A 288,358-nucleotide genomic window follows, 5' to 3' on the forward strand; every position below is an offset into this window, starting at 1 on the left:
GCTGAAATGATGTGACACTCATGCCAATTGACACCCCTCAGGTGTGGAAGGGGGTCTCTGGACATCCTCCTGGTGGCCATGCTCTCGTGATGCTGAAATTAACAACAAGGACAGTGGATCAGTTAGCATTCAGTCAGTAACACAATTCATCCCTTTTCCCCCAGGCTCATAATGCACTCAACCTTCAAGAACCTAAGGAGGCGAACATTGGTTGGATGGTAAATAGTCAAGAGGATGCCTAAATATTACACGGGCATACAGACAGGCTGGTCAGATGGCATAAGAAATGCCACATGGAATGTTATGTGGATAAGTATGAGGTTATGCACTTGGGCAAGACAAACAAGGTACAGGAATACAGGAGAAATGGTAGGACCATGGAAAGTAAGGACGATTGCAGGGACCTTGCTGGGCAGACCCGTCAAGGTAGCAGAACAGGAAAATAAGGCGTTCAACAAGGTAAAAGCCAGACTTGCCTTTATTAGCCAAGCAATAGAGCGTAGGAAAAGGGAGGTCATGTTGCAAGTGCAGAAAACGCTGTCGAGGCCACAGCTACACTTCTGCGTTCAATTGTGACCTGCGCTTCATGGGAGGGATGGCATTGGAGTGGGGAGGGTGCAGAGGTTCCTGGCCAGGATGCATGCTGGCCTGGAGAGTTGGAGTTTTGAGGAAACATTGCATACTCTTGCGACATTTGCCGTGGAGCACAGGAGATTGACAGGTCACAGTATTGACCTTCATATGGTTATGAGCGGCATAGAATGGGTGGATAGATAGCAACATTTCCCCTTGGTGCAGGGATGACTAACGTGGTGGCATTTATTTAAGTTGAGTGCCATGAGGTTGACAGGTGAGGTGCTGAGGACATTTTCGACAGAGTAATGTGGGACGGACTGGCTGAAAGGATGGTGGAAGTACAAACCCTCCTAAGACGCAATAAATATTTGGATGTGCAGCAGCGATGCCATGGCATGTTAGGCCATGGAGATAGTGGTCACAAATGGGATAAGGCAACTTTGAAGGTGCTAGAGACGTGCATCCTCAAGGGGCCGAGGGACCTTTGTGTATGACCCACACGTCTGACTGTATCAGTCTGTGAATGAGCAGTGTTGCTGCATTAACGATTGCAGCAATCATCAGTGCTTTGGATTGTGGGAAGACAGAGCGGATGGGACTGTGGGCCTCAAAGACCTGGCCGCTGAACCCCAGCCTCACCGACACCTGCCGAGCTGGCCGCTCGGCTCATTTCTAGTTCCATGGCCAGTTCTTCGAAGTGGGTCAGTGTGTGCAGCAAGGCTTGGCCACCACCAGTGCGCCAATGCTCTTGGGTGTTGTGCTCAGTTTTCACCTGCAGACAGAAAACACCGTTTATTGGTGCTGATCGCTCATGTACTCTGCATGCGCACGCCGCACCCCAACCACAGTGGCCCATCTGAGGCCTCCAGCAGCTCCTGTCCCACTCCTGGTGAATCAGTCACCAGAAGATAGTACGGTTGCTCCCAACCCCTTCCCCCAACGGCCACCTTGGACACATTCGGAGTCCATCACTTTCAATAACACACGGGTCTTAGCACCCATGGCAAGGAGGTGCAACTAGGTGCGGCGCCGAGGCCAACAGATGGCTCTTGGCCATGACACCTTGAGGCTCCCCTTCCACCATCTCATCAATATCAATAAGACATGTGTTGGAGTTGAGTATGTGTCTAGCTGCCTCACCTGCAAGTTGCCCCCAGACTACTCAAATGCGACAAACACCAACATACGCTGCAGGGAGAACCCATCTTCTCATCAACCAAGGCTGATGTAAGTATGGTCACTATCTGTTTGCCCACCCAGCATGCGCCAGATGCCCAATGCAGTAACAATACTAAGATGGGTGGGGGGAGGGGCTCAAAGGCTAAGACTACCTGCTGGGTAAAATGGCCAAGGCCAACATGGTACTCATCCTTCCAGAGCGCAACAAATCATTGAAGCACTTGCGGCACTTAGTCCCTGTTCAACGGACAGCATCTTGGGAGCTGACCATCTCCACCACCTCCTGCCAGGCCCGCTTCGTCACGTGGGTTACCCTTCTCCTCCCATCCTCAGGAAACAGGACCTCTCGCTGTCCTGGCACCTCCTCAAGAAGGGCAGCAAGACAGGCATCAGAGAAGCGAAGGGTACATTGGCCCCCCCCGCTGGCCTACCTTGCAGCCTGCCCTCCTCCTCTGGCCTACCCTCTTCCTCTGGCCTTCCCTCCACCAAAGCCTGCTGTGCAGACCCCCTGCACCTGTAGCTGGCCATGGTGATCAGCCTAAAGGAGGCTGCCTGGCCTTTCTTTGTAGAGACTGCCGGTTCCCCATTGGAACTGGCAATCTGTGCACGCCTGCTGCAATTTTTTAAATCCCACTCTCCACGGGAGTGTGAAATGCACTGGACAGGCCTTAATTGGCCTGCCCACGCAAAATGGCAGCACGGCCTGGATCGCCAGCGGCCAGCCCGCGATTGGGTCAGCCCCGCCCGGCCGATGAACAGAAAATTCAGCCCAGTATGTTCAATTGTTCAGGCTCTGTTTTCTTATTCAAGCCTGATGCTATCAAATATCGTAAAAACCTTCTCCTCCATAACGCCCAAATTTGTGCCTGTACTAGCCCTTTCATCTGCCTTAATTGGCATTGTTGACTTACCATTCATGGCTGTTTTTAGCACAGGGGGAAATACAGATTTAAATTTTCTTTTTTTTTAAATGGTGCTGCAGTTAACATTTTACTTGCTTCCTGTGCTTGTTGGGATTTAATGAGCTCCTGTCATGATTATGGACCCGTTTTAAACTTTAGCAATTCTGTAGAAAACTTTTAGAATGAGTCGTTTTGGCCATCTAGTTACTCTACTAAGCTTAAAAAATTGAGTTGTAGCCAATTTTTTGCTCAGACTTATCTTTTAAAATTTTTTTTCCATTCATGTGTGGTCCTGTGTGTGTTAGGGTGCAAACTCTGGATCTGGGCAGCAACATCCTGTAAACTGTGCTCATTAAAACAATCAGTCTGCCAGTGCTGCCTGATCATTGCGCCTAATTTTAAAGGTTATTTCAGCCTTTCTTTTGGAATTTGCTCACCCTTTTGCAATCTGGCTAGGTCCTTTGACTCTGCTTTGACCGGGTCTTGCAACGGACCTCCACGTGTTCTGGTGGAGTCCTCTTACCCTGCACAGTGGATCTTTCTTCTGCCCTTCAGCCTCCACAGCTGTAAAGGAACTTCTTAAGTGATCTCCAGCAGTGTATTCGAGGTCTTCAAATTAGGTGCACTTCTCTCAGACCAGACTGCAGTTTCTTTACTTCTTCATTCTTAGATACTTTGGGATCCTTTACCCACTGCTGCCATGTTGTAAGGTTGCATGTTGTCTCATGAACAGGTTTGTATGGTTGAACAATAACTGTTTATTAACAACACATGATTATGTACATATGTACAGGATACAGCCCTGACTATGTGCTATTTTCATGCCGACTTCTACCAGACTTATTGCTACTCTCTACTACTCCATGTAATTCTCTACATCATAATGTGGGTGGTACTGTTTCTCTAGTATCACATTAACCCTTACAGTCCCAAACACCCTAATACAACAAGAACAACACAATCTGGAAAGAGAGAGAGTGTGAGAAATATCAAGAGCAAAGTGGGGAGAAAGAGAGAGAAAGCAACACAAACTGAGGGGAGATAGAGAGAACAACACAAACTTTGGAGGGAGAGAGAGAACAGCACAAACAGGGGAGAGAGAGAACAACACAAACTGGGGAGAGAGATAACAACTCAAACTGGAGAGGGAGAGAGAGAGCAAGCTGGGAAGAGAGAGAGCAACACAAACTGAGGTAGGGAATGTTTGGAGGTTTTCAATGTACATAAGCAATCAACTACTAACATTGCAATAACGTGTATGCATGTTGTTACCATGCAGGATAACTAATAGCTGTTCTCATAGAAACTCATCTATTTCCATTACACACTTTTCTAGATAAGTATAAGTTCTAACAAGTCTAAAACATTAAAAAGGAAACAATTTACACTTTTATAGTGCCTTTCACAGCCCCAGGAAGTCCTAAAGCATATTTCAGCGAATGAAATACTCCTGAAGTTTTGTTACAGGTGTAATGTTGGAAGCCATTTTCCTCATAGCAAGCTCCTACAAACAGCAATGTGATAGCTCCAGATCATCTGGTTTAGTTGAGGATAAATATGGGCCAGGATATGGAGAGAACTACCTTTGCCTTCTTCAAAATTGTGCAGCAAAATCTTTTATGTCCGACTAAGAGCAGCCAGGGCCTTGGTTTAACACCTTATCTGATAGACAGCATCTCCAATAATCAGCAATCCTTCAGGACTGCACTGATATGTCAATCTAGATTATTGGCTCCGCTCTCTGGAATAGGAGTTGACTCTTTCTTGACTCACCTTTTAATTCAAGGGGCAAGAATGCTCCCTACTGAGCCACAGCTGACATCTTAAATGAACTGACTGGTTCAGCTTCTTAAGCATTACTTTTTGTCCCATTCTTATCATATGAATATGCAGTAATAGATTTGACATGAAATTTAACATGAAATGTATTAACCTTTTATTCATTTACTTGAAAGGCCTTTCTCCTTCATTTTATACTTGCTTATTATTCTAGTGCTTTTTGCTGCTTAATAATTAAGAGCTTCCTGACTGTAATTGCTTGTAATGGAGGGTTTTCCTGAACCCTATAGAGTGAATCGCATGGGTATAATTGGTTATGCGTATGAGGGCTGCTTATGGAGTTCATGTACAGAGATTGAACGTTGTTGCAGAGTTGAAAACAAGGAACGAGTTCTAATCCAAGCATAAAAAGAATAGCAGGTCATTTGAGATGCAAGGTCTCACGTATACATCATTGATAGCTATGTCTAGATTTTTAAATCCCTGCATTAAATATCAAAGATACAAATTACACCTCAGTGTCGTTAATGAGTCTAACACTTCACCAGAGGAAGCCTTCAAAAAATCCTCGACTGGTTTACTGAGACAGTCATGAAGTCTACATATGGGAAGAAAGTAGCAAATTCTGATCAAACTGGTTTAAAATAACATCTCAAAGCCCTTTTAGAAAACAATTCTGGGGGAAGTGGATGTGACCATAATTCTGAAAGGAGCGTCTTTACAAATGTGTAAGTCTGTTATTAAAAATCAGCAACTTAGCAACATGTGATCCTGTAAAGCATGGAAGTAGAAATATTTGAGATTAGCTGCAAGATTCACTAGTTCCTTACTTTAGGGTCTTGAAAAAAAACTAAGGAGAAAGTGTTCCAACTAGGAGGATCAGTAACCAGAGGACACAGGTTTAAGATAAAAGGCAAAAGAACCCAGGGAGTGATTAGGGGAATTTTACTTTTTTGTGCAGTAAGTTATGATGATCTGAAAGGATGATGGAAGCACTTGCAATAGTAACTTTTGAAATGGAATTGGATGTATATTTGAAAAGGAAAAAATTGCAGGGCCAAGGGTAAACAGTTTGACAAGGGACTAACTTGATTGCTCTTTCAATGAGCCAGCGCAGGCACAATGGGTCAAATAACCTCTTTCTATGAGGTAGATTCTATGATCCTATGAATTCATTCTTTCCTAGGGTAACTACCCCATTCTATCTATCAATACAGACTGCTTAAACCTTAAGTCTGGCTTTTCCTTACTACTGCTTATTAGAAACATATGAACAATGATGGACTGATGGACAGGAAAAGACACTCTAGTCCATCCAACGGTCTCACACAATTGTGATAGCCAAAAACCATCTGATAACCTCGGAGAGTGAAACAAACAGATAAAAATCCAAGCAAATTTGGGGGAAAGAAATTTGGAAAATTCCTCTCTGATCCATCTAGGTGGCAAAAACTAGCCCAGGAGATCACTCTGGTCCTGAATTCTCTGCAGCACCCACTCTTTTGTAAAAAGTGATCTCTGCCCCAGCTGGAAACCTGATCCAGCTCTTGCTTGAAGAAATTTAGCAAATTGAAATCAACCACATGAACCAGTTTCAGGGGTCCACTATCCTCAGGGAAAACAACCACCTCCTGACATCTAACCTACACCTGGCCTTACACAACTTATGATCCACCCCCCAACCCTTCCCTGAACAACTCGATCCTCCCTAAACTATCTAATTGGAACAATTATCACATGGAGCACAATCTATTTCCTTCATCATTTTATAACCCTTGGTCCAATCAGCCCTAATTGAACATTTCTCTAAAATACACAGTCCTAACTCTTGTTATCTCGATAACTTAAGATACATTATACTGGGGATTAGTCTAGTGAGCCTCCTTCAAAGCCTTAATATGATACTCAATGTGAATTGTCCAAAACTGGATACAATTTTCCAACTGAGGCCTTTCCAAGGCCTTGTATGAAGTCAAAATGCCTTGACATTTGGAAGACAAATGCCTCCTTCACTTAGATGTAGATCATTGATAATAATAACTAATAATAACAAAATTAATAGTCACTTGGGCAAATGCAAGTTAATTAAGGAAAGCCAGCAAAGGTTTGTTTAGGGTAAATCACGTTTAACTAACTTACATGAGTTTTTTGACAAGGTAACAGAAGGTTGATGAGGGTGATGCTATTGATATGGTACACATGAACTTCCAAAAGACATTTGATAAAATGGCGCACAACTGACTTGTGAGCAAAGTTATAGCTCATGGAGTAAAAAAGACAGTCACAACTTGGTTACAAAATTGACTGAGTGACAAGAAACCGAGAGTAGTGATTAACGAATTTTTTTGGACTGGAGGAAGGTTTATCGTGGAGTTCTTCAAGGGTCGGTTGTAGGGCCCCTGTTCTTCCTGATATATATTAATGACATAGACTTTGGTGTACAGGGTACAATTACAAAACTTGTGGACAATACAAAACTTGGAAGTATTATGAACTGAGAAGGATAGTGTTGAACTTCAAAAGGACGTAGACAAGTTGGCAGAATGGGTGGATGAGCGCCAGATGAAATTTAATGCAGAGAGGTGTGAAGTGATTCATTTTGGTAGGAATACAGAGAGGTAATATAAAGTGAAGAGTACAATTCTAAAGGGGCAGGACAGGTTGAGGGAGTGGTTAATAAAGCATAAGACATTGTGGGCTTTATCAGTAGAAGTATAGAATACAAAAGCAAGGAAGTTAGATTAAACTTGTATAAAACACTGTTTCATCCTTAACTGGGGGATTGCATCCAGTTCTGGGCAACACACTTTAGGAACGTGAAGGCATTAGATAGGGTGCTAAAAGATTGATGAGAATAGTTCCATGGATGAAGAACTTTAGTTATGAAGATAGATTGCAGAAGTTGGAACTCTTCTCCTCGGAGAAGAGGAGACTTGATAGAGGAATTCAAAATCATGAGGGGTCTGGCAAGAGTAGATAGGGAGAAACTGTTCCCATTGGTGCAAAGATTGAGAAGCAGAGGACACAGATTTAAGATAATTGGCAAAAGAAGCAATGGCGACATGAGGAAAAACATCTTCACACTGTGAGTGGTTAGGATCTGGAATGTACTGCCTGAGGGTGTGATGGATGCAGGTTCAATCGAGGCATTCAAAAGGAAACTGGATTATTATCTGAAAAGGAAGAATGTGCAAGGCTATGGGGAGAGGACAGGGAATTGCTCATTCAGAGAGCCAGTGTTGACACGATGGACCAAATGGCCTTCTTCTGTGGGCTGTAATCATTCTATGATTCTATGTAATATTTTCTCACAATTCACAATTGGTATCAACATCCAGAAGCATTAAGTTAAATATTACTTGGGTTAGATGCAATGCGAGTTTCCATTACACTATCCCATAAACATTGACCATCCCAACCCCAAAAAAGACACAGTTCCACTTCACCTACAAGTCATCCATGTGGCCTATTTGAATTAGACTAGTAATTTGGTGTCAATTACTGACAAATTAAGAGTTTTATACTGTGTTTTATCCTTTAAAAATGGAGTCAAAATTGCTCAAACATCTGTGTGAGAGAGGATATTTCCATCATTTCTGTCTGAGTTGGATTTGGGCCAAGGTTTCATAAGTGAAAGGATTGTACCATAAGCTGCTGTGCCAATCGCTGTTCAGGTTTGCCAAGTTAATGGAGGCATTTCATTCCAGGAATCAGCGAGCGAACATAATAGTAATTCTTCTAATGGTGGAACTCACTTTTGGATTCATAATGTCATCCCTTTGAGTTTAAGGCAGCTGTCTTCTAGCAGATGACAGCTTGTTTGCACTGGGGTGAGAACAAGACAATACCACCCCCTCCTGACAATCAGATAACAGGGTTATTGAGACTCAATTGCCACTACTAATGATGTCCACTAATGAAAGATTAATTAAACCAAAGAAGCACAAAATAAGATGATTCTGTAAGAATAAACTTCTTAAAGTTGTTTTTACAAATTGCTGTCATTTTGCTCTTGTGTTAAGTAAGAGGAAAGACTGGAAAGATGCATAAACTACCAAATATAGAGACCAGTGGAATGGCAGAATACTGTTGAAATGAAAACACAAATCTTAAATTAGATACAGAAATAGGAATAAAAATCATTGTAACCAAAGGCACACAAACAATTAGAGTCAATGCCCTACAATATTATGGACTGTATCTTAATATTGATTGACTCAGTAAGTTTGTTTACAGCATCCAAAAGTATAATAACTCCTGGTAAAACATCACCAGTTAACACTCTACATTATTCACAAATGTCAATTGGACATCATTGTACAAACACCAAACTGCAGTGTCAGAGTACATACTTATATCAAAATTTATACTGCTTGCTTCATTTACACAATAAGTCAAAACAGCTAGTTTCCCTGACATGATTAGCAGAATAGTTCTTTGATGTGAGCTTATGGTACCTGGCAACTAGATCCGAAGACTCAGCAAGTTTGTCCCACGTGAAAATAAGCTGTACAGTCCAGGAAAGTTTGACCCTGAGGGCAGGATCTTTAGCTTGGCAGGTGGATGTGCACCCGACCCGACTGAGCGTGAAATGATGTGTGATGATGTCGGCCGAGTGTGCCAATGTCAATGTGCAGTTGTAAGATAGTTTGGTCAGCGGGCATGCGCCAGGGCAGGATGAGGTTTCCCAAATCAAAAACAAATGAAATAAAAACTTTAATTTTTAATTAAAAACATGTCCCTTTCGTGTGACAGAGACAAATGAGGGGACATGTTTCATTAAATTTGTCTGCTGTTTAATAATCTTTTCAATATATCCTTCCTCTCCCTGAGGCAGCTCAGCCCTCCTCCCTGCCGCTCGCACAGACAGTGCTCAGCGCTGCCGTTCACGTATCACACTGGGCGGGCCTTAATTGACCCATCAGCATGAAATTGTGGTGCGCTGTCAATCATGGGCGATGGTCGGCTTCCCAACCGCCCCTGCCAATCCTGCACACCAAGGGCAAAATTCTGCCCCGGTCTTGGTTAAATCACCTAATTTTAGCCAGGGCATGGAAAGGATTCTACAGTTGGCCTCATTCCTCATAGGTTGGCAGGGGTTGAGATCATCCAGAATTCCTGCTCCTATTTACCACCCAGTGACTCCTCCTGGAAGAGTACTTGTGTGGCCATCGACTGAGGAAAAGATCAGAATCAGTTGTGATGTGCCTCAGGATCATGATAATGTGAATCCGTGATTTATGGCCACTTGGGTAAGATAGAGAAGTGCAACTGCATCCAACAGAACCAAGTGCCTTGCAATACAGTGTGGGGAAACTAGACAACATAATTCATATGGATTAGTTCACACTGCAATAGTGAACAGATGCACCAAGATATCAATAGTGGTTTTGGAGGGCATGTCTGCCATTTCCTTCTATAGACCCATTGGGATTATTACTCCTGTAAGTATTTGAGGTCATTTGAAGAGTTTCAAAAGTAATGACAGGGAGCTCCTGGTTTCTCCATTTTTTATTTTGGAGCAGTGCTTCAGGAAACATCTAGATGGCTTTGAACATTTATTTTTAAATTCCAAGGTGGAACATTTTCTGGAGTTTTATCTGCAATCCAGTCAAACACTAACTGTGTCCTTTACTCCCCCAGTGTTCGTACTTCCTTCTTTTGTGATTTTTATATAAAACTAAATTGATCCAAATTATCATGAGCCTAACATCGCTGCTTCCCTTCAACATTATCACAAAAACATGACATTAGTGCCTGTTTAAGTGATGTTGGTTGGAGGACAAACATTGGTCAAGACACTGGGGCTAACACTCCAGTTCTTCATTAAAATAGTGTCTTGAGATCGTTCATGTCCACCTGTGAGGGCAGACAAAGGCTCAGTTTAACATATCATCCAAAAGGAGACACCTCAGCACTCCCTGACTACTGCACAGGAGTGTCAGCCTGGATTTTATGCTCAAGATTATGGATTGGGACTTGAACCCACCACTTTCTGATTCCAAGGTGGAAGTGTACAGTAATCTCTGTTAATAAAGGGATAGCGACAGTAAGAGAGAAAGCCTGTGGTATCAAATGAAGCTGAAAGTGCAAGCAATGCTTTTAGAGACACACAAAAGTTAATGAGAGTAAAAACAGGAAATGCTGGAAATGCTCAACATATCAGGCAGCTTCTGTACAGAGAAACAGAGTTAATGGCAGGGATTTTCCAGGCAGGACCCATCAAGGACAGGAGAGAAAATTCAGAGAGGAAGCCAAACGTCCATTGATTTCTGGCAGGAACTTTAAACCGGAAAATCTTAGCCAATGTTTCAGTTTGATGAGACAATGGGTCATTGACCTGGAACATTAACTAATTTTTTCTCTTCACAGATGCTGCCTGACCTGCTGGGTATTTTCAGCATTTCCTGTTCTTATGGCAGATTTCTAGCATCTGCAGTATGTTATCTTTGCAAAACTTAATGAGATCTGACTGCCACCTTTATATTACCCCCCACCATCCCTCTCCTTGTTCCACCTTGTTAACATTTGGCAATTTTGTGGTTGAGCAGGAATAGAGCACCTGGCAGTAAAGCTAGCAGGAATAATCCTATGGAGAAAGAAATGTTGCAGCATGTTCATCCCAACACGTTACTACTTTTTGCCGCATCAGCCAAAGGCCAATGGCCTATGAGGATGATGGCATGTTCCTCCCTTATAGCCCTTCTCAACTCATAGCACACTGTCATCCAGCTATCTGGCATGATGGACAAGCTACTGATGGGTCGCCATGGAACTCTTGCTTCCCAGCCCACTGCCTACCCTCACAACAATCCTCCCCTTCTGAGTTCCTGCTTTCAGACACCCAAGAACTGCCACCTCCCAGCCATTGCAGCCCAAGGAGGAAGAGAGAGTGCAGCAGCACAGGGATAATGAAGAGGCCCCATCACTTGATCTGACACTCACAGCCACCAGCTCAGATACTTGCATTGCATGCACCTTGAAGGCTATTTAGAGATTGGATCAACACAAATGGACTGCAGCCAGACCAGGAATAAAGGATGCTTCATTTTCCAGTTCACTGAAGAGCAAGATTGCAAATGAATCCTGCTGCAGAGGACTCAGATAAGCATTGACCATAAGACATCAGGAAAAAGGTGTCGCACATTCGGTGTTGGGTGGGGGGTGGGGGGGCAGGGTGGAGTGGGGGTGGGGGGGGGGGGCACAGTTCTGAGTTCCTCAGGGTAGTATCCTCAGCCCAACCATCTTCAGCTGCTTCATCAATGACCTTCCTTCCATCATAAGATCAGAAGTGGAGATGCTCACTGATGATTGTACAATGTTCAGCACCATTGGCAACTTCTCAAACACTGAAACAACCCATTTCCAAATGCAGCAAGACCTGGACAATATCCAGGCTTGGGCTGATAAGTGGCAAGTAACACTCACGCCACACAAGTGCCAGGCAATGACCATCTCCAACAAGGGAGAATTTAAACCTTGCCCCCTGATGTTCAATTACATTACCATCACTGAATCCCCCACTATCAACATCCTGGGTGTTACCATTGACCAGAAACAGAACTAGACTAACCACTGTGGCTACAATAGCAGGTCAGAGGAATCCTGGGATAAGTAATTCACCTCCTGACTCCCCAAAGCCTGTCCACCATCTACAAAGCACAAATCAGGAGTGTGATGGAATACTCTCCACTTGCTTGGATGAGTGCAGCTCCCCCAACACTAAAGGAGCTTGACACCATCCAGGACAAAGCAGCGCATATCCACAAACATTTGCTCCCCCCACCACCGACGCACAGTAGCAGCAGTGTGTACCATCTACAAGATGTGCTGCAGGAATTCACCAAGGCTCCTTAGACAGCACTTTCCAAACCCATGACCACTACCATCTAGAAGAACAAGAGCAGCAGATAGATGGGAACACCACCATCTGGAAGTTCCCCTCCAAGTCGCCCATCATCCTGACTTGGAAATATATTTCCGTTCCTTCACTGTCGCTGGGTCAAAATCCTGGAACTCCCTTCCTAACAGCACTGTGGGTGTACCTACACCATATGGAATGCAGCGGTTCAAGAAGGCAGCTCACCACCACCTTCTCAAGGGTAACTATGGATTGACAATAAATGCTGGTCCAGCCAATGAAGCTCACATCCTGTGAATGAATTTTTAAAAATCTCAACAGGGTGAGAAATGAAAATCAAGAGGCTGGGGACAAAGGCTTGTCAGACAGCATCCTGTCACAGTCAGGAAGCATGGAGGAGTCCAGCTCCAACTTGGCAAAGGGTATCACATAGAGCTTGTTCTCCCTGCAGCTTCTGCTCCATCTTTCTGTTGCAGGCACAGAGGCACTGCCACTGTTCTGGAAGAATCTACAACTAGGGGTCACTGTTTAAAAATAAGGGTTCACTGATGTGAGACAGAGATGAGGAGATATTTTTTCTTTCAGAAGCTCATGAGTCTTTGGAACCCTCTTCCTCAAAAGGTGGTGGGAGCAGAGTTTTTGGCTGGAATTTTCCAGCCCCGCTGAATTTGGGCGTTTTGCCGGGAGGGGGGCAATATAGCAAGAAGTCCAAAAATCAGTTTTACATCATTATAAAACCAGTTTGCAATTGTACGCTCCACCTGTCAATGGCAGGCTGCAATTCCTGCCACCACACATCATCATTTTAATATATTTGCATCTGATTATAAGCCCTGCTCACCGGAATGATCCCCCACATCAAATTTCCCACCAACATCGGCGTGATTTCAGAATGGCTTCACAACAGCCTTTAAAGGGCATGCACTTGGGGAGCTGAACTTGAAGTGGTTCAGGCGCGGGGTGGGGGAAGGGAGAGAGATGGGGGGGGCAGGAAGCACAGACTGAAGGACTCAGCACATGCCGAGGTGGTGGAGGAAGGGGATTGAGGGAAGCGGCCACGCACTTGGAAAAGCTTGTCAAAAGTGAGCATTCTTTCGCAGCTGAGACCGTTCAGCAGGAGCTCCATTGACATGCTTGGAAACAGGCCTCTGAAACTTCTCTGCAATGCAAAAGCATGAAAGTGCCATCGGATGCTCCAGAACCTTTCACCCCTCAGGTTCAGACTGCAAATGAATGTGTGTTTTAGGTGGCAGCAAAGCAATTGGCTGACTGGGGAAGTTGTAGAATCCCCTTGTGAAAGCTGGCCATGGTGCAGTCACTGGTGGAGGCACTCACAGCCCCTTGCAATGTGTTTATTAAGATGTGGACCAGTAATCATTATGGTTCAAGATATCAGCACAGCCTTGCAGTGCAGGTTAGGGGAATGCCTGCGCCTGAGCTGAGGGCATAGCATGCAGTCCAGTAAGTGAAGCTACCACCAATCGATCAAGTGGAGTGGGGCGGAGGTGGGTGTGGTTTCAGACAGCCAAGGAGCACACTGCATACTGGCCATCTGAGTGGTAGCCAGCACTCTCCTCCGTGAAGGGGCCCTCTGACTTAACCAAGAGAGGTTCTTAGTGCACCTATGCTAATCCATGCATCTCTCTCTTTGATCCTGCAAGAGGAAAACATCAGGATCATGGAGCCTGGTGATTTAGCGTTATGCATCATGGCTTACAGAGAGCAGAGAAGAAGAAGAGATAGGCAGTGGCGCCTGGCTCGGCAAAGGGAGGAGCATCCCCTTCAAGAAGATCCACAGCAAGTTGTCGCTTGTAGGCACCTTGCTAGACCCAGGGTCTATAGATGGCGCCTATCATTCCTGAAAATGACTGAGAACCATTGTTGCTGAAGACTGCACACGGGGACATGGAGGGCATCCACTGCCAGTGCCCATGAAAGCCACCCCAGCCCTCAATTTTTACATCAGTGGCTCCTTTCAGGGCTCCACAGGTGACCTCTGAAGGATCTCACAAGCCTCCACACACAAGTGTATCCAGGAGGTCACGGACACTATCTTCACAAAGGCACAGAACTCTGTGCATTTCACCTGGGATCAGGAAAGCCGAGAAGCAAGAGCGCTGGGATTTGTGCATATCTCAGGTTTTCCACAGGTGCAGAGTGCCATCAACTGTTAGATCTCCGTGGCAACAAGCAGTCAACTACGCCAACCAAAAGGGCTTCCACTCACTGCGTGTTCAGCTGGTGTGCGACCACCACAAACACATCCTACAAGTCTGTGCATGATTCCCAGGAAGTGTCCATAACTTCTACATTCTTAGCAGGTCTCGGATCCCTGACATCTTCCAGGGTCCAGAGAGGCTTCAGGTTTGGCTCGTCAGGGACAAGGTCTATACACAGAGGACGTGGCTGATGACGCCCTTGAGGCAGCCTCAGACTCCAGCACAGCGACAGTGTAACAAGGCTCGTACCACAACCTGACTTTGTTGGAGCAAACTATAAGCATTTTGAACATGAGTTTCCGGTGCCACGACAGTTCCAGTGGAGCCCTGCAATTAAGTCCCCAAAGGATGTCACACATCATCATCGCTTACTGCGTGCTCTACAGCCTGACACTGCAACAGGCGGAGGACGCGGCTGAGGAGGAGATGAAGGAGCTGCATGTATCCTCCAATCGGGAGGACATCGAAGGCGATGACAGTGATGAGGTTCTTGAAGGCAAGGATGCCAATGAGGCGGCCATCGCACTGGCCTGATGAGGCAGGCATGCTCGGGAGGCACTCAAAACCACAGGATTCATGGGGGATGATGAAGAGATGCAGTGGGGACAGACCTGACATCCTCACATTGCATCCATGAATGTTTAACTCATGTGTGGCTGTTGTAGCGCACATAGCCTCAGTGGTCAGGCTCATGTCATGGAGACACAGCCGTGGCCCTAATAGTTGCTCAACTGCAGGAGGATAATGACGACATGCAGTGAGGACGTTCCATAGATCTTCACATAGCCTCCGTGAATGTCTGACTCCTGTCTGGCTGAGGACAGCTCACTTGTGCTCTGTGATCAGGGTCATATCATGGAGAACAAAACAAAAACAGAATTACCTGGAAAAACTCAGCAGGTCTGGCAGCATCGGCGGAGAAGAAAAGAGTTGACGTTTCGAGTCCTCATGACCCTTCGACAGAACTTGAGTTCGAGTCCAGGAAAGAGCTGAAATATAAGCTGGTTTAAGGTGTGTGTGTGGGGGGCGGAGAGATAGAGAGACAGAGAGGTGGAGGGGGTTGGTGTGGTTGTAGCGACAAACAAGCAGTGATAGAAGCAGATCATCAAAAGATGTCAACAACAATAGTACAATAGAACACATAGGTGTTAAAGTTAAAGTTGGTGATATTATCTAAACGAATGTGCTAATTAAGAATGGATGGTAGGGCACTCAAGGTATAGCTCTAGTGGGTTTTTTTTATATATATTTTATATAATGGAAATAGGTGGGAAAAGGAAAATCTTTATAATTTATTGGGAAAAAAAAAAAGAAGGGGGTAACAGAAAGGGGGTGGGGATGGGGGAGGGGACTCACGACCTAAAGTTGTTGAATTCAATATTCAGTCCGGAAGGCTGTAAAGTCCCTAGTCGGAAGATGAGGTGTTGTTCCTCCAGTTTGCGTTGGGCTTCACTGGAACAATGCAGCAAGCCAAGGACAGACATGTGGGCAAGAGAGCAGGGTGGAGTGTTAAAATGGCAAGCGACAGGGAGGTTTGGGTCATTCTTGCGGACAGACCGCAGGTGTTCTGCAAAGCGGTCACCCAGTTTACGTTTGGTCTCTCCAATGTAGAGGAGACCACATTGGGAGCAACGAATGCAGTAGACTAAGTTGGGGGAAATGCAAGTGAAATGCTGCTTCACTTGAAAGGAGTGTTTGGGTCCTTGGACGGTGAGGAGAGAGGAAGTGAAGGGGCAGGTGTTGCATCTTTTGCGTGGGCAAGGGGTTGTGCCATAGGAGGGGGTTGAGGAGTAGGGGGTGGTGGAGGAGTGGACCAGGGTGTCCCGGAGGGAGCGATCCCTACGGAATGCCGATAAGGGGGGTGAAGGGAAGATGTGTTTGGTAGTGGCATCATGCTGGAGTTGGCGGAAATGGCGGAGGATGATCCTTTGAATGCGGAGGCTGGTGGGGTGATAAGTGAGGACAAGGGGGACCCTATCATGTTTCTGGGAGGGAGGAGAAGGAGTGAGGGCGGATGCGCGGGAGATGGGCCGGACACGGTTGAGGGCCCTGTCAACGACCGTGGGTGGAAAACCTCGGTTAAGGAAGAAGGAGGACATGTCAGAGGAACTGTTTTTGAATGTAGCATCATCGGAACAGATGCGACGGAGGCGAAGGAACTGAGAGAATGGGATGGAGTCCTTACAGGAAGTGGGGTGTGAGGAGCTGTAGTCGAGATAGCTGTGGGTGTCGGTGGGTTTGTAATGGATATTGGTGGACAGTCTATCACCAGAGATTGAGACAGAGAGGTCAAGGAAGGGAAGGGAAGTGTCAGAGATGGACCACGTGAAAATGATGGAGGGGTGGAGATTGGAAGCAAAATTAATAAATTTTTCCAAGTCCTGACGAGAGCATGAAGCAGCACCGAAATAATCATCGATGTACCGGAGAAAGAGTTGTGGAAGGGGGCCGGAGTAGGACTGCAACAAGGAATGTTCCACATACCCCATAAAGAGACAGGCATAGCTGGGGCCCATGCGGGTACCCATAGCCACACCTTTTATTTGGAGGAAGTGAGAGGAGTTGAAGGAGAAATTGTTCAGCGTGAGAACAAGTTCAGCCAGACGGAGGAGAGTAGTGGTGGATGGGGATTGTTCGGGCCTCTGTTCGAGGAAGAAGCTAAGGGCCCTCAGACCATCCTGGTGGGGGATGGAGGTGTAGAGGGATTGGACGTCCATGGTGAAGAGGAAGCGGTAGGGGCCAGGGAACTGGAAATTGTTGATGTGACGTAAGGTGTCAGAGGAATCACGGATGTAGGTGGGAAGGGACTGGACAAGGGGAGAGAGAAGGGAGTCAAGATAACGAGAAATGAGTTCTGTGGGGCAGGAGCAAGCTGAGACGATCGGTCTACCGGGGCAGTTCTGTTTGTGGATTTTGGGTAGGAGATAGAAGTGGGCCGTCCGAGGTTGGGCAACTATCAGGTTGGAAGCTGTGGGAGGGAGATCCCCAGAGGAGATGAGGTCAGTGACAGTCCTGGAAACAATGGCTTGATGTTCAGTGGTGGGGTCATGGTCCAGGGAGAGGTAGGAGGAAGTGTCTGCGAGTTGACGCTCAGCCTCCGCGTGGTAGAGGTCAGTGCGCCAGACAACAACAGCACCACCCTTGTCAGCGGGTTTGATGACAATGTCAGGGTTGGACCTGAGAGAATGGAGTGCAGTAAGTTCAGAGAGAGACAGGTTAGAATGGGTGAGAGGAGCAGAGAAATTGAGACGACTAATGTCGCGCCGACAGTTCTCAACGAAAAGATCGAGAGAAGGTAAGAATCCAGAGGGAGGGGTCCAGGTGGAGGGAGAATATTGAAGATGGGTAAAAGGATCCGTTGAACTGGGAGAGGACTCCTGCCCAAAGAAGTGAGCCCGGAGACGAAGACGGCGGAAGAAGAGTTCAGTATCATGCCGAGCCCGAAATTCATTGAGGTGAGGGCGTAAGGGTATGAAACTAAGTCCTTTGCTGAGCACTGAACGTTCAGCATCGGAGAGGGGAAGGTCAGGGGGTATAGTGAATACACGGCTGGGGTTGGGATTGGAAGATGGGGTGGGGACGGAGGGACAGGCAGGGGTGGAGGGTCCTAGATGGGTGTTGGTGTCGATGAGTTGTTGGAGCTTGCGTTCCTTAGCACTTGAGAGAAAGAGAAAAAGTTTCTTGTTGAGGCGTCGGATGAGCCGAAGGATAAAATGAAACTGGGGGCACGCGCAGCTTTGAAAAAGGGTACGGCGGTGCTGCTGGAGGGAGAGGTCGAGTGTGTTCATATGGCGGCGCATGGCACTGAGAGTGGATTTCAGAATGTGACGGGAACAGCAGTCCGAGAAACGTTTTATGTCCCGGAGATACCTGTAATCCTGGGTGGGTTCGAAACATGAGGAGTGGAATTTCAGTTGAAATCCATGTGGGGTAAGTCGGAGACGGAGACAGTCACTGAGAAAGGAGATATGGCTGTGAAAGCGGGTTTTAGTAAACACCTTGTCAAACACTAGGAGAGAAATGGAAAGCAATGAAGGTGAACAAGGCAACAGAGAAATCCGGAAATCTTGTCGCAGAGAGGAACAGAACTTCTTCAAGGAGGTAGGCATTTCTTGAAGAGCAGTGGCAGTCAATTAAACACAGAGATAAAAACAAAAAAACTGCGGATGCTGGAAATCCAAAACAAAAACAGAATTACCTGGAAAAACTCAGCAGGTCTGGCAGCATCGGCGGAGAAGAAAAGAGTTGACGTTTCGAGTCCTCATGACCCATCCACAGAACTTGAGTTCGAGTCCAGGAAAGAGCTGAAATATAAGCTGGTTTAAGGTGTGTGTGTGGGGGGCAGAGAGATAGAGAGACAGAGAGGTGGAGGGGGTTGGTGTGGTTGTAGCGACAAACAAGCAGTGATAGAAGCAGATCATCAAAAGATGTCAACAACAATAGTACAATAGAACACATAGGTGTTAAAGTTAAAGTTGGTGATATTATCTAAACGAATGTGCTAATTAAGAATGGATGGTAGGGCACTCAAGGTATAGCTCTAGTGGGTTTTTTTTTTATATATTTTATATAATGGAAATAGGTGGGAAAAGGAAAATCTTTATAATTTATTGGGAAAAAAAAAAAAGAAGGGGGTAACAGAAAGGGGGTGGGGATGGGGGAGGGGACTCACGACCTAAAGTTGTTGAATTCAATATTCAGTCCGGAAGGCTGTAAAGTCCCTAGTCGGAAGATGAGGTGTTGTTCCTCCAGTTTGCGTTGGGCTTCACTGGAACAATGCAGCAAGCCAAGGACAGACATGTGGGCAAGAGAGCAGGGTGGAGTGTTAAAATGGCAAGCGACAGGGAGGTTTGGGTCATTCTTGCGGACAGACCGCAGGTGTTCTGCAAAGCGGTCGCCCAGTTTACGTTTGGTCTCTCCAATGTAGAGGAGACCACATTGGGAGCAACGAATGCAGTAGACTAAGTTGGGGGAAATGCAAGTGAAATGCTGCTTCACTTGAAAGGAGTGTTTGGGTCCTTGGACGGTGAGGAGAGAGGAAGTGAAGGGGCAGGTGTTGCATCTTTTGCGTGGGCAAGGGGTTGTGCCATAGGAGGGGGTTGAGGAGTAGGGGGTGGTGGAGGAGTGGACCAGGGTGTCCCGGAGGGAGCGATCCCTACGGAATGCCGATAAGGGGGGTGAAGGGAAGATGTGTTTGGTAGTGGCATCATGCTGGAGTTGGCGGAAATGGCGGAGGATGATCCTTTGAATGCGGAGGCTGGTGGGGTGATAAGTGAGGACAAGGGGGACCCTATCATGTTTCTGGGAGGGAGGAGAAGGAGTGAGGGCGGATGCACGGGAGATGGGCCGGACACGGTTGAGGGCCCTGTCAACGACCGTGGGTGGAAAACCTCGGTTAAGGAAGAAGGAGGACATGTCAGAGGAACTGTTTTTGAATGTAGCATCATCGGAACAGATGCGACGGAGGCGAAGGAACTGAGAGAATGGGATGGAGTCCTTACAGGAAGTGGGGTGTGAGGAGCTGTAGTCGAGATAGCTGTGGGTGTCGGTGGGTTTGTAATGGATATTGGTGGACAGTCTATCACCAGAGATTGAGACAGAGAGGTCAAGGAAGGGAAGGGAAGTGTCAGAGATGGACCACGTGAAAATGATGGAGGGGTGGAGATTGGAAGCAAAATTAATAAATTTTTCCAAGTCCTGACGAGAGCATGAAGCAGCACCGAAATAATCATCGATGTACCGGAGAAAGAGTTGTGGAAGGGGGCCGGAGTAGGACTGCAACAAGGAATGTTCCACATACCCCATAAAGAGACAGGCATAGCTGGGGCCCATGCGGGTACCCATAGCCACACCTTTTATTTGGAGGAAGTGAGAGGAGTTGAAGGAGAAATTGTTCAGCGTGAGAACAAGTTCAGCCAGACGGAGGAGAGTAGTGGTGGATGGGGATTGTTCGGGCCTCTGTTCGAGGAAGAAGCTAAGGGCCCTCAGACCATCCTGGTGGGGGATGGAGGTGTAGAGGGATTGGACGTCCATGGTGAAGAGGAAGCGGTAGGGGCCAGGGAACTGGAAATTGTTGATGTGACGTAAGGTGTCAGAGGAATCACGGATGTAGGTGGGAAGGGACTGGACAAGGGGAGAGAGAAGGGAGTCAAGATAACGAGAAATGAGTTCTGTGGGGCAGGAGCAAGCTGAGACGATCGGTCTACCGGGGCAGTTCTGTTTGTGGATTTTGGGTAGGAGATAGAAGCGGGCCGTCCGAGGTTGGGCAACTATCAGGTTGGAAGCTGTGGGAGGGAGATCCCCAGAGGAGATGAGGTCAGTGACAGTCCTGGAAACAATGGCTTGATGTTCAGTGGTGGGGTCATGGTCCAGGGAGAGGTAGGAGGAAGTGACTGCGAGTTGACGCTCAGCCTCTGCGTGGTAGAGGTCAGTGCGCCAGACAACAACAGCACCACCCTTGTCAGCGGGTTTGATGACAATGTCAGGGTTGGACCTGAGAGAATGGAGTGCAGTAAGTTCAGAGAGAGACAGGTTAGAATGGGTGAGAGGAGCAGAGAAATTGAGACGACTAATGTCGCGCCGACAGTTCTCAATGAAAAGATCGAGAGAAGGTAAGAATCCAGAGGGAGGGGTCCAGGTGGAGGGAGAATATTGAAGATGGGTAAAAGGATCCGTTGAACTGGGAGAGGACTCCTGCCCAAAGAAGTGAGCCCGGAGACGAAGACGGCGGAAGAAGAGTTCAGTATCATGCCGAGCCCGAAATTCATTGAGGTGAGGGCGTAAGGGTATGAAACTAAGTCCTTTGCTGAGCACTGAACGTTCAGCATCGGAGAGGGGAAGGTCAGGGGGTATAGTGAATACACGGCTGGGGTTGGGATTGGAAGATGGGGTGGGGACGGAGGGACAGGCAGGGGTGGAGGGTCCTAGATGGGTGTTGGTGTCGATGAGTTGTTGGAGCTTGCGTTCCTTAGCACTTGAGAGAAAGAGAAAAAGTTTCTTGTTGAGGCGTCGGATGAGCCGAAGGATAAAATGAAACTGGGGGCACGCGCAGCTTTGAAAAAGGGTACGGCGGTGCTGCTGGAGGGAGAGGTCGAGTGTGTTCATATGGCGGCGCATGGCACTGAGAGTGGATTTCAGAATGTGACGGGAACAGCAGTCCGAGAAACGTTTTATGTCCCGGAGATACCTGTAATCCTGGGTGGGTTCGAAACATGAGGAGTGGAATTTCAGTTGAAATCCATGTGGGGTAAGTCGGAGACGGAGACAGTCACTGAGAAAGGAGATATGGCTGTGAAAGCGGGTTTTAGTAAACACCTTGTCAAACACTAGGAGAGAAATGGAAAGCAATGAAGGTGAACAAGGCAACAGAGAAATCCGGAAATCTTGTCGCAGAGAGGAACAGAACTTCTTCAAGGAGGTAGGCATTTCTTGAAGAGCAGTGGCAGTCAATTAAACACAGAGATAAAAACAAAAAAACTGCGGATGCTGGAAATCCAAAACAAAAACAGAATTACCAGGAAAAACTCAGCAGGTCTGGCAGCATCGGCGGAGAAGAAAAGAGTTGACGTTTCGAGTCCTCATGACCCTTCGACAGAACTTGAGTTCGAGTCCAGGAAAGAGCTGAAATATAAGCTGGTTTAAGGTGTGTGTGTGGGGGGCGGAGAGATAGAGAGACAGAGAGGTGGAGGGGGTTGGTGTGGTTGTAGCGACAAACAAGCAGTGATAGAAGCAGATCATCAAAAGATGTCAACAACAATAGTACAATAGAACACATAGGTGTTAAAGTTAAAGTTGGTGATATTATCTAAACGAATGTGCTAATTAAGAATGGATGGTAGGGCACTCAAGGTATAGCTCTAGTGGGTTTTTTTTTTATATATTTTATATAATGGAAATAGGTGGGAAAAGGAAAATCTTTATAATTTATTGGGAAAAAAAAAAAAAGAAGGGGGTAACAGAAAGGGGGTGGGGATGGGGGAGGGGACTCACGACCTAAAGTTGTTGAATTCAATATTCAGTCCGGAAGGCTGTAAAGTCCCTAGTCGGAAGATGAGGTGTTGTTCCTCCAGTTTGCGTTGGGCTTCACTGGAACAATGCAGCAAGCCAAGGACAGACATGTGGGCAAGAGAGCAGGGTGGAGTGTTAAAATGGCAAGCGACAGGGAGGTTTGGGTCATTCTTGCGGACAGACCGCAGGTGTTCTGCAAAGCGGTCGCCCAGTTTACGTTTGGTCTCTCCAATGTAGAGGAGACCACATTGGGAGCAACGAATGCAGTAGACTAAGTTGGGGGAAATGCAAGTGAAATGCTGCTTCACTTGAAAGGAGTGTTTGGGTCCTTGGACGGTGAGGAGAGAGGAAGTGAAGGGGCAGGTGTTGCATCTTTTGCGTGGGCAAGGGGTTGTGCCATAGGAGGGGGTTGAGGAGTAGGGGGTGGTGGAGGAGTGGACCAGGGTGTCCCGGAGGGAGCGATCCCTACGGAATGCCGATAAGGGGGGTGAAGGGAAGATGTGTTTGGTAGTGGCATCATGCTGGAGTTGGCGGAAATGGCGGAGGATGATCCTTTGAATGCGGAGGCTGGTGGGGTGATAAGTGAGGACAAGGGGGACCCTATCATGTTTCTGGGAGGGAGGAGAAGGAGTGAGGGCGGATGCACGGGAGATGGGCCGGACACGGTTGAGGGCCCTGTCAACGACCGTGGGTGGAAAACCTCGGTTAAGGAAGAAGGAGGACATGTCAGAGGAACTGTTTTTGAATGTAGCATCATCGGAACAGATGCGACGGAGGCGAAGGAACTGAGAGAATGGGATGGAGTCCTTACAGGAAGTGGGGTGTGAGGAGCTGTAGTCGAGATAGCTGTGGGTGTCGGTGGGTTTGTAATGGATATTGGTGGACAGTCTATCACCAGAGATTGAGACAGAGAGGTCAAGGAAGGGAAGGGAAGTGTCAGAGATGGACCACGTGAAAATGATGGAGGGGTGGAGATTGGAAGCAAAATTAATAAATTTTTCCAAGTCCTGACGAGAGCATGAAGCAGCACCGAAATAATCATCGATGTACCGGAGAAAGAGTTGTGGAAGGGGGCCGGAGTAGGACTGCAACAAGGAATGTTCCACATACCCCATAAAGAGACAGGCATAGCTGGGGCCCATGCGGGTACCCATAGCCACACCTTTTATTTGGAGGAAGTGAGAGGAGTTGAAGGAGAAATTGTTCAGCGTGAGAACAAGTTCAGCCAGACGGAGGAGAGTAGTGGTGGATGGGGATTGTTCGGGCCTCTGTTCGAGGAAGAAGCTAAGGGCCCTCAGACCATCCTGGTGGGGGATGGAGGTGTAGAGGGATTGGACGTCCATGGTGAAGAGGAAGCGGTAGGGGCCAGGGAACTGGAAATTGTTGATGTGACGTAAGGTGTCAGAGGAATCACGGATGTAGGTGGGAAGGGACTGGACAAGGGGAGAGAGAAGGGAGTCAAGATAACGAGAAATGAGTTCTGTGGGGCAGGAGCAAGCTGAGACGATCGGTCTACCGGGGCAGTTCTGTTTGTGGATTTTGGGTAGGAGATAGAAGCGGGCCGTCCGAGGTTGGGCAACTATCAGGTTGGAAGCTGTGGGAGGGAGATCCCCAGAGGAGATGAGGTCAGTGACAGTCCTGGAAACAATGGCTTGATGTTCAGTGGTGGGGTCATGGTCCAGGGAGAGGTAGGAGGAAGTGTCTGCGAGTTGACGCTCAGCCTCCGCGTGGTAGAGGTCAGTGCGCCAGACAACAACAGCACCACCCTTGTCAGCGGGTTTGATGACAATGTCAGGGTTGGACCTGAGAGAATGGAGTGCAGTAAGTTCAGAGAGAGACAGGTTAGAATGGGTGAGAGGAGCAGAGAAATTGAGACGACTAATGTCGCGCCGACAGTTCTCAATGAAAAGATCGAGAGAAGGTAAGAATCCAGAGGGAGGGGTCCAGGTGGAGGGAGAATATTGAAGATGGGTAAAAGGATCCGTTGAACTGGGAGAGGACTCCTGCCCAAAGAAGTGAGCCCGGAGACGAAGACGGCGGAAGAAGAGTTCAGTATCATGCCGAGCCCGAAATTCATTGAGGTGAGGGCGTAAGGGTATGAAACTAAGTCCTTTGCTGAGCACTGAACGTTCAGCATCGGAGAGGGGAAGGTCAGGGGGTATAGTGAATACACGGCTGGGGTTGGGATTGGAAGATGGGGTGGGGACGGAGGGACAGGCAGGGGTGGAGGGTCCTAGATGGGTGTTGGTGTCGATGAGTTGTTGGAGCTTGCGTTCCTTAGCACTTGAGAGAAAGAGAAAAAGTTTCTTGTTGAGGCGTCGGATGAGCCGAAGGATAAAATGAAACTGGGGGCACGCACAGCTTTGAAAAAGGGTACGGCGGTGCTGCTGGAGGGAGAGGTCGAGTGTGTTCATATGGCGGCGCATGGCACTGAGAGTGGATTTCAGAATGTGACGGGAACAGCAGTCCGAGAAACGTTTTATGTCCCGGAGATACCTGTAATCCTGGGTGGGTTCGAAACATGAGGGGTGGAATTTCAGTTGAAATCCATGTGGGGTAAGTCGGAGACGGAGACAGTCACTGAGAAAGGAGATATGGCTGTGAAAGCGGGTTTTAGTAAACAACTTGTCAAACACTAGGAGAGAAATGGAAAGCAATGAAGGTGAACAAGGCAACAGAGAAATCCGGAAATCTTGTCGCAGAGAGGAACAGAACTTCTTCAAGGAGGTAGGCATTTCTTGAAGAGCAGTGGCAGTCAATTAAACACAGAGATAAAAACAAAAAAACTGCGGATGCTGGAAATCCAAAACAAAAACAGAATTACCTGGAAAAACTCAGCAGGTCTGGCAGCATCGGCGGAGAAGAAAAGAGTTGACGTTTCGAGTCCTCATGACCCTTCGACAGAACTTGAGTTCGAGTCCAGGAAAGAGCTGAAATATAAGCTGGTTTAAGGTGTGTGTGTGGGGGGCGGAGAGATAGAGAGACAGAGAGGTGGAGGGGGTTGGTGTGGTTGTAGCGACAAACAAGCAGTGATAGAAGCAGATCATCAAAAGATGTCAACAACAATAGTACAATAGAACACATAGGTGTTAAAGTTAAAGTTGGTGATATTATCTAAACGAATGTGCTAATTAAGAATGGATGGTAGGGCACTCAAGGTATAGCTCTAGTGGGTTTTTTTTTTTATATATTTTATATAATGGAAATAGGTGGGAAAAGGAAAATCTTTATAATTTATTGGGAAAAAAAAAAAAGAAGGGGGTAACAGAAAGGGGGTGGGGATGGGGGAGGGGACTCACGACCTAAAGTTGTTGAATTCAATATTCAGTCCGGAAGGCTGTAAAGTCCCTAGTCGGAAGATGAGGTGTTGTTCCTCCAGTTTGCGTTGGGCTTCACTGGAACAATGCAGCAAGCCAAGGACAGACATGTGGGCAAGAGAGCAGGGTGGAGTCCTCTGACACCTTACGTCACATCAACAATTTCCAGTTCCCTGGCCCCTACCGCTTCCTCTTCACCATGGACGTCCAATCCCTCTACACCTCCATCCCCCACCAGGATGGTCTGAGGGCCCTTAGCTTCTTCCTCGAACAGAGGCCCGAACAATCCCCATCCACCACTACTCTCCTCCGTCTGGCTGAACTTGTTCTCACGCTGAACAATTTCTCCTTCAACTCCTCTCACTTCCTCCAAATAAAAGGTGTGGCTATGGGTACCCGCATGGGCCCCAGCTATGCCTGTCTCTTTATGGGGTATGTGGAACATTCCTTGTTGCAGTCCTACTCCGGCCCCCTTCCACAACTCTTTCTCCGGTACATCGATGATTATTTCGGTGCTGCTTCATGCTCTCGTCAGGACTTGGAAAAATTTATTAATTTTGCTTCCAATCTCCACCCCTCCATCATTTTCACGTGGTCCATCTCTGACACTTCCCTTCCCTTCCTTGACCTCTCTGTCTCAATCTCTGGTGATAGACTGTCCACCAATATCCATTACAAACCCACCGACACCCACAGCTATCTCGACTACAGCTCCTCACACCCCACTTCCTGTAAGGACTCCATCCCATTCTCTCAGTTCCTTCGCCTCCGTCGCATCTGTTCCGATGATGCTACATTCAAAAACAGTTCCTCTGACATGTCCTCCTTCTTCCTTAACCGAGGTTTTCCACCCACGGTCGTTGACAGGGCCCTCAACCGTGTCCGGCCCATCTCCCGCGCATCCGCCCTCACTCCTTCTCCTCCCTCCCAGAAACATGATAGGGTCCCCCTTGTCCTCACTTATCACCCCACCAGCCTCCGCATTCAAAGGATCATCCTCCGCCATTTCCGCCAACTCCAGCATGATGCCACTACCAACCCCATCTTCCCTTCACCCCCCTTATCGGCATTCCGTAGGGATCGCTCCCTCCGGGACACCCTGGTCCACTCCTCCACCACCCCCTACTCCTCAACCCCCCCCTAGGGCACACCCCCTTGCCCACGCAAAAGATGCAACACCTGCCCCTTCACTTCCTCTCTCCTCACCGTCCAAGGACCCAAACACTCCTTTCAAGTGAAGCAGCATTTCACTTGCATTTCCCCCAACTTAGTCTACTGCATTCGTTGCTCCCAATGTGGTCTCCTCTACATTGGAGAGACCAAACGTAAACTGGGCGACCGCTTTGCAGAACACCTGCGGTCTGTCCGCAAGAATGACCCAAACCTCCCTGTCGCTTGCCATTTTAACACTCCACCCTGCTCTCTTGCCCACATGTCTGTCCTTGGCTTGCTGCATTGTTCCAGTGAAGCCCAACGCAAACTGGAGGAACAACACCTCATCTTCCGACTAGGGACTTTACAGCCTTCCGGACTGAATATTGAATTCAACAACTTTAGGTCGTGAGTCCCCTCCCCCATCCCCACCCCCTTTCTGTTACCCCCTTCTTTTTTTTTTTTTCCCAATAAATTATAAAGATTTTCCTTTTCCCACCTATTTCCATTATATAAAATATATAAAAAAAAAACCCACTAGAGCTATACCTTGAGTGCCCTACCATCCATTCTTAATTAGCACATTCGTTTAGATAATATCACCAACTTTAACTTTAACACCTATGTGTTCTATTGTACTATTGTTGTTGACATCTTTTGATGATCTGCTTCTATCACTGCTTGTTTGTCGCTACAACCACACCAACCCCCTCCACCTCTCTGTCTCTCTATCTCTCCGCCCCCCACACACACACCTTAAACCAGCTTATATTTCAGCTCTTTCCTGGACTCGAACTCAAGTTCTGTCGAAGGGTCATGAGGACTCGAAACGTCAACTCTTTTCTTCTCCGCCGATGCTGCCAGACCTGCTGAGTTTTTCCAGGTAATTCTGTTTTTGTTTTGGATTTCCAGCATCCGCAGTTTTTTTGTTTTTATCTCTGTGTTTAATTGACTGCCACTGCTCTTCAAGAAATGCCTACCTCCTTGAAGAAGTTCTGTTCCTCTCTGCGACAAGATTTCCGGATTTCTCTGTTGCCTTGTTCACCTTCATTGCTTTCCATTTCTCTCCTAGTGTTTGACAAGGTGTTTACTAAAACCCGCTTTCACAGCCATATCTCCTTTCTCAGTGACTGTCTCCGTCTCCGACTTACCCCACATGGATTTCAACTGAAATTCCACCCCTCATGTTTCGAACCCACCCAGGATTACAGGTATCTCCGGGACATAAAACGTTTCTCGGACTGCTGTTCCCGTCACATTCTGAAATCCACTCTCAGTGCCATGCGCCGCCATATGAACACACTCGACCTCTCCCTCCAGCAGCACCGCCGTACCCTTTTTCAAAGCTGCGCGTGCCCCCAGTTTCATTTTATCCTTCGGCTCATCCGACGCCTCAACAAGAAACTTTTTCTCTTTCTCTCAAGTGCTAAGGAACGCAAGCTCCAACAACTCATCGACACCAACACCCATCTAGGACCCTCCACCCCTGCCTGTCCCTCCGTCCCCACCCCATCTTCCAATCCCAACCCCAGCCGTGTATTCACTATACCCCCTGACCTTCCCCTCTCCGATGCTGAACGTTCAGTGCTCAGCAAAGGACTTAGTTTCATACCCTTACGCCCTCACCTCAATGAATTTCGGGCTCGGCATGATACTGAACTCTTCTTCCGCCGTCTTCGTCTCCGGGCTCACTTCTTTGGGCAGGAGTCCTCTCCCAGTTCAACGGATCCTTTTACCCATCTTCAATATTCTCCCTCCACCTGGACCCCTCCCTCTGGATTCTTACCTTCTCTCGATCTTTTCATTGAGAACTGTCGGCGCGACATTAGTCGTCTCAATTTCTCTGCTCCTCTCACCCATTCTAACCTGTCTCTCTCTGAACTTACTGCACTCCATTCTCTCAGGTCCAACCCTGACATTGTCATCAAACCCGCTGACAAGGGTGGTGCTGTTGTTGTCTGGCGCACTGACCTCTACCACGCGGAGGCTGAGCGTCAACTCGCAGACACTTCCTCCTACCTCTCCCTGGACCATGACCCCACCACTGAACATCAAGCCATTGTTTCCAGGACTGTCACTGACCTCATCTCCTCTGGGGATCTCCCTCCCACAGCTTCCAACCTGATAGTTGCCCAACCTCGGACGGCCCGCTTCTATCTCCTACCCAAAATCCACAAACAGAACTGCCCCGGTAGACCGATCGTCTCAGCTTGCTCCTGCCCCACAGAACTCATTTCTCGTTATCTTGACTCCCTTCTCTCTCCCCTTGTCCAGTCCCTTCCCACCTACATCCGTGATTCCTCTGACACCTTACGTCACATCAACAATTTCCAGTTCCCTGGCCCCTACCGCTTCCTCTTCACCATGGACGTCCAATCCCTCTACACCTCCATCCCCCACCAGGATGGTCTGAGGGCCCTTAGCTTCTTCCTCGAACAGAGGCCCGAACAATCCCCATCCACCACTACTCTCCTCCGTCTGGCTGAACTTGTTCTCACGCTGAACAATTTCTCCTTCAACTCCTCTCACTTCCTCCAAATAAAAGGTGTGGCTATGGGTACCCGCATGGGCCCCAGCTATGCCTGTCTCTTTATGGGGTATGTGGAACATTCCTTGTTGCAGTCCTACTCCGGCCCCCTTCCACAACTCTTTCTCCGGTACATCGATGATTATTTCGGTGCTGCTTCATGCTCTCGTCAGGACTTGGAAAAATTTATTAATTTTGCTTCCAATCTCCACCCCTCCATCATTTTCACGTGGTCCATCTCTGACACTTCCCTTCCCTTCCTTGACCTCTCTGTCTCAATCTCTGGTGATAGACTGTCCACCAATATCCATTACAAACCCACCGACACCCACAGCTATCTCGACTACAGCTCCTCACACCCCACTTCCTGTAAGGACTCCATCCCATTCTCTCAGTTCCTTCGCCTCCGTCGCATCTGTTCCGATGATGCTACATTCAAAAACAGTTCCTCTGACATGTCCTCCTTCTTCCTTAACCGAGGTTTTCCACCCACGGTCGTTGACAGGGCCCTCAACCGTGTCCGGCCCATCTCCCGCGCATCCGCCCTCACTCCTTCTCCTCCCTCCCAGAAACATGATAGGGTCCCCCTTGTCCTCACTTATCACCCCACCAGCCTCCGCATTCAAAGGATCATCCTCCGCCATTTCCGCCAACTCCAGCATGATGCCACTACCAAACACATCTTCCCTTCACCCCCCTTATCGGCATTCCGTAGGGATCGCTCCCTCCGGGACACCCTGGTCCACTCCTCCACCACCCCCTACTCCTCACCCCCCTCCTATGGCACAACCCCTAGCCCACGCAAAAGATGCAACACCTGCCCCTTCACTTCCTCTCTCCTCACCGTCCAAGGACCCAAACACTCCTTTCAAGTGAAGCAGCATTTCACTTGCATTTCCCCCAACTTAGTCTACTGCATTCGTTGCTCCCAATGTGGTCTCCTCTACATTGGAGAGACCAAACGTAAACTGGGCGACCGCTTTGCAGAACACCTGCGGTCTGTCCGCAAGAATGACCCAAACCTCCCTGTCGCTTGCCATTTTAACACTCCACCCTGCTCTCTTGCCCACATGTCTGTCCTTGGCTTGCTGCATTGTTCCAGTGAAGCCCAACGCAAACTGGAGGAACAACACCTCATCTTCCGACTAGGGACTTTACAGCCTTCCGGACTGAATATTGAATTCAACAACTTTAGGTCGTGAGTCCCCTCCCCCATCCCCACCCCCTTTCTGTTACCCCCTTCTTTTTTTTTTTTTCCCAATAAATTATAAAGATTTTCCTTTTCCCACCTATTTCCATTATATAAAATATATAAAAAAAAAACCCACTAGAGCTATACCTTGAGTGCCCTACCATCCATTCTTAATTAGCACATTCGTTTAGATAATATCACCAACTTTAACTTTAACACCTATGTGTTCTATTGTACTATTGTTGTTGACATCTTTTGATGATCTGCTTCTATCACTGCTTGTTTGTCGCTACAACCACACCAACCCCCTCCACCTCTCTGTCTCTCTATCTCTCCGCCCCCCACACACACACCTTAAACCAGCTTATATTTCAGCTCTTTCCTGGACTCGAACTCAAGTTCTGTCGAAGGGTCATGAGGACTCGAAACGTCAACTCTTTTCTTCTCCGCCGATGCTGCCAGACCTGCTGAGTTTTTCCAGGTAATTCTGTTTTTGTTTTGGATTTCCAGCATCCGCAGTTTTTTTGTTTTTATCATATCATGGAGATGCAGTCATGAAACTTGAAATGCTCCTGATCCTTTGCCAGCTTTCAGCACCTGACCCCTTCAGGAGCACAGCATCACTGGTCACAGATGCTGAAGAGATGGGGGCCAGCCCCTCCTAAAAAGTGCTGAGTGCACACAGAGAGAATGAGGTAACTCTGTGATGCCTGTCCATGACATTCTGGCAGCAATGACAAGCACCATCGAGGTGCAGGCATCACAGATGTGTCCACTGAGCGTGAAGCCGGACCATCACTTTGCTCTGAAGGTTACACACTGCACAGGGAAAAGACCCTGGACTGAGATGCCTGCCTTCAATTTATGCAGGAACCAAGGTTTCACATCTGAGTGACATGAATACTGGTCATCATCACAAGGAGCCATAGGCCAGGAGATGTGCTTGGGAGTTTAGTTACAATAGTGAACATTAAGTACAAGTGATTAACACCCATGCCAAGCTGTGCAGCTACATCTTCTTATCTTTCCTAACCCTGCCACTATGTCTTGATGCTCCCTGGACATCCACAGTGGCGGTGGAGGCAGCCTGCTGACTACAACGCCCTGTCTGTGATGAGCCTTAGCAGGCGTCCTCTGGAGGGCCAAGATTTGGAGGGCCCCAGCCTGCTTTCGGGGTCCTGCTGTGTGGCAGTGGTACCCTCCTTGGCTTGTGGAGCTGGAGCTGCTGAGGTCACAGGAAGAAGGGATTTGGATGGGCCAGACATTCCCAAAGTCACCTGGGTGGATGGCTCTGGGGTGTGCGCCTGCTGATCCTCCTCCCTATGGATGCCCAACAGCCTCTGACTGACTCCTTGAGGAGAAGGGGGAACTGGAGTGAGATTGAGCTGCCCCACAATGCTCTTGCATTGACACTGTTGGAGGTCAACTCTTGAGTCAGTGATGGAGTTCAGCCCATGCAGCAGTGCAGGACGGAAGTCCTAGACCAAGGTCTCCATGGCGGCTGCCAGCCTACCAGTGTTGACTTCGATGCATCAGTATGCCAGCACTATCACCTCACACTGAAAGCAAATGGACTGCTCCATCGTGCCTTGTAACCTGAGGAATGTAACGGTTACCCCTTCCTGCTGTTCCCGAGCTTGCTTTTGCAGGTATAATCGAGCATAGAGGCTCTTCATCTGACTTGGACTCAGCAGATTTCTGGCCTCCAGTACTTACTCGAGTGCCTGAAACCTCTGGAAGTCCCTGCCACCACCTGCTGTGGATCAGACAGTGTGATGTGCACAACAGATTGTAATCCCGAGGCTACTCTAGAGTTAGATCCCACTAAGGTGTGTGTCTCTGTGCTGGTGAGGGTGAGTGGGCGAGCACTGTGACAGGTCTTCAATTAGGGTGTCATCAGATTTTTTTCTAGGTACCTTCAGGGCTTGGGTCGAGAACCTGGCTCATGGACCCCCTTGGCTACTTCCCAGATGTGCCTGCGAAATCAAGGAGAGATAATTAGTGCATGGCAGGGACTGTGGAACAGGGGAGCTCACTCACATCATGGTTGTCTGATTGATGTTGCACTGCTGGATCCTCACTTGGTAGAGTACCATCGACCTCACCATCAGCACAGGAACGGTCCAGATCATCGCCGGCCAGCTGGATAGCTCGACTTTCAAAGTCCGTGAGGACCTTGATTTCAGGCATCCCTCCACCAGTCTGCAACCTCTCCCTTTCGTTGTGTGGCAGCTTGTATAAATACAGATGGAGGGAGTGTAAGCAGGACACCTGCCGGGCCAGGTGATAAGGATGCCTGGCATGTGTGTGTGGTGAGTGGTGCCATGGATGGGATGAGGACAATGACAATGAGTGTGAGAGAGTGAATGGTGATGTCCCTTGAACTGGCAGAGAGTGAGATCCCTGTGGATGTGTGATGTGTTTGTGAATGTGTGAGATGAGAGTGATGAGAAGAGTGACTTATCCTAGTGGAATAGAGGATATCATTCATCCTCTTTTGGCATTGGGTGCCTGTCCTCTTTTGCAGGACATTGCTGCTGACCACCACTGCTACTGCCTCCCATGCTGGACCTTGCTTGCTGGTCTTTGCACGGAGCGGGGGTTGACAGCTTCACAGCAGACCTCCACAGCATCCAGTAGGCACCCAAGGGTGGCATCGCTTAAATATTCCCTCCCTTTGGCAGTCAAGACATTGCACCACCTTCCGATGCCTTCGAGGGTGCTAGCTCTGTAAATATGGTGCCTGGATTACTGAATGCCTGAGGTGACGGAAGGCAGGTTAATCAGAAGCCACTCCGCCAGTGACCCGGCATGTTTCCTGAGAATGCATTATTAATGAGGCAGGAAATGGGATGAAAAAGTGTGAACAGCCCCTATTGCAGATGGCAAGTTCCCCTGCCCATTACCCCACTTTGTGCAAATCTGGGATGATTCCGCCCTTTGAATATTTTTAAGGCAGAGCTGGATAGATTCTTGATAACAAGAGGGTGAAAGTATATCAGGGGTAAGCAGGAATGTGGAATTGAAGTTACAATGAGGTCAGCCATGACCTCATTGAATTGCAGAGCAGTCCCAAGTGGCCAAGTGGCCTACTGCTCCTAATTCATAGGTTCATATGAATGCCCCCATACCTGTTGCAGCCTTTGTGTGCACAGATCACTTAATCCTCTGCCCTCCCTGTGAAGGTGCAGCAACACTCACTGATAAATCCAGGAACTCATCACAACACCTCCAAAAACACTTCAAAGTGCTTCCAGACTCTTTGCAATAGTAGAAGATCTTAAAAAATTACTTTACCGACAATTTAGGTGCATGGCCCTTTAAATAACCAAAGTGGAGGATCCATCTTGCAGCTTCACACTTATTTGCAGAATGACGGAGAAAGTTTGTGGTCTGAACCTGAATAGTTCAAATTAGGTATCCTGGCATTGTACCAGCTGGTTGGGCTGTGTGACATCAGGATAATGTTCATTTAGAACCATCCGGTGCAAACTGGGGCTGCCCATATGGGCACCCTTTTCACAATGGAATGCCACACAGGGCAAATTGGAGACACAGTATGATCAACAAGAGGGGACTGGGCATCTGTAGTGCTGGGTTTGGTTTCTATCTGAATCAAGGGAAATGAAAAGCAGGAAATGTGTTTAAAGGGCTGCTGAGCTGATATTGCCTATGGTACACTATCATTCAAAGTTTACCCCCCTTCATTGTTCCAATCTTCTACCACAGCAGCTCCACCAGGTACCATATGAAGAGACCAGAAATAAATAAAGGCTTGTATGACACCTTTCATAATCACAGGTCATCAAGTATTGCTGAAAAAAGAGACTTGCTGTCAAAGCTTTTTGTCTTGCACTCATCAGGACAGATGCAGGATGTTAAATTTCAAAGGGAACAACAATTTAAAAGCATAAGGAAAGGGTGTTGATTGAACATAAGATCCTAAGAAATAGGAATAGGAGTAGACCATTCGTTCCCTCGAGCCTGCTCCAGCATTCAGTAAAATCATGGCTGATCTTCTTGTGTTTCGATTTCCACATTTCCATCTATCCCCGAAAACCTTTGATTATCTTGCCTAACAAGAATCTATCTACCTCTGCCTTAAAAATATTCAATGCCCCCGCCTCCACCACCTTCTCAGGCAGAGAATTCCAAAGTCGCACAACCCTCAGAGAAAAAATTCTCCTCATCTCTGTCCTAAAAGGGGATCCCTAATTTTAAAACACTGCCCCCTAGTTCTGGACTCGCCCACAAGACGAAACATCCTATTGACGTCCGCCTTGTAAAAGCCATTCAGGATCTTGTATGCTTCAATCAAATCACCCCTCACTCTTCTAAACTCCAGTGGAAACAAGCCCAGTCTGTCCAACCTTTCAGATTGGTTGGCAAGTTGGCTCTGATTGGTCAGGACTTTGCCATAGTGAATGCACCAGGAACTATTGTCCCCCATACTTATGAATAGGCCTAAGGCTGCCACTTTGGAACCTGTAAAATGTGCACAGTCTGCCTCAAATTATCCTGGAAGGGTAAAGTATCTCCAAGGATCTGAGCAACAAGTGAAGCTAGCCATTTCATGCAGTGGTAACACGAGTAGTATTTTCCATTATCAGATGCTGCCATCAAGCCAAAAAGACATCCTGCCTACCACACGAATGAATAATGTGTATATGAACTTCATTGCTGTACAATGCTAGGTACATAGGCTGTACGTCTTAATGAATGGTGCCGGATCATATCAATCAGCACTTCCCTTCCACTTGCAATAGGCAGAGTAATGATTGCACTCAATTCACCTGTGCTTGCAAAACTCAGAACATAATGTCTAACCTTAGATGTGATTCTGTGAAGTTCCCTGATGCATTCACCATGACAACATCTCAACCAGTCAGCATCCTGTTTCTCATGCAGTATAAATTGTTGATCCCTTTGAAATTTGGCATTCTTGCATCTATCCAGATGAGTGCAAGATGAAAAGCTTCATCAGCAAGTTTCCTTTTTCAGCAATATTCGCAGAACATCCCAAATCGCTTTACAGCCAATGAAGTACCTTTGAAGTGTAGTCACTGCTCTAGTGTAGTATTTACAGTAGCCAATTTGTGCACAGCAAGTTCCCATAAAGAGCAATGTGATAATGACCAGATAATCTGTTTTGGTTGTTATGTTGGTTGAGGAATCAATATTGGCCGGGACATTGGGGATAACTCACCTGCTCCCCTTCGAAATAGTGCCATGAAATCTTTTACATCCACCTGAGAGAGCACAAAGGACCTCAGTTTAACATCTCCTCCAAAATAAACCACCTCTGACTGTGCAGCACACCCTCAGTACTGCCCTCGAGTATCAGCCCTGACTTCTGCTCTCAAGACTTTTGGATGTGGTTTCTTGCAACCTGAAATGTTAATTTGTCTTTTCAGTTGTAGATGGAGCTGCTGTATATTCTGTTTTAATTTTAGGTGTTTTGGGGATAAAGCTTGTCTTTAGGCAATAGTATAAAATACATGATAGTGAGTCACCAGCCTATCCCAATTTGTATTCTCACTGCCTTCACTGGAAGCAAGCTGCCGACTCACTATCACCTTTTTAACACTTTCACACAAAATCAAAATCTACCCCTCATGAACATATGCTCAATCTGTTTGCCACACAGCTTTTAGAAAGTGCACATCCCAGTCATCAGACCTTTCGCTTTGTGCATAGCTACACGTTAATCTGTTCTGTGCTGGTGGTGATCCATCTTTTATGTCAGTACCTTTGTAAATTTAGCTAGATGTGAACCGGGTTTGAAAATGATTGTATAAACAGAACCTTGGGCATTGCCCTAGTTTTGTCCAGGTGCAGTGCCTTTGAAGCACTGGACTCATCAGTGCCTTCAGCATGACTAACTATAGGCCCAGCAATACAGCTTAATACATTTCACTGTCAATGCAACATGAGCACCAGTCTCTTCAGGGTACTGTCAAGTCTTTGTAATGTACAGGCTCTTATGTGCCAACAAGAACAGTGATGCCCGCTGTCTGGAATGCCCTTGAATAAAGCTTTGCATTGTGTGGGTGAAATCATTTCCTTTAAATCGTCAACTCTCTTATACCATCATTGAACGTTCCCATGCTTGACTGTGTAGACTTCTAAAACCTGAAAGGTAAGCTGCTCAAATAAGCACACAAGTATCTTAACTAACTGTATGATGTATATTTGTCCATAGTATCGTATTAAACTGTTCAGCACAGCATTGTCAGACCTGCAGGTTAAAGCTGCTGGAGTGTTGGCTTGGATTGATTGGGACCTGGTACAGACGAGAAAATCAAAACTGGTTGTGAGACATGAGACTACAGGGGGTTGGGAAGTGCATTGATATTTTCTTTACAGATGAACATATGGGCTCTTGGGAGGTGGAAGATACTGATATAGCAGTAGCTATTGCCCACCCCTCGTTGTCCCAAGGGCACTAAGCCACATAGTGTGCGACTTTAGCTGCATGTACACTAGACTGAGTGGGGTTGGAAGGTCCCTTCCTGGAAGATATTAGTGAACCAGTTGGGTTGACATAAATCCTGAGAAATATTTTGGCATTTCAATGTCCTGTCTTAGTGAATGATGGCCCATTGAAGCCTCTACCACCATTCTCAATTATTGGAATGCTGTCTGTAGGGTAAGATGCTAAACAGCACCTCATACATTTGTTTCAATGTGCACATGTGTTATACCTTATTCCCATCTCCCCTTTTGACTCTCACCCCTTCCCCTCCACTCCCTTCCTGCACCATTCCTCAAACACATATGTGTACAGCAGTGAGAGGTGTAAAATAACAACAGCATCAGCAGCTCTCTTGCCACAAAATATATCTGCAATGCCAAATGAATTGTTCAATGCCAAATTGAAGGGCAAGCTCTTAAACAACATCATTTGCTGATATAGACTTCTGTGATCACTGAAGGTGAATTTTTTTCCTTAAGTCACTGTAGTTAAAGAAAATATTGATCAGCTTGAATCAATTGGGGCCATTGTGTCTCTGAGTTCAAGCCCAACTCCAGTCCCACAGTATTTAATCTAGACTGACACATCAGTGCAGTTTTGAGGGCCTGTAGCATTAGCAGAGGTGTAATATTTGAATGAGACATTTAACCAAATGTGCCTGTTTTAGTGGGTGGGAAAGATCTCATGGCACTACTCAAAAGAGGAACAGGAAGTTCCCCCAGTGTTCCAGTCAGTATTTCTCTCAATCAATATGACCAAAAACAGACTAATTGATCACTCATCAACTTACTATTTGTGGAGCCTCATTATGCACAAATAGGATGTCATATTTGTCTTCAGAATAGTTACTACATTTCAAAAGGAATTCATCAGCCATAAAATGTTATAGGATGGCCTGAGGATAAAACCACTATATAAGTGCAAGTTCTGTCGTTCATATGTAATCAATCTATCAATCTCAAATTTCAGGATTTGCGTTTACACTAGGTTCTAAATAGGTTTCATACAGGGAAAATATTCTAATTAAATATTTTACTCTTTTGGAACATTATCCTATATTTATAAATGAATGTCAGAGGAAGCAGAACATTTCCTAAATTTTTGTGTTGCAGGCTTCTCAAGGGAGAATTAAAGAATGACAGTTGATGCAGTTTACACATGAAATAATAAAAAAGAAATATAATAATTTATGCATTATCTGCTTCAACTGTCTATCTGCAGTTCTACCCTTCTCCCTAGAGAAAACTCAGGCAATGAATGCTCGAGAAATCTCCTACTTTTTTGACACTGTTTGGTGTTTCATTATCAACATATCTTTGGTGTAGCCAGCCAGACCTTTTGATTTAGCATATTTTAAAGTTAAATTACTTGAATGTTAGAGATTTTCTGCCCAAATGCCAGTCACTAAGTGTTCATTGAGCAGGGCTGGTGCATTATATTCCCCTGAAAAGTACTATACATTACATACAGTGAATCCCATTTACTTGCATATAGCATTTAATTGTACAATCTAAAGCTTTGGCATTAGCCCTTTCCTTTACAAATTTACTAAAGATAATCATATATGGATTCTTGTTATCTCTAATAAACACCTTATATTTGGCTTTATTATTGTTATAGACTATGTGCTGTACACTGCTGTGCATGTATAATTCATGAATGCCTGGTATATTTACATATTTTAAGGGCATGAATTTCGATCCTTCAACATTTAGTCCTTCGCAAATAGGGCAAAAAATCGCAAAGGTTTTTCCCTAAAGGAAAAAAAGACTTTATATTGTTTCTTTCTACTGCAATCAAATTACTGAGCCATCATTTCATGGAATTAACCATCAGAATCTGTTCATAAAAAAGGGATGATTTTCCTTTGTGCATTTTACCTGTATGTAACAAAATCAGACTTCTTTTCATAAATAAGTTTATGATTTCATTACAGATAGCACAGCAAAAAGGTCTTCACCACTTCCCTGCACAAAAAACAAGTTATATACACAATGAGTTATATTTGAGATTTCTTCCCCCTCTCCAAAACCTGTTCAGTTCCAATTTCTCTTTAGTTCATTGATAGGATTTTGATCATCACGGCTCTCAGAAGAACCTATCTGTATTATGCGTGGTCAATAGAACTTCAGCAACATAAACTGATTTTATTTTAATTGAATTAATTTTAATTTTAATGAATTTTAAGTGAATTAATGCCTGTCAGTAGTGAAGAAATAACTTAAATTTATATAATTCCTGATCTCAAAGCACCTTCATGCCCAATTAATTACTGTTTTGCAAATTAGTCACTGCTCTTATGTAGGTAAATGCAGCAACCATAAAGCATGTTCTACAAACAGCACATTAGACAAATGACTGGTGTTAGTTGAAAGATGAATGTTGGCCAGGGTAAAGGGAGAACTCCCTGCTATTTTACAAGTAGTATAATGGTTCTTTCATGTTCACCTGTAAATTTTTGGCCCACTAATTTTTTAAATTTATTCTTTCACAAGCATTATGCATCATCCAATCCCTCTACACCTCCATCCCCCACTAGGATGATCTGAGGGCTCTCCGCTTCTTCCTCGAACAGAGGCCCAAACAATCCCCATCCACCACCACTCTCCTCCATCTGGCTGAACTTGTTCTCTCACTGAACAATTTCTCCTTAAACTCGTCTCACTTCCTCCAAATAAAAGTTATGGCTATGGGTACCCACATGGGCCCCAGTTATGCCTGTCTCTTTATGGGGTATGTGGAACATTCCTTGTTCCAGTCCTACTCAGGCCTCCTCCCACAACTCTTTCTCCGGCACATTGATGACTGCTTCGGTGCCACTTCATGCTCTCGTCTGGATCTGGCAAAAATTTTAATTTTGCTTCCAATTTCCACCCCGCCATCATTTTCACGTGGTCCATCATTGACACTTCCCTGCCCTTCCTTGACCTCTCAGTCTCAATTTCTGGTGATAGACTGTCCATCAATATTCATTACAAGCCTACCAACTCCCACAGCTACCTTGACTACAGATCCTCACATCCCGCTTCCTGTAAGGACTCCACCCCATTCTCTCAGTTCCTTCGCCTCCGTTGCATCTGTTCTGATGATGCCATTTTCCAAAACAGTTCCTCTGACATGTCTTCTTTCTTCCTTAACCGAGGTTTTCCACCCACGGTGGTTGACAGAGCCCTCAACCGTGTCCGGCCCATCTCCCACGCATCCATCCTCACACTTTCCTCTCCCTCCCAGAATCATGATAGGGTCCCCCTTGCCCTCACTTATCACCCCACCAGCCTCTACATTCAAAGGATCATCCTCCGCCATTTCCGCCAACTCCTGCATGATGCCACTACCAAACACGTCTTCTCTTCACCCCCCCGGCAGCTTTCTGCAGGGATCGTTCCCTCTGGGACACCCTGGTCCACTCTCCCATCACCCACTACGCTTCAATCCCCACCCACGGCACCTTCCCATGCAACCGCAGAAGGTGCAACACCTGCCCCTTTACTTCCCCGCTCCTCACCATCCAAGGGCCCAAACACTCCTTTCAAGTGAAGCAGCACTTCACTTGCACTTCCCTCAATTTACTCTACTGCATTCACTGCTCCCAATGTGGTCTCCTCTACATTGGCAAGACCAAATGCAGACTGGGTGACTGCTTTGCGGAACACCTTCGGTCTGTCCGCAAGCATGACCTAGACCTTGCTGTCACTTGCCATTTCAACACACCACCCTGCTCTCATGCCCACATGTCCGTCCTTGGCCTGCTGCAATGTTCCAGTGAAGCTCAACGCAAACTGGAGGAACAGCACCAACTAGGCATTCTACAGCCTTCCAGACTTAATATCGAGATCAACAATTTCAGGTCATGAGCTCTCTCCTCCATCCCCACACCCTTTCCGATCCCTCTTTTTCTAATAATTTATCTTTCTTTTTACAACTATTTTTTTCTCTTCTCCCCCCCACTTTTAAATTTATTTCGATCTATTGTTTCATCTCCACCTTTTAGCCCATTTCAATCCCTTCCCCCCACCCCACCCACACTAGGGCCATCTGCCACCAGCTTGCTTCCCTTAATGTCCCCATTAGCACATCTTTTAGATAATATCACCACAGTCAACACCCCTTTGTCCTTTTGTTTGTGACATCTTTGGCAGTCTCTTCTTGGCCTCCACCTATCACTGGCCCCCTATCGAGCTCTCCTGTCCCACCCCTTTCTACTAGCTTATATTTCATCTCATTTCTATATGTCTTAGTTCTGATGAAGGGTCATACGGACTCGAAATGTCAACTGTGTTCCTCTCTGCAGATGCTGTCAGACCTGCTGAGTTTTTCCAGATATTTTTGTTTGTTTTATGCATCACTGGCTAGGCCAACGTTTATTGCCTATCCCTAATTGTCCATGAGAAGGTGTTGATGAGCTGCCTTCTTGAAACAACTGCAGTCCATGTGGCGTAGGTGCACCTACAGTGCTGTTAGGGAGGGAGTTCCAGGATTTTGACCTAGCAACAGTGAAGGAACGGCGATATAGTTCCAGGTCAGGATGGTGAATGACCTGGAGAGGGACTTGCAGGTGGTGCTGTTTTCACGCATTTGCTGCCCTTGTCCTTCAAGGTGGTAGAGGTCACGGGTTTGTAAGATGCTGTCAAAGGAACTTTGCTGAGTTGCTGCAGTGCTTCTTGTAGATGGTACATACTGCTGCCACTGTACATCGGTGATGGAGGGAGTAAATGTTTAAGATGGTGGATAGGGTGCCAATCAAATGGGCTGCTTTGTCCTGATGGTATTGAGCTTCTTCAAATTTTTTCAAGCTGCATTCACTCATCCAGGCAAATGGAGAGCATTCCATCACACTCCTGACTTGAGCCTTGTAAATGGTAAACAGACTTCAAGGAAGCAGGGCTTGAGTTACTCACACAGAATTCCCAACTGCCGACCTGCTCTGGTAGCCACAGTATTTATATGGCTGGTCCAGTTCAGTTTCTGGTCAATGGCAATCCCCAGGATGTTGAGCGTGGGTGATTCAGTGATGGCAATGCCAGTGAATGTCGAGGGATGATGGTTAGATTCTCTCTTGTTGGAGATGGCCATTGCCTGGCACTTGTAAGGCATGAATGCTACTTGCCACATATCAGGCCAGGCCTGAATGTTGTCCAGGTCTTGCTGCATATGGACACGGACTACTTCAGTATCTGAGGAGTCGCAAATGGTGCTAACATTGTACAATTATCAGCGAACATCCCCACTTCTGACCTTATGATAGAGGGAAAATCATTAATGAAGCAGCTGAAGATGTTTGGGCCTAGGACACTACCCTGAGGAACTCCAGAGATGATTGACCTCCAACAACTACAACAGTCTTCCTTTGTGCTAGCTATGACTCCATGATTCTCATTGACTCCAGTTTTGCTAGAGTTCCTTGGTGCCACGCTCAATCAAATACTGCCTTGGTGTCAAAGGCAGTCACTCTCACCTAACCTCCTGAGTTCAGCTCTTTTGTCCATGTTTGGTCCAAGGACGAAATTAGGTCAGGAGCTGAGTGGCCCTGGCAGAACCCAAACTGAGTGTCAGTGAACAAGTTATAACTGTGTAAGTGCCACTCGATAGCATTGTTGATGACACCATTCATCACTTTGCTGATGATCGAGAGTAGTATGATGGGGCGGTAATTGGCTGGGTTGGATTTGTCCTGCTTTTTGTGGACAGGACATACATGGACAATTTTCTACTTTACCAAGCAGATGCCAGTGTTGTAGCTGTAGGAACAACTTGGCTAGAGGTGCGGCAAGTTCTGGAGCACAAGACTTCAGTACTATTGCCGGAACGTTGTCAGAGGCCATGGCATTTGCACTATCCAGTGCCTTTAGCCATTTCTTGGTATCATGTGGAATGAATCGAATTGGCTGAAGACTGGCATCTGTGATGCTGGAGACATCAGGAGGAGGATTTTGTTCCATTATACAATATTCTTATCATGTATTTCAGTGTATTGTTGATCTCCCTGTTCAATTTGAAAATTTCATGAAATAGGCTTTATTTGTGACTAAACAGTCGTTGTGAAATTCATGTTCAGATGACTACAGGTCATAACTTTGAATCCAGGTCTAGATCCAAAAATTAGTAATTGAGCACTCCAGTGGGAAGCCCGGAAGAAAGCACAGATTGCAGAAAGGGATATAACTCCAACAATTAGGCTATAACCTGAAAATTCATTTCTAATGAACGGAGTGTATAAATAAGATAAGCAAGAAACCTGCATTTTTTTGTACTTTTCACATCCTCAAGATACCACCAAGCGCCTCATAGCTAATAGATTACTTTTGAAGTACAGTCCTTATAGAGGATAATTTTCAATTGAAATGCCTGGTCATTAACCTGTCAAAACAAATGTCCCATTCTTTGTCAAATCCACCTGATTTTCATTCCATTGTTGATTGATGAGGATTACTGCTCACGTGGAGGATATCATCAACAAGAACTGTTTAGGCCGAATAGCCTGTACGCATGTTTCAATTTCTATATAATGCTATGCTTCAGAAAACAGGCCAAAGCCTGCTTGCATCATAACATACCGCCACTCATTCATTTGGTGCCAATGTGCATAATTGCCTCCCCTGCATAGTCATGCACCTTTCCAAACTCATGATGGAATACTCAACATCAGTATCACTTGATTCCCAAAGGTGATCAAGTAAAATTCCATCCTCGCATCTCAATTCTGCAACATTGTGTGCTTGCCCCAAAAAACAATTCCCACCCATGGCAGCAGCCAATTTTCACACAGTAAGGTCCCACAAACGGTAATGTGACAATGACCTGATAATCTGTTTTTACATGTCGGTTGAGGGATAAATACTGGCCAGGACACTGGGGAGGAATCTCCTGCTCCTGTCCTGTTTCCAAATCAAAGTTAGCATGATATCAAAAGTCTGTAGGGGTTCAAGGCTAGGCAGGATAAGTGAAATTAGCCTCTATCACCTCAGAAGGTTGTAGTATAGTTCATGGTTGCTAATATATTACCCAATTAAACAAAATATTAACAAGCAACTGTCACCAGCAAATACTGACTGCAATATTTCACTCTGAGCCTAATATTCTGTGGGGACAAAAAGCTGCCCTATTGTATTAATCTTCTTTGATAGGAATATCTCCTAAAATGTGGTTTGTGAAGGTGGAGGGATTTCAGATGTGCAAAGTGGAGGGCACACATCAAAAATGTGGAGAGAATGGGTAGAGACACAAGTGAGATCTGAGAGACAAGATGGCAGACACCTGTGGTTCTGACGGAGACAGAGAGAGCGGGGGATGAAGAGAACTTTGGGGGAAACTAAAGGGGAGTTTAAAAACAAAAAACTGCGGATGCTGGAAATCCAAAACAAAAACAGAATTACCTGGAAAAACTCAGCAGGTCTGGCAGCATCGGCAGAGAAGAAAAGAGTTGACGTTTCGAGTCCTCATGACCCTTCCACAGAACTGGACATTCAATGGCATCGCCATCGCTGAATTCCCCCACCCCACCACTATCAACATCCTGGAGGTTACCATTGACCAGAAACTGAACTGGACTAGCCAGGAGCAGGTCAAATGCTTGGAATCTTGCGGAGTAACTCACCTCCTGACTCGCCAAAGACTGTCCACCATCTATAAGGCACAGGTCAGGAATGTGATGGAATACTCTCCAGCTTCCTGGATGAGCGCAGCTCCATCAACACTCAAGAAGCTTGACACCATCCAGGACAAAGCAGCTCACTTCATTGGCACCCCTTCCACAAACATTCACTCCCTCCACCACTGACGAACAGGGGCAGCAGTGTGCACCAACTGCAAGATGCACTGCAGAAACTCACCAAGGCTCCTTAGCAGCATCTTCCAGACCCACGACCACTACCATCTAAAAGGACAAGGGCAGCAGATACATGGAAACACCACCATCTGGAAGTTCACTTCCAAACCACTCATCATCCTGACTTGGCAATATATCACTGTTTCTTCACTGTCGCTGGGGGTCAAAATCCTGGAACTCCCTCCCTAACAGAACTGTGGGTGTACCTACACCACACGGACTGCAGCAGGTCAAGAAGGCAGTTCACCACCACCTTCTCAGGGCAACTAGACATGGGCAATAAATGATGGCCTTGCCAGCAACGCCCACATCCTGTAAATGAATTTTTAAAAATTTCAATCCAAATCATTTCCAAAATTATGCTAAACAGTAAGGCTTTTGCCATGATGGACAGCCTCTCTGTCATGGTGAAAATGGCGGATGAGCTGGAAATCCTAAGTCCTGCCCGCTAATATAGCACATCCTATTTTCATGGGGAGGGGATTGCAGTCAGGCTGTGGTTCACGGCTAAGCGGTTTATAGAGGCAGCTGACCATTTAAATCACCAGCTGCCCCTACTGAACTGGGATTTTGGTAAACCAGGCATGTGAAGCCCAGAGTGTGCAGATTAGGCCAGGTAAGAGCTGGTCTGAACTTGTGAATTCGTTTGGATAGCAAGGGTACCCCTTTGGAGAGGGTATCCCTTTGGGTATGGTCCTGGGGACACCTTTAGGAGAGTTAAGGCACCCTTTGGGATAGGTAAGGCACCTTTTGAGATTAAAATTCAACATGATATGTATAATAAGTGCATAAAGTTATTGGAACTGTCAAAGCTGTCAAAGAACTGTAAAGCTATCAAAGAGCTGTCAAAGGATACCAGGTGAGTTGGCATGGAGGGGGTAAGGGCAAAGGGTGGTGGGTGGGGGTGTGTCTTGTCACGAGCTGGTACTGAGTTGGTATAGAGGCTATAAAAGGCCATGGGGATGTGGGGGTTGTAGAGGAAACGAGGATCCATGTGGAGTGGGTAGAGGGGCATGGGTTGGCAAAGGGGTATGAGGGGCCATAGGGGGTGGTAGGGGGCATGGGTTGGCATAGTAGATATGAGGGGCTATGGGGGTGGCTTACATTGGCAAGGATGGGGCATGTGGAGTGGGTGTGAGGGGTAGAAAGCTGTTTTTTGTTTCAATTTTCTTTTATTTAATCTGCCCAGCTCGCCTCCGTACGCCTCTGCATTTGTTCCAGGGGCAGCAGGCCCAACTTCTAATCCAGCCTGCCCTCACAGAACAAAGGCAAAAGAGCAGGCGGCCATTTTTAAAGATCAAAGTGAGAGCTGGGACTTCTCCCGCCTCTGCACACCCGACCCGGGAGTGAAAATCTGGGTCTGGTTTATTACTTTTAAGAAGAGCTAAATTTTTAGAATACTTTGAAGTGAAACATTAAATCAGAAACAATAATAAGTTTTGACCATTTACATTTACCTCTTCTCATGCAGACAAATGGCTCAATACTGTTTCAAATATCTCCTTTTTAAACTGTTCCTGTGGTGACATTGGTAAGGCAATACTTATTGCCCATCCATGGTTTCTCTTTTTGAACTGTCAAAGTGCTTGTTTTGGTGGTCCTGCCACAATAGTTTCAGGTCAGAAACATGTCAAGACTTGATATTAAAAGAAATGCATGCGTAAAAATTGTTATTATAGATAAATTTGAAATGGGTTCTTCCCTTTAGCAGGTAAGGGAGATGGAGAAAGAGAGCTGGAGATTTTGTGTGGGTGTGTTGGGGTATCTGTGTGTTTCATGTTGGAGAAACATGGTTGTAGGAAGTAAAGAAAGAAAGAGGAACGTGTGCGGGAAAAAGAAATAAACATTTGTGAAAGAGATGGAATGTATCTGTGGCAGCTAGAGAAAGGGATTGTGTGGGAAGGAGGCAAAGAGTGTATTGGCGTGTGTTCAGGTAAAGAAGTGCAGGAGATGATTGAAGTTTGGACCAATTGGGGTTAGCTGTTCTTTCCTAGTTATTTTTACATTTTCATAAATTGTACTATATTCTACCATAGCTTTGCATAATAAAAGCCCCCATGTCTATGTGGAGACTAGCTATTAAAAGGAATACACGCGTGAAAGATCTTTCAGAGATCTGTCAGAGGCTGGCAGGAAGGAAAGCATTTCCAATTAAAACTTGCTGACACCTGGAAATTGAATCGAATGTGAGAGGCGACTGGATATACCTATGTGCGAAAGTACCGCTGTGTCCATTCCAGGCTCCAAATGAGGTCATCACGACTGAGGTGGGTTGGGTTGAATTAATCAGTACAATAAACAGCCTCTTTCTGGTTAATTTCAGCCAAACACATTGAGGGGTAAATGTTCCGAGACCTTGAAACTTATGCAGGGCTTTGACTCAGCTAGTGATGAGCAGAAAATCACAAGTGTGCTGTTTCTTCCCCCACTTCTCTTTTATGGTTTGAATTTCATTGATTTCTGTATAATAATTGTACCGGCATTTTACAGGGACTCAAGTGCCTCACAGCAAACTCTTGCCAGGTAAGGAATTACACAGGTTTAAACTGAGCTGCTCAGGGAGTCTAATATTATGATTTTGAACGGGTTCAACGATGCAGTCTGGAGCATTAAAGACCACAGATGTCATGAACTGGCTTCATCCACCTGAAACCGGGCAGGCTGGAGGGTAAAAATCAGCAAAGTTGCATGCAGCAAGGCCTACCACTATGTCCCTACCTGACTTGTATTGCAATTAGTTTTCAGTGCAATCTCAGTGAGTTACCATAAATTACTGGTGGAAATCAAAGTTCCTCCCACCTCTGTTTTCTGTTCTGCAAATTGCTTTGGAACACCTTTGGAACCCCCTTTCCCCTGATCATGGGCGAATTTCGGCCTGTTCCTCCCTTCTTGTAAAAGAGGGGACAAGTGTCCGAGTGTAAGCAGCAAACAAATGAGTCAGACATAGGGGCGCCAATGAGGTAGATTTTACAAATGAGTGCTCTTGCCATGGGACTTTACAGGCCTGGAGTGTAAATGAGCGATTCGGTGCAGAGGTCAGTGCACCATGCACAATTTTTTCATCCAATAAATGTAGTGAACGAAAAGTCCTGTGCTGCCCAATGTGACTGAATTCCCAATAAACATTCTTAGCCCACAAAACTTCACAGTGAGAGTGCTAAAAATCAATTAACAAGGTTCCAGTCATGTTTTATGTATATTTCACAGATAGCCTCTGTGCTAATAATATGGTGAAATAAATCTTATAAATCTTCTAATCATAGTCACATAGCATAGAAGGAGCCCATTCAGCCCATCCTGCCTTTGCCAACTCCATCCAATTAGTCACACTCCCCTGATCGTTCCCCATGGATCTGAAAAGATTTCTTGTTCACATATATATCCAATTTATTTTTGAAAGTTACCATTCAACTGGTTTCCATCTCACTTTCAGGCAGTCCATTGTAGACCACAATAAACTCAATGGGTGGAATTGTCCCAGACTTGCACTAAGTGCAGTAGCGGGCAGGTAAAACAGTGCTTTACCCATCAGCCATAATGGTGGCTTCTCATGTTGTATCATCCCAAACCCACCACATTAATTATGCATTCCCAGGAAACACGTTGTTTCCATGGCGGGCGGGCTCTCATTTGCCCACCACACAATCACCTCGCCACATCATCACTCCAGGTGCCATATTTAAAGTCCAGCCACGTGCACACCTCTCAGTGCCTCCAGCCCATGACTGCTACACAGAAGACAGGATGGACCTGAAAGACAAAAAGACTAGAGCCTCCAGGCTTAGTGGTGCGTTTCTCAGGCACCTTTTGGACGCCGTGGAATCCTGCCGTGATGTCCCATAACCCCGCTCTGGCCACAGGATGGGCAGCGGCATCACCAATCCAGCATGGGAGGCAGTGGCAGCGGTGGTCAGCACCAATGCCTTGCAAAAGAGGACAGTGCCGCTGCTGGTTGAATGGTCTCATCCATTCTGCCAGGGTAATTCACTCTTCTCACTACTGAACTCACAGACTCACAAACCTATCACACATCCACAGGGATTTCACGCCTCAAGGGACAACACCATGAACTCTCACACACACCCTCACATCTCCATCAGGCTCATATCCTCTGGAACTCGCGTCCTCATCCTGTCCATGACTCTGCTCACCAAACAAACATTCCATGCAGTGCCATGTGTCCCGCTCACACTCTCTCCATCAGTTTTCATGCAGGAGAAGCCTGCTCTGATCAGCAGGGAGAGGTCCCAGAGGGGGTAAGGTGGCCCACATTAGGCCCCTCACTCACTCTGAACAGTATGCCATCGCTCTGACTGGTGAGGGCGTAGACCATGCCTGTGATGACAGTGAGGTCGGCGGCGAACACTTGCACTACATCATCCTTCTCTCAATGAAGAAACTGGACACTGTCCAGGACAAAGCAATCCACTTCACTGGCACCACATCCAGAAACATTCACTCCCTCCACCACTGACGCACAGTTGCAGCAATGTGTACCATCTACATGATGCACTGCAGAAATTCACCATGGCTCCTTAGACAGCGTCTTCCAAACCCACCACCACTAACATCTAGAAGGACAAGGGCAGTAAGTAGATGGGAACACCACTACCTGGAAGTTCCCTTCCAATTCACTCACAATCCTGACTTGGAGATATATCATTGTTCCTTCACTGTCGCTGGGTCAAAATCCTGGAACTCCTTTCCTAACAGCACTGTACCTACACCAGATGAACTGCAGCAGTTCAAGGCAGTTCACCACCACCTTCTCAAGGGCAACTAGGGATGGGCAATAAGTGCTGGCCCAGCCAGCGAAGCCCACATCCCATGAATGAAAAAAAGAAAAAACTGTGGGTGCTTTCTCTCCTGCTTTTGACTCTGCTGCCATGCACTAATTATCTCTACTTTGGTTCACAGGGAGCTCTGCCAAGGGACCAACGCCCTCAGCCAACCAGTCCCTCAGCTCCATCCACGTCCTCACCTCCAGCCAAGAGGACTCCTTCTGCACTGAAGTGCTGGAAATAAGCAGCCCAGAAGACCTATCACAGTGCTTAACCATACCCTCCACCAGCGCAGAGACACACACCTTGGTGGGACCTAGGCCTAGAGTAGGTTTGGGTTCACAATCTGGTGGTCACCGCACAGACACATGTCCGCAGCAGGAGGAGGCAGGTTCATGCAATCTCCCCGGCACTCGGAGGACTGCTGGGGTCAACCATCTGTGAGATCCAAGTCAAATCACACTCGGAGGACTGCAAGGGAGAAGACATCTTTGAGGTCTGAGTCAGATGATGAATTGATGAGCCTCTGGATTTGGCCTTTCAGCTCATCCTGGAGAGTCAGCAGAAGGCAGGGGAACATCACGCAGAGCTTTTGGAAGCCCTCAGCAGTGTGGCATGTGAATCAGAGAAGTGCGTCCGCCTGTTCTCTGATGAAGTGGTGCCCAAATGTGCGTATATGGAGGCCTCCATGGGGAGGATGGCGGACGCCATGGAGACTCTTGTCCAACAGAATATGGAGACGTGTGCAGACCTGCACTCTATCGTGGGAGACATGGGTGAGCTACTGCAGTGGCAGCGCGAGAGGGAAACGGGGCAACTTGTCATTCCTCCAGGTGCTCCTTCTCCTCAAGGATTCAGGCTAGGGGCCCCCGGACACCTGAGGCGAGGGGAAGCGGCAGCTGGACACTCTGGGTCATCCACTCAGGAATCTCAGAGGCCTCCTCTCCCTCCGAGTCCCCTTTGCTTCTGACCCTCTCAACCTCAACCTCATCCTCTGTCACTGCAGAAGGAGCAGCTGGCCAATGATCAATTCTGGAGGGAGAAGTGTGAGTGTGTGGAGTAGGGCCTTTCAGCGCCTCGGTCAAGCACTCTCCCATGCACACAGATCCTTCATGTATCACACTCATTTCAATGTCCTGAGCATTTTGAATGCTGCCTGCTGGGTTTTGCTTTCAGTTGTCCATCTGAGTTACATAGAAACATAGAAATTAGGAGCAGGAGTAGACCATTCGGCCCCTCGAGCCTGCTCTGCCATTCATTATGATCATGGCTGATCATCCAATTCAATAGCCTGCTCCTGCTTTCTCCCCATACCCTTTGATCCCTTTCACCCCAAGAGCTATATCCAACTCCTTCTTGAAAACTTACAATGTTTTGATCACAACTACTTTCTGCGGTAATGAATTCCACAGGCTCACCACTCTCTGGGTGAAGAAATTTCTCTTAATCTCAGTCCTAAATGGTCTACCCCATATCCTCAGACTGTGACCCCTGGTTCTGGACTCCCCCATCATCGGGAACATCCTTCCTGCATCTACCCTGTCTAGTCCTGTTAGAATTTTATAGGTTTCTATGAAATCCGCCCTCATTCTTCTGAACTCCAGCAAATATAATCCTAATCGCCTCAATCTCTCCTCATACGCCAGTCCCGCCAACCCAGGAATCAGTCCGGTAAACCTTCGCTGCACTCCCTCTATAGCAAGTACATCCTTTCTCAGGTAAGGAGACCAAAACTGCACACAATATTCCAGGTGTGGTCTCACCAAGGCCCTGTATGTTTGCAGCAAGACATCCCTGTTCCTGTACTCGAATCCTCTGGCTATGAAGGCCAACATACCCTTTGCCTTCTTTACCGCCTGCTGCACCTGCACGTTTACCTTCAGCAACTGGTGTACAAGGACACCAAGGTCTCATTGCACATTCCCCTCTCTCAATTTATAGCCATTCAGATAATAATCTGCCTTCCTGTTTTTGCTACCAAAATGGATAACCTCACATTTATCCACATTATATTGCATCTGCCATGCATTTGCCCACTCACTCAGCTTGTCCAAATCACACTGAAGCATCTCTGCATCCTCCTCACAGCTCACCCTCCCACTCAGCTTTGTGTCATCTGCAAATTTGGAGATATTACATTTAATTCCCTCATCTGAATCATTAATATATATTGTGAATAACTGCGGTCCCAGCACCGATCCCTGCAGTACCCAGCTAGTCACTGCCTGCCATTCGGAAAAAGACCTGTTTATTCCTACTCTTTGTTTCCTGTCTACCAACCAGTTTTCTATCCATCTCAATACACTACCCCTAATCCCATGCGCTTTAAGTTGACCTGCATCTCCACCCACCCACTGATCACACTCCCATGCAGCACCTGATCCCGCCCACCAGAACTGTTGTTTCACTTTTGATTTAGACAGCATGGCCTGGATTCACTTTTTCACCTCACCCCTCTTTGCCCCTCCCCCAGTCACCCATTTCCTTTCCCCCATCACAGTTGAACCCCTCAGGCATCACCTTCCACCTGCCTTCTGCGGCCTACCAGCCACAACCCTTTTCCTTTGGCGATGTCCAGGTGAACGTGCGTGTTCTTCTCCTTCCCGACAATCCCACCCCCATCAACATTCACCTCCTCGACCTCCACCTTCCCACCCCCAGTTTCTGCCTCTGAGTCCCCACCAACCACCCTCACCACCCCTTCTACCACTACTGTCAAACCCTCGCCCTCCTACCCTACATCCTCATTCTGCCCTCAGTCATTCTCACCATTCCCTCATACCATGCCCACCCTCAGTTCACTCCCCAGGAGGCAGTCATGGACCCATCAGACCTCGCCCCGCCACCACCACCCTTCCCTTTGCATGTTCACCTGGACAATCACCCTCTGGCCTCTTTCCCCCACTGGAACCCCTTCCCCCTTTGGACCTCTTCCCCCTGGGAACCACTTCCCTCTACCTTAGTACTCTCACCAACCCCGGACTACCCCCACCCCACCCGCCCCCATCCCCCCACTTAGCCCTTCCCACTTCCTGACTCCTTCGTCCAGCCTTACGCTTTCTTCCAGCCTCACTTATTCCTTCAGCCTTATGCCTTCCCTTTCCTGACTCACTCACACACTCACACTTCTTCCTCCGGCTTTACTCCTTCCCACTTCCCGACTCCTTCCTCCATCCCTACTTCTTCCTCCACCCTTACCCCCCTCTGCCCGCACTCCTTCCTCCCCCCGGACTCTTTCCCCTCTCTGCACTCTTTCCTACCCCTGGATTCCATCCTCTCTCCACACTCCTTCCTCCCCTGTACACCATCCCCTCTCCATACTCCTTCCCCCCTCCAAACTCCTTTCCTTACATCCTCCACCTCTCTTTACACCTAACTCTCCAGTTGTCATCTTCTCCCCATTGCCCCCTCCTCCCTCCATGCTCCCCCCTCAATCTCACTCCGACACCTTCATTCCACTCCAACATCATCCCCCTGATACCCTCACTTCCCCTCAACCTCATCCTCCCAACACCCTTATTCCCCCCCAACCTCACCTCTCCGACACCCTCGTTCCCCCCAACCTCACCCCCTACACCTTCATTCCCCCCCTCCCAACTTCACCCTCCCCGACACCTCTTCATCTCCCAGCCAATCCTAGACCTGAGTCCCCCACCCGTCAACCATCATCCATTGTGAGCATCAATGGTGACTTTCCAAATTCCATGAGCTGCTTCATGGCAGAGCCATGTCCATGAGAATCCACCCAGCATGAATATTCCTCCAGCGTCCTTTTGCTGTTGGGCTCCAGCATCTTCTACTCCTCAAATTTTATCGATGTAAGGAAGGACCTGGTAGTAAGTCCTGACTTCTGCACATCACAGTTGTCAAGACATGTTCTGCACCGGTGTATTTTCCTGCTGACTTAAGCAAATGATCCAGCGAGGGGTGGGGGCGAGATAGGCTCGGTGGGCTGACCTCATAATGATATGCTGATATATTACAATGTGGTTCCCCCACCATCAAGTGGCTGAGCAGACGACTGCAAACTGGCTTCACAACGTCGTGAAACCAATTTTTGGCCTTCTCGCATATTGTCCACTCACGCCACCGAGCACACTCGACACCCGCGGGCAATGACAATTCTGCCCAATGCATAAAACATAAATTCTGTTCATTCCCCCTCAAGTTCTTTTGTAATTTATCAACTTGCTTTTTGTTTCTCTCTTTCCTGACTATCCAGAGGGCTCTTTTAAGTCATGTTCCACATGGTACTGTGAATGCCATGGTTTAGGATTACTGTTGTAGGGGAAAAGTAGACAGCACAATTGCTAGAGATTTTCACATCAGGATGTAGAAATATCTGTAATTTCAGCTGGTCCCAATGAGATCTTCAAAAACTTGAATCTTTGTTCGAATTCCAATTCCTTGTCTCCTTTTGTTTTAACGATCTGCATATCTTCAGGGCTGTTAGAATAAACAGCACCAGTTAAAAATGATATTATTTTTAAATTGGTGCTTTAGTGATGCAGCTGCTTGAGAACTCATCACCACCGTGTAAAAAAGAGTCTCAGGTGTGCCATCCACACACGCCAGTACAGAGGGCAGAACAGGTGTTTAGCAGTTGTGTACACAGTAATTAGGCATGAAATTCGCACATTTTACAAATTCCCCTCAGCAGAAGGGCCAGCCCCTAAATAACTGCTGGAGCCGCGGGATAATCGGCACAGGGCTTTGTACACAATGCAAACTCCAGCTGGGCTATTACTGAGGCGGATGAGGAGCACAGACACCTGACAGCTGTATTCTGCGAGCTTCATTAGAAAATGAAACAGAGACAACTCTTCAATTACCATGGGGTAGGTGGGGGAGGGAATCAATGCACAGTGGTTTTTTTTTACGCACACAAGGTCACAATGTATTTAGCAGGTGACTTAATTTACTCTAATAAGACTCTGCCCAAAGTATTGAGGGTGACATCAGTTTGCACATAAATCCCAATGTTTTGTTAGTGTGGTTTGTTGCAGGCTCCTGCATGGTTTTTCAGAACACGACTGCCTTCCCCACTCCAGCAGCACTCCCACCACCTCCTCATCCTATTCTTCCTTCTGATCTAATTGGTATTTGTTGCCGCAAACATTTGCGAGGAAAGTTTTATTGTAATTAGCAATTTAGAAATGGGGAAGCTTTAAACCCAGGAGTGGAGGAGACAGCTGGTCCAAAAGAACCAGACTACAGTAAAAATGATGACTCCCAATACATTGAAATGACAATAGTGTCACTGAGTAAGATCTCAGTAATAGCATATGAAGCTCACTAATAAATGCTGCTCACATCCATACTATCCCACTCAAGATGTTGCTGCATTTCATTTATATTTTAGTTTTAAAACAACACAAAGGTACAAGAGCAAAAAATTCATGCTGGGCCAGTGTGAATGCTGGACTAATTGTCAATAAGGAACAACTTGTATTTATCAGCAGAACAGAAAACGTTGTCAGGTATTCCGCGGATGGAAGACCTCCAGGTTTGTGAAGCCCCATGGCAAGAGCACCCATTTATAAAATCTACCTGTGCCAAGCTCATCGCATTCTGACACCTGGCCCCTCTTTTACAGGAAGGGAAGAATTGAGTGTTGCATCTGCCACACCTTACAGGATCCTTGTGGACAAAGTACCGCCTCGAACCTAGTCCCAGCACAGGGGTGCCCACTGCAACACCAGAAGACCTGGTGAGGCAGAAGATCCCTGAAACAAAAGACTCCATACCACTGATGGCCATCATGCAAAACCTTGGCTGAAGAGATGGATTCTGAGCAGATTTTTAAAAGTGGAATGAAAGAGTGAGGTGAAGCGGATTAGGGAAGGAATTCCAAAAAGTAAGGTCAAGGTGACATTAGGGGTGAATTTCCAGGGTAAGGAGAGGCTTGCGGTCACCAGCATAATTTCAGCTGAGGTTATGGTGGATGAACCTAGCAGAAATTTATTGCCATTACCATCAATGTCCACTTCACCAGACAGCAACACCCTAAGTCTAAGTTAATTGAATGAGTAAACAGACTGGAAGGTTAGCTTTGTCTCCATGCCTTCCTTGCAACAGCCAGAAATACCAGATGAATCCATATAAATATTGAGGCCTGTATAACCACCAGGTAATTGTTGAGGGTGCTAAAGGCATTCTGAAGCAATGCTTCCAATGGATGGATGGAGTGCATTAGAATATAGACCCTTGATCTCCAAGATATGCTGAATGCTGCACAGCATTGTCATCCAGGAAACCCTAACCATAAAGCAGATTGTGGGGGTTGGATGGGGGGGGAGGGTGCAATTGCACACGTTTCTTTTTAGTTCATTCATGGGATGTTGGTGTCACTGGCTAGGCCAGTATTTATTGCCCATCCCTAATTGCCCTTGAGAAGGTGGTGGTGAGCTGCCTCCTTGGACCATTGCAGTCCATGTACTGTAGATCCTCCCACAATGTTGTTAGGGAGGGAGTTCTAGGATTTTGACCCAGCGACAGTGAAGAAAGTCTAATGATGACCATGAAACCATTGCTGATCATCGTAAAAACCCATCTGGCTCACTAATATCCTTTAGGGAAGAAAATCTGCCATCCTTACTTAGTCTGTCCTACATGTGACTCCAGACCCACAGCAATGTGGTTGACTCTTAAATGCCCTCTGAAATGGCCCAGGAAGCCACCCATTGTATCCAACCGCTAAAAACAGGCCCAGTAAAGAAAACATCTGCATTTATATAATATGTTTGGATTCTTGCAAAGCACTTCGCAATCAAATAAGTGCTTCAGAAATGCTGTCAACGTTGTAATATGGGTAAATTTGAAAGCCAATTTATCCAAAGCAAAGTCCCACAAACAACAATGAGATAAACAACCATATAATTTGATTTGATGCTGTTGATTGAAGGAGGACTTTTAGGCAAGACACTTGGGTTGAATTTAATGCCCTCCCCGCAAGGCAAGCTTGGTGGCAGGGGGGCATTTAATCAGGCAGGAGGGTGACGGGTGGGGAGCACACTGCCTTTCTGCCTCTGCCCTGATTACGTCCAGGGTGAGAAGACTCATGGACAGCCTTCCCGCCCCACCACCAATAGAAGTCCTTAAATGGGCACTTAATGCCCATCTCTGGGTTACATCCCACCATGGGCAGGGGACTCACCTTACAGGAAGTCCAAAAAGTAAACCCTGTCCGGATTGCTTGCAAACTTCCAAGATGGTTCCTCATTCAAGGCACTGGGACCCAGCATCGGGAAAGGGGAGTGGGGTGCTGAGAGCAACCTCCTGCCCTTTCTTCCGACACTCCTCACCCCCACCCTGCAATCCCACCCTCTGACCACCCTCCTGCCGTCTGTGGCCTGGGTCTTTCAGTGATCCTAGGCCTCCAGTGAGTGCATTACCGGCAGCAGCCACTGCTACCCCAGTGATGCTGCCAAGCCATGAACAGCTGCTGGCCTCTGGTTGGCCAGCAGCTCTCAGGGTGCAGGATTTCTGCCTCCGAAGTCCTTGGCACTGGGGGAAGGACTGCCACTGCCCAGTTCAACAAGCCTTCCTAAAAGTAGGTGATGCTGGGATCTCAATGGCTGTCCAGCCGATAGACAAGATCTCTGACGACGACATTGAATTCCACCCGAGGAGAACCTTCTTCCGCTAATCAAACCATGAGATCTTCTGCAACAACCTGAGCAGGCAGAGCATTGGCTTAACTTTTCATCTGAAAGACACCACCTCTGACAATGGATCACTCCCTCAATGTTGCACAGAGGTGTCAGTAGAAATGCATAAGCAATAGGAGTGGGAGTAGGCCATTTGGCCCCTCGAACCCACTTTGCCATTCAATAAGATCATGGTTGATCGGACTGTGGCCATAACTCTACTTTCTTCTCTATCCCCCATACCCCTCGTAGATCAGAAGTTTGTCCAACTCAGCCTTAAATATATTTAATGATCCAGCCTCCACTGCTCTCTGGGGTAGAGAATTCCAAAGGTTAACGACCTGTGAGAGAAGAAATTCCTCATTTCTGTCTCAAACGGGAGACTCCTTATTTTGAAACTGTGCTCCCTAGTTCTAGATCCGTCCACAAGGCGAAACATTCTCTCAACGTCCACCTGTCAAGCCTCCTCAGAATCTTATATGTTTCAATAAGATCGCCTCTCATTCTTCTAAACTCCAATGAGCCCAACCTGCTCAACCTTTCCTCACAAGACACAGAGATCATGTTCTCAAGTGACTTGTCCTTCTATCTCAGTGATAAGAATACTAACACTGAGCTGAGTGGAGAAAGTAATATTTTGTTTTTGGGGAGATGTCTTTATTGGCCCAGATCTTCTGAACGGCGGCAATGATCGTTGGATTGCCGCTACAGTCGAAAATTCCCCCGGCTCCACACTGCTGCACATTTCTATCAGCAGCTTCAAACGCAGCTTTCCCAGAAACGCACAGTGCAGCGTCCCTAGGGGAACTCGTCAAAGAGTAAATCTGGGGGAAGACAGCACACAGTCCCTTTTTTACAGCACTAGCTGCTATATGGTAAGTTTAAAGGTGCAGGTTGAATGTTAATGAATAGGTATTAGTGAATGAACGTTAGTGATGGGTGTGCGGATGGGTGAATGAGTAGGTGGGTGAAGTAGTTAAGTAGGTAAATTGATAGGGGGTAGGTGGGTGAGATGGGTACGGTGTGTGAGGTGGCAGGTGAGTGCGGTGGTAGGTGGGTGAGGTGGCAGGTGGGTGAGGTGGTAGTCAAGTCAACGGGTAGTTGGGTGGTAGTCAGATCGGGAAGGTAGCTGGATCATATCGGGGTAATCAGGTGGTTGGGGGGGTAGTCTGGTTGGGGGGTGGGGTAGTTGAGTCAGATCGGGTCAGGAGGGTTGCCGGAGGTTTGGGTTAGTCAGGTCAGAATTGGGGGGTAGTCGGATGGTCAGGGGGTAGTCTGGAGGTCAGGGATGTTAGTCAGGTTGGGTCAGGGGGTAGTCGGCAGTCGGGGTGTTAGTCAGGTTGGGTCAGGGGGTAGTCTGGTGGTCAGGGTTTTAATCGGGTCGGGTTGCAGGGTAGTATGATGGTTGGGGGGAGTTAGTCAGGTCAGGTTGGGAGACTAGTAGTGGGTTTAGAGGGGGAGATTGGGGGATCAGTTGGATAATTACATAGATGTTGCACTAGGTTTTAATCTATCTAACATTTCCTGGGTAACTAACCAGGTAAGTCCCATGTAACTGTCCAATGTCTCCACTCTACCTCAAAGTCAGAGACACTCACGGAGGGTCCTGGAAATCAGCCCATCGGAAGTTGAAACATCTCGGGAAAACCCCAATAATGTCCATAAGTCAAGGCTTCCATAGGGTCCCGATGTGCATCTTCAGTCATGTGTCCGATCTCCAACAATCCAGAGACCAGAAGATTTGGGCCATTATTCTCCTGTACCTTTATCTGCATTTTGCTCCATGCATCATTTTTTTTTCTGGGTGATTCTTTGTTTTTTGCAGTTGTTGTTGGGAAGGGCAGGTTTGTTCCATCAGTATATTCTTCACTATTCTCAGTTCCAGTCAGCTTAGGCATCAGATTTCCCAAAGAGGTGAGAATGAGAATTGCGCTGATTGATATGAGGAAAAGCATGTCAAGAGGGGGAATATAAAAATTCTGATGCAAACAACCTCTGAGGCACCTTAGTCATACCTTTTTTTTAATCATTCTGGGAATGTAGGCATCGCTGGCTAGGCCAGTATTTATTGCACATCCCTAATTGCCCTTGAGAAAGTGGTGGGGAGCTGCCTTCTTGAACCACTGCAGTCCAAACCTGTCACTACCCTAGGGTCATCACTACATTGACATCACAAGAAAGGCAGCCACAGACAGAGTTGTGCATTCTGCTGTGTGATAAGCTGCAGACTAAGTAGTGAAAGTGTGAGAGCATGTAATCAGTGAATTGGTGAATGAATGGATGAGCAGGAGAAGAGAGAATAAAACAGGGAATGCATGATACCAACCACCTTCTGTCACACAATTTTATCTATTCTTTTTTGGAATAATGACCTACAGTGTCAAATCAGGCACTCTGGTACTTCAAGTATCAGTGAATGGTAGCACTCTGGAGTGGCACTGCGCCATTGGTTGTCTCCAAAACCACCCCTTTGAGACCTGCAGCCATGCTAGATGTTCAGACCCTCCCAGTGAATGTGCTCCCAATGGATGGATGAATGCAAGCCTTGACGATGGCCATTCACATTGAATTAGAGTTGTTCCTGACCATGTATTCTTCATGCAGCATTGTTCATTGTTCCCACTCAAATGTTATAGGAAATGGAGAATCAAGCCTGTAGTTTCAAAAGAACCTAACTGGAGTAGGCAATATGGTTGATCAACTCTATTGGAGGCAGATAAATACTGCCAGTTAATGACAGCTGTAACATGAATCCTTAACACTCATATTTGCACCTACAGGCTGTAAGGAATTAACTTGGCGGGGTTGACTTAGATCATGTGCATTGCTCAGACTGAAGTGCCAGATCTAGGCTAATGCTTCAATGTTGCGTGAGGGAGTGCTGTATTTTCAGGAGTGCTGTTGTTCAGATCAAATATTAAACTAATATCCACCTGCCTGTTCGAGTGAACATGAACTATCTCCTAGCAATAGTCAAAGAGGAGAAAGGAGTTCTCCGGGTATCACTGCCGATAAATACCACCAAGCAACAGTTTAACAGATTATTCACCTAATCACTGAAAGCTGTAAAAAGTTGCTGGTTCATCATTACTCCCCTGTTCACTTACATAACAGCAGTCACTGCAGGTCAATTTGAGGTCACTGGTGCATAGGCATTAAAAGTAATCAAAAAAAGCTATTGAAATGGTTATTATCTCTAAGGGGCTGGAATACAAAATGGAGGAAGTTATGCTTCAGTTGCACAGGACATTAGTCAGACCCCATCTGGAATACAGTGTTTAGTTTTGGGTGAAAAGCTCAGGAAGGATATATTGGCTTTGGAGAGAATCCATAACAGATTCACCAGAATAATACCAAAGCTTAATTAGTTAAATTGTAAGGACAGGCATGTAAACTTGGAGTGAATTGACTTGGCTATTGGTCCATCGTTGACCCCCATGTTTGGAGAAATGACCTCTGAGGTCATCTTTGGTAAAACAAGGGATTGATGCAGAAGCCATTTTACCCACCACATGGAACATGGCGTCAGGAGTGGTGGTAACAGCTGTTTAGTCCAAGGCTCTGGAATTCCCTCCCTAAAAAACTCCACAATCCTCTTGCCCTTTAAGACAACTTAAAACCCACCTCTTTGCCAAAACTTTTAGCTAACCCCTCCTGGCATCTCCTCCTTTTTGATTACATCTCTATGAAGTGCTTTGGGATGATTTTTCTACATGAGAGGCACTGTATAAATTGTAAGTTGCTGTTTTTGTCTTTGTTTACAATGTTTCTCTAAAGGATCTTTCAACTGCCCACAGAAATATAGGTTCTATAGTTAGTGGCACCGATGGCTATTGGGAAGACAGTATTGGGATCTGATGGGCTTGTACTGGATCAGCATGATTCCGTTTTAGCCTGTTCACTATTTCCTAACTCAGAGCCTTTCCTGAAAGATCGCATTGCTTTGCCAAATGAGTATTAAAAAACAACAGAAGGTTAGTTATAAAAAAACAGTAATTTGGCCAATTCAGCTCATCAAGGATGCATGAAGAGGTGTCTTGAATACAATTTACATGTCATGATGATCTAACCAGACAACTCATAAGTGACAAAGGTGCATTTGGATTGTGGTCAGTGTCAGGAATAGGGTACAAGAAGTATCCCACAGGCCCATCTCATTACTGTTTCAAATATGAATTATGTTGATCCATACGTTGCAGTCTGGCTTTCTATTTTATCTCACCACATCATCTCTTCCCAGTTCTGCTGTCAAATCCACAAAGCACAAGACATGTTTTGCAAAGATCATAATAGGTGTAGCAAAAATATTCCTTTACAGTTCCCAATCTCCAACTCCAATTAATCTTTGGCCAAATTACTTTTTGTGTGGTAGCACTGTTTGAACATTTAAAGTAACTCTTGGTACATCAAGAGCACTTCTGAAGCCCCAAGTTTGACATCGCACTGAAATTACACTCCGATCAGTCTAATGTTCCTTCTCTCTCTCTCTTTAATTCAGATGAGACCTCAAATATGGATTAATGATGCAAATTTAACATTGCACAGGTGAACGCAGACCTTGAGATCCCACCGTCGGGAACAAATAGGGGTTCCAAGTCCACACTTGCTGGCAGCAGGGTCAGAACAGAAATTTTACTGGAGGCGGCCACCGAATTGACCGCTTCTGGGCTCATCACTCAATTAAAGATGGTGGGCATGATGTCGGTGCTATCCGCCCAATCAGACTGGCGGCAGCTCTGAAACCTCAGCAGCCTCACCAGGAGAGGTGAGCACTGCTGAGGCAGGTCAGAGATCGAGGGAATGCCTCAATGTAGATATCCTGGGAGAGGTAAATAATAAATATAAAATCACAGCAAGCAAACAGGCAGGCTCACCCAGGTGGTTTTACCTTGCCAACTGTCCCTTCTTTGGGGCATGACACCTCCAGCTCCAAAGGCCTTCCCCTGGATTGCCACATGGAGAATGCCTCCATGAAGCTGGTGGCCTCCCCACATGGCAAGGCCCATTCTTCCACCAGAAACTGGTAGTGGACCAGGAAAATGACCCTGAATCGGGCCTGTAATTATTTAAATTGACTGCCTGCCTTCGTTCAGCAGGAAGCTGATTCTCATCTGGTCCTGGCATTGGGAAACAACTCCAGGGGCAGACCTGCATCAGGGAGCTGTCTTGACACACTTCCCTGCTCTTTTCCAGGCTGACCCCGGTTTCCGCCACCCCCCATTCCACTATCTTGGGATTGAGAAAAGCCGGCCCTAGGTGGCAGCTGCAGCTCAGTGGTGAAGCTCATATCTTTGAGTCAAGAAGACTCTGAGTTTAAGTCCCACTGCAGGGACTAGAGTACAAAACCTGGTCTGATCTTCCAGTGCAGCACTGGGGGAGTACTAAACTGTCAGATGTGCTATTGTTCAGATGAGGCCCCATTTGCCCTCTCAGGGAGATGTAAAATATTCTTTGGCACTATTTCAAAAACAGCAAGGGAGATCTCCCTTATATCATGGCCAATATCCCTCAACATCACTAAAAGAAAACAGATTATCTGGTCATTGTCACATTGCTGTTTGCGGCACCTTGTGTGCTAATTGGCTGTCACGTTTCCTACATTTTAACATTCAAAAGTACTTCATTAGCTGTAAAGCACTTTGTAATTTCTTGAGGTCATGAAAGGCACTATATAAATGTAATTCTCTTCTTCCTTTGTGTATACTTACATAGGATATCCAGCGCAGAAACAAGGCATTCAAGCCAACTAGTTTATGCCAGCATTTATGCTCCGCTCAAGCCTCCTTCCATCCTCCCTCACCTTATTCTACCAGCATAAGCTTCTATTTCCTTTTCCCTCATATGCTTCTGAAAATCCCTTATGTAATGTACACAATTTCAGAACAGGTTACCCTCACCACACTCAGAGCAATCAAGGCAACTCAGAAGTTCGACTAAGATGCACGATGGATTGGTACCAATGTAGCCCAATTCTTTATATGGTCCAGGTCCTCAATGATGAAATTTAGTTATACTTCAGCACCTGTGATTTAGGAAGGTTTATTAGTTTGTAATTTTAATATAATTTTAATTCAACATTACCCTTTTTTAATATCCTGCTGAATTTGTTTGTCTATTTTTGTTGCCACACGATTGTTACCATGTTTATATGTTTTTAATCTGATAACTTAGTCTATATATGAATTTCTTGACATAAACTTCAGGCTGAAAACATGCTTCATGAATAAAATACTATTATTAATATGCTTATCTAGCTTCCCCTTAAATGCACCCATACTACTTGCCTCAACCATTCCTTGTGGTAGCATTTTCCACATTCTCAACACTTTCTGGGTAAAGGAGCTTCTTCTGAATTCCCTACATGATTTCTTAGTGACTATCTTATACTGATGGTCTCTAATTTTGTTCTTCCCCAAAATTGGAAATATCTTCTCTGGCACTAGTCTGTCAAAGCTTTTCACAATTAAAGAAAAATTATTAGTCACCCCTCAACCTTCCATTTTCTCTGTTCATCCTTTCCTGAAAGGCTTTCCTAATAGAAATCCCATAGTTCTGGTGTCATCCTTGTAAATCTTATTTATACCCTGTTCTGTAGCTCTATTTCCTTCTTATAATATGGCAGCTTTTTGTGAGGAAGAACAAAACATGGGCCAGAATTTTACATCCTGTGGGACGGCGCGCACCCAACCCGTCTGGTTGCAAAATATCGTGAGATGACGTCGGGTGAGCATCCCAACGTCATTGCACACTCATGCGATATCTTGCTTGGTAGGCGCGCATGGCAGTCAGGCGCGGGCGATAGTCAGAAGCGCTCCCGCCAACAATTAAGCGAGCAATTAAGCCCATTAAGGAGGCAATTGAAACCGGTTTTTCACGGCCCCTCCACTTTTACAGTTGGCAGATGGGCCAATCGGCCAGGCGGCCTTTACATTTTTGCTCAAACCTAGATCCAGAGGGGATGAAATCTCCATGGGGAAATAAAATAAAAAGAGATATCTGGGGACAGTTTTTTTTATGAGGTATGCTTTCAGGTGCTTGATTGTGCTGCATGGGCATATTTTGCAGCATTTTAGATGTTCTGTTTATTCTGTGGAGGTCTGCAGCTTCCTGGGACAGCTGTCTGTCTTCAGGGAGCTCACTGCAAGTGCTCACCAGCACCCGCGGTGATGTTGGTGCCCACCCTCTTCCCGCCTCCACCGGCAGTGCTGAGCCTTTCTCAGTGCGCATTTCACGCTGGTTGGCCATTAATTGGCCAGCCAGTATGAAATCACAGATGGGGGCGGATTAGGGTTGGGGTCCCGTTTCCCATCTGCTCCCAGGCCCGCCAAACGCGTGTGCCCAGCGAATGAAAAATTCAGGCCATGGTGACCAGAACTGTACATTATACTGCAAGTGTGATCTAACCTTGGTTTGATACAAATTTTAAGCATAATTTTTCTTTTCTAACTTTTCACTTCCAAGCCTATAGAAATAAACCCTAGCACTTGCTTTGCTATTTTTATAGTCTTAATAAACTGCATTGCAACTTTTAGCGATTTGTATATCTGTGCCCTTTGCTCCTCAACCCAGCTAGATTCTTATTTTATGTGACTTACTTTTTTTCCTACCAAAATGTAGTATGTCACATTTATCTCTGTTGAAATTCATTTGCCAATTATATGCCAATACTGCAAGATTATTAACGTCTTTGTGCAATCTGTTGCAGGTCCCGTCAGTGTTGACTGTACCCCTAATTTGTTGTCATCCTCAAATTTGGAATGAAGAACACAATTTCTAAGTATAATTGGTTAGTATAAATGATGAATAACAGTGGTCCCAGGTAATCCTTGTGCGAATCTATGCCACTCTGAATGGGTACCCTTTACCCCTATCCTCTGGCACTGCACCTTTTTCCAACAAATTATTCAATATGTATAAAAATGCCAGTGCTATCTCTTCTCTAAATTGTGTTTAAGTGTATGGTTCCATTCCATCCGGACCAGGGGTTATAACCTCTTGCAATTTGATTAGTTAATCATTTTCCTCCTTTATGTTAAATATGATTCATCATTTCTAACCTCATCTCCATCTGTAATGGTAACTATGGGAGCAACATAATTGTTTAATATTTCTGCCATTTCAGTTTCGCTGCCTGGGATTTTATTTTGCTCGTCCCTTAGTGGTCCTATTTACAACCTAACTTTCTTTTTTTAATTTATGTTCCTGCAGAATATTTTATTATTTTGCTTTATGTTCCCTGATAGCTTAATTTCATAGCTCCTTTTTGCCTTCCTAATTATTTTTGATCTCTCTCCCAATTTCTTCATATTCTCTCTTGTCCTTGTGTTTAGTGGATATATCTTTCCTTACCTTCAATTTTTCTCTTATGTCTTTATTGTCATCCATGTGTCTCATTAGTATTTAGTTGTTCTTTTTTTCAGCAGGCTATATTTTATCGAGAATTCTGTTGAACAATGTTGTAAAAGCTTCCCATTACTGTTCTATATCAGTGCTCGTCAATATTGTTGCCTATTTTATTTCTGCAAGTTCTATTTGTAGCCCTTCAAATTTGCCTTTTCTCCAACCTATCACCATGCTTATGTCCTTCTCAATTATTACCTTTAAAGTTTATTTTATTAAGGTCACCATTGCCTAGATGTTCCCCTACTTTTAATTCTCTTATATACTCTGATTCATTCCCCATTACTAGATGCACAGGAGAATCCTCCCTTGTTGGGCTGAGTTAGAAGAGTATCCTGTTCATATTATAGGGACTCCATTCCCTTATCCTTTTTACCTAGCTCACCTGGCCAATTAATTTCAGGCTCAGGTTTTACTTATTTCCCTAATTTGTTTGCAGGTATCTTCCTCCACCACCTTTCCACCATTGGATGGTTTGGAGATTACGCTACTAGTGTGATTGATGTTTTATGATTTTTTTTTATTTCTATCCACATGATTTCTATCTCTGTCTTATTGATAACTGTTATTTTTTTTCTACTGCCATTGTGTAATTGTTTTGTACACTGGTTGTGTGGCCTATATTATCTTGAGTATCCCTGGTCCGCCTCAAGTATTTACTTCAAACTAGTTAATTAACATTATAAAAATGACAAGTTACAGAGCAGGTTTGTCTGTCAGGAATACAGACTGTTCCGTCTGCTGTACAGAGTCTCTAGCACATGATTGCTGATGTCACTGTTACATCACAGTCAACATCACTAACTTATTACTATAACTATTTTATTAACCATTACACTACAATAATCTCTAATAAATACAGCTACTCCACCTCTCCATTTTCCCACTCTATTTCCCCTGCAATGATTAATTCCCAGTCCTGATTTTTCTGTTTGGCTTCTTGTAACATATCATTGCATCAAGTTCCCACTCCCAAGACGGGGTTGGGAGGCAGGTCCAGCCATTTAAATGGGTAGAAGGCCAAGGGTGAAGAGCCTTTTGCCTTCCCAACTCCCCCCAATTGATGTGTGGGCAAGGCTGAGGTTGGCCTTTCCACCCCTAGACAAAGTAAGGCCCGTAAGTGGCCAATTAAAGGCCACTTAAGAGACTCATCCTGCTGCTGTTATTTTAGCAGCGTTGGGAGGGGGCCCATGCCTGGAATGCATTGATGGCCTGCCAGCAGACTGGGAGGGTACCATGCTGTTCAGGTACCCCTCATAAGGCCACCCCTTGCCCTCCACACCACCACCACCCACCCAACCCCCTTCTCCCCACCTTTGCTTCAGCCTGCCTGACTGGTCCTGGAGAGGCTGCCCCATCTAGCTTTCCTCCAGGCCTCCATGGTTTCTTCTCCTTCCAGACCTCCTGCAGTGTCCCTCCCAGATGTGCTGGTATGTCTGAAGAGCTGCCAGTCTTCTGATCAGCCAGCGTTTCTTGGAGGCAAGATTCTTATCCCCAAGGCCCCAGGAGCCCCAATGGCAGGCAGGTAATGCCTGATTGAGATTTACTCCCTTCAGGGCTCCTGGAACTAGCCAGAGTGGGTTTGCCACTGGTTCTGCAGCCAGTGGACGGGGCCACCACCATGGCCATTAAATTTAGCCCACTCCACGTATTGCTGTACACACATTTTAACTCATATTTAATAGGATTTCCCCTCACTTTCTTTAACCAACTTTTTACACTCCTGTACAATTTCTACTTATTCCCTGGCCGTTTGTGTCCTCCCTTAGTTTAGACTGTCCTATGCTTTTCTTTCCCGTTTCACTTATATTTAGGCTTGTTTCATTTCTTGGAGACCCTCCCACATCTTACTGGTTTAAAGGCTTCGGCACCTCCCTATTTATCCTTTCTGCTAGGACATTGGTCCCATTTTGGTTTGGGTGGAGTCTGTCCCATCACAGCAAATCTTTCCTCTCCCAGTACTGGTACCGTAAGAAGGAATCACCCTTTCCCAAATCAACCCTTCAGCGACACGGTAATTCTCCTGATCTGCCTGCCCCTATGCCAATTTGTATGTAACCACCTGCCTTGGACAGCCTTCTGAACCATGGTACATTGGTCTACAGTGTAGCTGTCCTCCCAGCAAACTTTCTCCTTATCCTCACAGGACCAATGTCTGAGGGGCTTCATTGCCAAACCCTCCTGAGTCCCCGCTAACCTGCTCCCTGACAGTCACACCCTTCCCTTCCTGAACCTGTGCTTTTCTCTGGGGTGTGACTGACTCTGGATAAAACTATCCTGAAATTCCTCCCCCTTCTCAATATTTCAGAGTGTCTCGAACTTGCACTCCAGCTCAACGGCGCTGAGCCAGACTGACCGAATTTTTCCTGCTGATGTGGGAATCTGGGAGATTAACTGTCCACAAACTCTTAAACACATAGCTTGCCCTGCCTTCTCTAGTCTTTTTAATTGAGATAGCCTGAATTAAAATTAGTAGACTTCTTTTATTTAAAAAAAGGTACTGTTTCCTCATCTGATTTACTCAGAGCTCCTCCTCCAAGCTCACCATGATGTCACTTGGCTTTTGGGTTTCTCCACTCCATCTACCATGATGTTACTTTTGCAGATTTACTCAGTCTTTATTTTCCCTGCTCTGCTGTGCTTCTGTTTAAATTCTTGGGTTCACTCCTCAGGTGTTCCATGTTCTCCCAGTGCTGGTTTATACAAAATGCAATTTAATAGCATGCTCAGCTTTATATCTTTTGAATGTATTGGAAATAAAAATTGTGTTCACTTGCATTCCGTCACCCAGGATGTCAGATAAACTATATTTACTGCAGCCATTTCTTGGACATAAAAGTAGCAACATTCAAAAGTGTAACTCTCCCCTTGCTGAAACGCACTGCAATTCCTCCTTTGACTTTTCTGGATACAAGATCATCCTGGACATGGCATTGAAGAAAAAAACACAGTCCAGAATTTTCCATCCCCGTTGGCATTGGGCGCCATGGTGGGCGTGAGCAGACAATATGGCAAAAAGGCGAAAAATCGGTTTTACGCCGTCATGAAACCAACTTGCGACTGTCCACTCCACCCATCAATGTTGAGCCACACTTCCTGCCACTGCACACCAAGAACATCATTTTCAAACATCTGCATGTAATTATAAGTCCTGCTTGCCAGAATCATCCCCCCCATGCTGGATCATCTGGGCATGATGGCATGTTTTACAACAGCATTTAAAAGGCATGCACCTGGCAAGCTGAACTTAGAGAGGAGATCGGAAGGTGAGTGCACACTAACACCATGCAGCACTTGTGAGGGTCCCCAGATAGACCCACCGGCTGACAGTGCGGTGCCGGGGCAAGGGCTGCATTGCAGCTGAGGCAAGTTGAGGGGGTGAGGGGCAAGGCAGTCCGGTCTGATGGTGGTGCATAAGCACATGCAGTGGGTTAGGGGCGGTGGAGGGAAGCGGCCACACATTAGGGAAACCTTGTATTAAGTGAGCATTCTTCTGCAGCTAAGACAGTTCAGACGCAGCCACATTGACATGCTTGGAGTCAGGTTTCTAGCTTATCCGCCCACTCAAGCAACGCAGAGGCATGAAAGTGCCATCAAATGCTCCTGAATCTTTTGCCCCTTGGGCGTTGTCTGCAAACTAATGAGTGTTTTAGGGGGCTTCAGAACAATTGGAAGTCTGGGCAAGTTGTATAATCTCCTTGCTAAAGCTGGCCATGGAGCAGTCACTGCTGGAGGTGCTCACAGCCTCTTGCAATGTCAGCATCCCGTCTGGACCAGTCTCCTCCATGGTTCCACCCAACAGTGCAGCCTTGCAGTGCGGGTTAGGAGAATGCCTGTGCCTGAGCTGAGAGCACAGCATACAGTCCTGTGAGCGAAGCTGCTGCCAATCATTCAGGTGGAGTGGGGCTGAGATGGGTGGGGTTTTGGGCAGCTATGCAGTGCACCAAATGCTGACCAGCACTCTGTGGCATATGTTAAGGGGTCTTCAGAATTAACCAAGGTCTGAATCTTCTGGTCGGTGTGTGGGGGTGAGCCCCACTCGCCAGCAGGTAAAATGACGCGCAGCATCAGGCTTGCATCCCAACGTCACCGCGCATCATTCCAACCTTCAGTTCGGTGGGCGCGCACCAGAATTGGCTGAACTGCCAAAGGCCTATTGAGGCCATTTAAATACCAATTGAGCTGATTGTCTGGGCTGCCCGTCCTTAAGATTGGTGGGCAGGCGAAAAGCCCAGGCGGCCTTCTCATTTCTCATGAAACCTCATCCACAGGCGAGATGAGGTTTCATGAAGGGTTTATAACCTTAATAAAAATTTTTAATAAAATTCATAGACATGTCCCAGCTCATTTGACACTGTCACATGAGGGGACATGTCTGAATAATTTTTTATAACCTATTTTCAGTTTTCCACAATCATTTTAGTCTCCCTGAGGTAGCACCGTGCCTCAAGGAGATTTCTGCGCTCTTTTGCATGCATGCGCTAAAGAGGGCAGGCCCCAACTCTCCCTCCTCCCCCTGCCCATACAGGGAGTGCAGAGTGCTTCCGGGTGCGCATCACACTGGGTGGGCCTTAATTGGCTGTGCACCCGCCCGCGCCTGCGCCCACTCAGCCCCTCTGAACAGCGAGCAATGTGCAATGTGAGAATTTATGGGGTGCCCTCACTGCATGTCGTCATCATCCTCCAGGAATCTAGCGACTATGAAGGCCTCCCGAGTGCGCCTGCCTCGTCTGGCCAATGCAATGGCCTCATCGTCAGCATGCTCACCTTTGAGGAATCCCTTACCCTCATCCCTGTCAACGTCCTCCTCATCGGAGGAGAAGTGCAGCTCTTCCATCTCTTCCTCAGCCAGCTCCTCCACCCATTGCAGCGCCAGGAGGTGTAGGGCGCAGCAGATGACAATGATGTATGACACCTTTTGTGGACTGTATTGCAGGGCTCCACCAGAACAGTCCAGGCACCGGAAGCTCATTTTCAACATCTCGATGGTTTACACCGCCAATTTGTGAGTTGCAGCATGAGCCTCGTTATACCTTCACTCTGCTGCAGTCTGAGGCCACTGCATGGGTGTCATCAGCCCTTGTTTCTGAGGAGCCAACCCTGCTGCCTCTGTGGACCCTGGAAGATGTCAGGGATCAAGACTTGCTTTGAATGTAGGAGTCATGGACACTCCCTGGGAATCATGCGAAGACCTGTAGGATGCATTTGTGGTAGTCGCACATCAAGTGAACATTCAGCAAGTGGAAGCCCCTGTGGTTGACATAGTTGTCCACTTGTTGCCGCAGAGATCTGAGCGCCACATAAGTGCAGTCGATGGCACCCTGCAAGGAGGCGATTGGCTGTGCACCCACCTGCGCCCGCTCAGCCCCTCCTACCGGGAGCAAATTCTCCCCCAAGAGAGGATTTTAGTACACCCATACTAACCCACACATCTCTCTCTTTCATCCTGCAGGAGGAGTACATCGGGGGCATGGAGCCTGGTCACCCAGCCATATGCCTCATGGCTTACAGAGAGTAGAGTCAAGGAGGAGAGAGCGATGGAGGCACCTGGCTGGGCAAAGGGAGGAGCAGCACCCTCAAGAAGAAGGGGCAGCTGGGGCACCTGCATATGCTGCTGAACAGCCGCAGCGAGCTGTTGTGGGTTGGCGCATAGCTAGATTCAGGGTCTACAGATGGCACTTGTCATTCATGCAGATGTCCGAGAACCAGTGTCGCCAAAGACTGCACATGTCCACAGAACTGGTCGGTCACATCTGCCACCTGCTGCAGGATTTAGCGCCACAGGAACATGGAGGGCATCCATTATCAGTGGGCTCCACAGATTACCTCTGTGGGATCTTGCAAGCCTCCACACACAAATGCAGCCAGGAGGTCATGGATGCCACCTTTGCGAAGGCACATAACTTTGTACATTTCGCCTGGGACCAGGACAGCCAGGAGCCAAGAGCACTGGGATTTGCCCAGATCTCAGGTTTCCCACAGGTGCAGGATGCCATCGACTGCGCTCATGTGGTGCTCAGATCTCTGCGGCAGCAAATGGTCAACTACATCAACAACAGGAGCTTCCACTTGCTGAATGTTCACTTGATGTGCAACTACCACAAACGCATCCTACAGCATGATTCCCAAGGAGTGTCCCTGACTCCTACATTCATAGGATGTCTCAGATCCCTGACATCTTCCAGGATCCAGAGAGGCTGCAGGGATGGCTCCTCGGAAACAAGGGCTACCCACAGAGGCCGTGGCTGATGACACCCGTGTGGCGGCATCAGACTGCAGCAGAGCGAAGATATAATGAGGCTCATGCTGCAACTCGCAACTTGGTGGAGCAAACCATCAAGATCGTGAAAATGAGCTTTCGGTGCCTGGACTGTTCTGGTGGAGCCCTGCAATACAGTCCACAGAGGGGATCATGCATCATCGTTGCCTGCTGCGCCCTCTGCAAACAGACGCTGCGACGGGTGGAGGAGCTGCCTAAGAAGGAGATGGGGGAGCTCCTCCGATGAGGAGGACGTTGACAGGGATGAGGGTAAGAGGATCCTTGAAGGTGAGGATGCTGATGATGAGGCCATTGCATTGTCCAGACAAGGCAGGTGCGCTCAGGAGGCCCTTATAGTTTCTAGATTCCTGGAGGATGATGATGACATGCAATGAGGGCACCCCATAGATCCTCACATTGCATCTATGAATGTTTGACTCCTGCCTGGCTGAAGGTAGAGCACATACACACCCTCTATAATAAGGCTCCTGTCATGGGGGTGCAATGGCTGCCCATAATCCCTACATTCCAGGAGGATGATGATGATAAGCAGTGGGGCACTCCATAGAACCTTATAGAACATAGCTTATGTGAATGTCTTACTCCTATCTCACTGATGGCAGCTCACTTATGGCAACTTGCTTGCGCTCTGTGAACAGGGTCATATCATGAAGATGCAGTGGGGAAACTTTAACTTCTCCTGATCCTATGGTATCCTTCATGTGCTGAACCCTTCAGGACCACACTGTCAGCGGACACAGATGCTGATGAGATAGAGGGGCATCCACACCTCAAAGGAGCTGAGAGCTCACAAAGAGAATGACGGAACTCTGTGACCCTGCCCATGACATTCTGGCAGCAATAATAAGCCCCAAGGAGGTGCAGGAATGACTGATGTGTCCAGTGGCTGTGATCTCGCAGGAAAGGTTACACAAAGTACAGGGAAGAGTGCCTGGACTGAGATACCTGTCTTTATCTTGTGTAGGGACCAAGTTTTCACTTCAGACTGTCATGAACACTGCTCATCATAACAAGGAGCCATACGATATATTCTTGGGAGTTTATTTACAATCATGAACATTATGTACAAGTGATTAGCACCCATGCCCAGGCTGTGCAACGTGGCCTAAATAGCCAAGTGGTTATGGTACTGGGTTTGTAACCCCAAGATCAAGAGTTCAAATCTCACAATGGCAAACTATGAAACAATGTAACTTCATCTGAAACAGATGGAAACGGGTTTGTACTCAAAAGAGTTACACCTTCTTTACCTTCCTAACCTTGCCGCTATGTCTTGCTGTTCCCGGGACATCCACAGCAGAGGTGGAGGCAGCTTGCTGACTGCTATGCCCTGACTGCAATGACATTGACAAGCATCCTCTGGAGCGCTGTGACCTGGAGGGCCCCAGCCTGCTTTCGGGATCCTGCTGTGTGGCAGTGGCACCCTCCACAGCCTGTGGAGCTGGAGCTGCTGGGGTCACAGGAAGAGGGGATTCGGATGGGCCGGATACTCCCTGGGTGGATGGCCCTGGTGTGTGCACCTGCTGATCCTCTTCCCTATGGATGCCCAAGTGCCCTTGGCTGACCCCTTGAGAAGAAGGGGAAGCTGGAGTGAGATCAAGCTGCCCCACACTACTCTTGCGTTGACACTGTTGGAGGCCAACTTTGGTGCCAGCGATGGAGTTCAGCCCACGCAGCAGTGCAGGACCAGTGTCCTGGACCAAGGTCTCCATGGTGGCCTACTAGTTTTGATCTTTGTGCATTGGCATGCCGGCATTATCACTTCAGCCTGAAGGCAGACAGACTCCTCCATCATACCTTGCAATCTGAGGAGTGCAGCAGACATCCCTTCCTGATGTTCCCTAGCTTGCCTTTGCAGCTCCAGCATCTGACTCAGACTCAGCTGATTTCTAGCCTCCAGCAGTCTTCCAAGTGCCAGAAACCTTAGAAGTTCCTGCTGCTGCCTGCTGTGAATCAGACAGTGCAATATGCTCACCAGGTTGTGACCCCAAGGCTACTCCAGAACTAGGTCTCACCGAGGTGTGTGTCTCTGCACTGGTGGAGGCTGTGGGTGAGCACTGCAATGAGTCTTCAATGTGGGTGTCATCAGATTCTTCTTCCGAGATGTCTTTGGGGCTTGACTTAAGGACCTGAGCTGTGGGCCTCCTCAGCTGCTTCCCAGATGCTCCTGCGAAAGCAAGGAGAGATAATTAGTGCATGGCAGGAGACTACGGAACAGGGAAACTGACTCACAGCATGGTTGTTTGATGGATGTTGCACTGCTGGAACCTCACTTGGTTAAGCACCATCAACCTCTCCGTCAGCCCAGGAACAGTCCAGATTGTCGCCAGCCAGCTGGATGGCTCTGTTTTCGAAGTCTGTCAGGACCTTGATGTCGGGCATTTCTCCACCAGTATGCAACCTCTCCCTTTTGTCGTGTGCCAGCTTGTCCTGCATGAATACAGTTGGAGAAAGTGTAAGCAGGACGCCTGCCAGGCCAGATGATAAGTATGCCTAGCATGTGTGGGTGGTGAGTGGTGCCATGGATGGGATGAGGACAATGACGGTGAGTGTGAGAGAGTGAATGGTGATGTCCCTTGAACTGACAGAGAGTGAGATCCCTGTGGATGTGTGATATGTTTGTGAGTGTGTGAGCTGAGAGTGATAAGGTGAGTGACTTACCCTGGAGGAACAGAGGAGATAATTCATCCTGTTTCAGCACTGGGCAACTGTCCTCTTTTTCCCAGGAAGCATTATTATTGAGGCGGGATGTGCTGGAATGGGATGATAAGGTGTGAAAAGCTGCCATTTCAACTGGCAAGTAAAACATTTTTTTGCCGCCCGCTACCACACTTAGTGCAAATCTAGGACAATTCTGCCCAACATGATATTTTCTTGGTGCCCATAAAGCTATTTACAGTTGTTGAGATTATAAAAGCCTTGTTCAGCTGCTACACAATCCAAGATCAACTGCAATATTGTGTCGCATTTGAACTTTGAACCACAGAAGTTGGGAAATATTGCTCTATTAAGGAAAAGAAGATGGCAAATGGCTATCAGTTTTAGATTAACTGAACCAGGCATTTGTTCATTTCTTTTTTGACAATTCCACATTGTATTTATTGTGGTGACATAGAATCTAGCACAATTGAAGTAAAAAAAAATGCTGATCATAATTTTGTTACAACATCAACAAGGGAATATATTAGGTGTGTAATCACAATGCAAAAAGAGCTCCACTGACATTATTTAGGTGCCCGAGGCCCCAAGCCTAATGACTGTTTTCATTCTGATTACCATAAATACCTGTTAAGCTGAGTGCTGTTATGGGAAGACAATGGTCTAATAGTTTGCAGGTGCATTGGTTTTATACCCAATATATTTGATCCCAATGCTGCCAGGTGGGTGTCCTAACTGATTGAATTTACCTGATAAGGTGAGGTGGCGAGGTGGGTGGATATAACCAGGCGTGGGTGGAGGTATTTTCCTCTTTTGACAAAAACTAGAATAAATGTCCCATCTCATTGTTATTTACCAAAAAAATGGCAATAACATAGGCAGGAATTTTATTAGCCCTTTGGAGATAGGCTGGGAGGTAGGAGGAATGATAAAACAGAAGCAAAAGGCGTCAGGGGGTGAAGCCTAACATGATCCTGCCTCCAGAGAACATTTGCAGAAGTGGGAAAGGCAGCACCTTGGCTGCCCACTGACTAGAGGAGGGCCACCAATTAACCCAATGAATTTGCCTATTAACAGCCATTTTACCAACCCGCTAGTGTTTTACCAGCTTCTCAATGGCCCCCTGCTACATGAAGAGTCTGCCAGCTTCATCAAGGAAACCTCTCAGCGGTTTCCTGGGGGACGGGGAAGGGGGGCTTCCTTTTTGGAAGCTCGATGGCCCGCTGAGCAGCCCACTGGCAACAGTTGCCATCCCTGCAGCTCGAACAGTGATGCTGGAGAGCGCACTGTACCTTTCAGATCACTGGGGCCTGCCTGTCTGCCTGGCTCCAGCACAGACATAAAATTTTCCAATTGCTTATGAGTGAGCTTCAATTTGGAAGTGCCCTCTCTTTCCCTCGTTCCTTCAGCAGCAGCCGCCTCTCTCGGTGGCCGCCAGATTGGGCATGCAGCTTGAGGAGGCGAGCTGCAGTCTTCAATTGGATGGCACCCCCAGTGGCGGCCTCTGAATTGGTTGCCGCCAGTAAAATAGTCCTGAGCCCACTGGCGTGGGATCGGAACTTGTATTTCGTCCCAACGTTGGAACTTCCCTCGTGCCGGTAATATTCAATCACGAGCATTAAGGATGCTTGGAAAAAGATTTACTGCAATATAGAAGGATTAGCAAAGTTGAAGCAAGTAACATAAAAGATAAAAGTAAGAACAGCAGGACAACTGAGGCTGCCATGGAGCGTTGACTTGCCTCAATGTTCCACTGCCAAATGTGTCACCTTGGAGCCAGTTTCAACCTTGTCCTTTTCATGAGTTTGGTTGAGTGTGGCTCATATGGTGTGAGGTATGGGTGAACTGTGTGATCACGGCACCAAGCTACAAAACCTATCACAAAACGGTGGCTTGGGACAGAATTTTCCCGTTGACGTGTGGGGGCGGGCCCCGCACACTAACGTTTAAAATGACACGTGGTGGCGTCGGTCGAGTGCCTCGATGTCACCACACGCCATCGCGATATTCAGATGGGCAGGCACGCTATGTTCTCAAATGAGTGTCCCCCATTAATTAATCACCTAGTTAAGGCCCTTGAGGCAGCAATTGACTGCAATTTTTCAGAGCCCGTGCGATCTTTAGGATGTCACACGGGCGCAATGGGCAGGCGGGTAGGAGACATTTGTATAAACCTCATCTACGGGCGGGATAAGAGGGGTGAGTGGGGTCGGGAATGTTATCTGTCAGATATTTAATTATGAAAGTTACTTATACTTGCCTGTGCAAGCAGGAATACTTCAAAACTCATACCAGCTGCTTGGACAGGATTAAAAGCCTTCAGGTCAGGGCTCTATAGTAAAGATCATTTTTGGGGCCTGCAGGTTTCAGGAAGCCTTCCCTTAGCCTGGGAATGGGAGTGGCGCTCTCCACTGGAGACAGCTCCTCTGAGGAGGAAGGGAGAGCCAGAAGGGGGTGGAGGCCAGAAGTCCACATTCAGCCTCCAGGGGAGCCACCTTTGGGAGGAGAGGTGCAAGCACAAGGGGCACAGGGCCAACAGGAAGACCAAAGCGGAAGGGGCCGCAGAAGACGCCACTATCCTGCTGCCAGTGTTTACAGGCAGCAAAGCAGCTACCTCAATATGTCTGAGGTGCAGTGCCAAAGAAGGGTCCGTCTCTCAAGGGAGACAGTCACCTCCATCTGTCAGATGATAGGCACTGAGATCTATGCCAACCGTGTGGATGGGCACCCCATGCCAATGGCATTAAAGGTCACAGCTGCCCTCAACTTCTATGCCTCTGGCTTCTTCCATGGGTCAGTGGGTGATCTTTGCGAAGTCTCCCAGTCAGCTGTCCACACTTGTGTCAAGCAGGTGACAGACACTGTTCAGGTGTGCATTGACTTTCATCCTCTACAGCTAGGATGAGGCCAGCCAGACAGAGAGAGCCAGAAGCTTCGCAGTGATTGCTGGCTTCCCCTGCATCCAGGGTGCAATAGACTGTACACATGTGGCCATCAAGGTGCCAGCAGGTGAGCCCAGTTACTTTGTCAACAGGAAGGGCTTCCACTCCTTGAATGTGCAGACAGTGAGTGATCACAAGCTGCAGATTCTGCAAGTCTGGGCAAGGTACCAGGCAGCTCTCACAACGCTTACATACCCAGACACTCCCAGGTGCCGGGGCTCTTCAGTGCTCCAGCCTGGCTGGATGGATGGCTGCTGAGTGACAAGGGCTATCCCCTCAGAATGTGGCTCATGACCCCTCTCTGCCATCCAAGAACAGAAGCTGAGCAGCGGTACAATAGGAGCCACGCCTCCATAAGGGCTGTGGCAGAGAGAGCCATCGGTCTTCTCAAGATGTGCTTCCAATGCCTGGACCATTCAGGGGGTGCACTCCAATAACCCCCAGATCATGTGTTGCTGATAGTGGTTGCATGCTGTGCTCTCTACGATCTGGCGCTGGAAAGGGGCGACGCAGTGGACAAAGAAGATGTAGATGAACTGGCTGCGGATGCACACGATGAGTCCAGCAGTGAGTCCAAGGATGAGCAAGCGCAGGAGAATGCTGAGGGGGTAGACACTGACCTGGGCCTACCCCAGGGAGGCAGGGACATCAGGGAGGCTTTAATCCAAAGAACCTTCAGCTAGCACACCACTGATGGACCACCAGGACAAGCCAGGGCTGCAGGCTCCATACTCAATACCTGATTGTTAAATCTGCTTGGATAGGAACATTAACTAAGGTCTTTGTCAATAAAACTCAATGTCAAACAACTCACTCATAACATCATGGGTTCCCATCCACCTGCAGAAGTAAGGAATCACCCTGAGGCATTGTTACATATCAAAATTTAATGAGATTACAAAATTAACTTCAGAAACCAAAAAAAAGGTGTTGCACATCACACCAAGTCTTAAATGAACTAATATGGGGCAACATAAAAGGCCCAGTGAGGGACCCGTGGTGCGCCTAATGTGCCTGAAATTTACACTTTAAGATGCTATGTCTAGGTGCTGTCCCCTCGCTGGCATTGACATTTGAGACAGCCTGCTCACTCTGCTGTCCTGTTGGCCTCAATGACCTTGGCTGGCGTCCCCTGGCCCGTGGAGCCTGTGCTGGCCCTGCCTGGGAGGGAGTGGCCAGTTCCACAGCTGGCAACTCCCCAGTCGCCACAGCCTCATCAGATGTCACGGTCACTGGCAGAGGGGCAGAGGAACTGCTGCCCTCATCTGGAGCCCGCAGAGACAACAGGCAGCTGCTGCACTGACTTGAGTTTGGTTTGGACCTCCCAGATCACCGTAGGTGGACGGGCACCAAGCTGGGATACCAGCTGAGGTCAATGTGAGGGCTTGCAGGTCTGAGCGCAACCCCAGGAGGCCCTGATTGTTCTCCTGGAGGAGCCTCTCCACAAGAGTCACCACTCTCTCCATGGCATTCGGCCATAAGGCTCATTGCATTGGTGATACTCTGCGTGGATTCCTCCATCATGGGCACCATGCCATGCATAGCCTCATGTATCTCTGCCAGATCCTCCCGCACACCCTGCTGCACTTCCAGCATTTCCTGCCTCACGGACGACTCCAGAGGCACATCATCAGCCACCGACTGAGCATGTGCCTGGTCCCCAGAAGTCCTCTGACTGCCGGTATCCTGGGCACTCTCTGTCTCTGCCTGCACCTCAAGTGAGTGTGAAGTGCCCTCACCGCCGTGCCCCGGGAGATCTAATTCCCACCAAGGTGCTAGTATCTGTGCTGGTGTCTGCCTGGCAGAGTTGGTGTGACGCTGGTGAATGGATTTGCTCTGTGCCCTCAGGTGTGAGAGGTCGCTCCTCAGCCTCCTCCCCCCAGCCCCGCTCTAGTGATGCTGAAAGGAAGAACAAGGACATTTGATTAGTTAAAGTGGAGACAATGTCAATGTGCATGCCTGTCCCCGGGTCATTATGCTCTCATCCTCCCATAATCAATGGTCAACCCATGTTGTAAACTTCAATCACTGAATATTTAGCAGTGCCATGGCTGCTGGAACACGCATGGTGACCTGAGTGCTCAGCAAACATACCTCCCCATGGCACCCCAGCCTCACTGCCACTAGTAGACCTGGGCGCATGGCACCTCTCCAGATCCATGGCTTGCTGGTCAAAAGGAGTCAAGATGGCCAACTGGGCCTGGCCTCCACCAGTCTGCACCCGCTCAGCGGAATTGTGTGCAGTCTTCCCCTGAAAAGGAGAGAAGAGCATTGATTAGTCCAACCATGCACCTGAATTCCCATCTCATCCCTGCCAACCTAACTAGAGTGGGACATTGCAGGACTCCAGTGCTTCATTACCCCGCAGCTGCTGCACACTGACACAAAGAACCCCCTTGCCCAAATGCTGCCCCCTTCACATGTGGCACCACAAGGTGTAACCTTGCTAAGCAAGGAGGCACAAGCACGTGGAAGGCAAAGACCAGCAGATGGATTGGTGCCCCACCACCTGGAAGCTGCTCTCCCAGCATGTTAGCACCCTGACTTTGACATGCTTCCCAGTTCCAGCACTGCGCCTAGGTGCAGATCCTTGAGTTTCACTCCCATTCTATACTCTGGGTGTCAGTGTCACACATGCTGCGGGTGCAGAACCCATTTTAGCTCAGCCTTCTCAGGGTGAACTAGGCATGGCTAATACCTGCTGGACCACCCAGAGAGGGATACATGCCGTGAAGGATTCAGTGCTGTAACTGTACTCAGGGTTGTTGGGCGGGGGGAGCGGGGTGGTGCTGGGAGTTGGGAGAAAAGGGTGACGGCTGCATTATGTCACCTCAGCCAACTTGGCACTCACTCTTCCCAAGCGCAGGAAGTCATTGAATATTTTTCAGCACTGGACCCATGTGCGCTGCACCACATCATGGGAGCTCACACCCTTGGCCACCTCCTCCCACGCACGTTTGGTCAGGTGGGGAGGCCTCCACCTCCCGTCCCTCGGAAGCAGGACCTATTGCCGTGCTGCCACCTCCTCCAGGAGGGCTGCTTGGAACTCATCCGAGAACTGAGGGGCACACTGCCATTGGACCTGGTGGCCTGTTCATGCCAGCCACCACCTGCCCACTCCCTCTATCCTCAGGAGTCAAGAAATAAGCTGAGTGGGCCTTAATTGGCCCGCCCACGTAAAATGGTGATGCGGACCCGATCGCGGGCAGCGATCAGGCCTGCGTTCACTCCTGCTCGGCCCACCCAACATGGGGAAAATTCTCCCCTTGGTTCTTTGTGTGCTTGATAATAAGTTGTTTGGTTCCTACATGTACTGCATCCACTCAGACCAATTAAGCGTGTATGTTCCCATCTATTTTTGCATTAAAAACGCCCAATAAGAATAGAACTGTCATTCATCTGAAATTATTACTGTTTTCTTAAAATATGTGGATTTGTTTTCTCTAGATTCATTTATAACAAAATTACTTTCCTGTCATGGTAAATAAAAATAAAGACTTGCATTTATTTCACATTTTTCACAACCTCAAGATATCCCAATGCACTTTACAGCTAATGATGTACTCTGGAAGTATAATCACTGTACTCAGCAAGGTCCCACCAAAAACAATGTGATAATGGCCAGGTAAACTGTTTAGTGATGTTGATTGAGGGATAAAGAACTCCCCTGCTCTCCTTCAAAACAACAACATGGGATCTTTTACATTCACCTGAAAGGGCAGACAGGCAACAGTTTAAAACAAAAACAGAAATATCTGGAAAAGCTCAGCAGATCTGGCAGCATCGGCGGAGAAGAACAAAGTTGACGTTTCGAGTCCTCATGACCCTTCAACAGAACTAAGTAAAAATAGGAGAGGGGTGAAATATAAGCTAATGTAAGGTGGAGGCGTGGGGGGAGAAGTGGTGGGGGGGGGTGGTGGTTGTAGGGACAAGCAAGCAGTGATAGGAGCAGATAACCAAAAGATGTCACAGACAAAAGAACAAAGAAGTGTTGAAGGTGGTGATATTATCTAAAAGAATATGCTAATTAAGAATGGATAGCAGGACACACAAGGTACAGATAGCTCTAGTGGGGGGTGGGATGAAATAAGACTAAAAGGGCATAAAAGGTATAGATTTAAAAATAATGGAAATAGGTGGGAAAAAAATCTATATAAATTATTGGAAAAAACAAAAGGGAGGGGAAAGAAACAGAAAGGGGGTAGGGATGGAGGAGAGAGTTCAAGATCTAAAGTTGTTGAATTCAATATTCTGTCCGGAAGGCTGTAAAGTGCCTAGTCGGAAGATGAGGTGCTGTTCCTCCAGTTTGCGTTGAGCTTCACTGGAACAATGCAGCAAGCCAAGGACAGACATGTGGGCAAGAGAGCAGGGTGGAGTATTAAAATGGCAAGCGACAGGGAGGTCTGGGTCATTCTTGCGGACAGACCGAAGGTGTTCCGCAAAGCGGTCGCCCAGTCTGTGTTTGGTCTCTCCAATGTAGAGGAAACCGCATTGGGAGCAACTAATGCAGTAGACTAATTTGGGGGAAATGCAAGTGAAATGCTGCTTCACTTGAAAGGAGTGTTTGGGCCCTTGGACAGTGAGGAGAGAGGAAGTGAAGGGGCAGGTGTTGCATATTTTACGTATGCATGGGGAGGTGCCGTAGGTGGGGGTTGAGGAGTAGGGGGTGATGGAGGAGTAGACCAGGGTGTCATGGAGGGAACAATCCCTACAGAATTCCACCGGGGGGGTGAAGGGAAGATGTGTTTGGTGGTGGCATCAGGCTGGAGTTGACGGAAATGGCGGAGGATGATCCTTTGAATGTGGAGGCTGGTGGGGTGATAAGTGAGGACAAGGGGGACCTTATCATGTTTCTGGGAGGGAGGAGAAGGCGTGAGCGCGGATGCGCGGGAGATGGGCCAGACACGGTTGAGGGCCTTGTCAATGACCGTGGGTGGAAAACCTCGGTTAAGGAAGAAGGAGGACATGTCAGAGGAACTGTTTTTGAAGGTAGCGTCATCAGAACAGATGCGACGGAGGCAAAGGAACTGAGAGAATGGGATGGAGTCCTTAAACAGGTAACAGTTTAATGTCTCATTCAAAAGACATAGTCTCCAACAGTGCAGCAGTCTCTCGGAAACAATGTCCTCGCGGGACAGTTTGCTCCTGCTGTTGGGAGGTTTGAACAAACTTGGTAGGGGTGTGGGATCCAGCATTAGGAAGGATAAACCAGGTGCGCAAAGGATTAGGAAAGAAAGATAGCACCAGAGTGTAAGGAATAGTAAGGTAATAGGCGGGGGTCCAACTAAGAGAAAATACAGTAAGATCCAATTCAGGTTGACAGTGCATGCATGTGAATGCACAGAGCATAAATAGGTGAGCTGCAACTCCAAACAGCCACATGGGAATATAATATTGTGGTGATAATGGAGACACAATTGGCACAATTTCAAAATCTGCAGATGACACAAATTTGGAAGTATTGTAAAGCCTGAGGAGGATAGTGATTAACTTCAAGAGGACATAGACAGGCTTGTGGAAGTGTGGCAGATGAAACTTAATGCTGAGAAATGTGTTGTGAACTCTTTTGGCAGGAAGAATGACAGGCAATATAAACTAAAGGGTACAATTCTAAAGAGGGTTCAGGAACAGAGAGATACTGGAAGTATATGCGCACAAGTCATTGAAAATGGAAGGGCATGTTGAGAAAGTGGTTAAAAAAGCATTTGGGATCCTGGGCTTTATACATAGAGACATTGGCCGGAGTTTCCCGGCCCCATTGGCATCAGGCATCATGGCAGGCGGGGGGGTGGGGTACAATATGTCCTCCTGATAACGGCTTGCTGTGACGAAGCTCGGAATAAAGAATTTGTTTTGTGAGTCTTGTGTCAGGTATACAGACGTTATGGCCTATCCACCGTAGATGATTAGCCATAACCAGTGCCTCGATACTGTGGATGTTGGTCTGAGAGTGGACATTGATATTGGAGCGTCTATCCAACCATTGAATTTGCAGGATTTTGCAGAGACATTGCTGGTGATGTTTCTCCAGGGATTTAAGGTGTCTACTCTCCATTGTCCATGTCTCTGACAAATACAGGAGAGCAGGTAGTGCTGCAGCCCTGTAGGCCATGAGCTTCGTGCCGGGTTTAAGTCTTTGTCATCAAACTCTCTTTTCCTCAGATGGCCAAAGGCTGCACTGGCACATTAGAGGCGATATTGAGTTTCATCATCGAAGTCTGCCTTTGCTGAGAGGAGGCTCCCGAGGTATGAGAAATGATCCACATTTGCCATGGATCTTGATAGTCGTGCAGTGATGAGCAGTGAGAACAGGCTGATAGAGGACCTTTGTCTTCCAGATGTTTAGCCTAAAGCTCACTCTTTCTCACGCCTCTGTGAATGTATCGACGATTCTTTGGAGTTCGGCCTCTGAGTGCGTGCATACGCAAGTGTCATCACTGTACTGCAGCTCAATGGCAGAGGTTGGGGTGATCTTGGTTCTGGAATGGAGGCAGCGTAGGTTGAATAGTTTCCCAGTTGTTCTGTAGAGTAGCTCCACTCCAAGGGGCAGATTCATAGAGATGGGGTAGAGTGTTGTGGTGTGGAAGATGGAAAAGAGTGTTGGTGTGATGTCACAGCTTGCTTGACCCCAGTTTACACTTGTATGGGGTCTGTGGCAGATCTGTTGGTAAGGATCATGGCTTGAGTGTCATCGTGCAGCACGCGGAGAATGGTGACAAATCTCTGCAGGCAGCCAAATTCAAGGAGGACATTCCACAATCCCTCCCTGTTAATAGAGTCGAAGGCAATTGTGAGGTCAAAAAGGCCATGAGTAGAGGTTGCTGCTGTTCTCTGCATTTTTCTTGGACTTTCTGGGAAGATCACGTCCCACTGTGCCTCTTGATGGATGCAATCTGCATTGTGACTCCAGTAGGAACTCATCAGCCACAGGGAGATGGCAATTGAGAAATACTCTTGCAGTGTCCTTCCCTGTGGCAGACAGCAGATATACCCCTTTGTAGTTACTACAGTTGGTCTTGTCTCCTTTTTTGAAGATGGTCACAATTACAGCATCTCGGAAGTCCCCAGCATGCCCTCCTCCTTCCAGATGGGGGAGATGAGGTCATGTATTCATGCCAAGAGTTCTTCTCCGCCATATTTTAGTACTTCAGCAGGGATTCCGCCTGCATCTGCAACCTTATTGGTTCTTAGCTATCAGATGGCCTTTTCAACCTCATGTTGGGCTGGGATTTTGCTGAGGTGCTGGCAGGTAGCATGCTGTGGACTGTGTTCCAGGGACTCATGTCAGGAACAGGGCCTCAGTTTAGGAGATCCTCGGAGTGCTCTTTTCCAATGACCACTGACTGCCTCTCTGTCCTTGATGAGCTCTGCATTGTTCTTAGCTCTCAGTGTGGTCTCACTTCTGTACCCATCTGGCTTCCCCTTAAAAGCCACAACAATTCCATGTTGTATCAAGTTCCACATGTTAACCATAATTGGTAAAGAAGATTCTCTTGAATTTCTTATTGGATTTATTTTTACCTTACAGCTATTACCTCTAGTTTTGGATTCCAGGAAAGTGGAAATGTCTTCTCTACACCCTGAATGAACCAGTCATAATTTTAAAGATCTCTATTGAGTCACCTCTCAACCTTTCCTTTTATAGAAATAAGAGCCCCAACCTAATCAATCTCTATTCAGGCCAACATCTTCTGCCAAGTGTCAGTTATAACCACGTTTGCAACTCCAGTTGGACGTATTGACGAAGATTTGGAGGTTTTATTACGCGACATTTGATTACATTGTACTTGATCATGCGCCACTGCTCAGGTGATGTTTAATCACATGACATTTGATCAAGTGACATTGATCCACTATTTGCAAATGTTATTGCTTTTACCTCAGCTGAGTGTCTCAGTATCACAAAGCACTGAATAATTTTTTTTTGTTTTCTAGTGAGATGAATAATATAATTTATAAATCAGGGAAAGAACAAAAGGAATAGAAATATTTAAGGATAATTAATTATTAAATAAAACCACCTCTGTGCAATGTCCCTTGTTAAGCTGTGTATGTGACCTCACATGAAGGTACCACACAAACAGCTCAGGAATTGTCCACTTTAAGATGCTGTGTGTGCCTGGCCGTGCAAAAAATTTAAAAGTGCTGTGCATTCAGTTGAACCAGCAATGCACAATGAAAGAAATTTACAGGGGACACTGCCTCTGCGATGTTTCTACATAATGGACCACAATGATAAATGTCAAGTAAATATCATTGATTCAACAAAAACATCATCGCTGTTGGGAACCCTGAAGTGTTTGTGCAATTGTATGACTTTTTGTAATACACAGAAAATAATAAATAAAACTAAAATTACTCCCACAGCCCATCACTGAAGAGTGTGACTATCTCCAAGAAAATAAAGGGACACTCTGACATGCTGAATGTGGGGGAGTTGGAGGGGGACGGGGCGGTTGGTTTGGGTTGCTGATGAGGCCAGAGGCTGGGGAAGGGGGTTGCTGGCCTGTCTGAAAATGGGAGATGCAAGGGTGCTGACATGACCAGAGGAACACTAATTCATTACTGGCTATGAACATGATGGCCACGGGGGAGAGAGAGACAGAGAAGAACAGAGTGGGGAGGGAGAGTAAGAAACACAAACTGGAGCAAGGGAGAGTTCCTCTTGCCTGTTGCTTAATATGATTTGTTCTGGGAATCAGGCAGCTCTGGTTTTGTTCTCTGAGATCTGAGCCTCAACTTCCTGAAGATGGGCTTCAGTGGCAGGTTGACCAACCATCCCATGTTTAACAGGATTGTGCTGTAATTTTTCAATTTGTTTGGTATCCCCTACATTGGGTTCCCAGGACACTATTTGTCCCATATTTCTCTGGGCAGTGACTGGGAGACTGCTGGGAGTCTCCTGGTAGATCAGGATCCTATCAGACAACAGCTTTCACCTTTGAGTTTCAGGGGTACAATTATCATCAGCAATACACATATCTAAGGATCCTCTCTTACTCTGATCACATCAGTGCTGATGGTGTAGCTTTCCAGAGTTCCTTTTTAACCAACCAACCAACAATACCTGGTTCACGATTTGGTCCTCTGATATCAACTCTTAGTTCTTTCGCATGTCTGAGCTATTCACATAGCTTTCCAAGTTTTAGACTTTTTTTAGTCAGCTCGGACATTGAGTCCAAGAGGTCCTGCCTCCTTTTCTGCTAACAGAAAAACGGACCTCTTCCCAAGAGTGATTTGTTTCTTCTCCTCACAAGAATTTAGTGTGTTCCTCTTTCTATCTAGCTGCTTTCTCTTTGTGTCTGCACTGATTGCCCTCACCCTGCAGCTTCTCTGCTTGTGGATCTCTTTTGTGCCTGCAGCTGTCCTTTATATCTGCCAGCCACATGGCTTCTTTCTTAGCTTAATTTCCTGTTGGTACAGCTTCCAGATCAAGGCCATCAGGTCACATAGGCCAGTATTTTCTTATTATCCAAAAAACATCACAATTAATGTTTTTACCACTGATGCAAACTCTTAAAAGTCCTTTTCAAACATTCTTAAAAACAATTGTAGATTCAACAGACCTTTTAAAGAAATTACACATTTTTCTTACTGTATTGCAACTGGACCAAATGTCGTCACAATCATCAAAACATAAAATGTCGGTTTACCCAACACCAAGTTACTACTACAGCAATTGAGTGCACAATTTGCCAGGGCTTTCCCTTATTTCTTCCAAAGGCATTGCAGACCAAAAAATTGCATGTAAAACTACACTGTTTATTGGTAAACCTGACTGCAAATTGTCTTAAAGTTGTTCGAACAATGGCTAGGAGGCACTCCTGCCCTTTCCCCTCAGTTTGCAAAGTGATCCTTCTTCTTCTTGGCGGTAACTTCCACACCCTCCATTCTCTCAGTGTCCTGGCCAATATTTATCCCTCAACTGATTTTAAAAAATGATTAAAACAAAAACAGAATTACCTGGAAAAACTCAGCAGGTCTGGCAGCATCGGCGGAGAAGAAAAGAGTTGACATTTCGAGTCCTCATGACCCTTCAGCAGAATTGGGTGAATCCAAGGAGAGGGGTGAAATATAAGCTGGTTTAATGTGGGGGGGGGGGTTGTTTGGGGAGAGAGAAGTGGAGGGGGGTGGTGTGGTTGTAGGGACAAGCAAGCAGTGATAGGAGCAGATAATCAAAAGATGTCACAGACAAAAGAACAAAAGAACACAGAGGTGTTGAAGTTGGTGATATTATCTAAACGAATGTGCTAATTAAGAAAGGATGGTAGGGCACTCAAGGTACAGCTCTAGTGGGGGTGGGGGGCATAAAAGATTTAAAAATAATGGAAATAGGTGGGAAAAAAATCTATATAAATTATTGGAAAAAACAAAAGGAAGGGGGAAGAAACAGAAAGGGGGTAGGGATGGAGGAGGGAGTTCAAAATCTAAAGTTGTTGAATTCAATATTCAGTCCGGAAGGCTGTAAAGTGCCGAGTCGGAAGATGAGGTGCTGTTCCTCCAGTTTGCGTTGGGCTTCACTGGAACAATGCAGCAAGCCAAGGACAGACATGTGGGCAAGAGAGCAGGGTGGAGTGTTAAAATGGCAAGCGACAGGGAGGTTCGGGTCATTCTTGCGGACAGACCGAAGGTGTTCTGCAAAGCGGTCACCCAGTTTACATTTGGTCTCTCCAATGTAGAGGAGACCACATTGGGAGCAACGAATGCAGTAGACTAAGTTGGGGGAAATGCAAGTGAAATGCTGCTTCACTTGAAAGGAGTGTTTGGGCCCTTGGACGGTGAGGAGAGAGGAAGTGAAGGGGCAGGTGTTGCATCTTTTGTATGGGCATAGGGAGGTGCTATAGGTGGGGGTTGAGGAGTAGGGCATGATGGAGGAGTGGACCAGGGTGTCCCAGAGGGAACGATCCCTATGGAATGCTGCCGGGGGGAGGTGAAGGGAAGATGTGTTTGGTGGTGGCATCATGCCGGAGTTGACGGAAATGGCGGAGGATGATCCTTTGAATGCGGAGGCTGGTGGGGTGATAAGTGAGGACAAGGGGGACCTTATCATGTTTCTGGGAGGGAGGAGAAGGCGTGAGCGCGGATGCGCGGGAGATGGGCCGGACACGGTTGAGGGCCTTGTCAATGACCGTGGGTGGAAAACCTCGGTTAAGGAAGAAGGAGGACATGTCAGAGGAACTGTTTTTGAAGGTAGCATCTGACAGTTTGCCGCTTGTGGAACCTACAATCCACAAATCATCTGTCACATTTCCTACGTTACAACAGTGATCACATTTCAAAAGTGCTTCACTGGCTGCAAAATGCTTTGGGACATCCTGATGTCATGAAAGGCACAATATCAATTCAAATCTTTCTAACAGATTAAAGAAATCAAATTGCCCATTCACTCAACCTACTAGCATCAGCTTGGAGTGTTACATTACCACTAATTTTAATCTTTCACATACAGTTAACCCAACAAACAATAAGTAGAATGCTTCATGAGGCTTCTCCTGAAGAAAATAGGTGAGGCTACTACCAGTCCACATAATCTGCATTGTCTGCGACATGCTATAGATACCCAGAAGCAGCAACCTCTTTGCAGTGCTGGTGCAATGAATACCGTCATGTTAATTGAATACTGTAGCACTCTTTATTTTCTTGGAGATTTGAATGTAACTAATTTCATGGGTGAAGACCCCCACAGAATTAAAATTGCCATTTCTAATTTTTTTTTCCTCCATGTGATTTAATTCTATTTAGTATTGGGACAAAGCACTGAACCGAAAATCTAACAATGGCTGAAAGAATAAAAGCAAATCCAATGAAAGTAAAATATGGAGTATGGTTAAATGCCTTAAGGTTCTTTAAATTATGACAGAAAATGTTATGCTGGATATTAGGAGCAATGCAAGGTATACTTTGTGCACTGATCAAGCTGTGAAATGGTGTTCTGCATCATTATTTCAACCATGGCTCAGTAGCACTTTTGACTCTGAGACAGTAGGTTCAAATCCCAATGCAGGACTTAAGTACATAATCTGGATAGATTCTTCCAGTGCATTACTAAAGGAATGCTGCATTGTTGGCCATGCTGTGTTTCTGATAAGATGTCAAATTGAGACCCTAACTGCTCTCTCAAATAGATATAAAAGGTTCCATGGTACTAATTCAGTCCCAGTCAATATTTATCCTTCAACCTAATTTACTAAAACAGATTATCCAGTCATTATCACATTACTGTTTATGGGATCTTGCTGTGTGCAAATTTGATGTCACATTTCCTATGTTATAACAGTGACTACACTTCAAAAGTACCCCATTGGCTTTAAAGCACTTTGGAATGTCTTGAGGTCATAAAAAATGTTAAATAAACAAATTCATTTTTTGACTCTGCTGAATTACACATGAATGTGCAAAGAGCAAGAGTTGGCCCCTCACACCCCACACACACATGGCAGCCACATGTACCCACACTGTCTAAATAACGATGCTATCTCTCGTGACAGGCCAAAAACAGAGAGAAAAAAGTGAGTTAATTCAGGAAAATTTGGGAAAATCCTTTAGAAATCTGCAAGGCATTCAAGAAAGATTCCAATTAATTTGGAAAGCTCTGCCAGATTGCTGGACTGTTGTGATACCCTGAAAGCCTCTTGGAGCACTAGCATCAGCAGCCATGATGGCAGCAGTTTGAGCCTGCATGACAACAAGTTGAGTTTTCATGAAGAAACTGCTCTGAACGAGAGTCATACAGATTCAAAACGTTAACTCTGTTTCTCTCTCCACAGATGTTGTCAGACCTGATGACTTCATCCAGCATTTTCTGCTTTTATTTGCAATTTCATGATCTCAGTCTGAGCCTCCACTGCAGCATTCAGACTGGTTTCTCCTTGTGCCAGAATGGAAGCTGAGCATCAGACCATGCACAGCTCTACAAGTGCCCTCAGAGCACTGGCCACCACTTCCACACTGGAAAGGACGAGCTCCGTGCTCTGCACAAAACTATGTGCTAAATTGGAGCTGGACTCCTCCAAGATCCTTGACACTGACAGCAGGCTTTCAGGCAGGTCTTGCCAATTCACCAAGCATTTCTGCATGCATGTCAATCAGCCTTTTTCTGTATGCCTCACTATCAAAGTCCTTGTCTGAGCCATCATCTGAGTAGAACTTGTGGGCAACCACGCCATCTGGAAAGCTGGCAAATGTGTGACACTTTCTTTCAGCTCTGGCTGCAGTCTACTCATGCCTGGTAACTTATGACATGAAGATCCTCCCTCTGTGATAGCCTCTAAAGTACACACAAGTGTCAGTATCTGAGCTGCTAGCTGCAAATGTGAAATAAAATCTCAGTGTTTCTTCCTCAGCAGTCTCTTCTCCCTTTAAGCCGTTGGCCTCCTGCACCTCTTCCTGGCCAGGCAGCAGTACTTGGGCATCTGAAAGCATCAAGGCACAAGAGCAGGGCTGGAATGAGGAAAGGTGGGGAGGTGCATTGTTATACCATCTACAGATTGTGAACCTAACAGATTGCGGAATGAGGGTGAAATAAAATGTGAGAAGGTGGATTAGATCGGAATTTACCGTCATCCTGTTATGGCTTTAACCCCACCACCAGCCACTGCCTCAGCCACGGCCACTCCAATGATTTTCAGCACCACCTTCTCCATCAGGGTGAGCACATGCAGCTGGTTCCAAACTCCTGCCCCACCTACCCACCACCTTACAGGTTAGCTGCTGCTGCCACTATTAGGGGTAACCTTGTCCTGGGAGAGGGAAGTTTGTCAGTAAGTGTAGTCCATTGTGTTTGAATTGAATAGCTGGCAGTGTGTGCAAGCTGTGAGGCATGCATGTGTGGTTGACAGCTGTGCTAACTGTGTGAAGGCAAGGTGAGGCAATGACTATGAATGAGGTTTGAGTCATGGTTTACAGAGATTTTTGGTAGGCGAGTGAAGAGGGAAGTCTGTGAAGCTAGTGATGCTAGCTGTACATTCACTGATCTTCAACACTCGTGTGAGGTCATTAAACTTCAGCACTGCATCCAGATCCTTGACAACTAGGCTGCAGGAATTGACTGCAATCGCTACCTTCTCCCACTGCCTTCTCAATACCTTCCTGGAGGGCCTCCTGGCCCCTCAAGGAAGCGGTCCTCTCTCCTCCTGTGCACCTCCCAAGGCCTCCAGGAACCTTGGGGCAGGCTCTCTGGTTTGTTGTGCCATTTTTGGATGTCCCTACTTTTCTATAATCAGTTCCAGCCTCTGCTGCAGCTAGAATGCATCTCATTTTTAAAATGTGCCATTTGGCTTTAAGTAGTAGTTAGCCTCACATAATCTTGGGTCCCCTGCTGAGGTGTGCGGCTGCTGAAAAATGCATTCAGCACTGGGATGCATGCCACAATCATTATAATTATCATGCAGCATGAAGGTCACATGCTGCCTGCATCACTTTGAACAGGTATGGGACGATCCCCATGCCCAATATCAGGGGCTATTAAATTTAGCTCCCAGGGCCTGAGTTTAACATCCCACCTAAAAGTCAGCACTTCTGGCAGTGCAGTACTGCCTCAATCTTCAGACCAAGGGGGCATGAGAGCTACCAATTGAATTATGGCTGACAGCTAAGTAAATCTATGATGGAAAAAAAAACCAAGCTTGTCAATTTTAAAACAAATTTTCTTCATCACATTTTATGGAACTTTATGAGTCACTGTGATTTTAACGTCCGAAGTTGACAATGGATAAGTTTGATTAAAAAACCCAGCCAACATTGCATGTTTCATACAATATGTTGAAATTCCTTGGAATTGGCAGGCCTTATTTCCCATGAAATTCACGAACCTTGTACTCTGTAAGTCTACAAACTACAGCATTTCCTCAACTGATGTCATTCGCTTATCAAAACAACAGAACAAGGATAAAAAAAAGCTTGAGTGAATCCAGACTTAGTGATTATGGATGTCAAGCTAACACAGAGAGGCATTCAGTTTACTGTGTCCTGCTATTCAGTTGGCTTAAGTGATTCCCACAGTGTTTGAGAGCAGCAGAGTACGAGGCAGGGAGATTGGCATCTTCTATTAGACAAACAGTTCTGAAAATTGCACTAAATCTGCCATTAGGCCTTTTAGGGTAATAATTACTAAAGTGAAAGCAGACCATTTTACCCCCAAAAATTCTGCTTGGAGCTGCTTTTTTCAGTAAATGCCAGATCATATATCAAATTTATTTTAAGAAACAGCAAACAGAGGTTTGTAAAAAGGTTCAGCATGTTGGGATGTTCAACGTGAATGATATCTATTATCTTAAACAGTGTTACTTGATAAAGCTCTCTTTCTTGGGGTGGCGGGGGGGGGTGTGTGGTGGGGCCAGGGGAGGGAAATATGAAGCAACTTTGATGGTGATGCTCATTTCCAACACTCAGAGCTATGATGTTTACAAATTTTGTTCCTCAATCAGAACAGTGAATGATTCTTGTCATAAAGGTATTAACAACATTCTACAGTGAATCTGACACTACTTCCTGACAGAAAACATCATGTGACACTAGCTGATGAACTGCGGGTTTTGTAAAGACTCAGAGGTCACACCAAATTAACCATTAGTCGATAGACAAATGCTCATGATATGTATAACAAGCCAAGGTTTTTAGAATTCTTCTAATCCACTTAACTTCAGTCTGTAAAACTAAATTTCCTGCATTACAACAGCGACTATACTTTAACAAGTATTTCATTGGCTATAAAGCAAATTGGGACATCCTGAGGTTGTGAAAGATGCTTTATAATTACAAGCTCTTTCTCTTCTATCCAAATGTGTTGTGATTGGTCCACTATCCAAGCACAACAAATTTTCCCAATATTCACATGGTCGTGGCTGTGACAATAACAAGAATTTTTGTTTTTGGTTTTGAATGGCATGGGTACTTCAGGTGTCAGCCAGCTGTCACTCAGGGATATCTTTATGAAGTTGCCTTTATACCTGAGGCAAATTGGATTGCAAATACAGACATCATTATTTCTTGCCAGAATGGCAATGATTGGATAATTCCCCCATCGATCATGAATAGAAACACCACTGTAAGTGACGGATTAATTTTACACATGTAACTTTACAGGTTCTCCTCCACTCATTGTATTTAGTTGGAGAAATCACCCCATTTTAATTGGGAGTCATTGCTGCACATTTGGTCGTAAGTTCAGTTTGCTGTAGTTCATAGAGATTCTTTTTATAGAGGCTGTGGAGTGTTGTGCACCGTTTAAGCAGACTGCTTGCTGAGTGTATAGATTTTGCTTGCTGTAAAATACATTGTTTGCTGTGAGTCCTGCTTTAATTCCTGTCGCACCTCTAACTCATTGTCTGACACAGTGGCAGCTTACACGCTGGGTAAACTGTAGTCTATGGATGGCTAATCAATGTACTTGGCTGCAATTCAAATATCCTTTGGCACTGTTACATTGATTAAACACATTTGTTGCTACACCTTGTAAATTGAACTGTCCTGGTTGAACAAAGAGGCCCAGGTTCAAACAAGCAAAAATCAAATTTAGACCTGATGTCAGGAAGTCCTTCTTAACACAAGAAGTGATGAACACATGGAATGGACTTCCAAATTGCAATAGAGGTGAAAACCAGAGAATTATTTCAGAAACAGATAGCACAATGGGGGATGCGTAGGGTCTTTCAGGGTGCATGACTTTCATCTAAGATGGCTAAATAGCCATCCTCATCTGTAATTATCTTCTGATTTTTTGATGTGATGAGGCACCCTAATGTCCATTTGTTGGTCAGTGTAAGTATCATCTAGTGGAGAAGTTCCAGGAAGAAAATATTTCTGTTACAAATCATTATTTCATTGTTTACTCAAGCACAATGTCTTATGTTACTAAGTTCCTCGGGGTTGTCTTGTTCAAAACTAATTTTCCCATACCACCTTAACTTTTTTAGTAAGTGTCTGGAAAAGTCTGGAAACAATTGATCATTTGCTGAAAAGTTAAGGAGAATGAGAGTTAACTTGGTTGAGACAGCTTCCATTAACATTCAAGTTCAGCTTCTGTGTTGGGTCTGCATGAATTGCAAATGGTAAGATTATCTATCTGGTAAAGTCTTCATCGTTCTTCAAACAAAATCATCCTTCACACAAGGTTAGTTGCAGGTTTGGATTTTCTACAACTAAAGCCTGCCAGTCACTGACTCTGCAGGCTGAAACTAACACTACTAAAATGGAGCCCTGGAGAAGTTTCAACAGGTTTTTAAAGGGTTTTCTTAAGGTCTTAATAGCAAACTAGAGAGACCTATTGCAGTATCCAAACAACTGCATGAAATGGGACACATAAGGAGGGCCTACCAGTCCTGAGCTTACTAAATCTTGACCAACGTCATTGAGATGGGCCCCCAGTTATATAAAGGGCCAGGACCTACATGGTCTCTGCAGCCACACAATATCCTATGGGTAAAATTTTCAGCTCGGCGGGCGGGCGTGCGCCTGACCAGACCAGGAATCAAATGACACGCGATGATGTCGGGCATGCGTTCCGACATCATAGCACACTCGCACGATATTTAGGTCGGCAGGCAAGCGCCAGTGTTGACAGCACGCCCGCTGACAACTAAAAGGCCTATTAAGGCCATTGAAAAGGTAATTAATGTAAATTTTTCACCGTCCAGCCAACCTTACGGTTGGCGGGCAGGCGAAAAGGCCAAGCAGCCTTTGCACTTATTTGGAAACCTCATCCACGGGCGGGATGAGGTTTCCAAAAGCAAATAAAAATCAAATAAAAGCTTTATTTTTTCATGAATAACACGTCCCTGATCATGTGACAGAGTCACATGAGGGGACATTTCATAACATTTATAAAATCTTTAATTATATTTGGAAATCAGCTCATCAACCTGAGGCACTTGTGCGCATGTGTGAAGTTCACGCTCGCCCGGCCCACACTCTTCCCCCTCCCTGCACGAGCAACACTGAGCACTGCCACTCACGCTTTACACTTTAAGATCCACCAGCGTGAAATTGCCTTCCAGGCCTGATTACAGTCAGCGTTCGGCTTCCCGGCCGCCCCCACCCCGCCCCCACTGAGCCCGCATGCCAAAGGCAAAATTCTGCCCTATATATCTGTCTGATAAACTCCATCAATATAAACAAAAAATAATGAACGTAGCAAGCCTGAGTAGTTGGGAGGGAAGATTGTGGTGATTCAGGGTCGCTATCAGCCAAAGAATGATGAATGCCCGACTTGGGAGATGATGTTACTTTGATTAACATTCAGGTTTCCTCAAGGGAGCCATGTACCCATGTAGAAGTAGGGAGGCTCAAGCTGAGACACTTCAACACATGCTACAAAAACACACCTGCTGAAAACACGAACCCAACTTTTGGCTAAACTTCATCAGTCATATACAGTAAGTATATGAGTATGCATTGCTTTAACACTAAGTTACCTAATGTTTTCTTTTCACATATCACAAATAACTATCAGGGCTTCCTAAAGTCTAGAAGTCAATGAGCGTAAAAATGTACTATTCTGGGCACATCAACAGAATAAAGCCTACAAATTTATTCCAATTTATGGCAAAATAGATAAAAGAGAGAACAGCAATATCCTGACCCAACTGAAACTGTGAACCCATCCTGAGGAGAAATCCTGGATCAGTCCATAAATTTATCTTCATGCAATGTCAACTGGAGCTGGCCTGCAACTAAAGCCTGAAAACTAACACTAGTAAAATGTTGTGTTTTGGTATATCTTCCATATAACTTGCATCAGATGAAACCACAAGGAGGACCTACCAGTGCTGAACCTAATGCCTTATGAAAGAGCACATTGGCAGCTACATGGATATGGGGGTCCATTGTGTCAGGTCTCCACTTCCACTAGATAAAAACAAAAAACTGCAGATGCTGAAAATCCAAAACAAAAACAGAATTACCTGGAAAAGCTCAGCAGGTCTGGCAGCATCGGCGGAGAAGAAAAGAGTTGACGTTTCGAGTCCTCATGACCCTTCAACAGAACTGATTCAGGGGACAGAGTGGGTGTTATCAGGTTCACTTGGAAGCTGACACCTGGAAAAAAAAAGTTTTTTTGACATCTCATGTTAGAGCAAAAACGCAACTGCTAGATAATATCAATTAGTTGCCGGACCAAACATGAAGTTATGGTAAAACATGTGATTTTCTAAGAAGCTGTCAGGATTGGGCAACAACAACAACTTGTATTATGTTAGCAACCTTAATGTAGAAAAATGTCATAATTTGCCTCACACATGTTAGGTAGGAACGGGCCAGGGGATATCAAACAACCATTCGTCATCATTCAGGTATCCTTTAGACCCATAGATAACTTCCTATGGCAGGTAAGGATGCCTGAATGATGAGGACTACTAGTTTGGTGATCTTTGATTATATTCTCATCTTGCCTAATCCAGTTCATCCATCCCATGATTTCCCAACTAAAATTACAGCAAATTAAGGGGCTTTGAATGGGGGAGGATATACCTTCTCTCTGTGTCGCCTCTGCCCTTCCTGCCTTTCCAGCTATTCTTTTTTTCTCTTTCTTTATCTGTATACTCCACTGCAAAGAAAAATAATTCTCAGGCGCAGTGCAAGGGATGTCACCTTCATGGTGATTGTGCTGCGGAACTGAAATCTGTCAGTCAAGCACTGCAGGATATGGATAAGAGGCAAGAAATTTAATTATCAGTGCAATGTTATTTTAAGTGATTAGCTGATCGCCTTTGGCATTGCTCATTGTTCATAAGAGGAACATGTTATAACAATGCAGGCTTTGTGACAATTTGTGACGAGGGTGGTGTGACAGAAAATAATTGTAACACTTACAGGAGCTGCAACCTGTACACAAAACTTTTTATGTGTTACTAGTGAATTACTCATGAAAAGTCAATTAAGACAAAGCGAATTTCCCTCATTCCAGGGTACTGCTGTAGATCTGTACCATCTGGAGTTTATGAAACTCCATCTAGTGGCAGAAGGGCACAGCTGCAGATGTGAGAAGAGGGGTCAGGCTGAGAACAATCAGCAAAATTGATCCCTCAAGAGAGATAAAACACAGCAGGCTAGCCAAAACACCATGGCAGAGAAGACTAGGGCAGCAAATGTATTCTAAAAAGGCAGCAGAAAGCTCTAGAAATTAGGTCTGATGGGGTGAGGAGTGAAGAGCTTTAATCACCCTGCAGAATCTCTCAGAGAATCAGAAAAGTTTCATAAATCATTTAATTAAAAATAGAATGAGGGAAAATAGAAGCAAGGGAAGAAGAAATTGGTGTGTTATCTGTTCCTAATTTACTGTTATCCAGGAGGAATGGTGGGAATGATGGTCAGTGTCCTGGAGCCGTCAGCCTTATGAAGCGCCATCTAGTGGAAAAAGTGTTTAGCTGCAGGTTTGACCACGTTCAAGTAAGTGTATACGACATAACACGTTAAAATACTGTAGGAAATTCCATTTACTTTGAGGTGTGTTTTCTTTGGGTATGTACTTTTGTATGTAAATTTGGATTATTACATTAACGTAGGAATGGAACCAGAGGAACCGCCCGTCATCGACCTAGGAGCTGGAAACAACACTGGCAAACTCAGACCTGTCGACCCTGCAAAAGTCCTCCTTACTAACATCTGAGGGCAAGTGCCAAAATTGGGAGAGCCATCTCCCAGACTAGTCAAGCAACACACTGACATAGTCATACTAACGGAAACATACCTTACAGATAATGTCCAAGACACCATCATCACCATCGCTGGGTATGTCCTGTCCTACAGGCAGGACAGACACAGCAGAGGTGGCGGCACAGTGCTATACATGTTGGGAGGGAATTGCTCTGGGAGTCCTCAACATCAACTCCAGACCCCATGAAGTTTCATGGCATCAGGTCAAACATGGGCAAGGAAACCTCCTGCTGATTACCATGTACTGCCTTCCCTCAGCTGATGAATCAGTGCTCCTCCATGTTGAACACTATTTGGAGGAAGCGCTGACGGTGCCAAGGGCACAGAATGCACTTTGTGTGGGGGACTTCAATGTCCATCACCAAGAGGGGCTTCAGTAGCACCACTATTGACTGAGCTGGCCAAGTCCTAAATGATATAGCTGCTAGACTCGGTCTGTGGCAGGTAAGGGAACCAACAAGAGGGAAAACATACTTGACCTCATCCTCACCAACCTGCCTGCCATGGCTGCATCTGTCCATGACAGTATCGGTAGGAGTGACCACCACATAGTCATTGTGGAGATGAAGACCAGGATTTTCCGTGCCTGCCGGTGTCAGGCATGTTTGCTGGCGAGAGCAGACAATATGGCATGGTCAGTTTCATGACACCTTGAAACGAGTTTGTAATCATCCCCTCAGCCCGCCAATGGCGGACCACGTTCTGTGCTATCGGACATCGGGAACCTCATTGTAACACATTAGCATATCATTCTTAGGCCTGCCCACTGGAATTGTCCCCCCTGCTGGATCGTCCATCCACGTTGGCAGGAAAACACACTGGTGTAGAACACGTCTTGATAATTGTGACCTGTAGAAGTCGGGACTTACTGCCAGGGCCTCGCTCACATCACAGACATCACGAGAAGCATTTGCTGGAATCCAACACCAAAAGCACACTGAAGGAAATTCCATGATCAGTGGGTGGGCGGAGATGCAGGTCAGTTCAGATGGACAACTGAAAGTGAATCCCAGCAGCCAGTATTGAATATGCTCAGGACATTGAGGTGAGTGTGATACGGGAAGGATCCGCATGCATTGGTAGAGTGCTTGCACAATCTCCGAACGGTCCTGCCACACACATACGCTTTTCTCTCCAGAATCACTGGTGGGCCGGCTGCTCCCTCTGCGGTGGCGTGTCTTCTGGGCTGCTTATTACTAGAGGAGGAGTCCTTGTGACTGCAGATGAGGATGTGGATGGAGCTGAGGGACTGACTGGCTGCAAGTGTTGGTCGCTTGGCAGAGCTCCCTGTGAACCATGGCAGCAGAGTCGAAAACAGGAGAGAGAGAGCACCCACATTTGCATTGAGGGAGGGATGATGTGGTACAGGATCCTCACCTGGATGTTCACCACTGACCTTCCCGTCGCCACAAGCAGCGTCCACATGCTCACCTGCCAGCTTAACGGCACACTCCTCAAAGTGAGTGAGGGGCCTAATGCGGGCCACCCCACCCCTGGTCTGGGACCTCTTCCCGCTGATCTGAGCCAGCTTCTCCTGCATGAAAACATATGGAGAGAGTGTGAGCAGGACACATGGCACTGTGTGGAATGTTTGTGTGGTGAGCGGAGCCTTGGATGGGGTGAGGATATGAGTTCCAGAGGATATGAGTTGGAGGAAGATGTGAGAGTGTGTGTGAGAGTTAGTGTTGTTGTCCCTTGAGGTGTGAGATCCCTGTGGATGTGTGATGGGCTTGTGAGTGTGTGAGTTGAGAGTGATGAGAAGAGTGACTTACCCTGGTGGAACAATGAGACCATTCATCCTGCAGCGGTACTAGGTGGCTGTCCTCTTTTGCAATAGACGATGAACAGTATTTTTAATTAGGGGTCAGGAATTGGACATGAGGGCTTGTTCCGGGACTCAACCAAGCATAGTGTGAATCAGGCATGCCCACCACAATTTTTGAGTGCTCCAGCCAATTAAAGGCCTGGGAGCAGGCTCACCATCCAATCAGGGATGGTGGGCAGGCTCCCAATACTATAGGGCCAATGGGAGGCTCTCCAGCATTCAGTGATTGGCAGCCCCACCAGCTGAGGTGGAAGCTGTCAACCTGAACTTGGAGACAGTGAGGGACAAGTTTATTCAAGTTTTTAAAAAGCAACGGCTGACTGGCCATGATCCTAAAGGAGCAATCCCTCCAAGGGACAGCCAGCAGCCACAGGTACCCAGGGGATGTGTCCCTCATGTGATCCATCATGTTCCCCCCCTCCCCCACCTTTTTCTGCCTTGAGGCCACCATGATGACCTGGATGAGAAAAAGGTGAACATTAGCGGCTTGCGTTGCCGACTGCAAATCCCAGTTGACGTGCAAATGCGGCCTTAAGAGGCCCCTTAATTACCCACAATTGGCCTCAATTTGCTGGCAGACAGCTGATCCAACCCTGAGCCACCCTCTTTCAAAATGGCTTAGGGTCGGGATGGTGGCAGGGAACTGGCACAAAGGCTGGGGGTGCCAAATTGCTCAGCTGCTCTCCTCTGATCCAAACCCCAAGCTTTTTTGAAAATCCAACCCCAAGAAGCTGTCGGATTATCATAAAAACTCAACTGGTTCACTAAAGCCCTTTAGGGAAGGAAACTGATCATCTTTACCTGGTCTGACCTATATATATGGCTTCTGTCACACCAATGTGGTTGACTCTCTTTACCTGCCCTATGAAGTGGCCCAGCAGACCACACAGTTATATCAAACCTTTCCAGGGCAATTAGTGATAGGAATAAACATGCACCTTGCCAGTGACGTCCCCACCCTGAGAATGAATTTTTAAAAAACAAAAGCTTGCAATTATATTGTGCTTTTAACACAGAAAACTATGCAAGGCACTTCACAGAACCATAATCAGGCAAAAAAAAAATCCAACCTGGAATAGGCATTAAAAACAATGAGCAATAAGAACTGCAAATGCTTGGTCATATATTTACCACCAGTCTGTGGATGATTGGATGTTGCATATATTGGGGCTGTTGCAAAATAATTTGTTTTTAAACATAAGAAAATCACATGGCCTAGCAGAAAATGTTAAAAGGTATGAAAACCAAAGTGTTGTAGCCTAATGCAATGGCACTTCAATGATGGTAGGACAGAAGCTTCTGTTTGCGATTCCCCTCATGGCTCCCAGTCTCACTTGTAACATCGTAAGAAAGACATAAGCAGAGGCCAGATGCTCCTCCATTGGGAAAGAAGAAAAATCAGATGGCGAGCCAGCTGTACCTCCTTTCGTGCACCCTCCTGGTAACTAGCTCATCTGTCTGTCCTCCAGCTGGGTAATGTTGCATGACCTAGTGAAATTGTAAAAAAAGAAATTGCTACAGAAAATGTAAACTGATAAAATGCCCAATTAAAACCTCTAAAGTCACACATTTTAACCAAGTTGTGTTTTTGTTGAAAATCCTCAAAGCTGTACTGTTTGTCCATTTTTGGAATTAAGTATTTTCCATGTGATTTGATTATTAGATGTAGATTTTCTAAAGTCTACCTCTTTACTTTGGCAGGTCTTGCTTTGAGCTTTGGTTTACCAAGTTAAAAACTTGTGATTCCACGAAATAAGAACAAGGATTTTTTGCTCTTTAAATAAAGAGATGGCACTAGAGAGCATGTTAAGTCTCAGGAACTCCTCAAACTGTGTTGTTGCTATGGCTATATTTTACAGTAGATCATAGATGTGGTGCTTGTTGTTACCAGCTGAAGTATTGGGGATTAAAATTCAATCCATCAATCTGAGGTGGGTATTAACATCAATTTTGCTGTGCACAGTGTTTGTTTAACAAACAATTTCTTCCAGAGGATAGATAATGTTCTGGATATATTCTGATTGCACTCATTTTGGGCAAAGATTAACAACTATGGTTGGGGGTATTCCTGGAGGTCTCATCACGTAATCGCCTGCCTCAAGCTATCCCCAACCACCCCCTCCCCCCTACCTTCCGCACACCACCCCCCCACCCCATCATAGTTGTGCCATGGGCAAAATGCCTTTTACCCTATCTGCAACATTTTTATAACTAATGAATGAAGGTTCTCAAAGAAAATGAAAAAATAGTTTGTTTCATGCCTTTATGATTTTTCCCCTGTGTTAGCTTCCAACAGTACCCTGGAATTCCTGGACACTCCAGGAGAAGGGTTGGCAATTCAACTAGTGGTGGCTCCACTCACTTTATTTATCAGCAAGACATTAGGACTGGATTTAGTCTCACCGTCAAGGAACCCAACGGTGGGTCCAGGGCAATTGGCTGAACATTGCGGCAAGATCACAAATGTCAGTGATGCAGGCTTGCCGCAAGGGTCCATTCCTCAGAGTCTCAGCTCGGCAAGTTTTTACACAGAAAAATCATCTCCAAGATCAACCCAGTACGTTGTGGCTCAATCTCCTCAAAGTCCAAAGGACTCTCACACTGAGTCAAGGGAGCCAGATATAAGTCGTCAGCTTTCACGGAGCAGGTTACTGAAGGCTCAGGAGACACGTGTGAGTTTCACTAAATTGGGGAGGCAGGATTAAGTCACATTGAATTGCATTTAAACTAAATAAAAGTGGGCAATTAAACATATCAATGAGCTTCCTGCCGCTAAGGGGCGGGTTTCCCATTTTGTCACCTTCCCCCTTCTTAATTACTTACAGCTTTTCACTGCCAGCAGTCAGACACACCATCTCCTGCACAATTCTCTGTGCCAACCCATTTCTAACTCTGCCTCTCTCTGCCTCTCTTTCCCTCTTTGTAACTGTAGCTTCAAGAAATGTAGTGACTGTAGCTTTAAGACTTATTGTATGTGTAGTATCATGTGACAGTGTGAATGAATCAGTCCTAAAGGTGGGGAACCTTAGGGGTAGAGTTTTGTGTCTAGTTGTGGTTTCTTGATGGAAGCATGTAACTGTTGCTGAAGCCCTGTAAATAAAGTTCACTGTTTCTAATGAGAAACCTGTCTGGAAAATCAAGCCTATAACACCCTCCCTCTCTCTCTGGCCGGAATTGTCCCAGATTTGCACAAAGTGCAGTAGCAGGCGGGAAAAAAGTTGTTTTACCCGCCAGCCACAATGGCAGGTTTTCGTGCCATATCATCCCATTCCCACCTCATTAATTATGCAGCCACAGGAAAATAGCCATCTTGCTGATGGGCAGCCTCCAATTTGCCTGCAATACCATTACCTTACCACTTCCTCATGCTGGGCACCATATTTAAACTGCAGCCACATACACACTTCTCAATGCCGAGGACTGCTCCAGTGAAGACATGACCCCAAAAGCCAAGAAGATTGCAGCCCCAGATTCAGTGACGCATCCCTGGGATGCCTTCCGGCCACCATGGAGGCCCACCGCATTATCCTCTAGCCCCGCAGGCGGCCCATCAGTCTCACCACACCGGTTTGGTGGTGGCAGAGGTGGTCAGTGTCAATGCTGCACAGGAGGTTGGCCATCCAGTGCAGAAAACGGATGAATGATCTCATCTGTGCCACCAGGGTAAGGCAACATCTTGTCACTCTAAGCTCACACACCCACAAGGCCAGTACACGTTCACTGGCATCTTACTCACTGCCAGTTCAATGGATATCACTGCTCACTCTCGCACACAGATCCTCACATCGCCAATTGGCCTCATCTCCTGAGGACTGCCTCCTCAGCCCTCACCATTTGAGGCCACTTGCACAGATCAACATGTGCCCCCACACACATCCTGGGATAACCTCCTTCCCCAGTGCAGCCCTCCCCTGCAGCCTCTTCCCTTGCCTAAGGCCACTTCTCCTCCTTCCCTAAGCAATCCCTAGCCCTGCAGCCATTGGAAAACCACCTTTGCCTTATGGCTCGTCTGGTAGGTAGAGACCTGCCCGTGAGCCGCCCTAAAAGTGATGTGGTGCTTCCTGTGAAGCCTGGTGCTGATGACTGCGAGTGCTGCTCAAAGCAAGGTAGGCAAACAAACCTCGAAGTCACGAGCCAAGTGTAGCTCACCAGGTGCACATCACTTATGTACAGTTGTGAATCATGAAGGCGTGCAATTACACCAAGGTGCCCGGATGATCCAGAATGAGGGGGATGATTCCGGTGAGCTGGGCTTATAATGGATGCTAAAATATTGAAATTAGGTTCCCAAATGCGGCAGTGGGAAATGCAGCCGCCATTATGGGTGGGGCGGACAATTGCAAACTGGTTTCATGATGTCATGAAAGCGATTTTTGGCTTTCTCACCATATTGTCTGCTCACGCCCGCCCTATTATTTGTCATTTAAATGAACGACGTTGATGACTATGTTGGGGGTAGGATCAGTAAGTTTACAGATGACCGGGTGGTTAACAGTGAGATTGAGTGTCTTGGGCTACAGGAAGATATAGACGGGATGGTCAAATGGGCAGATAAGTGGCAGATGGAATTTAACCCTGAAAAGTGTGAGGTGATACACTTTGGAAGGAACAATTTGACAAGGAAGTATTCAATGAATGGCATGACACTAGGAAGTTCTGAGGAACAAAGGGACCTTGGTGTCTGTGTCCATTGATCTCTGAAGGCGGAGGGGCATGTTAGTGGGGTGGTGAAAAAGGCATATGGGACATTTGCCTTTATCAATAGAGTCATAGATTACAAAAGTAGGGAGGTCATATTGGAGTTGTACAGAATCTTGGTGAGGCCACAGCTGGAGTACTGTGTGCAGTTCTGGTCACCACATTATAAGAAGGATGTGATTGCACTGGAGGGGGTGCAGAGAAGATTCACCAGGATGTTGCCTGGGATGAAACATTTAAGTTATGAAGAGGGGTTGGATAGACTTGGGTTATTTTCGTTGGAGCAGAGAAGGCTGAGGGGTGACCTGATCAAGGTGTACAAGATTATGAGGGGCATGGACAGGGTGGATAGGGAGCAGCTGTTCCCCTTAGTTGAAGGGTCAGTCACGAGAGGACACAAGTTCAAGGTGAGGAGCAGGAGGTTTAGGGGGGATGTGAGGAAAACTTTTTTGCCCAGAGGGCGGTGAAGGTCTGGAATACACTGCCTGGCAGGGTGGTGGAGGCGGGTTGCCTCACATCCTTTAAAAAGTACCTGGATAAGCACTTGGCACATCATAACATTCAAGGCTATGGGCCAAGTGCTGGTAAATGGGATTAGGTAGGTAGGTCAGGTATTTCTCACATGTCGGTGCAGACTCGATGGGCCGAAGGGCCTCTTCTGTACTATGATTCTGTGATTCTGTGATGTCGCCTTGGACCCATCCCCGCCCACCCACCATAATGGCAAATATCAGCGAGGCAGGAATTTTATGGCCCCATCACGGCAGGGTCAGGGCTGTGAAATGCGGTGAGCCATTCAAAAATCTATTGACTTTGGCGGGACTGCAAAATCCTGCCAGTGGAAGGGGCCGTAAAATTACGCTGACTCTCTCTTTATCTCTCTGGGGAGGATTTTCCCCTCGTCAGGGGAGCGTGGCGTGGTGGGCCCATGAGCAGCCGCGATCGGGACCTGACCGCGATTTCACGCTGGCTGACACACGTGCTAAGAGCCTCAGGGCTGCCAAGGTGAGGGGGGGGGGTGCAGGAGGAACGCGAGCGCTGGAGTGTGCGCATGCGTGGGGGCGCGCTCAGTGAAAACTCCCTGAAGGCACAGAACTGCCCCAGGGAGTTGAAGATTTTTTTAAAATGAGAACTAAAGATTTTACAAATAATATAAAGATGTCCTCACATGTGACTCAGTCACATGAAGAGGTCCATGTTAAAAACGATTTTACAAAAACTTTACTGTTTTTCTATTCACTGTTGGAAACTTCATCCCACCCATGGATGAGGTTTCGCTAAAAATGCAAAGGCCGCCTGGCCCATTCGCCCACCTGCCAACCGTAAGGTTGGATGGGCAGTGAAAAATGTTACTTAATTGCTTGCTCAAGGGCCTTAATAGGCCTCTTAATTGTCGGCGGGCACACTGCCAACTCTTGCATGCCCCCGCCGACTGAAATATTGCACAAATGCGCGATAATGTCGGGACGCTTGCCCATCGTCATCGTGCATTATTTTTCTCCCAAGCATGGGATGAAAATTTCTGCCATCTGTCTCTCAATGTCTTGGTCTCGGTCTGTCCCTCTCTCTCTCTCTCTCTCTCTCTCTCATTCTCTCTCTCTCACTTTCTCTCTCGCTCCCTCTCTCTCAGTAAACCTACCTCTCTTGAGGTCATAGGCCAGGCTGGTCTACCTGTTGCAGGCCTCTTACATCGCTTCCCACCTGGCCCAATGTCACCTTCAGTCCTGGCAGCCTTGACCTGGAAATAGGGTGGTGGAGGCTGGGGCAGGGTGGGGCGGAGGGGAGGCTGGGGCAGGGTGGGGTGCAGGGGTGGGTGGATGTGGAGGGGCTGGAGCAGAGGGGTGGGGGGCTGGGGAGGTGAGTGGGGGAATTGAGAAGGGGAAGAGGTATGGGGGCTGGGGAAGGTGGGAGGGTGGTTTAGAAGGCTGGCAATGGGGGCAGAGGGGCTGTGGAGGTAGGTAGAGCTGAGGAAGGGGGGGGGTTGGGGGCTGGGGAGGTTTGGGGAGTGGGAGGTAGAAGTGTTGGAGGTAGAGGGGGTCAGGTGTGGAGGGGTTGGGGGTGTAGGGAGATGGGGAATTAGAGGGGGTGTGAGTAGAGAGGTTTGGGGATAGGGGTAGGGTGGTGGGGGGCTAGAGGAGGTGGGGTGGTGGGGTAGAGAGGGTGGGGAGGTTGAGGGGTAGAGGGGGTATAAAGGTCCTAACTATATACAAATTCTACCTAATATCTATATTCCTCCCAACTTTATCTCTATATTCTGTGATACCGGAAAATGGGAAGCAGGCATGTTCACTACCAGGCTGGCCCATACCAATTGCTGGTACATGCACTTAACCACACTGCAGGGACAAATTTCCAAGTAGAGGCTACACGGACTTGTTTCTATCTGTCAGTGCTTAAACAGGCCAATTTACTTGCTGTTAGCACACTTGAATATAGCCGATCACTAATTCAGCATCATTCCATATTGGCTCAACACCAATGATGTCAGCTGAACAGTTGCTGTTCACAACTGATATGGTTTCAATGCCTGCAGGCAGGTAAATATTCGCAATTGATTGGTTTCCGGTCAGTTCCTTCACTTGATCACTTTCAGATGTCAAATGATCACTTAAAAATCACTTCCAAATGCAGACTATCACATCCAAATGCAAGTTAACACCGTTGCGTGCAGAATTTTGTCAAAGTTTTCAGGTATGGTCTTGTCCACTCCAACAAGCTCCACAGAATTCAGGCCATGAACGTAAAAAAATTTCACCCATTTCCCTGGTCAGAATTTGACGCTCCCCCTGGAATTGGACTAGCAGACAGGATGGGGTCATAAATTCAGGGAGCATGATGAGGTAAACTGTGCCTGTCGCTATGGTAGGGAGGTATGAGGTGGCCTGCCCACCCTTGGCCTTATTGAGGCCCTTAAATGGCCACTTACGAACCTGCCTCTGTTGCCACTGATGTTTTACTACCAGTGGGCATTTCCCATGCCATCTCTCACATAAATTCGAGCCCCTATTTAAACAACTGCAGTAGGCTGTACGGAACCTTTGCAGCACAAAAAATGCACTCCTCGAGGGTGACACTATCTGGCGGGAGCACGTTACTAGCAATCTGGTGCACCCAGTCCCCATGATTTTCTATCCATTTGTTCATCCACCGGGTGCAATTTTGTGAAATTCTCTCCACTGAAGTGCTAACAAAACTTGTTTATTAAGTGGCTGGACAGGTTGAGATGTCACAAGTTGATGTATTTGGTCTAGCAATGTGAGGAAGCCCTGAAGGAACTTCCAATGTTGCTGCATGGACCAACATTAAATAAACCAAAACTTCTTCCAGATAATGGAAAGCACTGACATCAATATCCACGACTGACAATTTATAAGCACTCTACCTCTGTCAATGCTTTAGTAATGCTATAGGATGGCCAATTTGCTTCCTTCTGCCTCCAGCTGACCCATTCAGTCAAACAGCCTTTCTCCTCATCTCCAAGGCTGTTGTAGCTAATAAATTTAAGTTTTCAAAGAAAATGAACAAAACATGCTATTTCTTCAATGTCACTATGACAAGTGTCTGAGGAAATAAACCTTAACTCTGGGAAACGCTATGACAATCCTGGCAACCTTAACCAACTAAACAATAACAAAGCAAAATTCTACATTTTGCATCAAAACATTGCCTCCTGCAAGAAGCTAAATCTCCAAATCCAATTTAATGTCAAATTAACCTTTATTTTAAAATATAATCATATCTGAAAAATGTGGCTCTTTAATTTTCAGATTGTGCCTAACTCAGAATGTATGGTTTGAAACCACCAATGAAACCTTTTAAAAAAAGGGTATTTCATAGGGTTTGTCACCTGCTAATGTAACTCTTCATTTAAATTCCTCTTATTTCACTAAAAATAATTTTAAAACCGCAACAAATTATGGTTAATTCTTTTGCAAAACTCAACACTTACAATAACCTATCTCTGCAGTCCCATGCAGCATTACGTCTCAACTGTTAAAAACAGCAAAAGACATTCAGTTTGTAAAGGGTTAAAGTGTCTACTTAATAAGAACGGATCTGGCCAAAGGCCATCTGTTCCCCAGGAAGAGCCCTTCAAGAAGTCTCATTAAAGTCAGTCTGACTTTGTGAAATGTTAGCTTCTCTTCCATACCTGGCGTTTTGTAATTTATAATGTTAATGTTTTTTAGCTAAAAAAATACAAGTACAATTCCCCATTTACAATGTGATCATAAATACATGTGGAAAAACTAGAATGCACTTTGAGAACTGATTAATTATCCTTTATGAAACACAACTATGATTTGCTGCTTTTAAAGTTGACTTTGAGAACATTGGGAATCGCTATCAATTTTCCCCAAATATCCCATTTTCTCAAACTATCTTTGCAGTGAATTTCTGGAAGTGCACTTTATATGAAATTTATCCTTCCATCAGGGGAATGGAAAATTCAGGAAACTAAACTGAAGATTACAACTAAACGTGAATCAATATAATTTTTTGTAGGTCTAAAGCATAAGAAAGCTTTTACATTGAGACAGAACAAACTAGTCATTTTAGGAACTGCCTGCAATTGTGTATCATGCAATAAAATTATAGGCAGCTGTTCAGTTAAAACTGGCACAACAGAAAAGGTGGCTTTACCTTTTTTATCAACCCAAGTATAATCCTGTGGTGATTTTTTTTTTGTCTATCATTTTTTCACTTGATAAAAATAGTGTCCAAAGCCTGAGGGGCAGAATGAATAGAGAAATGTGGTATCAGCAGTTGGATTAGACTGTCAGCCTCAAACAGCCTCCAGAGCACTTCCCTGCGAGAGTGCAGATAAGAGGGAAAAGGTGAATGTGAACACTTGTCACAACAGATGGTGCCTTTGATTTGAAGTACGAAGAGAGAAAGGAAAAAAGCTTCAGCATCAGGCACTGCTGTATGGCTGGGCCCTGTCCTTGACCATTCTTGTGGTAGATCAACACTCCAGTTTAAACACAAGAGATGAGAACACTTTTCTAATGACTTTTAAACAGTAGACAGTGGAAACAGGATAGTGTCACATACTGCAAGGTTTTTCTTTATGTGTTCAACATTGAATAGTAGAAAGCAGAATGTTACAGTAAAAACATTTAATTAATTTCTTCTAAACTGGAATATCAGCTGGTATCTAGATTGTATTAAATTATATAAGCATTTGGTTATAGATTACTGTTTCCAGAATGATTCAGATATATTCACTACAACGCAGTACAACAGTAGATCAGTAGCTTAAATGTACCTTTATAAGATTTGAACTCAATGCTGTAAATTGCTGGGAGCTACAAAGTATTAGCACTGTTATGTAATGTTTATGTCTAGATTTCTTACTCTGCTTTCTGTATTACCCTTAGTTTAATATCATTTTGGATTTAGCAATTACATTCAATCTGGAGTCTCAACCTTTATAAAGTGGGAACAGTGAAAAATAAACTAAATTTAAGCATCAATATCTGAAAGAATATTAAATGTAACTTCATAGTATTTTTACACTATGGAATGAAAATGAGAATAACTCAGTACTGCCATTTTGCACTTGTCTTTCCTGTAAAGCCCCTTTGATTGGGATTTCAAAATTATTTTCTCTGAAGTGTCAGCCAACAGCCAACCCAATGAATATTCATTACATTACATCTCATTATGTGGTGTGACTTTACATTATGGATAAATGACAAGGAGATAAATATATATATTTTTTTTACAGAACACTACAATACTTTGTTTAATAAATAGTGATGCTTTCCAGTGAGTTTGCTGCTGTCTTCCATTGTTTAAATTATTCTATTCATAATCTTACATTTTTACAGATTGCATAAATTTACAATTACTACTTCTTTTGCTCAATTTGATAGTTTTTCCTTAAGTTCACAGGCAAAACAGGTGTTGGATGTTCAGCAACAGTCTTACCACGAGTTTTATCGAAAATCAGCTTTGGCTCTATTCTGAACAAAAACACGATTGAATACTGAATCAATGCTTTACTTTGATTGTATTTCTTTTGTCACCACCAATAATTAACAAAAATATTTCCCACTATTATTTGATTGGGAATACTGCTCAACATTTTGAAAAATCCAAGTCTTCTTCCTGGGAACTGGGCTTAGTTGTACATTTCCAGTAAAAATATGACCATTGCCCCGAAATTCACATTGTCATCTTTAAAGACTAAAAGCAGAGACATACTTTAAAGTATTACTGCCACGTGTTTAACACACAAACTGACAAGGTCCTTTGGTGCTATTGGCAATTTTAATGTAAATACTACAGTTCATCTATTTTGTGTATTGAATTAAAGCCCCCAAATAACTCATATATGCAGAATGACTAAAATAAGGATTAAACATTTTTGGGGGGTAGGCCTGACACTAAAATAAGCCAAGCTGCCAGTTCTACATTTGGCATGAGCAGTTGCTGTATGTGCTATAAATCACATTTGACGGATGGTTTAATATTCCCTAAACTATTAGACTAATGACTAGTCGTATTTACTCTGCTAAATATGAACCTTTTGCAATTTATACAACTACAGAGTATCATTAGTATTCACAATGATACAACCTCAAAGGAATTTCAGGATAAGAAGGCAATTGACAATTTCTGAAAACTAAGAAAAGCGGCAATAACTACAGAATTTACTTAAAGGGACAGTATATGATATTCTGACAATATGATAATATTCTATACTGGGACAAGCAACGGATGCCTATGTTAAAGAAATGAGGATTCAGAGGATAAATGTTGACCACATGTGCATCCCATAAGCTACCAACATGAAATGCAGAACCAAGTTCTGTAATTACCCAAGTTTTTATCAGCCACCATATGGATATTGTTGCTTGAGAGGGTGGAGCCTATTACACCAACAATGATCTATGGTCTCATTAATCTAAATTATGGTGAAAGGATAAGGAAGTTAGACTTGTTCTTACTGAAAAAAGAGAAAACTTTAAGTTACCTCATATAAACTATGACAGGGAATGATAACATTGCACCAGACAAATGGTTCACACTTATAAAGTATTCAAAAGCTGGAGGAGAAAAAATTAGGTAATTAGCATCAGCAGGAAACTCAGAACCAAGTACTTCACACAAGTAATCATTGGCACATGGATTATTTTACAAGGGAAGATCATTAATGTAAATAGCATAAATAGCTTCAAGAGACCACTTGAACCATTTGTCAGTTCTCCCAACTTAAAAATGATCTGGTAATTCAGTAAAGGGACATTCTCAAAGTACCATTGTCCCTATGTAGAATGTTATGTGGAAGATGATAGTGTAGCTTGAATCAGTTGACCTGTGCCAATAGTCACAGACCTTTAGTTTAGCAACACCTATCACCAGAAAGTCTCAGCAGTGCCACCAGGAGCAGTGCTGACAGTCCCCAACGCTGAGGAGCCAGGAACCTGGTCTTACAGGTCTGGGGCTTTAAGGGGGTGGGGGCCTGGATTGATGTAATGTGGGACAGAGGGGAAATGCGGATGCAGAGAGGAATAGCTTAGGTACGAGGTGTTCCTCCAATGGGAAAAAGGTGCCTGATCAGGAGGCACCCCACCCCTGCCCCCCTCCCCCCACCCCGGCCACGTTGCCACTGGGTGATACCTTAGACACTTGGAGCCAGCCTCCCCTGCTGCAGGTAAAATCCCAGCAGGAGGAAGCCCTTACTGACCATTTAAAGGGTCAATTGGCCGACTTGCAGACAGACTGCCCGACGCCTCCCCCACTGCAGGCAAAATATCTGTGGGAGCAAACAGGATGAGGCATGCAACAGGCATGGTGCAGCTGCCATGGCATCTAATTTTAAACACCACCTCCCCCCCCCCCTCGCCACTAATCCACTCCCAGGAGTAAAATTTCAGCCCACTTCTCATTTTTCTAAACTCGAAAGAGTCCAATTTACTGAGTCTTTTATCATAGAACAATCTTTTCATCCCAGGAACCGATCTAGTGAACCTTCACTGTATCACCTCCAATGCAAGCATTTCATATACTTGAAGACCAAAATTGCACACAGTATTCCAGGCATAGCCTCACCAAAGCCCTACACAATTGTAGCAAGACCTACTTATTCTTGTACTCCAATCTCCTTGCAATAAAGGCCAACATGCCATTTTCCTTTCTAATTGTTTGCTGAATCTGCTTGCTAACTTCCTGTGTTCCTTGCATGAGTACAGGTATTCAAAATAATCAGAGGTTTCACTAAGGTCAGGCATGAAAACTTTTTCAACTATTTGGTGATGAGTAACTATGGGGAATATATTTACCATTATCACTAAAAGAACAAAGGGGAAGATCGCCAGGCTTTTTTAATGTCAAGGGGTGTTAGGACACAGAAGGATAGAAATCACACTGAACCAAAGGCAGTAGGTGCTGAAAGCAGGGGGCAGAGGATTCAAACAAAATTGGTCCTTAGCCTTCATCTGACTAATTGGAACATGAACCACCAGCTCAGGTTGAGCCTCCGCTGGCAGCTCGCCTGATGGGAGGTGTCATTTTCAGGCCAACTGCCTTGACAATAACATCTTGCAGATAAGTGTTGGAATGGAGGGAATAGGTGGTGTTGGAGCAGGCCCGAGGGGTCAGTGCAATTGTGACACCTGCAGAGTCTGGGAAGCAGTCCTCTTTCTCCAGGTCCAACAGGGAGATCATTCTAAAAAGTATACACTTTGAATACTCACCTTCGGTTGGCAGCCCCTAAAGAATCCTGAGAGCAGCCCAAGACCTGCCCTGCTCAATGGTGGCTAATTTGCCAATGGAATCCTTTAGTAGGTGTTAGCGCCTTAATTTACATATTGAAGGCCCTGGATGCCTACAGAATGTGAATTTGACAATAATATGGATACCAAACAGATTGGGCACTTGCTGTCCCATTGCTAAATTAGTCTGCTTTACTCCTGTAAAATAAACACAAAGCTTACCAATTTTGACCCTAGAATTATCTATGAAAAATACAAGTGGAAACAGAATTCTTAATAGGTTTTAAAGGGAAGTGGATAAATATTTGAAAAAGAAAAAAATAAAAGATTATCCAGTAAGAGAGTTAACACCAATGTGGGAGGCCCAAGGGGTTCTTTTGATGCTATAAAATTCTGAGATTCCTCCATTGGTTAATGCTGATTTGGGTTCTCTTTTCCTCTTGTTCCTCTTCAGGTCACCCCATGTTCATAGAATCATAGAATCATATAGCACAAAAGGAGGAAATTCGGCCTATCATGCCTGTGCTGGTTCTTTGGTAGAGCCATCCAATTAATACCACTCTTCAGCACTTTCTCAATTGCACTGAAATTACTTCCTGTCAGTATTTATCCAATGCTCTTTTGAAAACTACTACTGAATCTTCTTCCACTACATTTTCAGGCAGTCCATTTCCAATCACAGCAACTCATTGTGTAAAATATGTTTCCTTATGTCAACTCTAGTTCTTTTGTCAGCTAGATGAAATCTGACCTCTGGTTACAGACACTTCTACCTTTGGAAGCAGTTTCTCCTTACCTACACTATGAGAAGATTCATGGCTTTGAACAACTCTTATCAAATCTCCTCCTAACCTTCTCTGCTGTAAGGACATCAACCCCAGCTTTTCCAATTTTTCCTATAACCAACATCTCTCATCCCTGCTAGCATTCTAGTAAATTTCTTCTGCACCCTCTGTAAAACCTTGATATCTTTTCTAAAGTGTACTGCTTAAAATTGACCAAAATACTGCACCCGAGGCTAACCAAGTATTTTATAAATGTTTAGCATAACTTCCTTGCTTTTGTACTCTATACCTCTATTAAATAGAGCCAAGGATCCCAAATGCATTTTAACAGCCTTCTCAACTTGTCCTGCCATCTTCAAAGATTTCTGTACCTACACCTCTCTCTGTTCCTGGACCATATTGCCTCTTTTCATTCTTCCTACCAAAATGAGTCACTTCACATTTCTGTATGTTAAATTTCACCTGCCATTTACCTGCCCATTTACAGTCTATCTGCATCTTCCTCAACTCTGTTATATCTTCATCATTGTTTACTATATTTCAGAGCATTGTTTCATCACAAATGTTGAAAGTTTGGGGATAGTAACCATAACTCTGTAAGATTTAAGGTATTATGGAAAAGGACAAAGATGGACCAGAAATTAAGATCCTGAATTGGGGGAAAGCCGATTTCAATATGATAAGGCAGGATCTTGCCAAAGTGAACTGGGAGCAGCTACTTGTAGGAAAATCTACATCAGATCAGCGGGAGTCATTCAAAAAGGAAATAATGAGAGTTCGGGGCCAACATGTTCCCGTAAAGGTGAAAGGTGGGACCAACAGGTCCAGGAAACCCTGAATATCAAGGGATATAGAGGATTGGATAAGGAAAAAAAGGCTTATGCCAGATACAAAGGGCTGAAAACAGCGGAAGCCCTAGCAGAGTATTGAAAGTGTAGGGGGCTACTTAAAAAAAGTAATTAGGAGTGGAGGGAGCATGAAAAAACACTGGCAGGCAAGAAAAAGGAAAATACCAAGGCATTTTATAAATATATTAAGGGCAAGAGGATAACCAGGGAAAGAGTAAGGCCCATTAGGAACCAAAGTGGCAATCTGTATGTGGAGCCAGAGGTCGTAGGTGAGGTTTTAAATGATTACTTTTCATCTGTGTTCACTATGGAGAAGGATGATGTAAGTGTAGAAATCAGGGAGGGGGACTGTGATATACTTCAACAAATTAGCATTGAAAGGGAGGAGGTATAAATGATTTTAGTGGGCTTAAAAGTGGACAAATCCCCAAGCCCAATGAGATGCATCTCAGGCTGCTGTGTGAGACAAGGGAGGAAATTGCAGGGGCTTAGACACTAATTTTCAAATCCTCTCTGGCCACAGGAGAGGTTCCAGAGGACTGGAGGACATCGAATGAGGTACCATTATTCAAGAAGGGTAGTAGGGATAAACCAGGTAATTACAGGCCAGTGAGTCTAACATCGGTGGTAGGAAAATTATTGGAAAAAATTCTGAAGGACAGGGTTAATCTGCACTTGGTGAGGCAGCTATTAATCAGAGATAGTCAGCATGGCTTTGTCAGGGGGATCATGTCTAACAAATTTGATTGAATTTTTCAAGGAGGTGGCTAGTTGTGTAGATAAGGGTAGTACAGTTGATGTAGTCTACATGGACTTCAGTAAGGCTTTTGACAAGGTCCCGCATGGGAGAATGGTCAAGAAGGTAAGAGCCCTTGGGATCCAGGGCAATTTGGCAAATTGGATCAAAAATTGACTTAGTGGCAGGAGGCAGAGGTCAATGGTCAAAGGTTGTTTTTGCAATTGGAAGCCCATGACGAGTGGTGTACTGCAGGGATTGGTGCTGGAACTCCTGCTATTTGTAGTGTACATTTACAATTTAGACGTAAATGTAGGAAGGATGATCAGGAATTTCACAGATGACATGAAAATTGGTGGTGTCATAAATAGTGAGGAGGAAATCCTTAGATTACAGGACAATATAGATGGGCTGGTAAGATGGGCAGAGCAGTGGTAAATGGAATATAATCCTGAGAAGTGTAAGGTGCTAGTTCCAGGGAGCAGAGTTGGACGGCGGAGTTCCAGAGCGGTGAGTATAAAAACCTTACCTCGGGGATTCACGGCCTAGTTCCAGGGAGCAGAGTCGGACGGCAGACCTCAGGTCCGAAAAAAAAATTAAAAGTGGCATCTTAGTAAATCTGTGACCTGATTGGCTGGTAGGGAATCTACACTGAATGTGAAACTAACATTGTTAAACTATTAAACCAAATAAATTAATCACTTAATTAGTAACTAGAGGGTATCTACACCAGAAGCAGGGGATTACTGTTCTTAGAATTTAGCACTTATAGTAGAAATCTAGCCCTAGGGAAGGTATAGTTAATAAGGAGTCAATAAGCAGTTATTAGATTTAAATTAATTTATTAAATAGTTCTAGAAACGGGTGTTGCTGGGGTGAAGTGCTTCACCTGTGGGATGTGGGAAATCTGTGACGCTTCAAGTGTCCCAGACAACTACATCTGCAGGAAGTGTACCCAATTGCAGCTCCTCACAGACCACATGGATCGGTTGGAGCAGCAGTTGGATGCACTTAGAAGCACTCAGGTGGCGGAAAGCATCATAGACAGCAGTTTTGCAGGCATGGTCACACCCAAGGTAAAGACAGATAGATGGGTAACCGCTAGAAGGGGCAGGCAATCAATGCAGAAATCCCCTGTGGCTGTCGCCCTCTCTAACACGTATACCGTTTCGGATACTGTTGGGGGGGATGGCCTTTCAGGGGAAAACAACAGCAGTAGCCAGAGCAGTGGCACCACGGCTGGCTCTGTTGTTCAGCAAGGGGGGTCAAAGCACAGAAGAGCAATTGTCATAGGGGACTCTATAGTCAAGGGCTCAGATAGGCGCTTCTGTGGTCGTGAAAGAGACACCAGGATGGTATGTTGCCTCCCAGGTGCCCAGGTCCAGGATGTCCCTGATCAGATTTGGGACATTCTGAAGAGGGAGGGAGAACAGCCAGAAGTCATGGTACACATTGGTACTAACGACAAAGGCAGGAAGAGTGACGAGGTCCTGCAGCTGGAGTTCAGGGAGTTAGGCAGAAAGTTAAAAAACAGGACCTCTAGGGTTGTAATCTCAGGATTACTCCCTGTGCCACGTGTCAGTGAGGCTAGAAATAGGAAGATAGTGCAGCTAAACACGAGGCTGAAGGGAGGGAGGGTTTCCGATATCTGGATCATTGGGATCTCTTCGGGGGCAGGTGGGACCTTTACAAGAAGGACGCGTTGCATCTAAACTGGAGGGGCACCAATATCCTGGCTGCGAGGTTTGCTAGTGACACTCAGGAGGTTCTAAATTAGTATGGCAGGGGGGTGGGAACCAGAGCAATAGGTCAGCAGGTGAAATAAATGACTGGGAACCAGTGAATATGGCCAGTAGGACTAAGAGGAAGAGCAGTCAGGGAGAAATTACTGAACACAGTGGGGCTGGGGGTCTGAAATGCATTTGTTTCAATGCGAGAAGTATAACAGGCAAGGCAGATGAGCTTAGAGCTTGGATTAGTACTTGGGACTATGATGTTATTGCTATTACAGAGAATTGGTTGACGGATGGACAGGATTGGCAGATAAATGTTCCAGGATTTGGATGTTTCAGGCAGGATAGAGAGGGATGTAGAAGAGGTGGGGGAGTTGCACTGCTGGTTAAGGAGAATATCACAGCTGTTCAACAGGAGGACACCTCGGAGGGCTCATGCAGCGAGGCAATATGGATAGAGCTCCGGAATAGGAAGGATGCAGTCATAATATTGGGGTTTACTATAGGCCTCCCAATTGCCGGTGGGAGATTGAGGAACAGTTATGTAGGCAGATTTTGGAAAGATGTAGAAGCAATAGGGTTGTTGTGGTGGGTGATTTTAACTTTCCCTATATTGATTGGGAATCACTTAGCCCTAGAGGTTTGGATGGTGCAGAATTTGTTAGGTGCATCAAGGAGGGCTTCCTGAGACAATATGTAGATAGTCCAACTAGGGAAGGGGCAATACTGGACCTGGTATTAGAGAATGAACCCAGCCAGGTGGTCGAAGTTTCAGCAGGGGATCATTTCGGAAAAAGTAACCATAATTCAGTAAGTTTCAAGGTACTGGTGGATAAGGGTAACAGGAGACCTCAGGTTAAGATGCTTAATTGGGGGAAGGCTAATTATAACAATATTAGGCAGGAACTGAGAAATCTAGACTGGAGGCGGTTGTTTGAGGGCAAATCAACAACTGACATATGGGGGGCTTTCAAACATCAGTTGATAAGAATTCAGGACCGGCATGTTCCTGCTAGGATGAAGGATAAGTATGGCAAGTTTCAGGAACCTTGGATAACGAAGGATACTGTGAGATTAGTCAAAAAGAAAAGGGAAGCATTCATAAGGGCTAGAAGGCTGGGAACAGATGAAGCCCGTGGAGAATATTAAGTAAGTAGGAAGAAACTTAAGCAAGGAGTCAGGAGGGCTAAAAGAGGTCATGAAAAGTCATTGGCAACCAGGATTAAGAAAAATCCTAAAGCCTTTTATACATAAGTAAAAAGCAAGAGGGTAGCCAGGGAAAGGGTAGGCCCACTCAGGGACAGAGGTGTGGAGCCAGAAGAAATGGGAGAGATACTAAATGAGTACTTCTCATCAGTATCCACCAAAGAGAAGGACTTAGCGGTCGATTTGTCTAAGAAAGAGTGTATAGATAGCCTGGATCATGTTGAGATCAAAAAAGAGGAGGTGTTAGGCGTCTTGAAGAATATTAAGGTGGATAAGTCCCCAGGGCCAGATGGGATCTACCCCAGAGTACTGAGGGAGGCAAGGGAGGAGATGGCTGGGGCTTTGACAGAAATCTTTGTATCCTCACTGGCTACAGCTAAGGTCCCAGAGGACTGGAGAATGGCCAATGTTGTTCCATTGTTTAAGAAGGGTAGCAGGGATAATCCAGGAAATTACAGGCTGGGAGCCTTATGTCAGTAGTAGGGAAATTATTGGAGAAGATTCTTCATGACAAGATTTACTACCATTTGGAAGCAAATGGGTGTATTAGTGAGAGGCAGCATGGCTTTGTGAAGGGGAGGTCGTGTCTCACTAACTTGATCAAGGTTTTCCGAGGAAGTGACAAAGATGATCGACTATGGAAAGGCAGTGGATGCTATATATATGGATTTCGGTAAGGCCTTTGGCAAGGTCCCTCATGGCAGACTGGTACAGAAGGTAAAGTCACGCGGGATCAGAGGTGAGCTGGGAAGATGGATACAGAATTGGCTTGGTCATAGAAGACAGGGGGTAGCATTGGAAGGGTGCTTTTCTGAATGGAGAGCTGTGACTAGTGGTGTTCCGCAGGGATCAGTGCTGGGATCTTTGCAGTTTGTAGTATATGTAAATGATTTGGAGGAAAATGTAACTGGGCTAATTAGTAAGTTTGCAGACAACACTAAGGTTGGGGGAGTTGCAGATAGTGAAGAGGATTGTCAAAGGATACAACAGGATATAGGTAGGTTGGAGACTTGGACGGAGAAATGGCAAATGGAGTTTAACATGGACAAATGCGAGGTAATGCATTTTGGAAGGTCTAATATAGTTAAGGAATTAAACAGTAAATGGCAGAACCCTTAAGTGCATCGATGGGCAGAAGGATGTGTGTACAGGTCCACAGGTCTCTGAAAGTGGCAATGCAGGTGGATAAGGTAGTCAGGAAGGCATATGGCATGCTTGCCTTCATCGGCAGGGGTATTGAGTATAAAAGCTGGGAAGTCATGCTGCAGCTGTATAGAACCGTGGGTAGGCCACACTTGGAATATTGCGTGCAATTCTGGTCACCACATTACCAGAAGGATATGGAGGCATTGGAGAAGGTGCAGAGGAGGTTTACCAGGATGCTGCCTGGTCTGGAGGTTATTAGCTATGAGGAGAGGTTGGAGAAACTCGGATTGTTCTTACTAGAGCGACGGAGATTGAGGGGCGACTTGATAGAACTTTACAAAATTATGAGCGGCAAGGACAGAGTAGATAGTCAGAAGCTTTTTCCCAGGGTGGAAGAGTCAATTACTAGGGGACATAGATTTAAGGTGAGAGGAGAAAACTTTAGAGGAGATGTGCGGGGCAAGTTTTTTATGCAGAGGGTAGTGATTGTCTGGAATTTGCTGCCAGAGGTGGTGGTGGAAGCAGGTACGATAGTGGTGTTTAAGAGGCAGCTTGACAAATACATGAATAGGATGGGAATAGAGAAATATGGACCCCGGAATTGCAAAATGTTTTAGTTTCACAGGCAATATGATCGGCGCAGACTTGAAGGGTCGAAGGGCCTGTTCCTGTGCTGTACTTTTCTCTTTGATGCATTTTGGGAGGACTAACATGGTAAGGGAATACGCAATGAATGGTAGGATCCTAGGAAGTACAGAGGATCAGAGGACTCTTGGTGTACATGTCCATAGATCCTTGAAGCCAGCAGCACGGGTAGATAAGGTAGTTAAGAAGGCATATGGGATATTTGCTTTTATTAGCCGAGGCATAGAACATAAGAGCAGGAAGGTTATGTTGGAGCTGTATAAAATGCTAGTTAGGCCACAGCTGGAGTATTGGGTGCAGTTCTGGTCGCCGCATTATAGGAAGGATGTGATTGCACTGGAGGGGGTACAGAGGAGATCCACCAGGATGTTGGCGGGGCTGAAGCATTTCATCTATGAAGAGAGACCAGGGTTGTTTCCCTTAGAGCAGAGAAGGCTGAGGGGGGGACCTGATAGAGGTATACAAAATTATGGGGGGCATAGATAGGAAGAAATTTTTCCCCTTAGCGGGGGTGTCAATAACCAGGGGGCATAGATTTAAGGTAAGGGGGAGAAGGTTTAGAGGGAATTTGAGGAAATTTTTTTTTCACCCAGAGGATGGTTGGGATCTGGAACATACTGCTTGAGAGGGTGATAGAGGCAGGGACCCTCACAACATTTAAGAAGTATTTAGATGAGCACTTGAAATGCGATAGCATGCAGGGCTACGAGCCAAGTGCTGGAAAATGAGATTAGAATAGATAAGTGCTTGATGGCCAGAATGGACACCATGGACGAATGGCCTGTTTGTGTGCTGTATAACTCTATGACTCTATGTTTCTAAATAATGCCCTACCCAAATCCAGGTCTTTAATGTATAATAAAGAAAGCATTGTTCCTAATATGAACCTCAAGGAAAACAACATTTTACTTCCCTCCAGCCTAAAAAAGCAACTGTTCAACACTTGTCTCTGCTTTCTGTCTCTTAGCCAATTTTGTATCCATGCTGACATTGTCCCTTTAATCCCATGAGCTTTAATTTTGCTAGCAAGTCTATTATGTGGTAATTTTCAACTGCCTTTTGAAGATACGTAAACGCAACATGACCCATCATGACCCAACTACCCTCATTCTAGTCAAAGTGATTTACATCTAAAACTCCACGCAACTTTCATTTATTAACGCATTTTCTTCCAATGCTAATTAATTTTAAACTGGGTTATTGTCTCCAAGTGTTTTCCTACCATTAACGTTAAATTCACTGACCTGTATTTATCCTCCATTTTGTTAAAACAGGGATGTGACATTTGCAATCCTCCATTCCTCTGGTATCTCCACCCCACACCAGCCCCCCACTCCATTCCAAGGAGGACTGGAAGATTGTGGTCAGAGCATCTGCAATTTCCACCCTTAATTCCCTCAGTAACTTAGGATGCATCCCATCTGAATTGGGTGACTTGTTTACTTTGAGCATTTCCAACCTTTTGGGCAGCACCTATTTCTATTTTACCTTATTCAATCTCATGGCTACCTCATCCTTTGTTGCTACTTTGGTAGCATCTCTTCTCTAGTGAGACAGATACAAAGAGCTCATTTAGCACTTCAGCCATGCTTTCTGCCTCCACAAAATAATCTCCTTTTTGGTGCCCAATCGAACTCATGGGCAGAATTTTTCCATCATTGGGCTGGGGCACGCCCGATCTGAACGGGAGTAAAATAGTGTGCGATGACATCAGGCGAGTCATCATACACTCTCGCAATATTTCGCTTGGCGGATGCACATAAGAAGGGGGCAGCATGCCTGCTGACAATTAAGAAGCCTTTTAAGGCCCTTAATCAATTAATTAAATGGAATTTTTCACTGCCGGTCCAGCATTTTGGTTGCGGGCGGGAAAATAGGCATTTTTTGCAAAACCTCATCCACAGGCAGGATAAGGTTTCAACCAGTGATTTTAAAAAAACTTTTAAAACTCATTTGCAACATGTTCCTTCTCATGTGACAGAGTCACATGAGACAACGTTTTCTTTATTTTTTAAACTTTATTTTTAATGTGGAAAATCTTCAGCTCCCTGAGGCAGCTCTGTGCCTTCAGAAAGCTGTGAGCGTATCCACGTGCATGTGCTGACTTCCACGCTCGCTCTACTCCCCCCGCCACCCAGGCAGCACTGAGCGTTTCAGCCTGCGATTCATGCTGACTGGATGTTAATTGGCCAGCCAGTGTGAAATTGCATTCAGGGCCCATTCACGGGCGGCAGGCCATTGCGCGGGCTGTCCTAGGCTCACCCACCATGCCCGCCTGACGAAGGGAAAATCCTTCCCCATGTTCCCTTTGACTATCTTTTTACTACTTATGTGTTTATAAGAGACTTTTGAGTTCACTTTTATGTTAGTTACTAACCAATCCTCATGCTCCCTTTGATACTTCTTATTTTAGCACTCCCCTTATACTTTCAATATTCAGCTTGGTTCTCTACTGCAATATCAACCTTACAATTGTCATAAATGCCCTTTATCTGAAATTGTTTCAGTGTTACTGCCTGACCTGATGAGAATTTTCAGCACTAGCTCTTTTTATTTCAAATTTCCAGCATCCACAGTATTTTGTTTTTGTTTTATTGCAAGTGTTGTGCACAGAACCGAACCGAATCTAGAAACAGAGATTAAGAACTGATTTGTGGTGAGTGTTGATGCAGAGGTTGGTCCCTAGTCTCCAAGGTAGATTATCGGGGGTAGGTGAAATGTGGCGTTGAGGCCACAATCAGGTCAGCCACAATCATATCGAAAGGCGTAGCACGCTCAAAGGGCCAAATGGCCTACTCCTGCTCCTTATTCATATGTCCGTATGTATGTCCATCTCATTTTTTCCTCCATATCATTAGTCATCCAGGGAGTTCTAGCTTTGGAGGCCCTTCCTTTTCCCCTCAAGGAAATGCGTCTACCCTTGACCTGAAGTATCCTGTTGTTGAAGGCATCCATAGTTCAATTACTGCTTTACCTACCAATTGTTGATTCCAGCCTACCTGGACCAGGTCCTTTTTCAGCTCACTGAAGATAGCTCTCCTCCAGTGAGGTATTTTACACTTGATTGCACCTCATCCATTTCCATAACTATTCTAATCCTGATGATATTACTATTTTTTATTCATTCACAGGGTTTGGGCTTCGCTGGCTGGGCCAGCATTGATTGCCCATCCTTACTTGCCCTTGAGAAGGTGATGGTGAGCTGCCTTCTTAAACTGTTGCAGCCCATGTGGTGTAGGTACACCCACAGTGCTCTTAGGAAGGGAGTTCCAGGATTTTGACCCAGCAACAGTGAAGGAACGATGATATATTTCCAAGTCAGGATGGTGAGTGATTTGGAATGAGAACTTCCAGGCGATGGTGTTCCCATCTACCTGCTGCCCTAGTCCTTCTAGATGGGAGTGGTCATGGGTTTGGAAGGTGCTGTCGAAGGAGCCTCGGTGAATTTCTGCAGTGCATCTTGTAGATGGTGCACATTGTGCGTCAGTGGTGGAGGGAGTGAATGTTTTTGGATGTGGTGCCAATCAAGTGGCTTTGATCTGAATGGCGTCAAGCTTCTAGAGTGTTGTGGGAGCTGCACTCATCCAGGTAAGTGGGGAGTACTCCATCACACCTCTGACTTGTGCCTTGTAGATGGTGGACAGGCTTTGGGGAGTCAGGAGGTGAGTTACTCATCGCATGATTCCTAGCCTCTGACCTGCTCTTGTAGCCACAGTATTTATATCACTAGTCCAGTTCAGCTTCTGGTCAATGGTAATAGTTCTGATGTAACAATGATAACAGTCCTATTGTAATGTGCCTTTAAGGGATAGCACCATGCCATCGCTAGAAGGGAAGTGTTTCACATGATACATTGTCAGTTTCACTTTGGCCTGTGATCAGAACGCACAGCACACAGCTCTGCTGCTGATATCTTCAAGATTTCTTTCCATGTGTATGTGTTCTCATGTGCCTTGTTTAAATAAATGAGCCCACAACATGGGAGTAGGAGTGATTGGTGCCTTAAAATCATTATAAAAACACAACATGATTTCAGTGGTGGGCAAACAGCCTGGCAGCAAGATTAAGTACAGGTATAACATAGTGAATAGCCTTAGTTAGTGCTACTTGACACGAGAATACTCTTGGTGTTTTAGTCAGACCACAATGAGTTTGCAGCACGGGGAGTGTAGAGAACAGATTATGATGACTGCACAGAAAAATTTTGCAAACAGCGCCACAATACAGTTGGTAAGCAGACAGATCCCTCATGGTGAGTGGGACAGCACATCAAGAGGACCAACACCGGATTAGCTCAATCGGGAGAGATGATTGACCACGGTGTGGGCTGATCAATAGCGAGAGAGATTCAAACTAAAAACAAACAAAACCCTCATAAAAATTGGACCAGAGAAGGTTCAAATTACAATGGGTAGCTTTGGAATTTGCTAAAAAATAAATTGAATGAAACAAGGAGGAAAGTCAATGGGATATTTTCAAAATGTCCACAAAATTCCTCAGTTTGAATTGGAATGCAACTGATTATTGTCCAAATTCAAAATGTTTAAACAGCATACAGAGCTATGGTTTCTTGATGCAGGTGTGTCTGAACCAAACAAGCAAGCCATAAAAAAAGCACCTAGCAATTGGGAATGAAGGTATATACAGGCTGAACAGGTCAGAATGGACAACAGATGAGCTAAAGGATGCCCCAAAGATATGGACTACATTAGAAGACCGGTTCAGAATCAGGTTAAACTTTGGTATTCATTGGTTAGAGTTCAAGTCATTTTGACAACAGCTTACAGAATCCATAGTCCACTTCATCAGCAGATGCAGAGAAAAGTGCTCTTAGGAAGTGCAAACTGTGATTTTTCCAAACCTAGCAAGACATGTGGAAGATAGGGCCTTCTGCATGCACCAAGGAAATGCTCATCCTTCCATCAAATCTGCAAAGCATGTAGCAGAAAGGGCCATTGGCAACGGCATTGTACTAGAGCAAAGGCTGATGTGGTTACAAAAAGCCATGCACTGATCCAAACAGACCATACATTACAGGTGCCTTCAAGCAATAAAAATGACCATCCAGTATCCCATAAGAAACACATGCGAGGTGATTGACAAACCAGAAAATGAAGCTAATGTGCACCATGAGAGGAAGAGCAGTGAACACAGGTTTCACACTGTCAATCTCAAGAAAAACATAGGTACTGTCACACCATCCAAAGTGCTTGCCAAGATTCAAATTATCTGCTCTAAGAAAATTGGCAACTAATCATCATTGGCCAAGATCAACATAGGGGCAAATACCAACATCCAACCTCTGCGCATTCTAAAAGAAATGTATCCACAGACATGGATGGCCATGGCAAACCTACTACTGCACAACTTTCAGCATACAACAGTTCACTTATTCCATGTGCAGAATCCATAGTCCTGGAGTGCAAGTACAATCCATCTTCCTGGGTGTCACAGATGTTTTACATTGTGGATACTAAAGGCCTAGCAATTGTAGGTCTGCAAACAAGCTGTCATCTCACACTAGTGACAATCCATGGAATCAGTCAGACCTCATACGGCAGATCAATCTCAGAAACTGCTCCTATAACCTCAGTTCATGACCTATCATCAAAATATCCAGAATTTTTTGACAAAATTGGCAGGTCAAGGGAGCTGCAACATTACACTTGCTGAGATCTACCACATAAGTACAGCATCCACTTACAACACAAATTACAGGTCAAACTATACAAAATGGAGAAAGACAGAATCAGTGGAAAAGTACAGGAACATACAGGTTGGTGCATCTCAATCACATGTGTCATAAGGAAGGATAGGTCATTGAGAGTATGTCTCAATCCACAAAGTTTAAATGCAGGCTTGAAATGTTGCCCTTACAAAATTCCAACATTAGAAGAATTAAATCCAAGATTTGCAGGTGTAAATTTCTTCTTGAAGCTTGATGCCAAGCGTAGCTATAATTCAGTACATCTCACCAAGAAGTCCCAAAAGCTTATTATATTTTGTACCCCGTTCGGATGATATTATTTTCAACTACTTTCCTTTGGGTTGTTAGCCAGGATCACTTTCAAGCTCACATGGACCATACTGCGTGCACCATGGCAGGTTGCATCTGTATCTCCAATGACATTGCTGTTATAGGTAGAACAAAGCAAGAACATGACCACAATCTGTACTTATTGATGCAAGTGGCACGTAATGAAGGCTTGGTGTTCAACAGTTTGAAATGTGCCATCAACTTCCAGCAGATCAATTTCTTCAGTTCTACTTATTCCAGTGCTGGCATATGTCCTGATACAAGTAAAATAGAGGATATTAAAGCCATGCCAATTACTCAAGATATGGACAATCCTCAAAGATGCCTAGGTCTCTTTAATTTCTTGTCTTCATACTTTCCCAATTTTACTCAAAAATCATCCTTACTAAGGGAATTGTTGAGAAAGCATGTGCCTTTACTGTGGCATGAAGACCACCAATATCTCAGAATCAATGACATTGCAATTTCACGATCCTCGAGAGGTAACTGCCCTGGAGATGGATTGTGTACAGACAGAGATTTGGAAGTAAATGCTATTGGTTTGCCTTTTGGAAGTTTGCATCCTCCAGGCCTTTCTGTGAGGCATCTACCTACTCCAACATGGAGCAAGAAACATTGGCTTTAGTATTTGGAATCATGCATTTTCATGCCTATCTATTTGGCAAAATATTTGTGGTAGAGACTGACCACAAGCCACTGGAGATGATTTGGTGAAAACTATTGACCAGTGCACCACCAAGATTGCAACATCTCTCAATAAAGATTCAAGGTTATGACTGTGAGATTAGGTAAAAACCAGGTAACGTAATGGTCACATTGGATACACTTAGCAGATTGCCTAACCCAGCAAAAACTGAAGATATATCCTTAGTTCTACAAATTGACTTCATTGACATCAAACTTGAAGATGTTCTCCAAATTAATCTGATATATTTTGCACAATGCAAATGCTGGGAGCTACAGGAAGAAATTGCAAAAGGTTCCATACTACAGAAACTGTGGAAAACCATCACAAAAGGATGGACTGATTAAATTCAACATGTTCACGAACACATGAGGCTATTTTGGCCTTAATGTGATAAACTGGGCATCTCCCAGGGAATCATTTTTAAAGGCAGGCAGGTCATTATATCAGAATCTTTGCAACTTGATATTCTTCAACAACTTCATTACTCACACGTGGGCATAGATTGGATGAGAAGACTCACAAGACAACCAGTCTATTTACCGATTATGAACAATGATGTTGAAGTCATCGTCAAGAATTGCAAGGCATGTCAAGAGCATATGCCAAGTCAGCAGAAAGCACCATTCATTGCATATGAAGTAGTTCCTACCCATCCTTGGTCCAAAGTCGCATCCGACCTTTGTCATGTCTATGGCACTGACTTCATCGTCATCGTTGACTACTTTACCAAGTACCCCATTATTCAACAATTGCAAATACATCAAGCATAACTGTTGTGCAAACTCTAAGTGCTATTTTAAGTTTATTCATTGTACCTAGAGAGATCATTAAGGATAATAGTCCACAATTTATTGGAAAGCCATTTCAGGATATGTGTGAGAAGTGGAGTATCGATCACACTACTTCCCCTCATTACCCTAGATGTAACAGTCTAGCTGAATGAATGGTTCACACAGTGAAATCCCTAATTCTCAAATGTAGATAGTCCAAGCAAGACCTACACATTGCAATATACATCGGAGACCGACACCTTTAAGTGCAATTGTTCAATCACTGGCAGAGCTCATGTTTGGCAGACCAGTGCGTACCAACTTACCTACTCTTACCCATTCTACTCTCTCAGACACTAGAGGGCAACTTTTAAAACGGCAAGAAAAGATGACCAAGGTGCATGATAAAAATTAAGGTACAGAATTGCTAAGCTTACGGTTGGGACAACAAGCTCACATCCAGGATCCCACAGAAGGTACATGGTAACCAGTCGAAGTGACAAGGATTTGTTCAGAACCAAGGTCCTATGAAGTTATTACCCACTAAGGCACAATTATGAGGCATAATCAAGGACAAATCAGATCCATTCCAGCTCCTCAACCTCCGTACAGTCCTATTGCATCTAATACAATATCCAAATACAACCAGGAACAGTATCCAAGAATGACAATCATGCAGATCACTGTGAGCAATTAAAGACACCTCGAGAAAAAGTTACCATGACAAGATCTGGGCTGATCAGCAGATTACCTCTGCATTTTACATTCTCATGGATTCATCAGTTATATACATCTATGCAATGATAACTAAACATGAACATGTATTGTAAATAGTTCTACTTCTTTGGAAGAGGGTAAATATCTTTGAAAAGAAAGGATAATGTTGCAGTATGCCTTTAAGAGATAGCAGCATGTCATCACTAGAAGGCAAATGTGTCATGTGATCCAGCCTCACTTTCACTTTGGCCTGTGAGCAGAGCACATATACACAGTCCTGCTGCTGATGTCTTCAAGCTTTCTATCCATGTATATTTGTTCTCATGAGCCTAGTTTAAATAAATTAACCCACAACAGGATACACAATCCTTTATGAGTATTTGGTGCCTTTGTACCATTATAAAAACACGACATGTTCCTCAAATACTGTCCCGTTAAAGCTTTCCCCCACCTGTACCCCAGAACCAGATCCAGTACTGCTTCCTTCCTCACTAGGCTGAAAACATACTGATCAGAAAAGTTCACATTTCTGGAATTCCTCCCCCTCTTGGCCTTATATATTGTTACTATCCTAGTCTATATTATGATAAATTGAAGTCTTCATTGCCACTACTCTGTAGCTCTTGCATCTTTCTGCAGTTTGCCTGCAAATTTGCTCCTCTAACTCTTTCACACTATTCGGTGGCCTGAAGTATTACTCAGAAATTGATGTCTCCATGATTAGAATTAATTATAACCAAAAAGGTTCCATCTCTAGTCCCTCAACTACATCACCCTCTCCAGTGCTCTAATGTTTGCAGAGCATTGACCTTTGACCCAATCAGAATTCATAACAGTATGCCTGAATTCTGAAAGCTTCAACAATTTAAGGTGGGGACAGTCAGAAAGCTGATCTTCTAAAACATTATTATTTTCACTCTCCACAGATTCAGCTGAAACCAGGAATCCAAGTCTATGGGGGAAATCACATACACAGGACCACAAGTTGCCCTTTAAAGTGATTTGGCATGAATAAGCTTTTATCTACTGAAAGAAATCCAACAAAGCAACTCAACTTAGCCAAAGGGAAGTTGATCTTAAAGGGTCAAAAGCTGCATGCAGAATGAAATTGTATTAAATGTTATTGATTGGAATGTCTAGATGCAATTACCAGGGAGAGTCTGGCTGTGAAACCCAAAGGAATAGTGTCTGGCAGTCCTGTTTAAAATTAGATCACTCTTTTTCCTACTGAACTCCATAGGAAACAGTAATGCACACCCAGTGGTATCTCATTTCACATAGGAAACGCAGTTGATATTAACCTGAATGGGGTCATGCAAAATGACCAAAAAGTAAGGATAAATAAAAATGATATGAAACATGGCTAAGTGAACAAAATTGAAAGTCCACCTGCAAAACACCACAGGAAGACAATAGTAAGAAGTCAAAAAGCCTGATTTGAGTTCAATGATCTGGTCTTCAGATTGGATATAATGAATCATCCAATTTATAATCGTTTAACTGCACAGTACATAATAATTTAATAATTGCTGCTTTATTTATGACATCAATACTATAGTTGGAATATAGGTTGAGTTCCAACCTACAATCTTCAAACCATCACTAAAAAAATCATTCAGACTACCTTATATCTCCTTTGTTTTCTCAACGACAATATAATAACAATTTGCATTTATATCAAGCCTTTAACATAGTGTAACATTACACGGTGCTTCATAGAATCATAATCAGACAAAAACTGACTAATAATAACTCACTCCAAGGCCTTAGCAGAAAGTGACAGTGCGAACAGTCAGGAAATCCTAGTTACAGTAAGTGACAGATTAAAATAGCATGAATACAAGGCAAATGAAAGCAAGTTGTCAGCTGCTAGAGGTAACAGGGCATATTTGGTAAAAACTGACAATTCACTTACATCTGATTCTGTATGGCTCATGTATTTTTTTTTTATCAAATCCAGTACAGTACAACCTGGACATAATGCTGACAATTTACTTACATCCAATGCTGCATAGCTCATGTATGAATCTGTCAAGTGTTGTCATGAGCACATTGAGGTAAAATCTTGTGTTTGACTTCTATCTGATCCTGTATGACTCGTGTTATGTCTCGCTCAAGCATTATACGAAACAAACTGGGTTAGCGCTGACAATTCACTCATGTCTGCTAGTAAGTGGCTCATTTAGGCCTCATTCCCCACTCCTGTACATGTTACTAACTGAGTAATGTGTATTTCTACCATTGCTAAGTGAGTCGATGATATCTGGAAGGACAGCAAACTTGCTTGTGATAAAGGAAATGACATTTATTTACTTACTATTTCTGGTAGATACAGCAGCCCTACAAATAATGTAAAAGTTCTATAGAACTGATCTATGACTGCTGTACAAATGGTATAGACCACTGCCACAGAAAACCTGAAAAGGAACAAGACCAGAAGGATCACCTGGCATTGACTTAGGCACCAGAAACAACAACAGCAAACTCAGCCCAGTTGACTCTGCAAAGTCTTCCTCACCAACATCGAGGGACTTGTGCCAAAATTCAGGGAAACGTCTCACAGACTAGCCAAGCAACAGCCTAATATAGTCATACTCAAGTGAATCATACCTTGCAACCAACATCTCAGACACCAACATCATCATCTCCAGGTATGTCCTATCCCATTGGAAGACAGACACACCCGAAGTGGTGGTATAGTAACATACAGTTGGGAGGAAACTGCCCTAGGGATCAACATTAGCTCTGGGCCCATGAAGTCTCATGGCATCAGGTCGAGCATGGGCAAGGAATTCTCCTGCTGATTACCAGCTACAGCCTCCCCAACTCTCAGCTGATGAATCAGTATTCCTCGATGTTCAACACCACTTGGAAGAAGTAGTAAGGGTCGCAAGTGTATAGAATGTACACTGGCTGGGTGTTTCAATGTCCATCACGAAGGCCTGCTGGTGTCAAGCATGTTTGGTGGTGTGAGTGGACAATTTGGCAAGAAGGGCAAAATTCAGTTTCATGATGTTATGAAACCAGTTTGCTATCATCCACTCCACCCACCAATGGCAGGCTGCATTTCCTACCATCAAATGGCGGGAACCTCATTATAATACATTTGCATATCATTATAAGGCCAGCCTGCCAGAATCATCAGCCCACCCCCATGCTGGATCGTCCACCGACATTAGCGTGATTGCACACCAACGTGTTTCACAACAGCGTATAAAAGGCGTGCACACAGCAGGCTGAACTTCCAGGGGAACTCAGAGGTGACTACAAAGTAACGTTGTGGAGGGCTCGCCCAGATCCCCTGTTGGACTTCAAGATTGAAGCAACATGGTGGGGGGTGGCAGGGAGGATTGCAAATGCCCTGCATTTGAGGTGTATTGGGGCGAGGGAGAGCAACAGCTTCCCTGCAGTTGAAGGTAGCGCACAAGCACACGCGAAATGGAGGGTGGGTGGGCGAGGGAAGTGGCTGCGCATTAGGTAAACCTTGTATAAAGTGACCATTCCTCTGCAGCTGAGACAGCTCAGGCACAGCCACATTCATATTATTGGAGTCGAGCCTCTACTCCTCTGCCCACACAAACAATGCAAAGGCATCAAAGTGCCACCAAGAGCACCTGACGTTTTCACACTCCCGGCACAGACTGCAAAGTGATGAGCATTTTAATGGACTGCAGAACAGTTGGACGGCTGGGCACGTTATACAATGCCCTCTCTAAAGCTGGCCATGGAGCAGTCACTGCTTGAGGCACTCACAGCCCCTTTGCAATGTCAGCATCCCGGTTTGGACCAGTCTCCTCAATGGTTCAGGCTAACAGCACAGCCTTGCAGCGTGGGTTAGGAGAATACCTGCGCCTGAGCTGAGAACACAGCATGGAGTCTAATGGGAAAGCTGCCACCAATCAGTCAGGTGGAGTAGGGCAGAGGTGGATGGGGTTTTAGGCAGCCATGCAGTGCACAAATCTCTGGCCATCTAAGTGGTGGCCAGCATTCTCCAGGATGCGTTAAGTGGCCTTCAGTCTTAACCAAGAGAGATTCTTAGTACACACATGCTAACCCACCCGTCTCTCTCTTTCCTCCAGCAAGAGGAGTACATCAGGATCATGGAACCTGGTGACCTAGCTGCATGCCTCATGGCGTACAGAGAGCGAAGACAACAGAGAAGAGAGCGACTGAGGCACCTGGCTGCCACCGCACATGCCACCAAAGAGCCACAGTGAGTCATCACTGGTCAGCGCCTAGCTAGACCCAGAGTCTATAGACACCACCTTTCATTCCTGCAGATGGCCGAGAACCAGTGTCGCCGAAGACTGCACATGTCTAGGGAACTGGTCGGTCACATCTGCCAGCTGCTGCAGGATTTGGCGCCATGGGGACATGGAGGGCATCCGCTGCCAGTGGCCATGAAAGTGACCGTGGCACTCAATTTCTATACTAGTGGCTCCTTTCAGGGCTCCACAGGTGACCTCTGTGGGATATCACAAGCCTCCACCCACAAATGCATCCACGAGGTCATGGATGCCAGCTTCGCGAGGGCACACAACTTTGTGCATTTCGCCCAGGTCCAGGACAGCCAGGATGCAAAAGCAATTGGATTTGCCCAGATCTCAGGTTTCCCACAGGTGCAGGGTGCCATTGACTGCACTCACGTGGTGCTCAGATCTCCATCACAACAAGGGGTCAACTATGCCAACTGCAAGGGATTCCATTTGCTGAATGTGCAGCTGGTATTCGACCACCACAAACACATTCTACAGGTCTGTGCACAGTTTTCAGGGACAGTGCACGACTCCTACGTCCTCAGTCGCTCACAGATCCTTGAAGACTTCCAGGGTCCACAGAAGCTACAAGGACAAGAGCTACCCGCCGACGACGTGGCTGATGACACCCGTGCAGCAGCCTCAGACTGCAGCAGAGCGATGATATAATGAGGCTCATGCTGCAACTCGCAACTTGGTGGAGCAAACCATCGGGATGCTGAAAAAATGGTTCTGGTGTCTGGACCAGTCGGGTGGAGCCTGCAATATAGTCCACATCGTCATTGTCTGCTGCACCCTTTACAACCTGGCGCTGCAATGGGGAGAGTAGATAACTGGAGGTCTCCTCTGATAAGGAGGATGCCAATGGGGATGACAGTGAGGAGATCCTCAAAGGTGACGATGACGGGGATGAGGCCCTTGCACTGGCCAGATGAGGCAGGCACGCTCGGTAAGCCCTCATAGCTGCTAGCTTTGTGGAGGATGATGACAACATGCAGTGAGGATACACCTTAGATCCAAACATTACATCTATGAACGTTTGACTCCTTATGGCAGTGCACATACACTTTGTGATAATGTTCCAGGTATGGAGACGCAGCCATGAAACTTTAAAAGCATCTGATCCTTTGTCCACTTTCAGCACCTGACCCCCATCAGGAGCACAGCGTCACTGGTCACAGATGCTGATAAGTTGGGGCCCAACTCCACTTCAAAGATGCTGAGGGCTCATAGAGAGAATAACGGTATTCTGTGACACCTGTCCACTACATTCTGGCAGCAATGGCAAACACCGTTGAGGTGCAGGCATCAGTAATGTGTCCAGGGAATGTAAGGCTGAACATTCACTTTGGTCTGAAGGCTACACAAAGCACAGGGAAGAGGTCCTGGACTGGGAATCCTGTGTTTATCTTGTGCAGAAAGGATTCATACCTGAGTGACATGAACACTGCTCATCATAACAAGGAGCCATAGGCAGGGAGACATTCTTGGGAGCTTATTGACAATAATGAACATTATGTACAAGTGGTCAACACCCGTGCCCAGGCTGTGCAACTACATCTTCTTAACTTTCCTAACCCTGCCGCTATATCTTGGTGCTCCCCAGCCATCCACAGCAGAGGTGGAGGCAACCTGCTGACTGCTACGCCCTGTCAGTGAAGATCTTGGAGGGGTAGATGGACACTCCCAGAGTCACCTGGATGGATGGTCCCAGGGGGTTGGGGGGGTGGTGCTGGTGGTTACCTGCTGATCCTTCTCCCAAAGGCCCTTGGTTGACTCCTTGAGGAGAAGGGGCAGCTGGAGTGAGATCAAACTTCTCTGAACCCCTCTCGCATACACACTGTTGGAGGACAGCTATGGCTTCAGTGAAGGAGTTAAGCCCGCGCAGCAGTGCAGGAACGACATCCTGGACTAAGGTCTCCATGGAGGCCGTCATCCTACCAGTGTTGATCTCAGTGCGTTGACATGCTGGCATTATCACCACAGCCTGAAGGCAAACGGACTCCTCCATCATGCCTTGCAATCTGAGGAGCGCAGCGGACATCCCTTCCTGATGTTCCCGAGTTTGCCTTTGCAGTTCCAGCAACTGTGACATGGCTGAGGCAAATTTCTGGCCTCCAGCAGTCCTCCAAGTGCTGGGCAGTTGGAAAGTCCCTGCTGCCGCCTGCTGTGGATCAGAAAGTGCAAAGTGCCTGAGGCTACTCTAAAGCTAAGCCCCACCAAGCTGTGTGTCTCTGCACTGGTGGAGGGTGTGGGTGAGTGCTGTGACAGGTCTTCAAGGAGTGTGTCTTCAGATTTCTCTTCAAAGGTTTCTTCGGGTCTTGATTGGAGGCCCTGGGTCATAGACTCCGTCAGCTATTTCCCAGATGTGCCTGCAGAAGCAAGGGGAATAATTAGTGCATGGCAGTGGCCTGTGAAAGAGGACACATCACTCACAGCATGGTTATCTGATGGATGTTGCACTGCTGGATCTTCACTTGGTAGAGCAGCACCAACCTCACCATCAGTACAGGAATGATCCAGATCATCCCAGCCAGCTGGATGCCTCTGCTTTCAAAATCCATGATGACCTTGATTTAAGGCATTCCTCCACTGGTCTGCAACTTCTACCTGTTGTTGCGTGCCAGCTTGTCCTGCATGGAAGATGGAAAGAGTGTAAGCAGGACGCGTTCCAGGCCAGGTGATAAGGATGCCTGGAACTTGTGGAAGATGAGTGGTCCCATGGACGGTATGAGGACATTGAAGGTGTGTGTGAGAGAGTGAATGGTGATGTCCCTTGAACCAGCAGTGAGTGAGACCCCTGTGGATGTGTGATGGGTTTGTGAGTGTGTGAGTTGAGAGTGATGAGAAGAGTGACTTACCCTGGCAGAACGGAGGATATCATTCATCCCTTTGTGGCACTGGGTGGCTGTCCTCTTTTGCAGGGTATTGGCGCTGACCACCACTGCCACTGCCTCCCAAGCCGAATTAATAAGGTTGCTGCCCATCCTACGGTAAGAACAGGGGTAGAGGACATCACGGTGAGCTTCCACAACATCCAAAAGGTGCTCAAGGGACCCATTGTTGAACCGGGGGCTTTAGTCTTCTTGCCTTTTAGGGCCACGTCTTCTTTGCAGCTGTTGTGGGCTGGAACCACTAAGATGTGTGCATGCAGCTGGACTTTAAATATGGTTCCCAGCATGCTGAAGCGATGAGGTGATGGCATGGAGGCGCATGAGAGCCTGCCTGCCATCGAAATGGCATGTTTCCTGGGAATGCATCATTAACGCGGTGCTTTTGGGACGATACAGCATGAAAAGCCGCCTTTGCAGCCAACGCCCACTACCTGCCCACTACCGCATGTAGTGCCAATCTGGGACAATTCCACCCCAAGAGTGGTTTGGTAGCATCACTAGTGGCCAAGCTGGCCAAGTCCTGAAGGGTATCTCTACCAGATTGGGCATGCACAGGTGGGGAAGGAACCAACAAGAAGGGAAAATCTACTTGACCTCATCTTCACAAAACTAACTGTCACAGATGCATCTTTCCATGACAGTGTCGGTAGGAGTGACCATCGCACAGTCCTTGTGGAGACAAAGTTCCATCTTCACATTGAGGATTCATCGTGTTTCGTGGCATTATCACTGTGCTAAAAAGGACAGATTCAGACAGGTCTAGCAACTCAAAGCTGGCCTAGATGAGGCACTGTTAGCCATGAATAGCAATAGAATTGTATTCAACCACAATCTGCAACCTCATGGCCCAGGACATCCCCCACTCTACCATTACCACCAAGCCAGAAGATCAATCCTGCTTCAATGAGGAGTGTAGAAGACCATGCCAGAAGCAGCACCAGGCATAACTAAAATTAAGATACCAGCCTGATGAAGCTACACCACAGGACCTCATGTATGTCAAACAGTGGAAGCACCATACAATAGACAGAGCTAAATGTACCACAACTAACAGATTAGATCAATGTTCTCTCATCCTGCCACATCCAGTTGTGAATGGTGGTGCCCGTGATGTTCACATTTCATGAAAGAATAAAATGAAACCTATATGATAGAATTATAATATCCTCAGCAGTATCAGCTTCACTGCAGCTTTAATTAATCCTGGTGATCATCAGTCCACTGGCCAATCTTGGCTGCAATGGATACAAAATGCATTGGCTTCATTTTAAATGAGAATTTAAAATTCCCATCCCTATATTCAAATCACTTCATTGCTATATCTTTCTCTATTTCTGTAACTTCTGCCCTACAAGCCTTTAGGATCTCTGCATTCATCAAACTCTAGCCTTATTTGCATTCTCCATTCCTTTATCTCAACATTAACAGCCAGACTTTCAGTTGTCTAGGCCCTGACCTCTGGAATTCCCTCCTTAACCTTCACCACTTCTCTCTCCTCCTCATAAGACCACCCTTAACATTTTCCTGTATTTATATAACTAAACAGCCTGTCAGAAAGAGCAAAAAACTGCATTGGCAGAATCTTCGGCTCGGCGAGCGGGGCCAGGGCCCGTTCGCCGAGACCTAAAATGATGCCGGGCGTGCATCCCGACGTCGCCGCACATCATTTAGATTTTCAGTTCGGCGGGCACACAGCCGAGTCGGCTGCACACACGTCGAACTGTCAAAGGCCTATTAAGGTCATTTAAAAAGCCACTTAAGCAATTGCCTGAGCTGCCCATCCAACCTTAAGGTTAGCGGGCAGGCGAAAAGCCCAGGCGGCCTTTGCATTTCTCATGGAACCTCATCCACATGCGGGATGAGATTTCATGAATGACTTTAAATTTTTACAAAATTTTTTATTAAAATTAATGCACATGTCCCAGCTCATATGTCAGCTTCACATGAGGGCACATGTCATAAAAATGTTTTCACCACTTTATTAAACTGTTTAACCTTAAAACTTATTTCCCTGAGGCACAAACCTGTGCTCTTTCACACACATGCACGAAAGAGTGCACTCCTGACTCAGGCAACCGCTACCCCTCCCCCCCCCCCCCCACCCCCGGCCCGCACAGGGAGCGCACAGTGCTTCCGGGTGCACCTCACACTAGGCAGGCCTTAATTGGCTCGCCCACATAAAATGGCGGCACAGACCCAATCAGGGGCGCCTGCTCCCACACCACCCGCCCGCCAGGCAGAAAATTCTGCCCCATCTCTGCGTAGCAAGGTTGTTGTTTGTAACTGGGATATTCCATGCGTTTAGTTGGTCAGTTCAGTAATGTAGCAATTGCAGGTAGCCAAGGAAGGGAAGAAAGCACGGTTAGCCAGTCCAGGCACCTGATCACACCTAGTTTTAGAGCACCATTAGTAAAGGCTAGGGAGGAGATCCCCTTCACACTTGCCCTGGTAGTCTGAAATGACGTTTAGTGTAAGCACAACCAGAAGATAGAAAGAGGAAATAGTGTAGAAACAGGACCTGTTACTAGACAGCAAAGCAATTAATATAATACACGAAAATCATTATTTTACATGATAAAAAGTGAAGTTGTGTTAAAACCAAGTCAAATCGAGAGGTTTATTGGCTCTTTAAGTTCCTAAATTGTACTGCTCCTAAGTCCAGCATAGGTCAAAAGAATCAAAACTTCCTCCTGCAGTGAGCCTTAAATTTAAAATTCTTATCCTTGTGTTCAAATGCTTACACGGCCTCACCCCTCTTTACCTTTGTAATCCCCTACATCCCTCTAAGAACTCCACTTTCCTTAAAATCTTGTGCATTCCCTACTTTGCACCACCATTGACAGCGTGCCTTTAGCTGTCTGGGCCCTATGCTCTGAAATTCATTACCTAAGCTTCTTCACCACCGTTCCTTTAAGACATACCTTAAAACCTACTTCTTTCACCAAGTTTTTGTTTCCTAACCTAAAATCACCACATATGGTTTGATGTCAAGCTTTGTCTGATAATGCTCCTCTGATGCACCATGTTAAAGGTGCTACATAAATGCCAGTTGTTTTTGTTGAATACATTTATTCTTTTGTATTTTTTCAAGGGATGTGAGCATCACTGGCAAGGTGAGTATTTATTGCCCATCCCTAATTGTCCTCGAGAAGATGATGGTGAACCACAGATGTTTTCATAGGGCAATGGATTGAGACTCTTCAAACTTCATTTTACTTATAACCAGCAAAATTGGGATCTGAACCTAGGTCCCAGGGACGAAAGTTCAATGTCTGCATATTCCATTGCTCCATCTCATAATTTAATTGTTCATATTTCATCCACAATTAACAAAATGAACTTTAAAAATAAATTTTGACAGAGGAGCTGGGGTGAGAGGAACCAAACAGTGTTCATATAATGGGACAACTGGAGTATCATTTCATTGCACTTTGCGATCCTTAATTCACATAAGCCTGCGTATGGCATAATGCAAGCCTGCTGGTTACTTCATAAGCATCACCTTAAGGAATTATCATGAAACTGTTGCAAATGTCACTCCAATGTCAGTAGAGATGATCAGGACATGATTGTTCAAACTGTAGAGTGTATTAGCCATCAACGTCTAGTGGGAGAGGCCACATGATTGTATAGAATCACAAATATGTGCATTAGAACCAAGGAGTTATGTGTCAGTCTCTGAAGACATCTTTCTGAAATACATTTTTTAAGTAGTTCTTGGCGGCTCTCCCTCTCCTTACCCTGTTCCAACATCCTATAAAGTTATCATTCCAAAAGTTAACATTGATTTAAAAAGCTCTCTACAAACAACGCGATCAGAAATATTCCCATTTCTTCTCAATTCTTTTAACTGAAGCGCATTGCCTGTGCTTTCAGCTAGTCAGCACCGGTGGCACAAAGGACAATTTTTCAACTTATCAGAATGCAAGGGACCCTGGCTGGAGGCAGATATACGTCAGTTAGCTTTTGAAAAGAGTGCCCTGTCAGAATCCTATTCTCGCTGACACAAGTCGCTCTGACTGATAGCGCCCACAAATAACAGGTGAGTGACTCCTGGTAGAAAGGAGATTGTGTGACCTCATTGTTTGCCTCTTTTCTCTTCTTTGTTCTTCACAAATAAAGATTTTTTTTTTAATAAACTGAAAGGTCCTTGCCCATTCCCTGATGATAAAATGAAAGGAACCAGTGAGGTATGGTACAACGTGACAGTGAAACGCAGAAGCTCATCAGACAATAACAAAAGGTGCAAGGTAAAGATAAGGCAGCTGTCAGAGATTAATCCTACAGTCCTGATTGTTTTCTCTAATACCAGGCTTGCAATACTGTGTGATAAGTTGCTGAGTAATTTGGATTTCTGTGGAGGAAATAAGGTTCAGGTGTGTTTCGTAATTGATTTCTTTCCTGGATTTGTAAAAGGGGAAAATATAAATGCAGCAAATTGCCATGACTATACTTATCTTTGAAAACCTGTTCAATTAGCTTTGTTTTTTGGTTAATATATCTTTTAGGCATTGTTTAACAAGGCTTCAACTAAATATCCTATATTGGTTCTTTTGCCATAGAGAAAGCTGCCATCTAAAAATAAATAAGTTAGCAGATTCAGGCAGATTTTCACATTTTTAATACCTTTCCTCCCAGCTTTAAGGGCTGTGTTACTTTTTCTGATAGCTGGGCTCCCTTGATATACTTACAAAACCTCCTGTCTAGCCCTGGGAGCCAGTCTTCAGTCATTTTTGTCCTTTGCTGTGTGCTGTAAAATACTGATATGGATATTAAACTCGCAAAGAATAGCCATTTTGCAAATGAAATTCACCCACAAATGGAGAATTATAAAAAAAGCAGCAATATAAGATAACAAAAAAAAGCTCTTGGAGGTATATTCTTGTAGCAACAAGACACTGGAAGTGCAAAGAACCATGTTAAAACATGAGCTGTTCTATATCCTTCAACATTAGGAACAAAGAACTTGCAGCTTTATAGCACAATTCCAGAACATTCTAAAGCATTTTGCAGACAAGTATTTTTGAAGAGTAATCACTGTTGTAAAAGCAGCTAATTTATGCATAGCAAGGTCCCACAAACAGCAAAATGATCATCTATCTTGTTGAGGGATATCAGTCCCACTCTAAAGTGTCATGCTAGATTTTTGCATTTAAGTCTCTGGGATGGGACTTCAGCTCACGATCTTCTAACTCACAGGCAAGAGAGCTGTCAACTGTGCCACAGCTGATACTTTGGACATTGCCACTGAAAATTGGATTCAAACAACCCAAGCTCACAATGCATAGGCCTACCCAGTGCCATGAGAGAGAAGTAACTTTCAGACCAGGTCAGTCAGAGTCTGGATTCAAACCAAATCCAAGTGGTTGAAGGATTATGGGGTGAGTTTTGTCAATTGGCATTCCCAGCATTGAGCTTTGTACAACCAGCACACATCAGAAATTTGCCCATGGAGGTTAGTGCCCTCTGAGGAAATCTTTTACTGACCATTATGATATGGCAAAACATCCGACTTACCCTCCTGTTGTGTGAAGCTGTGTGCATTACCTTCATAACATTTATATCAGGATTTACAAAATTCCCTAGGATCTTGAATGGTCTGAGCAGATTGGAAGTTAGCAAATGTAACACTGCTATTCAAGAATGGAGGGAAATTAAAAACAGCAAACTACAGACCAATTAGCCTGACATCAGTCATTGGGAAAATGCTGGAATCTATTATTAAGGAAGTTTCAACAATGCACTTATAAAATCATAGTATGGTCAGAGACAGTCAACATGGTTTTATGGAAGGGAAATCACGTTTATTAGCACTCTTTGAGGATGTAATTGTTGTGATAGTGTGCTTGCTAATTTGTAAAATATCGTAATTTAAAAACATGATTATGTAATAATCATATGTAAATAGTTGCCATCACAGGAAGTGAGGCAATCTCATGTGATGCAGCATATGAACATGTAAACATACAAACATGGAGCAGGAGGAGGCCCCTCAGCCCCTCAAGCTGCTCCACCATCCAATAAGATCATGGCTGATCTGATTGTAACCTTCCACCTACTCCCAATAATCTTTCACCCCCTTGTTAATTAATAATCTATCTAGCTCTGCCTTAAAAATATTCAAAGACCCTGTTTCCACTGCCTTTTGAGGAAGAGAGTTCCAAAGACTCACGACCCTCTGAGAGAAAAAGGATTCTCCTCATCTCTGTCTTAAATTAGCAACCCCTTGCTTTTAAACTGTGACTCTGAGGCCAGGATTTTTCCTTTGGCGAGCTGGGGGGGCGGGCCCTGCTCACTGACGCGAAAATGACACAGGATGCGTCAGGAGGAACCCCTGACATCATCCCGCCCCATTTAAATATTCAGGACGGCGGGGGCACAGCGAAATCAGTTGTCTTCCCGCCGACCTGTCGCTGACCAATTGAGGCCATTGACAGGATAATTAAGCCAATTAAAGGTCCTGACCGTCCAACCTTAAGGCTGGCAGGCAGGCCAGGAGCCCCAGGGGGCTTCTGAAAAAGCATGAAACCTCATCCACTGGTTAATTAACTTTGTGATATTTATTAACATGTCCCATCTCGCGTGACATTGTCACAAGGGGAACATGTTACTAAATTTTTTTATTTTACTATTTTTTAAGTTTATAAAGCTTTCAGCGCTCTCCCTGAGACAGCACTTAGTCTCAGGGAGCTATGCACTCTTTCGCACACATGCACAAAAGAGCACACTTTGACAGTTGTGGAATCCATCTCCACCTCCCCCCCCCCCCCGCACAGGAAGCGCATAGCGCTTCCCGTCAGGTAGCCCGCCCACTCAAAATGGCAGCGGGGCCCCTTTCGGCAGTGGCGATCAGCTGCCTGCCCACCACCGAGCCGGTGGGGCCTGCCCGCCCATCAAGGGCAAAATTCTGGCCTGTGTTCTAGATTCTTCCTCAAGAGGAAACATCCTGTCCACAACCACTCTGTCAAAACCTCTCAGGATCTTAAAAGTTTTGATCAATTCACCTCTTACTCTTCTAAACTCCAGTGGATACAAGCCTATCCTGCCCAACTTTCCTCATTAGACAACCTGCCCATTCCTGGTATTAATCTAGTAAACCTTCTCTGAACTGTTTCTAATGTATTCACATCTTTCCTTAAATAAGGTGACCAATACTGTACACAGTACTCCAGATGTGGTCTCACCAATGCCCTGTACAATTGGAGCACAACCTCCCTGCTTTTATACTCGATTCTCCTCACAATAAACGATAACATTCTATTCAATTTCCTAATTACTTGTTGTACCTGCATACTAGCCTTTTGTTATTCATGCACTAGGACACCCAAATCCCTCTGAATCTTAAAACACTGCAATCTCTCACAATTTAGATAATATGCCTCTTTTTTATTCTTCCTGCCAAAATGGGCAATTTCACACTTGCCTACATTATACTCCATTTATTAGATCTTTTCCCACTCACTTAACCTATCTATGTCACTTTGTAGCTTCCTTAGGCCCTCTTCAAAACTTACTTTCCTGTATCTTTGTGTCATCAGCAAATTTTGCAACCATACCATTTGCCCCTTCATCTAAGTCATTTATATAAATTGTAAAACGTTGGGGCCCCAGCACTGATATCTGTGGCACACTACTTGTTTAATCCCGCCAACCAGAAAAGGACTGATTATGGCTATCCTCAAAGTAAGAATTTCTATAGATATTTAAATAAGATAAGAGTTAACAAAGTTAGTGTTGGTCCTGTAGAAACTGAGTCTTGGGAATTAATAATGGAAAGTAAGGAGATGGCATCGGCCTTCACCATAAATGCAGCAGTTATCTTTGTTATTCTACATAGTGAGCAGCACATGTAGCAGCAGTAAGAAGATGCCTCCATTAAAGATATGTGTTCAACCTTTATGCCTGCCTTCAGCTTCATTTTTATTAGTCTAGAAGGAGATAATACTACATGGTGGCATTGGTAGTGAGCTAACAGCATTGAGTAGCAGCTGAAAACAACAATTTAAGTCAGAAGCCCTTGCTGAAGCACTGCAGCTGGATCATCATTTTCACATTGTAGGGTGACTGTGTGAGTGGTGTACCGAGTGCACACCTGATTTTACCTGAGCTAGCAAAGAAAAACAATGGCAATTTCAGCTGCAGAGTTCAGCGCTGCATCATGTTTTGGTATGCAGCCCTGTCCGGTTTTGCTGCATATGCCTACTATTTGCTGACCCTGACACCAGGGTCCCTCCCACCTCCAAGCTAAAGGCCCATGCTACAGTAGCACAGCTCGGGGTGAGACTCCTTCTCAGCTCTGCAGTCATCACAGTTTACTGCAGCTTTTAAAGCAACAGTTGCTTCATAGGGGACAAAAGAACAGAAGGCGGAGGCAATGGTAGCAGGATTTCCAGAGATGGACTGGAAAGCATACGATGCCCCAGAGAGTTCAGACTGTTCAGGCAGAGGATTGAACTATGCTTCTAAGACCACAAGATTGTGGATGCAGAGGAGCAAGCTACAAATGCTAGGATCACCATTGGAAACAAAGGTTTGCATAGAATTAATGTCTCTGCTCTGTCTGAGAATGACCAGAAAAGCAATGGGCAACATTGGGAATTCAGCTTAAGATCAAGGTACATCATCTGGAATTCATGAGATACAGACAGAAAGCCAGCGAATGCCTAGATGACTTTGTTAATTGGTGCAGCGAAAAGGCAACGGAATGTGATTTCTCAGATGCCAAACTCTCAGAGTTAATTATGGAGTTGGTTATTGTCTCCACCCTACTGAGGCATTCCAGGAGGACCTCCTGAAAATGTCAAAAGGACAGAGCATAGAGAACATATTATAAGGTGGACACAGATATGAGGCAGGGGGACAGCATTTGCAAGCCTTAGGATCCGAAACATCTGTAGGTACAATATCCAAGTCACTCAGGCAAAACAAGATAAGGTAACTGCAGAGTCTCCCACTAACTATGAAGATGGTAGGCATACGCCGACATGTGGAAAGCCTGCAGTCTTAGATGCACTGGTCCAAGAAGGTCCAACAGCAGGAATGCAGGAAGCCAAAGTAGGCAGCACTCAAACCACAGAAGTACGCCATCCAGAGACAAAGGGAGGTGAGAAATGTCCAGGAATTGCCAAAAGCGCAGACCTGTACACAAAATGGGCGAATGCCTAATGAAAATAGAAGAAGTATATCAAGGTGATGATACTGCAGACGAACAATTATATCACACAATCACCTTAGTGGAACAGGTCAATTCTGTTAACAAAATGGAGGCTTTTACAACACTCCAGATCATCTGCCCTGACAAGCCTGGGAGGCATTGACTGACAGTAAAGGATGACACACGTGCAAGTGCCAATACTCTACCATTCAGAATTCTCAAAGATATATACCATGAGGCACTGAGGTCTGTGGTCCAACCCACAAGCATTAAATTTACAGCAAACAACAGTTTGACAATAAAGTGCCTAGGCTCCCTGAACCTGGAATGCAAATTTTTATGATCAGGTGAAGAGAAGTTGAATGGGTCCCCTCTTTTCCCTCTCATCGGTTGACTGCAACAAGTTTTTAATTGTTTTGAAAAGGATACAATTGCCAATTTAATGAGTACTTTACTTTTATGTACTCTAATGATAAAAAAGCAATTGGACAGGTTTTCTTGAGCATAACAAAGAAAGAAGTTAGCTTTATTATACTTAAACTGATCTAAGTAAAAAAAATACAGTCTGACTTTTACACACACACACACACTACAGAGTGGGGAAGGATAAGTTAGTCAAATCAGAGTGGATAAAAGTAAAAGAACATATAGTCCGTAGTTTAGTGACTCAACTGGCTTCAGGCTGAATTCAGTGGCCATGCGACTTTCCTTCTATGGTCCCAATGCTCTTGATTTAGAGAGGTAGACCACTGATTCGGCTGCTCTCCTGGAGACGGTAGTGCTGGGTTGAATTATTTTAAGAAGAAGTCTCTGTCTCTGCAACAGGGGCCACCCTGGAAGGTCACAGTCAGCAAACAGGGTTCAGACTTTGCAAAGTGAGTTGGAATGAGAGGGAGGAAGGAGGGGCCCCACTTGGGTCTGCTCTTGTCAGTGTCCAAGCTTCATGTCCTCTTGCTACAGAGAAAGCAGAAGCTTAAACACACAAAGAGTGAGCCAGTCACATAAGCATTACCAGTGATTCAAACATGTTCATCACTAGTGTATTCTCCCTCGCAATTTTAATCAGTTCATGCGTGAGAATCCCCCTCTCACAGTAAGGGTCCTATTCAAGTGATTGGGTTTAAGGCATTCCCATTATAGCCCAATGATTTTATGTCTAGGGTTGGCTAGGCTCCTAATGTACAAGTGATTAGGCCTAATGGTTTGTCTCCACCAGTTCAATATATCATGCCTTGATGCCTTGCTAATGGGGACAGGATATGTGGTTCATTTATATTCCCCAACTCATTGCCCTCAACGGATCTTTGCATCCCAATGAATTTGAATGTGAAGTGTATAGTGATGCAAATTGGGGTAGCCATCTTTACCTGCAAGCTCAAGTCACCTTTAATTTCTGTGTTTGAAACAACTCTGTTTTCAAAAGTTCAATTCAGGTTTCCAGCTGGTGGATTAAAAATCATTCTTTGATATATAGCACACTTTCATGATAAGACGCGAGGCATCAACATAGTCTACTCAAGCATTCTACACAATGGATGTAGCAGGACCAGCAGTAGCAGGTTTGCCAGCGTGTAACCAAATGACCATCCATGAGCTATTCAGCCTGAAGAACAAAGCAGTCAAAACAGATGCACAACCACAGAATCAATCCAGATATCTCTTCATCAAAAATGCAAAAGAAGCGATATGACCAGGAATTTCTCCTTGGGTTACAGTTCATAGCAGCCAGTACCCAGTATCTGGATGAACTGCCAGCAGTAGCTGGCAAAATAGGGAAACAAGACAACTTGCTCGCGAGTCAGTGTTCTAGCCTGGCATCAGCAAGGATGTTGCCCACATGGTGAGATCTTGTGATATGTGTGAAGAACAGCAGGCTAATCAACAGAAACAACCTCTCCAACTGCATGACATACCATCATCACTGTGGACAGAATAGCAACAGATTTGTTGGCAATGGGCAGAGAAGACCGTCTGCTCATGACTGTCAACCACTCAAAGTTTCCTATTGTGCAGAAGTTTCAAGACACATCGAGTGCAGCAGTGGCCAGCAGCACTGTTAGCCATCTTTAGTCTTTTTGGTGCCTAGTAGAAGTGGTATCTGATAGCAGTCCACAATACAATGGAAAACCTTTCCAGCTTTTGCTTGTATGTTATGTTTTTGAAAAACACATATCTTCCTTTAAAAAGATCAATATGCACATAAGTAATTTGGAGCTGTGGTCCGCTGTCATGACACAGTGAAGGAAAAATGACATTTTTCCAAGTCAGGCTGGTGAGTGGCTTGGAGGGGAACTTCCAGGTGGTGGTGTTACCATGTGTCTGCACCTTACTTTCTAGATGGTAATGGTCGTGGGTTTGAAAGGCACAGTCTAAGGAGGTTTAGTGAGTTCCTAATTTGCCACTGTGCATCAATGGTGGAGGGAGTGAATGTTTGTGGATGGGGTGCCAATAAAGCGGGCTGCTTTGTCCTGGATGGTGTCAAGCTTCTTGTGTCTTGTTGGAGCTGCACTCATCCAGGCAAATGGAGAGTATTCCATCACACTCCTGACTTCTGTTTTGTAGATGGTGGACAGGCTTGGGGGAGTCAGGGAATGACTTACTCATTGCACGATTCCTAGCCTCTGACCTGCTCTTGTAGCCACAATATTTATATGACTAGTCCAGTTCAGTTTCTGATTAATGGTAACCCCCAGGATGTTGATAGTGGGGGATTCATTGATGGTAATGCCACTAAATATCAAAGAGTGAACGGTTAGATTTTCTCTTCTTGGAGATTGTCACTGTCTGGCACTTGTGTGGCATGAATCTTATTTGTCACTTGTCAGCCCAAGCCTGGTTATTGGCCTGGTCTTGCTACATTTGGACATGAACTGCTTCAGTATCTGAGGAGTCACGAATGGTGCTGAACATTGTGCTATCATCAGCGAATGTCCTCTCTTCTGACCTTATGTTGGAAGGAAGGTCATTGATGAAGCTGCTGAAGATGGTTGGGCTGAGGGCACTACCCTGAGGAACTCCTGCAGTGATGTCCTGGAACTAAGATGATTGACCTCCAACAACCACAATCATCTTCCTTTATGCTAGGTGTGACTCCAACCAACAGAAAGTTTTCCCCATGATTCCCATGCCACACTCAGTCAAATGCTGCCTTGATGTTAAAGGCAGTCACTCTCACCTGACCTCTGGAGTTCAACTCTTTTGTCCATGTTTGAACCAAGGCTGTAATGAGGTCAGGAGCTGACTGGGCCTGACGAAACCCAAATTGAGCTTAGGTAAGCAGGTTTTTGCTGAGCAAGCATCACCTGATAGCACTATTGATGACTGTTCCATCACCTTACTGATGATTGAGAGCAGACTGAGGGCAGTAATTGGCCGGGTTAGATTTGTCCTACTTTATGTGTTCATGATATACTTAGGCTATTTTCCACATTGCTGGGTAGATGCCAGTGTTGTAGCTGTACTGGAATAGCTTGGCTAGGGTCATGGCAAGTTCTGGAGCATAGATCTTCAATACTATAGCCGGAATATTGTCAGGGCCCATAGCCTTTGCAGTATCCAGTGTCTTCAATCGTTTCTAGATATCACGTGGAGTGAATCAAATTGGCTGAAGACTGGCACCTGTGATGCTGGGGCCTCCAGGGGAGGCCGAGATAGATCATCCATTCGGCAATTCTGGCTGAAGATTGTTGCAAAAGCTTCAGCCTTATCTTTTGCACTGAAGTGCTAGGCTCTCCCATCATTGAGGATGGGGATATTCATGGAGCCTCCTCCTCTATTGAATTGTTTAATCATCTACCACCATTCACAACTGGACGTGGCAGGGCCGCAGAGCTTGGATCTGATCCACTGGGTGTGGACTCGCTTAGCTCTGTCTATCACTTGCTGCTTATGTTGTTTGGCATGCAAGTAGCCCTGTGCTGTAGCTTCAACAGGTTAACACCTCATTTTTAGGTGTGCCTGCTGCTGCTCCTAGCATGCCCTCCTGCACTCTTCATTTAACCAGGGTTGATCCCCTGACTTGGTGGTAATGGTAGAGCGGGGAAATGCTAGGTCATGAGATTGCAGATTGTGGTTGAGTACAATTCTGCTACTGCTAAAGGCCCACAGTGCCTCATGGTTGCCCAGTCTTGAGTTGCCAAATCTGTTCGAAATCTATTCCATTTAGCATGGTGGTAGTGACACACAACATGAGGGAGGGTATCCTAAATGTGAAGATAGGACGTCGTCTCCACAAGTACTGTTGTGGTGGTCACTACTATCGATAATGTCAAAGACCGATGCATCTGTGGCAGGGAGGTTGGTGAGAATGAAGTCAAGTATGTTGTTCCCTCTTCTTGGTTCACTCACCACCTGCCGCAGACCCAGTCTAGCAGTTCTGTCCTTTAGGACTCGGTCAACCTGGTCTGTAGTGGTGCTACCTTTGAAGTCCCCCACCCAGAGCATATTCTGTGCCATTGTCATCCTCACTGCTTTCTCCAAGTGGTTCTCAACATTGGAGGAGTATTGATTCATCAGCTGAGGGAGTGCAGTATGTAGTAATCAGCAGGGGGTTTTCTTGTTCATGTTTGACCTGATGGCATGAGGCTCTGTGGTGTCCGGAGTCAATGTTGAGGACTCCCAGGGCAACTTCCTCCCAACTGTATACCACTGTGTCACCATATCTGCTGGGTCCATCCTGCTGGTGGGACAGGGTATACCCAAGGATGGTGATGGTCGTGTCAGGGACATTGTCTGTAAGGTGTGATTCTGTGAGTATGACTGTGTCAGGATGTTGCTCGATTTGCCTGTGAGACAGCTCTCCAAATTTTGGCACTAGCCTCCAGATATTAGTAAGAAGGACTTTGTAGGGTTGACAGGGCCGAGTTTGCCATTTTCATTCCACTGCATAGGTCGATGCCAGGCGCTCTGACTGATTTCATTCCTTTTAGACCTTTAAGTGGCTTGATACAACTGATTGACTTGCTAGACGACTTGAGAGTCAACCACACTGCTGTAGTCACATGTAGGTAAGGATAGCAGATTTCCTTCTCTAAATGACATTAGTGAACCAGATGAGTTTTATGACAAAAATCAATAACAGACTTCTAATTCCAGATTTTTATTGAATTCAAATTTCACCATCTGCCTTGGGTCTCCCCAGAGCATTATCGTGGGTCTCTGGATTACTAGTCCAATGACAATATCATTATGCGACTGCCTCCCCAAGTTGCATTATCGCATCATCGCACAATACCATTGAGCTCCAGATTACTGCCACCAGCTGAGGTTCTGTTTGGTTGACTGGTGAGACAACCAAGTTATCATCTCACTAAATTGCCCAAGATCACAGACCATCTGCATCAGAAGCAGAATAAGATGAAAAATGCACATGATGTGCATGCAGGTGCAGATTTGCGACCACCAAACATTGGCCAGAAGGTGAGTGTCCTATACTCATAAGAACAGGTTTCGATCCCAGCAGATGTGTCCAAAGTACGCAAAGAACTATGTTTGTACAAGGTGACAACACTATGGTGTGATATTGTGAAGGAATCGATCTCACCTCAGGGAACTCTCTGCTAGTTGTGCATCAAGGGGACCAATCAGCATCACCTACGCACATGTGTTTTGCAGACGAGGAGAAGATGAACAACATACTGTACCAAACATCACAACCGCTGTGCATGGTCAGCCCAAATGCAAGTGAAGGAACAGAGTTCAAAATCACTCCTACATGTAGGTGTTTACACGGTCTGATTGAGTCAGCCGACAACCAGTACACTTCTGAGGCTATAAAGCATGGGCAACACTTCAAGGGGTATTTTCCAAGTGCTTTTGTTACAAGTTGATTGTTCCATGTTAAAAAGTATTATAGATGCCAATTGTTCTGTTTCATATTGTTCATGTACTTATTCATGTTAGACCATGAGCTGTAGCTTCCAAGCTCCCCAGCGTTGGATTGAGAGGCACCCCAAAGATGCGATGGGGATTCCCCTTCAGAAGTTCACAAGTAAGGTTTACATGGCAATTGCCCAGAAGCACAAACTTCCCATGGGCGATTGCCCTGCACAGGGAACATAAGAACATAAGAAATAGGAGCAGGAGTAGACCATTCGGCACTTCAAGCCTGCTCCGCCATTCAATAAGATCATAGCTGATCTTCTTGTATTTCAATTTCCACATTCCCATCTACCCTCGATAACTTTTGATTCCCTTGCCAAACAACAATCTATCTACCTCTGCCTTAAAAATATCCAATGACACCCGGTCCACCACCTTCTGAGGCAGAGTTTTCCAAAGTTGCACAACCCTCTGAGAGAAAAAAATTCCCCTCATCTCTGTCCTAAAAGGGCAACCCCTAATTTTAAAACAGTACCCCCTAGTTCTGGACTCACCCACAAGAGGAAACATCCTTTCCAGGTCCACCTTGTCCAGGCCATTCAGGATCTTGTATACTTCAATCAAATCACCTCTCACTCTTCTAAACTCCAGTGGAAACAAGCCCAGTCAGTCCAACCTTTCCTCATAACACAACTAACTCATTCCAGGTGTCAATCTAGTAAACCACTTTGAACCGCCTCCAATGCATTTACATCCTTCCTTAAATAAGGAGACCAAAACTGTACACAGTATTCGAGGTACGGTCTCGCCAATGCCCTGTATAACTGAAGCATAACATCCTTACTTTTATGTTCAATCCCTCTCGTAATGAAGGATAGCATTCCATTAGCCTTATTAATTACTTGCTGTACCTGCATACTAACTTTTTGTGACTCTTGTACTAGAAATCATAGATCCATCTGCACCTCAGAAATATGCAACCATTCTCCATTTAAGTAATGCTCTGCTTTTTTGTTCTTCCTGCCAAAGTGAACAACTTCACATTTTCCCACATTAAACTCCATTTGCCATATCTTTGCCCACTCACTCAACCTATGTCCATCTGCAACCTCCTCATGTCCTCTTCACAACATACTTTCCTACCTAACGTTGTGTCACCTGCAAATTTAGCTACCATATCTTAATCCCCTCATCTAAGTCATTGATGTAAATCATAAAAAGTTGAGGCGCCAGCAAAGACATCTGTTGGACTCCTCATCACATCCTGCCAATCAGAAAATCACCCATTTATGCATACTATCTGCTTTCTGCCAGCCAGCCAGTCTTCTATCCATGCTTATATGTTACCCCCTACACCATGTGCTTTTATTTTCCACAATAACCTTTGATATGGCACCTTATCAAATGCTTTCTGGAAATCCAAGTACAGCATGCCTTTATCCACCACTCATGTTACTCCTTCAAAAAACTCCAATAAATTGGTTAAACATGATTTTCCTTTCACAAAACCATGCTGACTCTTCCCAATTGCCTTGAGCACTTCTAAGTGCCCAGCTATAGCCTCCTTAATGATCGACTCTAATAATTTCCCCACGACAGATGTCAAGCTAAGTGATCTATAGTTTCCTGCTTTCTGCCTACCTCCCTTCTTGAATAGAGGGGTTATATTTGCTACTTTCCAGTCTGATGGAACCTTTCCAGGATCTAGCGAATTTTGGAAAATTAGCACCAGCGAATCAACAACTTCATTAGCCACCTCTTTTAAGACCTAGGATATAGTCCATCGGACCATAGACTTGCCAGCCCACAGCTCCATCAATTTGCTCAGTACTGTTTCCCTAGTGATTTCAATTTCACCAAGTTCCTCTTTCCCTTTCACCTCCTGATTTGCAGCTATTACTGAAATGTTTCTTGTATCCCCTATAGTGAACACAGAAGGAAAATATTTGTTCATTTTTTCTGCCATTTCCTTATTATCTACTATTAACTCCCCACTGTCACTCTCTAGTGGACCAACACTCACTTTACTTACTCCTTTCCTTTTTAAATACCTATAGAAACTCTTGCCATCCATTTTTACATTTCTAGCTATCTTCCTCTCATCCTCTAATTTCTTTCTCCTGACTAACCTTTTAGTCATGCCCTGCCGTTCTTTATATTCTGACCAATCACCTGTCCCGCTACTCATCTTTGCGGAGTTGTATGCTTTCCTTAAAACTTAAGGAAAAAAGTATATAACTCCACAAAGATGAATGGTGGAACCATGCGGAACTGTCCAAAAGTGTGATTTAATTCTCAAACATCAGATGGTTCCAACTGGGTTACACCAACAGTTACCCAGAAAATGTTCGAAGGACTAAAACCTCTTCTACCTTCTAGCTAACTGTTTCACAGATCCAGACTGACCCCAACGTGGCATTCCTCCCCACTCCCCCACCCCCCACCAACCCCACAGGGGACTCCCCTGCAACTCCCAACTACCCCCACCATGTGACTCCCCAACGCCCCATGGGTCTACCCCACCCCTGGCTACGCCACTCATGGGACTCCTCAACCCCCTGCCCCTCAGGGGTCTTCGCCCACCTCCCCTCAACTATCCCACCCACAGGATGCCCCAACCCCCTGCTCCAAAGGGGTCTTCCCCATCGCTCCTCAACTATCCCACCCACAAGACACCACCACTCCCCCAACCCGCTAAGAGTCTCCCACTACCCTCACATGGGATTCCCCCCACCTGCATGGGACACCTCCCAACCCCACACCTCAGTGGGCCCAACCATCCTCCCCACTGCCCCCAGGTCCGACCCAACCTGAGGCCCGACCCCCATGCCACCAAGGCCCAACCCCAAACCAAGGTCCGACCTCCCCGACCTCTGACCTCCCCACCCAACCACCAACACACCTGGCCCCCAACTTCCAACACCCAGTCCTCTGGCACCCCTGACCTCTGACCCCCTCCCAAATTCCGAATCCCCCCCGACCTCCCACCCCCGACACCCCCAGGACATCCAATCCCCTCCACATGACCTCCAATACTCCCCCAACCTCCTATCCCCCCAACCCCCTGAAATCCCATACATTTACCTTAGACATTTACCTTCTCCCTGGCCTGTGAAGAGCCTTTAAATTTCAGTGGGCCTTTAAAATTACTCAGTTTATGGCCTCCTTCCCTTCAACTCTGCTGCATTTCGACACTAGGCCCTGGGGACGTGCTGCACTGCCTGGATTGTGCCTGGCCTAAGTTGGAAGTTCAGAAGAAAGCCAAGAAAATAATTAACATAAGTAATTGGGCACAGAGTGATAATCCAACACTGATTGCCACTCCGAAGTAGCTCAGGCCCTATATTGATTTTTTTCAAGGAAAGGGGGATGTTGTGATAGTGTGCTTGCTAATATATAAAGTATCCTCATTTAAATATACGATTGTGTAAATATTTATGTTATCACAAGAAGTGATGCAATGTGATGTGATGCAGCCACCATCTTAGATAATTATTCTGCACAATGAGCAGCACTTGTCACAGCAGTAAGAAGAAGTATCCATTAAAGATCTGTGTTCTACCTCTATGCCACACAAAAAGTTAATATACAAGGTGTGCTCAGATAATTGGGGGTAATAATACTAGCATGAATGGAGGAATGGATAATGGACAGGGGACAGAGAGGAAGGATAAACGAGGCATTTTCAAATTGCCAGGCCATAATTAGTGAAATGCGGGACGATCAGTGCTGGGGCCTCAGCTATTTACAACCTCTATGAATGACTTGAACAAAAGGATAGTGAGTAATGTATCTAGGTTTATTGACAATACAAAATTGGTGGAAATGTAATCATTGAGGAGGACACAAAGAGGCTGCAAAGAGATATAGACAGGCTGAGTGAGTAGGCAACAATATGGCAGGTGGAGTACAATGTAGGGAAGGGTAAAATTGTTCAAATAGAAATACAGAATATTTTTTAAAAGGCGTGAAATGTTGATGTTCAGAGACTCATACATGGAATGTAGAAAGTTAGCATGCAGGTAGTGTAAACAATTAGAGGCAAATGGCACGTTGGCCTATCTTTTAAGGGGATTGGAATACAATAATATGGAAGTCTTGCTACAATTGCACAGGACTTTGGTGAGCTCTACATACGGAGTTTTGATCTCCACATCTAAGGAACATTTATCCTTGTCTTGGAGGCAGTACAGTGAAGGTTCAATAAATTGGTTACTGGGATGAGAAAGTTCTCTGATAAAGAGGTGCTCTGGAAATTGGGCCTATATGCTGGAGTTTAGAAGAATGAGAGGTGATGTCATTGAAAAATACAGGATTCTTAAGGGGCTTCACAGGCACACACTGAAAGGTTGTTTTCATTGGTTGGGGGAACTAGAACACGGGGCACATCCTCAGGGTAACGGATCAAAAATTTAGGACTGAGGGCAGAATTTTCTGCGCCCGCTAGTGGCAGTAATCATTGTGAGTGGGTGTACAAAATTTGGTGTGATTCAAAGAGGAGAATCTTCCCAGATTTGCACTAAGTGCAGTAGCGGGTAGGAAAAAGATGTTTTAACTGCCGACCACAATGGTGGCTTTTCACGCTGTATCGTCCCCTTCCCAGCACTTACTCATTAATAATACATTCCTGGGAATCGCACTGGGTCACTGGTGGGGTGGCCTCTGATTGCCTGCCCTGCCGTCACCTCAGGCATTCAGTAAACAGGGCGACATATTTAAAGGCAGCACCTGCATAGAGCTAGCACTCTTCAAGGGATAGGAAGCTGCTGGGAACTGACAGCTGCCAAAGGGAGGAAACATACTACCTCCAGATTTAATGATGCCTCCCTCAAACACCTATTGGATGCAGTGGAGGCCTGCCACAAAGTCGTCTACCCCCACTGTGGGCAAAGACCAGCAAGCAAGGTCACCAATCCAGCATGGGAGGGGGTGCTGGATTGGTGACCTTGCTTGCTGGTCTTTGCCCACAGTGGGGGTAGACGACTTTGTGGCAGGCCTCCACTGCATCCAATAGGTGTTTGAGGGAGGCATCATTAAATCTGGAGGTAGTATGTTTCCTCCCTTTGGCAGCTGTCAGTTCCCAGCAGCTTCCTATCCCTTGAAGAGTGCTAGCTCTATGCAGGTGCTGAATGATCTTCTCCGTTTCACCAGGATAAGTCACCCTTCTCATCACTCTCAACTCACACACTCACAAATCCATCACACATCCACAGGGATCTCACTCACTGCCAGTTCAAGGGACATCACCATTCACTCTCTCACACACATCTACATCTGTCCTGAGGATCGTGTCCTCATCCTATCCATGGCACCACTCACCAGCCACAAATGCCAGGTATCCTTAGTATCTGGCCTGGTAGACATCCTGCTTACACTCTCTCCATCCGTACTCATGCAGGACAAGATGGCCGACAACAAATGGGAGTATTGGCAGGCTGGTGGAGGAATGCCTGACATCAAGCTCCTATCAGACTGTGAAAATAGAGTCATCCAGCTGGCTGGCGAAGATCTGGACTGTTTCTGTGCTGATGGTGAGGTCGGCGGTGCTCAGCCAAGTGAGGATCCAGCAGTGCAACATCCATCAGACAACCATGTTGTGAGTGACGTGTCCTGTTCCACAGTCCCCTACCACATACTAATTATCTCTCCTCGCTGTCACTGGCACATCTGGGAAGCAGTGGACGGGGTCCACGAGCCAGGTCCTCAACTCAAGCTCTGAAGACACATCAGAAGAAGAATCTGATGGCACCCTCATTGAAGACCTGTCACAGTGCTCACCCACACCCTCCACCAGTGCAGAGATAAACACCACGGTAGGACCTAGCTCTAGAATAGCCTCGGGATCGCAATCTGGTGAGCACATTGCACTGTCTGATCCACAGCAGGTGGCAACAGTAGGGACATCCCAGGTTTCCAGCACTCAGAGGACTGCTGGAGGCCAGAAATCTGCTGAGTCCGAGTCAGCTGAGGAGCCTCTGGACTCGGTCATACCTCAGTTACTGGACCTGCAAAGGCAAGCTCAGGAGCATCAGGAAGGGACATCATCTGCACTCCTCAGATTGCAAGGCATGATGGAGGAGTCCGTCTGCCTCAAGTATGAGGTGATAGCACCGGCATGCCAATGCACTGAGGTCAACTCTGATAGACAGCAGCCGCCATGGAGACCTTGGTCCAGGACATTGGTCCTGCACTGCTGTGCAGGCTGAACGCCCATCACTGACGCCACAGTTGGCCTCCAACAGTGTCAACAAGAGAGGGGTTTGGGGGCAGCTCGATCTCACTAAAGCTTCCCCTTCTCCTCAAGGAGTCAGCCAGAGGCCCTTGGGCGCCCATAGGGAGGAGGATCAGCAGGTGCACACCCTGGGGACATCCTCCCAGGCGACACCAGCCCATCCAAATCCCCTGTTCCTGTGACCCCAGCAGCTCCAGCTCCACAGGCTGAGGAGGGTGCCACTTCCGCAAAGCATGACCCTGAAAGCAGGCCAGGGCTCTCCAAGTCTCGGCCCTCCAGACAATGCCCATCATGGTCATCACAGACAGGGTATAGCAGTCAGTAGACTGCCTCCACTTCCACTGTGGATGTCAGGAGAGCACCAAGATGTAGCGGCAGGGATAGGTAGGTTAAGAAAATGTAGTTTCACCATTTGGGCATGGGCATTAATCACTTGTACATAATTCTGACTATTGTAAATAAACTCTCAACAATGTCACCCTGCCTATGCCTCCTTGTATGATGAGCAATGGTCTTGTCAATCTGAAGTAAAAGCTTGGTCCCTGCACAAGATAAGGACAGGTGTCTCAGTCCATGGCCTCCTCCCTGTGCTTTGTGCATCCTTACCAGCACATTGATGACACACCTTTACAGTCACTGGACTCATCAGTCATGTCTACATCTCAATGGGGCTCATTATTGCTGCCAAAATGTCTTGGGCCAGTGGCAGAGTTCCATCATTCTCTCTATGTGCTCTCAGCACTTTTGAGGTGCGGCTGGCCTCCCATCTCATCAGCATCTGTGTCCAGTGACAGTCTGGTCCTGAAGGGTTCAGCACACGAAGAATGCCATAGGATCAGGACAAGTTAAAGTTTCTCTGCTGCATTTCCATGATATGACCCTGTTCCCAGAGTGCAAGCGAACTACCATCAGCCAGACAGGAGTCAGATATTTACATAAGGTATATGAGGATCTATGGAGTGTCCCCACTGCATGTCATCATCATCCTCCTGGAATATAGGGACTATGGGCAGCCCCTGCGTCTCCATGACAGGAGGCTTATCACAGAGGGTATGCGAGCTGCTATCAGCCAGACAGGAGTCAAATGTTCACAGATGCAATGTGAGAATCAATGGAGTCTCTTCACTGCTGGTCATCATCATCCTCCAAAAATCTGGCAGCAATGAGGACCACCCGAGATGCCTGCCTCTTCTGGACAACACGATGGCCTCGTCGCTGTCATCCTTGCCTTCAAAGACCTCCTCACCCTCATCCCCGTCGATGTTCCCCTCATCAGAGGAGACGCGCAGCTCCCCATTTCCTTCTCAGGCAGCTCCTCCCCCATTTGCAGTGCCAGGTTGTGAAGGGCGTAGCAGACAATGATGATGCATGACACCCTCTGTGGATTGTATTGCAGGGTTCCAGACACTGGAACCTCACCTTCAATATCCCAGTGGTTTGCTCCACCAAAGTGCGAGTTGCATCATGAGCCTCTTGGTGCCTTCTCTCTGCTGCACTCTGAGGCCGGCGCATGGGTGGCATCAGCCACATCCGCTGTGGGTAGCCCTTGTCCGCGAGAAGCCAACCCTGCAGCCTCTCTGGACCCTGGAAGATGTCAGAGATCTGAGACCTACTGAGAACGAAGAAGTCATGTACACTCCCAGGGAATCATGGACAGACCTGCATGATGCATCTGCTGGGGTCACAGACCAGCCAAATATTCAGTAAGTGGAAGCCCTTGCGGTTGACATAGTTAACTGCTTGCTGCCATGAAGATCTAAATGCCATGTGAATGCAGCCAATGACACCCTGCACCTGTGGAAAACCAGAGATCTGCACAAATCCCAGCAGCCTGGTTTCCTGGCTTGTCTGATTCTGGGCAAAATGTACAAAGCTGTGTGCCTTCGCGAATAGGGTGTCTGTGACCTCCTGGATGCACTTGTGTGTGGAGGCTTGCGAGATCGTGCAGAGGTAACCTGTGGAGCTCTGGGAGGAGCCACTAGTCTAAAAATTGAGCGCCATGGTCACTTACACAGCCAAAGGCAGTGGATGCCCTCCAAATCCCTATGGGCTCCAAATCTTGCAGCAGGTGGCAGATGTGACTGACCAGTTCTGTGGACATGCACGGTCTTCGGTGACTCTGGTTCTCGGTTATCTGCATGAATGACAAGTGCTGTCTGTGGACCCTGGATCTAGCTAGGCACTGACCCCCGACTGCTCGCTGTGGCTTTTCAGCGACGTGCACAAGAGCCCCAGCAGCCCCTTATTCTTGAGGGTATTGCTCCTCCTTCTGCCCAGCTAGATGCCTCTGTCGCTCTCTTCTCCTTCATCTCCGCTCCCTATAAGCCATGAGGCATACAGATAGGTTACCAGGCTCCATGGTCCTGATGTGCTCCTCCTGCAGGATGAAAGAGAGAAATGCATGGGTTAGCTGGGATGTACTGAGAACCTCTCCTGGTTAAGTCTGAAGGCCCTTTAATGCATGTCACAAAGTGTCCGGGTTTGGATGGTCAGAGTTTAGTGCACTGCATGGCTGCCTGAAACACCACCTACCTCTGCTCACTCCACCCAACCGATTGGTGGCAGCTTCACTCACAGGACTGCATGCTGTGCTCTCAGCTCAGGCGCAGGCATTCTCCTAACCCACACTGCAAGGCTGCACTGTTAACTTAAACCATGGGGGTAATTGGTCCAAACCTGAATGGTGACATTGCAAGGGGCAGCTCCAGTGACTGCTCCATGGCCAGCTTTAGTAAGGAGATTGTACAACTTGTGCAGGTGTCCAATTGTTCTGCAGTTCTAAAACGCTCATTAGTTTGCAGTCCCAAGGGGTGAAAAGTTCAGGAGCATTTGGTGACAATTTCATGCCTCTGCCTTGCTTGAGTGGGCAGATAAGCCAGAGGCCTGACTCCAAGCATGTCAATGTGACTACGCCTGGATTGTGACAGCTGCGGGAGAATGCTCACTTAATACAAGGTTTTCCTAATGCGTGGCCACTTCTCTCCACCTACCTCCGCATGTGCTTGTGCACTACCATTAGACCGTGCTGCCTTGCCCCCAGCCCTGGTTCCAACCGCAGTCCAGCCCTTGCCCCGGCACCGCACCATCAGCCAAATGGGAAAATGCGACTTGCCTGTGCCCTTACCTGAATTGACTTCTCTGAAGTCAAACAGGCGACCCTTGCAAGCGCTGTGCAGCGCTAGTGTGCACTCACCTCCAAGTTCCCCTCAAAGTTCAGCTCGCCAGGTGCACACCTTTTAAATACTGCTGTGAAAGACGTTGGCATGCAATCAAGCCAACATGCCCAGATGATCCAGTGTCAGGCGATTATTCGGGTGAGCAGGCAAGATGCTAATGCATTGAATTTAGATTCCCAACATGGGACGGCAGGAAAGGTGGCCCACCATTGAGGGGCGGAGCAGACAATCACAAATTGGTTTCACGACGGTGTCAAACCAATTTTTGGCCTTCTTGCCATATTATCCACTCACACGTGGCATGACACCCAATGCCAACAGGGGTAGAAAATTCCAGACAAAAAATTCTGTTCCCACCGACAGGACATTAGCTTGGAATTTTCTTCTCCAATTTCAATGGCAGGTTAAAGGCAGGTCGAGTTTCCCATTGATTTATGGTGGGAACCACATTTGCATTCATTTACTTCTCATAAATGCTCAATAAAAAGCCAAGTCGCCAGAATTACATTCCCCTCCAAAGTAAGTACCTGCCAGCAGATAATTAGAATGTTTTGTTTAACAACAATACAAGTGGCACGCACCCAGCAAGCTTCACTTCATCCATGACTTGGAAGTCAGTAGATGATACTTTTGCCTTCCTTTAAGAACATAGCTGTGAAATATCGGATGCCTGTAGCACAAGCTGCAGCAAGGCTGAGCATGGGTGGCAAGACCAGCAGGGAGGGGTGAGACGGAGGCAGGACTTGGGGGTGGGATGGGCAATGTGGGGGGAAACACAAGAGGGGAGGAGGGAGTCAGAGGCAGGACTCGGTCGGGGGGGATCCCAAGAGAACAGTGGGGAGTCAGAGGCCAGACTGTGACAGGAACATCAGAGGGACCTGGTGGGGGGAGATGAAGGAAGGGCAGGAAACAAAAGTGGGCAGGGGTGAGATGGAGACTGGACTAGGGGGTGGTCAAAGAACAGAGTGGAGTAGTGAAAGACTGTGCAGGGACAAGAATTGTAAGACCATCCAAGGAAGAATCAGAGTCCATCCTGGGGCTGAGACCATGCTGTCAGAAGCACACTGAAGAGACTATCCTGGGGCTGAGGCCACACTGTCAGGGGCATATTGAAGACACTGTCCAGGAGCTGTACAAGCCACACAAGTCTTGGTCCCGGTAAGGCCTTTCTATGCAATGACAGTCACGCACAGCAGGGCATTGTCAGTCACCACCTAAGGTATTTGGTCCTGGGGTTTGAGTCATGGTATCCTGAGGCAGAGGGCACAGTAACATTCAGGGGAGGCATTTAGATCCTGTATGTCAGTAGCTGAAAAGTCACGGCGGGGGGGAGCAGTATTGGATGGTCTTATGGTAGAGGTCCCAAAAGTAATTGTGCAGGTGGCCTCGAGAAGGAGAAGGGTCAGGTTGACTAACGGCATGGGGACATCAACATTAAAGGGTTCAGCTGGGAGAACAGGAATATCCAGATGAATAACGATGGAGTCAAGGGTAACAGGGGGAGGCTGGATAGTGACAGAGGGGAGGGGAATTGGGAGGCGGTGAGAATGGAGGAGGATGGGAGGAAGTTGGTGGGTGAGGTTGGAAGCTGGCCTCACTCACAAAAGCCAAGAGCACCATTTTCACAATCGCCTAAGAATGTCGCAGTTTGAAAAACAAGCTAGAAAAAGATCAATTGGGAAAGGGTCTTAGGGCATCTGGGAGCGGTTCAGTAAAACAGTTTTGAGCCATGTTATGTTCTACTCTGCATCATTGTTCTTGAATAACCCGTATAATGTAGCCAGTACTGTCAACAAATTTGGGAGAAAACAACCATAGTAGTTAACCATTCCCAAAAAGGACTTAGGTTCTGTGGAGTTTTTCAGTGCTGGTGCCTCACAAATAGCTCTCACCTTGTCTTCTACTGCATGAAGGCCCTACAAGTCGACCCTATGACCCAGGTAAACCTCTTCTTTTGCTTGGAAGATACATTTTTGCCTTTTCAAGCATACCCCGGCTTTATGAGAAATGCTTCAATACCTCTCCCAAGTTAGCCAGGTGTTCTTCATCAGTTAGTCCTGTTACTAGGACATCATTAAGATAAACCATCACATGGGGTAGACCTTGCAGCAAATTTTCCATAGTCCATTGGAAAATGGCACAAGCCAATGAGACTCCGAAGGGTAACCTGGTATACTGGTATAGCCCCCTACATGTGTTGATAGTCACAAAAGAGGCCTTTTCTAGCTCGGTTTGCTGGTAAGCGTGGCTCATGTCGAGGTTCGTATGTGCAGTTTCCCCTGCCAGCTTGGAGTACAATTCATCAATTTTCAGTATGGTATGCCTGTCTAGTCTGGCCACTTTGTTAACGTCAACTTGTCATCCCCGCATATTCGTGCACTCTGGTCAGGCTTTAGTACTGGAACTACGGCACTGCCCGTTAGGAAAATTGTACGGGTTGTAAGACTCCCAATCTTTCCAGCTTGTCTAATTCAATATCCACTTTTTCTCGTAATGCATAGGGGACTGACCTCGCCTTCAAATATCTGGGGAATGCTCCAGGATCCACGTGGACTTTAGCTTGCAGCCTCTGAATCTTCCCGAACTCTTCCCTCATCACAGAGGCATATTTCTGTAATAATTCTTGCAGATCTTTCATTCTGAGTTGAAAATTCACAGTCCACTCAACTTTATTTCCTCAAGCCAGTTCCGACCAAGTAGAGTTGGGCCCTCCCCTGCTACCACTATCAGGGGTAAGTTAGCAGACTGGCTTCCATATTGTACCTTTTACTCGTATATTTTCGCCAATATATGTCTTTAGTCTGGCATCTGAGTTTTCCAGTTTTAGTGAGTGGCCTCCTCCATTCAGACACTTAAACGTGTATATCCCTATGACTGTCGTGGATGCGCCTGTATCCATCTCCATTCCAATGGGTTTTCTGTCGACTTCTATTGTTGCGTGGATTGGCTCTGTTTTACCCATTTTTAAGTTGTGTAGCGAGTAAATTTCTGACTCTGTTTCTTCTGACTCCTCCATTATATAAATTTCATGACTTCTGCCTTCTTGTTTGAAATTTGGCCTCAATCTTTCTTTCCAACATTGCATAATGTGCCCATTGCGAAGGCAGTAGAAATATTCGGTTCTTTTAAATTGTCATTGGTTTGTAGGCTGTCTGATTCTAATTCTGCTACTGTGAATTTGGTGTTTTTTCCTGTTCTGTTAATGGCGGCTGTTTCCCTTCTTTCCGAGATGCCCTGTGCTTCCGTGCCATTTCTAGTCAGTGTCTCCCTCCTGACGTGAAGAATGGCGCCATTTTGTGCTCCCTTGATATCTTCTGAGTCCCTGGCTGCACTTTCCATTGCGAGCGCCAACTCTAGCGCCTTGCTGAAGTCTAAATTTGTTTCTGTCAACAACCTTTTTTCAATGGTGTCTTCGTTAATCCCATACACTAATTGGTTTCTTAACATGTCATTAATCGACGTCCTGAACTCACATTGTTCTGTCAGTTGTTTTAAAGCTGTTACATAGCAAGCGACTGTCTCTCTAGGGGTGCAACACTTAGAATTGAATTTAAAACGCTGCGTTGTTACCGAGGGTTTCGGCTGAAAGTGGCCTTTTACTAGATTTACCAACTCATCAAAGCTCTTGGAATCTGGGGTGTTGGGTACTGTTAGACCACAAATTAAGCTGTATCTTTTACTGTCGCATGTCGATAAAAGGGTCGCCCGCCTCTTCTCCTTCCCCAATATGTCGTTGGCCAGAAAGAAAAACGCGAGGCATTCAATATAACATAACCAGTCATTGGTGGTCCGATCAAAAGATTCGATGCGGGCAAATTGTGACTTACTGGAGGGAGATAACTTCAACGACTACGGTGAGGGTTTACAATTGTAATGCACTTACAATTGGCTTGCAGGGCACAGCTAATTCACTACAATTGAGTTTTCGCAGCTTTCCTTGGTGTTGCCGACTGGTCATATTTCGCCTCGTCGCCAGTCGTTATGTTTGTTCACTATGGGGGTGTTTTGCTCACAAATCAGTTGAAAACTAATCTGTCAGCAGGTGAATCAATTACAATATACTGCAGAGGCAGAGACCAATATGAAATGAACACATACTATTTATTTACACAAACAGAGCACTAACATGATGTGTGCTTCTCCAACCTATTCTAGACTAATATTAACATGGTAGCCCATGCTACACAGCTATTGCGTCTTATAGTCACGTGGTCAATCTGCTCACATTCTCTTAAAAGTGTATTACACCTCAGATTACCACAGGCCATTGATGGGGCACCCTATAAATTTCCTGCTCAAACCATGGAGAGCATGGCTCAGCTGAGTGCTGGACTCACCGTCTGAAGCACAATGAACAAACTTGGCTCCTTTACTAATGTTGCATATTTAGGCAAGAATCCATTTAGCCTAGTTACTGTGATGTATTTGGTCTTAATTGGCATCTGATTCTTACAGAAGCATAGGCATATGCGAATGGATGTAGGGTCAAACAAGAACTATGGCTGCTATGCAGAAGCAACATGGACCCTACAAGCCTCAATGTTTCCTGTATACAGGTCATGGCATTCATGCTTACAGTCATAGCATAAATGCAAGGATTGGGTATCTATATTTATTGTCAAGGCCACTGGACAACAAATACCAGAAACCTGACTATAGGTTATAGGACATGGGTCTTTTCAGCCTAATTAAGATGCTCATTGTAAATGCACAGTCATGTCTGAGGGGAATGCTCAGCCACCTATCGTTATCCAGGATAATATCAGTCTGCAAGTGGTGACCTTGGCCGGCGGTGTATAGGCTGAGGGCAGGTCAAGGACTAAAGACTGGAATCCGGCCTTGTATATGGAGGGAGGCCATTCAAGGGGAACTATCACTGACTGTTCACTTGTATCCATTCACAGATACAAGGAGGAGCCAAATCCATGAAGGTGTTTGCCACAACCAAGGGCCTATAGAAATTCATGCTCATACATGGAGTGAGTTCCTCATAGAGAATGTGGCAAATATGAGCTACCATTTCCCTAGACAAGTGAAGACGCCTGCAGAACTGTCTTGAAATATGAAATGAAGCACATACTATTTATTTACACAAACAACAGAGCACTAACATGATGCATGCTTCTTCAACCAGATCCTATTCTAGACTAACTTTAACATGGTAGCCCGTGCTACTCAGCCATTGGCTTTTACAATCACATGGTCAATCTGCTCACATTCCCTTAAAGGTGTTTTGATCGTAGATACAATGCTGCACATTCCACCACAAGGTCCTTAATAGAGTAAATGATTGGCCTCTTAAAGATTTGTTTCAGATGTTTGGACAGGTCAGGCGGGTCTCTCCAATACCCATCAGAGAGAATATTACACATTATGGTTGTTTGTTGTGCCCTGCACAACCTAGCTCTGCAAAGGGGAAATGTGTTGCCAGAGGGTGACATTGATGAGCTAGACATCTCCTCGGATGAGGAGGACTTGGAAGAGGATGATGCTGAGAAGGGCGAGGAATCAGATGAGCCACATGAGGATGCCATTGCACGGGCGCGATGCGGCAGACATGCCCATGACAACCTTATAGTTACAAGATTTCAAAAGGAATAAGGTGAAGCCAAGTATTCACAATTGAAGTTATCTTCAGGCTTCGATCCAGGGTCACAACAAAACCTTCATTCTTAGCGTTACTATAACAGGAAAGTTCACCAATCCCACAATGATCACAAAAGAATTATAAGTCACCTTCTGTCCTAATGATGGGGTCATCCTTGGAAGGCAGAGTAACCTTGGGAACATGTGGACGCTGTGGAATGTAACTGGATTCCATTAGCACACCTCCTTAGGCAACTCCACATATGCAGTTGTTTTAACCATGGCACCATCAAACCTGTGGGCATGGCAGCTTTCAACCAGCTGAAACACCATTGCATCATGGATGCACTCACGTCAGTATGACAGCAGCTTAGCAAGTCGGCTCTAACAGGAAAAACATTCATCAATGATGAGCGCTTGACTGTCTCAAGAGGGAGCAGCATCTGGACAGCACTATCTCTCCAATCGCCAGCTCTCATGGATGACTAATGCAGAGGCCTCAGTTTGCTACTAAGCCCCAATATGCCTTCGGACATAAGGACCTGTTACTCTACATCATGCACCTAAGGCTGCAAGTTATAGTCACATTGTCCTCACAGTCAGTGGCTCAGCAGGACCATGATTTGCTTATTTACAAGTATTCATGACCCTGCATTTGTCGAAAGCCTGCCAAGTCTACACCCTGCATAAGCTTGGCATTTTGGAGAAACATCACCCAGTCAGTATGGACATAGCAGTCAATGACAAATTCTTCCCCTCATAGATCCTGCTAAGGACTTGGGATATGTGCCAAAGCATCGCTTTCATAGCATTACAGCCCTCAACACTGTCCAGCTCACAAAGGCCAATCCTTTTTACCTACCCTGAGTCAATGAATGCACAGTCATGCAATCGAGTTGCATGCTATGCCTTTACAGAAGGATCCTGTAAAGCACTGCTAAGCAGTTGCTCCAGAGTAAAGTACAATCCTGACAGCTGAGGAGACAGCTTCATTAGGATGAGCACACACCTCTGACATCACACACTCATTCCCCTTGGGCAGACATTTCTAATGTCACCAGGTGAAACCAACTTTCATCGCTCAGTATCATGCGTGGGGAGAGTGGGAACTAATAAAGGGATAACATTCAGTCTTAAATGCAGAGATGATAACAAGCTGCAGAGAGATACGGAAGTCTATGGTGCTTGATGATGAATACTATTTTTCCCAAAAACTCATTGTCATAAAATAAACACCATTGCAAAGTACACTTTGGAGAAATTATTCTAACATACGTCGTAACAAATACTTGTGCCATCCACGAACTACTGACAGCAGTGCAACAGCATCAGCATAATCACTAACCTTGATCAGCAATTCTCCGGAGGCCAAATAATGTCTGCCTGAGATCTAAGAGTCACAGGTGCATTATCCTGCCATCATTATCACACATGAAGTGCCTTTGCTAATGTTGCAGATGTGCAAATAAAGGCTATTCACTAGGATGAGATTGTGTGAGACTTAATGCAACTGAGGATCCAGATAGGAGCTCACTGAGGGGGCGGCATTTTTGATCCTTGAATGAGCACAGAACCTTGCAGCACATCAATTAGTCATTGGATAGCTGAGACTTGGAGAAGGATAAATGCAAAATATATATACAATAGTGAAGTGATTGAACACCCACGCCATCATTGCGCATTCAAAACTTCTTAATTTTTCTTGCCCTAAACTATGTTGATGTTCAGCCCCAACATCTGCACAGAGGTGGAGGCAGCCCGCAGACTGCTCTGCCCAGTTGTCTGAGATGAGGCGGGTGTCCTCTGGTGGCCCAAGGCCTGGAGGGACCTGGCCTACTAATGGTCTCCTGCTCTGAGGCAGCTGTACCTCCTCGGCCGAGCCTACTGGAGCTCAGGGGGTCACAGGCAGAGGGGATTTGGAGCAGCAGAACACACTTAGAGTGTCCTGGCTGGATATCCCCATGGTGTCTGGCTGGCACTCCTCCTTCCTTTGGGTGCCCAAGAACCCCTCCACCTTCAGCTGCTTCATCAATGACCTTCCTTCTATTATGAGGCCAGAAGTGGGGATGTTCGCTGATGATTGCAAAATGTTCAGCACCTCCTCACAACTCCTCAGATACTGAAGCAGTCCATGTCCAAATGCAGCAAGACCTGGACAATATCCAGGCTTGGGCTGACAAGTGGCAAATAACATTCGCACCACATAAGTGTCAGGCAATGACCATCTCCAACGAGAGGGAATCCAACCATCGCCCCTTGATGTTCAATGGCATTACCATCACTGAATCCCCCACTATCAACATCCTGGGGGTTACCACTGACCGGAGACTAGCCTGGACTAGCCATACAAATACTGTGGCTACAAGACCAGATCAGAGGCTAGGAATCCTGTGACGAGTAACTCACCTCCTAACTCCCCAAAGCCTGTCCACCATCTACAAGGCACAAGTCAGGAGTGTGTATGGAATACCCTCCACTTGCCTGGATGAGTGCAGCTCCAACAACACTCAAGAAGCTTGACCATCCAGGACAAAGCAGCCCCCCTAATTGGCACCTATCCACAAACATTCACTCCCTCCACCACCGAAGCACAGTAGCAGCAGTGTGTACTATCTACAAGGTACACTGCAGGAGTTCACCAAGGCTCCTTAGACAGCACCTTCCAAACTCACAACCACTACCACCTAGAGGGACAAGGGCAGCAGATAGATGGGAACACCACCACCTGGAAGTTCCCCTCCAAGTCACTCACCATCCTGATTTGGAAATATATCGCCGTTCCTTCACTGTTGCTGGGTCAAAATCCTGGAACTCCCTTCCTAACAGCACTGTGGGTGTACGTACACCACATGGACTGCAGCTGTTCAAGAACGCAGCTCACCATCACCCTGTGCCTCTCTTGCCTAGCCACTGCTGGAACGCAGCCATGGCTAGGGTAATGATGTGCAGGTCCGAGCACAAACCTGACAGACGTTGTTGGATCTCCAAGCTTGTTGCTCCAAGACAGCCACTACCCTTTGCATGGAGACTTTGATGTGCTCACTGCCAGAGCATCGACATCAGGGAGAATGTAAACAGATTCCTCCATCCTTCATTCCAGTCTGGTGATGGCCTCCAACAACTCTGCTTGCTGTTCCTTGGCCTGTCTCTGCATCTTCAACATTTCTCTGAGGGCCAATTCCAGAGGCTGGTCATCAAACTCTGACTCAGCAGGGGCCTGGTCTCCAGCAATCCTCCATGTGTCGTAGACCTTGGCTGTCACTACCTCCACCTGCTGTGGACCCATGTCTGCTCTAGAACTAGATCCTATTGAGATGCATGTATCTGAACTGGTGGAGGGTGCAGATGAATGTGGTGATGGGTCTTCAACAGATGGTTACTCTGCATCCTCATCTAAGCTGGTTTGCGGGCTGGGACTGAGTCACTTGCTAGAGAACATCCTTCATCTTTTCTTGCTGGTGGCTGGATCAGAGAGAAGGGATAATTATGGTTTAAATAGGCAGATTCCTAGATTTTAAGTCACTCACGTTCATTGTCTACATGTGGCCGATGTATACTGGATGCACTTTCACTGGCTTGTTGTGGAAGGCTGATATCGCCTTCCAAGCATGAACTACCCTCTTCAACCAGCACTGCAGCTTATTCCTCGTAGAGGGAGAGTATCCTCAACTGTAGAGTGCCCCCCCTCCGGCTTTCGCTCTCTCCCTTTTGTTGTGGGAGACAAGATGTCTGCCACAAAGACAGATGGATTGATAGTGAGCACTCTGGATGAAAGAGCAGTTCAAAAGTATGCATGCCTGTTGTATTCGCTGAGCCCTCCTCAATAAGAGATTAAGACACCACTTGTGCAGGATCTTACATAAGATGATGATTTTAATGTGGCTGGCAGACATTCAGTGCTGATGTCCCATCTGCTGGTGGCTTGTGACATCTCTGTGGCCTCTAATCCTTAGACTATCTAATGCCCTTATGAGAGTGAGTTTGGAGTAAATGGAAGTTTCACTTATCCTGTCAGAGCGCATCAGATCATTTATCCTTTTCCTGCACAGTAGAGCGGTCTTTTTTTTTGTTTACCACGGGCACTGACCTCCCTGACCACCTCCTCCCAGGCCGGCATGGTCAGGTGGGAGGATCTCCTGCTCCCATCCTGAGGGAAGAGCCTTTCCTGGATGGCCTGGAGGAGAATCCCCAGGGAGGTCTCACAGGACCATGGAGCGGAGAGTTTGGATATTTAGGTGCCATGGGTTACCTGTCCAACACATCACCTGGCCTGCCATGGGTGAATACCTGTCGGGGTGCCGTTTAAGTATGTAACCAGGACCATCAACCCATGATGCAACGGTGGGGCGGGCGAATCCCTGTCTGTCCTGCCATGAAATTCACTGAGCTCCTCGCTGATGCAAAATTAATGAGCTGAAAAGCGGAAAATCACGCTGGTTCATCCGACCTGCTGCCCAGCGGGAATCTTGCCAACCTTCTCACCCAAATCACTGCACTTAATCTCCAGAATGGAAAATTCCGCCCTGAGATGAAGACATTTCTTCAATTTGTGAATCTTTGGAATTCACTACCCCAGAGAACTGTGGATGCCCCATCGTTGAGTTTATTCAAGACTGAGGTCAAGAGATTTTTGATCTCTGAGGGAATCAAGAGATATGAGGAGCGGGCAAGAAAGTGGAATTGAGGCAGATCAGCCATGATCATTTTGAATGGTGGAGAAGGCTCTAGTCCTGCTCCTGTTTATTATTTTCTTATGTAGGTCTATGAAAAAGAAAGGTACTAAACAACTGCTGAAACACAAAGTAGAATATCCTTGTGGAAATGGCTAGTTCCACAGCAGGGAGAGAAAATGCCTTCTCCCTCCTGTGATACGAGCTATGAGGAGAGAGGGATAAGTGTAAGTGCATGGGAGAGCAAGAAGATAAGCGAACAGAGAGGAGGAAAATCAATGCCCAATGATCCTCTTCAGATAGGTAAATATCACACGTATATTTTATTGATGGTAAATCTCACACCTAAGATTTGTCCAAAGGTTATAATTTTGCCCAGAAGGAAAAAACATGTTCGGAACTATACTCTTATTTCCTGGTTTTTACTGGCATTCAATTTTAAGGAATGCAAGACCAGTTTGGACCAGTATTCTTATTTCTCAGTTTTTACTGTTTTTCTGTTCTGGGTGGGTCTGTGCTGACTGACACTGTGGGCAGAATCTTCACTTTAAAACAATCAGGGTTGCGACAATTTCTGGGTCATTTGATGCCCACTTAAGAACCTCATCCTGCCACCACTGGGATTTAACAAGCATCCAGTCTGGCAGCTTTCACTGTGGGGGCTGGTGGCGGGCAAGGTGGGGGAATGTCTCCTTAACGGACCTCCTAACTCATCGGGGAGCCACTCCCAAAGGTCTCCACCTCCTCCCCACCAACAGGTTCTCATCTCCCCCAGCCTGTCTACCGCGGGACCCTCATTCCCCTTGCTGACTTGCTGGAGCATTCTAGCCTCTCCCTGCCAAAACCCCTCCCCTCCCCTTACCTTTGACTCCAGTTCCATGGCTCCTCACCACTGGGGACTGTTCCAGTCCCAGCAGTGGCCACTGAGACCGGTGGCCTTGCTGGGATCAGAGTGGCTGAGAGCACTCAGAGGTGGCAGCTCCTGCCCTGATAGGAGTGGAAGTCTCACCTTAAGTCAATAGCCTTTAAATTAGCCTTGGGGAAAGCTCTCAAAGTGGGGGAGAGGTCACTGCCAACCTTTTCACCAGGGCAGGGTCCCCAGGAGACCATTAAATCCAGCCGAACTTTTCTGAGATGGTCATACTTGAGATCACTGTCTGACCATTAATTTATAAATTTGCCTTTTTTTTCCCCAGGAACAAGTTTGCCGGCAGGGTCCTAAAGACATTTACATGGTATCTTTCATGATCTCAGATCATTGCATAGAACTGCAGCCGGTTTAAATGCCTTTTTTGAAGTGATGTCACTGATGTAATGTGCAGAAACATGGCAGCCAATTTGTGCACACAACAGGCAGGGGTGCTCCACAAACAGCAATGTGATATTGACAGTCAATCTGTTATTTTTAAGTGATATTGTTTGAAGGATAAATATTGGCCAGAACATCCTCAACACTCCCTCAATACTGCACTGAAGTGGCGGCCTAGAATTGTGCTCAAGTCTCTCAGATGGAAATTGAAACCTCAAGCTAGTTGTGTGCTGAGGAGATTGACTAGAATGGTGCTGGGGATGAGGCAATCGAAGCTGGAATTGTTCCCTTTTGAGTAGAGCTGTTCAAAATTAATATGAGTTTGGATAGTTTCTCCCTATTTATTCTGTTTCCACTGACAGGAGAGTCAGTAAGCAGACGTCACAGATTGAAGATAATTGGCAAAAGAATCAAAGGACAGATGAGGAGATTTTTTTTTAACTCAGTGAGTTGTTATGACCTGGATTGCACTGCCTGACAGGCTGCTGGAAGCAGATTCAACAGTAACTTTCAAAAGAGAATTAGATATATTCCTGAAAAGGAAAATTTGCAGAGCTATGGGGAAAGAGCCGGGTAGTAGGACTAATTAGAAGGCTCTTTCAAAGGGCCAGCACAGACACAATGGCTTTCCTCTGTGCTGTATGATTCCACAAGTCTACATTCTCTGTAGATTTTGTTTTAAAAGACTGTTGCAATTCAAATGATCCCAATTAAGATAATTTAAAAGGATATGCCTCAGACTGAAAAGAAATACTGAGAACAAAAAGCATACAATAAAGTAATCTTTGTGTTAAGTTATAATAGTGAGACAAGGCAATTTGCTTGTGCTTTGAGTTTCTTCCTGTATTGACAATACCTAGTATTGGCTGATTTTCTCAACAGCAGCATGAACACCCAAATTTATAGGTGGCTGTGCATAAAGCTTTGCATTTGCAGGGCCTGATTTCTCAAAACGTCATTGTGATTCTGGTGTTTAGTTTAAGAGCTCCATTGACTCCCAAGCCAGTGCAGACTTGGGTGATATTAATATGTAAATGGAAAGATAATGCCATGAATGAAGCATGTGATCACAATTTGCATATCTTGCAGCAAGCACTGGGGAGGACTCTGAGCAACTATTTTTTGAAACATCCGGCAAGGCAAGAAGCCTTTAACAGTGTCAAGGTTTATTTTGATATAGAGCAGCTTTGCTGTTTTTCTGTTAGAATGATACTGAATGACTGGTGGTGTCTTTGTAATATAAGAATGAATAATACAAGAATCTCACCTCAGGAGGATCTGCAGTGATTGGGGACAGTCTGCCACAGGGTGTGGCACTGGGAGATATTGTTGGCTGCCATTTTGTTCTGTACATGGAGGAGGCTGAGTTTCCAGTTCATTGGTATAGGCCAACATGATTTTTCAATGATTGGTGAGAATTGATACCTCCCATATGGCAGGGGATTCTATAAGGTTAACACAGAAAAAGGGGGGAGATGCCAATAATACAGTACAGTGGAATCATTCAAGGCAGCACATGTTTAAAATTCAATTTTCCTATTGGCTAGTTCACATCTGTGAACTGACCCAAAATACATTGTGGAAATTCTTCCAATGAAAGCAGTTATGTACACACAATATAACATGGTAAATTTTCCTCTACGCTTCTCTACGGCAGCAGCAAAATGTGGCAAAATCAACTATAATTCCCTACCTGGCATTACATTTCCCTTCTCTTGCCCACATCAGGAGTGCCAGCTGCCCCAGCCCACCACCTCATAGAAGAAGGGAACTACAACTGGCTCCCAGGTCAATTTCCCTGAAATCCACCCATTGTTGCTGTTACCCAGGAACATTTTAAAGGAGATATTTGGCACATGGCAGTGGGGATAATGGCTCCAAATGGAGAGAGTGTTGAGTAAATTTGGGCTGCAAAATTCATCTCTTCAGACCTTGGCCAAGATTGATGATCATCTTAAAGGAAGAGAATTAGAGAGGCGGACAGCTTTAAGGAAAAAATTCCAGAGCTTTGTGTCTAGGCAGCTGAATTTAGTCACCAACAGTGAGGTGAGATTCACAAGAGGCCAGAATTGGAAAAAGAAATCTTCTACATCAGGAGTAATTACATCATAATAATTTGTGTAATCAGATACAGGACCACTGGGAAATGCTAACCTCTGTTTTTGAATTCTGTTTTAAGTTAATTAAAATACTTTTCTGCCCTTCTCGCAGTCAGTAGTATGTTGAAAATAAGGCAAGATTTGGATCCAATAATGAAACAAATTAATGGGTTGGTTTCAACACCAAGTTGAAGCTGCAGGCATAGTTCAACAGACAGGGGGAAAAAGTAACTCCAGCATGGCTGTTTTTCCAACAGGACACAATCCTCTTACAAACAGGGCCTTAATTACCTAACCAATAAACAGCTACAAGCGACTTAAAAAGAAATCAGTCTCTTAAATTACTTACCCAGCTAGAGAAATCAAACAGGACAGGTTAGAAAAAGGATGATGAAACAAGATGTTGTTTTTAAGGCACTGAGCCAATTGATTCGATCTTGAATGCATTCATTGCCTGAAAGGGTGGTTGAAGCAGATTAAATAGTAACTGTCAGAAGGGACTTGGATATAACCTTGAAAAGGAAAGATTTGAAGGGCTATGGGGGAAGAGCAGCGGGTGGAGAGGACGAACTGGAAGGCTTTTTCAAAGAACTGGCACTGGTACTGTGGGCTGAATGGCCTCCTTCTGTGCTGTAAGATTCTGACAGGAGAGGCAAGTAAGTTCTTATATCAATGATCCACTCTCTGTTGTAGCTTCTCCACCTTCTCCACTTTCAGTCTGGCCCTATTCTAATGTAAGTCCATTGAAGGCCAACATTTAAAGCGAATTGTTCTGTCCAACATTTAACCTTCAGCCAGCACCATTGAAACAGGTTATCTGGTCATTTATCCATTGTTGTTTGTGGGTTCTTACAGAATGCAATTTTTTGTTTTATTCATTCTTGGGATGTGGATGTCGCTGGCAAGGCGAGCATATGTTGCCATTTCCCACTGGTCCTTGAGAAGGCAGTTGTGAACCTTCTCTTAAACCTTTGCAGTCTGTGTGGTTCCTGTCTGCTTCCACTGGTTTGTTAGGTAGGGAGTTCCAGAAATACCATGTTTCCCTACATTAGACAGTGACTGTAAAAATGTAAAGTGCTTTTGGATGCCCCGAGGGTAAGGTGCAATATAAATGCAAGTCCTCTTATTGTTTCTATATATATAAAAAAATTGCTTTTGCTGTTGATAAGCAAACCTTCAAAACTAATTCAAAATCTGCCATTATACATTTGTGAAACTGAATGAGTTATCTGATTTTAACATATCTGTGAATAATAAATGTTGTAGCGGGGAGACTAGTGATTCAGTATTACTGGATGCACCTTATTTTGATCAGCATGCACTCAGCTAATAAGTAATGGGAGATTCAGAGCAAGGATTAAAGATATCCTATAAGGCTTGTTAATAGTAAATCAACTCAATCTGTGATGCATTAATCTGTTATTTAAAGTATAGAGCCCAATGTACTAATAATAAAAAGATAAAGTTTTAACAGGCTTCCAGATGTGAATGCTGAATTTTAATTAATCTAGTCCAGATAATTTTATGCTTTTGTATTAAAGAAAGGACTTGTATTTATATAACGTGTTTCACAACCTTAGGATGTACGAGTGCCTTAATTCACTCTAATATCATCTTATATGGTTTGGTGTCATATCGAGTTTTATAATGCCTGTGTGAAGGACCTTGGAATATTTTATTATGTTAAATATACTATATAATAACAACAACTTGTATTTAAAGTGCATTCGCTGTTGTATTGTAGTAAATGCTGCAGACAGCAAGGTGCCACAAACAGCCTGAACTTCCACGGAGTGGCAGTCAGAGTTGGATTGCCACTCCACTCCTTTCACTTACCTGGAAATCCAGCCATTCCTTTCTTGCCCAACCTTCCAACTCAGGCCAGGCGAGAACTGCGTAGGACAGCGCAATCCTGAAGCCTTCATTCGAGGGCTGCAGAGTCTGAGGTAAGTTGTTTGGGTTTGAAATGCAATAAGTTCTACGTATCCTATCTGGATTTCAGTAGTCAGGTGACATCTGCCTTGAGGCAGTCTCTGTAAGCAGACATCTTAAGATCAGTTCAGTTCAACTAAGGCCTCTCACTGAGAAGGCACTGATGAAGCTCTGCTGTCTTTAAACATGGTGTCAGGAGTGGGATGACTGAGTGAATCCCTTCCCATTATTGGAGTAGATGAAAAGTCTCTCCCCAGAGTGAGCTCACTGGTGTAACAGAAAGTCGGGTGACTGAGTCAATCCCTTCCCACACTCAGAGCAGGTGAACAGCCTGGAACAACTGTGTGAATTCACTGGTGTTTCTGCAAGTGGTGTAACTAAGTGAATCCCTTCCCACAATGTCAGTAAGATATAATAATTCTCAATGTTTTTGGAATTTATTGTAAAATAGCGGTATCCATGTCTGTATATGTCTCTTGAGTGTGTGTGAAACTTAATTGGATTAAAAATAGCTGGTCTGAAGGCTTTGATGTAAAGTTGTTAAGCATGGGGGAAGTTTAGAATGTAAGGTGTAAAATGACATTTGCATTTTTAAATGAACCAGACTAGATTGTTTTCAAAGGGAAGGTGAAGTTTAGAAACAGTGGGCGGGACTTTCTGCACCCACCTGCCGTCGTGAGCTTCTGGTCCTGCCATAAGTCAATGGACTTCTGGCTGGGGCGCTGCCTCACCTGCGGCGGGTCCCACCCATGACGGGGCTAGAAAATCCCGGCCAGTGTGTTTGTTTTTCCCAAAGATTACTGGTAAAACTCAGTGCTATGAGAGATTTTTATTATCAGGAAGCTAAATCCAAAGACATAGTGAAACAATGGGTATTTGCACTCAAAGGGAAAAATATGTATAAAGGAGCGAAGGCTGTGTGTAAGGGTAGGCAGTCTAAGATTCAACAAGTGTGAAGCGCCTTCAGCCTGTATGTACCAAACTGCTGCCTTCAGTGATTGAAGTTAAGAGAATTCACTTTGAATTCAACTGTGCAGGGTATCGTTTACTGTGCCTGGATCTTTTAGAATCTGTGTCTTACTGTTGCCTTAACAAGGGTGTAACTAGGAATCAGATTAACTAGGGGATTTAAATCTTATTGCAGCAGTAATTTATAGATATATGTATGTGCTTACAATCTTTTATTTTGTGAATAAATGTTTAATTTAGTTTTATAAAAAACCTCTTAAGACTCAGTGGTCTTATTATTACTGAATTCAAAGCCCACATCTCGAAATATACAAATTGAAAATTAGTTGTGACTGTTGTTTCAAGTTTCCCTCTGGGATTTGAACAGTTCAGCATTTACCATCTGCGGTGTCATAACACACAATCAGAGCAGATGAGTCTCTCCCCTGTATAACTGCTCTGGCGTTTCTGCAGGTGCGATGACTGAGTGAATCCCTTCCCATAGTTGGGGCAACTGAATGCCCTCTACCCAGTGTGACTGCGCTGGTGTGCCAGCATAGCAGATGACTGAGTGAATCCCTTCCCACACTTGGAATTGGAAAATGGCCATCTCCATTGTGACTACACCAATGAGTTTCCAGCCTAACTGAATAATCAAATCCTTTCCCAGAGTCCCCACATTTCCATAGTTTCTCCATGTTGTGACTGCATTTATGTTTTGACAGGCCAGATGACTGGATGATGATTTGCTGAAGCATCATCCATACAAGATCATGTGCATGGTTTCTCTCCATTAAGAACCATGCTTTTTCCTTTCGTGTTCAAAGTCCAATGATAGTCAGGCTATGGTAAATTGGGCAACTCTGTCAGATCCTGATGTGATGTTTGCTTCGAGTTTTCCGATTCCAAATCCTCCCCTTCAAATATCCTTTGCAGCAATTTCACTGTTTTCAAATTCAAAATCTCGTGTTGGAGCCTGCAGCTGGAAAGAAATCAGAAGCACTGGAGTCAGAGAATAATCTCACACTCTTCATATCTTCTAACTCCCTGTGCCTGTTCCTGGGTAAAAGCCCCAGAGCTGCAAACAGAATTTTCTTCGGGGCTTGAGGCCTACATTGGGCATTCATGACATCCCATGGATGAAGCCAGGAGTAGGGACCTCATTCACTGTAGCAGAAACTGATTATCTTGTCACTGTTGACTAATATTCTGATTACTGGGATTTAAACCAGCTGACTTCAATGACAACAGGAGAAATAATAGAAAGCTTGAAAGCCCACTTCAGTCATTACAGCATTCCAAACGTTGTGATGAGTGCCAATGACCCTCAGTTCTAAAGAATTCAGCCATTTAACAGAGGAATTCAACACTACACCTCACCTCCACACTATCCCCAGTTCAATGGGGAGGCTGAGGCAGTGGTGAAAAAATTGCCAAAAGAATCATCAAGAAATCGTGCACAGATGTATTCAAGGCAATCCTCGAGTGGAGAAACACACCGACTGAAGGCAAGGAAAGTGGTCCTGTGCAAAGGTTAATGTCACGCTGCAGACAAACTACTTTTCCGTTAGCTAAAAAGCTACTGAAACCAGAAGTAGTAACAAGACATGAGTGAAAAACATCAAGGTGAAATGGCAGAAAGCCAAATTTCAGTTTGACAAGACTGCCAGACTATTGCCGGAGCTGAGCATTGGACAGCCAGTCAGGCTTCAAATCTTCAACACTCTGAACAGAAGTCAGCCCATGTGGAAACTTGGGACACGCATAGAGAAATTGTCACCTCGGTCACACACAGTGGAAGTGAACAACCAAATATATCTGTACAACCACGGGCATATACACACAACTAGGCCTGAATTTTATCTTTGGCAGGCGCGTGTGATCAGCGGGCCTGGGACCAGTCGGGAAATGGACCCCCGACCACATGGTGGCTGGCCAATTAACAGCCAGCCAGCGGGAAACAGACGCTGAAAAGCTCGGCACTGCCGGGGTGGGGGCAGGAAGAGGGCAGGCAGTGAAGTTTCCATGGATGCGGGTGAGCTTTGCGAAAAAAAAACCTCAAAGACAGAGAGCTGCCTCAGGGAGCTGCAGACCTAAAAATCATCAAATCAAGGTTTAAAAAGCTGCAAAAAAATGTCCATGCATCACAATCAAGCACCTGGAAATATAGCCAATAAAAATGCTGTCCACAGATATTTATTTTTATCTTTATTTCATAACAAGAATTTTACCTCGCCCTTGGATGAGGTTTGGTGAAAAATACAAAGGCTGCCTGGCCAAGTCGCCGGTCCGCCAAATGTAAGGTTGGACAAGCCACAAAAAATCGGAGACAACTGCGCTATTAATGGGCTTAATTGTCCTCTTAATTGTTGGAGGGCACACTTCCAACTTTTGCACACACCTGCCGAGCGAAATATCACGCGAGTGCACGATGACATCGGGACGCTTGTCCGATGTCATCTCGTGCGATTTTATACCCAATCGGGTCAGACACACACCCACCCACAGGATGTAAAAATCTGCCCCTAGAAAGGCAGAGTCCTTCGCAGCAATCGGCCGGTCAGAAAGAAGTGATCTCAACAGCCGAACTGATTACAGAGCAACCATCAATCCCAGAGATCCAGGTGTCCCTCAGAATGGCAATGGAACCACAACAGATACCATGGCAACAAGTGACACAAGAATGACAGTCCCCGGAGAGGGAACATCACCCAGATGAACAGCCAATGAAAACACACACACACGTACCATTAAGAGACCTGCACGACTTAAAGACTATGGACAGAATGTTACGTTCTGGGATCGGACCTGCAGCCAACACAAATGAGCGCAAAATCATGCAAAATTATGTCAGGTGGGCATCACGACATCATGAGGATATCATCCGATATTATGGTTGGCGGGCACGCACAGAAGTCAGAAGCACAACCACCAACAATTAATCTGGCAATTAAGCCACTTTAATACCCAATTGTTCATAATTTTACGTTGCCCGTGCGATTTAGCGGTTGGTGCACGGGCAACACTTGTAGGCGGCCATCCCGTTTTTATTGGCTTCTCCATCCAGGGCGTGATAGAAGTTACCTGAAGTCTTGGCAATATGAGTAGTTAGGAGTTTAGGTGAGAGTTTGTTGTTGGTTGATTCCTCATAGTTCATAGCATTTTCAGTGTTTTTTTGGAGGACTCTGCCTTTCCAGCTTTCCTCATGGCCTATGTACTTTCTTGGAGGCTTTCTGCCAAGTGCACCCTTCAGTGCACAAAACAGTGCAATTTGCATTTCTGCAAATGGGAATTGTGTATTTGATGGTGCGACCTCCTCTAAAGAGGACATGAGGACCAGAAGGGAAAGGAGGCCAGGCATCTGCAGGCAGCATCCCAGGGAGCAACCTGTGGGAAGAAAGGCACAGTCACAGTGGGTGCAGGGCCAGCAGAAAATGCAAGGTGGAATGTTCCGCAGAAGACGGCACTATCCTGCATCTAGAGTCTACAGGCAGCACTCCATCTACTTCAACATGTCTGAGCTAGAGTGCTGAAAGAGACTCCGCTTCTCTAAGGAAACTGTAACCTCCATATGCCAGATGATTGGGCTGGAGATTACCTCCAGCATGTAGGTGGCTTATGCGATTGGCTCTAATGGTGCCAGTAGCCCTCAGCTTCTTCACCTCTGGTTCTTTCCAGGGCAATCTGTGGTTTGTCCCAATCTGCTGCCCATAGTTGCATCATTCATTTCTTGACTGATGAAGCCAGCCAAGCTGAGCGAGCCAGAGGCTTCTCAGCTATTGCTGGATTCCCCCATATCCAGGGTGCCATAGACTGTACTCATGTGAGTATTCAGCGGGTGAGTGGGTGCCTTCATGAACAGAAAGGGGTTACACTCTATGAATGTTCAGATAGTTTGTGATCTCAAGACACAGATTCTGCAAGTCCATGCAAGATTCCCTGGAAGGACCCATGAGGCCTACATCCTGCGACACTCCCAGGTGCCAAGGCTGTCTGTAGCTCCAGCTTGGTTGGATGGTTGGCTCCTTGGTGACAAAGGCTATCCCTTGAAAAGGTGGCTCATGACACCATTCTGGCATCCAAAGACAGAAGCAGAGGAAAGGAGAGGTACAACTGAACTCATGTCTCAACAGGAGCGGTAGTTGAGAGGACCACTGGGCTGCTGAAGATGAAGTTCAGATCCCTGGACCAATCGAGGGAGCTCTGCAATACCCTCCAGAGCGCACGTCGCCTATAGTCATTGGTGCTGAGCTCTGCACAATCTGGCTCTGTCAAGGGGGAACCCATTGGAGACTGAAAACAAAAAAGCAGCTCCACAGGCTACTGAGGGTGACTCAAGTGATGGCTGTGATGAGGACCAAGGGCAGGTGCAGGGCGAGGATGTGGAGGCTGATGTGATGAACCTTCAAGAAGGCAGGGACACTAAGGAGGCCCAAATTCTCCACACATTCAACTGGGCATCCAAGGCATGTCTTGAAACTTAGGCCAAAAGACTCCTTACAAAGTATTCCTGATGAGGCCTTCCTATGATCCCAATGTCAATCCATAACCTCAGAAATAAAGTTTGCAGCCTTTCCTATCAATCACGGCTTCACCAGATAGCATAGTCACTGGCAGAGGGGCGGGGGAGCTGGCGGGAGAGCTGCTGCCATCATCCAGAGCGCCCTGAGAGAAGCCCGCAGAGAAGACAAGCAGCTCATTTGCCATCATGAGGTTGGTTTGAACCTCCCTGCTCACCATTGATGGATGGGCACCTAGCAGCGAGACAAGGTATCTGATCCATCTCTCACACTGGCAATGTCTTGCTGAGGTCACAGACAGGGTGAGGGCTTGCAGGTCTGAACGCAACCCCAGGAACCCCTGATTCTGTTCCTGCAGTTGCCAATCCATGAGAGTCTCCACCCTCTATGGAGGAGGCTGTGCATTCGGTGCTCAGGGTCAATGCAGTGCTCATGCTCCGCATGGACTCCTCCATGACAGAGACCATGGCACGTAGACCCTCAGGGATCACGGCCAGATCTTCCCATGCATCCCGCTGGACATCCAGCATCTGCTGCCTGATCGACGACTCCAGAGGCTCATCATCTGCCTTGGACTCAGCATGGTCCTGGTCTCCAGCAGTTCTCCAACTGCTGGCACCCTGGGCACTCTCTCCCTCCGCCAGCTCCTCATGTGAGTTTGCAGTGCCCTCCCCACTGTGCACTACTATCTGAGCCAATGAAGTAATGCCCACCGATGTGCATGTGTTTGTGCTGTTGCGTGGTTCTGAGAGGGGATATGATGCAGGTGGATCTGGCTTGAGGTCCTCTTCAGGTGATAAAGGGGGGTCCTCATAGTCTCAGCAACCTCTTGTAGATGGCTCAACTGAGGGAGGAAGACAATATGTCAGTACATTCAATCATCACATGGTCAATGTGCATGCAAGGCGAGCTGCTGACACCATGAACAACTGCCTGACAGAGGCATTGTGATTGGATGATCAATTGCGATTCTTTGTTAGAAATGCTCATTTGAGATGAGACAACCCTACATTTATTGCACTCTCTGCCAGTCTCACACCTGTCCACTGAACTCTTACCTTCCTCCAGATGCCTGCCTCTCCATGCCTGCGGACCTTGCTCTGCAATGGCCCTTGAGCTCGAGGGCATCCATTTCATAATTGGCTATTATAAGGAGGTTGATGACCCCACCACCAGTTCATGTTCACACAACAGCTTCTCTTCTCTTGAACGGGCAGAAGAGAATTCATTAGTCCAACCGCTACAATACAACACCATTCCAGTCTGGCCCACCCCGCTCTGAGAACCAGGTTGAGGTGCACATCAAATTAGCACACCTTACCCTTCAATGCACCCAAGACAAGTGGGCAGGTCTGCCAGCCTTGGCTGGAGCAGGATTCAGTGCTATTTGGCACACAGACTCTTAGACTCCTGAACACCATGATAAACAGCCATCCCTTAGCACATCTATACACAGCTCCATACTAACTCAGTACTCGCCTTTGTGGAGTAAAGAAGATCGTAAAACCTTTTGCCAACTCCATCCAAGCTTTCTTGCTGAGGTGCAGTGGCCTCCTCTTGTCATTCTGTGGCATTAGGACCTCACGCCTGGCACTTACTTCTTCAACAAGAATGTGTAGGCACTCATCAGAGAACTGGTTGGCAGAGTGCCCACCTGCATTGCCCTCCTACCTGCTGTGCCCAGCTGGTGGAGATGCCATAACCACATCCTAAGCTTTAATTTTTTGGCAGCACACATCCCTATGCGTCCTGTGGCAGACTTTAGGGAATAGCCTCTGCTGCTTTTAAGTCCCCTGCTGGGTCTCCATTGGATCCAGCACCCAACACGCTCCTGCCCCCCGCCAGGAGAGCTTCTCCAAACAAACGCCACATTTCATGTTGAGTGACCACCCAGTGTGAAATTGCGTTTCACCCCTGATGTCAGCCGGGAGCAGATTTCACATCCTCTTTCGAGCCCGCCAATCGCACATGCGAGACAGGTGCAAAATTCAGGTCCATGTCTGCAATGCAGGTGCAGAGACTGACTAGTATAGCAAACAGTGGTTAATGCATGAGAACAGTGGGTGTATAATGGGTAACTCGCAGTCACACACATGATTGTGCATGAAAATTTGGCTTTGGTTCACTAGGAAAAGGGGGATGTTTATATCTTTTTTTCAGCATGGAAAGGAAGATGTTTGGGTTTGAAATGCAGTCAGTTCTACATGTCCCATCTAGCTTTCAGCAGTCAGGTGACCCATGCCATGAGGCAGTCTCTGTAAGCAAACATCTTGAGATCAGTTCAATAAAGACCTTTCACTGAGAAGACACTGATGAAGCTCTGCTGCCTTTAAACACAAAACATAAGGAAGCCTTGCCCCTTTTTTTATGGCACTAGTTGCCATAAAGCAGGTAAGTTTAAAGGTCTAGCCACTTTCAGAAACCATGGAGAAGGTAAATTTGTAAGGTAAGCAGGTAGGATTAGTGGAGGGGTGGGGGAGTGTGTGGTCAGTAGGGGGGTTGGGTAGCCAGTGGGGGGCTGTCAGGTAGAGGGGTTTGTGTCACCAGTGAGGGAGTCGGGTAATCGGTGCAGGGAGAGTCGGGTGGTCAGTTGAGGGTCGGTTGGTCATCGGTGGGGGGGGGGGATGGCGGGGGGTGGTCAGTTGGCTGGAGGGGGTCAGAGATGTTTGGTTTGTCTGGGAGGGTCAGTTGGTTGGAAGAGGTTGGAGGGGGGTCAGTTAGCTGGGAGGTCAGTTGGTCGAGGGGTTCACTTGGTCAGAAGGATAAGTTGGTCCAGGGACAGGAGGGGGTTGGGTGTCGGTCAACAGTGAGTCATTTAGGGGTGCATTGGTTGGGAGGGGCTCAATTGGTTGGGGGGGTGTGGTGGTGTTGGTCGGGTGGGGAGTGGCAGGGGTCGGTCAGGGGTCATGTGGTCAGGGGGGTGGTCATTGGAGGTTGGTCAATGGGGAGGGCTCAGGTGGTCGGGTGGGGGGTGGGATCAGTACTACTCAGGAGCTTGTAGTGCTTTTAATTCTTCTAACTTTTCCTGGACAACTATTCTGGTAAGACAGTTGGAACCATTGGAAGCCTGTGATTTTAATCGTACTTTTGGATGGTCCCGAATCCAAGGCAGTTGCCCAAAGGAAATTTGAATTTCCCAGGCAACTGCCATGCAATCCTTACTTGGAGACTACGGATGGGGTTTCCCAACGCATCTTTGGGGAACTCCCCGTTATGATGCCCCAGAGCCCAGAAGTTACAATGACTAGATATTTTTTAATAATGTTGCTGGAGGAATAAATATATGCCAGGAATCTGGGGAAGTCTCTCTGCTCTATTTAAACAGTGTCATGGGGTCTTTTACGCCCACCTAAGGTTTAATTGGCTTATGCAAAGGACCGAACCTCCAGCAGTGCAGCACTCCCTCAGAATCACAGCTTAGTTTAGATTTTGTACTCAAGTCTCTGAAGTGGGATTTAATTGAAGCCATTACTTGCTGACTCGTGTGCTACCACTGAGCCCCAGCTGACACTATGGAATATATCCCCGTGCTGTAGTGAATCCACTGTGCATTTGCATGACAAACCAATTCAGCTTTTATGCACATGCATGATGACATGAATAACTGAACTGGCTCTATCTGTTCACAGGGTTGGAAAAGGAGGAATAAAACATGACTGTCTTGTAAAAACCAGGAATGGGTGGGTGCCCAACATAATCACAGACAGTGTCAGATAAGAATACTCAGCATCAAGAACATGCACATACCCCACATAACCCCACTCTCACCACCCATTAAAACATAATTTTATTTAAAATGCATAAAGAAGTACATCCATAGAATGCTTACACACATGTTAATTCTACAGCAAATCACATTGTATAGTATTTACAATACAGGTGCAGACCATTCAACCCAACAGATCTATGCCAGCATTTATACTGCACATGAACCATCTTACTTCATCTATCCTTATCAACATATCTCTCTCTATTTCATATATTTATTTAACTTCCCTTTCAATATATCATTGCTATTCACCACAATGGAGTGGAAAGTTCCATATTCTAAGCACTTTCTGAGTAGAGGTTTTTCCTGAATTCCCTATTGGATTTATTAATGACCATCTTATATTTATGGCCACTGGTTTTGGTTTTGGGTTTGGGCTTCCTCACAAGTGAAAACATCTCGACATCTACACACTCAAAGTCCTTCATAATTTTAGAGATCTCCATCAGGTCAATGTGCCCGGCCTTTCTTTCCAGCTAGTAATAACATTTCAATTCTGATATCATCCCTCTAAATCTTTTTTGCACCTTCTCCAGTGCCTCTATATTTTTTTCATAATATGGAGATCAGAAATGAGCACAATATAAATCTAAACTATATAAAGTTAACATGTCTCCTTTGCTTTTGAATTCCATTCCTCTAGAAATGATCCATGGACTGTGTTTATTCCATTTATGGCTTTGTAACCTGCAGTGATACAGTGGGGATCTGTGCCCCTGTATCCCTCTATTCCTCCAGGTGACTTAGGCCCTTCCTTTCCAAGGATAGTATCACAGTTCAACTTCTGATACCTAAGTATAGGTTTGCAAGTTTTCTCCTTTTATTGAATTCAACTAAGTGCAGATATACACAATGGCCTGGATTTTTGCCCAGTTGGGCTGACTCAGGAGGCCTTTAAAAATGGCACCTGGGGCCCAGGATTCCCACCCGCATTTCCATTTCCAGCCATTTTTGCTGGCCCAGAATAAGGGTGCAGGTAGCCAATCTGTATGCAGCTCTTCTGTCCTTGCCAGCTCCTTTGCAGGGGTGTACAGTTCAAACCGTCTCCACACCATCCCTGCAATTTTTGCGGAGATGGGCCCCTTTTGTAAGTATACATGGTTCACGGTACCTCATAGGAATTACGAATCATGGGGGAAATCCTACTCCAACATAAGAACTGCCACCTGCTCCAGGAATTCTTTGAATGACAGGTGATTTGCTTTGAAATACAAAAAAAACTTTACTTTCACTTTCAATAGTTAGATGCTGTATTGTAAGTTAGATGTGTTTTTACTACAGTGATTGACCATAGGGCTCTGTCCTACAAAGTTTTGACAGCTGAAATCATTATGAAAGCTTGGCTGAATTTCCAAAGCTCCTGAACCGCTTATCTCAGCAGGGGCTGTGTAGATAGTTTGATTGAAAGTTTTAAGAGGTTTTTAAAGGATAATCTGCCTGTCATGTGATTACTGACTAGATATTGTTTGTTTTTACAATGGATTGACCACTTGAGGGGATTTAATCTTTTTTGAATGGCTCTGAAGATTGTTTTCAGTATGAAGTGTGTTTGATGGACAGCTCTATTAGATTATTTGACATTTATTTTAAAGACATGGCTCCTGACATCTTTTATAGTGGATATTGAGTGAGTGGTTATGGAGGATACATAGGAGGCATGGGGGTATGAGGGGGCATATGGAGTGGATGGGGTGGTGAGAGTTTGAAAGTGTGACATTCCCCATTACAACTGGAATGATGTCTCAGTTAATGGAGGCAGGTATTCTAGCCTGCTAGCCTGGCCATCAGCCTCCCTTCATTGCTACCTCGGGCCTGCATCCAGAGGCAGCGGACCTGACTCCATCCTGCCATGACTCTCTGGAATGAAAATATGGTGGGTGGGGCTTTTTTAAAGGAGATGGATCTGCTGAGTCGGGAAGTTTCCTGACTCGACCTTCCTGCCTCCTTCACAAAAATCCAGCCCAATATCTTTGAACAGTACACAAAGAGAAATAATCAACATTACCCATTTGGTTACCCCTGAAAGATATATATCCTTTGTTGCTCCTTTCTGAATCAACTCTCTCTTTGCAACTTGTTAAGAGAAGCTTAGGATCTTTATAGTCTGTTCCTCACAAATACTGATAATTAATTAGGGCATGAAAGGGTTATTAAGAATAAGAGCCCACAAGATGGTATAGTTCATTCAAAACAATTTTTTCCCATCCTGTCTTCCATTGTTCCATTTCTTTTCTCAAAACTGCCTAGCTAACTGTTTTACAATGTGTCCATGAAATAAAGTCAAAGGACATGAATTTTAACACAGCTTGTCATTTCAGTTAATACCAACATAACAATATCAGCTAAATTGTACCCTGATACATTGAGCTTTAATTCATCCTGTGAATGAACAGTTTCTAACCATTTCAATATGTAAAAAGAAACTAAAAGCTTCAATCATATGAGAGAAAACCAAAACTGAATCCTACATATATACGTATTCAACAACTAAATTATTTTACACTCCCACCTTTGAGGAAGAAGAAATCACTTTCCGATTCCTCCCTTGCAATTCAACCATTTCACTCTTTATAATTATGCAAACTAAAGTTTTAAAATTCTCAACTGATCCTTTCAACTGATCAGTTAATTCCCCTTGATCATAATACTGATTTCCGATACCTATTTTTCTTTATCTATTCTGTTCTACACAGCCTCAGCAACTCCACCTACTATCCCAATCCATAATGGACTGTCTCTGACAAGAGTGTGCTAAGACATACAGCCTCTGAGTATCTTCCAACAGTACCTTTATGGAACCTATCCCATCCTTCTTTAAGCACTATTTGAGCCCAATCTACATAAAGATTATCACACAGTCCCTGAAGTAATGTCATATTTATTAAATCAATTATAAATGGTACAATTTCATATTGCATATTTGAGTACACTACTTGACCTGAACCTCAAGTCCCTTATTGAGTTTTTCTGTAAAGTGGCCTCCATTGCACACAGATTTCTACACTCGACTGTCTTGCGTTTGAGAATCTTATGGAACCTGAACAGTTATTGACTCATGCGCCCATCCTGATGATAAACATCACAAGTGTTTGCAATCTGATTCCAACACTTTGTTTCTGCTACATACTGGAGATGCAGCCTATGAACTAACAACTTTTAACCATTCCATTAAGAAAAAAGAAACTAAAAATTTTAATCGTATGACAGTAAACCAAATCCTAATCCTATATATATACCTATATACAATGAGACAGTGGTGTTCCTCAAATGTCTGTGCTAGGACCACTGTTTTTTTGATATATATATATATATATATATATATACACATATATATATAAATGACTTAGATATTGGAATGCAGGGTAACATTTCAAAGTTTGCCAATGATACCAAACTTGGATATGTGGCAGACAATGAAGATTTCAATCAACTGCAACAGTATATAGTTAGGCTAGCAGAATGAGCAGACAAGTGACAGTTGGAATTTAGTACAGAAAAATGTTAAGTGATGCATTTTGGAGGAAGGCATAGGGAGAGGCAATATAGACTGAATGCCACAGTTCTAAAATGAACTCAGGCAGAGGGACACAGGGGTTCATGTGTGCATAGATCTTTGAAGGTGGCAGGACATATTGAGAGAGTAATTACCGAAGCATATACCAAAGGCTTCATAAATTGAGACATTGAGTACAAAATCAGGAAAAGTTATGCTGAACTTTTATCAAGCTCTACATAGGCCACAATGTGAGTACTGTTTCCCATTCTGGTCACCATACTTCAGGAGGGATGCAATAATCCTTAAGAGGGTACAGAGAAGATTTACTGGAATGGTTCGAGGGATGAGGGATTTTAGCTCCAAGGTTAGGTCGAAGAAGCTGGGGTTGTTTTCCTTGCAGTAAAGGAGATTGAGGGGAGATTTGATAGAGGTGTACAAGATGATAACAGGTTTAAATAAGGCAGAGTCAAGAAAAGCTGTTCAATTAGCTGATGGTACAAGGAACAGGGGACACAAATTTAAGATTTTGGGCCAGAGATGCAGGGGGAATGTGGGGAAGAACTTATTTACACAGAAATTGGTAATGACCTGGAACTTGTTGCCAATGAGAATGGTGGAAGTGGAGATGATGAATGATTTTAAAAGGAAATTGGATGAGCACTTGAGGGAAATAAAATTGCAGGGATATGGGACTGGAACAGCAAAATGGAACAGGTTGGATTACTCTACAGATAGTCAGCATGGACTAATTGGGCTCAATAGCCTCCTTCTGTGCTGAAATAACTCTATTACTTGTACTTACCTCTCATAGCTTTTGTGAACATATGGAAAATTTAACTGACACAGTAGTTCAATGGTACCTGGTATGACAAAGACATAAGGTACCCTTGGGGAGACTGCCCTGTTCATGATTCATCCATTCTTCTTTACTCTTAAATCAATGATATTTATTGAAGCTTCTGATGGAAAGTAGCCATTATCATTAGCCGTATTCTACCAAAGACCCCAGGCAAAGTGTTGTCATTGTGATCCTGTAATGCTGACTACCAGTTGTATTCTGCATTAAAGGATCAATGATGAACAATCTTGTACAATCACAGTTTGGTTTATGGCTCCATCAGCAGATGTGCAATACCTTACTCAAACTCATTCATCATCACAGTATCCACATATTAGACTAAATGTTAGTTAAGACTAAAAAGTTAGTAATAGTAGTGTCATCATCATTGTCATCATCGATATTTTTATATCCAAAAATCAAGCAGTATTTCTAGTTTACTTTTCAGACAACTTAAGACCACCCTTGACCATCTTTGACTGATTCATGTCATTCCACCTAGTACTTTTATGACTCTTTCCCCCCATGTATTGTAAAAGATACATATCCTGCATCCGTTCAGTAAATGTGTCAATAATCACTAAGCACCACTAGTGACCCAGATTTGATCGAATATAATCAATTTCTAGGTGAGTTTGTGGTCCTGAAGGAAGATGAACAGACCTGAGAAAGGCTTGGCTAGCACACAAAGAAAGATCATGTTGCAAACAAATTAAACAATGACAATGTATTTCAATGCCCTGCTTCATACTGGACTACTGGACAAACTTACTCAGTTTTTGATATGTTACCGCAGTCAAATACTGGCCCCCTACAGGATGGGAATGAAACATGTGAAAGAAATCCTCAGCAGTGCTGTGGGTGAACACACAGTAAATATTGAGCAATCGAGCATTTTGTGGACGAATGAGATCTAATTAGTCCCGACACCTTAGTATCTAACTATTTCCTTTATCACTAGGCCTGGGTCTCTCCTGCTTCTCCAAGTTACCTGATTTGTTTGATGAACTGATGGAGGTCGCTGAGGGACTCGGAGATCTGGGTGTCTGTGGAGAGGAGAGATTGTGTGTCAAGAATAACATTGGATATAAAAGGCATCGGAATTCAACAGGGACACGGTCCAAGAAACAAGCATCCTGTTAGGCATCAATCATTGTGCTCCCTCCCACCCCCAATCTCACCCTTCCCTACTCACACATCACCCAATGCTGCCGTAGCTTGTTGAAGGCTGATCTGGCCTAGCTGATCTGGTATTCGATCTCCTCATCTATGAGGGCCTTTTGAGAGAGATGGCTGACAAGTTATGGAAAGTGTTCAACATATTCCAGAGTTTGTCCTTCATATGAGAAGTGGAATATTTGGCTGACCAGGTGTGGGTTAATAGGTGAGCGTTGTTTTGGCAAGGTTCAAGGACAGGCCGAGTTTCTTATATGCAGAATTAAAGACACCAAGAGTGGTTTGCCAATCTGATGCAGAGTGGGCAGCAACACTGCAGTCACTCATAAACCGTAGATCATGTATATGTATAGTGGTCAGTTTAGTTTTGGCATGGAGACAACTGAGGGTAGAGATGTCTCCATCTAGACCAGGCTTACGGGCAGAGTCCAGCCTGTCAAGTGTTTTCATCTGCCCCACCAACCAGTGTTCAAAATACATGTAAGTGGAAGTGAAAGATTCTGTAATGAGCTTCTCCTCCAATCACATATTGCTTCTCTCCCACGTTTGTTGCTGATAGACTCATTATAAGGGACAGAAAGCAAAGCTGGAAATGGAAAGCAGGAAATTAGTGTGAAAGGCAGAGAAAACAAAGTATAGAAAATAAACAACAAAGGAGTTGTTTAGTGATCTGTAATGTATACTTCAATGCAAGGATCAGGTTTTGTGGTTCTGTTTAGGAAAAAACATGGAGTTGGGATGTAGAAAAAAATGGCCACTGAGTGGCGAAGGCAGATGTCACACATTGATTTCTGTCTTCAACTACTTTCATCAGAACAGGTAAAGGGGTGGCACCCCACACACAGCCGTTTGGAAGTTGCCATGACAATTCTGGAAGGGGGCATTTCAGAAGTTCTGCAATTTTCAATGAGGCAGCCACACTTTGGAAACCTAAAGTGGGCAATGACCTTTTAAAAATGGCTGAATCTATGACTGTCTATGACATGTGAACATACAAAATTGGAGCAGAATAGGCCATTCAGCACCTCAAGCCTGCTCCTCTATTCAACAAGACCATGGCTTATCTGATGGGAATTCCAGATCCCCATCTATCCCCGATAACCTTCGATTCCCTTGCCTAACAAGGATCTATCTAACTCCACCTTAAAAATATTCAATGACCCCACCTCCACCACCTTCTGAGACAGAGATTCCAAAGTCGCACAACCCTCTGAGAGAAAAAAATTCTCCACATCCCTGTCCTAAAAGGGCAACCCCTAATTTTAAAATAGTGCCTCCTAGTTCTGGACTCACCCACAAGAGGAAACATCCTTTCCACGTCCACCTTGTCAATACCATTCAGTATCTTGTATACTTCAATCAAGTCACCCTTCACTCTTCTAAACTCCAGTGGAAACAAGCCCAGCTTGTGTAACCTTTTCTCCTAAGCTCATTCCAATTATCAATCTAGTAAACCTCCTCTGAACTGCCTCCAATGGATTTACATCCTTCCTTTAAATAAGGAGACCAAAACTCTACACAGTATTTGAAATGTGGTCTCACCAATGCCCTGTATAACTGCAGCATAACATCCTTACTTTTATGTTCAATTCCTCTCGTAATGAAGGCTAGCATTCCATTAGCCTTCTTAATTACTTGCTGTACCTGCATTCTAACGTTTTGTGATGCATGGAACAGAACACCTACATCCCTCTGCACCTCAGAATTCTGCAGTCATTCTCCATTTAAGTAATAGTCTGCATTTTTGGTTCTTCCTCCCAAAGTGAACAACTTCACATTTTCCCACATTGTACTCCATCTGCCGGATTTTTGCCCACTCACTCAGCCTACCAATATCCGTCTGCAACCTCCTTATATCCCCTTCACAACATACTTTCCTACCTATCTTTGTGTCATCTGCAAATTTAGCTACCATGCCTTCACTCCCATCATCTAAATCATTGATATAAAGTGTAAAAAGTTGAGGCACCAGCACAGACCCCTGTGGGACTCCACTCATCGCATCCTGCCAATCAGAAAAAGACCCATTTATGCATACTCTGTTTTCTGCCAACCAGCCAATCTTCTATCCATGCTAATATGTTATCCCCTACACCATGAGTTTTATTTTCCACAAAAACCTTTGATGTGGCACCTTATCAAATGCCTTTTGGAAATACAAGTACAGCACATCTACAGGCTCCCTTTTATCTACTGTATATGTTACTTTTTCAAAGAACTCCAATAACTTGGTTAATCATCTTTTCCCTTTCACAAAACCATGCTGCCTCTTCCCAATTATCTAAGTACCCAGCCAAAACCTCCTTAATGATTGATTCTAACACTTTCCTCACAATAGACATCAAGCTAACTGGTCTTTAGTTTCCTGTTTTCTGCCTACAGGTGTTACGTTCCTTCTGTTGGGTTGCTTTGCTCACGAACATGGTTGCACGCCTATCTGACAGTGGGTGAGTTGGCAAACAATATACTGCAGACGCAGAGACCAATGTAAGATGAAGCACATGCTGTTTATTAACAGAAGTAACAGAGCACTAACACAATACGTGCTTCTCCAACCAGACCCTATTCTAAACCATTGATTAACATTGTAGCCCGTGCTACCCAGCAATTGGGTAATACAGTCATGTGGTCAATCTGCTCACATTCTCTTAAAGGTGTATTGCACCTCAGATTACCACAATTTGCTACTCTCCAGTCTGATGGAACCTTTCCAGAAGCTAGTGATTTTTGGAAAATTAACACCAACACATCTACTACCTCATTAGCCATTTCTTTTAAGACCCTAGGATGAGGTCCATCAGGACCCGGAGACTTGTCAGCTCGCAGCTCCATCAGTTTGCTCAGTACTACTTCCCTAGTGATGGTAATTTTACAAAGCTTCCCTCTCCCTTCCACTTTCTGCTTTACAGCTATTACTGGAATGTTTTTGTATCTTCCATAGTGAAGACAGAAGCAAATTATTTGTTCATTTCATCAGCCATTTCCTTATTATCTACTATTGACTCCCCTTTGTCACTCTCTAGAAGACCAACACTCACTTTACTTACTCTTTTCCTTCTTTGTTCATTTTTACATTTCTAGCAACTTCCTCTCATACTCTAATTTCTTACTTCTGATTAATCTTTTAGTCATTCTCTGCCATTCTTTATATTCTGACCTGCCACTCATCTTTGTGCAGTTGTATGTTTTTTCCTTAAGTTTGATGCTTTCCCTACCTTCTTTAGTTAACAATGGATGGTGGGCCCTCTCCTTAGAATTTTTCTTTATAGTATGAAATACTTATTCAGAGTATTCTGAAATATCCCGTAAATGTCTGCCACTGTTTCTCTATTGATCTATCCCCTAGCCTAGTATCCCGGTTCACTTCAGCTCAGCTTTCATGCCCATATAGTTGCCCCTATTTAAGTTTAAATTATTACTCTTAGACCCACTCTTCTCCCTTTCAAACGGGATGTAAAATTCAATCATATTGTGGTCACTGCTACCTAGCGATGCCTTTACTCTGGAATCATTAATTAATCCTGTCACATTGCATAATACCAAGTCTAATATAACCTGCTCTCTGGTTGCTTCCTGAATGTGCTGGAATAAAAAAAAACTATCTTGAAAGCAATCTATGAACTCCTCATCCAGGCTACAACTGCCAATCTAATTTTTCCAATTTTTATGTAGATTAAAATCACTCATGATTATTGCTGTCCCTTTATCACAAGCACCCAATATTTCTTCTTGTATACTTTGTCCTTCATTGTGGCTACTATTAGGAGGCCTGTAGACCACTCCCACTAGTGACTTATTTCCCCTCTGATTCCTCATCTCCACCCAAACTGATTCTAAATCCTGATCTCTTGAACCAAGATCAACAGTGCTACTCCTCTACATTTACATAGCCTCCTATGCTCTTGAATGTCATCTGACCCTGAACAAAGGGAGCTATTTGGCAGTACTGAAGAATATTGCACCTCGTTATCTCTGAAAAGACTGCATTGACCCCCTGTGAGCTGCAGAATCCAAATTCAAAGGAACAATACAGAGGCCTTCTACATGTCATAAGCCAGGCCTGGCCAATTAGACTGCTAGGACAAAGGACCCTGCCTTTAAGACTTAATGGTTAGAACATTAACAATCTCAGGGTCCCAGACAAAGGGATACACACCCTTTGTCAAAGCCAAAGTGGAGAGATGGAAGTCATGTGACATGACACCCCTCCTCTCCCCCTTCCCCCAGCTGTTGGAACCAATAATATTACCTTGTGGAGGTACAACGTTCAGTCTGTCATCCTCCCATCTACCTAGCAGCAGCACAGAAAAGGGGCTCTGTCCAGGTTTGAATGCCTGGCCCTCATCTACATTGTTTCTACTGGAGTTCTGAACTTCTGTACCATTGCCTTCAAGCCTGATTCATCTTTGCTGTCCTATCTCATCATGGAAGTCAATCTACTGGAAAAGTGAATTATTCAGCATCAGTTCAGCCTGCCGACCTCTGTGAAGGAATACATCATTGGACTTTGATTCTGGACTCTGGACACATGTGAAGCAATAATTATTTTCTTTGTGATCTTTGCCCTGTAAAGCCTTCTTCCTCTATCCCTCTTTAACAGTGTAAAGGAAGCAATGTTACTACCCTCCTCCTGCATTCAAGTGTGTGCAAATAAACTAACCTTCTGAGTTAACCCTATCTTGAATTTGCTTCGGGGTTATTAATAAAAATTGGATCACACCAAAACTGAAAGGCCAGGAGATACGCCACTCTTCTTAAAGAGGGAAATCAAAATCAAAACACCATTCTGTTTATGGACGGACCAAAAGAGGAGAAATCAAGGCTATTTAAATTAAATCCCCTCCTGTCTGTGACAAAAATTGAGGGCTCAAACCTGGGAAAGTCCCTCTGAATGTGACCAGAGTCCAAGTTAAGAGATGAGCCAAGCCTGATATAAAAGAGTCAATTGGGATCCAAAAGGGTGGCTGGAACAATTTTTAAAACACAAGTAACTTACCACAACAAATTCCTTTTCTCTAACACTCAGAAAATGGCAACTTTTGATGCTCAGATGTGAGACTAGCAAGGAACTATGAATGGCGAAACTTTAGAGGCCCTTTGCATAGAACAATTGAAAGCTGTAGCTAGGGAGGCACAGTTAAAATTGCCCAGTAAAGTGAGTGAACTGATCCAGATGTTGGCAGAACATTTGGATCCTACATTACTGGTGGAGCGGTTAGATGCAGAGCTCAACCATGACTTTGAATCCACTGCCCAGCCAAATTCGAGCTGGAAAAGTTTAGATTGTAGCTAGAATCTCAGGAGAGGCAACAGGAAAGGGAAAGATAATTGCAGCACAAAAAATTGGAAATGAAGTGAGCAGACCAAAGGGAAAGAGAGACCAGGCAACTGGAAGCTGCAGGGGAAAATCGGTCTCTACCCAGTAGCACCCCTAACCCCCTACTGCAGTACCACTCTCTGAGGCTCTGGGGTATGCTAGAATCATTCACAAATTCGAAGAGAGTAATGTGGAGTCATTTTTTGCTACTTTTGAGAAAGTAGCAGGACAGCTAAAATGGCCATCTGAGATCGGGACATTTTTAATTCAAGGGCAGCTGTCAGGGAGAGCCCAAGAGGTCTACTCCATGCTGACTCCTGATGCTTCCATGAATTATGAGCAGACCAAGATTACCATCCTAAGTGCCTATGAGTTAATCCCAGAGGCATATGGCCAGCAATTCTGGAACACTTGTATGAAGCCCACACAAACTTACATCATGTTTGAACTGCTGGAGCAACTCGCGTTCGAACTGATGGGTAAGATCCTTAAGAATCCCATGCACCTATGAGGGGCTGCATGAGTTAGAATTATTGGAGGAATTCAAAAATTACTTACCCTCCAACCTGCGGATGCACTTACAGGAGCATAGATTCACAGAATCACAGAGGATATGGAACAAGTTAGGAGAGCACCTCCTCCAAAGCCAAAGACTCAGGTAGGAAACCAATGATTGGTTTGCTTGACAGATTTATGCCAAATTTAAATGGGGACCAGGAAAATTCCCAGATTAGTCTCACTCAGCTGAAAAGCCACCGGGGGTACTTGAGAGCTGACCATTCACCAGAGGGCAGTAGTGTCCCAAAAGACACGCAACCTACCACCCAAGTGGCCAGCAGATGGATCCCAAGCAGATTGGACCTCATACTCATCCTGCTTATGTCTGGCTATGACTGTGAACAAAAGGGGCTGTTTGGCAATATCGAAGAACTTTGCATCTCATTATCTCTGAAGAGATCCTAACGACCCCCTGTGGGCTGCAGAAACCAAATTCAAAGGAGTCTATACTGAGGCCATCTACATTTCATAAACCAGGCCTGGCCAACTGGAGCCAATTCATCTGCTGGGACAAAGGACCCTGCAACCTCCCTTTAAGGCTTAATGGTAAGAATATTAACAAACTCAGGAATCCAGACAAAGGTATACACACCAAAGTGAGAGGTGGAGGTCATGTGACATGACCATTCCCCCCAACACCAGCCCCCCTCCTTCCCACCCCCACCCCCAAGCTGATGGAACAAGTAATACTGCCTTGTGGAGCTGCAAAGTTCAGTCTGCTATCTTTCTGGGCAGGACACAAAAAAGGGAATCTGATCAGTTTTGAATGCCTGGCCCCCACCTACATTGTTTCTAATGGAGCTTCTGAAGTTCTCTACCATCGCCTACAAGACTGATTCATCTTTGCATGCCTATCTCATCGTGGAAGGCAACTCTACTGGAAAAGTGAATTATTCAGCATCATGTTCAACCTGCCGACCTCTGTGAAGGAATACATCATTGGTCACTGATTCTGGACTCTGGACACACGTGAAGCAATAATTCTTTTCTCTGTGGTCTTTGCCCTGTAAATCTTTCTTTCTCTATCCCTCTTTGCTGTATGAGTGAAAAGGAGGTCACAGTGCTACCTTCCTCCCATGTTCGAGTGTGTGCAAATAAACTAACCTGTGTATTGTTTATTCATTTACGGGATGTGGTTGTCACTGGATAGGCCACCATTTATTGCCCATCCTTAATTGCCCTCGAGAACATTCCTTCTTGAACCACTACAGTCCCTGTGGTGTAGGTACACCCACAGTGCTGTTAGGGAGGGAGTTTCAGGACTTTGACCCAACGACACTGAAGGAACAGTGATATGTTTCCAAGTCAGGATCGTGAGTGGATTGGAGGAGGACTTCCAGGTGGCGGTGTTCCCATATATCTACCCTATCTCAAGTTTACTGTGGGGCAATTAATAGAAATCCGATCACACCAAAACTGAGGGGTTGGGAAATCCATCACTGCTTATAAAGGGGGAAATCAAAATCAAAACACCTCTCTGTTTACAGATGGGTGGCGAGAGGAGAAATCGGGGATGTTCAAATTAAACCCCCTCCTGTCCATAACAGCTTCCTGAATCCCACCTGTAGAGTGAATGAGTGAACCATGGATTAGAGGTGGGCACAGTGTAGTAAAGGTGAGTAAAAATAGTGTTGCCTCCTTCACAGTTCATCACGAAATTCTGTAGCCTGAGTTATATCTGTGTATACTGAAGTAAATGATGACAGTGAATTGAAAAAGTAAGTGACCATTAAATAATGTGTTTGCCAGCTTGGTACTTCTGGCAACTGACAAGCTATCGAATGAAAGAACAGTTTTAAAAGTTAGAAGGTTTTCAGGTGCATTAGAATAAATTATCCACTGGATAAAATGCTACTCTGCACTGTATTATATTCAAAGACTAGTTCAGTGTGAGCTCAATAATTCATTGTTCAAACTATCTCCAGGGCTGTCATTCATTCTTTGCAGAAGAGCTCATCAGTTTGGCTATGACAGATGTAGGAGCATTTGGCTACCTTAAAAGGCACTAATGAATTCTGCACAGTAGGATTTGCTTACAGAGCTGTCAAGGGGAAGTGAGTTTGGCGGGGTGCCTGCCTTCCAAAGCAGTAATAGATTCTGCACTGTGGTGTTTGTTTCCACGGCTGCCCAGCAGGATGTGAGTTTGATGGCTTTCATAGACTTATGAGCTTTTCAAAGATCTCCAAGCATTACTATTGAGCTTTTGAGTTCTCTTTCTAAAGTGGATACTGGGTGAATGGATTAGGGTGGTAAGATGAGTGAGGGAGGTTTGGGAGGTTAAGGAGGTGAGGGTGAGGGAAGCTTTGCAAAGATCTGAAGAACTGGGCCGATGCTTCTGTGAATGGAGACAGGTCTTTTAACCTGGCCACCTTGGCATCGGCCCCCCTCCCTCTCTGCCTCATGTGGCAGGCCTAATTCAAAGCCATCCCATCGTCCAGGAGAAGAACAACCAACCACCGGTACTGCTGGGATGGTGGCAGGATCATAACATTAGAAAAATTCCCAACTCCCACCTCCATGATGAAAATCCAGACCTGGGGCCTAGTGATTAGCTGATAACCAGAGGCACTGATAGCCGCCTGGAAGTATGATTAGTGAAGCTATTAGTGAAACATAGCTTAAAGAAGAGCAGGAATGGCAGCTCAACATTCTTGGCAACAGGGTTTTCAGACAAGATAGAAACAGGGTAAAACAGGAGGGAGGTTGCGATATTAGTTAAAGTACACATACAGCTGTGAGGAGGATTGATATCCTAGAAGGGTCATCAAATGAGTCCACATGGATTGAGCTGAAGAACAAACTGCTGGTGGTACATTATAGACCTTTAAACAGTCAGAGAGCAATAGAAGAGTAAATATGTTGGCAATTGCTGAGAAGTACAGAAATAATAGAGCAGTAATAGTCAGAGATTTCAACTATCCAAATCTTAACTGTGTTAAGATCAGTGTAAAAGGTATAGAAAATGCAGAATTCTAAAAATGGATTCAGGAGAAATTTTTATCCAGTGTGGAGTAAGGCCAACAAGAGCAGGGGCAGTTCTGGGTTTAGTTATAGGAAATGAAGCTAGGCAGATAGAAGGGCGGCAAATGGGAGAGCATTTTCCTGGTAGTGATCATAAATCAATTAAATTTACCGTAGTTACAGGAAAGAACGAAGGTGGAACAAGAGTAAAAGGTTAAATTGAGGGAAAAGGCCAATTTTACTAAGCTGAGATGTGATTTAGCAGAGGTGGACTGGTAACTTTAAGATAAATCAGTGTCAGAACAGTGGGGTACATTCAAGAAGGAGATAAAGAGGTTTCAGAGCAAATATGTTCCCACAAAGAAAAAGGGTGCAATTCCCAAATCTAACATCCAGGGGTTCTAAAGAACATACAGAATAGGATAAGGGAAAATTCTGCTGAGAGAAGTATACGGAGTGAAAGGGTGAAATCAAAAAGGAACTCAGGAAATCAAAGAGTGGGCATAAAAAAAATTGACAAGGAAAATCAAGGGAAACCCAAAGCTATTTTATAAATACATAAAGAGCAAAAGGATAACGAAGGAAAGAGTTGGGCCAGTTAAAGACCAATAAGGTAACTTGTGTGTGGAGGTGGAAAACATAGGTATGGTTCTTAATTCATACTTTCCAGCTGTCTTCACAAAAAAGGGGGAAGACGTAAACATTGTAACAGAGGAATGTGAAATATTGAATGGGATAAGCATAGTGAGATTTGAAATATTAAAGGACGGGTTGACTGCTAATATCGTGGGGTGGTTCAAGGGTGACAGAGGGAAGCGAAACAGTGTTATGACATGGCAGATGAGGTGTGCCAGGCGGACCAAATCCACGAGGGAAACTTGGTAACGCTATCACAATAGTTTTGAAATTTGTATTTATTACAAGATGTGTGCACTGTATTTAGAAGGCCAGCCTAGTTCAGTTTCTGGTCAATGATAACCCCCAAGATGTTGATAGTGGGGGGATTCACAGACGGTAATGCCATTGAATGTCGATGGGCAATGGTTAGATTTTGTCTGGCACTGTGTGGCGCAAATGTTACTTTCCACACTAAGCCTGGATATTGTTCAGGTCTTTCTAATTTGGATATGCTTCATTATCTGAGGAGTCACGAATGGTGCTGAACATAGTGCAATCATCAGTGAACACTCCCACTTCTAACCTTATTATGAAAGGAAGGTCATTGATGAAGCAGTTCACTAGTAGGTTTTTGAACCAGGTGACAGCCTTATTCCAAAAGAGTGAGAGGGTGAGAGAGCAGCCTGTTTCCTCTGCTGAAGACTTTCTTGACACTGCCTGTGTCACTTGCAATCTCTCTCTAGTGGCTGGGCAGCCTTGCCTTGAAATACTTGCCCATTGTGTATTTCCAAGAGGTTTTGGATGAGTCAGTCTGTGGCAGCCATTGTTTCAATATCCAATTCTTCACTTTATCTAATATCTCTTCCATAGACACTTATGAGTTTTGATGAGTGTCTGTTTTGATGTGTAATTGATGAGTTAATGAAATGTCTTTCTCTTCACACTCCCCTGAGGGTGATTTGTTTGTTTCTTACCTTCACCCTGGAATGTGGCCTTGTATTTTTAACAGTTTGATCTGTCTCAGTTCAAATCACCAAATTTCCAGTCAGTTAAAAGTTGAAAAACTATATTTTCAAAAATAAAGGGGCATAGCCTCGTGACAAAATATAGGAATAACATATGTTGTCCTGCAGTCCTCTGGCACTCCTCCCTTTTTATATACCAACCTAGACGGTGAACACTTAGTCTCCTTGCTGAACACTCATCCATCGAAGCAATGGGAAAATCCATCAATCTATACAGCATCATCTTTGCTATCTACAAATGTGGTCAGCCTGGACCAGCACCTTATACTTTTTTGGGTTGACTAGTTTATCAACTATTTCCCAAGCTTTCTTTCTTAAATATCTTAATATTTTTGTTGATCTCTTTTTCTAATATCATGCCCACCTTGTTATTCTCCCTGGTAAATACAAAGGCAAAGTAATTATTCAATAATTCTACCATTTCACTGTCATTACCTGTGTATTTAACTTGTGCATCCTTTATCCCTATCAATATCTTAATTTTCTTTTTTTATATGTCTGTATAATATTTTATTCTCATATCATTTTATAATTTCACAGTTCTTCTTTGCCTTCCTAATTGTTTTGTTTGAATTTCTTTCCTAACCTCTTTGTATTTGTCATCTTCTCATTTATCGTCAATGTACTTAGTGTATTTTTTCTTTCATTTCAATTTTCTCCTTTTCTCTTCATTCATTTTTGCTCCTTTGTTGTTTTTTTAATCAGAATATATTTCTCTTCTGAAATATTTAAAAAGGTGAAAATTAGACCAAAGTACTGTTCTGTCTCTTTATTTATCCAGTTTATTTTTTTCTAGTCTCATTCACATCCCCTCAGAATTACCTTTTTGTTCTTAGTCTTACTTATGTCTTTCTCATTCATTGTCTAAGCTTTAATATGCTGTGAACATTATTGATTAGATGTTCCCCAAAGATTACTTATTATCTGCTCTGGTTCATTTTCCATTCTCGGTCCAGCAGTGATTCTTCTTTCGTTGGGCTTCTTAACAACTGGGTAAGAATGGAGTCCTATATGTATTTCAAAAACTGCATTTCCTTTTACCATTCATTACCTTTTATTGTTTGTTTATCTTCCCTTGATTCTCATTCCATGGGCGGAATTTTCCCTGAATTGCACTAAGTGTGGTGGCGGGCATGAAAAAAGGTGTTTTTCCTGTCAGTCGCTAGAGTGGGTTTTTGCACTGTATCATCCACTTCCCATCTCATTAATTATGTAGCCACAGGAAACATGCCATATTGCTGAAGGGCAGCCTTGGAATCGCCCGCCATGCCATACCTCACCATTTCCTCACTCCAGGTGCCATATCTAAACTGCAGCTGCACAACCAATTCTCAATGCTTGCAGCCCAGGACCGGCCAAGTGAAGACAGGGCCCTGGAAGCCAAGAAGAGTTCAGTGACCCATCACTGGAATGCCTTTTGGAGGCCCACCACGATGTCCTCTACCCCTGCTCTGGCTGCAGTCTCACCACCCTGGCTTCGGAGGCAGTGGCAGTGGTGGTCAGTGCCAATGCTGCACAGAAGAGGTTGGCCATCCAGTTAGAAAGAGGATGAATTATCTCATCTGTGCCACCAGGGTAAGGCAACCATCTCATCACTCTAAACTTACATGCTCACAAGCCCATCACACATTCACTGGCTTCTCACTCACTGCCAGCTCAAGGGACATCACCACTCACTCTGTCACATACATCTTCACATCTCCATTTGGCCTCATCTTCTCTGGAGATTGCATCCTCAGCCCACACCATCTTGAGGCCACTTACACCAATCAACATGTGCCCCCAAACACACCCTGGGATACCCCCCTTCCCCAGTACAGTACTCTCCCTGGAGCCTCTTCCCTTGCCACTTCTCCCCCTTCCCAAAGCAAGCAGTAGCCCTGCAGCCATTGAAATCCCACACCTGGCTTACCGCTGGTCTGGTAGGTAGAGTCTTGGCCTTCAGCCCCACTCAAAGCGATGTGGTGCTGCCTGCGAAGCCTGGTGCTGATGACCACGAGTGCTGCCCAAAACAAGGTAGGTAAATAAACCCTGAAGTCCTGAGCGAAGTGCAGGTCGCCAGGTGCACATCACTTATGATAAAAACAAAAAACGGCGGATGCTGGAAATCCAAAACAAAAACAGAATTACCTGGAAAAACTCAGCAGGTCTGGCAGCATCGGAGGAGAAGAAAAGAGTTGACGTTTCGAGTCCTCATGACCTTTCAACAGAACTATGTGAATCCAAGGAGGGGGGTGAAATATAAGCTGGTTTAAGGTGGGGGGGGGGGGGGGGTGGGGAGAAGTGGAGGGGGGTGGTGTGGTTGTAGGGACAAGCAAGCAGTGATAGGAGCAGATCATCAAAATATGTCACAGACAAAAGAACAAAAGAACACAGAGGTGTTGAAGTTGGTGATATTATCTAAACGAATGTGCTAATTAAGAATGATGGTAGGGCACTCAAGGTATAGCTCTAGTGGGGGTGGGGGGAGCATAAAAGATTTAAAAATAATGGAAATAGGTGGGAAAAGAAAAATCTATATAAATTATTGGAAAAAACAAAAGGAAGAGGGAAGAAACAGAAAGGGGGTGGGGATGGAGGAGGGAGTTCAAGACCTAAAGTTGTTGAATTCAATATTCAGTCCGGAAGGCTATAAAGTGCCTAGTCGGAAGATGAGGTGCTGTTCCTCCAGTTTGCGTTGGGCTTCATTGGAACAATACAGCAAGCCAAGGACAGACGTGTGGGCAAGAGAGCAGGGTAGAGTGTTAAAATGGCAAGCGACAGGGAGGTTTGGGTCAGTCTTGCGGACAGACCGCAGGTGTTCTGCAAAGCAGTCGCCCAGTTTACGTTTGGTCTCTCCAATGTAGAGGAGACCGCATTGGGAGCAACGGATACAGTAGACTAAGTTGGGGGAAATACAAGTGAAATGCTGCTTCACTTGAAATGGGTGTTTGGGCCCTTGGAAGTGAGGAGAGAGGAAGTGAAGGGGCAGGTGTTACATCTTTTGCGTGGGCAAGGGGAGGTGCCATAGGTGGGGGTTGAGGAGTAGGGGGTGATGGAGTCCCCAACCCCCCACCACCCTCCTCCACCCCCCCAACCCGCCACCTTAAACCAGCTTATATTTCACCCCTCTCCTTGGATTCACATAGTTCTGTTGAAGGGTCATGAGGACTCGAAACGTCAACTCTTTTCTTCTCCGCCGATGCTGCCAGACCTGCTGAGTTTTTCCAGGTAATTCTGTTTTTGTTTTGCACATCACTTATGTATTGTTGTGAAACACATTGGCGTGCAATCATGCCAACGTGAGCTAATGATCCAGCTTGGGAGGGGGTGGGTGTGGTGGCAGGGGGGATGACTCCGTCAAGCAGGGCTTATAATGAGATTATAATGTATTGACATTAGCTTTCCAATGTGCGGCAGTGGAAAACACAGCCCGCCATTGACAGGTGGAGTGGACGTTTGCAAACTGGTTTTACAACGGCGTGATGCAGATTTTTGAGACCTCCTGATATTTTCTGCTCCCATCCAGTGCAAATGGGAGCAGAAAATCCCGGTTTATGTCTTTTACTCATTTCAAAGATCTGCTTACATGTTTCTGCCATAATAACCCTTCATTACTGCTATACAGTATACCCTTAGTGGCATAATTGAGACTTTTATCCTTCATCGCTATTCATTTGGACTCTGTTTCTATTTCTTTTTCTGCCGCCTGAATATTATCTCTAATTAGTATAGCTACCCCAATCACCCTCTTCCTTCCCTGCCTTTCTAACTACGTTATATCCTGCAGTATTTAATTGTCAATCCTTTTCCTCTAACCATGGCTGGAATTTTACTGGCCACCAAGAACTAGGTCAGAAACAATGGGAAGGGGTTGCCATAAAATGGGAGCAGTCTGTGTTTGGCTGGAAATCCAAAGTCTTTACATCATTTCTGGACTTTACCAATGGCAGCAACTGTGGCTGGTGTGCAGATTTCACATGTTGATGCAGCAGAACACCAATTAAAGTATTAAAAAGCATAATTAACTGCAAGTTTAGAGTGCATTTCACATTTTACTTATGGTGCATGGGGACCACAGAACTTCAGATGCCCGCCTAGTTAAACAAGGCAGGGCTTTCTCAGGAAGCCATCGTGAGAGCCAGTGTCTGGTTCCAGGAAGGGTTTTGCACAGAGGGAACTGCCAGATGTTGGCAGAAGGGGATGGGATGGTCCCAGCACTGAAACGTGCTGCCAGGGTCACATAGGGGCAGAAACTCTTGCTCCAAAGAAATGACACAGGGAGAGTTTAGGGAGGCCTTCTGAACAGAAAGCCTAAGAATAAGGAAGGAGCCACTGCCATGGGCCTCATCTACATGGGTTTTGGGGCTCCCCTTGAGGAGAAGGGACTGCTCAAAGGGAGGGAGGTCCAGGCACTGGCAGGAGCACATCAGGCACCTCAAGCCAGTAAGGGGTCCAGCCTCAGATTAGGCTCAGATTGACGCAGAAGGGTACAGAGAAGCACACCAACAGGCAGCCGCATTCAGAAGAGGCTATCCAATGGACTGAGTCGACTATCTGAGGCTAAACTATCTCCAGATGTCCAATCGGCAGTGTCAGCAAAGGCTACAGTTCTCCGGGGAAGCAGGCACTGATCTGTGCATCAAGCTGCAGGACAAGCTGATACCCATGGGGGGGGTTAATGGACATCCAATGCCAGTGATGCTGAAGATAACCATGGCTCTCAGCTTCTATGCCTATGAAGGGATTCACTCAATAATGATGTCATCAGTGATCGCAATGCCTCCTTCCATGATGAAGATGTGGAAGATGATGCAACCAGGAGGTGCAAGATGAGGGACCCCTTGAACCACAGGCAAGGTGTAATGAGATATGTGCAAAGGAGACTTGGGATGCCCTAATACACAGCCTTTTCCTATAATCCTTATGCTCTTTCAGAAACATTCCAATAAAGCCTCACCTCTATTCAGGCCTGCCATGTCTCCTTTATTTTCCACTCCATTGCCCAGCTCCCAGTTGCATTGCCCACAGTGGCAAAGCTGAGGAATTGAACGGATGTGGCTTATCCATCGCTTCATGCCCATTGAGGGAGCAAGGGTGTAGATGAGATCTCACATGGTAGCAAGCATGAGAAGAAGCAACAATGAATGAAAGATTCATCAAGCAGCATGACAGAAACAAGGCTTTACATTGTCAAACGCCCATGAACCCCAGATGTAGCTAGATGCTCTTCTTAAATCTCTTACTCATGCTCCTACATGGTGCTCCCCCTGCGCTTGCAGCTGAGGTGAAGGCAGACTGTTGACCTTGCTGCCTGTGGCCTGGAATGGCCGTGGAGGCCATCCCCTGGCTGTCTGGAGGCCTGTAGGGCCCCAGCATACTGAGGGACTCCTGCACAGGTGCAGTACCTTCCTCTGTCGTTGTGACTACTTGAGGCACTAAATCTCTAGCACAGGGGGTGAGGAGCTGCTATCCACACCAGGACTGCCCCAAGAGGATCCCCCAGATGCAGATGGCAGGCATGCCTCCTCCCTTGAAAGGCACACTGTGCCTCCCTGCGGACCTAAGGAGAACAAGGACCCGGTGGTGACTCCAGGTACCTCAATCCCCTCTTGCCTCATCACTGCTGCATAGAGCTCATGCAGGTCTGCACACATGTCCAGCATCCATTGCCTGGTCTGTTGAATCTGACTCTCCACAATAGTCATCAGCCTCTCAAACAAGGATGTCTGTGGCACAGACACCAGAGACAAGGCAGCATCCATAGCAGGATTCATGTCTGATTATTTTAATGCATTGAAATAGATTTTAATGCATATTTTAATTAAATTTAGACATCTATGATAGGGTAATTTTCTTTCTTTTTATATGTAATTTTTAACAATGCACCCAAAATGGAAGTTCCATATGGACAATAAATTGACATTGAAATGTCCTGGATGGAGTCCTCCATCATCCATGCATGTGCACAGCCTCTGGCAACTCTGCGCAGATGTTCCTTTATCTCTATCTATACGTCAATCAGTTGCTGTGTTGTCGGTAACACCAGAGGCATGTCATCAGGATGGGCCCGGCCTCCCACAGTTCTCCGACTGTCAGTGGCCTCGGCTGTCACAACCTTCATCAGCTGCTCAGGTGCATCTGTGATGTTCTCACCAGTTCGTGACCCTGGATCGAACCATGAGCACGTACCGGCCAACGTGAGACCATCTTTGTTGATGGAGGATGCAGGGGAATGATGTGAAGCTGCACCCTCTGAGGATCACTCCTTCTCCTCAGAGGCGGTTGGCTGGCCCCTGGTCTTTCGAGTTCTATGTCCTGTGGCACTGCAGAAATTAACAAAGACTCCTTAGGCAGTACCTTCCAAACCCATAAGCACTACCATCTAGATGGACAAGGGCAGCAAACTCATGAAACACCACCACCTGGAAGCTCCCCTCCAAGCCACTCATCATCCTGACATGGAAATATATCACTATTCCTTCACTGTTGCTGGGTTAAAATTGTGGAAGTCCCTCCTTAACAGCACTGTGGGTATACTTACACGACAGGGACTGCAGTGGTTCAAGGAGGCAGCTCACCATCACCTTCTCAAGGGCAATTAGGGATGAGCAATAAATGCTGGCGTGGTCGACGATGCCTACATGCCGTAAATGAATTTTTAGAAATGACCTTGACTTGCATGAGAGAACATAAGCATTCCACTTATCACCCCACCAGCCTCCGCATTCAAAGGATCATCCTCCGCCATTTCCGCCAACTCCAGCATGATGCCACTACCAAACACATCTTCCCTTCACCCCCCTTATCGGCATTCCGTAGGGATCGCTCCCTCCGGGACACCCTGGTCCACTCCTCCATCACCCCCTACTCCTCAACCCCCTCCTATGGCACAACCCCTTGCCCACGCAAAAGATGCAACACCTGCCCCTTCACTTCCTCTCTCCTCACCGTCCAAGGACCCAAACACTCCTTTCAAGTGAAGCAGCATTTCACTTGCATTTCCCCCAACTTAGTCTACTGCATTCGTTGCTCCCAATGTGGTCTCCTCTACATTGGAGAGACCAAACGTAAACTGGGCGACCGCTTTGCAGAACACCTGCGGTCTGTCCGCAAGAATGACCCAAACCTCCCTGTCGCTTGCCATTTTAACACTCCACCCTGCTCTCTTGCCCACATGTCTGTCCTTGGCTTGCTGCATTGTTCCAGTGAAGCCCAACGCAAACTGGAGGAACAACACCTCATCTTCCGACTAGGGACTTTACAGCCTTCCGGACTGAATATTGAATTCAACAACTTTAGGTCGTGAGTCCCCTCCCCCATCCCCACCCCCTTTCTGTTTCCCCCTTCTCTTTTTTTTTTTTCCCAATAAATTATAAAGATTTTCCTTTTCCCACCTATTTCCATTATATAAAATAAAAAAAAAAAACCCACTAGAGCTATACCTTGAGTGCCCTACCATCCATTCTTAATTAGCACATTCGTTTAGATAATATCACCAACTTTATCTTTAACACCTATGTGTTCTATTGTACTATTGTTGTTGACATCTTTTGATATTCTGCTTCTATCACTGCTTGTTTGTCGCTACAACCACACCAACCCCCTCCACCTCTCTGTCTCTCTATCTCTCCGCCCCCCACACACACACCTTAAACCAGCTTATATTTCAGCTCTTTCCTGGACTCGAACTCAAGTTCTGTCGAAGGGTCATGAGGACTCGAAACGTCAACTCTTTTCTTCTCCGCCGATGCTGCCAGGCCTGCTGAGTTTTTCCAGGTAATTCTGTTTTTGTTTTGGATTTCCAGCATCCGCAGTTTTTTTGTTTTTATCTCTGTGTTTAATTGACTGCCACTGCTCGTCAAGAAATGCCTACCTCCTTGAAGAAGTTATGTTCCTCTCTGCGACAGGATTTCCGGATCTCTCTGCTGCCTTGTTCACCTTCATTTCTTTCCATTTCTCTCCTAGTGTTTGACAATGTGTTTACTAAAACCCGCTTTCACAGCCATATCTCCTTTCTCAGTGACTGTCTCCGTCTCCGACTTACCCCACATGGATTTCAACTGAAATTCCACCCCTCATGTTTCGAACCCACCCAGGATTACAGGTATCTCCGGGACATAAAACGTTTCTCGGACTGCTGTTCCCGTCACATTCTGAAATCCACTCTCAGTGCCATGCGCCGCCATATGAACACACTTGACCTCTCCCTCCAGCAGCACCGCCATACCCTTTTTCAAAGCTGCGCGTGCCCCCAGTTTCATTTTATCCTTCGGCTCATCCGACACCTCAACAAGAAACTTTTTCTCTTTCTCTCAAGTGCTAAGGAACGCAAGCTCCAACAACTCATCGACACCAACACCCATCTAGGACCCTCCACCCCTGCCTGTCCCTCCGTCCCCACCCCATCTTCCAATCCCAACCCCAGCCGTGTATTCACTATACCCCCTGACCTTCCCCTCTCCGATGCTGAACGTTCAGTGCTCAGCAAAGGACTTAGTTTCATACCCTTACGCCCTCACCTCAATGAATTTCGGGCTCGGCATGATACTGAACTCTTCTTCCGCCGTCTTCGTCTCCGGGCTCACTTCTTTGGGCAGGAGTCCTCTCCCAGTTCAACGGATCCTTTTACCCATCTTCAATATTCTCCCTCCACCTGGACCCCTCCCTCTGGATTCTTACCTTCTCTCGATCTTTTCATTGAGAACTGTCGGCGCGACATTAGTCGTCTCAATTTCTCTGCTCCTCTCACCCATTCTAACCTGTCTCTCTCTGAACTTACTGCACTCCATTCTCTCAGGTCCAACCCTGACATTGTCATCAAACCCGCTGACAAGGGTGGTGCTGTTGTTGTCTGGCGCACTGACCTCTACCACGCGGAGGCTGAGCGTCAACTCGCAGACACTTCCTCCTACCTCTCCCTGGACCATGACCCCACCACTGAACATCAAGCCATTGTTTCCAGGACTGTCACTGACCTCATCTCCTCTGGGGATCTCCCTCCCACAGCTTCCAACCTGATAGTTGCCCAACCTCGGACGGCCCGCTTCTATCTCCTACCCAAAATCCACAAACAGAACTGCCCCGGTAGACCGATCGTCTCAGCTTGCTCCTGCCCCACAGAACTCATTTCTCGTTATCTTGACTCCCTTCTCTCTCCCCTTGTCCAGTCCCTTCCCACCTACATCCGTGATTCCTCTGACACCTTACGTCACATCAACAATTTCCAGTTCCCTGGCCCCTACCGCTTCCTCTTCACCATGGACGTCCAATCCCTCTACACCTCCATCCCCCACCAGGATGGTCTGAGGGCCCTTAGCTTCTTCCTCGAACAGAGGCCCGAACAATCCCCATCCACCACTACTCTCCTCCGTCTGGCTGAACTTGTTCTCACGCTGAACAATTTCTCCTTCAACTCCTCTCACTTCCTCCAAATAAAAGGTGTGGCTATGGGTACCCGCATGGGCCCCAGCTATGCCTGTCTCTTTATGGGGTATGTGGAACATTCCTTGTTGCAGTCCTACTCCGGCCCCCTTCCACAACTCTTTCTCCGGTACATCGATGATTATTTCGGTGCTGCTTCATGCTCTCGTCAGGACTTGGAAAAATTTATTAATTTTGCTTCCAATCTCCACCCCTCCATCATTTTCACGTGGTCCATCTCTGACACTTCCCTTCCCTTCCTTGACCTCTCTGTCTCAATCTCTGGTGATAGACTGTCCACCAATATCCATTACAAACCCACCGACACCCACAGCTATCTCGACTACAGCTCCTCACACCCCACTTCCTGTAAGGACTCCATCCCATTCTCTCAGTTCCTTCGCCTCCGTCGCATCTGTTCCGATGATGCTACATTCAAAAACAGTTCCTCTGACATGTCCTCCTTCTTCCTTAACCGAGGTTTTCCACCCACGGTCGTTGACAGGGCCCTCAACCGTGTCCGGCCCATCTCCCGCGCATCCGCCCTCACTCCTTCTCCTCCCTCCCAGAAACATGATAGGGTCCCCCTTGTCCTCACTTATCACCCCACCAGCCTCCGCATTCAAAGGATCATCCTCCGCCATTTCCGCCAACTCCAGCATGATGCCACTACCAAACACATCTTCCCTTCACCCCCCTTATCGGCATTCCGTAGGGATCGCTCCCTCCGGGACACCCTGGTCCACTCCTCCATCACCCCCTACTCCTCAACCCCCTCCTATGGCACAACCCCTTGCCCACGCAAAAGATGCAACACCTGCCCCTTCACTTCCTCTCTCCTCACCGTCCAAGGACCCAAACACTCCTTTCAAGTGAAGCAGCATTTCACTTGCATTTCCCCCAACTTAGTCTACTGCATTCGTTGCTCCCAATGTGGTCTCCTCTACATTGGAGAGACCAAACGTAAACTGGGCGACCGCTTTGCAGAACACCTGCGGTCTGTCCGCAAGAATGACCCAAACCTCCCTGTCGCTTGCCATTTTAACACTCCACCCTGCTCTCTTGCCCACATGTCTGTCCTTGGCTTGCTGCATTGTTCCAGTGAAGCCCAACGCAAACTGGAGGAACAACACCTCATCTTCCGACTAGGGACTTTACAGCCTTCCGGACTGAATATTGAATTCAACAACTTTAGGTCGTGAGTCCCCCCCCCCATCCCCACCCCCTTTCTGTTTCCCCCTTCTCTTTTTTTTTTCCCAATAAATTATAAAGATTTTCCTTTTCCCACCTATTTCCATTATATAAAATTAAAAAAAAAAAAAAAAAAAACCCACTAGAGCTATACCTTGAGTGCCCTACCATCCATTCTTAATTAGCACATTCGTTTAGATAATATCACCAACTTTATCTTTAACACCTATGTGTTCTATTGTACTATTGTTGTTGACATCTTTTGATATTCTGCTTCTATCACTGCTTGTTTGTCGCTACAACCACACCAACCCCCTCCACCTCTCTGTCTCTCTATCTCTCCGCCCCCCACACACACACCTTAAACCAGCTTATATTTCAGCTCTTTCCTGGACTCGAACTCAAGTTCTGTCGAAGGGTCATGAGGACTCGAAACGTCAACTCTTTTCTTCTCCGCCGATGCTGCCAGACCTGCTGAGTTTTTCCAGGTAATTCTGTTTTTGTTTTGGATTTCCAGCATCCGCAGTTTATTTGTTTTTATCTCTGTGTTTAATTGACTGCCACTGCTCTTCAAGAAATGCCTACCTCCTTGAAGAAGTTCTGTTCCTCTCTGCGACAAGATTTCCGGATTTCTCTGTTGCCTTGTTCACCTTCATTGCTTTCCATTTCTCTCCTAGTGTTTGACAAGGTGTTTACTAAAACCCGCTTTCACAGCCATATCTCCTTTCTCAGTGACTGTCTCCGTCTCCGACTTACCCCACATGGATTTCAACTGAAATTCCACCCCTCATGTTTCGAACCCACCCAGGATTACAGGTATCTCCGGGACATAAAACGTTTCTCGGACTGCTGTTCCCGTCACATTCTGAAATCCACTCTCAGTGCCATGCGCCGCCATATGAACACACTCGACCTCTCCCTCCAGCAGCACCGCCGTACCCTTTTTCAAAGCTGCGCGTGCCCCCAGTTTCATTTTATCCTTCGGCTCATCCGACGCCTCAACAAGAAACTTTTTCTCTTTCTCTCAAGTGCTAAGGAACGCAAGCTCCAACAACTCATCGACACCAACACCCATCTAGGACCCTCCACCCCTGCCTGTCCCTCCGTCCCCACCCCATCTTCCAATCCCAACCCCAGCCGTGTATTCACTATACCCCCTGACCTTCCCCTCTCCGATGCTGAACGTTCAGTGCTCAGCAAAGGACTTAGTTTCATACCCTTACGCCCTCACCTCAATGAATTTCGGGCTCGGCATGATACTGAACTCTTCTTCCGCCGTCTTCGTCTCCGGGCTCACTTCTTTGGGCAGGAGTCCTCTCCCAGTTCAACGGATCCTTTTACCCATCTTCAATATTCTCCCTCCACCTGGACCCCTCCCTCTGGATTCTTACCTTCTCTCGATCTTTTCATTGAGAACTGTCGGCGCGACATTAGTCGTCTCAATTTCTCTGCTCCTCTCACCCATTCTAACCTGTCTCTCTCTGAACTTACTGCACTCCATTCTCTCAGGTCCAACCCTGACATTGTCATCAAACCCGCTGACAAGGGTGGTGCTGTTGTTGTCTGGCGCACTGACCTCTACCACGCGGAGGCTGAGCGTCAACTCGCAGACACTTCCTCCTACCTCTCCCTGGACCATGACCCCACCACTGAACATCAAGCCATTGTTTCCAGGACTGTCACTGACCTCATCTCCTCTGGGGATCTCCCTCCCACAGCTTCCAACCTGATAGTTGCCCAACCTCGGACGGCCCGCTTCTATCTCCTACCCAAAATCCACAAACAGAACTGCCCCGGTAGACCGATCGTCTCAGCTTGCTCCTGCCCCACAGAACTCATTTCTCGTTATCTTGACTCCCTTCTCTCTCCCCTTGTCCAGTCCCTTCCCACCTACATCCGTGATTCCTCTGACACCTTACGTCACATCAACAATTTCCAGTTCCCTGGCCCCTACCGCTTCCTCTTCACCATGGACGTCCAATCCCTCTACACCTCCATCCCCCACCAGGATGGTCTGAGGGCCCTTAGCTTCTTCCTCGAACAGAGGCCCGAACAATCCCCATCCACCACTACTCTCCTCCGTCTGGCTGAACTTGTTCTCACGCTGAACAATTTCTCCTTCAACTCCTCTCACTTCCTCCAAATAAAAGGTGTGGCTATGGGTACCCGCATGGGCCCCAGCTATGCCTGTCTCTTTATGGGGTATGTGGAACATTCCTTGTTGCAGTCCTACTCCGGCCCCCTTCCACAACTCTTTCTCCGGTACATCGATGATTATTTCGGTGCTGCTTCATGCTCTCGTCAGGACTTGGAAAAATTTATTAATTTTGCTTCCAATCTCCACCCCTCCATCATTTTCACGTGGTCCATCTCTGACACTTCCCTTCCCTTCCTTGACCTCTCTGTCTCAATCACTGGTGATAGACTGTCCACCAATATCCATTACAAACCCACCGACACCCACAGCTATCTCGACTACAGCTCCTCACACCCCACTTCCTGTAAGGACTCCATCCCATTCTCTCAGTTCCTTCGCCTCCGTCGCATCTGTTCCGATGATGCTACATTCAAAAACAGTTCCTCTGACATGTCCTCCTTCTTCCTTAACCGAGGTTTTCCACCCACGGTCGTTGACAGGGCCCTCAACCGTGTCCGGCCCATCTCCCGCGCATCCGCCCTCACTCCTTCTCCTCCCTCCCAGAAACATGATAGGGTCCCCCTTGTCCTCACTTATCACCCCACCAGCCTCCGCATTCAAAGGATCATCCTCCGCCATTTCCGCCAACTCCAGCATGATGCCACTACCAAACACATCTTCCCTTCACCCCCCTTATCGGCATTCCGTAGGGATCGCTCCCTCCGGGACACCCTGGTCCACTCCTCCATCACCCCCTACTCCTCAACCCCCTCCTATGGCACAACCCCTTGCCCACGCAAAAGATGCAACACCTGCCCCTTCACTTCCTCTCTCCTCACCGTCCAAGGACCCAAACACTCCTTTCAAGTGAAGCAGCATTTCACTTGCATTTCCCCCAACTTAGTCTACTGCATTCGTTGCTCCCAATGTGGTCTCCTCTACATTGGAGAGACCAAACGTAAACTGGGCGACCGCTTTGCAGAACACCTGCGGTCTGTCCGCAAGAATGACCCAAACCTCCCTGTCGCTTGCCATTTTAACACTCCACCCTGCTCTCTTGCCCACATGTCTGTCCTTGGCTTGCTGCATTGTTCCAGTGAAGCCCAACGCAAACTGGAGGAACAACACCTCATCTTCCGACTAGGGACTTTACAGCCTTCCGGACTGAATATTGAATTCAACAACTTTAGGTCGTGAGTCCCCTCCCCCATCCCCACCCCCTTTCTGTTTCCCCCTTCTCTTTTTTTTTTCCCAATAAATTATAAAGATTTTCCTTTTCCCACCTATTTCCATTATATAAAATTAAAAAAAAAAAAAAAAAACCCACTAGAGCTATACCTTGAGTGCCCTACCATCCATTCTTAATTAGCACATTCGTTTAGATAATATCACCAACTTTATCTTTAACACCTATGTGTTCTATTGTACTATTGTTGTTGACATCTTTTGATATTCTGCTTCTATCACTGCTTGTTTGTCGCTACAACCACACCAACCCCCTCCACCTCTCTGTCTCTCTATCTCTCCGCCCCCCACACACACACCTTAAACCAGCTTATATTTCAGCTCTTTCCTGGACTCGAACTCAAGTTCTGTCGAAGGGTCATGAGGACTCGAAACGTCAACTCTTTTCTTCTCCGCCGATGCTGCCAGACCTGCTGAGTTTTTCCAGGTAATTCTGTTTTTGTTTTGGATTTCCAGCATCCGCAGTTTTTTTGATTTTATCTCTGTGTTTAATTGACTGCCACTGCTCTTCAAGAAATGCCTACCTCCTTGAAGAAGTTCTGTTCCTCTCTGCGACAAGATTTCCGGATTTCTCTGTTGCCTTGTTCACCTTCATTGCTTTCCATTTCTCTCCTAGTGTTTGACAAGGTGTTTACTAAAACCCGCTTTCACAGCCATATCTCCTTTCTCAGTGACTGTCTCCGTCTCCGACTTACCCCACATGGATTTCAACTGAAATTCCACCCCTCATGTTTCGAACCCACCCAGGATTACAGGTATCTCCGGGACATAAAACGTTTCTCGGACTGCTGTTCCCGTCACATTCTGAAATCCACTCTCAGTGCCATGCGCCGCCATATGAACACACTCGACCTCTCCCTCCAGCAGCACCGCCGTACCCTTTTTCAAAGCTGCGCGTGCCCCCAGTTTCATTTTATCCTTCGGCTCATCCGACGCCTCAACAAGAAACTTTTTCTCTTTCTCTCAAGTGCTAAGGAACGCAAGCTCCAACAACTCATCGACACCAACACCCATCTAGGACCCTCCACCCCTGCCTGTCCCTCCGTCCCCACCCCATCTTCCAATCCCAACCCCAGCCGTGTATTCACTATACCCCCTGACCTTCCCCTCTCCGATGCTGAACGTTCAGTGCTCAGCAAAGGACTTAGTTTCATACCCTTACGCCCTCACCTCAATGAATTTCGGGCTCGGCATGATACTGAACTCTTCTTCCGCCGTCTTCGTCTCCGGGCTCACTTCTTTGGGCAGGAGTCCTCTCCCAGTTCAACGGATCCTTTTACCCATCTTCAATATTCTCCCTCCACCTGGACCCCTCCCTCTGGATTCTTACCTTCTCTCGATCTTTTCATTGAGAACTGTCGGCGCGACATTAGTCGTCTCAATTTCTCTGCTCCTCTCACCCATTCTAACCTGTCTCTCTCTGAACTTACTGCACTCCATTCTCTCAGGTCCAACCCTGACATTGTCATCAAACCCGCTGACAAGGGTGGTGCTGTTGTTGTCTGGCGCACTGACCTCTACCACGCGGAGGCTGAGCGTCAACTCGCAGACACTTCCTCCTACCTCTCCCTGGACCATGACCCCACCACTGAACATCAAGCCATTGTTTCCAGGACTGTCACTGACCTCATCTCCTCTGGGGATCTCCCTCCCACAGCTTCCAACCTGATAGTTGCCCAACCTCGGACGGCCCGCTTCTATCTCCTACCCAAAATCCACAAACAGAACTGCCCCGGTAGACCGATCGTCTCAGCTTGCTCCTGCCCCACAGAACTCATTTCTCGTTATCTTGACTCCCTTCTCTCTCCCCTTGTCCAGTCCCTTCCCACCTACATCCGTGATTCCTCTGACACCTTACGTCACATCAACAATTTCCAGTTCCCTGGCCCCTACCGCTTCCTCTTCACCATGGACGTCCAATCCCTCTACACCTCCATCCCCCACCAGGATGGTCTGAGGGCCCTTAGCTTCTTCCTCGAACAGAGGCCCGAACAATCCCCATCCACCACTACTCTCCTCCGTCTGGCTGAACTTGTTCTCACGCTGAACAATTTCTCCTTCAACTCCTCTCACTTCCTCCAAATAAAAGGTGTGGCTATGGGTACCCGCATGGGCCCCAGCTATGCCTGTCTCTTTATGGGGTATGTGGAACATTCCTTGTTGCAGTCCTACTCCGGCCCCCTTCCACAACTCTTTCTCCGGTACATCGATGATTATTTCGGTGCTGCTTCATGCTCTCGTCAGGACTTGGAAAAATTTATTAATTTTGCTTCCAATCTCCACCCCTCCATCATTTTCACGTGGTCCATCTCTGACACTTCCCTTCCCTTCCTTGACCTCTCTGTCTCAATCTCTGGTGATAGACTGTCCACCAATATCCATTACAAACCCACCGACACCCACAGCTATCTCGACTACAGCTCCTCACACCCCACTTCCTGTAAGGACTCCATCCCATTCTCTCAGTTCCTTCGCCTCCGTCGCATCTGTTCCGATGATGCTACATTCAAAAACAGTTCCTCTGACATGTCCTCCTTCTTCCTTAACCGAGGTTTTCCACCCACGGTCGTTGACAGGGCCCTCAACCGTGTCCGGCCCATCTCCCGCGCATCCGCCCTCACTCCTTCTCCTCCCTCCCAGAAACATGATAGGGTCCCCCTTGTCCTCACTTATCACCCCACCAGCCTCCGCATTCAAAGGATCATCCTCCGCCATTTCCGCCAACTCCAGCATGATGCCACTACCAAACACATCTTCCCTTCACCCCCCTTATCGGCATTCCGTAGGGATCGCTCCCTCCGGGACACCCTGGTCCACTCCTCCATCACCCCCTACTCCTCAACCCCCTCCTATGGCACAACCCCTTGCCCACGCAAAAGATGCAACACCTGCCCCTTCACTTCCTCTCTCCTCACCGTCCAAGGACCCAAACACTCCTTTCAAGTGAAGCAGCATTTCACTTGCATTTCCCCCAACTTAGTCTACTGCATTCGTTGCTCCCAATGTGGTCTCCTCTACATTGGAGAGACCAAACGTAAACTGGGCGACCGCTTTGCAGAACACCTGCGGTCTGTCCGCAAGAATGACCCAAACCTCCCTGTCGCTTGCCATTTTAACACTCCACCCTGCTCTCTTGCCCACATGTCTGTCCTTGGCTTGCTGCATTGTTCCAGTGAAGCCCAACGCAAACTGGAGGAACAACACCTCATCTTCCGACTAGGGACTTTACAGCCTTCCGGACTGAATATTGAATTCAACAACTTTAGGTCGTGAGTCCCCTCCCCCATCCCCACCCCCTTTCTGTTTCCCCCTTCTCTTTTTTTTTTTCCCAATAAATTATAAAGATTTTCCTTTTCCCACCTATTTCCATTATATAAAATAAAAAAAAAAAAAAAAACCCACTAGAGCTATACCTTGAGTGCCCTACCATCCATTCTTAATTAGCACATTCGTTTAGATAATATCACCAACTTTATCTTTAACACCTATGTGTTCTATTGTACTATTGTTGTTGACATCTTTTGATATTCTGCTTCTATCACTGCTTGTTTGTCGCTACAACCACACCAACCCCCTCCACCTCTCTGTCTCTCTATCTCTCCGCCCCCCACACACACACCTTAAACCAGCTTATATTTCAGCTCTTTCCTGGACTCGAACTCAAGTTCTGTCGAAGGGTCATGAGGACTCGAAACGTCAACTCTTTTCTTCTCCGCCGATGCTGCCAGACCTGCTGAGTTTTTCCAGGTAATTCTGTTTTTGATAAGCATTCCAACTGTGCCTAATGTGGAACGACAGATGTCCAGTAGTGGACACATGAGCACTATGCCTTATGTGTGCCAGATGCACCCTTGTGCCCCTGCACACGTTCATGAGTTAGCACTTCTGTCTTGCCATCAGCAATCACACAGCTGCCCTGGTGCCCTTCCATTTCCAGTGTCTCCTCCTCTATGGGGGTCAGGATGTGAAGGTACAGTACCTCTCTGCTGGTCTTGGCCCACTCTTTGTTGTGTCTGCCATCTTCTGTTGCACTCACAAGAAGGAAGACTGTTCATTTCCCCATGGAGACAAGCACAACACTTAGACTGTTGGGGATCCAGTGGTCCATGACAGCGGCATACGCACATATGAAGTAGGAGCAGGATTGGGCCACTCAGCCTCCTGAGTCTTCTTCACCATTCAAACCCTCAGAGAGAAAAAAATTTCTCCTCATCTTTGTCTTAAATGAGCGACCCTTTATTTTTAAACAGTGACCCCCCTAGTTTGAGATTCTCCCACAAGAGGAAACATCCTCTCCACATCCACTCTGTGACTTCTTAGGGTCTTAAAGGTTTCAAAGAAGTTGCTCCTTAATCTTCTAAACTCTAGTGGGTACAAGACTAACCTGTCCAACCTTTCCCCATAAGACAACTCACGCATTCCTGGTGTTAATCTAGTAAATCTTCTCTGAACTGCTTCTAACACATTTACATATTTCCTTAAAATAAGGAGACCAGTACTGTACACAATACTTCAGGTGTGGTCTCACCAGTGCCCTGTACAACTGAAGCATAACCTCCCTACTTTTGTAATCAATTCCCCTCACAATAAATGATAACATTCTATTAGCTTTCCTAATTACTTGCTGTACCTGCATACTAGCCTTATATGATTCATGTACTAGGACACCCAGATCCCTCGGAACCTCTGAGCTCTGCAATCTCCCGCCATTTAGATAAGAAGATTCTTTTTCATTCTTCCTGACAAAATGGACAATTTTACATTTGCCCACATTATACTCCATCTGCCAGATCTTTGTCCACTGACTTAACCTATCTATATCCATTTGTAGCCTTCTTATGTCCTCTTCACAATTTACTTTCCTAACTACCTTTGTGTCATCAGGAAATATAGCAACCATTCCTAGGGCCCCTTCATCCAAGTCATTTATATAAATTGAAAAGTTGAGGTCTCAGCACTGATCCCTGTGGCACACCATTTGTCACATCCTGCAAACTAGAAATAGACCCACTTATGCCAAATGTCTGTTTCCTGTTAGCTAGCCAATCTTCTATCCATCCAATATGTTATCCCCATACCATGAGCTTTTATTTTCTACAATAACTTTTGATGTGGCACTTTATCAATTGCCTCTGGAAATTTAAGTACAGTACATCACTGGTTCTGCTTTATCCACAGCACATGTGACTCCCTCAAAGAACTCCAATAGATTAATTAAACATGATTTCCCTTTCACAAAACCATGTTAACTCTGCCTGATTGCCTTGAATTTTTCTAAGTGCCTTGCTATAACAGCTTTAATAATATCTACTAACATAACAGGTGTTAGACTAACTGCCTTATAGTTTCCCACTTTCTGTCTCCCTCCTTTTTTGAATAAAGGAGTTACATTTGCTATTTTCCAATCTAATGGAACCTTCCCTGAATCTAGGGAATTTTGGAAAATTAAAACCAATGCATCAACTACCTCACTAGACACTTCTTTTAAGACCTTAGGATGAAATCCATCTGCACCTGGGGATTTGTCAGCCCCCAATCCCAACAATTTGCTCAAGACCATGTCCCTGTTGATTGTAACTTTCCTGAGTTCCTCCCTCCCTACCATGTCCCTCTATAGTGCCCTCTAAAGTAAAGGCCAAAGCAAAATTCCTGTTTAACTCATCTGCCATCTCCCTACTTTCCATCATTAATTCCTCAGACACACTTTCTGTAGGACCAACACGCACTTTGCCATCTCCTCTCTTATTTAAATATCGATAGAAACTCTTACAATCCGACATTATATTGCTAGCTAGCTTTCTTTCATACTCTAATGTTTCCCTCCTCATTAATCTTTTTGTCATTCTTTACTGTTCTCTATATTGTCCAATCTTCTGACCTACCACTCTTCTCTGCATAATTATATGCTTTTTCTTTAAGTTTTCTTTAAGTTAATTACAGAGCCTTTAGTGTTGTCCTTTTATTATTTTTGTAGCAGCTAGCCTTATTTGATTTACTCTTAGATCTGTACTCTCTGTCCCTTCCTGTCACGGTCTGTTTATCATTTCCCATATCAATACCTTTCTCTCTTGCCTTGTCTCTACTCTTTGGTTTACCACATCTTCCCAAATTTGAATGATACAGTCTTTAACTTTTATAGCTAACCACAGATGGTGAGCCCTCCCCTTGGAATTTTTCTTTCTCATTGGGATGTATCTATTCTGAGTATTCTGAAATATCCTTTTAAATGTCTGTCACTGAGCTTGTATTGGCCTATCCCCTAATCTCATTTGCCAGTTCACTTTAGCTAGCTCTGCTTTCATGCCTTCATAATTGCCCTTACTTAAGTTTAACATACGAGGCTTGGATGATCTCATTTCTCCCTCAAAGTAAACGCAAAATTCAATTATATTATGATCATTGCTACCTAGCGGTGCCTTCTCTATCAGGTTATTAATCTTATCTCATTGCTCAATAACAGGGCAGAATTTTACATCCCATGGGCGGGCACGTGCCTGACCCAACTGGGCATAAAATAGCATGCAATTACGTGGGCGAGCGTCCCAACATCATTGCTCACTCACGTGATATTTCAGTTGGCGGGCACGTGCAAGAGTCAGCAGCATGCCCGCCAACAATTAAGAGATCTACCAAGGCTATTAATGTATTAATTAAGAGTGATTTTTTGCTGCCTGTCCAACCTTACAGTTGGTGGGCAGATGAATCGGCCAGGCGGTCTTTAGATTTTTGAGGAAACCTCGTCCACAGGCGGGATGAGGTTTCCAAGATTAATTTTTTTTTAAAAAATGTTTTGACAGAATATTTATTATCTATATGTTCAGGTGAGTGAGTCCTATGTGGGGCTTGCTTTTCTGCATTTCATGTTTTTAAAATTCTTCAGCTCTCTGCCTTCAGGGAGCTTTCCTTCTGCGTTCCCCCGTGTCTGCGCTGACTTCAGCGCTCGCCATCCTCCCACCCCCATCCCGATAACGCTAAGCTTCTCAGCGTGTGTTTCACACTGGCTGACCGTTAATTGGCAGCCACTGTGAAATCACAGTCGGGAGCCAATCGCAGGTGGCATCCCGCCCACCGCACCCACCAGACAACCCGATAATCCTGCCCCAGGTTAGTATGGCCTGCACTCTGGTTGGCTCCAGAATGTGCTATTCTAAGAAACTATCCTGAAAACATCCTGTGAACTCTTCATCCTCGCTATCTTTGCCTATCTGATTTTGAGTCTATATGTGGATTAAAATCCCCATGACTATTGCTGTACCTTTCTGACAAGCTCTCATTATCTCTTATTTTATACTCTGTCCTACCATGTAGTTACAGTTAGGGGGCCTGAACATCACTCCCACAAGTGAGTTCTTGCCTTTATCATTTCTCATCTCAACCCAAACTGCTTCTACATCCTGGTTTCCTGAACTTAGGTCGTTAACCCTCTCTAATGTCCTAATACCATCATTAATTAACAGAACCACCCCTCCACCTTTTCCTAACTTCCTGTCCTCCCTAAATGTCATATATCCTTCAATATTCAGCTCCTAATTTATGTCATCCTGTAGCCATGCCTCTGTCATGGATATCAGATTGTACTTATTTATTTCTATTTGAACTATCAGTTCATCTGTTTTGTTTCAAATGCTATGTGCATTTAATTACAGAGCCTTTAGTTTTGTCCTTTTATTATTTTTGTAGCATCTAGCCTTATTTGATTTACTCTTAGATCTGTACTCTCTGTCCTTTCCTGTCATGGTCTGTTTATCATTTCCCATATCAATACCTTTCTCTCTTGCCTTGTCTTTACTCTTTCGTTTACCACATCTTCCCAAATTTGATCCTTGCCCCCACTATTCAGTTTAAAACATTCTCTACTTCACTAGTTATGCAGCTCACGAGGATATCAGCCCAGCACAGTTCAGGTATAGACTGTCCTAACGGTAAAGATCACACTTTCCCCAATACTAGTTCCAGTGCCCCATGAACCAGAACCCACTTCTCCCACAGTCTTTGACATTCATTTCTCTAATCTTATTTGTCCTGTGCCAATTTGCATGTGTCTTAGGTAATAATCCAGAAATGATTACCTTTGAGGTCCTGCTTCTTAATTTAGTGCCTAGTTCATCATACTGACTATGCAGAACCTCTTTCCTCATCCTGCCTATATCATTAATACCTACATGGACCACGACCACTGGATCCTCCCCTTCCCACTGCAAGTTCCTCTCCAGCCCTGAGCAAATGTCCCAAACCTGACACTGAGCAGACAACCTGGCCGTCTGGATTCTCACTCTTTGCTACAGAGAACAGTGTCAATCCCCCTCACTATACTGTCCCCTACACATCCACTACATTTCTTTGTGCTCCCACCACTTGAATGGCTTCCTGTACCACAGTGCCACGGTCAGTCAGCTCATCCACCCTGCAGCCCCCATTCTCATCCAAACAAGTTGAAAGAACTTCAAACCTGTTACCTGTTGTACAATTGCAGAGGCTGACACTCCTGCACTCCTGCCCTCTGGGTCCCCTGACTTGCCTCAGCTACAGTCATACCCTCCTGTCCCTGACCACCTTCCAAATCAGAAGATCCTATGCTAACGGGTGTGATCATCTCCTGATACAAAGCGTCCAGATAACTTTTTCCCCCAAATTGTCGCAACGTCTGCAGCTCAGCATCCAGCTCAATGACTCTGAGCCCAAGCTCCTCAAGCCTCAAACACTTACTGCAGGCGTGCTTGACCTGGATAACACTGGTATCCAGGAGCTCCCACATGCTGCAGCCATGACACATCACCTGTCCTACCATACTTATGTGCTTTAATTAAATACAATTATTAAGTAATTAATTATTTATTTTCTTTTATATATTTATTAATTTTATCACAAGTTCCTGTATTATTTTAGACCTTAGGAATAGGCCTTGACCACTTATCAGATACTCACCAAACAGTTAGCTTCTCCCCCTGTAGCAGAGCAAGAACCTGTTCCCACAGGGTGAAAGAATTAGAAAAAGCAAAGAAGCACCTACCTCTCTGCCCTCCTCATGAATGCCTCCTGCTTGTGGCTACTTTCAGGGAGCTTGTGAGGGTCAACGCTGACAGATGGGCACCTCTTATTGAGATGCCGCGGTGCCTCTAACAGGATATGCTGCTGCCTAACCACAATGTCACTGACTGGATGGTCACTCCCTCTTCACCAAACTCACCCTTTTGCTTTGCCACATACAAATCCCAAAGAGAAACCACTCGCCTTGGCAAACCGAATGACGCCATTGATGGGCTTGCAGCACTGGATCCAGGTTCAGTGAGGTGGGAGGGCAGGGTTGGCGGGGGCACTGCTGCGGATGACCCCATGGTTCCTGACCTCCTCTACGCTCTCCATCCAGACGAACTACTCTCCTCTTCCTCTCCCTAACCTCCTGCTTCAGGCCTTCAATTGGATGGCCTCTGCACCTCCCGTGTGTTAACTGGCTGGCTGCCACGAGAACATATGCTGAATGCCCAAGGGGAAATGGCATTCCAATTCCACCACTGGGACCTGCAGCCTTGCTGGTAAATCCAGCCCATCGCTTCAGTTATCCCTACCATATCTGGTTTCACTCTACCAATTTCTGCTTCCAATTCCCCAACTTTGTTTTAGACGCTCTGTAATTAAATGCACATAGCATTTGAAACTAAACAGATGAACCAATTGTACATATTTATTTCTATTTGCACTATCTGGTAGCCATTACAGAGGCATGGCTACAGGATGACATTGATTGAGACCTGAATATTGAAGGGTACGTGACATTTAGGGAGGACAGGAAGTTAGGAGGGGTGGCTCTGTTAACCTAATGATGGTGTTAGCACATTAAAAAGGGATAACCTAAGTTCAGGAAACCAGGATGTAGAAGCAGTTTGGGCTGAGATGAGAAATGATAAAGGCAAGAACTCACTTGTGGGAGTGGCCTTCAAGGCCCCAAGTTGTAACTACATGGTAGGACAGAGTATAAAAGAAGAGATAATGGGAGCTTGTCAGAAAGGTAAAGCAATAATACAGTATTGCCAGGAACGTCATGTAGTATAGTGGCTAACATCCCTGTCTCTGAGCCAGAAGCTCTGGGTTCAAGCCCCACCCCAGAGCCTGATGGCCAAGGAAGGTGCATTCATAACACAGCCAAGTAGGTTGATTATCAAACTGAAAATCCTTCCAACTAACGCCGATAGCAGGCAGTAAGAGAGATTCCAAGTCAGCCATGTGATGGAAAGAATGTTTGAGCCTCTATCATCACTATCCAGACTACAACTTGCATGTAAAAATGTATGTTGCAACAGCAACTTAGACCCCCGAGTGTGATCTGTAACACACCATCACCACAAATTGCTGCAATTTAATTTATTTTTATTAATTGTTCCGCTTGTTTTACCTTTGACATTTATTTTTTACTTACATTCTCTAACTTTATCTATTCCCTGACTGCTTATGTTAACCTTAAATTAATTTGACTTATACTTTAATTTTCTATTTCTTTATTTCCACCACATCCGCCTGTCTCATTAGTTTAAAGTCTTATAAACAATCACATCAGGATGGCCTGGGTCTCCCGAGCAGCAGCAATAATCATCAGATCGCCACTGCATTCAAAAATTCTCCTGATTCAAAGCTGCCGTGCATTTCTCCTGGGCTTTTCCTATCCTGGCTTTTACAGAAATGCGCATCTCAGTGTCCCTCGGGGAAACTACATCAGAAAACAGCAGAGCGGGGGCGGGGGTGGTGGAAAGACAGGGCATGCCCCCATTTTACAGCACAAGCTGCCATATCGTAAGTTTAAAGGTCCAGTTAACACATTGGTAATGATTGGGTGAATGGGTAGGTGAGTAGGTAGGCAAGGTGGGTAAGTCAGTAGGTGGCTAGCGTGGAGTAAGCTGGTGAGTGGGTAGCTGGGTGGATGGGTAAGTGGGTGGGTAACTGAATGAGGTGGCACTCAGGTGGTCAGTCGGGGGGGTAGTTGGGTGGTTGAGGGCTAGTCGGTTAGGGTCAAGGGATAATGGGGTCAGGGGACAGTCGATTTGGGTTGGGTCAGGGGGGTTGTCAGGTCGGGGAGGAAGTCAGGTGGTTGGAAGGTAGTCAGATCGGGGGTAGTTGGGGCAGGCGGGGCAGGGTGATAGGGTGGTGGGGAAGTAGTTGGGGGGGGTCGGGTGTGTGTTCAGGGGGGCTAGTTGGATGTCAAGGGGGGCGGGGTCAGTGGTATAGTTACCCAGGCATTACACTAGGTTTTAATCTGTCCAACATTTCCTATTAACTACGCAGTTAAGTAGCATAAATTTGTCCGAAGCCTCGGACTGTAGCTCTCAGTCGGAGACATTCTCAGAGGCCCCCGGGGAGCAGGGGAATTGTCCATTGGAAGTTTAAACTTCCTGGGCAATTCCCACATATGTCCATGTGTCAGGACTTCCACATGATACCAATGCACATCTTCAGTCGTACGTCCGGTTTCCAATGATCCAGAGACTGGGATATTTAGGACAATGTGCTATACTTAAATGGAAATTATGTTACGTCATATTATACTATATTTAAATAAAACATAGGCCAGAATCTTCAGGTCAGCATGTACGGGTGGGCCCCGTTTGCCGATGTGTAAAATGATGCGCAGTGATCTCGGGTATCACCACACATCATTCTGATTTTCAGTTCGGGGGGTGTGCATCGGAGTCGGCTGCGCACCCGCCAAACTGCCAAAGGCCTATTAAGGCCATTTAAAAACGAATTAAGAGACTAAACGGAGCTGCCCATCCAACCTTAAGGTTGGCGGGCAGGCAAAGAGCTCAGGCGTCTTTCGCATTTATCATGAAACCTCATCCATGGGTGGGATAGGGTTTTATGAAGGATTTATAAATCAAATAAATGTTTTTATTGAAGTTCAATGACATGTCCCAGCTCATGTGATACTATCTTATGAGGGGACGTGTCTAAATTTTTTTTTATTTAAATTTTGAAAAATGAGGCAGCTCCGTGACTCAGGGAGATTTCTGCGCTCTTTTGCATGCATGCGCGAAAAAGCGCAGGCCCTGACTCAGGCTACTCCCCCCGCCCGCACAGGGAGCGCTCTGCACTTCCAGGTGCGTGTCACTCTGGGCGGGCCTTAATTGGCCCACCCACGTTAAATCATGGTGCACAGCGGATCACGGGCGGAGATTGGCTGCACACCCGCCCATGTCCGCTCCCGCTTAGCCCCCCAGGCGGGGAGAAAATTCTCCCCATTAATCACATCACAGTGTACTAGAGGTAAATGCGGCATATTCAACTGTAGGAGCCCCATATTTTTCTGAAGCCCTGGTCCCTACATTAATCTGCCCCAATCGCTAGAGGTTTTGCTCCTTTATAATAGAAGGTTTCATCTGCAGATAGAGTCCGATGTACTGTGTCAATGATGCTTATCAGCAAAAGCAAATGCATTAAGCATTCCACCAGCACCACATTTTGAAAAACTTAATTAAGCAACTCTTAAAAAATTCACAGGGCAAAGATAACACCTCTGCTCTGGCAGTTAAAGTAAAGGGCACATTCTGTACATGACTGAACCTTGTAATTGCTTCAGTGTTCCAGATAAATGAGACCATGAGTATTCCTTTAGGCAAAATGTCTCATACTGGGCTAGACTATCTGCTGCTTCCGGGGAACTGCATGTACTGATTGTGCAGCAGTGGGTCAAATGTAACTTGCAGACAATATCACAAACATCCAGTCAGTTATCGATAAATTTACAAATTGGTGCTGTTCTCGTGCATTGACCATTCTATGTTTTCACATGTCTGTAAGTTTTCTAACATGTGCATATCATGTGGAAACAAGTTTCAAATTGTCACAAGTTACCAGATGACATTGGGGTAGATCTTAACATTGTGCGATAGAGTATAGCAAATTCACAACTCATTTTCCATCTCTCCCAATTTTTTATTTCCAGTAAACATCCGGACAGATGTAAGACTGATTACCAACACACTATCAACCATTTTATGCGATTAAACCATATCAAGATCTACCCCAGTGTGTGATATAATATTTCTATTAGTATTGTACTTCAGGAATCAATAACAAGCTACCTATCTATAATTTAATTACACCAACAATACTTATTTCCTGTTTGTCCTGTCACATTTCCTGTGTCACTCTTCTCTGTCACCCCTATTTGTTCTAGACACATTTCTTGTGGCTGATTGAAGATTTATGAAAGAGCCCTGCCTATGAACCCAAGTTATTTGGCATGTAAACACAAAAATGTCCCCGACAACAATCAACTTTATTACGCAGGAGTCAGAATGTTGTAGCCTAAGGTTTAAAATGGGGAGGTGGTGGCACAGTGGTATTGCCAATGTAGTGGTATTGTCACTGGACTGGTATTCCAAAAGACCCAGGATAACGCTGTGGGGAGCCAGGTTTGAATCCCACCATAGCAGATGGTGAAATTTTAATTCAATAAAAAATCTGGAATTAAAAGTCTGATGATGACCATGAAACCATTGCCGATTGTCATAAAAACCCATTTGGTTCACTAATGTCCTTTAGGGAAGGAAATCTGCCGGACTCATCTGGTCTGACCTACATGTGACTCCAGACCCACAACAATGGCAATTAGGGATGGGCAATAAATGCAGATCTAGCCAGTGATGTCCACATCCCATGAAAGAATAAATAAAAAAACTTTAAAATGAAGAATGCCAGTCATTTCGTCTCAAGTTCTGACTTACAGGTGTTGATTTTCACTCTACCTGCCAGTGAAAATTGGGTGAGCAGGCAGTTAAAAATGAGAAGGTTTCTCTCTCTTGACCTTTTTGCAACACGTCCTATTTTAACTTGCGGGGTTCTGCAAGTGGATGAGACAGCCACCTCGTGCAGGTGGAGGCCATCAATTTATGCAAATCAGGGTCTTAGTAAGTCAAAAGGATCCCTCTGCCACTTTAACTAGGGCCTGCGTGGGAATCTGCTGTGGCTTTGTCACCAGGTTGAAGCAGGTCTGCAGCACGAAAGAGTCTCTCTATGGGCTTTCTCAATTAATGCTTACAAACAGTACTCCACTAATCTGGATCCCCCAGTACCCATTCCCCGCAATGCCTTCATGCCTCTGACCCCATGAATTCCCTTTCAAGTCCTCCGGCCAGCTGCCACTTGCTGCCCATTTTGAGTCGGCAGCAGCTTGGCAACATGTAGACGAGGTTTGAGGGTTAATACACCCTAGACCTCATACTTAATTCATTTTGCACTTTCCCCACCCCTCCCCCTACCAGCCCAAAACACAGTCTGAGTTAAAATTGAGCCTGCAATCCAGAAAGATATTAAACTCCAATTATCCACACCTTTCACAGCTCTCCCTCCATTAAGTAAACTTTGATCTGGGCCTCCGATATCTAATAGCAATAGACGTTGTACCTTAGCAGCAGAATAATACATCACATGTGCCAATCACATCTTTAGAAATATCACCATGACTAATTTCACGAAATCAGTGTGTCGTATCTCCCACACCATACTTCCTGAGTGACACTTCTATCTCATTTAATTATATACTAGTTAATTATGCACAAAGTTCTTGTACTTGATTGGTTTATAATCAAAGGTATCAGAAATATCAAGGATATCAGCTATTCAAATGATCACATTTATAACTGAAAATTAACATTGATAACGGAACAAACATGTAAAAACTGATCACTTTGAAACTAATTCTTCATTTTCCTCATACACTTAATTATGGGCAGAATTTTCTGCCTTCCCAGCAGGCGGGGAGCAAATTAAGGCCCGCCCAGTGTGACGTCCGGCGGGAAGCGCTATGCACTTCCTGTGCGGGCGGGGGGGGAATTCCTCAAAAGCAAGAGTGTGCTCTTTCGCACATGCGCACGAAAGAGCGCACATCTCTCTGAGGCTAAGTGCTGCCTCAGGGAGATCGCTGACAGTTCTAAAAACATTAAAAATAGAAAAAAAATCACATGAGGTGGACATGTTCATAATTTACACTAAAACTTTATTAAACTTTTTAAATCCCTACATGAAACCTCAACCCGCTGGTTTCATGTTTTTTCTATTCCCCGCCAGGGCTCCTGGCCTGCCCACCAACCTTAAGGTTGGACGGGCAGGTCCTTTAATTGTTTCATGATCCTATCAATGGCCTCAATTGGCCATTGACAGGTCGGTGGGCCCGCAGCTGATTTTGCTGTAGGCCTGTCTTCCTGAAGATTTAAATGGGGCGGGATGATGTAGGGGGTTCCCTATGTCATCCCGAATCATTTTACACGTCGGCGAGCGGGCCCCGCCCCCTTCTCGCCGACAGCAAAATTCAGCCCCATGTGTTGAACTAAATTCAAGGACAATGTCTTCTCCTTCATTTGACTCCAAAATCTCAAGCCAAAGCCTCAATTTACGGCCAACACAATTCTTTAACACACCAATATGGCTCAGCATTCATTCTTTTCTTCACACCATTACAACAGTGAGTGCACTACAGCCAATGAAATATTTTTGAAAAGTAGTTTGGGGCACCCTGAAGTTATGAAAGACGCTATATAAATGCAAATTCTGTCTCTTCCAGACTACATTCCCAAACGAAACCCTTAACTCTCCCTACCCAATCCTAGACTCTATTCCTCTATTTCACATTACAGGATTCATGTACAATATGCTATCTATGTTTAAAAAAAAACTGGTTCAATCAAATATAAGCAAAAATACAATGGCCTGAATTTTATAGCCAGCAGTGAAATGACAATACTGCTGACCTTGAAGAAAGCGAGCCATAAAGGTGCAGCAATCTCTATGGAACGGATTTCATCTCTCCTAATGTTAATTAGAACCTGCTGTCAAGTCAAGGAATCTCCAGCCACCTTGCAACAGTGATGTCATTAAGAAGGGTAGCAGCCAATCACGTTGAAGAATTCTCACAGACACTAAACCAGGAAAAGAACTGATTATCCTTCACTTTTTAACATATTTAATAAACCAAAATAAAGATTGGGACATATGCCTGAAATTATGGGAGAAGCTGAAATATCAAAAACAGACTGTAAAAAAATTGACACTCCATAAAAATATAATTAGTTTTTCAGGGCCAAAGAGGTTGTTCAGCTGTAATAATGAACTTCGTGCATCACTAAAAACCCAGTCTGGAATCATCGCAGGTGGGACCAGAAAATCCCACCCCCAGTTATACTTCAAGATGTAATTTTTCAAGAACTTTTATAGATGGATTAATAATGCAAAAGTGAAAATTCTTATCACTTTCTTAACTTACAATTGATTGTAATCTATGGTTCTTTATCAATGCACCCTATGGAGAAGTGTAGAATTATTGGCAGCATATTCTAAGATTCTGGCATTATTTTTTGCATGCACTAGATGCAGAAGCTGCTGTCAGTTTCAAAGGAATAGTGGTCATTTGGTGGTACAAAGCTTGAGTATTGCTGGAAAAAAAGAGATATTTTATCGAAGCTTTTCGTCTTGCACTCTTCGGAAAAATTTGCAAGAAAACACCAATGTCAGGAGAAAATAACATGTTTATACTGTGTGAGAAGAGAATGCTGATTGATTGGCAAATGGACTCTGATTGGTAGAGACATTGCCTTGTGATCAACTGGTGCATTCTCCATGGCAACAGCTCCAACAGAGTCCATTTTCCAACCAATCAGCACTCTCTTCTCATACAGTATAAATATATTGTTTCCCCCTGACATTGGTATTTTCTTGCAAATTGTCCTGATGAGTGCAAGAGGAAAAACTTCAACAAAAAATCTCTTTTTTCAGCAAAGGAATAGCAATGGTGAACATTGACAATTTAGGCATAATTACTGCCGCCAAGTGAGGGATCATGCAAAACACAAAGTAATTATCAATTTCTTTTCAAATGTCAACAAGTTTAAAAATTTAATTCAGAGTCTGTTAGAAAGCAATAGCTGCAAACTGTGAAATACATGAATGAAAGGATAAAAAAGGGAATGTCATACCAAGTCCAAAATAACATAGCAAGGTGAATGCTGTTGTACCAAAACTGAAGGACACTCAGAACATTGGCGGTCTTGCTTAGTAAGTGAAGGGAGAGTGTGAGGTAAGACTCTGATGCCTAAAACTCCATTTTTCCAAAACAGCTAGAGGAATTACAAAGTCAATTTGTACACTAAGTAAACCTCCTGAATGTTACCTTTATATCATGCTTCAGATTATGTGTATTTCACATTAATAGCGTGCCAGTTGGAGGGTGGAATTTTCCATTCTAGGACTAAGGCTCGAGGCAGGGGAAGGAACGGGGACTGTTTTCTGCCACAGAGGCCGCTGGGAATTCACGCAAACCCAGCCTCATTAATTATGCAGTCTGGGGTTTCCCAATGTGTCACACAGCGGGGCAAGCTGAATTGTGTGCACCCTGCCATCATATCCAGGCACCATTTTTAAAAGGCGTCCAGACAGCAACCGACACAACATTGAGGGAGGAGATGACCTGAAGAGGAGAGAGAGCTCCAGCGCCCAAGTTCAGCGATGCCTCCCTCGGCGTCCAGCTCAACAAAATGCAGGCCAGGAGGGAAGTCCTCTATTCAGAGGATGGAAGGAGGTGGCTGAGCAAGGAGATGAACCCAACAAGGGAGGAAGTCTCCAGGGTAGTCAGTGCCCAAGGTGTGCACCAGAGGACTGCCCTGCAGTGCAGGAAGTGGGTGAATGACCTCATCTGTTCCGCCAGAGCAAATTAACCCTCAACTGCTCGCATTCCCCTCACTGAATGGTACAGGGGACGTGGGCCTCAGTGGCAATGTGATAAGGTGTTGCCTCATAGTCCCACTGCAGTCCATCTACTCCGTAGGTGGGGAGGCCACTGTGGGTCCCTCACCCTTCCACACAGAGAGTTCACATGCTGTCTGGGAGTTGGGTGAGAGGAAGAGAGCATTAAGGACACCAGCAAACATCACTAATGATATGCCTCGGTGAGTCTTTTCCTTGTATCTGCATGTTTTAAGCGCTCTGAAGGATGCTGCGCCAGAACAATTGTGGACAACCTGCAATGCGTCAATCACTTGGCACACAATCCAGTGGTTATTTGTAAGACTGGAAGCATGAGAAAGGTACATGAAACTCAATTACTCTCAACCCCATCTTCTCGCTTTGTGTAGGAAAAGTTAACCCATAATAGGAGAGAGAGGGAAAAGACAAGAGGGAGCCCGACCACACTTCAAAAACCTCACCAACTTCAAGGAACGGGCAGTCTAGCTGGCAGGGTCGGAGCAGGACAGAGCCTGTATAGATGGAGAGATAGGCTTGCGGCCTCCAGCCAATAAGGACCCATGCATGTCATAGAAACCTAAGGGTCTTGCATTTCTCTATGTTGTAGGAAGAATCAAAAGACAGATAATTATTTAAATGAATAGAGACTCCAAAAAATGCAGCACAGAGGGATCTGGGTGTTCTTGTGCATGAAACAAGAAAGGTTAGCTTGCAAGTGCAGCAAGTAATTAAGAAGACAAATGGAATTTTGAATTTTGGCCTGTATTGCTCAGGGGTTGGAGTTTAAAAATAGGGAAGTCTTGTTACAACTGCAGAGGGTGTTGGTGAGGCCACGCCTGGATTATTATGTACAGTTTTGGTCCCTGTATTTAAGAAAGGATATTCTGGCATTGGAGGCAGTTCAAAAGAGATTCACTAGGCAGATTCCTGGGATGAAGGGGTTGCCTTATCCTGAACGGCTAAACAGGTTAGGCCTTTATTCATTAGAGTTTAGAAGAATGAGGGGGCTTGACAGGGTAGATGTTGAGAAGATGTTTCCACTAATGGGGGAATCTCGAACTAGGGGATATACTTACAGAATAAAGGGGACATTCATTTAAAACTGAGATGCAAAGGAATTCCTTCACTCAGAGGGTAGTGAATGTCTGGAATTCTCTACCCCAGAGAGTTGTGGAGGCTAGATCACTGAAAGTATTTGAAGAGGAGATAGATAGATTTTTGAAATATCGGGGAGTAGAGGGGTATGAGGAGCTGGCATAGAAGAGGAGTTGAGGCCTGGGGCAGATCAGCCATGATCTTATTGAATGACGGGGCAGGCTTGGAAGGCTGAATGGCCAACTCCTACTCCTATTTCTTATGTTCTTATGAGGCTGCTCATGCAGTCACTCATTCTATCCTCTCTCACTTACAGGTGTCAGCAGGGAGAGGACAGGCCTGAAAGAAATGGGGCGCTGTCCAGCATTCAGGCAATGCCGGAGAGGACCGAGGACATTGTGGAGGAAGAAAGTGCACCTGTAGAGATATCACAGTAAGTCACCTGTGCCCTCCACCAGCCCAGAGACACACACCTCAGTGCATGTTAGATCTAATTTAGGAAGGGTCTCACATTCTGGTGGTCACTGCATGGACAGATGTGCACAGGAGGAGGCAGGTCAGCCAAGCTCACTGCTGGGGAAGAGGCATCTGCGAGGTTTGAGTCCTATGATGAGCCTCTGGAATCGACCTTCCACAAGATGGAGAGGCAGCAAGAGATGGGGGAGAGAGGCAGAGATTTTGAAGGCCCTCAACAAAGTGACACGTGAGGCAGAGGTGTCCACTTACCTGATCTCTGATGAAGTAGTGCTGACCTTTGCACACATCGAGGTCTCCATGGGGAGGCTGGCGGACTCCGTTGGAGATGTGCGCAGAACTGCACTCCATTGCTGTAGCCATGGGTGGGCTTTCACCATGGCTATGTGAAAGGGGAATAGGGCGCCTTGACCTCCTTCCAGGTGCCACTTCCACTCAAGGGACAGGATTTTCCCCTCGGCGATTTGGGGGCAGGGCCCACTCGCCGAGAGGAAAATGACACGGGATGACGTCGGGAGGAATCCCCGGTCCCTTTAAATTTTTAGGAAGGTGGGAAGACAGCGAAATCCGCCCGTCGACCTGTCAATGGCCAATGGAGGCCATTGACAGGATAATTAAAATAATTAAAGACCTGTCCGTCCAACCTTAAGGCTGGCGGACAGGCCAGGAACCCCAGCGGGCTCCAGATTATTCATGAAACTTCATCCACTGGTGGGATGAAGTTTCATGTCTGCTTTTTAAAAATTTAATAAATTTTATGTGTTTATTATTAACATGTCCCATCTCGTATGACATTGTCACATGAGAGGGACATGTTAATAATTTTAATATTTATCTATTTTTAGAGTTTACTTACCTCTCACGAATCTCCCTGAGACAGAACTTTGCCTCAGGGAGCAGTGCGCTCTTTCGCATGCATGTGCGTAATAGCACACTTTGACAGATGGGGAATCCCTCCCCCTCGCACAGGAAGCGCATAGCATAGCGCTTCCTGTCGGGCAGGCCTCTAGGCAGCCCTTAATTGGCCCACCCACTCAAAATGGCAGCAGGCCGTGTTTCGGTAGCGGAGGTCAGCTGTCCACCCGCCGCCAAGCCGGTGGGGCCTGCACGTCATCCGAGGGCAAATTTCTGCCCAAGGAGTCAGGCAGCGGCCCTCAGACACCCAAAGGGAGGAGGAGCAGCAATTGGACGCCCGTGGCAACTCCACTCAGGCCTCTGAGGGTGTCTGGCCCTTCCAAATCCCCCTTGCCTGTGACCCCTTCAGCCTTATCCTCTGTGACTGCAGAGGGATCAGCTCCCCACAGCAGGACAGCCAAAGGAAACAGTGGTCCTCAGGCCTCGGTCTCCAGAGGACGGCCACCACGGTCATCCGAGATGGCAGGACAAGCTGGTCAGCAGGCTGCCTCCATCCCTGCTGCAGATGTCGGAGGAACACCTAGAGGAGGTGCTAGGGAAAGAAAAATTAAGAAGTTTTGATTTCACAAGTGGTTACATAGATGCACTATGATTGTTAAACTTATCACACATTTGTAAATATAGTTCATGTGCATTTTAATGAGATTTGCTGTGGTTTATTTGATAAGAAGTCCTTAAGCCTGTGTGCATCTTTCGAGAGAGAGCCCAGCCTGGGTCCATATCCTCTGGAATCATGCATGTCCAGGCAGGCAAAGGTATTTGCCAAGGTCCTTGTGAGCCAAGTGCATCAAGTCTCCCATGCACGTTGAGCCTTTGCCCTTCACACTCTCATCTGTCCCAATGCCCGAGCATTGTAAGTACTACATGCTGGGGTTCCCCTTCAGTTATCCAGTTGAGCTGACCTGTATCTCTGCTCACCCCGGAAGACTCAACTCCCATACAGCATCTCGAGATCTCCACCACAAGGCTCTGGATTGTTGCAAGCAGCCATGGTGCGATGTACAGTCCAATACCTTGCCCCCTTTCCCTGTCACCCAACATCCTTCCTCCCCCATAACCAGTGAACCCCCCCCCCCCCCCAGGTGTCACATATAACCTCCCCACAATCACCCTCCAACCCTCCCCCATCATTTTCTGTCCCATGGAGGTGAATGCCAAAGGCCCCTATCTTCCCAAAGACCCCACATGCTTAACAACTGACAAGCTCCCCCACATCCTGCCAACCCCAGAATCCACATCACTTTCCACATCCCTTCCAAAAACCTTCGGCACCCCTTCACCCGCCATCACAGTACCCTCACCCTCCCACCTCACTGGCTCCCACTGCCCCCTTTAATTGTCACCATCCCATCCTATCACTGGTATCACTGAGTATGCCCCCCAGGACTCCTCCATTGACTCTAGAGGCCCCTGCCTCTGAATCCCTTTTCCCTCTTGCCCCACATGCCCGTCCACGCCTCAAAACCACCCACATGTCCATTATCACAGCACACTCCTCCATGCCCATTCACACTTGCACAATCCCCCCGCCCCTTCACACCTGTACAACACCCCCCCCATCCCACCCGCAATCCGCCACTGTCCTTCCTACTCTCCCACTCCATAGCACCTCACCCATTTCATCACACCTGCAGAATCTCTCTCTCTTCTTTCCCCTACCACCCCCAACCTCCCCCACCCCCTCTAGGCCTCCACACCCACTCCACCTCTTCATTCCTCTCCTCCTTATCTAATCACATGCCCCAGCACTGATCATTGCTGCCCAACAGCATGTCCTACAGCCATCCACTGGCTGCTTGAAGATCCACGTCCTGGATGAAGTTGCTGCTTGAAGATTTGAGCAGGGGTGAAGTTGCTGCGCTGAAAACAATCACTTCCTGGATGCTGCTGTGCAGAGAAGATCCACATGGTTGATGCTCCACCTACCCAGTGCTGCTGCACGTGGTGTTCCAGGGTCCGGACGCTGGGGGCCTCCATCTTTCCTTTGGATCTCCGCAAGCTGCTCCAGGCCTTCTTCAGGTAAGTGCCAACATTTACACTCCACTTTGGCCCAGCTGTGTTCTGGACTGGCGTGATTTCCTGCTGGTGGTGCAGATGATCAGGCCAGGGGCGGGGGAAGCAACTCTGGTCAGGACTTCATCTGCAATCCATTAGCGGGATGCAAATTGGTTTCACGCGGGCCTCTTGCGGGAATGGCAACCCGCCATCGCGGACGGGAGTACAAGTTCCCACCATCGTTTTACACTGGCGGGAAACAGATTTTTCAGCTCCCATTGTTCCCACCACCTTCACCCCCGCCCTGCCTGCCATTTAACCCGCCCAGGGTAGTCTGGGAAATTCCACCCATAGTATCTGATGAAATATCTGCTTTATTAATGGAAATGTTAGGTGAGATATTCTTCACCATTGTGCAGTTTTCATGCAACTAAGATCGACAGATTGGGAAGACAACATTGGAATATTCAAATTTTAGCAACAGCAAAAGGCCATGAGGAGAACAAACTTATTCCTCTTTGATAGGACAATTCCATCATTCACTTCTCAACATGTTCCACAGCCCCTCTTTTGCCAGAAATGTATCCCCTTATCTTCTGATTTCATTTGTGCTTTTTGTTCAGTTGGTTTGATCATCTAGGAATCATAAAGCATAGAAGGAGGCCATGTCGCCCATTGTGCCTGTGCCTGATCTTTGAAAGAGCTATCCAATTAATCCTACTCTCCTGCTTTTACCCTATAGCCCTGCAATTTTTTTGTTTTTCAAGTATTTATTTTGAAAGTTCCTATTGAATCTGCTTCCTCCAGCCTTTCAGGCCAAACGTTCTGGACGGTATGACAACATTAAACAATTTCCTCATTTCCTTCCTGGTTTATTTGCCAATTATCTTAAATCTGTGATCTTTGGTTACCAATCCATCCATCTGTGGAAACAGTTTTTCTTTATTTACTCCATCAAACCCCTCATTATTTAGAGTATAACAATCAAGATTTCATTTTAAAAAAGCGAGGCTAAACAGCTTGTCATTACTTATGCACAAATAGTACAGCAATTTCAGGCACATTTAAACTCAAAAGTTGCTATTCTGCCATTAGATTCCTGAAAACAGTATATTGCTGTCTGGTTCACTATTGAAATGCACTGAAAGACGTGACTTTGCTGTACTTGCACAGTAGACACAAACTAAATCTGTCACGGAAAACTGAGTTGCGCATATTCTTGTCAACTACTGCCAGACAAGCTTCTAACATTGAAAATTAACTATTGCAAGTGTGCAAGTTCCATTCCTTCAAGTTTTAATTGTTGGAGATTTTCAAAATGTAAAATCTATTTTTTTAGCTCTCCTTGCTGTGCAGCAGACTTGACCACAAAAGTCAAGAAGACTGTAGCCCCCCTATTCAGTGACATGTCTCTGGAATCCCTTCTGGATACCGTGGAGGCCCATGATGTCCTGTACCCCCACTCTGACCGCAGGAGGGGAAGCAACATCACCAATCTGGCTTCGGAGGCGGTGGCAATGCTACCAACAAGGGGTTGGCCATCCAGTGCAGAAAGAGGGTGAATTATCTCATTCGTGCCACAAGGGTAAGTCAACCATCTCGATCACTCTAAACTCTCACACTCACAAGCCCATCACACATTCACTGGCATCTCACTCACTGCCAGCTCAAGGGACATCACCACTCACTCGCTCACACACACCCTCACATCTCCATCTGTCCTCCTCATCCTATCCATGGCTCCACTCAGTACACACACATGCACACCTGACATCCTTCTCGTTTGGCCTGGCATGTGCCCTGCTCAATCTCTCCATCTGTCTTTGTGCAGGACAAGATTGCGCACAAGAAAAGGGAGAGGTTGCAGAACAGGGATGGTCTACCAGACATCAAGGTCCTCGGTCCCTTTGCAGACCACACGTTAGAGCTGGCCGGAGAGGACGTGAACCATTCCTGCAGTGATGGCAAGGTCAACACCAAGTGAGTTGATTGAATCCAAGTGAGGATCACGCACTAGAGCATCCCTCTGGCAACTCAACCGTAAATCCACTGTTCTGTGTACCGTGGCAGCCATGAACTAACAACCTCCACTTTCTCGAACAGGCACAATTGCTACAACACCTTCAGGCAACTTTGGCCCTGACTGCAGTGCTGAGAGCACCTCGGATGAGGACCCTGAGGACAGCACCCTCAAAGACCCATCACAGCGCTCACCCACACCCTCCACCAGCGCAGCAGCACACCTCAGTGGGACCTACATGTATAGCAGGTTCAGGTTCTAATCCTTCTACCAATCACCTTAAATCTATGCCCCCTGATAACTGACCCTTCAGCTTTCCTCTCTACCCTAACTAGGCCCCTCATAATTTTGTACACCTCAATTAGGTCGCTCCCTGGGCCTCCCTTGTTCTAAGGAAAGTAACGCTAGCCTATCCAATCTTTCCTCACGTCCGCAATTTCCAAGCCCTGGCAGCACTCTTGTAAATCTTCTCTGTACTCTCTCAAGAGTTGTCCTTCCTGTAATATGGTGACCAGAACTGTACACAAAATTCCTGCTGTTGCCGAACCAGCGTTTAACCATCATTACATTCCTGCTTTTGTATTCAATACCTCGTCCAATAAAGGAAAGCATTCCATACGCTTTCTTTACCACCTTGTCAACCTGTCCTGCCACCTTCAGGGACCTATGGACATGCTCCAAGGTCTCTCACTTCCTCAACCTCTCTCAATATCCTCCCATTTATAGAGTATTCCCTTGCTTTGTTTGCCCTTCCCAAATGCATTACCTCACACTTTTCTGGATTGTAATCCATTTGCCGTTTCTCCTCCCACTCGACCAAACCATTGATATCATTTTCTTGTTATTGGGCTTCTTGCTGCTGAAATCAATATGTATGCTTCTTGTTTTCAAAATACCAAAGAAAGGGTATGGCCAGAAAGCCAAGTTTTCCTCTGGGATTTGGTTTGTGCAGTGTGACGTACTCGTATCACCCTGGAAATTTAAGTGCAGTCGATGGCACCCTGCACCTGTGGAAAACCAGTGATCTGCACAATTCCCAGCACTCTTGCTTCCTGGCTTTCCTGATTCTGATTGAACTGCACAAAGTTGTGTGCTTTGCGAATTTGGCGTCTGTGACCTCCTGGATACACTTGTGCGTGGAGGCTTGCAAGATCCCACAGAGATCACCTGTGGAGCCCTAGAAGGAGCCACTGGCATAAAAATTGAGCATCATGGTCACTTACACGGCCACTGGCTGTGGATCCCTGTGGCACCAAATCCTGCAGCAGGTGGCATATGTGACTGACCAGTTCCCTTCGGCGACACTGCTTCTCAGTCATCTGCAGGAATGGCAAGTGCCATCTGTAGATCCTGGGCCAAGCTAGGCGCCGACCCGCAACAGCTTGCTGTGGCTTTTCAGTGGCTGGCGCAGGAGCCCCAGCTTCCCCTTCTTCTTGAGGGTGCTGCTGCTCCATCTGCCCAGCCAGGTGCCTCCATCACTCTCTTCTCTTTTGTCCCTGCTCCCTGTAAGCCATGAGGCATACAGCTAGCTCACCAGGCTCCATGCTCCTGATGTACTTCTGCAGGATGAAAGGGAGATGCGTGGGTTATTAATGGTCTCCTCGGGGCCTTGCATGGTTACATGTGCAGCTCTGGCTCCATCTCAAGGCCCCTTAACACATCCTGGAGAGTGCTGGCCACCACTTGGATGGCCAGAGTTTAGTGCATTGCATGGCTGCCCAAGACCCAACTCCACCCGACCGATTGACAGAAGCTTTGCCTGTTGGACTGCAGGCTGTGCTCTCAGCTCAGGTGTAAGCACTCTCCTAACCCGCACTGCAAGGCCGCACTGTTAGCTGGAAGCATGGGGAGACCGGCCCAAACCTGAATGGTGACATTGCAAGGGGCTGTGAGCACCTCCACCAATTATTGCTCCATGGCCAGCTTTAGCAAGGAGATTGTACTTCTTGCCCAGTCGTCCAATTGTTCTGCAGCCCCCTAAAACGCTCTTAAGTTTGCAGTCTGCACCCAGGGGGCGAAAGGTTCAGGAGCATTTGGTGGCACTTATATGCCTGTTTGTTGCTCAAGTGGGCAGATAAGCAAGAGGCCGACTCCAAGCATATCAAAGTAGCTGCGCCTGAACTGTTTCTGCTGTGGAAGAATTCTCACTTTATGCAAGGTTGCCCAAATGCATGGCTATTGCGGTCCCCACCCCGCCCCCCGCCCATCTCCCACATGTGCTTGTGCATTACCACCAGACCGTGCTGCCTTGCCCAACACCCCCCTCTCGCCCCAACCGCAGTTCAGCCCTTGACCTGGCACCACACCATCAGCCAGCTGGGAAAAAGCGACTTGCCTGTGCCCTTGTCTGAATGCAGGTGGCATATGTGACTGACCAGTTCCCTGGACATGCGCAGTCTTCAGCGACACTGCTTCTCAGTCATCTGCAAGAATGGCAAGCGCAGCCTGTAGATCCTCACCTCTTCCTTGAAGTCGAACAGGTGACCCTCATCTCGATGTTCAGCTTTCAGGTGCCCTCTTTTTAAATGTTATTGTGAAGCACGTCGTTCTGAAGTCACATCGATGTGGAAGGTAAATTCGACATAGAGGAATGATTCTGGCGGGCAGGCAAGATGTTGAGATGCAAATACTTTGAAGTTACATTCTCGACATTGGGTGGCAGGAAAGGCGGCCTGCCATTGACGAGCGGAGTGGACGATGGCTAACTGCTTTCACAACAAGGTGAAACCAATTTTTAGCCTTCCCACCATATTGTCACCCCCAACCCCCCCCCCACCCATCCTTATGCCCACTGTCAACGGGGCGGACAATTCTGCCCTAAGTTGCACTTCCTTCTCAGTCCTTGCAATGTTAATTTCACAATTCTTCAATCTGTTTGTATAGGGAGATACACAGTTGCTTGTCCTGTTCGTTCAGGACCCAGATGCCTTGTTTTCCTCCCTACAGTGTTATCAGCTCACATTTTGAGCAACTTGTCAGGCAAAAAAATGTAAACACCTAAATGCAAAAGGACAAATCTAACAACAGCAGACAATGACTTGTTACAGCTAATTACAGTCCACGAGTGAAAAAAAAAATTTATTTGCCTTCTTATTTCTAGCATCTTGATAGCACTTTCCTCGTTAATTCAGATTGTGCACACAAGGCAGATTCTGAACCTAAGCCCATAATCTAAATTGATATTCCTGAGGAAGTGGAAAGTTCTTCAACGTACATCTTTCAGAAGATGTGTTAAAGTGAGCCCTGAGTACATGTTGGAAAGAATAACATTTTTTGTTCATTTCCTCTTAATGGAAATAATTCTCTTCCTGTGACTTGCACATAGTCTATATTTGTCATTACAAGAAAACGAGGTGTTTTGGAGTGGAGGCTTTCTCTCTTTAATACCCCTGACTTAAGGGCAGGACCCAACGTAACTGCTGGAGTCACAATGGGAGTGCAACAGAAGGTCTGCAGATTTTCAGTCTAGGTTTCTTCACATATCTCATAACCTAACCAATTACAATGGCTTCTTACCTTTCATAGATCCGCCATGCTTTCTCACAAATCGGCATCGTTGGTCTCAATTCCTCCTTTGATTTCAAAAAGGATGGCCATATCTCCACCGTTAAAGCTGCCTCCATTTTAAGCCATCTAAACAACTTGTAGCATCCAATACTAGGAACACCGTTCTAACATCTCTCACACCACTGTCAGGAGACTAGAAAAAGTCTGTTTTGAATCCTTCCTCAGTTCTAAACTCCAACATTTCTTCACTGTAACCTTTCTTATCCCTCTTTACATATGTTATGCTCAGTTGTTCGTTCAACATTCTTTCTTGTTCCTCTGTCGCTGAAAATACAGCGTCTTACATACTTTTCCAGTCCCCTGCATCCTCATTATGTTGAAATCAAGATGCACAGTCACCAATTCCCTCAACCATGAGGCTTTTAAAACCCAAGCTTGGCACCACCTGATTCATTATTTTCAGATTTTCCTCACCTTTTCTTATTCTCTCGGTGATGTTCAGCATTGTGGGTCTTAGACATTCATCCTGGTCACTCAATAAAGCAAATTTTGCGCTCTTCAGCATAATTGCTATTACGGGACACTTCATGAACCTTCTGAGCTACTTAGCCCAAGTTTGCTGGTATTCTGCTAGATTACTTAATAATTTCCTGTGTGTGCTAGGATTGAATATCATAAATACTTTATTGACAAGTATGTTTATGATTTTGGCCACACCACACACATAAGTAGTCTTGCCATTTTATGAATTATTTGATAGGCATATGGAATTCCTTTTCCTGAAGCATGGTGACTAAGTTTGTAGGGCACTGGTGTAAAAACTCAGTAGTTTCTTTCTCGGTGGTTTTCTTGTTCAATCATTAAGTTGTGTGGATTTAGCTATAATGCAAGTGTTGCTTTATAGTTTTTTAATAAAAACAGAAATGGCATTCTTATTAAACTGGATTGTATTGTTCCTTAAAATTGATTGAAGAATTGTTTCAGCAGCAAGTGCTCATCACAGTTTTGAATTCGCAACAGAAAATTATATCATTAAAATCAACAAAATTTTCTAAATGGAATACATCCATATTTCTGCATGGTCATGGCATCATGATTACCAACAGTTTAAAAAGTGTTAGAAATGACTAAGAGGACATTTGGACTATATGTGAAAAATCTGAAGGAGAAAATATAGTTCTGGTTTATTTTCTAGCAATGACTATGCGAGATGATGTGAGGGTAGGGCTGTTATCACAACATTAAGGACAAAGGGCTGAAATATAAATTTAAACCTTGAGAATTGCAGGCCAATTTTTAGGAAGAAAAGCATTAATATGGGGTGATATTAATACTCATTTAAAAGATGACAAAGGCCATTGTTACAATCGTTGTGGGGAAACTGTAAACCAAAATAACCAAATTTACTAAATGGCTCTCAAATGAAGAAATTATCAGCATTTTACTTTTGTAACTTTTACTTTAGCATGAATCAGAACCAAGGCAAATTACACATGAATTAACAAGCAAATGAAACTTCAAATAAAAAGGTAAATTTCACTTTAAAGAGTCATTACAACAAAGATATGTCTTACAAAACCACAAGCACCCCCATCACTCCCCACACATATGTGGCACTACATAGATACTCAGTTCCACAATATGCTGTTCTTAATTTATGCAGGATCAGCCAGGAGTCCTGTCTGACAACAGCTTTCACCTCTGAGTTTCATAGGTATAATTATCATCAGCAAGACACACTTCTACAAACCCTCTCTTCCTTGGGTAATGACAGCCCTGATTGTGTAGTGTTCCAAAGTTTCTTTGCAACTGACCACCCAATAACCCCTGGTTCATAGTCTGGCCACTTCTGGATAAACACCCAGCTCTTTAGCTATTCCAAGCTATTCAAGCAGCTTTCCAGGTTTTAGCCAGCTCCCACATTATCTCCTGTCTGCTTTTCTGCCAAACAAAAAAAAAATCTCTTACTGAAAGTCATTTGCCTTGTCTCCTCATACGAATTCTCTGTGTTCCCCTTTTTATCTATCAGCTTTCTCTTTATGTCTGCATCTATGCCTTCACCTTCCTGCTCTTCTGCTTGTAGCTCTTCATTATGTCTACAACTATCCTTTGCATCTGCCAGGCAACACATCTTCTTTCTTAACTAGCTTCCTGTTAGTACTGTTTCCAGGTCAAGGGTCACCGGGTCACATGGACATTCCTTATTATCCAAGAAAATTACAATTGATCCCTTTACAATTCATGCAAACTCTTAAAAGTCCTTTTCAAACATTCTTAAAAACAATTACAGATGCCACAGGCCTTTAAAAAATTAAAATTCTTCCTTACTATTCTTCTTCTGGATCAAAGATCATCACACCAGTAATAATATCCAGCATATTTTAGAAACAATAGGTCATTTACCAGAATTATTTCACAGTTAACTAAATTATTGGAGGATATATGTGTTATATAATCTCTTTGAATTTTCAGAAGACATTTAATAAAGTTCCATATGAGAGGTTTTTAAAATAAGATTGAGGCCCATGAGATTAATGACAAATTAATTAGGCACATTAAAAAATGGGTTGGATAGAACCCAATGGAATAGAATACAAGAAAAAGGGTGATAACAAATGGAAAAAGTAATTACTGCAGCAGTTTCACAAGAGTTTGTTTTGAGGCCTGCTGTATACATTATTTATAAATTATTTGGAGGAGTGTATTTCTTGTAATATTACAAAATTATTATAGCAAATTACATGATCAGCTAAGCTGAGCATTCAAAATATCTCATCAACAGCTTTTGCTCAAATTTTTATGTTAGTCACTTCTGTGTATTTGAATCAAATTATTGGCAAAATTCCCCAATTTTCACTTATTTTAGATTAGTGTGTTCCGACACCATGAATGAATGACTAGGTTACTGGAAACAGCTCAGTGACATGTTAATAGAGTAATTATAATAATACACTTAAAATCTATCAATAACTCATATAAATAGCAATTGTAACAATCTGATGGCAGGTAAGTGGAGCACTTGTTCATTATTAGATGCTGTTTTCCATTTCCAAGATAATAACCTCAGTCAGCATTACACATATTACAGGAGGATGCAAAGCTTCAGAATCCAATGCTGAATGTGACAGGAAGACATTTTAAAATATTTCTCAATCAGCATTTACTGTGCATTAATAAAGCAGGTCGCGTGATGTTATAAATATTTATGAGCTGGTTCTAGTTCTGTACTTGCAGGGTTACTGAAATATTACTAATTCATCAGTCTAGTTTTCCAGCAGCTGCTTTAATATTAAACACATGTTAATTATTTACAACATTGTTATTACCATGTTATGAAACAACTGTTCTCTTGCTTTAGTTGGGATGTTATAGCTTTGTACAATGGCAAATACCAGTTTGTAACACGTACTGGATATAGAATGTCACAGTACATTCAAATTTATAATGTTTTTACATATAAAAAATCTGAAATCCTCCTTCTCTCACTTTTGCACTTTTTTTGTCTAGACCGTTATAATACACTGAGATGAGGTGGTGGAATGTGCTCCTGTTCACCTCTGGGACGTTGATTTAATTCCAGCCTGGACGGATGGGATTAAAATCTTCTCTCTTTGTATAATGAGCACTAAAGGCCCTCAGTGAAAAAGGTTTTTGTTTTCAAAGTGAATCCTCCTACACAACTAAAATCGGCCTTTGAATGTGGCACTGAGAAGCCTGGTCAGTGCAAAATGCAAAACAGGCTCTCATCATGACTTAATTCACTCAAGGTGTGTTGTACAACAACAGTCCTATGTTCCTACTTATATAGCATTTTAAAATGTCCCAAGCTGCTCTACAGGGGTCTAATTAAACATAATTTGGATACTGAACTATGTTAGCAGTTATGAGGGCAGGTGACCAAAAGGCTGATCAATGTTATTAAGAAGTATCTTAAAGGATGAGGGAGGTAGAGAAATGTGGGAAAGTTTAGGGAAGGTTGGAGCAGGCTTTCCAAAGCCTAGGATAGGTAGCTGCACAAAAAGTTCACTCTGCACTCTTCCTCTATTTTAATTATCTCTTCCAATTTATGTAAATATAAAGGTGTTGCAATGTATTTGAAATACTAGGTAATATTAAAAAGCTGATTATAGATTTATTTTTGTTTATTGTGCCACTGTTGAACATTATGCTGTTCTCTGCATTCCTCATAGGTCTGAAGTAGATGTTGGACAACAGAAGGTTATTAAAATCAATGTGCTGTCTGCTCCTATGGTCCTGCCTTTTGGACTAAGCTGTAGAGCTCTTAAATAAAAATGCATAATCATGGGTCCCTACTAAAATCATTAAATTGTATGTAATTTGCTACTAATGGGCACTGAATTGGCAACCACATTCAGGGGGACCAAATGAGGTTGGTTTGAAGAAATGGAAATATCACACAGGCGCCAGTGTAGTGGGAACATTCTTCTAATGATAAAGCAAGTGATTGAGAGCTTTATTCAACATAAGGACAAGCGCAGACCATTCAGCCCCTCAAAACTTTTTCAGTTAGGCCATGGCTGATTTGTAACTTACCTTCATTTTCCTGATTTTGTTCCATCTCCCTTGATATTCCTACATAACAAAAATATATTGATCTCTGTCATGAACATTTTCAATTGTCCTAGCATCCACAGCCTTTTGGGGACGAGAATTCCACTTTTCCACTATCCCATGTATGAAAAAGTGCTTCCTAATATCACTCTAATTTTAATATTCTTTGTTTGAACACCTTCATATTGAAGAGTGTAGAATCCATTTGCCCTCAGAAAAGGTAAACACCTATCTTAAAAACATGAAGACCTTTGACAATTACGATGATACACAGTCTGCAATAACCAACTATCATGAGGTTTCCAACAACACCATTCACTATTAGGGTGGAATTTTACATGGCCAAAGTGGGACTACCATAGTTCTGCAGAAGCATTAAATTCGCGATCCTGATGTCATTACATTGATCCACAATAATATGGTAGGCAGGTGGGCTCCGAAATCGGCAGCCTCCATGCCATTTTGAAATTAGTACTTAAACTGTGATTAAGGCACTTAACAGACCAATTGACTGCCATAAAACATTGCCCATGGTATACTAAGGTGGGTGCACAGGAAACACAGTCTGTGGGGATCATGTTTTTATTTTAGGGACTGTTGAAAAGGTGGAAATAAAGGCTGAAAGTGGGTCTGTGCCTGACTTTAGCAGAAGAGTGTGCTGAGAATTGACTATTTGTGAAAGTTTTGCTGTGCTTACACCTCTGATCAGATTCAGGGCTCTTCCTCAGGGGAGGGTCCAAAGAGTTGGTGCTGTGGTCAGCTTTGAGAAATGCACCATTTGCGGGTTGAAATAGTGTCCCCAGTGGGCATTGTAAATTCTGTGGCAGGCACCTCCTCCAGTAAGGAGGAAAGGAGGAAGAGAGGAAGATGGGGGAGGCCAGCTGGCCATGGGTAAGTGGAACATTGAGTTGCTGTGAAGGGGAGCCAGATGTAAACGAAGGCCATACCCTTCCAAATGAGTTTACAGGGTCCGAATATCCTGCCTGCAGGTGACGGAGCAACAGTGCCTCTGGAGGCTTCACCTTTCATGGCAGACTGTCACATCCCTACGTGACATGCTGGTGGCTAAGATAGCCTTCAATTGTGAGGGTGGTCTGTGACCTTAAAATTGACAGTCGCCTTGACCTTCTTCACCTCTGGTTCATTCCAGGCCACCTGTGGAGACCTCAGTGGGATCACTCAGCCTGCAGCCTTTATATCCACTGCATAAAGGTCTTCACAGATGCCATGTTTGGGTGTACACATCAGTATATTCACTTTACAACAGACAATAACGGTCAAATGGAAAGAGCCAGAGACTTTGCAGGCATGGCTGGTTTCCCACCGGTACAAGAGGACGTTGATTATACCCATGCAGCCGTCAAAGTACCAGCAGGGCAGCCAGGGGTTTTCATCAATCACAAGTCCACCTCATGGCGATAGGCTACTGTGTGCAGCACAACCTGGCCCTCCAGAAAAGGGAAACCCTGTCAGAGGAGGAATTGAGGGACACACCCCAATCCACTAATGAGGAGTCAGAGGGAAAGGAGAGTGAGCTGCAGCAGGTAACTGATCAAGCCAGTCCAAGAGAGGGTCTGGATGCCCGTGAGACGCAAGAAGCTCTGATCATCAGAAGATTCCAGGAGATTCAACTCAATATCATCTTCATGGCCATCAGCACCTTTTCCACACAGATCCATGACATGAACACCAGTGCCAGTAACACCAGTTACTCAGCTAAATAATGTCATTCGGAAGGATGTACATAATCACAGAATGACATAAGAGCATCAAATAAATTCATATCTATACATTCACATAGAGATAATGAACAATTCATAATAATTGGAAAATAACAATCATTTCTGTACACAATGACTCCTATCAATGTTCAAATCTCACAAGAAGAAAAGGCACCCATGTGCAGCCACTGTGGGGTTTTCTTGATCCTTTTCCAGGTGCTGCAGTCTGCTGACTGTTGTGGCCCCTTGCCTGTAATTGCCCATCCTCTGGTTTCCTGAGGCTGGGAGGGCCCCAGCGTGATAGGAGTCTCCTGCGCAATGGCAGGTGGCTCACCAGTTGCATTTGGAGAGATCTGTGCCACAGCCGGTGCAACCACTAGGAAACTAGACAGTCGCCTAGGGTGACAAATCTGGGGGGGAGGGGGGGGGGGGGGTTGGTGGTGGGGGCAGCAATAGGCTGCTGGCTTTTTTTTTAAATCGGAAGTGGCAGCTCTGATTTTTTTTAAAGCAAACCAACAAACCATGAGGTAATGTGAGATCAAAAGGCAGCTGTAAGCCTCCACTGTCTCCACAGGAACCAAAGTGAAAAGAACCTCATTTTGAATTCGCAAGGTGAAAACACTTTGCCTGGTAAAGGTTAAGTCTATGGGTTGCTGTTGCCTTAATGGAGATTAGTTTGGGAATTTGTTAAAAGTTATGATCATAGTAATTTGTAGCCATGTGTATATATATTTTAACCTGTGTAAATTAATAAAATGGTTCATTTAGTTTAATGTAAAACCTCGAGAACTGGTGGAAACCATGAAGCTGCCCAAAGGTCATTCCTGCTCTCAGTAACTGTCAGTTTTTTTTTAAAACATTAACTGTCAGTTAAACTGCCAGTTTCTGAGAGCTGGGACTGACTTCAGAGTTGTGACTGGAGGAGCAGCGAACACAGGAGCTGCTCTTCCAATCACAGATTCTGGGCAGAATTTTACATCTTGCGGGCAGGCGTGCGTCTCACCCGATCAGGCATAAAATCGCACAAGAAGATGTCAGGTGATGTCATCTCACACGCGCACCATCTTCAGGTCGGCAGGCGCCCGCGAGCATCAGAGCTGTGACCGCCATCAATTAAAAGGCCACTTAAGGCCATTAAAAACCCAATTGATCCTGATTTTAGATTGCCTGCACGATATCGCACTCATCGCATGGACAGAATGGGCAGACAGGCAGTCCACATTTTGCTAAACCTCATCCAAGGGTGAGGTAAAAAGTGTCAGCAGCATTTCCATTGTAAGTAGTTAGGAGTTTAGGAAATAGTTTGCTATTGGTTGCTTATTTGACAACTTCATCCCTGTTCTGAGCTTTTAGCTTAGCATTTCCAGGCTTCATTTCAGGACTCATTGATGTCTCCAAGACCCCAGAGAATTCTGACAGTGTGGACCCCTCCAGCTTTCAGACAGCCTTCCATTACCCTGGTAATGGGGATTGTGGCCTTCGCTGGAAGCACCTCCTCTGAGGAGGAAGCGAGGGGCAGGAGGCAGAGGAGGGCAGGGGTCCCAATGCAGCTTCCAGGGAGCGAACTGCGGGAGGAGAGGCACAGTCACAAGGGGGCGCAGGCCCAGCAGGGCCAGCAGGAAGTCCAAGGCGGAAGGGGCCACAGAAGATGTCACTTTCCTGCTGCCAGGGTTTACATGCAGCGATGCAGCCACCTCAACATGTCTGAGGTGCAATGCCGAAGGAGGCTCCTCCTCTCAAGAGAGACTGTGATCTCCATTTGTCAGATGTGGATGGAAACCCCATGCCAGTCGCTCTGAAGGTCACAGTGGCCCTCAACTTCTAAGCCTCCAGCTCTTTCCACAGGTCAGTGAGGAATCTTTGTGGAGTCTCCCAATCAGCTGTCCATTGTTGCGTTAAACCAGTGACAGAAGCTCTGTTCAGGCGGGTAACGATATTAATTCATTTCCATACGGATGAGGCCAGCCAGGCTGAGCAAGCCAGAGGCTTCGCAGCCATTGCTGGCTTCCCCCGCGTCCAGGGTGCAATAGACTGTACACATGTGGCCATCAAGGCGCCAGCAGGTGAGCCTGGTGCCTTCATCAACAGGAAGGGCTTCCATTGCATGAACATGCAGATAGTGTGCTGATTCTACAAATCTGAGCAAGGTACCCTGTCAGCTCCCATAACGCTTATACACTCAGGCACTCCCAGATGCCAAGACTATTCAGAGCTCCAGTCCGACTGGATGGATGGCTGCTGTGTGACAAGGGCTATCCCTTGAAAAGGTGACTCATTATGCCTCTCCACCACCCAAGAACAGAGGGAGAGCAGCATCATGCCTCCACAAGGATGGTGATAGAGAGGACCATAGGTCTTCTGAAGATGTGTTTCCGATGGCTGCACTGCTTAGGGGGAGCACTACAATAGCACCCAGAGCGGGTGTCAGTGATAGTAGTTGCATGCTGCACTCTCCACAATCTGGCACTAGCAAGGGGGGACCCACTGGAGGAAGTGGATCTTGAGGCAGCTCCACAGTCCACAGAGGATGAACCCAGTAATGAGTCAGAAGAGGAGCAGGATGAGGAGAACATTGAGGGCATGGAGGCAGACCTCGGTAACCTCCAGGGAGTCAGGGACACCAGGGACATCTTTACCCAACACTCCTTCCACTAGGCTGCAAAATAAGAACTACCACACCAGGGCTGCCGCCTCCATCCAGGATGTCTGAAGTGACACTTTCATTTGAAGCCAAAGTCCACTCAGTGCCTAAGCAATGAAGTTTAAAGCCACTCACATCCAGCATTACACACTGGCGTAGCCTGCACCAAAAAAAATACAAAAGTGAACCATTATGACAAAAACAAAATTTATGTAATCTTCATACTCAAAACAAATTAACATTACTATCGCTGTTGTTCATTTCCACACCAGTAAACATCTAAACAAAACATTACAGAACAGAAGGTCACCCGTGACCAGTCACTCTTGTGTTCATGGTGCACTAAACTTTTGTTTACGAGTGCTGCATCTTGATGCACTCACCCCCACCCCTCACTGGCACCAGCATTGGAGGCAGCCTGCTGACTCAGCTGTCTTGTTGGCCTTGATGACCTTGGTTGTCGTCCTCTGGCCAGTGGAGACTGTGCTGGTCCCGCCTGGGAGGGAGCAACCAGTGCCATAGATGGCATCTCCCCAGTCATCACAACCTCATTGGATGCCACGGTCACTGGCAGGGGGTGCGGAAGAGCTGCCACTGTCATCCAAAGCACCCTGAGTGGAGCCTGCAGAGATGACAAGCAACTCGTGCGCCAATTTGAGGTCGCTCTTGACCTCCCTGATCACCATTGATGAATGGACATGTAGCTGGGATACTGGGCATCTCATCCATCTCCCACCCTGACACTGACCACCTGAGGTCATTGCCTGCGTGAGGGTTTGAAGGTCCGAGCGCAACCCCAGGAACCCCTGATTCTGTCCCTGGAGATATCACTCCATGAGAGTCACCACTCTCTCAATGGAGGAGGCATTGCCCTCGGCCATGAGGGTCAATGCAGTGCTTATGCTCTGCAATGGACTCCTCCACAACAGAGACCATGGCATGCGCACCTTCATGAATCTCCACCAGATCCTCCCACACATCCCGCTGGACATCCAGCATCTGGCACCTAATGGACAACTCCAGAGACTCATCATCTGCCTTTGACTCAGCATTGTCCCGGTATCCAGAAGTCCTCCAACTGCCGGCGCCTGGTCACTCTCTGCTTCCTCAAGCGAGTGTAAAGTGCCCTCACCGCTGTGCACCAACATTCTAGCTGAAGATCTAATGCCCATTAAGGTGCTGGTATCTGCGCTGTTGCCTGGTTCAGAGAGCGGGTGTGACGCAGGTGCAGCTGAAGCCCAGCGGTCCTCTGGCATCAGGGGTGGCTCTTCAGGGTACTGCGAACGTGTGCCTTCTGGCAAATCTAAGGGAGAACAACAACATGTCGTTAGTTTAAGTCATCACACTGTCACTGTGCATGCCAGGCACCCTGGTGAGACAATGGAGATCTACATCATGGTGCCATTGTATTTCAACGCACCATCCGAAACTCTCGTCTCTGTGCACTGCATTCTTACCTTCGTCTGACACTCCATCCTCTCCACGACCAGCTGAGTGAGGTGCATGGTGGCTCTCCAGGTCCAAGATGGCCTGCTCAAATCTGGTCAATATTAGGAGGTTTGGGGGCCTCCACCTGTTCATGAACTCTCAATGTTGTTATAGCTTGTCTTCTCCTAGAAAGGCAGAGGAGAATGGATTCGTTCACTATCAACCTGCAGCGCCATTGCAGCCTGGCCAACCCCACCTGAGGAACACCTTGCAGGGCACATCCCGAGTCGTGGCCCTCAAGCCACAAGGCACTCAGTCCAAGTAGTCAGGGCTCACCCCCTTGGCCAGCTCCGGTGTCACTGACAGTTGGCACTCAGACTCTAACACTCCTGAGCTCCATGGGGGGATGGCCCGCCCTTAACACTTCTCCACACTGATTCATGCCAACACGGTACTCACCCTTCCCGAGCACAGCAGGTTGTTGAAACTTTTGCGACACTGCACCCAGGTGCACCACACAACGTCGTGGCTGCTGACCTTAGCTGCCACCTCCTCCCAAGCCTTTTTTGTCTGGTGCGGTGGCCATCTCCTTCCATTTCTGGGAACGAGGGTGTCCCTCCTGGCAGCCACCTCCTCCAGGAGGACCATGAGGCGCTTGTCCGAAAAACGGGGTTCTGACTGTCCACCCAACCTGCCCTACCACCTGGCATCTCCAGTCACTGTTGAGGCCACAGCTTCACTCTCCAGAATGCAGAATGTATGATTTTTCCCTGGCAACCTTCAGGGAGCTGCCTGTGCCATTTAAAACCACCCACTGGGTCACCATTGGACCCGGCGGCCGACAGGCCCCTGCCCCTGCCTGGCCCTTCCTGACCATTGGGAAGACGTAGTTCATGCTGGGTGGGCCTTAATTGGCCAGCCAGTGGGAAATCGCAGTCGTGGGCCAATCACAATCAGGGGCCTGTTTCCAGACTGGTCCCGGGCCCACCAATCGTGCTCACCCACCAAGAGTAAAATTCAGGCCTCTGTTTCTCTCACACTTGCTGTTCCAACTCCTCCAATCACACATTCCATCTCGCCCCTTTTGCTGCTGCTCCTCTAATCAAAGATTCAATATGTGGAGGAGCAGTAAAAGTGACAGAAAGGGAATCCGTGATTGAAGGAGCTGGAATAGCAAGGGTGGGAGAGACAGAATCTGTGATTGAAAGAGTAGCTCCATCTCACCCTCGTTCACTGCTTCTCCATTCACAACTCTGGCCAGTCTCAAGAGACTTTCAGCTTGTCCCCTCTTGCTGTCAAGCCGCCAATGGCAGTGACTGAAGTGAGGACTTTGCCATCCCACTCTTGGTCCCCCCACTTCTTGGGAACCTTACTCATATTGTGCAGCCCCTGGTACCTTGCTCTCACATTCAGCAACCATGGCAAAGTACTCATCGCATGTAGAGGGCCAGCAGGTACTTGTTCTTGGAGTGGGCCCTTGTGTTAATGTTGAGGCAACTCTCCAGATGGACTGAGTGCTTGGGAGTGCCTGATTTGAACTATCGCTTTGAACTATCAGTTATTGAATAGGTTATCAGTAATTTTGGTTATTATTCTCATTAACGTTTAGATTTCAGCTTCCTCTCTATTCTGTTCATATTGGTAGGAAATTTGGTTTATGAGTGAGACTAAAGTAAAACTAAAGGCATTATTCGCATAAGGTGTGTTTAAACTGCTTTCACAGTCTGCTAATGCCATTGGCCTAGATTTTGGAAATTAACAGCACAGTATAAAAGTGGCTTCAAAATCTGAATCTATAAACATGCCCCACATAGTTTCAAGTGAAGTTTAATAGCTTCTTTCATCAATATTCCCTGTGCTCTGTCCACTACATTTCTGGTCAGTGATTCCTTTATTGTTTGGATTTGCTTCATAGAATCATTCTCGAGAAAATTGTAGACTTTAATTGCAAATGCAGCATGCTCTGCCTTTCAGTTACTAAACGAACCTTATATTTCTGTGTGTCTGTGTGTGTGTGTGTGTGTGTGTGTGTGTGTGTGTTTGTACACATGTATGTGCTTGCTTGTTAATGCAAGGTCCCTGATAAGTAAATAAGCAGATCATGTGACATCAGGGTTGTGGGGAGCAAGGCTGAAAGTTTGCCTGGAGAGCCTAATACTCTTTCTCTTGACCTGTGCCAATGACAGAGGGGCAGAGGAAAGGTTGTGAGCATCAGAAGCGCTTTGAGAAGTGCCCATTAGCACCGGCAGCTGCTCCTGTACTGCCGTGAGGTCCATTTTGGCCTTTCCTGATTTCCTGAGAGGCAACAGGAGATGTATGTGACACCAGGCTCCTCATCCTCCTCTCACCAGGGGCTGAATGTGACTCCAGGCTCTTCACCCTCCTCTCACCAGGAGCTGAATATGACTCCAGGCTCCTCATCCTCCTCTCTCCCTGACTCTAGCACCTGGAGGTTAGAGACAAGGCAATGGAGCGCAGGTCAGAACCTATTCACTCTCGCATCGGTGACCCACTGGGTTTGGCCCTCCATGACATTTGCTAGTCTGTCAATGAAGGAAGCTATCTTTTTGTTGAGCAGTTCATGGCATTGATGAACTCCTAAAATGTCAGTGCCTGAACAAGCAACCCCTCTGGTAACTCTGCCACATCTCCACACAGCTTGTGCTAGATGTCCAGCACCTGCTGCCTGACAGACGAACCCAGAGGCTCATCATCTGTCTGGGGATCAGCATCTAGGTCACCTCCAGCAATCCTTCGAGTGCCAGAGGCCTGCTCCATCACAGTCCACGACAACAGTTCGTAGGAGTGTGATGTGCCCTCAGCAGTGCATTTGTTCATTACAGCCGAGTCGAGCACACCCACCAAGATGTGTGTAACTCTTTCGAGTACAAACATGTTTCCATCTGTACCAAGGTGTGTGTATCTGCACTGCTGCTAGGTGTGGAGGAAGGATGTGATGCTGGACCCTCTGAGGCATCCTCTTCCTCCTCAGAGGTTAACATCAGTCCCCCGAGCCTACAGCCTGCAGCTGCTGAAGTTGCACCTGTATGATAAACAAAAAGGAAGTTAGAGGCCTCTTCGGTTTGAAAAGGACGCAGAAAGCAGTGGGGACTTCAGTTTAAAAATGATGTGGAGAGCGGCGGGGACTTCAATTTGGGTACTTTGAGTACCTTGTTAGGAGTCAGAGCTGAGCGGAGACATTCAGGAGCTGAGGAGTGCGCTGTTTCACTGTTTCAGCTGCTGGGAAGCTACAGTTTGGGAAAAAAGAAAAAAGCAACTGTGACGTCACAGGAAGCTAGTAAGTTGATTGGTTGGTAAGTGCTCAGCCTAAGGGACAGTATGTGAGAAACCAGTTTAGGACAGGCGATACAAAAGAAAGAACTAATCTTTAAAATAATAAACCAAAATTTGAAAACTTTAAAATCAAACAATAAAAATTAAGTAATTTAAACAAACATCTAAAAGATATACCCTGTAGATAAGAAGCATATAACTTTTAGTTGTCAGTGGTACTAGCATTCAATAAACACAGTAAATTGTAGCATACAAATGAAGAAAGTAATTAAAGTAACTAAATAACGTAAGTTAGAATGGCAGGACAGGTGTTTTGTTGCAGCTGTGAAATGTGGGGTCTTTTGGATGCCAAGGCGATCCATGGCAAACACGTCTGCAGGAAGTGTAAGCATCTTGAGGAAATCCGGATCAGGGTTATTGATCTGGAAGCCAAAATGCAGACACTGCGCAACATAAGGAGGGGGAAAAATACCTGGATACTTTGTTCCAGAAGACAGTCACACCTCTTAGAAGAGGGTCATCTATTTTGGTCAGCAGTGAGGGATAGGAGGATCTGACCATCAGTGAGGCAGGTAATGGGACTGAGCAGGCAGTAGGGAAGGAGCCTCAGGCTTTGCAATTGTCAGACAGGTTTGAGGTGCTCACACCCTGTGTGAATGAAAATGAAGTCTGCAAGGTGGATGAGCTGGCTGGCCATGGCACTGTGGTACAGGAAACTGTCCAAGTGGGGGGAGCAAAAAGGGATGTAGTGGTAGTAGGGGATAGTATAGTGAGGGGGATTGACATTGTTCTCTGCGGCAAAGAGCAAGAGTCTAGGCAGCTATATTGCCTGCTTGGTGCCTGGGTTCCAGACATCTGCTCAGAGCTGGAGAGGAACTTGCAGTGGGAGGGGTAGGATCCAGTTGTCGTGGTCCAAGTAGGTACCAATGACATAGGTACAACTAGGAAAGAGGTTCTGTAAAGTCAGTATGAGGAGCTAGGTACCAAATTAAGAAGCATGACCTCAAAGGTGATAATCTCTGGATTATTACCTGAGCCACTTGCGAATTGACATAGGGCAAATAAGATTAGAGAGACAAATGCATGGCTCAAAGACTGGTGTGGAGAAGTGGGTTCCAGTCTGTGAGGCACTGGCATCAGTGGGAAAGTGGAGGCTATACCGTTGGGACGGTTTACACCTGAACCATGCTGGGACGAGTGTCCTCACAAATTGCATAAATAGGGAAGTAGAGAGGGCTTTAAACTAATCAAGAGGGGTGAGGGATCAAGCTTGGGTAGAGGTAACAATTCTTGGTGTAGAGTCAAGACAGTAGAGCAAAATAATAACATGGGAAATGACGGTCAGAGAATGGCAGGAAGGGACAGAGAGAAAAAACCTAAGAATACATCAACAGTCAAGATTAGATGTTACAAAGATAACAAAAAGACAAAACTAAGGCTCTCTATTGAATGCACATAGTATTCATAACAAAGTAAATGAATTGACGGCCCACATTGAAGTAAATATGATCTGATAGCAATTACGGAGACATGTCTGCAGGACAACAAAGATTTGGTCCTTAATATTCAAGAAGAATAGGAAGCTAGGTAAAGGTGGAGGGATTGCACTATTAATCAAAGAGGGCATTGGTGCAATAGTTAGAGATGATCTTGGTTCAGGAGATCAGGATGTAGAATTGGTTTGGGTGGAGTTGAGAAATAGAAGGGGAAAAAAGTAATTAGTGGGAGTGCTCCATAGGCCCCCTAACAATAGCCACAGTATAGGACAAAGTATTCAAGGGACAGAATTTTCTGCCTGTCGGGTGGGTGGGCCTGACCCAATCGCGGGTGGGCGCGGAGCCGATCGACGCCAGCGAACGGGGCCGCACCGCCATTTTATGTGGGTGGGCCAATTAAGGCCCGCCCAGCATGACGTCCGCCGAGAAGTGCTATGCGCTCCCTTTCTGGGCGGGGGGGAGTCCCTAAAATCGAGAGTGTGCTCTTTCGCACATGCGCACAAAAGAGCGCACAACTCCCTGAGGCTAAGTGCAGCTTCAGGGAGATCGCCTCAACTGTTAAAACTATTAAAAATAGAGAAAAGAAAAATCCCTTACTTGTCCCCAATGTCACATGAGTTGGGACATGTTCATAATTTACAGAACAACTTTATTACAATTTTTAAAACCCTACATGAAACCTCATTCTGCCGCTGGATGAGGTTTCATATCTTTTCTATTTGCCGCCGGGGCTCCTGGCCAACCTGCCAAACTTAAGGTTGGACGGACAGGTCCTTTAATTGGTTAATTGATCCTGTCAATGGCCTCAAGTGGCCATTGAGAGGTCGGCTAGTCCGCAGCTGATTTTGCTGCGTCCCCGGCTTCCTGAAAATTTAAATGGGGTGGGTTGATATCGGGGGTTCCGCCTGACATCATCCCGCGTCATTATACATGTCGGCGAGCAGGCCCCGCCCCCTGCTCACCGACAGTAAAATTCTGCCCAAGAGAAAATATTGTGTGCTTGTGATAAAGGGACAGCAATAATCACGGGTGATTTTAATCTACACATAAACTGGAAAAATCAGATTGGCAGTAGTAGCCTGGATGAGGAGTTCTCAGAATGTTTTCGAGATAGTTTCTTAGAGCAGCATATTCTGGAACCAACCAGAGAGCAGGTTATATTAGATTTAGTCTTGTGTAACGTGACAGGATTAATTAATGACCTCAGAGTGAAGACACCCCCAGGTAGCAGCGACCACAATACGATTGAAGTTTACGTCCAGTATGAAAGGGAATAGAGTGGGTGTAAGACTAGTATCTTAAGCTTAAATAAGGGAAACTATATGGGGATGAAAGCTGAGCTAGCTGAAGTGAACTGGGAAACTAGGCTAGAGGAAAGCTCAATAGAGAAGCAGTGGCAGACATTTAAGAGGATATTTCAGAGTATTCAGAATAAGCACATTCCTACTATAAAGAAAAATTCTGAGGGGAGGACGCACCATCCATGGTTAATTAGAGATGTTAAGGAAAGCATGAAACTTAAGAAAAAAGCATACAACTCCACAAAGCTGAGTGGCAGGACAGATGATTGGACAGAATATAAAGAACGGCAGAGAATGACTAAAAGGTTAATCAGGAGAAATAAATTAGACTATGAGAGGATACTAGCTAGAAATGTAAAAATTGTTAGCAAGAGTTTCTACGAGTACTTAAAAAAGAAAAGAGTAAGTAAAGTGTGTGTTGGTCCTCTAGAGAGTGACAGTGGGGAGTTAATAGTAGATAATAAAGAAATGGCAGAAGAAATGAGCAAATATTTTGCTTCTGTGTTCACTATAGAGGATACAAGAAACATTCTAGTAATAGCTGCAAATCAGGAGGTGAACGGGAGAAAGGGACTTGGTAATATTGAAATCACTAGGGAAATGGTACTGAGCAAATTGATGGAGCTGCGGGCTGGCAAGTCTCCAGGTCTCGAAGGACTACCTCCTAGGGTCTTAAAAGAGGTGGCTAATGAGGTAGTCAATGCACTTCTGTTAATTTTCCAAAATTCACTAGATTCTGGAAAGGTTTCATCAGATTGGAAAGTAGCAAATATAATCCCTCTATTCAAGAAGGGAGGGTGGCAGAAAACAAGAAACTATAGGCCAGTTGGCTTGACGTCTGTCGTGGGGAAGTTATCAGAATCGATCATTAAGGAGGTTATAGCTGGGCACTTAGAAGAGCTCAAGGCAATTGGGAAGAGTCAGCATGGTTTTGTGAAAGGAAAATGATGTTTAACCAATTTATTGGAGCTTTTTGAAGGGGTAATATGCACAGTGGATAAAGGAGAGCCTGCAGATGTGCTGTACTTGGATTTCCAAAAGGCATTTGATAGGGTGCCACATCAAAGATTGTTACGGAAAATAAAAGTGCATAGTGTAGTGGGTAACATATTAGCATGTATAGAAATTGGCTGGCTGGAGGAAAGCAGAGATTATGCATAAATGGGTATTTTTCTGATTAGAAGCATGTGACAAGTGGTGTCCCACAGGGGTCTGTGCTGGGGCCTCAACTTTTTACGATTTACATCAATGACTTAGCTGAGCGAAATGAAGACCTGGTAGCTAAATTTGCAAATGATACAAAGATAGGTAGGAAAGTATGTTGTGAAGAGGACATGAGGAGGTTGCAGATGGACATAGATAAGTTGAGTGAGTGGACAAAGATCTGGCAAATGGAGTTTAATGTGGGAAAATGTGAAGTTGTTCACTTTGGCAGGAAGAGCAAAAAAGCAGAGCATTACTTAAATGGAGAATGGTTGCATAATTCTGAGGTGCAGAGTACTAGGTGTTCTAGTACATGAGTCCCAAAAATTTAGTATGCAGGTACAGCAAGTAATTAAGAAGGCTAATGGAATGTTATCCTTTATCAACAAAGGATTGAACATAAAAGTATGGATGTTATGCTTCAGTTATACAGGGCATTGGTGAGACCGCATCTCGAATACTATGTGCAGTTTTGGTCTCCTTATTTAAGAAAGGATGTCAATGCATTGGAGGCGGTTCAAAAGAGATTTACTAGATTGATAACTGGAATGAGTTAGTTGTCTTATGAGAAAAGGTTGGACAGACTGGGCTTGTTTCCACTGGAGTTTTGGTGGTGATTTGATTAAAGTATACAAGATCCTGAAAGGCCTTGACAAGGTGAACGTCGAAAGGATGGGCGAGTCCAGAACTAGGGGGCACTGTTTTAACTTTAGGGGTCGCCCTTTTAGGGCAGAGATGAGGAGAAATTTTTTCGCTCAAAGGGGTGTGACTTTGGAATTCTCTGCCTCAGAAGGTGTTGGAGGCAGGGTCATTGAATATTTTTAAGGCAGAGGTAGATAGATACTTGTTAGGCAAGATAATCAAAGGCTATTGGGGTTAGATGGGAATGTGGAAATTAAAACACAAGAAGATCAGCCGTGATCTTATTGAATGGCGGAGCAGGCTTGAGGGACCGAATGGTCTACTCTGTTTTCTATTTCTTATGTCCTTACGTTCAACCTTTTGAGACATTTTTCATCATTCCAAACACTTGAGCTATTGGGAGATGTGCTTCAGTCTTAGAACCATATACCCTTCAACATCAAGGCACATCTTCCTCCCTGATGTCAGTAAGCCTTCAAAGTTACAAACCACCCATGCTGCACTTCCTGCTAGCTTCCCCAGCTTCATGCACTCTCCGCTCCTCTGCCTCTTCAGCAGTGCTTGCTGCAATTATGAAAAAGTGCCTTGGATTCTCACCACCCTGGGGCTTTCCTCCTGTCTCACCCAAATATATAACCCTGTTTCATTCGTTGTCAGCCAACTCCAGGGCCTCCTCCTTGATGGTAGAAGTTGGGGACATCTCTGGTCCTGCTCCTTTCTTGGGCATTGTGCACCCTTTTCTCCTACAAGAGGGAGATTGTAATTATGATGCTATGCCTTCAAATGTGTGACCATTGTGTACTTTGTAGGCTGCACACTTTATTCTATGCTCTTTGCCAGTTAACAGGTGTGGCAGTTCCCACCTCCTTTCTTAAGCCCCATTGCCATGCAGAGTGGTATGTGTGCATCATGCCGCCTTAAACACTTGGGCAGCACCCAAGACAATCCCATAATGGACCATTTCACACCCTTCCCTATATGTCCATCTCCAGAATGGTGACACATTCACCCTTGCAGATCATAGAAGGCCATTGAGCCTTTTACGACACTCCAGCCAGGTTCGCTGGATGACCCCAAGGCAGCTGACCTCCATCCAGGCTGCTCTTCCCTGGCTGGGGGGTCTCCATTTTCCATCAGCTGGTATGAGGACCTCCCACCTATCAATTGCAGCCTGGAGGTGAGCTTGCAGGGAGTCATTGTGAAACCTTGGGACTGTCCTTGTTCTGGGGCCCTCCCCAGTTCCTGGCTCCATTCTCGCAGCCAGCTGTGAAAAGACAAAAAGAGTTAAAGGCCTGATTTTCAGTGTCTCCCTAAACACTTGCTATTCATCAGGGAAATGGGTCAACTACATTTTAATATTATTTCTTCCCTGCAAAGGTCCAGAATGCTTCCAAACTAGATGATAAGTCATATACATTTATAAACAAGCTCTTATCTACTACAAAGGTTTACAGGAATTCAGAACCTTCACCACAAATTACTCAGGTACCCAAACACTATTTTCTGGTGCAGCTGCAACAGTCCCATGTCAGGGGGCCCTTTAAATGGGTGGCCATGATCTCCTTCTGGATCACTGCTGGCCCCCTCTGTCCCCGGATACCCTGCCTTTAGTTTCCAATTGAGCGCACTGCCCATCATCTCCCTGTTGACCGACTCCCCGCCGACCAATAATTGGCCACTACACATAGTATGCGTCATCTTTCGAAGATAGGTTTGGGAGTTGGCGGTCCACTAACTTCCACATCAGCCTCCTACCCTCCGCTGAGCTATGTAAAATTCTGCCCTTAAAGTTCTCAAGTGTAGAATACCATAATACCCATATAGATGAGTAGATGTACCATAAACAGGCGAGGAAGATCACAGATTTAATAGGCAACATCATCTCAGTTGGGGCAACATTAGGACGGCTAACATGGTGACCCAAAGGTAAAAGACAGTGGACAGAATCCTTCATTCTGGTGGCAGGCAGAGAGTTGGCGTGATTCCTGCTGGGGCAGGGGGACAGCTGAATATGCGCAATCTTCTGCTTTTCAGCTCATTAATTATACACCAGCGAGGACCTTGGCGGATCTCATAATGAGGCCAGCAGGATGTCATTTGCCCCATCATTACCCCATGGGGTCGAAGTTCCTGGCTACATATTTAAATAGCACCCAGACAGCCACTCACTCAATGCAGGCCAGGTGCTGTGGATAAGATGCCCATGATGGCACCCAAATGGAAGCAACCTTCGACACCACATTTCAGTGAATCATCCCTGGGGATTCCCCTCCAGGCTATCCAGGAAAGGCAGGAGATCCTCTTTCTGAGGGATGGGAGCAGGAGGCCCTCCCACCTGACCTCGGCCTGAGAGGAGGTCGTCAGGGGAGGTTAGCCCCATGGGACCCAAAAAAGGAGCATCCTGCAATACAGGAAACAGATGAATGATCTGCTGTGCTCCACCAGGATAAGTGCAACATCTATTCACTGCTAACTCACACTCTCATAAAAGCATCAGGCAGTCTAAGGGCTAGAGTGTACAGGGATGTCACACACGATCAACAGGTGGGATGTCAGCAGTGAATGTGTGCCAGCCACTTCAAGCTCACCATGTCATGTAAGTTCTTGGACAAACAACTTCTCAATCGCTTACTGGAGAGAGATCAACAGAGACGACAGGCGTGCATGCTTCAGACCTGCTCATTGGGCATGTTTTGGGCTCGGAAGTGCTCATCGACATTATTGATTTAACTCCTGCTGTTGCACTAATGTCTGTTGTTTACAGATGGCACAAGTAGCCATCATGACTCACATTACACTTGTATATTCAATGTGTCATTTAGAATGACTTTTACTTTATGAGAATCAGTTTATGTAAAATGTTACTGTAAATCTTCGAAGCCCACAGGCTTCCATGCCTTTCTGCAGGAATATGTAGTGTCCATGTTTAAGGTGAAGCATCGCTCCTCGGTGAGTTCTCACTCTCTGCACACACAACGCTGAAATGGGCAAGTAAGGATCCAATGGGAACCTCAGACATGACTGCAAGAGGAGTTAGTGTGTGATCTTTATTTGGACCTTCACAGTTGCTTAGCGGGGTTTTAAGTGCTCCTTGGGTAAAGGCACAGCACTCAGTTCAGAATGGAATTCACTGCATTACAGTGCTCTCATTGTTTTATGACGTATAGACAGGAATAGCCTTTGTGAGTTGTACCACCTCGAGGACAGTGAAGCTCTCAAAGTGATGCATATGCAACTCTCCTTAAGCCTCAGCAGGCTCCATGAAGGAAAGAATTAGTCATTGGCTGCTGTTTCAATAATGGCTGGTCAAGGTTTCACCCTAATGCAAAGGTCATTCAGGACAGAGACTTGTCAGGCCTCCAATGATTGCAGGGTCCTGAGTGTTTGCACCTTAGCAAATCATTATCCTGGTGAAGCACTCTATGTGAGGACAATGCAAACAAGCCTCGAAACTTAACTGCATGATCTAGCTGTTATTGGTCACTGCTTCATGATGTGCAAATGGTGGCTGGGGAGCAAGAAGATGCCTCAACACTCTGCATTGAGGAGAGCTGGTGATGGGACATATGTTACTTTCATGATGCTACTCCCTACTGAGCCATCCATCTGGTTATGAAAGAATGATATCTATGGCCGGGCTGCCTTATTGAGCAGGTGTCAGACTAACATAAGTGCATTGCTGTGTAATTTGGAATTGTAGCCACTTCTAAGCTGCCATGCACACTGGCTTGGTGAGGCCATGGGTGAAAATACTATAGCATGTGGAGTTGCTTAAGGATGTGCTCAAAGGAAGTGCAATTCAGATTCCACAGTGGCCATATGTTGTCAAAGCTACTCAGTTAGCTGTCTTTTAATCCTTTCCAAGGATGATCCTGTAATTAGGTCATAAAGTGAGTACTGCTATTTCCATTATCATTATGAGAGCATTGGACTTTCAGGAGACTTTGTCTCTGAGATTGAAGGTGATGGGACATTCCATGCAGCAAAGGCTAAAGAAACTATCTATTATGAGAATTTGTCAGCATTTACTCCCCCTGGAATTTTGTAGCTATCAGGTGGTCATGGACACATCTGCCATACTGTACCCTTGCAATGGCCTCTTCATGTGGCTCATCTATATCCTAACCCTGTCTTCAGATCCATCCACTTCAACATCCTCCTCATACAAGGAGATGTCTCGCTTTTCTATTTCTCCCTCAGATGATACATTCCCCCCCCACCCCCACCCCTTCCCCTCCCCCCCCCACCCACCCCCGGTCCAGCGCAAGGATGTGCAGGGTGCAGCAAATAACGATGATACACGACGCTCTCTGGAGTGAATACTCGTCTGACCGGTCCAAACATTGGAAACGCATTTTCAAGAGGCCAATCATTTGCTATATTAAGGATTTTGCGGTGGAATGTGCAGCATTGTATCTCTTTTCAGCAACACTATGTGGACAGCAAACAGGCATCATTAGCCAAGTCTTCTGGAGGTACTCCTTGTCCCTGAGCAGCCAGCCCCGTGAGTACCAAGGCCTACCAAAGATCTGTGGCACCTGCAGTTGCGTCAATATGCAAGAGTTTGTGGAAGCTCCCTGGGCATCTAGCACAAACATACAGGATATGCTTCCTTTGGTCACAAATTAGCTGGACGTTTAGAAAGTGAAACCCTTTCGATTTATAAATCTCACTGGCTGCTGCCAGGAAGCTCTCAAGGTCACATGTGTGAATTTATGGTGCCCCACACTTGCGGGAAAGCTGAGATCGCTGTGAATCCAACAGTTCTGGCAGCCTGGCTTGCCTCATCCATGTGGAACTGAACTTAATAGTGAGCTTTATTGAAAAGGGCATCTGTCACCTCCCTAATGCATTGTTGTCTCGCCAATTGGGAGATGCCACAAAGATCCCCAGTGGAGTCCTGGAAGGACCCGCTGGCAAAAAGTTCAGTGCAACAGACACCTTCAAAGCCACCAGCATGGAATGCCCTCCAAGTCCTTGTGAAACTATTTCTTCACAGAGGAGGTGGCAAATATTAACTACCACATCACTAGACACACAAAGGCACCTGTAGCATTACCTTTCACTCATCTCCATATATGAGCGGCATCTTTGATATGTCCTTGGTCACGCCACAAGTCTTTATTGATTTTGCCCTTGTTCGGGATTATCTGGGACTTCTTGGGGCCTCACCGCCTCTTGCTGCTCAGGCTGCTGCCCTACCTGGACTTGTGCCATTCAGTGATGGGGCCTCCCTTCTCCTCATTCAATTTGCAGCTAGCAAAAGGCAGGGTTGCATGTTGCCTGCATTCTCCACTCTGCCTTCTATCTGTGAACGAATAGATTTGAGACATCATTGAACCTTTCCCAAAAGTGATCTCCCTCCATTTCCAAGCCAGGAAGCCAGTGTAAAGCCCTTGGCCAGCTCCCAGACTAAACATGGCATCCCCAGGCCATCCTTTGCAGATGAAGCACATCCTGGAGGTCCACAGGCATTTGATCCTCCCCCTCAGACAAGACTGCACATTTGCAAAGGGGTTCTTGATTAGGGTGAATATAGCCATGTGCTAGAACCCACCATCAGGCAATTCTCAGCTTGCCTCCACCCAACTGGAAGTCACTATCGACACCCTAACCTTGTACTAATGTCATGACTTTAAGTATTGTGTCCTGTAAACCATGACTTTTATATTAGGAATATTGAGGCTTGTAATGGTGCATGTAGCTTCTGTCCAGCATCCGTGGCCCTAGATTGTTTGATCCTCCTTCCCTTTTCACATGCCTCTGTCAGGAACAGATGACCAATCAGACCAAATCAGATGTAGCTCCAAAACATAATGGATTCTTGTATGAATGCACACCATTAGTAAAGGAGCAATACTCCTTCAATGGGCATTTGACCTTCAAAACCAGTGCTCAGCTGAGCCTTATTCTCCATGGCTTGAGCAGATAATTAATAGGGTGTCCCTTCAATTGACCCAAAATACTTGTCCTGAACTTCTCCTACACGCCTTGAGACCTCCTCTGATATTGCTTTTTTAAGCTTGTTTTTCCAACTGCATCATTAGTCAGTAAAAGCACAGGTGTTGCCAATCATTGTGAGTGCAACCAACACCTTCCAGCCTCGCCCTGTCAGCCATCAACTTCCTCCCATCCTCGTCCACAGTCACCACCTCCTAATTCCCATCCCTCCTGTTACTATCCAGCCTTGACCCTATCATTGCTCACATGGGTATTCCTGTTCTCCCTCCGTTCCCTTCAATGTTGATGTCACCATGCCCTTTGTTGATCTGACCCCTCCCTTCTCAAGGCCACTTGCACCCTTACCTACCAAGAAGTCGCCATGAGACCATCCAATGCACCCCCATGATTTTAGAATTACCAAATTACTGAATCCAGATGCCACCCCTGAATACCATGCCTCGCAGCCCCAGGACCAAACACCTTCGTTGACTGACCATGCCCTTCAGACCATTCTGTGCACAACCGTCACCGCCCAGAGAGGCCTTCCTGTGCCCAGAACTGGGCAAAGACATGCATGCCATGTAGAACTCTATAACATGGTCCAGACAGTCTGACCTACTTCTCCGGAAGTCTCTGAAACACAACCTCCCAACCCTGGACAGTCTTTCACCCTTCCCCTATGGTCCTTGGCACCACCCCCACCCCCCACCTCATCCCCATCCTGTCACTGCCTCACCCATCCCCCTTGGTCCTTCCCTTCCCCACCCCAGTCCTGCCTCCATCTCACCCCTCCCTGCAGGTCGTGCCTCTTGTGCCCAGCCTTCATGCAGCTTGTGCTACAGGCACATGACATATTTCAGTGATGGTGTGAAAGGAAGGCCATAGCAGTGTCTACTGACCTGCAAATTGCGGATGAAGTGAAGCTCATCAGATGCACGCCACTTGTATAATCGTAAAACAGAACATTTTAAGTAGCCGCTGGCGGGGAACTTAATTTGGAGGGGGAACGTGATTCCAGTAAGTTGGCCTTTTAATGAGAATTCATGAGATGCTAATGAATGCAAATGGGGTTCCCAACATTGCTCAGCGGGAAAACCAACGAGCCTTTAACCTGCCTTGAAAGTCAGGAGAACAAAATTCCAAACTAATTTTTCACCGGCAGGATACTGATTTTTTTCATTCACACCAAATTAAGTACCCCTGCCCACCACAATTCCCGCTGCTTGTGGCAACAGAAGATTCCACCCAGTGTGTGCGAGTGAAAAGTGTAAGAGAGTGCATATGGAGTGATAATTAGAAGAGTGCTATCTACTAAAGAAGTGGGAGCTTTCTGTTTAACTGAAACATTGAGGACAAGCATTACCAATAGGGGAAGCTGTTGGCATCTATACAAGTGACAGGTGCAGCAAGACATTTCAATGCTGTATAATGGAAAATGCAATCTTAACTCGTTTAATCCAGGACTGGCCGTAGGGGGTTACTACAGTAAGTCTATGTCATTACATTATGTTCTCTTTGGAGAAAGCCACTGCACTGTTTTCACCATGTCTGAACAAATGGTTCTGCAAGCACAAGCCATTATAGTCCACAAGTTGACAAGAGCTTTCAGCGAGACACAGGAAATGATGTTTTCCAATTACGATCCACAGCTGCTGTGGATCCTGTGTGTGGTACACAGGTGCAGACTTTGTGACAATGAGCAGTGTATATTAGAGGTGCCATCAGCACAGCCAATACAATAAAAGGAACACAACGTGTTTTTTTTAATAATAGGCCTTCTCAGAAAAGCTGAAAATAAAACAAACTCTTAATGTTCGGCCCACAAAGACTTGCTACTATTTTCCTCGTGATAGCATCTCTATCATGAGATCTATAAATAGGGAAAATATTCTACCAAATGATAAGGTGAACGAGTCACTAACAGTATCCTGCTCAAGTGGCAGTATTAATAAAATGTGCGCATGTTGATGTATATGTGTGTGTGTGTGTGTGTCTGTAAAATGTCATAAATTAATCCAAAGTCCCAGTTGTGTGTTAGCTTTTTTCTGATAAGCAGACACGGGAGTTCTGTGAAGTAAGGGCTGGTAAAGTAATAACAGTATGAAGGAAACAGAAAAGAAAAATAAAGGCAAGATCGAACTCAAAAAAATATCACTTGCCTCTTTGGTCGTTGCTCCATTTCCAGTTCTTAACAGGCTGTAAATTGTATCCTGCTCTGAAGATTTTATTAGACTGGAACACTGTACGCACCAGGGTTTATGGGGATGTGCCCCCTATCTAATCTCTAACTTGCGATGTGTCAATTTTTTAAAGAGAACTAAGGGAAATTAAAACCGACGGCAAAACATGTCTTTTGACACTCAAGGCCTTGTCCCTCATAGTGCCAGTTCCAGTTACATCAGTGTATAAAGCCCTGGCAGCGAAAGCCATCCCCAGGGTTGCCAACTCTGATGTGAGGTATTCCAGGAGGTTTGATCATGTAACGTCTGGTTGCATGGCATTTGATCATTTGACATCTGCAAATGTAACAGCATGTACCTTATCAAGGTTGGATCCCATGTTGTCAATTGTCTTTACTCGTGGTTTCATGCACCAGCTGTTGTGTAAGAAGATTTGAAAATCAGATGATCACCCCCGAACAGGTGAAGATGGGAAAATGGAGAATGTGGGAGGGATTCGCAGAAGGGAAACCAGAGGTAGGAAGAGATTTGATTTCCTCAGGAACTAATGCTAACTCACTAAAATTGCACTGATAACTAATAGTAATACTGGTAACTAGGCTTTTTTTCCAAAAATATACTTAATTCATAAAATCTGTAAAAAATACATTACAAAACATTTCAAATTGAATATTACAGAAAGTGTGATAAAATTCAACTTTTCTCCATTCAGCATCCTCTGAGGTGTCTCAGTACAATTCCAAGACTTTTGATACTTACAATATGCATTGCATATCTGCCATACAGCCAGAGGGCAGTTTCTAGCCCCATGGTGTACGATGGTTGAAAGGCCTTAGATACCAATCTTTCTTTATTGCACCTCTGCAGTGGCTGCGCCAAGCTCTACCGTGTGGCTCAGCATGCAGTCCTGGATCTTGGAATATGCCACACTGCAGCACTTGGTCGAGGACAACCCTTTACACTCGAAGATCAGCAAGTTTCAGGCAGATCAAAAAGCGTGCGGAGAGAGTGAGACTCCAGGCACATGGGGAGGCTCTGACGGGGACAGTCTTGCTCGTCGCCAGCCAAGCTACATCATGGCATTTGAAAGTTCTGGCACTGAGGCATTCTACCAAACGACTTTGGCAGTCTGCTCAGAGAACCATCTGACAGGATCTACCATCTCCTTTCCCTGCAGAGCCTCCAGGACATTATGAGCAGACAACTGCCTGATGGACTTGGGATCAAAAGTGTTTTTCTGCATAAAATTTTCTACAAGGGATAGGTGGTTCGGCACAGTCCAACTGCTTGGAGTGTTCTGAGGCAGTGTGGTAAAACTCGTCCTTCGTAACACCGGGGACAGGTAGAACCTCAGCACATAGTGACACTTGGTGTATTGAGGGTCTACACACAGCTTGAAACAGCTGTACACAAAGGTGGCCATCAGGATGAGGGCAATGCTGGGCACCTTTTTCCACCTTAATCTAGTGGTTTATACATCATGTCCATGTGAACACGATCCATTTCCCACCTCCAGATAAAGTGATGGATGGCTTGGGTGATCTCCATGGTGCAGGAGTGAGGAATGGGCCAGACCTGCAACATGTACAGCAACACCGAGAGCACCTCACACCTGATGACCAGGTTCTTACCTGCAACGGAGAGGGACCATTGCTTCTACATGCCCAGTTTTTGTTTCACCATAGCTACGCACTCCTTCCAGATTTTAGCGCACGCCCCGTCCAGGTTGTTGTGGCAGGGGTCCACTCCTCCTGTCCCGTACATTGGAATCATATCCCTGAATAGCATAGGGCTTTCAGGAATCTTCCTGCTGGGTACAGCACAGCTCTAGTCAGGGTGGATCATCAACTCCAGAGCAGACTGGACCTGATTGGTAATGACCTTGGACAGAATTTTGTAGTCCACATTCAGCAGTGAGATGGTTCATGAATTTCTAATTTCCTCCCTTTCCCCCTTCTGCTTGTAGGTGAGAGTGATGGTGCCTTTCTCATGGATTCTGTCATGCTGCCAGCTAGAAGCACACTCTCATACATTTCTGGGCCGATCCAATCCCAGAGATTCGAATACAAGTCGGCCAGTGAGCCGTAGCTTCCAGGAGTTTGGTAACACTCAGATTTCCTGCATAACTTAGAGTGACGCAAAACTGCTCGCAAATGCTCAGTTTAGAATCCATCTGGTCCACTCAGCTCTGGTCCTCATTATAGTCTTGGTACAAATATGACAGTAACAAGCATTCGAACAAATGTAGCATCAAAGAGCCATAGTAAAACTGAAGTCAATGAAGACACAATGGGGTTTGGGGGAAAACTCTCCAGTGGCTGGAGTGATATTGGGAACAAAGGAAAATGGTTGTGGTTATTGGAGGCCAATCATTTCAGCCCGAGGACATTGTGCAAGAGCTCCTCAGGACTGCATCCTTGGCCTAACCTTCTTTAACTGCTTCATCAATTACTTTCCTTCCATCATTAAACCAGAAATGGGGATGTTGCATAGTGTTCATCTTTATTTCAGGGGAGACAGTGTCACTGGACTAGTAATCCAGAGACCCAGTCTAATGCGTTGGGAACATGTGTTCAAATCCCACAGTGGCAGCTAGTGGAATTTGAGTTTAATTAATAAAAACCTGGAATTGAAAGCTAGCCTGAGTAATGGTGACCATGAAACTATCATTGATTTTTGTAAAAACCCATCTGGTTCACTAATACTCTTTAGGGAAGGAAATCTGCTGTCCTTGCCTGGTCTGGCCTACATGTGACCCAAGGCCCACAATGTGGTTGACTTGTGAATGCAGCTCTGAACCACTGTAGGGTTGCCAATGACCAGCAACTCAATAGGACCAAACTCAGAAATGGCCTAGCAAGCCACTCAGTTCAAGGGCAATCAAGGAATAGGCAACAAAGCTGGCCTTGCCAGTGAAGCTCACATCCCAAGAAAGAATAAAACTAAATATTCCTCAAATAAGAAGCAGACCATCCTTGCATGCAGCAAGACCGGGAGCAGACTTTTCTCGTTGGCGTGATAAATGACATGCAAAATGACATGGGCGTGCATCCCAACGTCACGTCGCGTCATTCTGATCTTCCATTTGGCGAGGAGGACCAGAGGCAATTGCGGGCCCGCCAAACTATCAAAGGCCAGTTAAGGCCATTAATAAACTAATTAAACTAAATCTGAACGCTGCCCGGGCAGGCGAAGAGCCCAAGCGGCCTTTGCATTTTGCATGAAACCTCATTCAGGAGCAGGATGAGGTTTCATGAAGGTTTTATTAAATTAATAAATATTTTCCAAATAATTCATTAACATGTCTCAGCTCTTGTGACACTGTCACATGAGGGACATGTCTAAATAATTTTATTCTTTCTTTATCTGAAACTTTAAATCCGAACTTAATCTCCCTGAGGCAGCTCCGGGAGATTTCTGTGCTCTTTTGCGTGCCCTTTTGCACGCATGCACGCGCATGGTGGCACGTAGCCAATCGTGGGCAGCGATCAGCTCCATGCCCACCTACACCCGCTCCCGACCAGCCCGCCCGACAGGCAAAAGATTCTGTCCCAGGACAACACCCAGGCTTTGGCTGATAAATGGCAGGTAACATACTTGCGCATAAGTGAAAGACAATGGATATCTCCAGCAGGTGTATCCACAGCCCCTTGACATTCAATGGCATTATCATCACTAAATCTACCACCATGACTATTTTGTAGAGTCGCCAATGACCAGCAACTCAAATGGACCAGCTACATAAATACCATGACTACAAGACCAGGCCAGAGTCTGAGTATTTAATGGCAAGTTACTCAACTCCTGACCAGTGATCCGTGTAAATTTTCTTTTCTGTGCACACCCTGTTTCTTTCAATGCACAGTACCTTTAAACGGTTCTGCATAACTGCACAAGTGTGGTATCTTCAAGAAGACACTTAGTAAGCAGCATGCATGATACCTTCCTGATTGCTGTGTGGCCATGCACATGCACAGCTTAAAGGGATCATTGATTTTGACTCCCCATCGCCTGTCCACTATCTACAAGGTACAAATCAGGATCAGGATGAATACTGTCCACATGCCTGGATGAGTGCAACTCCAACAACACTCAAGAAGCTCGATACTGCAAATCAGTTCACTTGATCAGCACCCAAACCACCACCAAAAACATCCACAAGAACTCTGTACCTAACATTTTTGTGGGGGTTCCTTCATCACATGCACTGCAGCAGTTCAAGAAGATGGCTCAACACTGATTTCTCAAGGGCTTGATTGGCACCCAATCTACAACCTTAAATACTCACTCCCTCTCACTACCAGAACACAGTGCCTGCAGTGTGTACCATTGACAAGATGCACTGCAGCAACTCACCAAGGCTCCTTTGACAGCACTTTCCAAACCCTTTACCATCTTGAGAAAGAAACGCAGCAGAGGTGCGGAAACACCACCACCTCCACAGTCCCCACCTAGTCGCATACCATCCTGACTTGGAAAAGTAATCATTGTTACTGGGTCAAAATCCTGGAATTCCCTCCTTAAAAGCATTCTAGGTGTACCTACACCACATGGACTGCAGCAGTTCAAGAAGGTGATTCAGCACCACCTTCTCAAGGGCAATTAGAGAGAGACAATAAAGGTTTGCAATACCCATATGTCAAAAATGATTTTTTTTTTTAAAACACTGGTATAATGTTGTTAACCTACTGGTAACTAGCAGCTATTCCTGTAAATCTGTTGATATTCAACCCGTAACCACAGCCAGAATTTCTGCATTGCACAAGGTACAGTCAGGCTCCTGGTTGATAACTCTTAACATATCCTATCTCTTTTTATTCTACTTCTTAGAGTTTGATTTGGACTCAGGTCCTATGTGAAGCACAGTCAGATTTCATCTGTACTTAGACTTCATACATCAAAATATTTGTGAATGGGTGTCTTTTTTTCTGAGCAGCTCCACACTGGTCACTGTTATTATATGGCTTGTTGGTTTCTGTACATACTGTAGACTGGATGAATGAACATGGAAGGGCCATGAATTGGCATGGAGGGTATGAAAGGCTATGGGGGAATGGATGGGGCATGAATTGGCATGGCAGTGCCATGGGAGAGGTTGGAGGCTGAGGGGCTGTGAGGGGTGAGGGCTGGAGGGCCTAACAGCCTTTCATACAACTGGGATGGAGTCTACACTCTGCTTTTGAGGTCGGCGGGCCTAACTCTATCCTGCACCCACACCCACCCCCTCCCAGGATCAAAAATCACAACATTTGGGGCCTTTCTATTGAGGCAGGACAGATGAGTTAAGAAATTTCTCAGTAGCAAAATTCTGGAGCTTTGTTCCTCATCCACCTAAAAGCATACGTCATTCCAGGAGACTTCTCAGGTTGGGTTTGCACACTACCAGACGATGTTTTATGACCAAGCACTAATGAGGAAAATCTTGCCCAAGTCATCTTGGAAACATTTTACCCTCATGACATGTGCCCCTTTAACCATATTTTGTGGATCGTGTGTCTTACCACTCATGAATGAATGATCAAGGTGATGCACTCAAGGGGTGAATACAGTCTCTCTCCCACTCCCCATTCTCCCCTCAAAATGACAAGCAGTAGCCATAGTGTATCTTTTAAGGTCTTTGTGTCTATTATGCCTGAATCAGATGTCAATGCAAGGATGGGGTAAATGTGTTGGAAAAATCCATCAGTTCACAAAACATTGAAAGACCAGGAGTTCTCGAAGGTTTGGAAATAAATAAAACTGCCTGTCTCCAAAGAGAAGCATAATAGATTAATTGGATTAATTTGCAATTGCTGCTGAAGAGGGCAATAAAAAAATTGACATCGCAGATGTGTTAATTATAGGATAATTTGGGTATAGTATCTGGAAACACAAGACCAGGGTTATAAATCTTTCATTAAAAAAAATGACTACAACATATTGCTGCTGCGTGTATGGCAGTCACTCTCCCTGTAAATTGCCTGGCTCAGTTAAACAATAAAAGGCTGGGTTTGTTTCACCATCTGCTGGTTGTGTAGGTTTGGTTTGTGCAGCAGCTGGTTCTATAGGATGAGGGAAATTATGGCTAATTAATCAGCAGACAGTTTTTATAAGATTGTATACGGAGAATTATTTGAGCTGTGTTGCAAACAGATCCACGGAATTAATTGCCCAGTTAAATAATCCCTGAGTAAACGATGTTATTAAATAGGCTATCAGCGCGATAGTCCAAATGCACTCACAATATAGATAGGAAGCAACAGTGCATTCTAGTGGCTGCTACTTTATTAATGCGACAAGGATTCAAGACCCCACTTTTATAAAATGGCGCATGCCAAACTGTGCTAAAAGGCTCTGTAAACCACTCTAGTTGTAAAAGCCATAATGGTTATTCAGTGAAGCATCTGAAGAAAGTATGGAACAAGGTATTTGGCAAATCCAGTTCATTCTTTCCATTAATCTTGTTCATATTATTGGAACAAACATCAGGTCAGGTGTTTATGCTTGAAATGGGCCTCCTCCCATTCTTCAACTAATTCGGTCAACAATTCTTTCTAATTTCTCCTTCATGTGTTCAGCTAGCTTCCCATCAAATTCATCTATGCTAGTCACCTCAATTATTCACTGTGGTAGCAAGTTCCACATTCTATCCACTCTGAGTGAAGAAGTTCGCCTGAGTTCACTGTTGAACTTATTTGTTATATATTTATGGCCCCCAGTTCTGCAATTGGAAATATCTTCTCTACATCTACTCTATTAAACCCTTTCATAATCTTGACCATTCTCTTTTCTAGAGAAAATTGCCCCAGCCTGTCAATCTTTGCTGATAAGTATAACCTTTCAGTTCAGGTATCATACTAGTAAATTCTTTTTGAACCTTTACAGCCTCAACATTTTTTTTTATATAATATGGAGACCAGGCCTGTTCACAATACCCCAGTGGAGTCCAACCAATGTTCTACAGAAGTTTAGCATAGCTTCTCTGTTTTTCAATTCTATCCCTCTAGAAATTAGCTCCAGTGCTTTGTTAACTTGTTTTAATTACCTTATTAACCCGTGTCATTACTTTTAGTGATTTGTATCTTTGTAACCCAGATATCCTCTATTTTCCACCCCAATTAGATACTTAGGCAAGAATCTTCTGGGCGTATAGAATATTTAGGGGTCAGGACCATTCCTAGGTCCTGAACCCGTTAGTGTCTGACACCTGTATGGCAGCATGATCTCACAGGAGGCAGCCAATTAACAATTTGTTGCCCAATTAAGTAGGTGATACAGCTTCACTAAAGACCCACCCATTGAAAGGACCTGCAACATTGGACAACTAGCAGCCCCACCGGAAGAGTGGCTATTCAGGCAGGTAGGTGATCATGAGGGTGCCTCAAAATGGTGGCAATTTTGAACAGCTGCAGAAATTTTTTTTTTTAAAAAGGCCCAGAGCTGTTACGACCATTGGTATAAAGGATGAAGTCACAGTTGTGGCCATTTCAGCCTTGCGTCTCAGTCATTGGGAGATTGAAAGGAAGCTCTGATTTCCCACTGGTCTACAGCAGGGAGGCTGTCTCAAAGTAGTTGCTGGGCTCTAGACTGAAAGGTCTACTGGTGTGTGACAATGGTCCTTGATTGGGACCTTAATTAGATTGATTGGCTGCCCACCTCTGTGGAGTGGGCTACTCTTTCACTAGGAATCCTTGTCGAATATCACTTACCACCTTTTGCCAATCAAGTGCAATTAAAGTGCCTTTAACCACTACTATCTGATTTTTGTTTTTGAGCCATCTTGCTAACTATTCTGTTATTTGTTCCTCAACTCCACATGGTCTGAACTTAGACATGAACCTACTTCAATGTGCATTATCAAAGGCCTTTTGAAAATCCAAATATATTATATCCACTGCATAACCCTTATCAACCCTTACTTCTTTAAGGATTTCAATAAGGTTGATCAAGCATGTCCTTCCCTTTTTGAAATCCATGCTGACTACTCTTCATTATATTTTCAATTTCGAAATGATTTTTGATTGTATCTTTGAGTAAATATTTGACTATCTTTCCAACCAATGACATTAAGCTAATTGGTTTACAGTTCCCTGGATGCCTTCTATCTCTCTTCTTACATTTAGAAATAAAGCAACATATGATGTTCAGGAGAAAATTGTTTACTGCCATTTTTAGATTTTAAAAAAACAAACTGTCAATTGTTCATAAAGAACCGCAAGGTGCTTTTCCAAAAAATCTTTAGGACGTGGGCAAGCTGCCATGATGACATTCATTACCCTTCTCTATTGGCTTAGAACTGAGTGGCTTGCTCGGCTAGTGCAGAGAATACTAAGAGTCAACCACATTGTTTGGATAAGGCAGGTTGAGGCCAGAGTGGATAAGAGTGACAGGTTACCTTTTCTGTAAGATGCATTGATGTTTTACAACATGGTCTTCCTCTTTCCCAGTGATAGTTTATATCTGGTTCCAAGTCAAGGGGATGACTTGGCATGCAGCAGAGATTATGTCAGCAAGCAGGTAAGTAGCCAATCACATTGAAGTATTCACACACAATGAACCAGGAAATTAAAAATACTTAAAATGCTTCAATATTCAATATTCTAAAGCTTCCTCGGTGACAGTATTCTCCATGGCATACAACCCAGGATAGTGTTCCAACCATCTCTCCAACTGTTTATTGCAGTTGCTGATGACCACCCCTGCTTTTGTTTTAATGGAGCCATTTTCTTTGTTGAGTGACCTGTTGCCTTTTTGATCCCTTCACACATGCTGCAAAATTCCATGTCAAAGGACGTCTAGATAATCTGGCAGAGCTGTACCAATAGTCATTGGTGGACTGCCTAGCACTTTGTTGGACTTTACTTCAAGCAGCCCTTAGTGTATTCAGATCTCACTCAGATCACTCTTGTAATTAATGAGGGTGGACTACTTGGCTTCAATGACAGGTTCCATCACAGTGATGTTAACCTTGAACCAGTTATGATGCAGCATATGATGTGCTCTAGGCGGATCAAATCCATGAGGAAAACTTGATCACACAGTCACAATGATATTGCAATTTGTATTTTATTTCAAGAGGCGTGCTTTAAATTCAGTAGTATTAAGTCCACTAAGACTCTAGGGATTTTTACAAAACTAAGTTAAACATTTATTAACAAAAGAAAAGATTTCAAGCACATACATAGGTCTACAAATTACTGCTATAATAATTCCTAAAACCCCTAATTAATCTGGCTTCCAGTTACACTCCCTTTAAGGCAACAGTAAAAGAAACAAATAAATTTTAAACAAATCCAAGCAAATCACCACAATGCTCTGGACAGTAGGATTAAAAGTGGCTTTTCTCAGCCTCGGTTTCTGTAGACAGCAACTTAATGCACAACTACTGGAGACTTTTCACACTTCTGGTTGATCTTACAATGCCTTCCTCTCTGACACATTGCCTTTGCTCTTTTATACACGTTTCTCCTTTTTAATGCAAATTCCATTGTTCCCATATGTCTTTGGAACTTTACCATTCTCATGATCAATCTTTTCATGGTGCGAATACTATTAGTAACCTTTGGAAAAAATAAACACACTGTTTGACCTAGCTTCTCTTGCTAGGTATAACATCCTATCATCTCTTTGAAAATCAAACTGCCCTGATTTATCTAAAAATGCAAATTCTCCTCACTTCACCTTCTAAATCTTCAGCCATGTTTACATATTTAGCATTTCTAACCTAGCTTCCTTTTGATAAGACAAAGACTCCAGACCAGCCGTCTCCAATTCAATGAAATCCCCCACACACAGAGAAACTATCCAAACTCCACCATTAACCTACTTTTACAATAAAACACAATAATAGAGAATTATTATACTTTCATGAACCAGTCAACTTGTTTCCGCTCTCGCTTCCCAAATGTTGAGAGTGCGGTATAGTAGATGGTGTCTTGATTTGTGTTACATTTCACTTCTACACTCTGTCTGAGAATTCTGGAAAGAAGCTGCTCAATTGAGTTGTAGAACTGACCCAAAGACACCATAGAAAGCCTGCCTGTCATGGTAGAGCTGGATATCAAACCCAGAATAGGAACTTTAGCAAATCTATTGATTCATTTGCCATCAACAAAGCTCCAGGTGTGATGCTACACTGCCTGAACTCATTAAACATGGGAAACTAGCATTCCTGCAGCATCTGCATGAACTTCTCTGTCTTTGCTAGAGGGAGGGGGATGTGCCCCAGGAAATAGCTCCAACACCACTCACGAAGATCAACACAATCCAGCCCAGAAGGAAAAAACAGTAAAAACCAGGATATAAGAATACTAGTCTGAACTGGTCTTGTATATCTTAAAATGAAACACCAGTAAAACTGGGAAATAAGGATACTGGTCCAAATTGTTTTTCCCTTCTGGGAGGACAAAGCAGCCCGCTTGATTGGTACCCTGTCCTTAAACATTCACTCCCTCCACCAATGACTCAAAGGGCTGCATTATGTATTATATTCGGGATACACTGAAGCGACTCACCAAGTTCCTTTAAGAGCACATTCCAAATCCGCACCTCTACGACCTAAGACAAGGGCAGCAGACACATGGGAATACCACCAAATGCAAATTCCCCTCCAAGACCCACCATCCTGACTTGGAACTATGTCACTGTTCCTTCACTGTTGTGGGATCAAAATCTTGGAACTGAGCAGCAGCAGCACTGTGTGTGTATCTGTACCAGATGGACTACAATGATTCAAGGACGCAGCTCACAGCATGTTTTCAAGGGAAATTAGGGATGGGCAGCAAAGAGTGGCCTTGCCAGTGACATCCAAATCCCATGAAAGAATAGAAAAAAGAGAATTAACACGAATAAAGGAGACCACTATATACTGCCTTCATCAATCTCATCAAAGCAATGGCCCATGTGAGCAGGGGCAGTCTATTTAAGCTGCTGGAGGAAATTGGCTGCCCTGCAAAACTGCTCAATGTCATCTCCTCTTTCCATGACAACATGGTAGACAAGGTCAGCTATGACAGGATCGGAAGTCTTTGAGATCCGCAGTGTGGTCAAATAAGGTTGTGTTCTGGCACCAACACACTTTGGCATATTCTTCTCTTTGCTGCTGTCATAGAACCATAGAACCATAGAAATGTTACAGCACAGGAGGCGGCCATTCAACCCATCTTGTCCATGCCAGCCCGAGGACACCCAGGTGCCCTTTCTAATCCCACCTTCCTCCACCCAGCCCATAGCACTGCAGCTTACAGCACTTTAGGTGCATATCCATGTATTTTTTAAAAGAGCTTAAAGTTTCTACCTCTACCACCAACTTGAGCAGCGAATTCCAGACAACCACTACCCTCTGCGTAAAAAAGTTCTTCCTCGTGTGCCCCCTACACCTTCTGCCACTTATCTTGAATCTATGTCCCCTGGTTCTAGAATCCTCCATCAGGGGAAACAATTTTATTCTGTCCACTCTATCTATTACCCTCATAATTTTGTACATCTCAATCAAGTCACCTCTCATCCTTCTTTGTTCTAAGGAAAATAACCCCAACTGATCCAATCTTTCCTCATAACTACACTTTTCTAATCCTGGCAACATTCTTGTAAACTTCCTCTGCACTCTCTCCAGAGCTATTACGTCCTTCCTGTAATGTGGAGACCAGAACTGCACAAAATACTCCAATTGTGGCCTCACCAGTGTTTTATACAATTCCCTTCAGGTCATCTACAGAGAGTGTCTAATTACATACTAGAACTGACAGAAAGAGGCAAGCAGAAATAAAAAGCTCAGCTATCAGAGAAGGGGACCCAGAGAAAACAGAGGCCAACTTCTCAGCTCACAGTCTTCCTCTGCAGCAAATGTGGCAGAGACTGTCATGCCAGAGTGAGGCTTCCGAACCACACCAGATGATTGTTAATATAGAGTTGACCACCATGGTGCAGACATCGTCTTACGAGATGGAAGGCTGCCACCAATTTAAATTTCCGGATAGAGAATTAAATTATTTGTCCACCTGAGATCCAAGGCAAGAGTGTGCCAAGCTCTCATCAGAGGAACATTTGACACTGGCAATGCTGCACTAGCATTTCATACAGTGGAACGCCTCAGTATGTGACAAATAGACAGACTCACTCATGCCTGTAAAAGGTTTTGACTGGCCATCAGCATTAGGAAGACAAATGTCATGGTCCAGGATGTTGCCATATTGCCATCTATCAGCATTGACGATTTGACGCTGGAGCTTATTGATATCTTTCTTCACATATCTAGACCCACAATCACCAGCAATCTGTCATTTGATGCTGAAATCAACACATGCATCGAAAAAGCTGTAGCTATTATGTCTGAGTTGAGTAAGAGAGCATGGAACAACAGCAACCTGACTTAGACCACCAACCTGCGAGTCTACCAAGCCTGCATCTTCAGTGCACTCCTCTGCAGTGGTGAGACCTGAACAAATATGCAAGGCAGGAGGAAAGGTTGAACAGTTTCCACCTTCACTATATCCTCAGCATCTCTTGGCAGGACAAAGTCACCAACTCAGAGATCCTGGTGCCTGCTAATTAATTAGCATACGCTCATTGCTAAGCCAACAACGTCTGCACTGGCTTGGCCACATTCATCAGATGAATGACAACTGTTTACCCAAAGATCTTCTGTACAGTGAACTGACCACTGGGTCATGACCTCTTGGGTGTCCATATCTCCTCTACAAGGACACCTGCAAGTGAGATATGCAGATGGTGAACACTGACAACTGGGGAACAGCCACTGATGGCTGTGATCTTTGGAGGCTGATTGTTTGAAAGGCCATTGGAAGAGGCAAGCAGAAATAAAAAGCTCAGCTATCAGAGAAGGGGGCCCAGAGAAAACAGAGGCCACCTTCTCAGCTCACAGTCTTCTTCTGCAGCAGAGACTGTCATACCAGAGTGGGGCTTCCGAACCACACCAGATGATAGTTAATAGAGTTAACCACCATGGTGCAGACATCATCTTACAAGATGGAAGGCTGCCACCAATTTAAATTTCCAGATAGAGAAATAAACTATTTTATTTAATGAAGATTGAAGCTAAAATAAAGATGAACAAACATTTAAAGTAGGATTTTCTTATTTTATGTGAGGTTTTTTTATTGGTATGGAGATATTTAATGTTCCACAAATATAAAATTAGCTTTTCAGGGCCAGTAAGGGTGTTGAGCAATAATTGTAAAATTAGTATACTGTTAAAAACACAATTACATTTTATTCAACGAGGTAGAACTTTTTAAAGCATGTTTATAGCAAGACTGACAGTGTCTGATTGGAAGTTCTCAGCAATTTCATTCAATTCCACTATTGCACTCTGGTGAGAGGAGGGGGCCTCCACACCCTATCAAGAAGCATAGAAACACTGACGTGCAAATCCTGGATTTCCATGTTATTCTGCACATGTGCAATCTCTAGAATCTCCTGTCATTTATTACATAGTACATATCATTTACAGCATGGGAACAGGCTATTGACCTAACTGGCCCATATTTGCTGCTGCTTATGTTCCACACCTCCTCCAACCCATCTTCATCAACATATTCTTCTATCCCTTTCTCCCTAGTGTGTTCATCTAGCTTCCCCTTACATTCATCTTTGCTACTTGCCTCAAATAATCCTTGAGATAACAAGTTCCATATTCTCACAACTCTGGGTAAAAAAGTTTCTCTTGAATTCCTTATTGGATTTATTAGCAACTGTCGTATGTTGATGGTCTCCCCAACCACAAGTGTTAGTTTCAGTGGAGTAATAACAGTGAGTGCTAATATAAGAGCAAAATATTGTGGATGCTGGAAATCTGAAACAAAAACAAAAGATGCTGGAAAAACTCAGCAGGTCTGACAGTATCTGTGGAGAGAAAGATAGAGTTAACATTTCAAGTCTGTATGACTCTTCAGGGCTAAAGGAAAGTAGAAATGTGGTGAAATATATACAGTTTAAGGGGGTGGAAAAGGTGAAGCTGGATAGAAGGCCAGCAATAGGTGGAGGCGAAGAAGAGATTGCAAAAGATGTCATAAACAAAAGGTCAAAGGGGTGTTAATGGTGGTGGCACTGGCTAAAGGAGGTGCTAATGATGACATTAAGAGTGGAAAGCAGAATGTGATAATGGCCAGACCAGGGTAAACACTCTGGAAAGTGACAGATGGCCCTAGTGGAGGTGGGGTGGGGGAGGGGACGGTGGTGGGGAAAAAGATTGAAAATAGGCTAAAAGCTGGGGATAAAAGTGAATAAAAATAGAAATATATTTTAAAAATAATAATAATGAAAATAAGTGGAAAATAAATAAATTAAAAATAAAAATGAATATAGGAAAAAGGGGCATAAAAAAGGGGTGGGGATGGCGGGGAGAGTTCTAGTGAGTGCTAGTTGTTCTGCTGTAATGAATACAGCAAAATCCGGACAATTGAATTCAAATTCACAACTTGCCATGGTGGTATTTCAACTCGCAAGGTGTTTTATTATTTATTCATTGATTTGCAGGATGTGGCCATCACTGGAAAGGTCAGCCTTTATTGCCCATCGCTTATTGCCTCTGAGATCATGTTGAACCATTGCAGCTCATGTGGTGAAGATACTCCCATTGTGAGGTAAGGTGTTCCAGAGTTTAGACTCAGTAATGATGAAGAAACTGCAATATATAATGCATTTAAACATTGCACTAGAGCAGGCGACAGTGAGATTGGTCCCTGCAATTTATTAACAGACGGACTGAGATTTGTTTCAATTTCCATTGAATTTCTTGCAACTGTGTTTGGTCATCTGGGACCAACCAGTTCATTCAGGTTGGCTTCACACCATGTGGAAAATGTATTCAAATACAATGATTAGTATTTCAAAAACAGAAAAATCTAGAAACATTGGGCAGCAACTATGCTAGAAACAGTCTGTTTCCCTTCGTTCTGACAAAACATAGCTCATCTGACTGATGTGGTTCATTTTCAGTCTTTTCTGTTAGTTTCAGATTTCGACCACCTGTATCTTTTTGCTGTTTACCTTTAGTATTTACAGGCAGTTCTCTGGGATGCCCAACTTTTGCTGTTTGCATGCCAGTGGTAAGTTGTGCTTTTAGCCCTCATTCAACATCACTATAGATGTTGTAATACTACAACTTTAGGTATATTTTTACTTTATTCGTTCATGAGATGTGGGCAGCGCTGGCAAGGCCAACATTTGCTGCCTATCTATAAGTGCCCTGGTGGCAAACCATCTTCTTGAATCGCTGCAGTCCATATAGTATAGATTTACTCACAATAATCTTGGAGAAGGAGTTCCAGAATTTTGACCCAGTGACAATATAGAAATACCATATGTATTTCTAAATCAGGATAATATGTGACTTCATGGGAAACTTGGAAGTGGTGGTGTTCCCACGTGCCTGCTGCCCTTGCCCTTCTAGGTACTAGATTTCATGGGTTTAGGAGGTTCCAATGAAGAAACATTGGCGAGTTGCTGTATTGCATTTTGCAGATGGTACATGCTGCAGACACAATGCTCTGATGGTGGAGAGAACGGATGTTTAAGGTGGTGAATGCGGTGCCAATCAAGCAGGTTGTTTTGTCGAGCTTCTCAAGTGTTGTTGAAGCTGCATTTACCCAGGCAGTGGAGAGCATTCCATCACACTCCTGATTTGAGCCTAATAGACGGTGAAAAAACTTAGGGAGTTACGAGGTGATTCATTTGCTGCAAAATTCCCAACTTCTAACCTGCTCTTGGCATCACAGTATTTATATGGCTGGTTTGGTTAAGTTTTGAGTTAATGATAATTCCCCAGGCTGTTAATGATGGAGATTTGATTGACAACGATATTGCTGTTGAATGTTAAGGGAGGTAGAGTCTTTCTTGTTGGTGCAGTACCATAATATCATTATTAATCTATTATAAAGAAAAAGAGGCACATTCTTCACGTTCACGTTTTGTTTCACTTTTCTAACACTCTATGTTTCCTCAAAGCATTGTTTATAATAAAATAGTGGCAGAAAACTGAGATGTTCATAGCTAAAAGGGTTCCATTCATAATAAATAGTTTCCTGTACTCCAGATTTGCATTAAAATCTCAAACTTTTTAATGAAACGCTCATTGAAGGTACAGTGACTTTATTTTATCAAGATGCATAATAACAAGCACTGGACAGCTACCCAATCTCAACAAGAGCTTTCATTAAAACCTCCACATATCCTCACTTCCCTGTCAGTAGACTGATTGCAGAGTAACTACAGTGGGATCTAACCCGGTAGATAATCAGCAGCTCACCAATCTGCTTCTCACATTGACTGATCATTGAGCTCCACCTACTGCAACTCATCCAGATTGCACCTAGACATTTCCAGATTGGGTTTCAAAGTGAGAACATAGAAAAGAGGGATAAGACTAGGCTGTTCAGCCCATATTGAACTTCAACTACTTTAACTGTCCTGACTCCCACATTCCATTTTTAAAAACTTGTGGCTTTGTCCCCATTATCCTGCTTGGGGAGACAGGGGTTATCTCTGATACCTATAATAAATTTATTTTTCACTCATTTGCGTTTATGTTCTCTGGACCTGATTACTCTATATATTTTTGAAGTCTGGGTTTAAGATTTTATATTGCCAGATGAAGAAGGAAGAAAATAAATTAGGAAAAGGACAAGGTTATTAGAATATCTGGGTGATAATTTGAAAGAATGATACACTTTGTTTCTCACTTACGTCAAACCTATTAACATTTCCATAACTTGTTTTCATTAATAAAAGTTTTATGTGACATATATATATTATAAAAGCAAAAAACTGCGGATGGTGGAAATCCAAAACAAAGACAAAAATACCTGGAAAAACTCAGCATGTCTGGCAGCATCTGCGGAGAGGAACACAGTTAACGTTTCAAGTCCGATTGACCTGTTGAAGGGTCCTCTCCGCAGATGCTGCCAGACTTGCTGAGATTTTCCAGGTATTTTTGTTTTTGTATATGTATATTATGATGTTTCTTTTTTATTTTTCCCTCTACTGACAGAGGTTGGATGGTTACTGCTCTCAGGCACTTTCAATGTCACTCCTGATACAGCCACTCAGAACTCTGTGGCAGCACAGGGTGACTCAGCAGATGACTTTTCCTACACTCCCAATCAGCAAATACCAACAAAAGGAAATCCCTTTCTGGCATTGTGGCCAAGAGCACCTGACCCACAACTCTCCTTGGCTTGGGACATCGCTGCAGCACAACAGATTAAAGCATCATCGTGACATAACAATGATTGGAACATCGCCATGACAATAAAAAGCAGCATCACCCTCACAAGGGACTGGAGGACATCATCCTGATAACATCAGAACATCACTACACTTCTCCTTTTAAGACAGTCCCTCCAGATCAAGGACAACTCCGGTCCAATGGGTCAAAGTTGGCTGAGAAGTCCGATGTATGATCTGCAGACTCAGCCATTTGCAGGGTAGGTGGTGCTTGAAGAGTTAGATAGATGGGTGGTTTGGAGGCTTGTGTGCTCCTTCCAATGCCTCAACTTTACCTCTGCAGGGATTCCTGATGTGTTCAGTGGCTTCCCAGATGAGCCTTCCCCATTTTGCTCAGTCACAAGCCAGGGAACCCCATGAATCAGCGGGGATGTTTGATCTCTTCAGGGATGCTTTGAGGACATCCCTAAAGCATTTCTGCTGTTGTCCTGGGAGTTTCCTGCCAGGACCGAGTTCCGAGTAGAGCAGTTAGTTCAGGACTCTGTTGTCAGGCATGCGAACTACATGTCCCACTCAGAGGATGGACATCACAACAGCATAAATTGATCACACTGTGATGCAATACATTGGAGAACCAGTTACACAATGCAACACAGTACCACTGTATCTGACAACTGGGGGAAGGGCATGATCATGGCAGGGAAGGCTTCAGCTTTCCTTGTGGGGCCTAGAGGAGCATAGCTGCACAACATGCATGTGTCAAAACAGACTCCTGCCAGGTTTGGGTAAGCGTCCTTGTCACCTGCTTAGTTGAGCAGATTAAAACCATAGCAGGTCAGCTCTCGACAGCTCCATCTAAATAGGCAGGTGCAGGGTTACCAACTCTGGTAGGTGTATTGCTGAATCTTTGGTCACATGATACTCAGTCAAGTGAGACTCTGTCATGTGACAATTTACAAACATATGAACATACGAATCAGGAGCTGGAGTAGGCCACTCGGCCCTTTGAGCCTGCTCCACCATTCAATAAGATCATGGCTGCCTGATTGTAACCTCATTCCCACCTACTCCCAATAACTTTTCACACTCTTGCTTATCAAGAATCTTTCTACCTCTGCCTTAAAAATATTTAAAGACTCTGCTTCCACCACCTTTTGAGGAAGAGAGTTCCAAAGGCTCACATCCCTCAGAGACAAAGTTTATCATCTCTGTCCTAAATGGGCGACCCCTTATTTCTAAACAGTGGCCCCTAGTACTAGATTCTCCCACAAGAGGGAACATCTTCTTCACATCCATCCTGTCAAGACCCCTCAGGATCTTATTAGTTTCAACCAAGTTGCCTCTTACTCTTCTAAACTCCAGTGGATACAAGCCTAGCCTTTCCAACCTTTCCTCAAAAGACAAACCACCCAATCCAGGTATTTGTTTAGCAAACCTTCTCTGAACTGCTTCCAATGCATTTACATCCTTCCTTAAATGAGATCAGTATTGAACTCAGTACTCCAGATGTGGTCTCAACAATGCCCTGTATAACTGAAGCATAACCTCTCTATTTTTGTTTTCAATTCCCCTGACAATAAATGATAACATTCTATTAGCTTTCCTAATTTCTTGCTGTACCTGCATACTAACCTTTTGCGATTCATGCAGTAGGACCCTAGATCCCTCTCCATCTCAAAGCTCTGCAATCTCTCACCATTTAGATAATATGTTTTTTTTATTTTTCCTGCCAAAATGGACAATTTCACAATTTCCCACATTATACTCCATTTGCCATTAACCTGTCTGTAT

The sequence above is a fragment of the Carcharodon carcharias genome, chromosome 3, assembly GCF_017639515.1.
Source record: "Carcharodon carcharias isolate sCarCar2 chromosome 3, sCarCar2.pri, whole genome shotgun sequence".
NCBI classification, from domain to species: Eukaryota; Metazoa; Chordata; class Chondrichthyes; order Lamniformes; family Lamnidae; genus Carcharodon; species Carcharodon carcharias.